The sequence below is a fragment of the Diabrotica virgifera genome, chromosome 2 (assembly GCF_917563875.1).
Source record: "Diabrotica virgifera virgifera chromosome 2, PGI_DIABVI_V3a".
In the NCBI taxonomy this organism is placed as follows: Eukaryota; Metazoa; Arthropoda; class Insecta; order Coleoptera; family Chrysomelidae; genus Diabrotica; species Diabrotica virgifera.
The window spans coordinates 102,984,841-103,273,198 of record NC_065444.1 but is presented as its reverse complement, the minus strand read 5'-3'; the positions used below and the strand labels follow the sequence as shown (position 1 = coordinate 103,273,198).

The 288,358-nt window shown below is 32.7% G+C and overlaps 1 protein-coding gene across 2 annotated transcripts; it reads left to right on the top strand.

The window, feature by feature from the left end:
* Window positions 1-111,944: 111,944 nt before the first annotated feature.
* LOC126880154 (zinc finger MYM-type protein 1-like) lies at window positions 111,945-271,746 on the top strand. Of its 2 annotated transcripts, none has more exons than XR_007696456.1 (2): window positions 111,945-112,245; window positions 271,601-271,746. XR_007696456.1 is itself a non-coding variant. In XM_050643908.1 (2 exons), the coding sequence occupies exon 2, from the start codon at window positions 113,070-113,072 to the stop codon at window positions 115,599-115,601; it is 2,532 nt and encodes an 843-aa protein (XP_050499865.1). In that variant the 5' UTR covers window positions 111,945-112,245; window positions 113,058-113,069; the 3' UTR covers window positions 115,602-115,909. The 2 variants fall into 2 exon arrangements, 1 of the variants encoding a protein (XP_050499865.1); XM_050643908.1 differs by lacking the exon at window positions 271,601-271,746 and adding an exon at window positions 113,058-115,909.
* The last annotated feature ends 16,612 nt before the right edge of the window (window positions 271,747-288,358 follow it).

Genomic DNA, 288,358 nt, shown 5'->3' with positions numbered 1-288,358 from the left:
AAATTAGACGTTATAAACGTCAGTAGAAAATACATTTATGTGACGTTACAAGTGTTTTTGATCGTTTGAACTATTCATAGAAATTTGTACTTTTACAAAATGGTTTTATTTTTAATAGGAAACCTTCGTTCCTTTCCTTCAAAAACAGTATAAAACTCCAATTTTAACAAACTGGTATATATTATTACAATGACATACGATAAATGTCATTAGAATATAAACATTTTTGACTTATTCCACGACGATGAGCTGGCCAAATAACCAAGTAGGTGGAGGCCAATAAACTGAAGAAGTAGAAGAAGAATATACCTAAATATAAGGTTGTGTCTAGATATACGCTAATGTGTACGCAAATAAAAAGTTAGAGTGTTAGTGATTTCTTATTTTTCATTTGTTTAGTGTTTATTTTTAAATTAACTATGGAGTGTGGACAATTATTTAGTTCTTTTAATGCGTTTAAGAACATTTTAAAACAGTACGAAAAAGATAAGATACTATAAATTAATATATATTTTTTTAGTTATAAATGAAATAGTATTACCGTCCAAGATTAAAATAAAAGGAAGACCTAAAGCTTTCACAATAATAATTAACTTGTTCTGAAGCTATTATCCTTGTGCAATTTTTGTAATCAACTATTCTAAATGGGAACTAAGCCAAAATTTAACTACAAAATTGGTTTTATTAACGTTTCGACGTCTAAACCGGATGTCGTTGTCAAAATACAAAATATTATTAAATTAAACAAAAATGTTGTTGCTTACTAAAATATTTTTTCTAATAATTTATTTAATCTGACTAATTTTTGTATTTTGACAATGACATCCGATTTGGACGTCGAAACGTTAACAAAATAATTTTTTTAGTTAAATTGTGGCTTATTTTGCATTTAGAATAGTTGATTATAATAATTCACTTACTTATAAAAATTATTTTAGCAATATTTTGTACCTACATGTCATGTCAACTAAATACATATAATTATTTTGCTAACCTAAATATATACTTTTAAGGAGAGGTTAACGCGAGTTAATAGATATCGGCATTGCTCGCAACAATGAAAATGAAAAATATGCATAAGATGGAATGCAACCACAGACACGTGTTTCTGACTTATTAGTCGTCATCAGTATGATATAGCGTTGGTATGGTATTGCGTTGCTCCTGTTTGGCTATACCATACTGATGACGACTAATAAGTCAGAAACACGTGTCTGTGGTTGCATTTCATCTTATGCATATTTTATTTACTTTTATATATATACATTGATTTATTACAATTAAGTTTGAAACATCTGAACAGTTCTGCTTCCCTTCCCTTAACAAATATTTTTCTATCACACAAACACTAAACATATCAAAATAGCATGTACCAAAATATATAGTCACTGCGCAAGCTAAATAATGACGTCACTGGCTTGATGAAGTTTAATTCGCGTCTACCTAACTTTTTTATTTGCGTACACATTAGCGTGTACCTAGACACAGCGAAATATAACCATAATCAAAACTAATGCAAAACTATGTGACGTCACGGGCCGTTTGATTTATTTTATACCGAAGAAGACTTTAAATATGTATTTCTAAGTTATTACGAGTTGTTTAAGCGTTGTTGAAACATTGGAAATCTCATTTTTAAACAATACTGAACATTATTATCTAATAAAAAAAATGTGCAAGTTCCCTATTGGTATAAACATCTTTCCAATAATTGGCAATTATTGTCAGACCTCAAACTATTCCATTCAGAAGGAGATTTAACTTCAAAAAGGCAAACTGGCAAAAGTATGCAGACATACTAAATTCTGAACTGCTACGTCTTGAGCCAAAAGTAGAAAACTACGAAAAATTTGTATAAGTAATAAAAAATGTGTCTAGAAAGTTATACCCAGAGAATGTAGGCAACAATATGTTCCCGGGATGTCCAACGAGTCCAAAGAGCTTATGAGAGCATACGAAACCCTCTATTCCACTGACCCTTTTAGCCAAGAAACGGTTGACAGCGGAGCAGTCCTACTCCAACAGCTGAGTCAAGCCAGAAAGGAAAAGTGGATTGAAACACTGGAATAAATGGACATGGCACATAGTAGCAAAATAGCATGGAACCTTGTAAAAAAACTTAGCGGTAACCCAAAAGAATATAAACCACCGTGTTATTGAACATAACCAAGGTTACAGCAAACCAAGTTGCTACTCAACTTCTTATGAATGGAAGAACTATGAACACTTATAAGACCCATATACTAGAAGAGGATTGAATCAGGACACAAACCACTTAGGAACTCCGTTTACACTAAAAGAACTCCACGACGATATGAATAGGTTAAAAAATGGGAAAGCTGCAGGTGTGGATGATATATGCAGTGAACTAATAAAGCATCTAGGCCAAGGAGCAAAAAACTGGATCTTGCAACTTTACAACGCGTGCTGCAAAGACTGCAAAATTCCAAAATCATGGAGAGAATCTAAAGTGATAGCCTTGTTAAAACCAGAAAAAGACCAAGAAAATCCCAGTAGCTACAGACCTATTTCGCTCTTGTGTCACTTTTTCAAATTATATGAGAGGCTCATCCTCGCCAGAATAGAAAAAAATGTCGACAAGCACCTCATCCCACATCAAGGAGGATTCAGACCCGGCAAATCTTGCACTGGTCAATTCCTCGCACAAACAGAACACATTGAAGAGGGCTTTGAAGAAAAACTTATAAGAGAGGCTGCTTTCGTAGATTTGACAGCAGCCTATGACACAGTAAGGCACAAAACATTGCTCCGCAAATTATACGACACTCTCAATGACCACCATATGGGTAAGGTCGTATATTCCTTACTGCAAAACAGACGTTTTTTCGTTGTTCTGGAGGACAAAGTAAGTAGGTGGAGAGTCCAAAAGAACGGCCTCCCACAGGGAAGTGTTTTAGCACCAACGCTTTTCAATATATATACAAACGACCTACCTACGTCGACTGAAACCAAGCATTTCCTCTATGCTGACGATCTCGCAAAAAGTGTTCAAGCAAATAGCTTTGAAGAAGTGGAGGAGAGGCTCGAAACTACCTTAAAAACAATGACACAGTACTATCTGCAAAATTCACTGAAACCCAATCCCTCTAAAACACAAGTCTGCGCCTTCCACCTTCGCGCAAAGGAAGCCAAGCGAAAACTCCAAGTTGTGTGAAATGGTAATATACTAGAGCACACAGACCAACCTATATATCTTGAAGTAACTCTGGACTGGTCCCTTACCTACAGACAACATTGCATAAAAACGAGAGGAAAAGTAACAACTAGGTACAGCATACTCAGAAAGCTAACGGGAAGTAAATGGGGTGCATGTCCTGGCGTCTTAAGAACAACGGCAGAGGCACTGTGTTTTTCAACTGCTGAATATGCGTGCCCAGTTTGGGGCAGATCTACCCACACTAAACAAGTCAATACTGCGCTAAATAAAACATATAGCTTAGTGACGAGGTGCATGAAACCAACACCACTCTGAAGCTTATATAAAGCAGCGGGTTTTGTAGAACCCTCAACACACAGAGGCGTTGCAGAGCACATAGAGAAAATTAAACAGATTGCGGAGGAGCGGCATGCCCTATACAAAGCTCGAGCACCATGAAAGCGACTAAAATCCAGGAAAAGCTTTCTTGGAACAGTACAGGATGAACCGCCTGAGTATTTTGCTCTTCCTCAGGTTCAGTGGACCGGCCAGTCTTTAGACTTTAAAACCTGGAAAACTATTAATAGGATAAGAACGGTGGTCGCTGATGAAGGGTGCCAGGCCACACTCCGTTGGATCCCATCTTTAGGTCTCTAATTCCCCCACACGCTTTAGATGAATTCTGCGTTAAGTTTTATGACATTTGCTTAAAGTGGAAGTGTATAACAAAACCGTTATGAGAGTTTACATCGCCACCCGATTAGCCGTCAGTTCATTAAACAATAAGTTTGTTCTAGCATCAGTTTCAAACGGTTTGAAACCATCAGCGATTAGCGGAGCAGGGCGAGTAGAGGGCATAGCACTGGTGACTGTATTATGTTCTCTCACTGACCAACTGTTTGCTGATGGTTTCTGACTAGTTTGACTGTTTGCTAGAACAAACCTAATAACAACTCCCTAACTAAATATTCGGACACATTTCGCCGCACTACACCGTGAATTTTATTTGTCGCCGAAGAGGATTACGACAGAACGCTGCGAAATCCAGCGCCAACGTAATCCTTTCCAGCCCTAAAGATAATTCATTATATTAATAATTTATTTTATTAATTTTATTAATAGAAAATATGTAATGGGGATCAACGCAACGAGATATAGCGTTATTTCCCCAGAATTTGTGATTTACGATCCTTGGTCAAAGACCGAACCCCCTATTTGTGGCTGGCGCGTAGTGGCGTATACTCTCGGGATTTTTGTCAGTAAACGAGCACAGTTCAAACAAAAATCAGAAGCTGAAACAGACCCTTCCAACTTGGCAACGGCTGGTATGGTAAATGCCTTGGTATTTTTGTAGTCCAACGACGTGTTGTTGTATTTTTTTTCATTATATGATTTAATCAACCTACTAAAATTACTACCGCCAATACTGGTGGTGCACCTCGATACTCTAGGGGACAAGACGGCCCGACCAATTTTATCAAAAATAAATAATTTACCAATTTGACATCAACATGTGGTGCCCAACTTCTGTAACTAATTGTAACTAACCACTTCAATAGGTGTAAAAACCTCTAAATTACATTATCGTTACATTCTATATTAAATAGTAGTCGACATAAAGTCGATGTCTTAAGATTTTTAGATCACAGTAGTAGACATAAACCTTTTTCAATTTTCGAGCAAGGATGAAGTACATTCACATGTGATCTTTAAAATCTTAAGACATCGACTTTATGTCGACTACTTTTTAATATAGAATGTAACGATAATGTAATTTAGAGGTTTTTACACCTATTGAAGTGGCTAGTTACAACTACTTGTACACTGGGCGTAATTAACTACACTTTCTTATTTTCTTAACTGTCAAAATTTCACCCTTTTGCTTTTTAATCTTAGTGGTTCACTTATTTTCAGGTTTACACTGGTCAGTTTGACAGAAAACGTTTTGTACTTCCACTCCCTTGTGGATAAATTTTAAGAATTTTTAATAAATTCATATGCTTACATACAACAGAAGTGTTTACTTTATTCCACGTTATTATACAAGGTGTCCAGAAACTCTACCGACAAAAGAAGACAGGAGATTTCTCAGATAATTATTTTAAGACAATTTAACCAAATTCACCTAGTCCGAAAATGCTTCCTAAGGGAAGGATCATTGAAGATTGCGTCTTGTAATTAGTTTTTCTTAAATACCTCCAGAACGCTTCTAGTTAGAAAAACGAAAATTGGTACGCATATTTATCTTCTAGAGATAAATCGGTACCATCCATTTCGAATTTCTAGTACTGTTCATAGGCATGCGTTTTGGGTAGGGCAACCGTTATTTTATCACATAACTTTTTTTCTTTAAAATTGAAGCATCTTTGACTCTGGAATATTAAATTGTGAGGTATTCTAGTACTAAAATGTACTCTTAGTTTAAGTCGGTAGGACACACGGTTTTCTAGAAAAATCGTTTGAAAATTTTTCGTCTCCTGAATTTGAAAAAAAAATTGAATTTTTTTTTTCAAAAAACGATGTATGTTACCAACTTATAGCAAGAGTAACTTTTAGTACTAGAATACCTCATAATTTAATAATCTAGTGTCAAAAATGCTTAAAGATTAAAGAAAAAAAAGTTATGCGATAAAATACCCGTTGACCTACCCAAAACCGACGTATATGACTGATACTAGAAATTCGCAATTAATGAAATCAATAGGTCTCTGGAATATATTTAAACGTACACTTTTTCGTTTTTCTAAATAGTTTTTTTAAATCTTGTTTTTTTTTAAATTTAGAAAACGAAAAGTTTTCAAATTGATTTTTCTAGAAAACGGTGTATCCTATCGACTTAAAGAAAGATACCTTTTAGTACTGGAATACCTCACAATTTAATAATCCAGAGTCAAAATGCTTAAAAATTAAAGACAAAAAAATTATGCGATACAGTAACCGTTGCCCTACCCAAAACGGACCCCTATGATCGGTACTAGAAATTTGCAATGTATGGAATAGATTAACTTTTGGAACGTAAATAGGTGTACCAATTTTTGTTTTTCTAAATAAAAGCGTTCCAGAGGCATTTAAGAAAAACTAATTACCAGACGCTATCTTCAAATAGCTCTAGCTCCCTTAGGAAGAATTTTCGGACTAGGTGAATTGGGTTAAATTATCTTAAAATTATTTGAGGAATCTCCTGTCTTCGTTTGTCGGTAGAGTTTCTGGACAACCTGTATATTTTCTATTTGCCGACGTAAACTGATGAAGTGTGCCACACTCCTTTGGATCCCATATTTAGATCTCCTATTCCCCACACTCCACGCGCTTTAGATGAATTCTGCGTTAAGTTTTATAACACTTGCTTAAAGTGGAAGTGTATAACAAAACCGTTACGAGAGTTTACATCGCCACCCGACCAGCCGTCAGTTCATTAAACAATAACAACTCCCTAACTAAATATTCAGACACATTTTGCCGCACTACACCGTGAATTTTATTTGTCGCCGAAGAGGATTACGACAGAATGCTGCGAAATCCAGCGCTAACGTAATCCTTTCTAGCCCCAAAGATAATTCATTATATTAATAATTTATTTTATTACGTTGGTGTCAGCTTGTGCCTGTTATGCTCTACATAAATTTTACTATGCGACAGTTTTCACTACAATAGCAGAACACATCGTTACTTTTAAACACAATATTAAACTTCGGTTAAGGTGTCAGGCAGAGCTAATATAAATTCTACCAAGTCTGCATGAATTGAAATGCTAGAGCGCAGGTACAAGTAGAACAAAAATTTGATTTCAAATAAAATTGTTCTAAATTTATCCCTTAACCCTTAAACGTCCAAGGGTGGATAAAAAATGTCCACCTAATGCGTATTCCCTTATAACATATTTATTACGTGTTCCAAAATTTTTAAAAAATTATTTATTGTTAAAAAGTCGATCCTTTATTGAATGTTAATTTGGTTCTACCGATATTTAAAAAAAAAAGTAATATCTTGAATGTAAAATATGGGTGGGACAAAATATCCACCCTTGGGTAAAGGTTTCTATATAATTTCTCGATGGCAGAAACATAATGCACATAATTATCGACATATAATTACATAATCGACATAATTATTCGTCACACTAATGAGAACGTAAAGAAGAATGTCGAAAAAATCGACAAATCTGAATTACTCGCTTTTACTGGTATGTTAATTTTGATGTGCATCGTAATTTTGTTGTAAGATTTGTACATCGTTTATATTAATATTTTAGAAGATGTTGTGTTTACTATGTATAAGATTATTTCCATTTCTTCTGTTTAATCCGTTTCTAATATTTTTGTAACAACTCTCAATAAATATATTAGCTATTTTCGAGGTGGACACTTTTTCTCGAGGACATTTTTTACCCACCCTTGGGCTTACATGGAACCTCTAAAAGGTTGGGCGTTTAAGGGTTAATATCCTGAATTTTAATTTCTTTACAAAATTTTATTTTTTTTTATTTCGATGTATCCGGGAGAAGGTTTTAAAACTAAATACATAAACTTTTTTTCTTAATTATTTTTGATTTCTTACAAAATTGACGTTACATAAAAGTAACGCTAGGAAGATATAGGAGCAAAAATATTTAGAATACTCGCTGTTATAAATATAAAAATGACAAAACAAATACAAAACTAGATAAATGAACAAACCTAATCAAATTATTATAAATGAAAATCTGACCCGATGCATACTCCTATATTGCACTTTTGCAACATAATATGGTAGGTACATGCGAATTGCAGCCCTCACGTGCACAAATTCTCCTTTTTTATCAGGAATATAGGTCAGAAGATGATCAACTATATCATGTCTTATATCTCTGATTACTTCGGACGAATATGGCCTGTCTGCACCATTTGCTTCGGTACCATATTTCGTAATATACGATGTTACTAGATACCATCGAAATTCTACTTGTGAGATAGGATCATGGGATCTGTTATAAAGGTACCAAGCATGTTGAATAATTATGTTCAGCATCCATGTAAATAGACAAAACCACCTTTTTTTGAGCGAATTCCTACTCGGTATCTAGCTACATCCTGGTCTATAAGATCAATTTCAACTTATTTTTCACTTGCTTTTTAGCCTTTGCTGATAATCTGGAATGCCCAGCCTCGTCAATACCATTATATATTTCGCAATCTCTTTTACTATTTCGTTTAACAAGTTCAACAGGTGCGCTAAGAATTCTCCCGAACAACCTGTTCAAATCATTATCTTCATCAACAGACTCCTCGTCTGTAAGCACATTAAATTCTGGGGGTTCAGTATATATATATATATATATATATATATATATATATATATATATATATATATATATATATATATATATATATATATATATATATATATAGCATCAACGTCTTAAAGTTCCGGTGGCATCAATCATCTCCAGCGCTTCTTGAAGAAAGAGAAAACCCTTTTCTGGAAAAATACGTTATAATTCTAAATGTTCCAATTTTTGCTCCCATATGTTCCTAGCGTTACATATGTAACACCAAAAATAAAAGGCATAATTTACAAAACCATGATAAAATTTCGAAAAATTTATATTATCAATAAGAAAAGACATTAATACGCTCAATTGAAAACACTTTAAACAAAATATAATAACAAAATAATAGTAAAAATATAGGTACTTACTCAAATTTGACATCCATTTTTACCATAAACAGTAAACACCGTCACATCAAACACTCAACTAAATAAACAAGTTAAATCAAATCCTCGAACCAACTGCTGAAAACTAGTAAACAAGTGTCCCTTGAAAGTCTTGCATCGTCATCTACTTAAAATTAGAATCACTTCCGAATTTCAAGCTTATGATTTTAGCGGTTTCTGCGTTACATATTATATATGTAACGCTAGGAGCTCAAGGGTTAAAACCTTGATTTTTTTATTAATTAAAGTTTTTTTTCTTATTCCTACGCTTCCTTATTTCGATGGAAGCTATTCAGAATATTCGGGTTCTAGACGTATTGCAAATACAAAGAAATATAAAAGAAAATTAAGGCAGGATAAATTTCCAAAAATGGAATAAATCAAAAGAAGAACCAAAGTAGACTAAAAAGAAATTAGGTCCTCCATCAGTATCTAATATGAAAGATATGAATGAATTATCGTAAAAATTAGTGAATGACAACATCAACTGCAAGAAAGATAATAAGGGTAAGAACAGAACAAGTGGGTCGCGGTGGAGGTGGAGGTCGCGGTCGATGTCGATATGCATGTAAAACAAACACATTGTAGTGAATGGAAGAGAACAGAGCAGATAAGTCGCGGTGGAGGTTTAGCGCGATGCCATCCAGGAGGTTTACATCAATGCTTTTGAAAATAAAATAAGTTTGTTTTACATGGATGTCTACTGCGCGGCCTACAAGGATCCTTCCCTGTGATTGGTCCGTTCGAAGCCAAGTTGTCATTACCTGCGCTACCTGAGTTGATACTTTTTATATAAACCCTTTTTTTGTATTCATTTTATTTTTGAATTTCTAATGTAATTAAATTCAGTAAATTTTTGAAATATGAAGGAGGATCTGATTATTTACAGCTGGCATTTCATCACTATCATCACTTGACTGACACAACATCGCAAAAGCACAGTCTTTTTGTCATACAAATTTCATTAAACTACTTCACTTGATAGTGGTTCTAGCTCAACTGACAGCGCAGGTGATCTTCTTGCTATGTGCTGTCTACATCCACCGCGACTTAACTGGTAGCATCCACTGCGACCTACACCTCCACCTCGACCCACTTGTTCTGTTCTTACCAGAAGGGTAAGAACAGAACAAGTGGGTCGCAGTGGAGGTGGAGGTGGAGGTCGCGGTCGATGTCGATATCCATTTAAAACAAACACATTGTTTGAATGGAAGAAAACAGAGCAGGTAAGTCGCGGTGAAGGTTTAGCGCGATGCTATCCAGGAGGTTTTCATCGATGCTTTTTAAAATAAAATGGGTTTGTTTTACATGGATGTCTACTGCGCGGCCTACAAGGATGCTTCCCTGTGATTGGTCCGTTCGAAGCCAAGTTGTCATCATCTGCGCTATCTGAGTTGATACTTTTTATATAATCCCTTTTTTGTATTCAGTTAATTTTTGAATTTTCAAAGTAATTAAATTCAGTTAATTTTTGAAATATGAAGGAGGATCAGATTATTGACAGCTGACATTTTATCACTATCATTACTTGACTGACACAGCAGCACAAAAGCACAGTCTTTTTGTCATTCAAATTTCATTAAACTACTTCACTTGATAGTGGTTCTAGCTCGACTGACAGCGCAGATGATCTCCTTGCCATGTGCTGTTGACATCGACCGCGACTTAACTAGTAGCATCCACCGCGACCTACACCTCCACCTCGACCCACTTGTTCTGTTCTTACCCTTATAATAGTCTCCTTTTTATATCGGTAACGCAGTTGTAAGATTGTGGCAGGGTAAACTGCTTTATCTAGGGCCTACGGCCTACAAGGAAGGCAACAGGGTTAGTGCTACGTTTCAACAGCCTATTACCACCTCTGGTTTTCTCCAAGGTATTCATTTTATTCAGGTTGAGTCGACCTGGAGCCTGTAGTTATTTTTAAATATGTCTAGTGGCGCTAAGATTAGATCCGCCTTCTACTTTTAAGTCAGATATCTTACCACCTGAGCTATCCGGCCCGCCGGTTTTTGGAAGAAAGATTTGTGTGAAAAATAAAAACTTTAGAAAAACGAAACTAAAAAAGACATAATGGAGTTAATGGAAGACAGTAGAAGAATACCGAAAGAATTGCCTGACTATAAAACTGTCACCAGTAAAGCTAAAAAGAGCATAACGTTAGTATATGGATAATTGGCACACTATGAATAATCTATATTGATTACACTATAGAACAATTTGATAAAAAAATCTGGTAACGTTAATATTTGAGTTGTTTTATAGATATTTAGTATTCTGTATTTAGTATTCTGCAATTCGTTTTTCTGTATCACGTAAAAATTTTTCTCTGCCCTTCAAGCTAACATGCATCATATGAAGCACCATCCCTCTCCTCGTGGCTGACACTGTCCTTCTCCGATAGATGGAATTGGATCAGCATGAGTTAAACGATTTAGTACGGGATTTATCAAAAAAGCTTCAGAGGTCTTACTATTAAGATTGCGTAGGAGAGACTTGCTTGAAACGGGAGCTAAGGTTTCCGATTTTCGATCAAGAGAAAGTGCGTTTATACAATACTTTCGAATTGATGGTGGACTTGTATATTGCCATAATGGTTGTAATTTAATGGAAGATTTGGTAATTTTAGCCAATAATGCCCTAACTGCCAAGTTTATATCAATAGCGCAAAGCGGAGGTTGAAATATGTTTTGCTTCAAATGGAAATTCATTTGGTTTAGTCCCCATAGATCATTCAGTTCAAATGAGTGACAAACATGAAATCGTAAAGAGAGTTATTGATCTCTTTCAATGTCAATATATACGCTATATCTGTTTGTAATGAACGAACACATAATTAGAAGACTAAGTTTTCACTCTAATGGCATATAAAACAACATAATGCTATTCTACACCCCACCAGAATGAAAACCATGGGAACCATCTCTGGTTACACCTCCGAGGCTTCTACAATATGCAAGTCATACGGATGCTGAGGCTAAGGAAGATGAGGGAATTCTACAATTTACAATTCACGTCCCATCTGCTTAGCGCGGTAAAGTTCCAACGAGAATGGTTCCCTTCGTACTCCAATCAGAGTAAATGTAAATCAAAAATGAATAACCATTTTCAATTTCGTTGCAAAACGAAAATACAGCCGAACAATATTCTAGTCCAATCAGAGAGTGCAGCAAGCATCTCTACCGGTTTCGAAACTTATTAAAACTTATTTTATTATTATTATTTCGAAACTCTCATCAGGAGGCACATATTATGCTGCTCTCCCCGATCCAACCAAAACAAACCCCAGCGTGCAGTCCCGGATTGCAACGAACGAAACGGCATAGATGCCCTAGCGGCAACTGCTACATGCCGTTTCGTTCGTTGCAATCCGGGACTGCACGCTGGGGTTTGTTTTACAAAACCACACAAAAATAGAGTTATATAAATTTTTATTTAGAAGTTAAAATACACAAATTAATTCTTTGACAAGGTTGTCAAAACCAAGACGATTCAAAACCATTGTAATTGTCTACTGATCTGACTTTTAAATATTATGTCAAAATAATTTTATTTCATCGAATTATCAGTAGTAATTGCACAAGAGCTCCAAAATTATCGAATTTTTCCCGAGTGAACTTTGACGGTTTTAATTTCAAGACCCGAAGGGGAGTGAAATTATGTCAAAGGGTCACGAGGGCAAAAATTCGTTAATAATTTTAGAGATCGAGTTCAATTTGTTGCGATTATTTCATGAATAAAACTGTTCAAAACCAAAATTTTATTGTAATTTATTTATGTAAGTACAAATTAGTACAATTAAACACACAGTTGTTATAAATATTTGACGGCTGAAAGTCATCACTTTTATAATTTTTAAAACATTAATTGTCATTATTGTCACTGAATGTATTTTTTTCTAGCAACGAAGGGCATCTAACGTAATATACTTGACGACGGGATATTATCAAAAAATATCAGTTTAATTTTTATTTCTGTAGCTTTCTATTGGTCAGAATCTCCTATCAATGAAATAATCGCGCTAATTTCATTAAAACATGAACTGAAATAATATCTAAATATTAGTTTGTTGGATGTATTATAAAATATGATAATGCCATATTACAAGGTATTTTACTTTCCTGCACGCCGTGCGGGAAAATTTACTTTCACGCACGCCGCGCGGGAAAGTGTAACTTTCGGAAACGAAATGCGTGCGTGAAAGTGGCTCTTTTAATACGGCCGTAGAAAAATAATTTTTATACACATAGGCGCCAAATGTTGCCAAGTCAGGGACGTTCGATTTCTTGTTATAAAAAATTCAATATTTAGTAGTTCCAATGTGACACAAAATCTAGGCACTGGATAAAATATTTATTTGAAGAAAGTGTATTTTTTGTCTTTATGGCGGTACAGGCTCCTTTTTGCAATATTTTATTTAGTTATAGAGTAATTTCCACATACTAATATATTTCTAAATCATAATAAATAAGATAAATCGTGAGATTAAAAAACAGTTAGAAAGATCTGGACAAGAAAATATCGGTCAAAATCTAGATATCATGAATTCCGCCATGGTCACCATAGCAAACGAAGTTTTGAAACCAGAAAAAGACCCAATAAAGAAAAAGGATTGGATGACCGATAAAATACTAGACCTTATTCAACAAAGAAGAAATTGGAAAAACAAAGACGAGATTCGGTATAGAGAGATATATCGACAAATAAGATACGAGGTTAAGCGAGCAAAAGAGGACTGGATGGAACAAAGATGTCGTGAAATGGAAGAACTACAAAGAAAACATGACGAGTTTAATATACATAAAAAGCTTAAAGAAATTACCTACACTCAGAGAAAGAGAACTCCTCACTTTATGAGAAACTCCAAAGGTAAAATAATTCTCGACTTGGATGAAAAAAAGGAAGAATGGACTAACTATATAAAAGAGCTCTTCCTGGATACGAGGCCACCACTTAACACCACAAAGTATACGAATACTGGTCCTAGTATTTTAAAAGCGGAAGTAGAGAAAGCCATCAAACAGAGCAAAAATGGGAAATCTCCAGGCCCTGACCAAATACCATCAGACTGGCTCAAACTTCTGCATGACGACAATGTCTCACAACTAACAAACATTTATAACCATATATACGAGACTGGCATGATGCCACAGATATGGTTAGAGTCTACATTTATTCCACTCCCAAAAAAGCCTAATACATCATCATGTAAAGACTTTAGACTAATTAGTCTCATGAGCCACTCTCTCAAGCTACTTCTTAAGATAATTCTTAATAGAATCAAGCAGAAATGTGAAGAGACAATGGGAAACAAACAATTCGGTTTCAGAGAAGGATTGGGAACAAGGGAAGCTTTGTTCTCAATGTTAACATTACTTCAACGATCATGGGAAGTACAGAAACCAATTTACGTCTGCTTTATAGATTTTGAGAAGGCGTTTGATAGAGTTCAACATGATAGGTTGTTTGAATATCTAGAAATGATTGGAATAGACGATAAAGATCTGAGACTTTTACAACATCTATATTGGAATCAAGAAGCTTCTATTCTGGTAGACGGCAAAGAAACAGACAAAATTTGCATTCAAAGAGGTGTCAGACAGGGTTGTGTGTTATCCCCAACTTTGTTTAACGTATACTCAGAAATAATTTTTAATGAAGCCTTGGAAGGACAATGTGGAGTTCGAATCGGGGGAGAAACTATTAACAACATCAGATATGCAGACGACACCGCGATCATGGCTGAAAATATCGAAGATCTTCAATTCCTTATAGATCGAGTCACTAGAGAATGCTCCAATAACGGACTTAACATAAATGCAACAAAGACAAAGTTACTTGTGGTTAGCAAACAAGACGTCGGCCCTATGCAACTAATTGTCAATGATGAATCAATAACAAAAGTTAACCATTTTAAATACCTAGGATGTTCGATAAACGAGACACTAAATCCGGATGAAGAAATTAAAACTCGTATAGAAATTGCAAGAGGAGCATTTATGAAACTTAGATCTATTCTGAGCAACTCTCAGCTGAACTTACAACTAAGAATCAAGTTCCTAAAATGCTATGTGTATCCTGTATTACTATATGGATGTGAAACCTGGATCATGAAGGTTAACATGATGAACAAATTAGAAGCCTTTGAGATGTGGTCGTATCGTAGAATGCTCAGAATATCTTGGGTTCAACGCATTTCAAACAGAAAAGTCTTAAACAGAGTAGGTCAAGGCGAAGGTGACTTAATGAAGATGATAAAAAAGAGAAAACTTGAATATCTGGGGCATATAATGAGAGGTACCAGATACAGGATGCTGCAGTTAATACTCAATGGAAAGATCGACGGAAAAAGGGGAATTGGTCGAAAGAAATATTCATGGCTCCGAAACCTTCGTCAATGGACTGGCTTATCAGCAGATCAATTGTTACATGCCGCACAAGATCGAGAACGATATCGGCAAATTGTTATGGAAGCTACCCACGCCTAAAAATTTGGGCACGGTACTTAAAGAAGAAGAATATATTTCTCAAATTGGGCTCTGTACCGCCATTCATTATTATATTACGAATATGTGTGCCAAATATCTCGACAAAATATTCAAAATTATAGCCGCAATCTTGGAACGCGTTTGTTGCTACCTGTTGATCAGTACTGTTTGATCTTAAATAATTATTTGTAAAATTTACCTTGCGATAAATGCTTTTGTGAACAGTTTACTTGGCAAGTTTTTACTTTATTTTCCTTTATACGCACAATTGGAATGCCTTTTGGGGGCATCCTGTATTTTAAATAGTTGACGTGATGGACAAATTCTGCTGATATTTTTTTATCCAAATGCCAAAGTTAGATGAAATAAGTAACAGTTTTAAGTAAGGAAATTGCAGTTTCCCTATGTTATCTTAAACATAAAAAATGATAACTCGTACCTAAAGCTTCTGCTTGAATGCCATCTCTAACATTATTACTGGTATAAGTTTATAGCCTTTGGTAGGCTCTCGTTTCATCTCCGGCAAAATCGCACTAAACCTCGTCGAGAGGTAAAGATTCTTCCGAATAGGCTGTAATATTAATAACGGATAATATACTAAAGCGTTTAAGCGCAAAGAATTTTATAATATTTTTTTTTCTGTTCATTTATTTCATAATTGATCTCTAAAAATAATAAAATCGAATTTGAGATCTGGCCAAATTTGTCTATTTCTCGGTTTTTTCGCTATAACTAAAAACTATTAATTTTTTGTAGATAGTATTTCATTGTTTTTTCATTCTTTTGCTTAAATAAGTTTTTGAAGTTTTACCAGATTTCTTTAGTCACTGTTTTTGTGCATGCCCAATGTTTATTAAGTGTGTGTGTGTTCACAAGGAGGGGATGGCATTAGATAAACTTTTTGCCACAGATATTTGAAAGTTAAAGATTGAAGATGTCATATTAAATTTTTATTTTAGAATCTTTAAGAAATTGTATGATAATATCATTAATAGTTTTGGTATTGAAGCTTAGTAGATGTGAAATATTCAGCGGTAAACTTACATTCCGCTCCTGAAGTCTAGCAATTAGTGCTTTCGTATCGTTTTTATTAAGTTCACAATTAAAGATTATATGATTTAAATCTGCAGTAGAGTAGTTATCGCATGAACAGAGAGAGTTGATACGCATTCCTATTTTAGCTAAATGTGCAGGAAAATTGCCATGGTTTAATCTTAAGCGACTTAGGGATGTGGAATAAAACCGAGTAACGTGATAATCAAATATATGTGGGATATTTTGCGGAAGTTGTGGGTATATGTAAGTGTATGGATTCCTCGAAGTTTGTACAAACTTAAGCCAAATAGTTTCCCATTTCTTTCTTAATTTTTTATGCAATTCTGGAATGTAATCGCTGGAGATTGTTAAATCTACTATTTCATTTAAAGTTGCCGAATTCTTTGCCATTTCATCCACTATCTCATTTTCTTTGATTCCAGCATGTCCTTTTACCCAGATAAAGACCAAGTCACTACTATTATTTTTAAATCGAGCGATTATCTTTCTAATATGGCATAACAACTCATTGTTGTGTTTTTTGGTTATTGGTTGTGATATTGCCTCAAGAGCAGATAAAGAATCTGATAGTATAACCGTGTCTCCAAAGTTCTGTTCAACCGCGTAAGTTAGGGCTCTTTCAATAGCATAAAGTTCGGCAGTGAAGATAGATGTACATTTAGGTAGTCTAAAAGAATTACCACTTTTTATATTAGAAACATAATAAGCGCTACCTACACTATTACATGTTTTTGAACCATCTGTATAGATGTATTTATAATTAGAAAATTCAGATAAGATTAATTTTATAATTTTATTGTTTTGGCATGGTAAGTTTCTATATGTAGGTTTTATGATCTTTGGAAAGATTGCGATTTCCTCAATAGAAAGGTTATATATGGGTAATATTTGTTTAGTGTTAATGCTAAAGTTGTTAGTTTCTAGATAAGCATCTGTAAGAGGGGGAGAAGTTTTAATTCGCCAATAAGAATTTGTTAAGTTATATTCAGTGAGACTGTTAATTTTACTTAATAATTTATGTGAGTCTAAAGTCCTGGTCTTTAATAGAAACTTATTAGACAAGAATTCTCTTCTAAGGTTTAGAGGAGGTTCCTGCGCTTCTGCTAGAATTGCAGCACATGGCGTTGACTTAAACGCACTAATACATATACGAATTGCCTTATACTGAATATGATCGATTTTTGATAAATTAGATTTTGACGATGAACCATATAAAAAGCATCCATAATCAATGATTGACCGAATATACGATTTATAGAACATTAATGCTATCTTTGGGTCGGCACCCCATCTAGCTTTACATATGCAACGAAGCATGTTTAAACCTTTTTCGCATTTGTTGATAATGTGATTCACATGGAGTGTCCAGGTTAGTTTTTTGTCCAAAACCACGCCCAGATACTTATGGTGAGAGGATACATTAATATCAACATTACTTAAATTTATACTGGCAGGGGAACTTAACCTATGTCTAGTGAAAAAGGTGATGCTAGATTTTTCAGGGGATAACGTGAAATTAAAAGCCATAGACCATCTTTTTACACATTGCATTATCAGTTCCAAATCGCATAAACACTCATTATATGATTTACGGCTGCTGTATATACAGAAATCGTCTGCATACTGAATAATTTTAATTGTATTATTTGTTTCATTTAACATGTCATGCAATTCTGCAGTATAGATATTAAAAAGTACTGGACTTAGGACTGAACCTTGCGGAATTCCGACTGATAATAATCGAGGGCCGTAAATGTGATTTTCTGAATCTCGAATGAAAACTTCTCTGTCCCTATACAAATCTGTGATTCTTTGTGCGAATTTATAATTTAGACCGTATTTTATGAGCTGAACAGTTAAAATATCAATATCCAGAGTATCATAAGCCCCTTTAATATCTAAAAACAAGCATGCCGTTATAAGATTAACGGAAAGTGCATTCTGAATGTCGGAAACTAATTGAGCTAATGCTTCAGAGGTGCCTTTGCCTCTGCGATATCCAAACTGATTAATAGGTAATAAACAATTACTTTCAAAATGCAATTCCATTCTTAATTTGATAATTCTCTCAAATGTTTTTGTAATGCATGATATTAATGAAATTGGTCTGTAAGAGTTAGGTAGACTTAAATTTTTGTTGGGTTTAGCAAGTAAGCAAATTACAGTTTTTTTTAAACTTTGGTCATATAATCCTTGCAACCACCAACTATTAAAAATATTTAAAAGAATTCCTTTAGCAATTTCAGGCAAGTATTCAATCATTTTATATGTAATGCTATCAAAACCCGGTGCTGTACTTTTAGATTGTTTGATTGCTAATCGTAATTCCTCCAAACTGATAGGCATATAAAATGATTCATTGCATGCTACATTACTATTGAATTTACTGAAGTCGATTTTATTTGATGCAAATTTGGGAATAAAAAACTCAAAAAAATCGTCCACCATATCAGCTGATATACTGCCCGATCCCGTTGAGTCTTTGTTTGATATTTTTTTTATAAATTGCCAAATTTTAGTAGGGTGCGTGTTTTTATTAATATTGCTTATGAAAGATATCCAGCTATCTCGAGCTTTTTTAGAAAATAGTAATTTAGTTTGACTAGCTACATTTTGATATTGACAATAGTTTGTATAGTTTGAGACACGTTTATACTGGTTCAGGGCTTCTTTTCTGCGACGAAACATATCATAGCATTCGGTATCCCACCATATTGGACGTTGAGTTACTTGTTGTCTTGCTCTTTTTAGGGGAATAGTTACGGATGCTGCCTCTGAGACCTTTTCCATAAAAATAGAGAAGCTTAGTAGATTGGAGTTTAGATTTTGGTTTGTACTAATTAACGAATTTTCCAGTATAGTGGAGTATGCAGACCAATCAGCTAATTTATCATTCCATTTAGATGCTGGATTTTTATTTATTATAACTCTATCCCTAATAATTTCAAATTTGATTAAGCAATGATCTGAACCTAACGCATCTGGTACGACATCCCATACACAACAATCACTAGCCAAACTAGCAGAGCAAAATGTAATGTCTACCGCCGAAGGTAGCTCTTCTGGACGAGAAATTCTAGTTGGTTTACCATTATTGAGAACAACATAGTTATTGTCATCTAAGGCTTCTACTAATTGATTACCACAAGCTTTATTAATATGAGATCCCCAAAGTGTATGATGGCTGTTAAAATCGCCACAGAAGATAACAGGAGAATTAAATTGCCGAAAGATATTTGACCAATCTGATTTAGAAACATTTAATTTAGGCGGTTTATACACCGATACTAGTATGATATTTAAGGACGGAAATTTAACTGCGCAAAGTTCTAAATCTTTTTTATGTGCAAAAGTAATAGGAAAATTTATAAATTTAATGTCTTGGCGAACTGCAATGGCAACACCGCCAAAGCCATTTGCACGATCCTGTCGGATAATCTTATACCCTTTTAGTTTAAAAGAATGGTTTGGTTTTTTGAAGGTTTCTGATAAAGCTATAATATCTACAGGATTATTGTGTAAAAAATTTAATAAACTTGGATGGTTTTTAGAGAAAGAACGAATATTCCATTGGATAACTTTAATATTTTTACTATTGAGTGTACTTATCTTATTAGTGCATTGAATCATCAGAACAAGATTCAATATCGATTTCTGGAATTAGATTTGAAGGACTTAATATAGAGGAGATCATATTTCTAATATTTTCTTCTAAATTGTAATTTGTTTCGGATGAATCTGAATTAACTACTTGTTTAACTACGGTTATTATCTGACTTGTTAGTTTTTCCTTATATTGGATAAAGTCATCTCTGTGAGGATTTGGTATGATGGGATTATGTGAAGATTTGGTTTTTTTTGATTGAAAATGGGAAGAAGTAGGCAGAGACTGAGAAATAGGTGGAGACTCCGGAGCAGATGGTTTACGTTTTTTCACTTGTCTTTTGGGTGAAGTATTTCGAACAATGGGTTTACGTAGCAAAAAGCTAGAATTTGGAGTTTGGGACGTACTAGGGAGTGGCAGAGAGGGAAAATTAGTGGAATTATTAAGAACTGAAAATCTATTATTTGTAGAAATCTTGGCATAAGATGGATTATCATGCAATCTTTCAGCTTCTTTAAATGTAATATTTTCCCTGGCCATGAGTTGTTTGATATTTTTTTGTTTCTTATATACTGGACAATCTCTGGATGTAGAGCAGTGTTCATTATTTTGGCAATAAATGCAGAATTTTTCGCAAGAAGAGTCTGACGTATGATTTAGGCTAGAACAGTTTCGACAGTGAGAAGATTTGGTTTTACACTGCTTGGCAGAATGCCCATATCGCAGGCAATTAAAACATTGAACAACGGGGAATATATATGGTTCAACAGAGAAATTGCATAAATTAATTGTTATATTTTGAGGAAGTTCATTTCCTACAAATTGAACAATAACCATTTGTCTGTTTACATATGAAATATTACCGTCTTTATCTGTTACCTTTCGTTTCATGCGTTGAACTTGAACCACCTCTTTATTAGATATTATGGCATTTTTCAAATATTCCTCAGAAAAGTATGTGTCAATATTCCTCAACACACCCTTCTTGTGTGTAAAAAATTTGGGTATATACGCTACTAAGTTATTATTAGACATAATTTTATTATTAACTAGATAATTAGCTTTTTCATAAGACTTAAAAATAACTTTAACGCGATTAAGACCAATCGATTTGATATCAAGAACATCGGATTTTATATAATTGTCAGTCAACAAAACGTGACCAATCCGGATTGGGAAAATTCTTCCCAAATACTTATCAGTACTCTCAATATATACAAAATATGGACCTTTATCCTCAGTTCTATATCTATTATTTAAATCTATAAAATTATTTACATACCTATCCTCCTCTGCGTCCTTATTTTCGGGTGGCAAAGTGCCACCCGAGGTCTCATCCATTATATATTTTTTTAATCACTTACCTAACCTACCTATTATAAACAATAAAGAAAATTAACAAAAGGAACACTAATTAACACAATAACACACAATACACCGAGAACTGCTCGTTTGTATCGTTAAAATCAAACTATTAAACTGCGGAGAATAAAAATTCGTGTCCACACTTTGACAGTTATTTGACAATTTCAATGTTTATTAAGGGTCTGCAGAAATAAATAGTCGTTTGTCTAACCCTTGCGTATTTTATTTTATGTACGCGAACTTATGGCTCGACGACCTTTTTAGCGCGTGTATCACAGCAAGTACGCGTACTTTAAGTCCGCCGAGTAAGTACGCCGTCGATCCAACAAGTTTGAAATCTTACTCGTAACCCGTACGTCTATCACTGCCACGAGCCGCGAGCTTCGAGCCATCATGTTATTGCACTTAAAGTTACACTTATATTTTCACTAATTAAGCAAATTGCCTAGAAATAATTCAATCGTTTATTGTTGAAAGGAGACAAGTTACATTTTATAAGTTTTGAGAAAACCGTAAAACACTATTTTAAGCTTTTTTGGTTATTTGTTTTTGAGTAAACCTAATTATTTATAGGCTGATTTATCCTCCTGATGAAAATATTACCCTCTTATCTATGATATTTTGTTTGTTACCCACACTTTTTGATTTCGTCTTTTTTTATTAGTATTAAAAATATATAATATGATAGGATACGATACGAAGTATATAATACGATAAAATTCCTAAATAGCACAAAGCATCTTCTCTCGACGACATCGCAATGAGTTATGAGTAAGTCTGCCGTGTATCACCGACGGCGAGCCGAGTAAGTCCGCGATCTTTAAACCCGCGTACTTAAAGCTTGCGTGTGTATCACACGCTTTAAACATACCTAATTTGCATAGATGTAGCCGTAAACTGACAAGTTTTATTTTACATAAAGCGTGTGACACACACGCGAGTAAGTACCTACGCGAACTTATGGCTCGACCTAACCTTTTTCGCGCGTGTGTCACAGCAAGTACTCTGTGACACACGCGCACAGTCACTTTAAGTCCGCCCAGTAAGTACGCCGTCGATCCAACAAGTTTACTCCCATACGTGTATCACTGCCACGAGCCGCGAGCCTCGAGCCATCATGTTATTGCGTTTAGGGCCGGTTGTTCGAACGCTAATCAAAAATGATCATTATCAAATATTTAATTACTTTCACAACTGTCAATGTCAACTTTGATTGGGTTGCTGAAAACAATTTTATTGATTACAATTATGAAATTAATTAATCAATTATATTAATAATTGTTATGTTAATTGATTAACTAATCTCATAATTATAATAAATTATGTTTTCAGCCGTTTTCAGCAACCCAACCAAAGTTGACATTGACCGTTGTGACAGTAATTAAATATTTGATAGTGATCAGTGTTGATTAGCGTTCGAACAACCGGCCCTAAAAGTTACACTTATATTTTCACTAATTAAGCAAATTGCCTAGAAATAATTCAATCCTTTATGGTAGGGGAGCCCAAGCGGGGATTTTTGCAGTTACTCGAGCGCGTCAGGTTATCATATGGGGAGAAACCTGGTACACTGCAGATGTACCTCTACCATATATTGGCTCTTAACACAGGGGAGTTCGTTAAGGGGGGGCCCGAAAAAAAAATCTATCCCTAAAAAAACTCGAAATTGTCAGATTAAGATAAGGTAAGTTAAGTACATGCAAAAGAGTGTATATTTCAAAAATCTGACGATTTGAGCCGGGCGTAAGGCAATGAGTGAGCCCCAAAGTTTAACAAGAAAAAAGCGAATATTTCGCGAAATTAATGACAGATCGAAAAACTAAAAAATATGTGCTTAATATTTTTTAAAAATCTATCGGATGATACCAAACACGACTTCCCACGGAGAGGGGTGGGGGGTAAATTTAATATTTTAAATACGAATCCCGCGATATTTCGCGAAATGAACATCAGATCGAAAAACTGTAAAACACACTTATTCAATATTTTTGAAAAATCTATCGGATGGTACCAAACACAACCCCCCACCGGAGTGGGGTGGGGAGTTACTTTAAAATCTTAAATAGGAGCCCCCATTTTTTATTGCAGATTTGGATTCCTTACGTAAAAAAAACTAACTTTTATTCAAAACATTTTTTCGAATTATGGATAGATGGCGTTATAATCGGAAAAAACCATTATTGGAAATGAAAAATTAAATTAAAAAATGGCAAGCGCCCACTAAAATGGAAAACTTTACTTCACTTTTTTTGGTTTTAGGACCTACTCTTCACAACCCAATAGGTCCCCAAAGCGCTCGAGTGACTGCACATTTAGCATACTTTGCTCCCCTACCATTATTGTTGAAAGGAGGCAAGTTACATTTTATAAGTTTTGAGAAAACCGTCAAACACTATTCAAGCTATTGTTATAAATCACCTAGCATAGGTGTAAGTAGATGGAGTAAGTCAGACTAATAAGGAATCTGACAGATATATTTGTCAATTTAGAAGTTTTGTCATAATAATTGTTTTTGTCACGTTTGAATTTTGGAGGACTTATTTTTGTACTTTAGTTTATTAGGAATTTTAATAAACTTGTTAAAACAGAGTAACAATTCTCTTAATCCCTGAACCCATCTAGAATTGCAACAATTGGTGTCAGAAGTAAAGTGGGATTAAGAGAATTTATATGGTGAAAACAAGATGCGAGACGATGGAAGAAATTAGAGACATGATTGCCGCCATGGAAAAACGTCGGCAGGAAGAAAAAGAAAATGAAGACAAACGTCGGCAGGAAGAAAAAGAAACAGAAAATTTACGTCGTCTAGAAGACAGAGACTTGCTCGTGACACTTATCTCAAAAATAGAGACTTCAAAAGTGAGTACAGAAGATATGAAAAAAGAAATCGAAGAGACAAAAGAATATATGAAAAAAGAAATCGCAGAGACAAAAGAAGATATGAAAAAAGAAATCGAAGAGACAAAAGAAGACATGATTAAAAAGATTGAAGTAACAAGAGGCCTAGTAGAAAAAAGGCACGATGAGGTAACGAGAACTCTTGAGAATATCCGCCTAGAGGTTGAAAAGTCCCAGAAACTGAGAGTTGAAGGTAAACCAGAAGTGATTTGTTCCCCTGTCAACGGAATAATTAAGCCTCCTACATTTGACGGCGAGATATCCTGGCCAGTGTATAGAAGACAATTCGAAGCTGCTGCACAGAATAATGGATGGACAAATGAACAGAAGGCAACTGCTCTCATATTAGCACTTCGAGGTAAGGCTGTAGAAATCCTCCAAAACATTCCAGAGGACGCACAAAAGAAATATGAGACTGTCGTATCGGCTCTAGAACTAAGATATGGCAGCCAATATTTGAAGCAAGTATACCAGAGCCAACTAAAAGTGCGTATCCAAGGCTCCAACGAATATGTGCAAGAATACGGAGCAGAAGTAGAAAAGATGGCACGACTCGCTTGGCCCGAAGCCCCTGAAGAGTTTCTACACCAGTTTACCATCCAATGTTTCCCTGATGGCCTGCGAGATGTAGACCTCCAGCAAACATTACGACTAGGAAGAGGACGCTACCAAATATTGAAGGACGCTATTGTCGCAGCATTGGAGTACGAAGCCGTGAAGAATGTGTCCCGCCATCAACGCAAAGTCCATCAAATAAGAGGTGTTGCTGAAGTGGAAGAAGGCGATCTAAATACGTTGTCCCAGGTGTTGGCCGCCCAATTCGAGAAATATCTTGGCCCAATAGCTGAATCTTTGAAGCAAAAACGTCAGGGGCGCCCAAAGTGTTATTTTTGTGGATTGATAGGCCACCTTCAACGTGATTGCAGACAACGTACAAGATCAGAGGACAGTAGGCAAGCTCCACAATATCAACGCAATTCGGAAAACTAAAAGAAGTCAACGTCAAGGGGCGCACGTTGGCTGACCTGTCCCAAGCTCCCAGATTCTCAATATCCACAATAAGACGAAGTAGTGACAGCTTAGTTGCCGATGGACTTCTCAATGGCGACAGATGCAGTTTTACCATCGATACTGGGGCAACTAGGTCAGTTATGAGTAAACGTTTACTGGACCAGTCATCTACACGAATAATATCGAAATCTCCCATACTAGAGACAGCGACAGGCGAAAACATTACTGTTTATGGGGACAGTTGCGTAAAAATCGAGCTGGGACACATCGAGATAGAAGTAGTGGTCCTAGTAGCCGACATCGTAGACGAGTTCATCCTAGGTGTCGACATTATGTCCGAACATGGGTTTATTGTAGATGTCAGACACAGGACCTTAGTCGTCGGCAATGAAGAAATTCTACTGTCATCCTCCAGAAAGCAGCACAATGGGCTAAAAATGTTAGTAGCAAAAGACACGAAGATCCCTCCTAACAGTGAAAAGATCGTGGTTGCACAAATTGATGCATCTGGTGGCTTGGGAGCCATGTTATTAGAACCAGACGAGCAGATTCACGAGGGCGTCATTGTGGCCAGATGTTTGGTAGATGGGGATAAGCAGACCGTTCCAGTAAGGGTGGACAACCCGAATGGCAATAAAATTACTTTCAAAAAGGGCCAAGTGCTTGGAATATGCGAGCCAGTTGTAAGAGTGACCAGAATAGAAGAAAACGTGCCAACAGCTAGCAGTACACACCAACTCTCCACTGAAATTTTGGAAAATCTTAAGAAGTCATGGGGACATCTATCTGAAGATGAATACCAAAAAGCAGAAGAGTTCATCAACAACGAAAGTGACATATTCTTTAAAGGAGAAATAACTGGCCGCACTGACTTAGTCCAACATCGGATTAACACTGACAACTCCAACCCCCATAAGACAGGCACCAAGACGTCTTCCATTTCCAAAACAAAAAGAAGCTTTTGCCATCCTTGAAGATATGCGAAAGGAGAATGTCATCGAAGAGTCGAGTAGCCCCTGGTCTTCTCCAGTGGTGTTGGTAACCAAGAAAGATGGCTCAACGCGGTTCTGTGTCGACTACAGGAGGCTGAATAGCGTTACCAAGAAGGACAGCTATCCACTACCCCGTATTGATGATACACTTAGTGCCTTGGCTGAGTCGAAATGGTTTTCCACTGTGGACCTCAAAAGCGGTTATTGGCAAGTTGCAGTACACCCTGAAGACAGAGAGAAGACCGCATTTTCTGCTGGAAATGGGCTCTACCAATTCAAAGTGATGCCATTCGGATTGTGTAATGCACCTGCCACGTTTGAACGTTTAATGGAGCTAGTACTTAGAGGACTTACATGGAAAATCTGTCTGGTATACCTCGACGACATTATGGTCATCGGAAAAGATTTCGACGAACATCTTGCCAATTTGAAAGAAGTTTTCACCAGACTAAGGAACGCTCACCTACAAGTAAATGCCAAAAAGTGCGAGCTCTTCCAAAAAAAAGTTAGTTTCCTTGGACATGTAATTTCATCCTCAGGAATTGCAGCAGATCAGGCGAAAATAAAAGCAGTACAGGAATGGCCCACACCAAGAAACAAACACGATATTCCTTGGTCTTTGCAGTTACTATCGTCGCTTCGTGAAAGATTTTGGTAAGATTGCCAAACCTCTCCATAATCTGACTGAGAGAAAACTGTCATTTGACTGGACACCAGAGTGCCAGCTTGCCTTCACCACACTCAAGCATAAATTGACTACGGCTCCAATCCTGGCATATCCGAAAGAACAGGGTCTTTTCGTGCTTGATACAGATGCTTCTCAAAATGGTATCAGGGCGGTGCTTTCCCAAGTACAAGAGGGCGAGAAACGCGTCATAGGATACTTCAGCAAAACTTTGGGAAAAGCAGAAAGAAACTACTGTGTCACCAGAAAGGAGTTATTGGCAGTCGTCAAAGCAGTAGAACACTACCATTCGTTCCTCTATGTCAGAAAATTCTTGATAAGAACCGATCATTCTGCCTTGCAATGGCTTCTCAATTTCAAGACACCTGAAGGTCAGATAGCTCGGTGGCTGGAGAAACTACAGACTTATGATTTTGAAATTCGTCACAGAGCGGGAAGAAGTCATGGGAATGCCGACGGTCTCTCGAGAAGACCATGCAACGGGAGGAACTGTCGATTCTGCGACCGCCAAGAAGAACGAGATGGCCAGATTCTACAGTTGAGAACCATAGAGGATAGAAATGACGAAGAAGCTCTAGAAAACCTTCAGGCTGAACAAAAGGAAGATACAGATCTAAAAATAGTTCGGGAGTGGCTGGACCACGGAGCTAGACCACAGTGGCAGGAGATTGCAAAATATGGGCAAGCAGTTAAGGGCTATTGGCTTCAGTGGGACTCCCTGTGTCTACGAGATGACATCATCACTCGTAAATGGGAGAGTCCAGATGGAACAAGAACAGTGCCCCAAGTTGTTCTCCCAAGGTCATGTGTTAAGGACGTGCTTGCAGAACTTCACGATAGTCGCTCCGGCGGGCATTTTGGAATCAATAGGACTCTGGCCAGAGTCCGTGAGAGATATTATTGGGTTCATTGTCGGCAAGATGTGGAAGAATGGTGCAAACGATGTGACCTGTGTGCATCCAAGAAAGGACCCAAAACAAGACTTAGGGGAAAACTCCAACAATATATTACTGGAACTCCATGGGAACGAGTTGCTGTAGACATTTTGGGACCATTTCCAGAGACAGCATCAGGAAACAAATATTTGATGGTTGCTATGGATTATTTTTCCAAATGGCCTGAAGTAGTTGCACTACCCAACCAAGAAGCAGTCACAGTTGGTGAAGCCCTGATGGAGAATGTCGTTTCTCGACATGGTGTTCCACTTCTGCTTCATTCTGACCAGGGGCGCAACTTCGAATCGGCAGTTTGGAAGACCATGATGGCTTTGTTAGGAATTAAGAAGACCAAAACAACACCGCTCCATCCTCAATCCGACGGCATGGTAGAAAGACATAACCGGACCATCAACAACTACCTGTCCCTGTTTGTAGACGAAAACCAGAGAGACTGGGACAAACTGGTGCCTCTGTTTCTGCTAGCATACCGAAGTTCCCAACATGATGCAACTGGTTACACTCCAGCAATGCTGTTAACTGGTCGAGAGATGAGGCTTCCCATCGATCTCCTACATAGTAATGTACCAGACGGAGAGGCGGGTCAAGAGACACTTCCCGAGTATGTCAGCGGTCTAAAGGATCGACTGGTTAAAGTCCACGATTTCGCCAGAAACAAGCTACAACTCACCAGTGACCGGATGAAGGTTAGGTTCGATAAGAAATCCACACCTGTTAGTTTCAAGGAAGGTGATGCAGTTTGGCTCTACCAACCAACGAGAGGGAAAGGTCTAAGTCCCAAGTTGCAGCGGCCCTGGGAGGGACCGTACCTGGTCATTAAGAAGATAAACGACCTTGTGTATAGGGTGCAACTGACGCCACGAAGTAAGCCGAAGGTCGTCCACCTAGAGAGACTGTGTCCTTGTGAAGGGCAGAATCCACCGACCTGGTCCATTTAGGTACTGTTCGGGGCGAACAGCCTGAAAGAAGGGGGCGGTGTTATAAATCACCTAGCATAGGTGTAAGTAGATGGAGTAAGTCAGACTAATAAGGAATCTGACAGATATGTTTGTCAATTTAGAAGTTTTGTCATAATAATTGTTTTTGTCACGTTTGAATTTTGGAGGACTTATTTTTGTACTTTAGTTTATTAGGAATTTTAATAAACTTGTTAAAACAGAGTAACAATTCTCTTAATCCCTGAACCCATCTAGAATTGCAACACTATACTAAATTATTTTTATGAGTGAAAATAATTTCGACCACGAGTCAGTAATCTGTTAACCGAGATACAGTAGTACCAAGCGGCGCCGCTAGGAGAACACTCCAATAATGCGTCGCAGATTACTTTAATGAAACGTGTTCATTTGTACTCTTAAACCGAGTAAGGTATAACAAAAAACAAAATAATCGTTTCGTTTTGATTTAATTCGAGTCTCTTGCCATCCCCTGACACCTGGTGTTTCAGAATCTATCTCTTGTCAAAGAGGCTTTACATTTTTTGTTAATTTGCTTATAAAATATTTATCTGCATATTAAAATAACATTGCTTTGATGTTAAAAAATTTTTAGTTCTAAAATAACATAAGTTTTTTTTATTAAAAATAAAAAATTCAATTGTAAGAAACTCATTGCATTACACGTAATTTACACAGATTACACTGCAAGCAACAAGGTAACTTTCGGTCTTATATTTATATTGTCTTAGAAGTATTACAGGTTCGGTAGCCATAATAATGAAACAGCATTGTCTGCAAAATCGTATTTTTCTCACTTTATCTCTAAAGGTGCGACATATTAAACATGTGTAAACACATATTACATTGTTGCCTCCGATCTATGGCAATAATTTTGAAAGATTTAAATATTGTACGACTTATTTCGTTACGGCTTCGTTATTACTAACTGTGGAGGATGCGGAGACAAGATGCGTCGACGCATTACAATGGCCAGTTCGGCAACAGCCAAACTCACAAAGATATGGAAGAACACTGACATTAAAAAAAAAACATAAAATTAGGTACGCCTTGTTCGAGTATTAATATTTCGTAATATCGTCACCTACGCTTCAGAAACTTGGACCATCAAAAGAGCAGATTCGAAGCGTATAATGTCCTTTGAAATTTGGGTCTACCGTATAATGTTGTGCATACCATGGACCACATATCGCACAAATAATTCAATACTAGTAGAACTTACTATAAAAACTACACTCACCATATCTATCAACCAAAATATACTGAGATATTTTGGACTGGTGCCGCCCAAAATCCCGACAGCCAAAATCTCGACAGCCAAAATCTCGACGGCCAAAATACCGACACGCCAGAATCCCGATACGCCAGAATCCCGATACGCCAGAATCCCGACAGGCCAAAATCCGATTTTGAATATTTATTGTTGGAGTATTGAAATTGAAGAATTATTACTTACTAATAAGTACGGGTACTAATTATTATGTATTTTAAAAGAAAAAATATTTAAACACTTCATCTTATAATATAAAAGCTATACGTCTAAGAGCTAGAGCCAAAAAATCATCGTCATAAGTAATAAGGGGTTTGCCATGTGAAATGTGTCATTTTGTACATTGATAATTATGACCCCTTTGAGGCTGACACCTCAGTGGATACAGGAAGTAGCGATAACGGATGAAAGGGAAAAATTAGTGTAGTCATTAAAGGTTTTCACCTCCTATTTTGTTAAACCTCCATCGATTTGCATGAAAATTGGTGACCAGTTAGAGAATACCTCAAGAAATAAAACTGACTTAGTGCCAACTTGCTTTTTTTCCTTGGGGTGGATACCACCCCTTCTCGGGGGTGAAAACTATTTTATTAAAAATAACCCCACAAATCGATAGAGGGACAAATTTTAAGTAAAATTTGTTATATCATGTTATTAAAATAAATCAATACTTTTTGAGTTGTTAAAGATAAAAGATTTGTCTGTTTAAGAGCACATGCGTGAAGTTACGGATGATAAAAAGAACATATTAATTAATTGTGTGTTACTAAAATATTATTTTTATATTATTTCGATATTATAAATTTAGCAAAATTGTGTTCGAATTGTTCAAAAGTACCCATTATTGGACACCCCCAGTGTCTGAACATATTCAGTTTATATTGATAGAAAAAATTCAAGTAAACATCGAAATAATATAAAAATAATATTTTACTAACACACAATTAATTAATATGTTCTTTTTATCATCCGTAACTTCACGCATGTGCTCTTAAATAGACAAATCTTTGACCTTTAATAACTCAAAAAGTATTGATTTATTTTAATAATATGATATAAAAAATTTTACTTAAAATTTGTCCCTCTATCGATTTGTGGGGTTATTTTTAATAAAATAGTTTTCACCCCCGAGAAGGGGTGGTATCCACCCCAGGGTAAAAGTGCAAGTTGGCACCAAATCAGTTTTATTTCTTGAGGTATGCTCTAACTAGTCACCAATTTTCATGCAAAATATGGAGGTTTAACAAAATAGGAGGTGAAAACCTTTAATGACTACACCAACTTTCTCCTTTCATACCCTATTGCTACTTCCTGTATCCACTGAGGTGTCAGCCTGAAAGGGGTCATAATTATCAATATACAATAGGCACATTTCACATGCCAAACTCCATATTACTTATGACGATGATTTTTCGGCTCTAGCTCTCCGTCTATTACTGAAATGGAAGGTTGTAAGTGACATTATTATATGAAAGTAAACCTGAATTCAGGATTTGATTATACAGTAGACTCCCGTAAGTTCGGCCTCGGTTAGTTCGGTCTCCGCTTAGTCCGGCCGGCTCTCTGAGCATTAGTCACACACATTCTTGTTTCACTTGCAATTTTTACTGTTTATATAGACAGTATACTTGTTGTGTGTGTGGACAATAACTGTTTCGCGTCGTGGATTAAACTGCTTAAAAATGAGTGAAACGAGTAAACGTAAGTACAAGTCAATGGAACAGAGACTAGAAGCTCTGGAAAGATTGGACAAACGAGAATTCTTGCAAAGTATTTGCAGAGATTTAAATGTGATACAAAAGAAACAAAAACGTGGCAAAAGTACAATCAACGACTGGCGGCGTAATAGAAAAACTATTGAAGGCTTTTGTACACAGATTTAAACGGAAAAAATTCTACAGAAGCGTTGCACACTGAGAAAAGCAAAACACGAATTGGTGGAAGATGCTCTGTGGTTGTGGTTCGTTCAAGAACGAAGACGAGGAACCCCGTTAACTGGACCAATCCTAAAAGAGAAGGCTATGATCTTGCACTCAAAGCTTCAACCAGAAGAGGCGTTCTTGTCTAGTTAGGAATGGCTGTCCCGATGGAAAAAGAGACACGGGGTCTGCAGAATTGTTCTGCAAAATTTCATTCTGCAATTCTGAAAATTATTTCATATTAAATTGTAAATACTTTTGTTTAGTAACTTCTTCTTCTTCATGTGCCGTGCTCGATTATCGAACGTTGGCTATCAAATTGGCTATAGTAATTTTGTTAACGGCAGCTCGGAAAAGGGATGCAGAGGATCTGTTATACCATTCTCTCAGGTTTTTAAGCCATGACGTTCTTCTTCGACCTGGCCCTCTTCTTCCGTCTACCTTGCCTTGTATTATTAAATGGAGTATATTATATCTCTCTGGGTGTCGCATAACATGGCCAAAATATTCAAGTTTTCGATTTTTAACTGTTCTGACGACTTCTGTGACTTTTCCCATCCGGTGCAAAACAACTTCGTTACGAACTCTATCCACCCAACTTATTCGTAGGATTCTTCGGTATACCCAAATTTCAAAGGCTTCCAATTTCTTGAGAAGAGTATCTGTTAAAGTCCAACCTTCGACACCGTACAAAAGAGTAGAGAACACATAACATCTCACTAATCTAATTTTAAGATTCAAAGTAATGTTGTTTCCACATAAAAGTTTCTTTATCTTAAAGAATGCAGCTCTGGCCTTCTCTATACGTATTCTAATTTCTTTGCTCATGTCCCAGTTCTCATTTAGATTACAACCAAGGTAGGTGATACTGTTAGTTCTTTCTAATTGTTCACCATAAGCTGTTACTACTTCCGGTTGTATTGGCGTCGTACTGACAACCATCACCTTGGTCTTTGCGGTGTTTAGCTTGAGTCCATATTCATCACACGTTGTGGTAATCCTATTAATCAGATGTTGAAGTTCTTCATAATTGCTCGCAATTAACACCGTGTCATCCGCATATCTCAAATTATTAATATTGACGCCATTCATTTTGATACCACATTGAGCATTATCTACTGCTTTATTAAAAACAAACTCAGAATAGATGTTAAATATTAGTGGGGACAAAATGCAGCCCTGCCTTACTCCTCTTCGTATTTGAAGTTCTTCAGACGTGTCCCAGCCAATCCTGATGTTTGCACGTTGATGCCAGTAAAGATTTTTGATAATGCGTAGGTCTTTATCATCAATACCCACTTTCTGAAGAATAGCAATCATTTCCGTATGTTTTACCCGATCAAAGGCCTTCTCAAAGTCAATGAAACACATATAAACCGGATGTCCGACATCTCTGCATCTCTGTACCATAACCTGAATACTAAACAGTGCTTCTCTGGTCCCAAGGTTATTGCGGAATCCAAACTGTGTATCACCAAGCTGTTCTTCTATTTTTTGGTACATCCTAGAGTGCAAAATTCGTAGAAATATCTTTAAAACATGACTCATCAAGCTAATGGTGCGGTAGTCACTACATCTTTTCGCGTTTGCCTTTTTAGGTATCGTCACAAAAGTCGACAGCAGCCAATCCGTTGGTATATAGCCAGTTTGATAAACTTTATTAAAAAGATGAAGGAGAGATCTTTTACCTGAATTTTCGAAGAGCTTTATTATTTCATTCGGTATTTCGTCTGGTCCCGTCGCTTTTCTGGTCTTTGCTAATCTTATTGCTTGTTCAATTTCGTCCATAGTTATGTCAGGTCCTGTAACTACTTCGTTAATTTCAAGCTCGGGCCTTTCATCATTAAACAGTTCCTCAATGTATTCTTTCCATCTGTCTATTTTATCCAAATCAGTGATAATCAGTTTTCCGTCTCTATCAACGATGTTATTTGCATGTTTTTTGTTCTGACCGGTGAGTTCTTTTATTTTTTTATACATATTAAATGAATCATGTTTTCTCTGCAACTCTTCAATTTCTAAACATTTTTTTTCAAAGTATGTTTATTTTGCCGCTCGTCTTTTAGTCCTTATCTCTTTATTAATGCGTTTATACATTTCGATGTTTTGATTCTTAAATTTGCGTCTTTTTTCCATCAAATTCAAAATCTCATCGTTCATCCACTGTTGCTTCTTTTGATTTTTCTCTTTGAAGTTTGGAGTTGAGTTGTTTATAATCGTTTTGATTTGGTTCCAATGATCCTCGATGGATTCTTGTTGTTCGCTATTCTCAAAATTGCTCTCTAAATTGTTTGAAATCCCCTGACTGTTGTTTCTAATAAAATCGGTATCCAGTTTGTTAGAGGATCGTGGTTGTTTTATCCGTTTAAGTTTTAATTTTATTTCGGCTAACAATAGATTGTGATCAGATGGCACATCGGCGCCAGGATAGGTTTTTACAGACTTTACTGCATTTCTGTAACGCTCACTGATGGTTATGTAGTCAATTTGGTTTCTTACGATATTATTGGGGGTATTTGCTGGAGATTTCCACGTATATAATCTCCTTTTAGGTAATTTGAAAAAGGTATTCATTATACATAGATTATGTTCTTTGCAAAAATCTGCGAAATAGTCTCCCCTTTCATTTCTATCGCCCAGTCCATAACAGCCAATAATATTACTTTGTCTGCCTTTTCCTATCTTAGCATTAAGGTCACCCATCAGAATGGTGAGATCTCTAGTCTTGAGTTGGTCGGTAACAGTTTTTACATCGGCGTAGAACTTGTCAAGTTCTTCCAGTTCACTTTCCGCTGTCGGTGCATACACTTGTATTAAATTTATGTTTCTGGGTTTCGCGTTCAACTGAATCATTATGACTCGTTCAGATACCTGGCATACCGCTCTAACACATTTGCTAACCTCGTTTGAGACTATGAATCCTACACCATGACGATGGTAATTACTCTCTTCTCCTGCATAATATACTTCATGATCATCCACATGGCATTGGCCAGATCCGGGCCATCGCATTTCACTGATACCCAGAATTGATATTTGCAGCCTTTTCATCTCATTTATGGCATTGTGTGTTTTTCCTGGTTCATATAAACTCCGCACATTCCATGTGCCTATTCTACAACTTCTCTGTATATCAAATTTGGCCAAGCGGGAGATTCTTCGCACCCCTGCCCCATTTAAGAAGCGCCCGTACTCGGGGCCATCGTTTATTTCCTCAGCCATATTGATTAACCTGGGAAAAATAGTGTAGTAGTCATTCCCTTGGCTTTCTACACCGCTGTGTACACGCTGTTTAAGTGGTTGCCACCGCACCGAGTACTATTCTGTATTGACCGTTCTGGCCTAAATGACTTCCGCTCAATACAGATACTGAAAAACCAGCTGCCGATTTCCAGGTTCGATTTTATACAAGCCCTAAAACCAGGGGGCTGCCACCTCCGTCCTCCAGACCGTTGTGAAGACCTTCTTCTCCGCCCTGGATGCCGTTGTGGGCTTCATCCGTGACCCTGGACAGGGGACCCTTAGCAGGTACTAGTTTCCCGGGTCAGGAAACACCTGGAATCTGCAGAAGGCAGGGATTGATTCAATTTCCCTGATAGGACTATCCAAAAGGAGTTCCTACCTGCTACCTCAGGTAGCACAAAGTAGCCTCAGTGTTTAGTAACACAAAATAAAAACAGATGGCTATAAACAAAAAACAAGAAATAATCCTAATTATAATATGTTAAAAAGAAACTTATCAAACCTGTCGGGATTCTGGCCTGTCGGGATTTTGGCCTGTCGGGATTCTGGCGTGTCGAGATTTTTGCCGTCTGGATTGTGGCTGTCGGGATTTTGGCTGTCGGGATTTTGGGGTAGACCCATTTTGGACATATAACTAGAAGCAGAGAATCATGAAACGAATGATAGTTGAAGGCAACGTAGCGGGAAAAAGATATAGAGGAAGAACTCCAGTTTGATGTTTCGACCACATAAAGTACATGACTGCTTAAATACTCATTACCCGAAGCAAAACAACTCGCACAGAAAAGAATTGGATAGAAATAATCAAACATGTAACATGATGCCTACTTCCTTACAAAGAAGGATATATAGAGGAGAATGACTTTAACCTTTAACAAATCAATTAAACGGGGCTTCAGGAGAAAATAAATTTTATACAGGGTGTTCCGAAAAGATTGGTCATAAATTATATCACACATTCTGGGGTCAAAAATAGTTCAATTAAACCTAACTTACCTTAGTACAAATGTGTTCTTAAAAAAAATTACAGCCCGTTGAAGTTACAAAATGAAAATCGATTTTTTTCAATATATCGAAAACTATTAGAGATTTTTTATTGAAAATGGATATGTATCATTCTTATGGTAGGAACATCTTAAAACAAAATTATAGTGAAGTTTGTCCACCCCATAAAAATTTTATGGGGCGATTTGTTCCCTTCACCCTCCCAAACTTTTGTGTACGTTCCAAGTAATTCATTATTGTGGTACCATTAGTTAAACACAACGTTTTTAAAACTTTTTTGCCTACTTGTATTTTTTCGACAAGCCAGTTTTATCTTTTTTAATATATTTACATACAATTTTTATGGGAGTTTTGTTCCTTTAAACCCCCCAAATGTTTGTGTACATTCCAATTAAACTATTATTGTGGTACCATTAGTTAAACACAATGTTTCTAAATCTTTTTTGCCTTTTAGTCTTTTTTTGATAAGTCACCTATTATCGAGATGTGGCTTCTTTTTAAAAATATACCTAAAAATGTAAATTATAAATAAATTTTCAGATTATTAACAGGTCTCTATAATCATACTTAAAATATTATACAAATAATATAATGTGGTGGATTCGACAAATATTCAAAATATCTCGATAAAGACTGGCTTATCGAAAAAGTACTAGGAGGCAAAAAAGTCTTTAAAATATTGTGTTTAACTAGTGGTGCCACAGTAATAATTTAATTGGAACGTACACAAAAGTTTGGGGGGTTTAAAGAACAAAACCCCATAAAATTTTTATGGGGTGCACAAATTTCACTTAAATTTTTTTTAAGATGTTGCTGCCATAGGAATGACACATGTCCATTTTCAATAAAAAATCTCTAAGAGTTTTCGATATATGAAAAAAAATTGATTTTTATTTTGAAACTTCAAAGGGCTGTAACTTTTTTTGTGTGCACTATTGTTATAGGTAAGTGAGGTTCAATCAACCTGTTTTTGACCCCAAAATTTGTGATATAATAATTAATGACCAATCTTTTCGGGACACTCTGTATTAACGATATTATAGTTGATAAGAGCTCATACTGAGTGTTGTATTTTTTTTAATCTGTATAATAAACCGCTAAGAGGTTCCCTCTGTTTAAAGTTAAATTTTTAAGAATACGGAATATTTTACGGAATGTTTTCCAAAATATGGCTTTTAATATTATGTTTTTATTTATACACTTCAAATTCATTAGGGGCCGGTTGTTCGAACGCTAATCAACAATGATCACTATCAAATATTTAATTACTGTCATCAACTGTCAATGTCAACTTTATGGTGTCGTTACAGATGCGGTCGTAGCATTTGCGATCACGGCTATTTAGTGTTGCCCAAATGCAAGACCAAGACGAGACTTAGAGAGTCTTGGTCTTGGTCTTGCACCAATACACCTGGTCTTGGTCTTGGTCCTGGTATTGCACTCCCGGTCTTGGTCTTGGTCTTGGTATTGCACTCCCGGTCTTGGTCTTGGTCTTGCAGCAAGAGTCTTGCAAGTCTCGCAGTTGCCCACTAGCATATTACTATTTATTAAACGTTACTTTAGATCTTAGAACAACGTAATAGTATAGGTACATTTTCAGCTTGACTTAACATACATGTTGAGGCAGATAAACTTTCCTATTAAAAATATCTCCAGAACTAAAGACAACAGAATCATGAAAATTGGATTGGAGTGTTTTGAAGAGTGATCTATTTAATGAAAATATTTTATCTATTTCCTTCTTCCAGTTATACCGAAAGTTGCCTATAACTTCGTTTTTTTAAATGGGACACCCTGTATATTTTTACATTTCTAAATTCTCTTCCATGTCTTCTTTCTGAAATATGAGGTTTTGTAATATCATATAGGGTAGTTTAAAAGATAATTACGTTTTCTTATTAATTTCGTAGCAGTTTTCACACCCTGTAGAATTGGTTATTTGACATCAAAAACTTTATTTATGTTCAAATGATTTTTAATATAGTCTACTATTGTTAAAAATTATTAGTGTAGCTAAATGTTGAATTTGGTATTCAGGGTTGGTCGAAACTCGGAATGAATAGTTTCTGAGTTTTCTTAAATGGAACGCCCTGTATTTTAGTATTGTAATGAAATGATATTTTATGGTACTTTTTTATTTATTAAGCATTCTCGATACCTAACTGCCTTAATTTGTGCTTAATTGTTAATCGAACTAACAATCTTAACTACGTAGGTATTTTGATAGCTCAACAATTATTGGTAATTTTTAGGATCAGTCTAGACTTCTAGACTCTAGACTCTAGATTAATATGTATCTATTTCCGAAAAATTATTTGTTATTGAATTATTTGCGAACATTTTATGTTCACGGCCAACCTAATAAAATTTCACATATTTTTTGTTGCAAATAATATTTGGCTTGAATCACCAATAACTCACAAACTAAAGCAGTTAGGTATAGGAAATGCTTAAGAAATAAAAAAGTACCCTATTATATCATTACAATACTAAAATACAGGGTGCTCCATTTAAGCAAACTCAGAAAATACTCATTCCGAGTTTCGACCAACCCTGTATTCTAAAAGTAAAAAATTAGCTATATGATGTATTCCACGAATATACGACTGTTTTGGATTATCGCGACGACGAATATTTTAGTATGCAACATAAGAAGTACGAAAGTATTTTGCTCTAATAATTACTCCAATTAACAACAATATAATTTGCAATTTTCTTTCGTCCTTCATATTTTGCACAGTAAAATATTCGTTGTCGCGATAATCCAAGAGAGTCGTACCTATATTCGTGGAATGGGGTATACTAACAATTCTTAACAATAGTAGATTATATGAAAAATCATCTGAACATAAATATAATTTTGGATGTCAAACTACTACAATTCTACAGGGTGTGAATATTGCTGCGAAATTAAGAAAAATATTTAATTCTCTTTTAAACTACCTTATATAACATTACAAAACATTTTAACAACGAAGACATCGAGGAGAATTTAAAAATGTAAGTAAAAATATACAGGGTGTCCCATTCAAAAAAATGAAGTTATAAGCAACTTCCGATATAACCGGAGTAGGAAATAGATGAAAATATTTTCATTAAATAGATCACTCTTTAAAACCCCTTCGTTCCAATTTTCATGATTCTGTTCCTTTAGTTACAAAACCAACCAAATTAATAAATGTATAAACAACTCACATCGGGTGGGGTTTGAACTCACGATCTAAATCTAAACTATCCCTGCCTATAGGTACTCTCACTAACTGAGCTATCTACGATGTCCCACGGGAGTCAGTCTGTTTCTTAATAAACATTTGCATTTAATAACCTTACATGTGCTAAAAACATGGTTAAACATACAAAAAATCCAATAAATGGCATAAACTTGACTGTATTAAAGAACGTTATTGTCTAGAATGGTATTTTGTTTGACCCATTGATATAATTGCACACTCTGCAAAAAGTTTATATACCTACGATAGTCTTTAGTCTTTAAACTGATAAGGAAAAACAATCAAGTGGGTGTCGTATTATATCAGCTTTGGTGACATAATAACAAGTTTCAAAAGGATATTTATTACTGTCGGTGTCAAAACACAAGATTATTTTATGAAAGGACCTATTCTCTAAATCCAGACAATGACAATGAATTTCAGAGCGAAGGCGTCGTCTGCTATATAAGAAAGAATATATTATAAAATATTTTATTTTTACATTGTACAAATTTATTATGACCTCTGAGTACGTGTCAAATAAATGAGGGGCTCGGTAGTAAACAATGATAAGGGACAAAATTTTTATTTTTCGCGAAATAGTATGTAAAAGATGGCAAGGGACATGGCAAAGCAGACAATTTTACTTAGTTATCCTCCTAATAATAGATCGAGCCAGATTAATTTCTTAAAATTTGGTAAGGGTAAGGGACATGCATAAGCATGAAAATAATGTTATGTGTCCATGATAATGCATGTTGTTTAAATCTAAATGGATTTTTTGCTGTTAACAGTGACAATTCTGAGAGCTACGATGATTGCAACTCAGATACAGATCCTAAATTTCAAGTATTTAGTGAAGCTTGGTCAAGTTTCTCTAAAGAAGACAATTTCTTTATATTCTTAGAATAAATGTTCGCCAGTAAAAAATGGTAAGGGATGTACAGTACAACCTCGTTTAACCGGACTAACTGGGACCGGAAGCGATCCGGTAAATCGAAAATCCGGATAATCCGGAAATATAATAAGGTTAATAAAACTACATGTGAAATGATAACGTACTATATTTACACCCTATATGATTTACGCCAGCATTAGTTTTTATTTACAAAAAAGTCATTGATCTTCCTTTGTTTTAATTTTGTGTGACGTTTCAATGCGGCACGATAACGTAAACGTTTCACCATCAAAATTATTATTTTTTATTTTTTCATTCCGGATTGATCCGGATAATCCGGACATCCGGATGAACGAGGTCCGGATTAACGAGGTTGTACTGTACTTAACATTGTTTACATCCACGTTCACTTTGCATTAAAACTTAACATTTTTTACTTGCAAACATGAAAATAAATTCTCTCCAGAGCTATATTATTTTTATTTAAACGTTTTAGAAAACCTGAAAGATGTAAAATCATTTTGGGAATTGATTCCAGCTGTTTACCACAAATGGTATCTAAATTTAAAATGAATTCCTAGTACCTACCAAATTATGTTAAGTCAACACCACTTAACACGTTACGTTAAACTATTTCAAATATTTTAGGTAAACAATGTTAAGTTGTAGTTCATATTTTCATACTTTTCTCTAATTAATCATTATAAAAAAATATTTGGTTTTCCATATTTTGCCTACGTATTAACAACATATTCAGCTAGTTTTAACATGCTTCATACTCTTATATTTTTTAGTAAAAAATGTAAGAATATTTTTTTCAAAATTCAATATGTACTTCAAAACTCAAAACTTCTTTACTGTCCCTTACCATTTTTTACTGCCGGACCCCTCAAATATGTCAAGTGTTCTTTTAACACTCGTAAAGCGGTGCTTAGATTCTTACGTAAACAACGGTGCGGGGTACATTTGCACCCATCTGTATATCCATTTTTTTATATGTGAACGTCGGTAAAATTGATTTGAAAGATAATTATGACTTGTTTATTATAGTATGAAACATAATGTTACAAACAAAGTACCCATTTCTTCTTAAAAAAAAATTATTCTCGTTGCAAGATAAACACATGAAATTTTTCACAGAGTGACCAACACAAAGTTTTTACACAAAATACAGTTATGTCGGGACTTTCGGTCTTTTTTCTTTGACATAAGTAACACCGACCTTGTCCCGTAGCTCTGTTAGCTCCAAGTGGAACACCATTTTTCTAAAAAATCACGTAAACGTAAAACTTTTTAGATGCTGCAATGGGTGTAATGTGTTTAGAATTGAATTTAATGCGAATAAAAAAATGGACAAAAATCAAAAAAAATTATTAAAAAAGATAGGTGAGAAAAACGAGGTCTGGGGTGCGGCTGCACCCCGCACCGCCTTACGAGGGTTAATGTATATTTTGATTCGCTATGTATGTTTATTGTATTGTTCATAATGCGCATAAGTCCAATTTTCCAAATTTTTTTTACCTTTTTTTGCGTCTCATAGTCTCTAAGCATATACCCGAACTACTATATTCCCTAAAACGACACTCAATCCTAACTGCAAGACGCAAGAGTCTTGCAGGCTTAGTCTTGTTCTTGCTCAAGTCTTGCACGGTCAGTCTTGGTCTTGGTCTTACTAAAATAAAGCGGTCTTGGTCTTGGTCTTGCGAAAATGCAAGAACAAGACCAAGACTGCAAGACCAAGACCGATTTTGGGCAACACTACGGCTATTATCGTTGCATTTGCGGTCATACAAAAATATGTTGATTTTATCGTTGCATGTGCAGTCATTGCCTAATAAACAAATAATATTTTTACCTTTTTCTACCACTATCACATGAATAATTCTATAACCAAATTTTTGTAAGATTTAAATAATATTTACCATAGACGTTGACAAGTTTTGAGAGCTTGAATAACAGCATCTTCAAAATCAAGCGTCACTGTTGTTGGTTTCCATCCGCCTAGTATTTTTTTCAGTATTGCAAACAGCCTTCTATACTTATTCATTTTTTTGTTTGGTAGAAGCGCATACAACACAAGAACAATTCTTGTTTCGTCGCCAGTGCTGCCCATATCAACATGCATGGTATATAGTTGTGTACTGTTTGGAGGAGCTCGTAAATGTACCGTCGACAAAAAAATCTGTTTTTGTTGCTAGCGTTTCCTTTGCTTTCGAAGTCGAAAAACATAAAATTCTTTCTCCTTCTTCAGTGTCGTCACAACACAAAAAACTCTGACCATCTTCTAATGTCAACATTTCCAGTGGGATATCTATTTCAATAGACGACGCTGGTTCTGGTCCGACACCAGTGTGTATTGTAAATGTCTTGAACGACAAAGTGTAGACTTACGTGAGGCATACAAAGGAATTTCACTTACAAAATCGAGTCCTTTTGTAAATAGTTTTTCGAACTCTTCCCTGTAAATGTCTGGGGTTATAGTGTCTTCTTCTCGAGCTCTCTTTTTTGAAATGTACGTAGCCTTTTTTACTTCTAAGGGAGCTACATCGGGGACAGAAGTGTGTAGGTTGACTTCGAGTAATTCCGTCAGTTTTGTCTTCATCCTCCCTTTACAGTTGTGGTGACGTTCTCTTACATATACCCAAGTTACAACATCTTCCTTATTCTTCCTATATTTTCGATACTGATATCCAGCGTGAAGAGCAGAAGGTTTTCCCTTGGTGGTTTCAATCACTTCAAAATTTTCCATTATTAAAAGTTGTTACGTACTGCACTAAACAATCTCTCAAACTAACAATATACAAATAATATGCATTTGTTTTTATATTTAGATTTTGGTAATTCTTCCCCCAACCTTTATAATTAGGCAAATACAAACTTTCCAAAAATCCGTAATGAGGGGATTATTGTGGTTTAGTCATTACTGTTTTCATTACCTATTGTTCGAAATATAGATAAGCGGATTAAAATATTTCAATAGGGTCGACCGGGCCTGCTAATAACTCGGGTGGTTACTAATTTACGACCTTCTTACATTTCTAGCTTTTAAGTAAAATGTCTGATCGCAAGTGCAACGTTACCTGCCAAAATATTTTGGATTGACCGCTTTTGCAACGCAAATTACCTTGACCGCATATGCAACGACCGCATCTGGACCTATTTCAACTTTATTTGGGTTGCTGAAAACACAATTATGGATTACAATTATGAAATTAGTTAATCAATTATGTTAATAATTGTTATGTTAATGGATTAAGTAATCTCATAATTATAATCAACTAAGTTTTCAGCAACCCAATCAAAGTTGACATTGACAGTTGGTGACAGTAATTAAATATTTGATAGTGATCATTGTTGATTAGCGTTCGAACAACCGGCCCTTAGTAAGAACAGTAATTGATATTAACGATTTAATTCAGAAACATGAGCGTAACACCCATCTCTAGAAGATTTGTGTTGTCGTTACCTAGTAGCTCCCGCTGACAAGCTATGAAGATTTTTACTACAAATTTTGCGCTCTTGACATATTTCGCAAGCAACCCTTCTAAAGGGTTGCGTTGAGATAATGCTGCTGTCTTTTTTTATGATATAAAATTAAAAATATTATTGCGAGGGTTGCCGCATTCTGGCGTCTTGTTTCTGAAAAAATTTTCGTGCTATATGACGAAAATTAGGGTTTGCAGATTATTAAATATGTCCTCAAAAAATATATAAAGTTTATAAAGAAAAATATTCTTAACAATAGTTTCAGCAGCAAAATTTAATGTGTATAGATTTGTGAGGTTAGATAGATTTATTTATCTTTGATAGGTTTACATACAGTATGTGCAAATGAAAGGAAAAAATGCATTATTTCATAATATGTCGGCGAGTTTAAAGAAAAATCTTGCAACAGATCGATTTTTATTTTTAAATTATGATTTTTTGACATAATACACAATGGTAGGGGAGCCCGAGCGGGGATTTTTGCAGTTACCCGAGCGCGTCAGATTATCACATGGGGAGAAATCTGTAAATGTACCTCTCTACCATAATACAGGGGAGTTCGTTAAGGGGGGTCCGAAAAAAATCTATCCTTAGAAAAACTCAAAATCGTCAGATTAAGATAAGATAAGTACATGCAAATAGTGTATATGTCAAAAATCTGACGATTTGAGCGGGGCGTAAAGAAATGGGCGAGTCACAAAGTTTCACAAAAAAAAGCGAATATTTCGCGAAAAGAACGTCAGTTGAAAAAATAAAAAATACGTGTTTAATATTTTTCAAAAATCTATCGAATGATACCAAAATGATAGTAATGGAAAGTCCCCCACTTTAGGGAAAGCTTCACTGAATTTTTTTGGTTCTAGGACCTACTCTTTACAACCCAATAGGTTTCCATAACGCTCGAGTAACTGCAAATTTAGCATACATTCCTTCCCTACTATAAGCACTTTTCTTAGTTTTACTATTACTCATTTTATAGGATCTCCTTTGATATAGCTTCATGTACTTCTTGAAGTTAAACTGTGTTTTCAACTACCCTGTAGAAACCACTAAAGATAAAAATGTAAAGTACATCTTTTATTTTCGAATGTTACCGAAATTGCCCAATATCTATATTGATGTCTGTATTAAAATATATTTTCAAGAAAACAATCTTCTAAGCTGCTAGATCGATGTGTTTTTCATGGAAATTGTTATCGAAAATTGGTTCATTTCTGTGAAATATTAGATGATGTGCATTCATGAATTTCAAAGAGAACGTGTGCTGTATTCAAATTTTCTAGTAGGCGTTTATGCCATAGCTCTTCTTTATGTTTCATATAACCATATGCTGGATATTATGGGTATAATGGAGTGGATATTTGTTAAATTTACGTTGATATTTAAGACATTTATGGAGTGTTAGTTTTTTCTGAGCGATAACGAGTGAAGTATTTTGGACTTATTTAAAATTTAAAATAGGTTCTTTTGTCAGAGCAGTCTAATACAGTCAGGTTCAAAATGGATCCACGCTTATTTTACCCGCTGTGAGCGTTAACTAAGATTATAAATCACGTGGTACACTCTAACGTCGAGGGAGACGATCTTATGTGTATGCTTTATGGTAGGGGAGCCCAAGCGGGGATTTTTGCAGTTACTCGAGCGCGTCAGATTAGCATATGGGGAGAAATCTGGTACCCTGCAGATGTACCTCTACCATATATTGGCTCTTAAGACAGGGGGGTTCGTTAAGGGGGGCCCGAAAAAAAAATCTGTCCTTAAAACAACTCAAAATTGTCAGATTAAGATAAGGTAAGCTAAGTACATGCAAAAGAGTGTATATTTCGAAAATCTGACGATTTGAACCGGGCGTAAGGAAATGGATGAGTTCCAAAGTTTCACAAGAAAAGTGCGAATATTTCGCGAAATGAATGACAGATCGAAAAACTAAAAAATATGTGCTCAATATTTTTTAAAAATCCATCGAATGATACCAAACACGACTTTCCACGAAGAGGGGTGTGGGGTAAATTTAATATTTTAAATACGAATCCCGCGATATTTCGCGAAATAAACATCAGATCGAAAAACTGTAAAATACACTTACTCAATATTTTTGAAAGATCTATCGAATGGCACCAAACACGACCTCCCATGGAGGTGGGGTGGGGGGTTACTTTAAAATCTTAAATAGGAACCCCCATTTTTTATTGCAGATTTGGATTCCTTACGTAAAAATAAGTAACTTTTATTCGAAATATTTTTTCGAATTATGGATAGATGGCGTTACAATCGGAAAAAACGATTGTTGGAAATGGAAAATTAAATTAAAAAATGGCAAGCGCCCACTAGAATGGAAAATTTTACTCAACTTTTTTTGGTTTTAGGACCTACTCTTCACAACCCAATAGGTCTCCAAAGCGCTCGAGTGACTGCACATTTAGCATACTTTGCTCCCCTACCATTGATTTATAAAAACAGGAAATTATTTAAAATTTTACTATTAATTTTGTGTTAATGTATTAATGCATTATTAATAATTTGCTATAAATACTCTACATAGTAGAAAATGTCTGATATAATACATAAATGTGGTTTAAATATAGAACAATATGGAGAGATTTTAAGGCTGACAGTCGGAGTGTGACGTCACGACTGTCATATTTTTACGACCTTGTAAACAAAGGTTGAAAAGCCAGGATTTGCTCAATCTCAAGCCTTTTTAATTATAGCCTATAAATTTGAAATGTTGCTTCCTGTGCTACTTTTTCTACTTTGTAGTGTTTTTAAGATAATACCACCATAATTCAGTCTTAAATTTCTATGAATTATAGATTTTTAGTTATATTCACCAAGCAAAGGTTAGTAACTTTTGTGAACCATTGTATTTTGTGTAATAAAAATGGTAATGTGCTTTGCCCCGCACGCATATTTACAGCAGATGCTAGCGTCTGTTGATACCAGGGAGTTGAAATCAGTCAGGGTTTGCAAAAACAGTATATTTGCAAATATGGGCCATTCCACGAACATACGCCTGTTTTTGATTACTTCGACAACGAATATTTTACTGTGCAACATAAGAAGTACGAAAGTAAATGGCGCTAATAATTATTCCAATAAACAACAATGTAATTTGCAATTTACTTTCGTTCTTCTTATTTTGCACAGTAAAATATTCGTTGTCGAAGTAATCCAAAACAGGCGTATGTTCGTGGAACAGGGTATACTAACAGATTTGGACACCAGTGTAGAAACCGGCGAGCTTTTGTAGTGGCTATACATGCACAGATGCTAATGGCTATTGGCATTGATTATAGATACCTACTTCCGTGGAAAAATATTTAAAGGATTTAGGTATTAATAAACAATTAAACGTTGTTGGGATATTAAAAAAATATGTATTAACACAAAAGAACAACATAAAAAAACAAATATTAGGTCAATGAGCCGATCTATGCCCTCTAAGGGCATAAGGATTTTGTATTTTCTTTAGTTTGTTGTTAAATAGCCCTAGCATTTCCTTCATGGACTGCCTTTATTGGAAGTCATTATGTTTCTCATGTTTTCTATGTTTTTCACGAAATTATTCATTTCTTCTTTACAACTTTCATTATTAGAAGGATCTTTTGGCAAATTTTTAACAGAAAAATCCATGTTTGTGTCCAAGAAACATTTATTGGATGTGATTAATGTGTTTATTAACAAATTTTTTATTATACTCATTTATGTAAACTGTATACAGTGTTGCAAAGCGAATTGGAATAAATTCATTATTTCGTAAATGAGCGATTTTGGAAATAAATCTTGAAACAGGTCGATTTTTATTTTTAAATTATGCTTTTTTGGCATATATATCATAATAATGACGTCATCGGTCTGGGCGTGATGACGTAATCGATGATTTTTTTTTAAATGAGAATAGGGGTCTTGTGGCAACTCGTTAATTTGAAAGGTAATTAAATTCTATATTCAGTAATAAAAACATTAACATGATTATTTATACAGAGTGTCCAAACATTTTTTTTAATTAAATTAATTGACAGAAAAAGAGAAATGTGCGTCATTTATTTATTTCAAAATACATTTTACTGCTGTCGGAAAGCAGAAAATAAAAATGTTTATTTAAAAAGTAAACATAGCTTTTCGCCTAAATTAAATGTTCAAGCTGCCACCCACCTGCCTCTTGACAATTTGAACATTTAATGTAAGCGAAAAGCAGTGTTTATTTTTGAAACAAACATTTTATTTCTATTTTCTGACAGCAGTAAATGTATTTTGAATTAAACAAATTGCGCACATTCTTCTATTTGTGTAAATTATTTTAATTAAAAAAAAAATTTTGGACACCTTCTCTAAATAATTATTATGTTAATAATATTACTGAAAAGAGAATTGAATTAGCTTTCAAATGAGCTGGAACACGACCCCTAATCTCATTTAAAAAAATCATCCATTGCATCATCACGCCCAGACCTATAATGTCACTAGTATGATAAATTTTATGCCAAAAAATTATAATTGAAAAATAAAAATCGACCTCGGGATTTATTTCAAAAATCGCTTATTCACGAAATAATGAATCTATTCCATTTGGCTTTGCCACACTGTATATGCTTTCAATATATTTTCGCAAACCAGCAGCACGACAGACGTATTTAAAAGCTGTGTCAATAGCGGTTAGCATCTGTACATATATATAGACAAGGCGGAAACGGCGGGTTCGTTGGGAAAAATATTCCCATGAGATATTTTTGCATAATCACATTCGTGAGACATCCCAGAATAAGGTTCAAGAAGTCGCCCACGAGAAAAGTGGGCCAATTTTTTTTAACAATTTTTTTTAATCAAATTGCAAAAATCAATATTTTTGGCCCGTACTAATTTTTTTTTTAGGTTTTTTGGAGCATTCTGGACAAAAAAGGTCTCTTATAATTTTTCTCTAAAGTTAATTTTTTTCGAGTTATCAGCAATTTAAAATTTGAAAAACGCGAAAATGGCCATTTTTAAGACTTAATAACTCGGTCAAAAATTATTATTTTGAAAGTCAGAAAGTGACTAAATCAAAGTTTAAAGTCGCCGTTACATGATCCTGAAGAAATATGTATCATTAATTTACTACTAAGCTGTTATTTTTAATGAATAACAATGAGTGGTTAGATCGTATTGACGCTGCTGTAAATGTGAGTGCGAGTAAGATGCACAATTGGACTGCTGGAATGGCTTCTCTCTCGCACTCAGCATTTACAGCCCCGCACACGTGCATGGCGCTTATTATTATTACTTAAAAATAACAGCTTAGTAATAAAATAATGACAAAAATTTCTTCAGGATCTTGTAGGCGGGGCTTTAAACTTTAATTTAGTCATATATTGAATTTCATAATAATAACTTTTAACCGAGTTATTAAGCCTTGAAAATCGCCATTTTTCGTTTTTTTCAATTTTAAATTGCTTATAAGTCGAAAACGATCAACTTTAGAGAAAAATTATAAGAGATCTTTTTTGTCCAGAATGGACCAAAAAATTAAAGAAAAAATTGTTCGGGCCAAAAATATTGATTCTTGCAATTTGATTAAAAAAAAATTGTTAAAAAAAAATTGGCCCACTTTTCACGTGGGCGACTTCTTGAACCTTATTCTGGGATGTCTCACGAATGTGATTATGCAAAAAAATCTCATGGGAATATTTTTCCCTTCGAACCCGCCGTTTTCGCCTTGTCTAATAGCCACTATAAAAGCGCGCTGGTTTTAACATCCAAATCTGTTAGTATCAAAGGTGTAACCAGGATGATCATAAGGGGGGGGGGTTTCAACAACTGGATGGTCTCTGGAGGTATGGAATTAGGTGGGGTGTTAAGCGTATAGAGCTCAAAGTACATCCCAATAAGGGGGTGGTTATAACCCCCAAAACCCCCCCTAGTTACACAACTGGTTAGACTATAAACACTATAGTGAAAACTTTGGTGTAGCTTCTTTGTGTTTCCAAAGTATCTGGTTGAAAATAACCAGACCAACTAATAAATCGTCAACGTCATTTGTTATTAATACCTAGTATTTCCTCCTTGAGCCCTTATAATAGTCTGCACAACTGCACACGTCTTGGCAATGTGGGTATTTAAAATTTGAACATGACCTTGGTCCAATTTGTCTCATTTGTCTTACGAGCCAAACTTGAATTCGTCTTCTTAGTATATTTCTTAGATGTTCGATTAGATTGAGGTCGGAGCTGATAGCTGGCCAAATTATACGGACAGTCCCGACGTCTTCTAAGTATTCATTGACGATTATAGCACGCTGGAGAATGGTTCTTGATGTGTCCTTCGGTTATTAATTGTCGCGTTCACCCGATGAAAACGTTGGCAATCAGTTTCCGCTTGACAGCAAACGTGTTTGAAAAGCGATCGCCATTTTTGCAAGCATAAAATATTTACGCTGAACTTTGCAAACGTGTTGACTATTGAAAAAATATGGCGGGAATTTAAATTGTATATTACATTATAGAATATATTTATAATGGGTCTATCTATAAAATAACGTCTACTGAAATCATTCAGCTACGTTATTATCTATTAAATCCATTTTCTTTTTTCTTTCAATTACCTTTAAACTAAACAAGCAAAATGTGAAATTTTAACTTAACTGAAAACAAAAATCGTTCAGCTCACCGTCAACAAGTTTAAGAATCAAAGCACAAACAGTTGTGAACGTCTTTGTATCTGGTAAACGTAGTCAAGGTCATCTTAATGCATTTAAAAGTTCTACACTCAAAACGTTTGAATACCAATTTGTTCTTGTTGTCAAAATCAGTACGATAACAAATGAATTTCTTGCCGCTTATCCAACTTAAATTTTGACAAATATATAAACTCCTGTTGTTAATAATAAATGTCCTAAAACATTTATAAAGAGTCCACCTCGATATTTGGCAGCAGCTATTAGAGTTTAAGAAATGCCGAAACAGGTCGATTTTTATTTTTATATTGCAATTTTTTGGCATATATTTCATACAAATGACGTCATCCATCAGAGCGTGAAAACTTAATCAATGATTTTTTTTAAATGAGAATAGGGGTTGTGTGGTAGCTCATTTAAAAGGGTGTTCAATTCTCTATTCAGTAATATAAACAATATCATTATTTATACAGGGTGACCAAAAATATTTTTGGATTAAATTAATTTACTCAAAAAGAAGAATGTATGTAATTTATTTAACGCAAAATATATTTCATTGCTGTCAGAAAATAGAAAAAAATATTTGTTTCACAAATAAACATTTCTTTTCGCTTAAATTAAATCACAAGCAGCCTCCCACCTACCTCTTGACAGTTTAATTCTAATCTAACATTTAATTTAAGCGATAAGCAATGTTTATTTGCGAAGTAATCATTTTTTTTTTCAATTTTCTGACAGCAATATAATAGGTCTGGATCCGCGTACCAAAAAAAAGTTGACTAATAGCAAGCTGAAAATTTGTTAATAGCTTAAGGGTGTCTAGTCGGACAAACTTTGATATATTGGAACACTGGAAGTTTTAATTGTGGAACAGGTTAAAAGTTTGGAACGTCAGACTACGAAAACGTCAGATGTATTTTGTCCGACAGAACTTACAATTGATTTGTTACCCTTTCATTATACTCTCATGCAAAAATCAGACTGCTATTACTAACGAACATGATTTCTGTCATTTGACATATTCTTCGTGTTCCACTCATTAAAATGCCCAGTTGGTGATACACATCAGTCTGATTTTTTGCATGAGAGTTTAATGAAGGGGCAACAAATCTATTGGAAGTTCTGTCTGACAAAATACATCTGATGTTTTCATAGTCTGACGTTCCAAATTTGTAACCTGTTCCACCATTAAAACTTCCCCTGTATCAGTGTTCCCATATATCAAAGTTTGTTCGACTAGACACCATCAAGCTATTAACAAATTTTCAGCTTGCTTTTAATCAACTTTTTTTCTTATGCGGGATCCAGACCTATAATGTATTTCAAGTTAAATAAATTACATTCATTCTTCTTTTTTTGTCGATTAATTTAATTAAAAAATTTCTTGTGGATTCTTTTCTTTGGCTCACCCTGTATATAGAAATTAAGAATTGTATTTATACGAGGCTTTCTCTAAATTTATATATGCCACATAAATCTTAAGTTTTAAAATTCGAAATAAATGCAGAAAAAGGTCATGGATCTAATTTTTGCATCTAAGTGTATTTTTTACATATTGTTTTTACAGTTGTTACACGAAGTCATCATTTTGCTTAAATAATCTGAAAATATTGGATATACCTATCATGATGATAAAATATTTTCAGCTTTTTGCCGAATCAATCCATATCAACAAGTTTTAACGGTATTAGTATTTTGGATCGTGCTTTACTTTTTCTTTGGTTTTCGTATTATGATGCAGATTATGTTTTTTCTGGTATAATATACTCATGACGTGTTCATTTATCTTAGTTATATAATAATGGGCTTGTCAAGCGCCAGGTCATTAACGCAAAACACGCTTCTGATAGTGGTCTTTGTTATGTCAATTTTCCATAGCGCAATATACTCCAGTTCATATTTTAAAACTCATCGATTTCACATAAATATCTTGTGTAGAGGATACTAAATGTTGTAAAAGCTATATGAGAAGCAGTCTATGACAAATCTGTAAAGTCTTACAGCTGATTTTGTTTTGCTTTTTTTAACCATCATAAAAAGTTAAAAACATGGTTATTGTCTTTAAAACCTTTCTTATACATTTTTGATAGAAATAGTTTAAATGAAAGTTCTATATGTTAAAAAGTTCTGTAATTTATAAATTGTAAAAAAAAACTCATTATTACGAACACAGAATCACACAACACATATATAATTATTGCAAAAAATTCACAGAATAATTAAAATGTGATGTATCATAGGGCATAATAACACCCACCCTGAATATATTTTCAGCCATAACTGGCTGTTACCTACAACCTTCAAGGCAAGTATATTTAAACTCGATTTTTCTGGCTATGATATGACATAACAGGTTTTAACAAAATTCTCTTTAATCTTTCGTTGAAAACGGAGTGGAATCGAAACATCAGTATTTTTTAAAAATATCACAAGGGAAAAATTCCTGTACTGGCTCTATACCATAAATCACAACAAATAAAACCTTATCTTGTAAAATGTATATTTAAAATCCCTAAAAAGGGCTGTATCACAACAAAACGTTTTCGGAATCAATATTCCATCATCAGTGTTATCACAGGTTTACATGCTTTAAGCCACCAATATGTACGAGTAAAAAACCCTTAAATTGATATTAAACAGTTGGGGTTACATTATATTATCTGATTTTAGAGGATGTTAAAAATATTTCCAGATTAACCCATGGCATCACATAACAAGTTGTCACCTAAACTCTGCCATGTAAGGTTCTACCTACAATTTCCCAACCAATATGGTTGATGGCATTTGATACCAGGGGTTAATCTGGAAATATTTTTAACATCTTTTAAAATCACATAATATAATGTAACCCGAACTGTTTAATATCAATTTAAGGGTTTTTACCCGTACATTTTGGTGGCTTAAAGCATGTAAACCTGTGATAACACCGATGATGGAATATTGATTCCGAAAACGTTTGGTTGTGATACAGCCCTTTTTAGGGATGTTAAATATACCTTTTACAAGATAAGGTTTTTGTTTTTTCAGTATATATTAGGTAATAATGTAATTAACATCCAGCATGTAATTAAGAGCAGTAATGTAATTACAACCAAACTGTGGCTAATCCCATATAGATATAACATTTATATACATCTTCTTCAGGTGCCATCTCCGCGAGGGAGGTCGGCAATCACCATAGCTATGCTGACTTTAGAGACGGCTGCTCTGGAAAGTTCATTTGATGTAATCCGTACCATTCACTCAGGTTGCGCAGCCATGTTATTCTACGTCATACTGCATAATGAGTTGGAGCAAGTTATATCTCTCTTCATGTATAGTATGTTAGGGATGGCGGTTTTTGACAAAACACCGGTTTTCGGTTATACCGGTTTTTTTGCTTACCGTTTAACCTGGCGGTTATAACCGGCCAAAAAAAAACGGTTTTTCCAAAAACCGGTTTTCGGTTTTTTTAATCCAATAGGTTACAATGTTACACTTGCAATGCACTTTAGTTTGCGATACTCCACTCGACTCGATATCAATATGATCAAAATTAGTACTATCGAAAGAATATCAATATCAATATAAATAAAACACAATTTTTAATAAAACCATTTTAATGTTGTTCTGAAGCTATTTCCTTGTGGCATCTTTATGATTAATTATTTATATGGGAAATAAGCCACAATTAAAATGAAAAAAATAATTTTATTAACGTTTCGACGCCCAAATCGGGTGCCGTTGTCAAAATACAAAATATTAGTAAAATAAACAAAAGCGTTGTTGCTAAGCAAAAAAAAATTCTTCTAATAATTTATTTAATCTCACTTATTTATATTGGCAATTCAGACATATATGATACATTTTAAAGTAGAAGACTTTAAAATGATATTGCTAATATTTATGAGTTGCGTTCCTGGGACGACTTACTGAAAGATAGTTTATTCGATTACATGAAATCAACCTCAACTCAAGAATATCCGTCATAAAAAATTATAGCATGTGATCTGTCTTTAAAAAGACAACCAAATGCAACGACAGTAAAATTCTCACGTTAGAGACTTCATAGTAAATCACAAGGGAAAACCAGGAAAAACCCTGTGATACTATCCCGACATCGTAAGTATTTGGTCTTACATTAATTTACTCTCAAAAATTAATACCAAATTCTGACTTGTAACATGTTTAAATTATAAATAATATTGATAATACTAGATATATAAGTAATACTAAAATATAAAATATGTACTAGCTCGATATTATTGACTTACTAATCTTGGTATTTTCTTTCTATTGACTTCCTCTTTCAGTATGGGTAACCACATCCTACTGCATTCTACCGAGGAATTTGCGACACAATTGGTTTCATTTAGCATAATTAGAGCCGCTTCTTTGATTTTTCTCTTTTTACTATCTGATTCTTTCAGGACTATGCTTGAATCTCTCTACTGAACTCTATGTTCATTATCCCATGCGTGTTGACATATTTGAGATCTCTCAAATTCTCTATTTTTAATATAAGATTGATGTTCACTTATTCTAACGTCTAATGGTCTTGATGTCTCACCTAAATAAAATTGTTCGCATTCACAAGGTATTTTATAAATGCAATTCTTTGTTCTTTCTTGATCATTGTTAGGTTTAGTTTTAGATAGAATAGATCTCAATGTGTTTGTTGTTTTGAATGTTGTTGAAATGTTGAATTTATTTCCTATTGTTTTAAGTTTCTCGAATAGTCCTTTTATATATGATATTGATATAAAACCATTTTATTCTATTAATTATTATATTTATTTATTATTTTATTATTATTATATATTTATTGATTATTATTAAATATAATATAGCGTCAGATTAATATATACATACTACAATAATATACAATTTAACCCAACCATTTCAACTTATAAAAAATTTCCCAGACTCTTTCAAATTGGATTTAAAAAAAATAATATCAACATAATTATTTTACTTAAAACAATAAATTGGATAATGCAATTTATATGTATTTCTTTTAGCACGTTTGTATATTTGTATAATAGGTACATTTTAACTCATTTAATATTTCCTGTATGGGTGTATCGTTTTGAAAACGTAAGGAAATCCTTGGAGATTCGTATTCGTAATCGGTAATTCGATATTTATAGTCAGAACATTATTTTGTGGTAATCAGAAAAAGTCATTCACCCACTTTCAATGTCAAGAGTCAAGTGTGAAAAACAGATGATGTTTGCGTCTACTTCAACCAGATCACTTCTTATGTAAATATTATGATTACAAATACCTTTTTAATGAAATATAATAAAACTTAATTGTTTCTGGATGAGTTTGCACTTTCAGTTTGCTTCTGTATTTATAAAATAAAATTTGAATTATGGTTTTGTTTGGAATAATTACTTGAGAATAATAATTATAATTGGGATCCAAAATAATACCTAACCTAATCCTAATCACCGTAAAAACCTAATAACCGGTTTTTACTTTAAAAACAAAAAACCGGTTATAACCGGGACAAAAAAAAACAACCGGTAAAACCGGTTATTGCGAAGTAGAAAAACCGGTTTTAGGTTAAAACCGGTAGGTTTTTCCAATTCCTATAGTATGTCCGAGATATTTCAATTTTCTTGTATTGATTCTTGTATTGATTGTATTTAAGACTTTCATTTCTTTATTCATCTTTCTCAGAACCTCTTTTTTGTAACGTGTTCTCTCCATGGTATTTTCAGAATTCTTCTAAACAACCACAACTCCAATAATTCAAGTTTTTTCATTGTAGCCGCATTTAAGTCCCAAGCTTCCATTTCATAAAACAAAGTCGAGAAAACGTAGCACCTAGCTAACCTAACTGTTAGCTTCAACTGCAAATCTCTTGTGCAGATCACTTTCTCATTTGCCAAAAGTTGCTCTAATTTTAACAAAAAATATCGCATACCGCATACCGCATATCGAATGTCGCCTTTACATTATCACATATAATATACTTATATAAATAAAATACGACACTATTCGGAAGCATGTTAAAAACCATTTGTATCCCAGAAAATTCTGCTAAATGTTTAATTTTCGTGCTAGCGGAATAATCAGTAAAAATTTAAATTTTGTAATTTGCATACTGAAGGAGATTCAATTTCGCTACATGTATGGATTTACTCTTCTGTACTTTTATAGAGCTGCACAGATTTTTGAGACAGAAAATTAAAAATAATGGAATTAATTCGATTAGCTTTGATTAAATAAAAAGATGGTAAAGGCTTACGCACACATTAGAAGCTTTTACAAATAAAATCAAAAAGTTTAATCAGCCTGTTAAGAATAATAACAATGATTAGAGATTTTTATCAACGATATCTAAAAAGGAATTAAATTAACAAAAATAGAAGACAAATACAAAACAATGCAAAAACAGATTAAACGTGAATAAAGTATTATATCATCTAGGTATTTTTTTCTGTACACATACTAGTGGGGTCAATAGAGATTTTGACTTCGGAAAAATCAAACCAAATAGGAATATTTGTAATTTGACTAAAAAAATGTTTAATAAACAACATATCAAAAAGTTTGAAACAAGAAAGAGATGAACATCTGTTGGAGTGAAGGTAAAGAGGACGATAAACTCCAACAGAAGTAAGGAAAAATGCAGATAACTAGTGGAACAAGAATGAAGAGAGAGTGAGGTGGCTTCTCATTGGAGAAGCCGAAGTAAGAAAAATACTAGGTAAAAGTATTAGTGTATGGGGAAAATTATAAGATGTAGAAATAGATGGACTGAAATAATAAAAGTACATGTGAATAGACAGAGGCAAACTAAATGGAGTTGGCTAGCAAGAGATGCAAGAGAACAACTTGACACTCAAGGATGGATACGGCTCGTTTGCATGCCTGTCGAAGAACAGTAGCTCTAAGTGGATAGTAATGATGAGTAAAAGGTGAAATAATAAAATAAGAATAATGTTCTGAAAATAAATAAAGGAGAATCATTGCTAAAGAAGAATAATTTAAATAACACTAACAAATCATGGGCGCCAAGAAAATAATCTTCGTTCACTCTCCCAGGTAACTTACACTGCTGTCAAATATTAAATATATAAGTAAATGTAAATATAAACAAATAATAAAAATAAATGATATACAAAATAAGTAAATATTTATTAAAATTAACTACTAGATTTTTGACAATCTCTGAGTTAAACCAAATGCATAATTATGTGACTCTAAAATGACAAAAGATGTGGTTTTTACTTTAACATGTTATATTCAAGATAACAACAATCATGTTACCTGTTACAAAATTATATAAGTACCTTAATATATATAATAATAAATAGGCACAATATATATAATAAATAGGCACAAGCCTGACCAAGAGAAAATACAATAATAAATTAATCAAAGTTAATGAATGAAAGCTAAGGAAATGAACTTAGATAAATATACAACGCTACGACTTAAAAGGGCCGAATAAATGAAGTAAAGCGAATAGACAATAAAATATTTGGGAACAAGCAGTAATATTACACAATAAATATCCAACCAATAATAAAGTATAAAACCTAATTTTTTTGGGCATATTCCTGTGCACAAGAACTTACCGTAAATACAAGAGTTTGGGAACTAAATACACTAATATTCAAATATGTTATAATAAAAACCAAAGGTAAGCTAAATCTGAATAAAATTAATAAACATAGTGCATTAAACCAAAAGTCCGAAATATAAAACACAAAAGTTACTCAAATCACTAAACTTATTGTTCCCAAACAAACCCAGACGACTCCTAAAAGGTTGCTGCTACATCCTCGAAAATGAACACCAGGAAGGTGCCAAATCATGCCTCCTGTAGGCCCAGCTGTCCAGACGAAAATTGAGCTGGAACACTCTAATAGCTTGCTCCCAGAGACATACTCCCAGATTGACTTGGCTGTGGCTGTCTCAGGGCTTCTCAAGATGTGTAAAGGGCTATAACTTCGCATATTTCTTCCAAATGGCTAAAAACAGATTCCTGGTTTTCTTTCCCATATAAATATGTGAGCAAAAAGTAGAAATAAGAAGAAATAAATCAGAAACTTTTTTTTAGAAGAAATAATACTGAAAATGTGACCATTAACTGAGACAAAAACTAATCTCATTTAACCTTGAGCATGTGAGTGTGAAGATATGAACAGATATAATGACTTTGAAATTGAAATTTGAAAATAGAATATGATTTATCTGAGAGAATATAATATTTGTAAAAATATATTGAATTTATAAAAATATTGGCTGTTCAATCAGTTTAAAACCTACAGCGAAGTAATAATAATTATTTTCAATATTAATTTGAGGACTTCCAAAATAGTTGGTTATGTAAAACCGAAAACACATTAATGTACCTATAATTTCCCTTGAATGAATATTAAATAAAATCGAAGTAATCTACATACTTCACTTAATGGGTTCACTAAGGAAATTTAACAATGAAACTAATATTTCTAATATTCCATAACAAAAAAACATCTCCAGGCTAACAAAAAAATTATTATAAAAAAGAACCCTCGCCGGATGATTCCTATTCAGGCTCTTAGAGGAGTTGTGTCACACACATGTTACACTACTCCATACAACCATTGGTGGTAACTTTTCACTTTTTAATTAAACTTAGTTGAATAAAAATAATTTAGATGGAAATTAATCCGCCATTTTTGTCTAACATATTAGACAGCCAGCAGCCAAGTGCCGATTATTCCTCTCTAATTCAAAGAGGAGAAGTGAAATTACCACGAAACACGAATTAGACGTCAAGGAACAATTCAACAAGTATGTTCCGTAGACGCAGAAGTGTGACCTCACGTAAGTAGTCCTTTACGAGAGAATTAGAAAATTTGAAAGAAATCAACAGAAAATAAATTATACAATAATTAAAGAGTTCAAAAATGATTCCGTAACGTATCGAACCGTTACAAGTTCTACTAACGAAGTGGATGCTTCATTTTTTATTAAACGGGAAGATTTGAAAAAAAAATTAAAAATGCGCTCTTTCATCGTATTTTTTTCAACAACCCAAAAGAAGGGGTGGAAACTACCCCCACGATAAAAACACCATAGTATGAATAGATAGACTATGAGATAAGTAGAGGCTATTCCCAAAATTTGATTAAAATCCATGCAGTAGTATATGTAGAATTCGGCTGTTCTTGCTCTCATTGGCGAGCGTATATAGTCGGCATATTTAATGTGATAAAACTGTTACGCTTAAAAATACTATTTATTATTAAAATAACTTAATAAGGTATGAAATTAAATGTTTGAAGCAGTTTAATGATAATAATTCGCTTAAACGTTGGCGTTACCCTATAAATACCGAAAGGAGAGAGAACAGATCCCCAGCGATACATTGTTTAACCTTTTAAGCCCGAGAAATTTCTCTCAGTCCGCGTACACCACTCGACAAAAAGTTGTCTGGAATCGTCGAGAGAGAGTGATTCTGGATTCTGAAACGATCTTTTATGCAGTTAGGGGGTGGTATAACGAGAGCAGCTGTGCCAGAAAAGTTCAATGGCAAATCTCTTCGGCGTAGTGACAAGTGAATAGCTCTAGACTTCTTGATTGTCGGATGAAGGACCTTTGAGATAGGGTTTTTCCCCGGCGAAGTCAGACTTTTAGGTGTATAAAAGGCGTTAGTTACGTACAGTTCATTAAAACGAGGATTATATTCAGAAACTCAGAGATCCGTGGAAATACTGCGTTATTTCTTTTCAAGATGATTTTCAGCTCGCTTCTGATATATCGCCTATGTGAATTCACTTCATTTGATGAGATGCTTATCAAATAATCACTACTTTAAAACGAATTTTCAAGACTGAGTTTATGGGTAGACATCTTGTAATTCTACTATTAAAATCGGATTGCGATATTAAATTTTCAAATGAATGTTTATATTCTGAATAAAATTTTATATAACATTTTTTAACACGTTGAAGGACAGAACGTCTATAGACGTCTAATTTCCATTGATGTAATGTACCCAAGGCTCTGGGTGAAAAATAGGTCGATTTCAGGATATAATTCAGGAAGTTTTGAAACCTATCAGGTGTTGTAAAGGACGATGCCAGGAATAACTTCTACTAAAATGTAACCAAAAATATTGTGCGCTTTTTTTTATTGCGAATTTCATTTGTTAAATTTGCAATTTTTAATGATTTTTAATTTTGCAGCTTAGGATATTGATTTTAGAGAAAAACTTTTTAATAGAAAGTTGTAGTAAATTTAAAAAAAAAAACCTACAATTTGAGGTACGGTAAGTTTAATTTGGTTAATTGGTTATTGCAAAACAGCCTGCGAAAGGTCCAAAATGGCCGTTTATTACAATTGCATTATTACAAACAATTTTTTTTTATTTTTTAAAGCTTTAAAATGAAGATCTTTCAATTCCAAATATAAAAATATTGTAAAGCCAGATTAACGAATTTGTTGCTTAAATATTATAAATTGTATATCCCAAGAGGTCAAATGTCGAAGGCTATAACTTTTTGAAAAAAAAAATCGTAGAGAGTTGGTGAAACATCTAATCTCCTTCTAAAGAGTTATATTTTCATATTCTGATGTAAATAAATGCGTAAAATATTTTTAAACCTCTAATTTTTGGGTTTGAGAATAAGGGGGCAAATTTCGTTATAAACATTTAGAGCTGAAGCGGCCCTGTACATCCTATGAGTTTTTAACTTACAGATTATTGTTGCTGAAGACGAAACGAAGATTTATAAGAAATTTCTACGACCAACTGAAGCCGAGAAAATTTTTGGGTTTGAAAATAAGGGGGCAAATTTCGTTATAAACATTTAGAGCTGAAGCGGCCCTGTACATCCTATGAGTTTCTAACTTACAGATTATTGTTGCTGAGGACAAAACGAAGATTTATAAAAAAATAAAGATTTTCTACAACCAACTGAAGCCGAGATAATTGTTTTTTTTTTCTTAAGTCGTAGTGCCTTTATTTATAACAATTAAGAAATTATTTTACAGTCATTGACTAAAGAAAGACTTATGTTATATTAAAATAAAAATTATTATAAAATATAATTACATTTAATTATTAAAAATTATTTTTAAAATCGGTGCTTTTGCGAGCGGCCAAATTTTGCAAATCGCCCGGCTCGCTTCAAATCCGCGCCATCGGAAAATTTTTACGTAACTTGTATTAAATTTTGACAGAAAATAATTTAATAAGATTACCATTATCATATACAGTCAATTTATCACTGTATTTGTTTTTCCTGATAAACTTTTATATGTGAAATTTCATTCCTGAAAAAATAATATTACAAAAATGATACATATATTATATGAAATATATAACCATATTTTTAATTTTTTCATTGTTATATAAATATAATAATAATATTGTTAGTTCTTACTATAATATACAATATAAAACTTTTTCTTCTTTTAGTGACTATTCTTTTTGGATTTCACATATAAAAGTTTATCAAGAAAAACAAATACAGTGGTAAATAGAATGTATATTATAATGGTAAAATTATTAAATTGTTTTCTGTCAAAATTTAATACAAGTTAAGTAAAAATTTTCCGAGCGCGCGGATTTGAAGCGAGCCGGGCGATTTGCAAAATTTGGCCGCTCGCAAAAGCACCGAATTTAAAAATAAGTTTTAATAATTAAATGTAATTATATTTTATAATAATTTTTATTTTAAGATAATATAAGTCTTTCTTTGGTCAATGATTGTAAAATAATTTCCTTATTGTTATAAATAAAGGCACTACGATTTAAGAAAAAAAAAAACAAAACAATTATCTCGGCTTCAGTTGGTTGTAGAAAATTTTAATTTTTTATAAATCTTCGTTTCGTCTTCAGCAATAATAATCTGTAAGTTAGAAACTCATAGGATATACAGGGCCGCTTCAGCTCTAAATGTTTATAACGAAATTTGCCCCCTTATTTTCAAACCCAAAAATTATCTCGGCTTCAGTTGGTCGTAGAAATTTTTTATTTTTTTTATAAATCTTCGTTTTATCTTCAGCAACAATAAGCTGTAAGTTAAAAACTCATAGGATGTACAGGGCCGCTTCAGCTCTAAATGTTTATAACGAAATTTGCCCCCTTATTTTCAAACCCAAAAATTAGAGGTTTAAAAACATTTTACGCATTTATTTACATCAGAATATGAAAATATAACTCTTTAGAAGGAGATTTGATGTTTCACTAACTCTCTACGATTTTTTTTTTCAAAAAGTTATAGCCTTCGACATTTGACCTCTTGGGATAAACAATTTATAATATCTAAGCAACAAATTCGTTAATCTGGCTTTATAATTTTTTTTTATGTTTAGAATTGAAAGATCTTCATTTTAAAGCTTTAAAAAAAAAATGATTTGTACAATAAATATTGCAATTGTAAAAAACGGCCATTTTGGACTTTTCGCAGGCTGTATTGCAATAACCAATTAACGAAATTGAACTTTCCATAGCTCAAATTGTAGGTCTTTTAATTTACTACAACGTTCTCTTAAAAGGTTTTTCTCTAAAATCAATATCCTAAGCTACAAAATTAAAAATCATTAAAAATTGCAAATTTAACAAATGAAAATCGCAATAAAAAAAGCGCATAATATCTTTGGTTACATTTTAGTAGAAGTTATTCCTGGCATCGTCCTTTACAACACCTGATAGGTTTCAAAAATTCCTGAATTATATCACGTTCTTTCATCCACAGCCTGGGGTAATATGACACAACATCTATAGACGTTGCATTTTTCCCTATTCTCCTTTGTAAAATACATATAGTGTCACAACACATGCTAATACATTTGACGCACTGTCCGTCAACGTGTTAATCACTAAGAAAATTAATTAAGATCAGTACGTACTGCCCCAAAAAATTTTTTGATTTAAAACATTTTTAAGAGTGTATGTAGAATGACAATGTCTTTGATTATAATGAAACGCCATTTAATTTTGTTCCACTACTAATGCGTATTGGGATTTAAAATATAGTCCTGTCGCCAGGGGGGGTACAATGGCCTCCTTAATTTAGATGGACTTACCCAAGTTTTTTTTATGTATTTTGACCCGTAGAACACGAATTTTTTGGGTAACAGTTGATCCGCATGTCGATAAGATTGTTATAAACAAAGAACTTGAGGAACTACATACCAGCGATTTTTCGCAAAACAAAACATTTTTTTGTATTTTTTGGGCCATTCTAAGCAAAAAGTGTTGTTACAAGTTTTTCGTAGGATGCATAGTTTTCGACATAAACGTGGTTGAACTTTAAAAAAATTGAAAAATTGCAATTTTTCATCCCGAATAACTTTTGATTAAAAAATAAAATAGCAATTCTGCTTGCCGTATTTGAAAGTTCAAGTCAAATTCCATCGGATTTTATTATTTTCATTGCTAAAAATTAATTTTTTTATTGGTAAACAAAGCTATAAACACATAGTGCTTGAATGATGTCAATGCATTTTTCATTTAAAATCGAACGAGTAGGCACGCATACAGACAATTTCTACGTAGATTACGTACATTGAAACGCATGCATTGGGCACGGGAACACTATGTGTTTAAAGCTTTGTTTAACAATAAAAAATTAATTTTTAGCAATGCAAATAATCAAAACCGATAGAATTTGACTTCAACTTTCCAATGCAGTAAGCATAATTGCTATTTTATTTCTTAATCAAAAGTTATTCGGGTTCAAAAACTGCAATTTTTCGATTTTTTGAAAAATCAACCGCGTTTATCTCGAAAACTATGCATCCCACGAAAAAACTTTTTGCTTAGAATCATCCAAAAAATACAAAAAAAAAATGTTTTGTTTTGCGAAAAATCGCTGGTATGTACTTCCTTAAGTTCTTTGTTTATAACAATCTTATCAACATCTGGATCAACTGTTACCCAAAAAATTCGTGTTCTACGGGTCAAAATACATAAAAAAAAACAAGAATGTGTGTGTACTTTGTACGCACGTAAGAAGTTATACTACTACTACATATTATGTGATTTTTAAGACAATACCAAAAATTTAAAAAAATAAAAGAATAAAACGCACACAAACATATTGAAAAATTCCACAAAGAAAAAATGATTTCTGAACGATAATAATTGTTGGCAAAAATTTTAAATACGCATTTTCTGAAAAAAAAAATTATATAACAAATATACTAACAATCATAACATGCATAAAAAAATAAAAAAATAAAACTTGCATCGGGAATTGAACCCGTGAATTTCGTGGCACTTTGATTCGTAATCGAAGCGTAGACTCACTCGTCCATTCCCACATTATTTATCATGTGGAAAAATACGGTAACTGAACGTTTTACTCTTTGACAGTTGTTTTGAAAATTAAATTATGTAGTTTAAATTTTGTGGAAGAAAATATAAAATTATAACAAAACAGTAAGAAAACAATATATTAGATGAAGATTGGTAGAACTTTTGTTGGTAATCAAATTAAGTATAGACAAGGCGAAAACGGCGGGTTCGAAGGGAAAAATATTCCCATGAGATTTTTTTGCATAATCACGTTCGTGAGACATCCCAGAATAAGGTTCAAGAAGTCGCCCAAGTGAAAAGTGGGCCAATTTTTTTTAACAATTTTTTTTTAATCAAAATGCAAGAATCAATATTTTGGCCCGAACAATTTTTTTTTTAATTTTTTGGACGATTCTGGACAAAAAAGATCTCTTATAATTTTTCTCTAAAGTTGATCATTTTCGACTTATAAGCAATTTAAAATTGAAAAAAACGAAAAATGGCGATTTTCAAGGCTTAATAACTCGGTTAAAAGATATTATTATGAAAGTCAATATATGACTAAATCAAAGTTTGAAGCCCCCCCTACAAGATCCTGAAGAAATTTTTGTCAGTATTTTATTACTAAGCTGTTATTTTTAAGTAATAATAATAAGCGCCATGCACGTGTGCGGGGCTGTAAATGCTGAGTGCGAGAGAGAAGCTATTCCAGCAGTCCAATTGTGCATCTTACTCGCACTCACACTTACAGCAGCGTCAATACGATACAACCACTCATTGTTATTAATTAAAAATAACAGCTTAGTAGTAAATTAATGACACATATTTCTTCAGGATCATGTAACGGCGACTTTAGACTTTGATTTAGTCACTATCTGACTTTTAAAATAATAATTTTTGACCGAGTTATTAAGCCTTAAAAATGGCCATTTTCGCGTTTTTTAAATTTTAAGTTGCTCATAACTCGAAAAAGATCAACTTTAGAGAAAAATTATAAGAGACCTTTTTTGTCCAGAATGGTCCAAAAAACTTAAAAAAAAATTAGACCGGGCCAAAATATTGATTTATGCAATTTGATTAAAAAAAATTGTTAAAAAAAAATTGGCCCACTTTTCTCGTGGGCGACTTCTTGAACCTTATTCTGGGATGTCTCACGAATGTGATTATGCAAAAATATCTCATGGGAATATTTTTCCCAACGAACCCGCCGTTTCCGTCTTGTCTAGTATGTAAATCAAAGCATTACATACCTACTAGATAAATAAATCTACGCCAAAAAATCATAATTTAAAAATAAAAATCGAACCTAATTTGGAATTTCTCTCTAAAATCCGCATTCTTGAGAAAATAAATGTATGTATTTCAACCTAATCCAAACGTATAATTACAATATGATTATAATAAGAACTACTTACCAAATTAGAATGAGATTTCCTTGTCCAAAATAGTCCAAAAGTCCAAAAATATAGGTATATGAAAACTATTTAAAAAGGCAGTATAACTGTTAACTAACTTTTGTTTGTTGTTTCTTTTCACACAAATTTTAAAACGCAACAACCATAAATAATCTAACTACAGCTGTGCCACAGCCGCCATATTGAATAATTTTTGACATGTCATTTGAACATCCAATCAGAACAAAGTTATAATGCGCATGCGCCGGGATCATAGGTTTTACCATATAAAAATTCACCCTCTATCGCCGGTAAAGAAGTATAACTTCAAAAACTTCGGTAAGTCCAACTGAATTAAGCAGGCCGTTGTACCCCCCCCCCCTGGCGAGAGGACTAATAGTTTTTAATCTGTTTTTCAACTGAATGGTAGTTCATGTATTTTAAAAATTACCAATAATTGGTTAAAATCAAACAATGACAAGTTTAAAATATTTATCAGAAACAGCTGAGTATAATGCATAATAAAAGACACAAAATTCGAGTGCACTTTTATAGTAGTATATTATACAACGAGCATTTAATGATGGTCATTATGAAGCGAGTATGAGGGATACGAAACAAGCCGCCTAGCGGCGAGTTTTGTATAGAGTACGACCTTCATAATGATAATTAAATGCAAGTTGTATACACGATTTTTGTATGATCATTCACAACAAAAAATAAATTCAAATTTATTAATCTTGTAACAAATTAAGTATTTTGTCAGTTTGACAGTTTGTTTACATACTGAGAACTGTCAAAGCATATGTATTTGACTCACCATTGGTCACTGCGCGTGTGCCACCTTTATCGCAAATGCCATATCGCGATTCTATTGGTTAAAAATCTGTATCGTATTACGTTTGTTCTAGCATTAGTTTCAAACGGTTTGAAACCATCAGCGAATAGTGGACCAGCGTTAGTAAAGGGGATAGCACTGGTGACTGTATTATGTTCTCTCACTGACCAACTGTTTGCTGATGGTTCCTGACTAGTTTGACTGTTTGTTAGAACAAACCTAGAAAATCTGTATCATAATGAAGTTCATTATGATACAGGTAGTGACATCATAACTGATATATTATAGTATGAAAACAGAAACAAAAAAAATATTCAAAACGAATTATACATTACAGTAAACAGTGACTACTTGGCAATTTGACATTTCAAACAGGAAGCTACTTTCAATACACATTATTATTACACAAAATAAACAAATAAAAATATGAAAATAATTTTAAATTATATAAAAAAATATTGTGATCACCAATAGAAAATAAAGATGAAGATCAGGTAAGGCTGATGTTATAGATTATAGAGAAAATTCCACACCTGTAATTTTGAACCAATCAAAATACGTTATTTTGACAGATCACCATGGCAACGGAGGTATTTTATCGGAAATTTTTTGCTCGTGGGGTACCCAACAGCGAATTATAGTGGAAATTTTTTGACGTTTACAATAACAGAACATTTTTGACAGACTGGTTTTTATTTGTTTACATAATTTAGTTTTGATTCATTTTCTATCACTTGTAGTTACTCAAAACTTATGTAAAATTGGTATCTTGAAATGGTATTCCCATGCAACTACAATGAGTAGAAATTACGAATTTGAAAGCCTAAATAATTGCTGACAAAGCTATGGCGCGCTATTAATCTGTTCATGCAGCTTTGGATTTTCAAATGCAAATTTGGTGTGGAATTTTCTTACCGAATACCACGCGAAGTCAAATTAATATCCGGAAATTTTTTTTTTTGATCATGAATATTTTTAGAAAATTTCCCTCGTCTGCGACTCGGGAAATTTTCAAAATATTCATGATCTCAAAAAAATTTCCGGAAATAATTTGACCTCTAGTGGTATTACTAGTGAAAATTCCACACCTGTAATTTTGAACCAATCAAAATACGTTATTTTGACAGATCACCATGGCAACGGAGGTGTTTTATCGGAAATTTTTTGCTCGTGGGGTACCCAACAGCGAATTATAGTGGAAATTTTTTGACGTTTACAATAACAGAACATTTTTGACAGACTGGTTTTTATTTGTTTACATAATTTAAAATAAAACGCCAAAAAATAATTTTCTATCACTTGTAGTTACTCAAAACTTATGTAAAATTGAAGAATATACTATTTTCTATCTTGAAATGGTATTCCCATGCAACTACAATGAGTAGAAATTACGAATTTGAAAGCCTAAATAATTGCTGACAAAGCTATGGCGCGCTATTAATCTGTTCATGCAGCTTTGGATTTTCAAATGCAAATTTGGTGTGGAATTTTCTTACCGAATACCACGCGAAGTCAAATTAATATCCGGAAATTTTTTTTTGATCATGAATATTTTTAGAATTATATTCATGATCTCAAAAAAATTTCCGGAAATAATTTGACCTCTAGTGGTATTACTAGTGATAATTTTGTATAATCCCTTATTGTATGATACTTCGAATATACGAGCCCTAACAACTACATAGTGGGACATTTTTTAAAATATAACAAATTGAGGTGTTTCAAATGACTGAATATATTAATATTTTTGAATAGTTATGAAAGTAATACTGAATAAGTAATATTCTAAATGATAAATAATCACAAAATGAATTAAATAATTTTTATACAACCCTATAAACACCCTATAACCTAGTAATATAATGAGAATCATTAAAATAATCTGTAAAAACTAATGACAACTAAATTAATATACAGTGAGGACGTTTGAGTGTGCATAAATTCATTATCTCGAGAATGGGCAAATATGAAGAGAAATCCTTAAACTGGTCGATTTTTATTTTTAAATCAGGAGTTTCTGGCATATGTATAATACTAGTGACGTCATCCATCTGGGCGTGATGCCGTAATGGATTATTTTTTTAAATAAGAGTAGGGGTTGTGTGATAGCTTGTTTGAAAATCTACTTACTTATCCATTCAGTAATATAAACGATATCCTAATTATTAATACAGGGTGACCAAAAAATATTTTTTTAATTAAATTAATTGAGAGAAAAAGAAGATTGTATGTAATTTATTTAATTCGAAATATATATTACTGTTGTCCCAAAACAGGAAAAAATGTTTATTTGATAAATAAATATTGTTTTTCGCTAAAATTCAATAATAAATCTGCCACCCACCTACTTCTTAGCAGTTTGAACATTTAATTTAAGAGGATCGGTAGGTATTTTCGGCTGCAATGCTATTCAAATGGGGATTCATTTTTTTCGAATCCTGAGAAAACTAAGTATTTTTGAAAAATTTAAACGCAGAATGAAAGATCACGTTATTAGCGAGGGCAGAAAGTCCCTGAGAACTTATATAATGTTTATTTTAATAAGTTACAGGGGTGAAAAACTAAGAGAAAATTTAGTGTGATTTTTAATTTCAAATATATCATTCAAAATAAACTTTTTATTTATTCTAAGGTACTTTCGGCCCTCGGTAATAATTTAGTCTTTCATTCTACGTTTAAATTTTTTAAAAATATTTATTGGTTTTTTCAGGATTCGAAAAAAATAAACACAATGCCGTGGTAATATTTTCCAAATCTATCTTTGTCTTACAACGCACTCAGCCGAATATAATATTGTCAGCATATATTGTCAGTCAGACACTGACAATCAGTGACAATTTTAAATATTTGACATTGCATCGGGAATATGTTGAGTTATTGATTAAATATTATTGAAATATAGTGTATTTGATAAATAATTGATTTAATACGTGAACTTAATAAAAAGTTATTTATTGTGTATTATTTGTGGAAGATCCAAGCAAAGAATACATCAGGATAATATATTCTGTGATCCAAGTATTTTGTTGTTAAAGATGTTCAAAATTGTAAGCGTTCCAAAACAATATATTATTAAAAAATCACTTTAACACTTTTCCTCTTTTCTCGATTGAGTATTAGTCTTTGTTGTACAAATAAATTATTACAATCACTGAATACATGGTTAGTGAAAAAATTATCACATTTATTAACTGAATTAATAATTTAAAATTATAAAAATAACAGTTATCCAAGAACATTCAAAAGCCATCTCTTTAAACTAATGATGTCATTTTCAAGTAGAATGATATTTTAGTAATGTTTACATATCCATACCAGTGTGAATTTTACTACACGTAATTTGCCGTGTAAAGACAGAAAAAGTAGGGATAAACGTAAAATATTTGCGAATTATGTACCCATAGCCTTAAGCTAGTCAATGTTTATTTTCCAAATTAACATTTGTTTCTGTTTTCTGACAGCAGTAAAATATATTTTGCATTAAATAAATTACATACATTCTTCTTTTTGTCTCAATTAATTTAATTCAAAAACATCTTTTTGCCACCCTGTATAAACAATTAGGTTCTTTATATTGCTGAATAGAGAATTAAATTACCTCAAATGCGCTATCACACAACCCCTACTCTCATTTAAAAAAATTATCGATTACGTCATCACGCCCAGGAGATTCCTCAGATAATTTTGAGGCAATTTAACCAAATTCACTAAGTCTGAAAATGATTCCTAAGGGAGCTAGAGCTCTTTAAAGATGGCGTCTTGTAATAAATTTTTCTTAAATACCTCCAGAACGCTTCTCGTTAGAAAAACGAAAATTGATACGCATATTTATCTTCCTGAGATAAATCGATTCCATCCATTGCGAATTTCTAGTATCGGTCATAGGAATCCGTTTTGGGTAGTGCAACGGCTATTTGATTGCATAAATTAAAAATTAAATAAAAAATTAAAAAAATATTAAGAAAAAACGGTGTATTTTACCAACTTAAACCAAAAGTAACTTTCAGTACTAGAAGACCTCGTAATTTAACAACCTAATGTCCAAAATGCTTAAAAATTAAAGACAAAAAAGTTATGCGATAAAAACCAGTTGACCTTCCCAAAACCGACGCATATGACCGGTATTAGAAATTCGCAATTAATGAAATCGATTCATCTCTGGAACATAACTAATCGTACAAGTTTTAGATTTTCTAAATAGTTTTCTATGATTTTTTTTTTAGTTCAAAAAACGAAAAATTTTCAAATTTATTTTTCTAGAAAACAGTGTATTCTATCCACTTAAAGCAAGAGTTCCTTTAAGTACTAAAATACCTCATAATTTAATAATCCAGAGTCAAAAATGGTTAAAAATTAAAGACAAAAAAGTTATGCGATAAAGTAATTGTTGGCCCACCCAAAACGAACGCCTATGACCAGTACTAGAAATTCTCAATGGATGGAATAGATTTATCTCTGGAAGAAAAATACGTATACCAATTTTTGGTTCTCTAAATAGAAGCGTTCCAGAGATATTTAGGAAAAACTAATTACCAGACGCCATCTTCACTTCAAATAGCGCTAGCTCCCTTATAGCCAGGGAGGTAGTGTCAAATTTAACCGGAGCATTTTAGCATGGCTGCTTTCTTTTTATTTAGTTAGGTGTTCCAAAGCTTATTAACAAATGATATGCCAGCTGGCCCAAAACCGGGGATTTTAGCCAAGAAAAGGTAAAATGTGAAACTTGATGGAAAAACGCTACAACCTATATGTCAAATATTTATCTCCGTGACTTACGTGTATAATTAGCCAAGAATGCCTAGCTACTGGCTTTCACCCAGACGATTCAGGTTCAAATCCTGGCCCTGAAAATGTTTTTTGTTTTTAAAATCGACATTTTGATTTGAAAAAAAATTATTTTTTGGTAATAGCACGTTTTTTTTATTTATACGACACAATATAAAAATGTCTGTATGTCTTTTATAGAATCGTAAACTTTGCATTTGATCATAATATATATTCAGCTGATGCTTTTCTCTTACAATCTAAAATTCATAAATTTTAATTTTATACTTTTTAATCTTTGCCAAACTACATAGTTCAAGAATATTTTTTTATTATTAACTAGCTGACCCGGCAAACTTCGTACCGCCTTAGAACTAAAAAATAATGTTTAAAAGTTAAATAGGTACCTAAAAATTACCAAAAAGCCAAAAAATACTCAAACATATTGCGTATACTGGAGGGGGTGGGGTGTTAGAGCAACCCCCCTTTTCACTTAGATTGGTCGTACTAACTAAGGAAGCTTTAGGGGATTATATACAACAACTTTGTTTATTAAGGAAGGTCAATCATAATAACATTACCTATGATATTATCATATTATGATCAAATGCATACCTAGGTTACGATTCTATAAAAGACATACAGACTTTTTTATATTGTGTCGTATAAATAATAAAAACGTGATATTTTTTAAATCAAAATGTCAATTTTAAAAACAAAAAGGTTTTTCAAGGCCAGGATTTGAACCCGAGCCCTCTGGGTGAAAGCCAGTAGCTAGGCATTCTTGGCTAATTATACACGTAAGTCACGGAGGTAAATATTGACATATAAGTTGTAGCGTTTTTCCATCAAGTTTCACATTTTACCTTTTCTTGGCTAAAATCCCCGGTTTTGGGCCAGCTGACACATCATTTGTTAATAAGCTTTGGAACACCTAACTAAATAAAAAGAAAACCGCCATGCTAAAATGCTCCGGTTAAATTTGACACTACCTCCCTGGCTATTAGGAAGCATTTTCGGACTAGGTGAATTGGGTAAAATTATCTTAAAATTATCTGAGGAATCTCCTGACTTCGTTTGTCAGTAGAGTTTCTGGACACGCTGTATATGCCAAAATGCCCTAATTTAAAAATAAAAATCGACCTGTCTGAGGATTTCTCTTCTTTGCCCATTCTCGAGATAATGAATTTATGCAAATAGGTCTGGATCCCGCGTATGAAAAAAAAGTTGATTAATAGCAAGCTAAAAATTTGTTAATAGCTTAAGGGTGTCTGGTCGGACAAACTTTGATATATGGGAACACTGGAATAGGGGAAGTTTTAATTGTGGAACAGGTTAAAAATTTGTACGGTCAGACCACGAAAACGTCACATGTATTTTGTCCGACAGAACTTCCAATTGATTTGTTACCCTTTCATTAAACTCTCATGCAAAAATCAGACTGCTGTTTATCAGCTGTCATAATTCCTGTTATTTGACATGTTGTACGTGTTCCACTCATTACAATGCCCATTTGGTGATAAATAGCGGCCTGATTTTTGCATGAGAGTTTAATGAAAGTGTAACAAATCAATTGGAAGTTCTGTCGGACAAAATACATGTGACGTTTTCGTGGTCTGACCATTTCAAATTTTTAACCTGTTCCACAATTAAAACTTCCCCTGTTCCAGTGTTCCCATATATCAAAGTTTGTCCGACTAGACACCCTTAAGCTATTCACAAATTTTCAGCTTGCTATTAATCAACTTTTTTTTCATACGCGGGATCCAGACCTAAAACTCAAACGTCCTCACTGTATAATATCTAGTTTAAGGGCCACCGCGGTACACCGTGGCTTTTTCATTCGGATAGATCCACATAGTTAAGTGTTTTTAATGTATAGGGCTTTTCATCGATTGTCATTTGTTTCGAGCTTCTGTCATGTGTCACATAATATTAATATATCTACGTCATACGTCTTTGGTTTGTATCATTGTATATACCAATAACGTATGACGTAGATATATTAATATTATGTGACATATGGCAGAAGCTCAAAACAAATGACTGTGAATGGAAAGCCCTATTTGTGGCTGCTGATGTCAAACAAAAAATTGTTAAAAATAGTTGAATTTTTTGACGCGAATTATGAATGTTCTTTGGAAAAACACTTTTTTAAAAAACTAAACTTCACAATTAAAACTTTTATTTCGACAAACAAAGATTTTAGATACAACTCAATAATTTAAAATCAGACTTTACTTTAACATTTAAATTAGACTTTTATTTAGAGATTTTAATCAGACTGAAAAATATTGATTTTTACATGGTGTTTTATAATTTTATAATTGCTGATCTTGCTGTCCAATACGTCGCAATTAGGTCCAGAATGTTCAACGCTGCGACGCGGCGTAGCCTCGTGTTGATTCCACGTGGTAGAATATACTGGATGGTAGCGGTCGTTGTACTATAACTACTCCATCCCCTGAAGAAGTTTTGTAAGGGATGAACAAAACTTTTGGATTGGCATCTCTTGGAATTTCGTTGCTAGAATTTATTTTTTGTATCTGTAACATATACAAGGCAAACAATTTTAATAAAAATCTATACAGGAGTTAACCAAAAAATGGCTATGGCTATGGTTCCATAATTTTGGGTTATTTTTTTCTGGATGTTCTTCTTCCTTCGGGGAGTTTATGGAATTTTTCTAAAGGGATGTGGTCTATCCTGAATGGTTTGAATTTCTGCAGTCCTAATTTTTGGAAAGTATTCGCGATTTATCTGGAACGTTTGCTCTTGAATTTAATAACTCCGGATATTTTGAAAAGTTAAATTTATTTTTTCTTTATCATTGTTTTTTGTCTGTTAGTAATCTAAATCCTTGCTTGTCCCAGGTTGAGGGGAATTATTTCTGGTTTGTTTTTCAGTTTCTTTATCTTTAATTTCTTTCCTATCGTCTGGCTGATCTTGTTGGGAAGTTTCCAAATTAGTTTTTGATTTAGGTTGATGTTTTATGTTCTTCTTATGTACTGTAGCTTTTGATGTTTTTACAGTAACTTCGTTATTTTTCTTTATAAGTTTTGCAGAATATCGTGGAAGTAATTTATTCCTAGTGACTGTTTTTCGGGTATAAATTTTTGTACTTGGTTTATACGTAATAGGGTCTTGTCTCGATTTGTTTCTATTTTCGATGACTTTATTTTTATTTTCTTGTATATGCTGATTTACTTCCTTGTATAATTCCTTTGTTATCTCTCTATGATTTTGAATATAATTATTCAGTATTACTTTCTGTATGTCAACGTCAAAGGGATCTTTTGCGTCGATATGGCCGTTTAATATGTCAATGTGTCGTAACTTCGTTGCGGAATGTATGGAATTATTGTACCCAATTATAGCGTATAGCATTTGTTCTTTTATCGGGAGCTTTGCCTTGGTGTTCCTTAGGATTCGAAGATGTTCGATTAATGTAGAATGAAATCTCTCAATGATCCCGTTGGATTGCGGATTCTCTGGTGTCGTATAGTGGATTGAGATTTTATGAGAGTCTACAAATTCTTGTATTACTCCATTTTTGAATTCTGTACCATTATCGGCTACTATCATTGTTGGGAGTCCATGATGGGTTATAAAAATTAGTAGGGCGTTGAGTACATTGATTGCGTTTCCTCCATTTATTGGATAGGCTTGTCCATACTTCGAAAATGCGTCTATTATGGTTAGAAACTTCTGTCCATCAGCCTGGAATAAATCGATGTGAACTATGTCCAGTGGTTTAGTGGGAGTTGGTGTAACCATAAATTTTGGTTTGGGAGGAAGTCTGTCATATTTATTTTCTTGACATATATCGCAGAAGTTTATGATATCTTCTATGTCTTTCTTCATATTAGGCCAGTAATATCTTCTTCTTATTTGGCTTTCTGTTTCAGCTATTCCTCTATGGTTCGTTTTACCTTCATGATAGTTTTTTATAATTTCTTTTTGTTGTTCTTCTAGATTAACATCTTCCAATAAAAGATTACATTTTACTAAGTCATATGCGTTGTTTTTGAAAGTTTTTCTGATAATTTCGCAAATTTCTGCAAAAATTTCTTCTTCTGCTTCAAATAAAATTGCATACTTCTTTTTCGGGTTGAGATGTTCCTTAAAAATCTTTATGGTATCAGCTTTTAATTGATCTTTCGATAGCTGGATATGATAACGTCTTTTATTCGGAAAGGTTTGTATAATTTCTGGAGGTCGTGGATTGTAGTTGACGATTTTGACTATAATTTGGTTATTGTAGAAGTTAAGTGGTTTTTCCGAAATAGGTATACCAAGAATTGGATTTTCTACTGCTGTATGTATTGTTTCATTTCCGTCTTCATCCATGTTTTGATCTTCGTTTTCAACATTGTCTTCTGGGATGTTTTGATCTTCGTTTTCAACAGTGTCTTCTGGGATGTTTTGATCTTCATTTCCAACAGTGTCTTCTGGGATGTTTTTTGGGATTAATTCTGTTGCTTTTTCTTCTACAATCGCGTCGATTATTCGATCTGCATCTGGATTATTAGTCGTTGACCATCCATCGTCTTCCATGTCTACTAAGTCGTCAAAGACTTCCTTAATTTGTGAATCGATGTCCTTAGTTTCCTTTGTGTGAATTTCGATTCGAGACAGTGCGTCGGCATTGGTATTAGCTTTTCCTTTTTTGTAAATTACCTCGTAGTCAAATTCTTCTAATTTTAATCTCCAACGTACTAGTTTGGAGTTGGGTTCCTTTAGAGAAAATAGATATTGCAAGGGACGGTGGTCTGAAAGTATTTTAAATTTCCTTCCAAATAGGTAGGGTCGGAAATACTTAGTTGCCCACACCACTGCTAGCATTTCCTTTTCTATTGTTGAGTATTTGGTCTCAGTTTCATTTAGTGTTCTGGAAGCGAAGGCAATTGGTTTATCACTGCCAACTGGTCCTTGGGAAAGTACTGCTTCTTCTTCTTAACGTGCCCTATCAAGTCCCCTTGACGTTGGCGATTAACTTGGCGAAACTGTCTCTGTCTCGAGCTATTCTAAATAGGTGTTCTGCTTTCTTTATTCCTGTCCACTCCCGGATATTCTTCAACCAAGAGGCCTGCTTTCTACCAATTCCTCTGCGTCCTTCGATTTTACCCATCATAATAAGTTGAAGAATATTATACCGGTCTCCCCTTACTACGTGTCCAAAATAGGCCATCTTTCTATATTTGATGTTATCAAGCAGCTCACGGGTAGCATTTGCTCTCTTAAGGACTGCCACATTTGTCAGCATAGCCGTCCATGGTATTTTTAGAATACGTCTGTGCAGCCACATTTCAAAGGCCTCCAAACGGTTAATGGTGGATATTTTTAATGTCCATGCTTCGACACCATACAAGAGGACTGACCAAATGTAGCATTTAATCATGCGCTTTCGAAGTTGAAGTTGCAAGGTATCATTACAGAAGAATGACCTCATTTTTAAAAATGTCGTGCGGGCTATCTCGATTCTACATTTTATCTCTTTATCTGGATCTAGTTGTTCAGTAATATGGCAACCAAGATATTTAAAACTGGGTACTCTTTGAATCATATGACCATCAACATATAACCGTGAATCTTGATGGGCCAAACGGCTAAATACCATGTACTTTGTTTTTGAACAGTTTATATTTAGGCCAAACTCTCTTCCCACTGTGTCAATGGCATTTAAAAGGTGTTGTAATCCATTCATATCATCACTTAAAATAACTGTATCGTCTGCATATCTGATTGTATTTATCAGAATTCCATTAACCTTCACACCCCATTCCAAATTATGCAGCGCTTCCTTAAATATTCTATCTGAATACAAATTGAACAACAGTGGGGACAGTATACAACCCTGTCTGACGCCTCTTTGTATTTTGCATATTTCTGTTGATTTTCCATTTATGCAAGCTGTCGCTGTTTGACGCCAGTATAATTTTTCTATGATTCGTACATCTTGACTATCAACTCCTTTATCCTTTAGTATTTTAATTAATTTGTGATGTTGTACTCGATCAAAGGCCTTCTCATAGTCAATAAATACAGCAAAGACGTCTTTCCTTTGATCTCGGCATTTCTGCAATAACACATTTAGTGCAAAGAGTGCGTCCCGGGTTCCCAGTCCATTTCTGAAGCCAAATTGTGTTTCATCCTGGTCTTCTTCACATTTATCTCTTATTCTACTGTGGATGATACGTAGAAAGATTTTCAAGGTGTGGCTCATAAGGCTTATCATTCTATAGTCGCTACAGTTTTTCGGACGTTGTTTTTTTAGTAGGGTTATGAATTCGGACTTTAACCAATCTTCAGGGATATCACCAGTCGAATAAACATCATTGAAAAGTTTGACTAGTATTCCAATGTTTTCCTCATTTATGAGCTTTAACATTTCTGTAGGTATGTTGTCGGGACCAACGGCTTTATTGTTTTTTGCCAATTTTATGGCATGTTGTATTTCTGATTTTAGTATTTCTGGTCCTTCACCTTCATCTAAAGTGTCCAGTTCTTCGGGTCTATCATCATTATACAGTTCATTTATATAATTATACCAGGTAGTTCGGATTTCGTGCTCGTCTATTATCATTTTTTGTTCAAAGTACTGCTCCGATAGCGAAATTGCTGGCATCTGTTGTGAGGTTAAACGGTTTGGAAAAATCTGGATATTGCAATAAAGGCTCATTCATTAATAATTTCCTGCATGTTTCAAAGCATTCTACGAATTCGGGTGTATGTTCGATCTTTGCGTCCTTTTTCAAGCATCTTGTTAGAGGTTTTGTGATTTTTGCGAAGTCTCGAATAAACTTTCTGTAATATCCCAAGAGTCCAAGGAATCCTCTAATTTCTTTTGCTGTTTTCGGTATTGGATATTTTTCTATTGCTTCAATTTTCGCTGGATTCGGTTTTATTCCTTCTTGTGTGACTACGTGTCCCAGAAAATGAACTTGCTTTTTTAAAAATTCGCATTTGTCAACTTGGATTTTTAGTCGGGCTTCTCTTAATCGTTGGAATACTTTTGTGAGATTTACTATGTGTTCCTGTAGTGACGTTGAGTATACTATTACGTCATCCATATAGACGAGGCATATTTCTCCTTGAAGTCCCTTCAATACGTTGTCCATCATACGTTGGAACGTGGACGGAGCGTTCTTAAGTCCAAATGGCATTCTTAAATATTCATAGTGTCCATTTTCCACATTAAATGCTGTTTTGGGAATGTCTTCTTCAGCCATCTCGATTTGATGAAATCCGCTCGCTAAGTCGAGGGTCGTAAAATATTGACATCTTCCCAATTTGTCCAAAATATCGCTAATGTGAGGAATTCTGTATCGGTCGTCAATTGTCTTCTCGTTGACCTTTCTATAATCTACCACTATCCTCCACTTTATTTTACCGGATGAATCTGGTTTCTTTGCCACGACCCAGATGGGCGAGGACCATGGCGATTGGCTTGGTCGAATGATCCCTTGCTCTAACATTGAAGAGATTTGTTTCTTTACTTCTTCTTTGTGCACATACGGATACCGGTATGATTTCGTATATACAGGCTCTTCATCCTTGGTTTTGATGTGGTGTTTAACTTCGTTAGTAAAGCTGAGAGGAGTGTCTGGTTGATGAAATATATCGGAGAATTTTCGGCATAGTTGACGAACTTGATCCTCTTCTTCTTCGTTAAGATGTTCAGTTTTAATTAAGTCGTCGATATCTTGTCTGTAGTCTGGTCCGGAGGTTGTTTCCATGGAATATATATGGAAATCTTGAATGTCTATTTCCTGGCTTTCGAGTGGTTCCATAAGAGAAAGGTGAATGGGTTCTGACGTGAAGTTGGCAATTTCGGTCCAGGCGAGGTGGTTCTCGGCGTTAGTAAGGGCTTCTCGTACTACGACGCCTTGTACTTTTTGAGTTGGAATAATGATGGTTCCTTTTTCTTCTTTGACTGGAATTTTGACTTGGCTAATTGAATTTGGTTCCAAATGGATGGAATAAAATTGTGTTTTGTTTGTTTCATAATATTTGATAGGGATTGTAGAATCTTTTGTAACTAGAAGTGATTTAGAAAAGTTTAATTCGGCTTCGAAAAGTTTTAGATTATCGAGGCCAATAAGACCATCGAAAGTTTTGTGAAACTTGAAGAGATAAAATTTCATTTTGCTGTCAGAATTAAATTCTGAAAATGAAGGAATTTCAGCACAATATTTTTGGGAATAATTTTGAAAAATTGATGTGACGATGAAGGGTTCGTGTTTTATATAATTTGGAAAATATGAAGAAGCTATTTCTGGATTAAGAAATGACTTTGTGGATCCTGTATCGATTAAAAGTCGTAAAGAAGGCTCAGAAATTTCGATGTAAGGTAGCTCCTTCTTGTCGGGAAATGAATGAAGTTCAATTACGTTTCGGCTGCTTCTGGTGGGTCCTCTCGAAAATTTACGTTTTCTTCGTATTCGGTTGGTTGATTTTCGTATGTATCTTGTAGAAAATTGTCGTATTCGGGTTCATAGTAATCATTGTAGTCGGCATTCTCTTCTTGCTCATCTCCGTGGCATTGTATATTGTAAAGTTCTTCTACGGTGAATTTTGGTTGTGCTCGGTAATTTGGTGTAAATTTTTGACGGCCTCCGGTTGTGGTTTCTGATATTCCACTCATAGGTGTTGGTCTAGGCTGCTTTGGCTGTCCGGGTTTGGGTGCCCATACATTTGACTGGTTCTGGGTCCTGAAGGCTGGAGGGTTTGAATTTTGTCTAAGTTGGTTGAAGTTTTGTTGTCGATGGGGTTGTTGAAACTGATTATGTGGGTAGAATTGTCTGATTGGTTGCTGCCATTGCGGAGGTGCAAAATTTTGCTGTTGATAAAATGGTTTTTGGACAGGTAAAGGCATTTGCTGTCTCTGAGGTCGGCGTTCTTGATAATTTTCGCTTCTTCCTGATGTTGAAGGTTGACTTATTTGATTTTTTTGAAGATATCTAACATTATTTTCTTCCTGTACGTATTGTATCGCCGTAGCTAAACTTCCTGGTCTCATTGCTCTGATAACAGAGCCCATTGGTTCTCGTAGGCCTGCTAAAAATGTTGTAAGAGCTTGTTGACGGAAAAATTCCTGTTTGCTTCTTTTAATGTCTGCATTTACAGTATGTAATTCTAAGTAATTGTTGATACAGCTTAAAAGTCCCATTATTTTTTCGTAAAAATGCATGATAGATTCTGTTGCTCCTTGCTTTAAATTTACTAAGTCTCTTGTAAGCGAATTTTCGTCTCTTTGGTCTCCAAAATTTTGAATTAATGCATTTTTTATTTCGTCAAAAGTTTCGCATCCATATACAGATATAACTTCTTTGGCTCTACCTGTTAATTTACTTATAATACCATGAAGCAAAAATTTATTTTGGATATTAGCTGCATTTAGTCTATCATAATAATGGTTTAGAAGTATTGTAGAAACTTTAATAAATTCATGTAATTCATTTGGGTTTCCGTCGAAATTTGGAAGAATGCATAAATTTTTCACGTCAAATTGTGGAACTGCCATATTTAAAAAAAATTTCAATATATATAGTCAATAGTCAAATACGTATAGTAATTTCAAATATATCAATCTTAAACTGCTTATTATTTATCTATTAATCTCTAGTGTTTATTAATATATAGTATTTATTAAGCTATTCAAATTTTTCTTTAAATAAATTTCTAAATCTGGCTCTAAAGTCAATCTAAGGACTTACAGGAGATATTTCTAAATTATTTTAATCTTTCTATTAATTTATTCAAATCTTTGTTTTTATCTTCTTAATCTAGCTCTGATTCAATCTAAGGACTCAGAGGAGTCTGATTTAATAATATCTCTTTCAAAAATTAATCTTCTTAATTCTAAGTAATAATAAAAATCGCTTACAGGATAAAGACGATGCCGATGTGCATTCCTTTGCTCCTGAAGGCTCCTAACTTCTATTTCTAACTGCTAATTCCCTTGGGTGAACTCTGCAACGGTTTCCCTGGGGCTGGTTCTTGGAACAGTGGACAAACACTTAAAAGTGACGAGGATCTGTAAAGACTCTTCCACTTCCGTACTGACTCTGCGCCAATTATGAATGTTCTTTGGAAAAACACTTTTTTAAAAAACTAAACTTCACAATTAAAACTTTTATTTCGACAAACAAAGATTTTAGATACAACTCAATAATTTAAAATCAGACTTTACTTTAACATTTAAATTAGACTTTTATTTAGAGATTTTAATCAGACTGAAAAATATTGATTTTTACATGGTGTTTTATAATTTTATAATTGCTGATCTTGCTGTCCAATACGTCGCAATTAGGTCCAGAATGTTCAACGCTGCGACGCGGCGTAGCCTCGTGTTGATTCCACGTGGTAGAATATACTGGATGGTAGCGGTCGTTGTACTATAACTCGCGCGAGTAATAATTGTCCATAATTGAAACATGGAGACTCTAACCGCAAACTCTAAAGTTATTTCAGAAAACTTCTAACAGGTGGGCTTGCAATTTGTTTATTGTCATTGCAAAAGCGAAACTCGTGGAAAATTATTGTAGACGCTTAAAATTAAATTGCAAGTCCGTTGTAAAAGCCGGTATACGCGGGATCAAGACACCTTCCTTTGTAGTTTTACTGTAATGATTGTTGCCTCAATGGCATTATCAATTAGCCTTGTAATATTACTGGTTTCATTGTACAGTTATAGCTAATTACTGTTGCAACGTAATGACAAGTGAGCCTACTCTTAACAATTGTAAATTGTAAGGTGGAAGTTCAGGCAATTCCAATGAATTCAAATATTCTGTAGGATAGTTTACTACGTCATTCTAGTATATAGCTGTGCCAACTGGTTTGAATGAAAATAAATTTCCTGGAAGAAAATTTTCAATAATAGTATTAAGATCATCGATATCTGTATTTCTTGCTGCCAATATTTTCCGTTCACTTAGCCAATTTGTGGTTATTGAACCATTGCGTTATATACGAAAAAATTCTCTGAATTAGCTTTCAAGTCCGTGAAGTAACAGAAATTTGTGGCTAATGTGAACAATCCGGTCGAGGTAAGAATAGACTTTACCTTTTTAAATTTTTAACATATACATGTACAACACACAGCTCTCATATTACAACATGGTGATCTCAACAAAGAAAACTAAATCGATAGTAATATCAGCGGAACCGGGACGATGTAAATTGGTCGTAAATAACACAATAAAAAAACAAGTGATGGAAACGGAATACTTGGGAGTAAAACTGCCAAGCTTCGGAAAAGTGGGAGAAGAAGTACAATAACAAGTAAACATGGCGAACAGAGCAGCAGGATGTCTCAGCAACACAATCTGGAGAAACAAATACCTCAAAATGAAAACGAAAGCCAGGATATATAAGTCAACAATAAGACCGATAATGACGTATACGGCGGAAACATGAGCAGATACGGCGAAAACACAAAGACTGCTGGAAACAGCAGAAATGGAAGTCTTAAGGGGCGTTTTCCTACAAATTCGCCGATCGCTGGTAGCCGCGAATTGGTAGCCGCTACTGAGTCGCTGGTAGCGGCGAATATTTAGCCGCTATTTATGTAGTATATTTATGTAGTACATAAACAACCGCTTGGATTCACATGAAATTTGGCATACGCATAGCTAACTTGCCAAAGAAAGTAAGTGATATTATGCCAATGTGCGATTTTGTCCTGGGGATAAGTTTCACCCAATAAGAATTACATAAACTGACTAATTCTAAGCAACTTTTATTCAATAGAGTTTTCTCACTAAGCCAATCCTTTTTGAGTTATTTCCGAGTAAATATGATCATTTTTCAAACAAAAAAAAAAATACGTTTTAAGACAATTTTTCGCAAATAATTCAAAAAGTAAGTACTTCATCGAAAAAAACATTCTTAGAAAAAATACAGACTGTATCCGTTTCAACTACATATAGCCTTGTAAAAATAAAAACCCTTTCAACTACATCCCTTTCAAAAATAAGGACTTAAAAATAAGGATTAAGTTTATTTTCAGATGCTAATTAGGGGGTGATTATCCCGATTATTTTTACCAAAAAAAAAAGGACCAACTTTATTTTGAGCGTAACTTGTTTACGTTTGAGCTAGTAATTTTTTTGTTGTAAAGCCAAAATAAAGTTTTTTTTAAAAAAGTTGTAATGAGTTTCCCTTAAAAAGTTCTTTATATTTTTTGGTTATTTCACGTTAAAATATTCGATTTGGAATTTGAAGAATGTGAACCTATTTTTCATTAGCTTTAACTCTGCTTCTACTAGGTCTAGAGACCTAATATACACCATTTTTTTCAATTTTTATAGGATATATTTTTGGTGAGATTGTTTTTTTTTCGGCAAAATACTTACTTTTTTAGTTATTTTCGAAAAACCGTCTAAAACCATGTCTATTTTGTTGAAAAATGAACATATTCACTCGCAAATAACTCGAAAGTATTGACTTGGTGAAAAGTCTATACAGAACAAAAGTTGCTTAGAATTAGTCAGTTTATCGAGTTGCGGACTTATTTTTGACATATAATTTTTCACCCCCGAGAAGAGGTGATACTCACCTACTTAGGGGAAAACATCGGCACAATATCACTTTTTTCTTTAATTTTTTAGCTACCTATGTGTTTACCAAATTTTATGCAATCAAAGCGGTTTTTTAAAATTTATAGGTTTTGCAATATTTTACCGTTAGAGAACGTACTAAAAACTTGAACAAAAAATGTTAATATTTTATTGAACTTCCTCCTGAATGCATTAAACTTCTTGCTCTATTAGGTATAATGTTAAATATTAATGCATTCAAAAAATTTTGATCCCAAGTTGTTCCCATGTGATTCACAGCTTTACTTAACTGTTGAAGCGTATTCACAGGATTCATATCTGGTATGGATATGCAGTTCATATCTGGTGACAGGGCTGGCCACTTCATTTTGTCAATACCTTAGACAAAGAAAAGGAAGGGAACGGGTAACACTCCTTTAATACACATTCAAAAAGTGAAGCCAGTTTGGAGTTTGGCACCAAAAACATGTTGGTCATATCAAATATAACAATGAGTTACCAGTGGTGGGTGTTCGTTGAGGGTTAAAATATCATAAAAAATAAAGTAAATCCTCATCTAAAATTCGTAATAAAACGTATGTACGTATTGAAACATATGTACGTAATATGAGCAACTTATTAAAACATTTTTACCGTTCACAAATTTTTCATTTTAAATACATTTAACTTTGTCATTTTAAATACTCAATCCATAACAATACCCCAAAGATCCTACTGGTCAATTAAATGTTTCCACTTCTACATATGTATGTATGTGCGTGCATAAGTATTATATGTGCGCACATGTACCTAATGTATTATGTAATGCAATGTATTATATTTGGAATATTGTAGCAAACAGTAATTTATTATCTATCGTGGCTGAATGGATCAAGTAATCCAAAGCCAATAAGGAAAAGAAAAAAAAACCCCAAAGATACGTCGCTGATCAAAATCTCTGGTGTCAGTTCGGCTTCACTTTTGGTCATAGGGATTACTCGTCCTCTCTCTTTCCTTGTCTAAGGTCAATACCGTGATGCTGTAATTTTTCGTACACAATATATACGATTTCGTTTATACGGAATCTAGACTTATCTGTAAATAAACAGATTCTTCATTCGTTGATTGTCCAGTTGCTGTGTTCTTCAGCCCGCAGTCTTCTCAATCCCCGATGTTCCCTGATTATTACTGGATGATATGAACGTATTCTTGCTATTAAGCCAGTCAAATACAACCTTCTTCTAACGGTTTGGTTTGAAATTATTCTTTCAGTGGCGTTACGCAACGCAATGTTCTGTTGATGCGAGCAGTATATGTTTGATGGATTCGACCGTTACTTGATGGAAGTTCATTTTATCTAACAATAAAACACTGAAAACGTTTGTTTTCTATACTTCCACAAAATGTATTATAACTAAGTGACTACAGCTGTTTCGGCGAAGTGCCTTTCTCAAGTGATATAGTTTACGATGTGTTTGCCTTTTTAAGTCTTCAACTGAAGAGGTTGAGGAGTGGGGAGCTGTTTGTCTCGAGTTGGTCATTCAGAATTATATCTGTATTTTTCAGTTTATTAATTTCCATAGATTCTAAAAAAGATAGCTTAAGGCCTTTATTTTGAATAAGAGTTTCAAATTCTACATATTCAAAATAAAGGCCTTAAGCTATCTTTTTTAGAATCTATGGAAATTAATAAACTGAAAAATACAGATATAATTCTGAATGACCAACTCGAGACAAACAGCTCCCCACTCCTCAACCTCTTCAGTTGAAGACTTAAAAAGGCAAACACATCGTAAACTATATCACTTGAGAAAGGCACTTCGCCGAAACAGCTGTAGTCACTTAGTTATAATACATTTTGTGGAAGTATAGAAAACAAACGTTTTCAGTGTTTTATTGTCAGTATATGTTTGGTTCCATCTAGCAATAATTTGAATATATCGGTCATCAACAGGCTTGGCACTCCATTGTCGCCCTCCACCATGAACGTTATGAGGCTACACCATTTGTGACATAACGATTCCAAGCTCTATTTACAACACTTTGTAAAAACCCGAAAAGTTGAGCCACTTCATCTTTCGTTGACCCACCTCACAATCTGTTGCATTCGGACAATCGTCTTAAACATCGTCAACAATCGTCCTAAACGTCTTAGAGGCATAGTTTATAACTCACTAACAAAAATACTCCATTATTAAAAATAACTAAACCCAAACTGTGTTAATATCAAATCAAAATATATGACTAACATTTTTCTGACGATAGGTAGTAAAAAAAACATGATGGATTCCATCAAAATAAGAAAACTGCAATAATTGGGACATATAACACGTGGTGACAGATATGTACTCCTAAAATTGATAATGGGAAAGGAGAAGCATAGCATAGGTACAAGAAAAGTGTCCTGACTGAGAAATATCAGAGAATGGTTTAGATGCAGCTCAACTGAACTCTTTCGGGCTGTAGTGTCAAAAGTTAGAATAGCAATGATGATTGCCAACCTTTGTCGCGGAGATGGCATGTAAAGAAGAAGAAGTAAAAAAAAAGAAAAACTACAATAACAAAATTTATTTTATTTCATTTAAACTTAATAACAAAGTCGGGGTATTAATATTTTAATTAGACTTTTTACAAACTTCCGACTATTTCTGGCGTAAAATATTACTTTGATCCTTATCAATTGTTGAGCACTGTATTTATCTTTAAACAAGTAAAAATAGTCATAGTCGTTAAATAAATATGCAAAAAATACAAACACTACTATTCGTAGCGACTGGGGACGCTAGTCTGCTTCCGAACGAGACCTACGACTGGCGACCGGCGACCGGCAACTTTTTTAACTAATGTAATACCTACAAATTATAAAAAATATCTTTGCATGTATATACACCAAATATAAACAATAAACACACATACTTAATTGTTCAAACTATTTCCATAGTCTTTAAATAAATCAACAAACACTATTATTCGTGGCGACTGGGGACGCTAGTCTGCTTCCCAACGAGACCTACGACCGGCGGCAGCTATTCGGTAGCTTCTAGGAGAATAGTCCTAACGTATTAACGATACCTGAATCAATTGGTAGCGGCTACCAATTCGCAGCTACTAGTTACCGGCGAATTTGTAGGAAAACGCCCCTTTACGAAAAATAACAAATCAAGCTCTAAGAGGCAGAGTAAGAAGTGAAGTTTTTGCAAAAAGACTCGCATGGTAGTTATCCATTGGAGCGCCTATACAATCCACTATTGAATAATTGAAAAAATCTGACGAAAATCACCTGAATACAAAATCATGACGCTACCAACATCGAATTTCTTGTCCTGAGAAGGTATCTTTCAAATTTATGTTCAGTGACTCTAATGGCCTTCATTGGGTGATCATTTTGTTGTGCTATTTTAGGCGATGCTGCAAGCTGGTGTTTCATTAGTTCCTCAAAAAAATCGTCGTATTACATATATTACCTACAATTATTGGAGAGGTTATTATATTTTATAAAAAATTTTGAATTTTCCTTCCAGTCATCTGTCTTCCATCATGTTAAAAAATATCCATCACTTAAGTTGAACCAAACAAGACATTTTCACAAAATTTCGGGTGCTGAATAGTCAAAAGGGATCTACCAAACTCAAAGGGAAATTCCAAACGGCTGAATTCCTGTTTCCCTAATTATTTTACATCAAGAGCCATGAGAAACTATTTGTAGACGACTGAGCTTTGTATTGAAAACAAATGTTACAATTTTGTTCTACGAATTAAACAAATTCCAAAATTTTGCAAAAATATTTGCCAGAGTATTGTAAAATTAACCTAGTTGACACAGGTGGTGCAGATTTTGTATAACGGATTCGATTTGGTTAAAATGAAGCTGGATGTTAACCATATTTAGATTGTAAATATTTTTATTTTATGATTTATTGTTAAAAAAGCAATAAAGTTAATGAAATGTGCTGACTTAACGGAAAAATTAGCAGTAATGTTTTATTCAGGCAATAGTGCGAGCGCCACCACGATTTTATTTAGCTTAAGGTATAATAGAGCAATTCCGAAACTTTATTTTGATTATGTTTTTGTTCATATATTTATTTAGTTGTCTTCAATAATACTTCTTGATCTGCCGTACACATTCCATTTTCATAGCGGTTTTCCACTTTATTTTCCCCCATTTTAACTGCCTATAACTTCTAAACGACTCAAGATAGAAATATACGGTTTTCGCTTAAATGTTTTATTTTAGTAAAAGTTTTGTTTGAATGGATCGAAATTTTTATATTCTTTTAAATAAAAAATGGCGAATTTTTGAAAAAATACGACTTTTTGGCGACTTTTTTTATTGAAACAATAAGTGTATTTTTTTGTAATTTTAAAGAACGGTCATTTACCTTTCCAGCAATATAAAGTTTTTTTAAAATCGGTTGTCAAATGACTGAGCAATTAATTTTTAAAATGAGAGATGCAATGTGGATATCACATAACATATAGTCCTGTCGCCAGGGGGGGTACAACGGCCTCCTGTATTCAGATGGACTTACCCAAGTTTTTTTATGTATTTTGACCCGTAGAACACGAATTTTTTGGGTAACAGTTGATCCGGATGTCGATAAGATTGTTATAAACAAAGAAGTTGAGGAATTACATAACAGCGATTTCTCGCAAAACAAAACATGTTTTTGTAGTTTTTGGGCCATTCTAACCAAAATGTGTTCCTACAAATTTTTTCGTAGGATGCATAGTTTTCGAGATAAACGCGGTGGAACTTTCAAAAAATCGAAAAATTGCAATTTTTGTACCTGAATAACTTTTGATTAAAAAATAAAATAGCAATTCTGCTTACCGCATTTGAAAGTTCAAGTCAAAGTATATCGGTTTTAGTTATTTGCATTGCTAAAAATTTATTATTTTAATGTTAAACAAAAGTATAAACACCTAGTGCAGGAGTGATGTTTTCAATGATTTCTCATTTAAAATCGAACGAGTAGGTAGATTAGGTACAAGTGCAACTTTTTTTAGCAATAAACACATAAATTTTTAGCAATGTATATATTCGAAACAGATAGAATTTGACTTGAACTTTCAAATGCGGTAAGCACAATTGCTATTTTATTTTTTAATCAAAAGTTATTCGGGTTCAAAAATTGCAATTTTTCGATTTTTTGAAGGTTAACCTCGTTTATCTCGAAAGCTATGCATCCTACGAAAAAACTTGTAGAAACATTTTTTGGTTAGAATGGCCCAAAAAATACAAAAACAGGTTTTGTCTTGCGAGAAATCGCTGTTATGTAATTCCTCAACTTCTTTGTTTATAACAATCTTATCGACATCCGGATTAACTGTTACCCAAAAAAATCGTGTTCTACGGGCCAAAATACATAATAAAAACTTGGGTAAGTCCATCTGAATACAGGAGGCCGTTGTACCCCCCTGGCGACAGGACTAATATATCAATTTGCTCAGTTGGGTTATTCAGTTATGTGATATCCACGTTGCACCTCTCATTTTAAAAATTAATTAGTCAGTCATTTGACAACCGATTTTAAAAAACTTTATATCGCTGGATAGGTGAATGACCGTTCTTTCAATTTACAAGAAGATATAACCAATTTTTTTTTAAATCAGCCATTTTTTTTTGTAATTGGAAGCGATATAAAAAATTTAATCCATTCAGACAAAACTTTGACTAAAATAAAACATTTCTGCTAAAACCACATATTTCTATCTTAAACCGTTTAGAAGTTACAGGCAGTTAAAATGGGGGAAAATATAAGTGGACACCGGGTATATCATTTAATTAATATAGCTTTTTAGCCCTTTTTATTCTGAAAAAATTGTTTAGTAATCTCTTTTTGTTTTAGGTAAGTCAGCAAGGGTTTTCTAAATATAAATTTATTGAATTTGGTGAGTAATGTAGAGTTGATTTATTAATTAATAAGTTTTTGTCTGTATACGCATGAAAGATATTCATAAGATGAAATAAAAAGATATGAAAAAAATATTTTTAAGAAACGCTTTTCTTTAGTTACGAGTCACAAAAATTAAACATATTATAAAAAATCAACTAAAAAGCAAAAAATAAAAAAAATTGAAAAAATCTAACACATTTGTCAAAGAAAAGCATGGCGTGTCTTCATCGAATAAACGGTTTTCTCACCACGCTTTTCTTTAACGAATGTGTTAGATTTTTCAATTTCTTTATTTTTTACTTTTTGGTTAATTTTTTTATAATATGTTTAATTTTAGTCATTCATAACTAAAGAAAAGCGTTTGTTAAAAATGTTTTTTTCATATTTTTTTATTTTTTACTTTTTAGTCTTACACTTTTCAAATATTAAAATATATCGTCCTGTTTATTAAAATATGTATCAAACATGAAAATAGTCGGAATTGGCAAAAAATTTGAAACTTTATTGTTTATTTTTATGAAGCTTAACGTAAACAATTAACGTAAAAAGTGAAATTATGTATAGTTCATATAATTAGCCACAATCTGTAAAAGTTTAAATTTTCTTCATTGTAAAAAACAAGAGAATTTAATCATTTTCCTTTAAAATCGTTTTTTTTTTATTTAAACAATTAATAAACAAAAATTTTTTTATTGACTATTCGTGTATTGTTCCCTCGAATGCATATGTCTGCAAATTTTTAGTCATTTGCATTGAAGAAAAGGCAGTCAAATTAACGTCCTAACATTTGACCCAAATGATTGAACTAAAGAAAAACGTTAAATTAATTAATACGACAAAACGAATTCTAATGTTAATTGTAGCAAAAAACGTCTAAGTCTACGATAAAAACACGAATTTTTTGAATTCGAGTTTTGGTTGAAGTTTTGTTTCGCATCGTATTGAAATTTGACACGAATAAACACCGATTTATATATAAACAAATATATGAGCATTCAAAATTTGAAACTTTATTGTTTATTTATGAAGCATAACGTAAACAATTAACGTAAAAAGTAAAATTATGTATAGTTCATATCATTAGCTAGGTAAAATCCGTAAAAGTTTCAAGTTTCTACATTGTAAAAAACAAGATAATTTAAGCATTTTCCATTAAAATCGTTTTTTTTATTTAAACAATTAATAAACATAAAAAAATTTTTAGTGACTATTCGTGAATTGTTCCCGCGAATGCATATGTCTGCAAATTTTCATTTATTTGCATTGAAGAAAAGTCAGTCAAATTAACGTCTAAAAATTTGATGCAAACTATTGAATTAAAGAAAAGCGATTAAAAATATCAGTTATTTCATCGGGTTCAACAAATACATAGTATTACCATTATATATGATAGCTTTTAGCTTTTCTTTATATTATTCACTTTTATTTACTATTAATTAATACATCTTGAGTCCAGGGTTCTTTAACCGTGCGTCATTAATACCTACCTAGTGAGATAAAACACATACTTTTTATCTAGCATCGTCTTCCACTCATGAAACTAAAGACAAACCAACTACCGCCTGTTATTAAGTAAATACCCATGTTATTTTTCTGAACGCTCTAGACTCAGTACATCTAAAAGATATAGGTACAAAAAACACGCTTGGGGACGTTTTCAGATGTTAAGTAGATACAATAACTTGTGACGTGTCTGGTTTGTTTACTTGTCACTGTCAGTTTGTTGGATTTCTTCGCTATTTTTTGTGTCCTGTTTTTGCATTTAGAAGTTATTTATATTACACAAAGAGTTGTTATCAAAACTAGTTTTATATTGGATTTTGAAATTTTGTTGTAAGTGTACCTATTTTATTTTGCTATTAATTTACATACAACGTTAATCTCATTTCTTAAGTTTTGTTTAAGTTTTCGCAAAAGGTGGCAAAAGTGAAATAAATAACAAAAAGGAAATATATTATTGTCAAATATTTATATTATAACAAATATTTAATATCACTTACGATATTAATAGTATATTATTCAACGAGCATGTAATGATGGCTTTACTCACTCTGATGAATTACGACACTCGCCTACATTACATGCGAGTACAATGCTATATTTTTTCTAAGACCTTTTTTTATTTTAATTAGTAAAAAATATAATTAATAACTACTCGAGATTTAAATTATAACAATTTACAAAAATTCCTAAATGATATTTACCCCTAATACGTGGCTGAATAGTTGGTTGCCTACTGTTACCAAATCTTATGTAATGTAAAAATACAACAAGAAATTAATAGTCAATCCAAGTTCTAATCGTTTCCGAAAAATTATAAGCATAAATTTGTACCTACTGTCAATGAATCTAATAAATAGGGAATGGCTATTATCGGTGGACGTATATCATTAGTTGTAATTATATTTCCATTTAACTATATATAACATAATAATATAACTAACTGTATATAATATGTTAAAATATATTTAACACAATATGATTTAAAAAATAAACACAATATTAGTTAATTCCAATAAATACAAACAAAATGCGCTAATGTCACTGTTACTAAAATAAATTAATGATTAACATCAAAATTTTTAGTAAACAAGATATAAACGTAAAAACATATACTGACATTGTTACAGTTAAAATTCCTTTAAGAATTTTTCGAAGTTAATTGATATAAATTACAATAATTATCGTATTAAATAAACAAGTTTAAATCATTTTATTTGCAGTTTATATACGATTAATATTAAAACTGGCATGCGCCACTTGAATCTAAGTTCAGACCATAAGTAATAACCCGTGAGTAACTTCAGCCCGTAAGAAATGAACTATTACTTACGGGTAAAGTAATGGGTGATATTATCTAATCAAAAATAGCGAATAATGACCATGTTTTTAAACGGTCGTAGAAAAAAAAATTTTAAGCTACTTTAAATGTAGTTGTAATTCTGCACCAAAATTTTAAAGCAAAACTAACATTTTACATTCTATTTAGTTTTGATAACGTCAAATTTTATAGTACAATCCATGATCGGAACATTAGCCATTTTCTGTCACTTGCTGTTGCGTGGAATAGATTTCCGACTTATTTCATATGCTTTAAATGATGACGCACGGGTAAAGAATCCTGGACTGAACTGTATGTTATTTGTCTTTTATGTTATTTGCGATTTTCTTTTACATAATTTATTATACTCTTTATGTTATTTTAAACACTTTTTCTAATTTTAATAATTGATCTTCAATCATTATCATCATCATCATCCAGCATTCTGCATTCAAAGTTGTACATAGGCCTATCCTAATTTCTTCCAGTTTTGTCGATCTTGGGCTTCCAACAACCAATTCCCAGCAATCCTTTTGATGTCGTCTGTCCATCGTGTAGATGGTCTATCTCTACTTCTTCTGTCTGCATTTGGTCTCCACACTGTAATTTTTTGGGTCCACCTTCCGTCCTGCATTCTGGCTACATGGCCCGCCCACTTCCACTTCAGCCATGCTACCAGCTCTATGACATCTGTGACGCCTGTCGTTCTTCTGATTTCTTCGTTTTTGACCCTGTCTCTGAGAGTCAGTTCAAGTAGAGACCGTTCCATTCTTCTTTGGGCCACTCCAAGTCTGGTTGCTGTGGCCTGGGTTAACGATAATAGGTTTGTTCCAATTCGATACAACACCGTTCTCGATTCGTTACGCACATGCGCAATAACGAATAATTATGCGCAGTAACACATTTTTCGTTACTGCGCGGTTCACGAACCGTTCAAGAACGGTTTTGTATCGAGTTGGAACAAACCTAATGTTTCGGCGCCGTAAATCATGACTGGAAGCACACATTGCTCGAACGACCTCTTTTTGAAATCATTTGGCATGTTGCTCTTGAAGATGTCTGATAGAGCTTCATATGCGGCCCATGCTAAGGTGATCCTTCTTTGTAATTCGGCAGTGATTGTCCCTAGAAATTTGGATTTCATGACTTAAGTATTTATATTTATTGACCAATGCTTTTTTAACTATTTATAATGGGAAATAAGCCACAATGTTATTAAAAAATGATTTTTATTAACGTTTCGACGCCCAAATCGGGTGCCGTTGTTAAAATACAAAATACTATTAACATAAACAAAAATGTTGTTGCTTAGTAAAAAAATTCTTCTAATAATTTATTTAATTTGACTCATTTATATCGGCAATTCAGATACATAATATGATACATTTTAAAGTAGAAGACTTTAAAATGATATTGCCAATATTTATGAGTTGCGTTCCTGGGACGACTTTACTGAAAGATAGTTCATTCGATTACATGAAATCAACCCTAACTCAAGAATATCCGTCACAAAAAAAAATCATAGCATGTGATCTGTCTTTAAAAAGACAACCACATGCAACGGTGACATTAAAATTCTCGCGTTAGAGATCTCATAGTAAATCACGAGGGAAAACCAGGAAAAACCTCGTGATACTATCCCGACATCATAAGTATTTGGTCTTACATTTAATTTACTCTCAAAATTAATACCAAATTCTGACTTTACTATAATTGTGTTTAAATTATAAATAATATCAATAATACATGGATATATATTAAATAATACTAAAATATAAAATATGTACTAACTTGACTATTGACTTACTAATTGTGGTATTTTCTTTCTATTGACTTCGTCTTTCAGTATGGGTATCCACATCCTACTGCATTCCACCGAGGAATTTGCGACACAATTGGTTTCGTTTAGCATAATTAGAGCCGCTTCTTTGATTTTTCTCTTTTTACTATCTGTTTCTTTCAGGACTATACTTGAATCTCTCCTCTGAACTCTATGTTCATTATCCCATGCGTGTTGACATATTTGAGATCTATCAAATTCTCTATTTTTAATATAAGATTGATGTTCACTTATTCTAACGTTTAATGGTCTTGATGTTTCACCTATATAAAACTGTTCGCATTCACAAGGTATTTTATAAATACAATTCTTTGTCCTTTCTTGTTCATTGTTAGGTTTAGTTTTAGATAGAATAGATCTCAATGTGTTGGTTGTTTTGAATGTTGTTGAAATGTTGAATTTATTTCCAATTGTTTTAAGTTTCTCGGATAATCCTTTTATGTATGGTATTGATATTTTCCTCGTATTATTTCTTGTGAATGTTGTAGGACCCCGTTCTATGTTGTTCTGTTCCATTCGATCCAATCTTGACAATTCCTTATTTATAAACGATAAAGGATAATCATTTTTTAATAAAACAGATGTTAAGAATCCTTTTTCTTCTAAAAATGAATTTTCGTTAGAACAAGTAATTTTGGCTATATCATATAAGGATTTTATGATTCCCTTTTTAACGTTGATGTTGTGATTTGATTTGTAATTGAGATATCTGTTGGTATGTGTTGGTTTTCTATACACTTGAGTCTCATATCCAGTATCCTTCTTTGAAACTAAAACATCGAGGAAAGGTAGGGTGTTATTATATTCCTTTTCCATTGTAAATTTTATTGTCTCTTCTTGATCGTTTATAATATTCAGGAAGGTATCCAACAATTCTGATCTATGAGGCCAAATTGAAAACACATCATCTACATATCTCCACCATACAGTGGGCTTTAAATTTTGTTTAGAAATGATATTAGTTTCGAAATCCTCCATAAATATATTAGCCAATAATGGAGATAAAGAGGAGCCCATTGCTAGACCAAAATTTTGTTTTTAAAATTCATTATTTAGTTGAAAATAGGTATTATTAGTACATAATGTCAATAACTCCATTATAGCTGATACATTTAGTCTTGTCCTAGTTGTCAATGTATCATCATTCTCTAATTTCGTTTTGATTATGTTTAAAGTTTTATCTAATGGCACATTTGTAAATAAACTGTTTATGTCAAAACTTACTAAAATATTATTTGGATTAAACTCAATAGTTGATAACTTGTTTAAAAAATGTTTTGTATTTTTTATACATGTGTCATCATTATTAGCAAATGGTTTTATAATGTTTAATAACAATTTTGATAGTTCACTACAAGGAGAACTGATGGTACTACAAATGGGTCTAAGTGGTATGTTCGCTTTATGAATTTTTGGCACTCCATAAAAATGTGGTGACCTACTGTAATGAGGTGTCATTAATTTTCTTTGATATTATGTTAGATCATTTTTAAATTTGAATAAAGTTCTGTGAATAAATGTTTTCCAGTCATTTTTTTAAATTATTTTTTAATAATATTGTGGCTTATTTCCCATTATAAATAGTTAAAGTTGTAAAAATGCCACAAGAAAATAGCTTCAGAACAACATTGACCAATGCTATTTCGTTGACGTCGACTTTTGGATTTTCACTTGGTACCAGGTTTGTCATGTATCGTGTCTTTCCAAAATTTAAACCAACTTTCTTACAGGCGACATCTAACTCAGTAAGCATAGTTTTAATCTCTTTTAGGTTGTCTGTTATAAGAATCATGTCGTCTGCGATTCGTAGTTGGGAGAGCCTTTCGCCGTTGACATTATTTATTCCTTCAGCGTCCCACTCCAATTGTTTTGAAGAATGTTCAAGTACTGCCGTAAATAGTTTGGAAGATAACGTGTCTCCCTCTCTAATTCTTCTTTTGATTTTTATAGGTTTGGTATCTTTGTGTAGTCGGACGGTCATGGTTGCATTATTGTATTATGTTCGTTATCAGTTTGGAGTACTGATATGATAATCTATACGACTTTCCTCTAACGCACTCATTATGCTGTTAATTTCTATAGTATCAAATTATTTGCCAAAGTCTACGAAAGGACCAATCGTGCGTGGGTTTCATAGCGTCAGAAAATAGCAACCTATCGATTAATTTCTTTCATTTTTATGTGAATAAATTTAAATATGTTTGTCAATTCACTCGTTGTGTTGCCGTTAGTATTCTGCTAGGCATAAATTAGGGATATACAAAATGTATGCTCATTTTCATAGTGGATTTTTTCGTGAACGGATTAACGGATTCCGCTAACTTTTATCTTTATTAACAAAGAAACTAGACGGTTTTACTCTTTAATATGCGTTTTAAGTGATGACTGCGATGCTTGAGGAGGCCATTCCTTATCATACCACTAAGATGAAATTATTTCCTATATATGGCGAAAAGAAAAGGGTGTTTAGAGAAAAAAATATGTGTAATGTACCTCTCGCTATTTAAGACGCCTCCACGTAGACACCAAATCCGTATTACTATCAGAGAAATTCCACCCCAAAACATCACAGTGCCTCCTTTAAACAATCTCGTCTCTTATATAGTACACCTTGCATATCCTTACTTGGTCGACAAATAACTCTTATAGGTGTCGATAAAAACTTATTTGTGCCTTTCTGTTTTAAAGTTTTGTTAACTGTTATTTTTTAGTGTTAATTTAGTTTTGTTTTAGTTAAAACACAGGTTTTAACCACCTATTTTCTTTGTTTTTAAAAATATCAGAGAGATTCAAAAAACAAAATGTTTACAAAACATAAGACTACAATACGATTCCGATGTATACTCAGATTTGTATCTCGTCCTCCGTACAGGGTGTTTCAAACTTAACATAAGAAAAACATTTCCTTTCATCCACTCGGTATAAGTACAAAAAAGAAGTTTGAGTAAATCTTTGCACAACTGTGTAAAATACAAAAAAAATATATAAAATATTAAAAAAATAGCGGAATCCGTTAATCCGTTCACGAGAAAATCAACTATGAAAATGAGCATAAATTTTCTATATCCTTAATTTATGCCTCGCATGCCGAAAATATAAATAACTTACTCCATACCTTTTTATTAACTTATTTAAGAAATTAAAATTTAAATAAATCCAAATAGATTACAATAAATGTTCAAAACGAACGTTTCCGGACATATCAGTCCACTTCAGTGAACTTTATCTTGCTAAATAGCCCCAAAACCTAACAATGATTGGATTTAACTTAATAGGTAGGTACATTATAAAATTGAAGAAATTAAATGACATAGCCGATGAAAGCGGATAACTTTCCGGGAAGATGAAGTCCCTACTCGAAAAGATGCCACATGTGACCTGCAAAGAGGTCACGTGTAAATACGTATTGTCCTGCGTTAGCCTGCCAACTTACTTTTCAGACCTAATACTTACATGTTATGTGACCTCTTATCGAATTAGACTTCATGTTCCCGAAAAGTTATCCGCTTTCACTGGCTATAAATCATTTAATTTCTACAATTTTATAATGGGACTATTAAGTTAAGACCGTCGGTGCATAATTCGCAAATATTTTACGGCTATCCCTACTTTTTCTGTCTTTACACGGCAAATTACGTGTAGTAAAATTCACACTGGTATGGATATGTAAACATTACTACTTGACAATATCATCATTTACTTTAAAGAGATGGCTTTTGAATGTTCTTGGATAAATGTTACTTGCATAATTGAAAATTATTAATTCAGTTAATAAATATGATAATTTTTTCACTAATTATGAATTCAGTGATGGTAATAATTTATACACTGTACAACAAAAACTAATACTCAATCGAGAAAAGAGGAAAAGTGTTAAAGTGTTTTTTGAATAATATATTTTTACTATGGAACGCTTAAAATTTTGAACATCTCTAACAACAAAATAATTGGATCACAGAATATATCCTGGCTAATTATCTGCTTGGATCGTCCATAAATAACAAACAATTAACTTTTTATTAAATTCACGTCTTAAATTAATTATTTATCAAATACACTATCAATATTATTTAATCAACCACTCAAAATATTCCCGATGCCATGTCAAATATTTAAAACTGTCACTGTCTTATCATCATATTCTATTTGACTCATTGTATGACAAAGATAGCAAATGTTCGATTTGGAAAATATCACATGGTGTCCATTTTTTCAAATCCTGAAAAAATTTATAAATATTTTTAAAAAATTTAAACGCAGAATGAAAGACTAAATTATTGTCGAGGACAGAAAGTCCCTTGGAATAAATAAAAACTTTGTTTTGAGCGAGATATTTCAAAATCAAAATCATATTACATTTTTTCTTAGATTTTCACCCCTGTAATTTATTAACATAAACATTACATAAGTTTTCACGGACTTTCTGCCCTCGGTAAGAACGTAATCTTTCATTCTGCGTTTAAATTTTTCAAAAATAATTATTAGTTTTCTCAGAATTTGAAAAAAATTAATCTAATTTAAATTTCATTAGAGCTGAAACTACGTACCCATCCCCTTAAGTACAATAGCTTTTACTTCGCTGTTAAATTTTTTTAACTACATATATGGTATACCTAGAGCCACTAGAGCCAACTCCCGGGGACCATACCGTTTTAGTTTTTATTAACCTAATATTGATATCTTTTAGATACTACTTTCATGATTTTCTTGTTAAATTAACAGGCACTATTGATCCTTTACTTTTCCTATTTTTCTATTTTTCTCTTCTCTGATTTTTTGTATTTCTGATGTTTGCGTATCCTTCCTTATTGGAAAAATGGAGCTCCATCGGATGCTGAACTGCATGAGCATCCGCTTGCTAAATTCGCTGTTTTGCTTGCATATTGCATTATTTAGAACTTAACAAAAGCTTAGTCCACTATTCAATGCATAAAGCAGTGGAGTTATATTTAAAACATTTTTCCATTACATGTTAGAAACAGTAGCAATTATAATGTAAATTTTTGTTGTTCTTTCAAAAAGACGATATGACGCTTTTGAAAACTAGAACTTGAAAAATATACACTAACAAACTAAAAATGTGTCGTTATGTACGGTGTTTTTTTACATTTTTACTTAGCAGCAAATTTTCTAATTAATTTTATTTGGGATGCTAATTAGGGGGGATTTTTACGATTTTAAAAGGGAACAAATTTATTTTGAGCGTAACTTGCTTATTTTTTTGCTAGAATCTTTTTTGAAAAACAAAAATAAAGCTCTTTTAAAAACTTAAAAAAGTTGTTGGGAGTTTTCCCCGAAAAGTGCTTTATTTTGTGTTGAATACTTTACGTTGAAATATTTCTATTTTGAATTTGACGAATAGGGTCTTATTTCCTTACCTTTCATTAGCTACAACTCTGCATAGCAACCCTTTTGGGTATACGAACTTCATACATACACCTATTTTCACTTTTACTGAGCTATATTTTTTAAAAATATTTTTTCAGCATAGTATGTACTTACTTTGTGAGTTACTTGCGAAAAACAAGTTACATTTTGTTGAAAAATGAACATATTCACTCGAAAATAACTCACAAAATATTGACTTAGAGAAAAATCTCTATAAATCAAAAGTTGTCTAAAATTAGTCAGTTTATTCACTTCTAACTTATTTTGAACATATGTATGTTTTTTCATTACCGAGAAGGGTTGGTATTAACCTCCAGAGCGAAAGCACACATTATCACCACAATATCACTTTTATTGTCTGATATCTTGGCTATACGTGTGCCAAATTTCAGGTCAATCTACGGCTTTTAAAATTCGTAGCAAAAATTATGAGTAAATGGACTAAATTTGAATATTTATCCTTGTCCGCCACCCCTTTCTCCCCAAAAAGCTGTCCGTCCCTGGAGATTTTGCTTAGTTACGACATGACTTACTTCTTCCCAAATTTTGGTACAATATATCTACCACGAGCATCACAAAAAAACCGCGACTTACTTATAATTTTCGTATTCATCCCTGCCCGTCATCCCTTTGCCTCCCACGGAGCTGTCCGTCCCTGAATATTTTGCTTAGTTACGCCATGACCTACTCATTCGCAATTTTTGGTACACTATATCGACCACGAGAGTCACAAAAAACAGCAACTTACCTATAATTTTCGTATTCATCCCTGTCCGTCATCTCTTTGCCTCCCACGGAGCTGTCCACCCCTGAAGATTTTGCTTAGTTACGTCATGACCTACTTATTCGCAAATTTTGATGCTCTCGATCACCAGCGTCACAAAAAACAATAAAAACCGCAACTTTTGTCCCTTATAACTAACCTTGTTCCCCGTTCAGCTGTCTGCTTTTGTGAAAAAGTCATGTACATGACTAATCCAACATATTCCCGTAAAGTTTGTCCATATTACCGATCACGAGCCAAATCTGCTTCCATCTCTCCGACTATTACTTAGATGTTTTTGGGATCGCTGATTACGAATATAATGTCATCAACTGTCTCCCAGACAACTTGATCCCAAGTGGGAATTTGTCTACAGTAGTTTTATGGTGATTCGATACAAAATAAGTTAACCCGATTCATCATGTCTGACATGATAATATCATGTCAATATTATTCATGTTTAGCAATCCCAAAAACCGCCGAGTAATGAGTTTGCACTGCATTTATCTCGATTTTCTACAAAACTTCAGATGACATGGTCCGTCCTGGTCATCAGGTATGCCGATGACCATCTCCATCATTATATTTTGTTATCGGCGACCCTAAAATCACCTAATTAACTACTTTGCACACTGATTTTATATTTATTTTCGTATTCAGCGATCCCAAAAATCCCCAAAGTAATGAGTTTGCACTGTGTAGTCCTGTCGCCAGTGGGAGTACAACGGGCTCATTAATTCAGATAGACTTGCCTAAGTTTTTTTATGTATTTTGACCCGTAGAACACGAATTTTTTGGGTAACAGTCGATCTGGATGTCGATAAAATTGTTATAAACAAAGAACTTGAGGAATCACATAACAGCGATTTTTCGCAAAACAAAACATTTTTTGTATTTTTTGGGTCATTCTAAGCAAAAAATGTTTTTAGAAGTTTTTTCGTAGGATGCATAATTTTCGACATAAACGCGGTTGAACTTTCAAAAATCGAAAAATTGCAAGTTTTGAACCCGAATAACTGTGGATTGAAAAATAAAAGAGCAATTCTGCTTACCGCATTTGAAAGCTCAAGTCAAATTCTATCGGTTTTGGTTACTTTCATTGCTAAAAATTAATTTGTTTATTGTTAAACAAAGCTATAAACACATAGTGATTAAATGACGTTTTCAATGCATTTCTCATTTGAAATCGAAGGAGTAGGCGCGCATACTGACAATTTCTACGTAGATTACGTACATTAAAACGCATGCATTGGTCACGGGAAACACTACGTGTTTATGGCTTTTTTAACAAATTAAAACTTAATCTTTAGCAATGCAAATAATTAAAACCGATAAAATTTGACTTGAACTTTCAAATGCAATAAGCAGAATTGCTATTTTATTTTTTAATCAAAATTTATTCGGGGTCAAAAATTGCACTTTTTCGATTTTTTGAAAGTTTTACCACGTTTATCTCGAAAATTATGCATCCTACGAAAAAACTTGTAAGGTCATTTTTTGCTGAGAATCGCCCAAAAAATACAAAAAAATGTTTTGTTTTGCGAAAAATCGCTGTTCTGTAATTCCTGAAGTTCTTTGTTTATAACAATCTTATCGACATCCGGATCAACTGTTACCCAAAAAATTCGTATTCTACGGGTCAAAATACATAAAAAAAATTTGGGTAAGTCCATCTGAATTAAGGAGGCCATTGTACCCCCCTGTCGACAGGACTACTGATTTTGTATCGAATTTCCATAAAACTCCAGATAAGACCCAATATGGGCATCAGTTGTCTCGGAGACCATTGCCGACCTGATATAAGTGTTCACTGACGGTGACCCCAAAATGTCCCAAGTAACGAGTTTCATTGATTTTTTATCAAATTTCCATAAAACTCCTTGGGAAAAGGGCCATCCTGAACACCAAATGCCCCGAAGACTATAGCCGACGTGATATTAATGTTTAACCTTCGTCGGGCGGCATAGATACAATTGTAACTTTTGAGTTTTCAAATTGTGATAACTTTTTTTTGTTAACGAGATAGAGACTTGAACTTTTGTGACATCTTTACAATTTATCCAGTAGATTATGTGAGCCAAATATAACAAAGAAATCTTTATTCAGTTCGCAGCAGTGGACTTAAATTGTTCCTACCCCCATAAACGACGGCATAGGTATATTTGTACCTTGTATTTTTTTAATAATTGTTATAGAAAATAAATATCAGTTTATTTGAATCAAAATAAAAAATGAATGGTAGTGTGGATTTTCCAATAAGTAGATGTCGGAAAAACAATTTTCGTCACACAAAGGTAGAAAACATACTACAAAACTCTTTCTCGTTTTATGTTGTTCTTTCCTCTAGTTTTGATAAACATGGCAACTTCCGGTTACTGGAGTAGATTCACGAATGCTGTGAGATACTTGAGGAGTATCTCCAGCAAGACAAAGATCTTTAGACAGATCCTTCAAAAACTCCTTGCGTTGGTCCTTTTTTTTTGTAATGGATTGTGCTCTCGATATAATGTAGGATGCTAAACCAGTGAGGTCAATCATATTATAAAAAAAGGCCAAGAGCCAAAGCAATGTTAGACGTGTGATTTTATACTCGCCCAGCATTTTATCCATGGTATCAACCCCCCCCCCCCCCTCCCTTAATTGTACTCTAATACTCAATTATTTCCGACTACTTGTCCTGTTATATGCATGCACGAGAGTAACACTACTGCTTTGTTTTTCTTTAGCAAATACGATCAAACAATGGCATCATGATTGTATGCAAGATTTGTGGAAAAAATTAACTCTTTTCTAACTTACTTCATATTGCTGAGTAGAAATCTCTTATTTTTTCTAAAAGAGCAGCTAACGTCATATAACATTCTAGATTTTAGCAAGTTCAAAACTGGTAATAAGATATCTGTGGTAACATATCGCCCAGAATCTTTATAAGACGTGACCAGATTCAAACCTGCTCGTTCGGTAACGTTAACTTGCCGGGAATCATAAATATGCGGTTTTTTAAATATAAAGGTGAATTTGTATGGAATAAGGATTTAATGCATTACAAACCAAAAATACCGTGTTTAGTGGGTTTGGAAGATATATTGTGTAAATTTTGTGCGGCTTCTAAATAGAAACCAGTATTGTTCATCTATGGTTATGCATTGGGATAGTTTGTAGACTTGTTGCACAGTTTCATTCAGCATTGTCCAGATATCTCGTATGAGTGCAGCCATATCGGCTCTTTTGCGTTATTGGCGGGTATTTTCGTTGTTAAATCTTATAAATTTTAGCATGGTTTTGAAACGATCACGAGACATTGCGGCACGTATTAGTGGCAGAGACTCCATATTCCACATTTCATACAAGCTTTCTTTGTTGATTCTATGTATACTCTTTTGTTAGCATATCGGCAAACTAAATGTAGAATCATTATAACTCATGATAATTTTCAGGTATACACGTATCGGCAAGCACCAAAGAACTTAATGTGAATGAAATCTTCCAATTGGAATACAATACAATGCTACTCTTCCTAGAGTTTGTTTACGACCACTATTTCCGGATTTATTGTTACAGTTATTTCAATAATTTACGATGCATAAGAAGTGTCACTTAAAAGCGGCTTCTAATCTTTGTTTGTAAATCCGTACAAGAACAAGTTACCGAATATTATTATTTATTTATTGCAATAGTAAATATTTTTAAACCGGTTATGCTAGCATTAAATAATATTATCTTAAAACGAACAAATATTTCCCTTTAGATTAAGGATATTTTAAGAAAATGTATAACAGGTACAATTGTACCTATGCCGTCTGTTACCAGTGTAAAATTATACGGCTCGACAAAGGTTCCACAAAACCGCGAGTAACGAATTTGCGTTGATTTTGTATCCAATTTCCATAAAGTCCAGGAGACGAAACCCACCCTGAGCACCAAGTGCCCGGAGTCAGTCACCGTCATGGTATTCGTTTTCAGCAAACCCAAAAACTCCCGATAGTGACATAATTATTTCCGAAGTAAAAATCGATTATTTTTCATCACTTCGAATGCATTTTGGATAATGCCTTTTCCTTGTTAAATAATTCAATTTTCATTTCGACATCTTTACTTTAATTCACAAAATTGTCTAATAGTGAGGCCGATATGTGAAATAATTGCACATTTAATGATACAAGCATATAATTTATACAACATATACTACACATATAAAGGTTCAAATTTAGATATGAGGCCAGCTCAGATTTTGCCTTTTACAAAAATGGCGGGCGTTCAAAATGGCGGCTATACTTATGTGTTTAATAGTACCATAACTTTTGAACGAAAAGTCCGATCTCAACCAAATTTGGTATATAGGTTTTTTTATTTACAAGAGGGATGTAGTAAACCGGATATATCGGTTTACCAGAAGTTGTGTTTTTACTGGTTTTTTATATAAAAATGTGTTTTTTTTTTCAATTTTTTCCCTCTGTATATAAATTTTTTTCAAAAAGGTAAAACCGCAATTAAAAAGAGCGTAAAAATATTTTGTAGAAAATATTTTGAACTTTTTAGTTATGTTAATTACCATTTAATAAATGCATAACGTATCTTCATATGTACATACCTATGTGTGGCAAATTCGTGCAAACATTATAAGAATTATTGTGCATTTAATGATAGAAGCATATAATTTGGACCACATATACTACACACATCAAGGTTCAAATTTAGATATAAGGCTATCTCAGATTTTACCTTTACAACAATGGCGGGCATGCAAAGTGGCGACTATACATATGTGACTTATAGCACGATAGCTTTTGAACGAAAAGTCCGATTTCAACCAAATATGTTATATAGATTCTTTTTTTGATATGTAAGACCAAGGTCTTGAACCGGAAGGATCGATTTACCAGAAGTTCTGTTTTTCCTGATTTTAATGTAAAAACATGTTGTTTTTATTTTACCAATTCTTTCACCCTGTATATATTAATTTTCCAAAAAATTAATACCGTCGTTAAAAAGAGCATGAAAATATTTCTTAGGAAATATTTTGAACTCTGTAGTTATGTTAATTATCAATTAATAAATGCATAACGTATCTTAACATGTACCTATGAACCTATATGCGGCGCATTCGTGCAAATAATATAAGAATTATTGTACATTTATAATGGTAAAAGCATATAATTTGGACCACACACACTACACATACAAAGATTTAAATTTAGATGTGAGGCCATCTCAGATTTTGTCTTTTACAAAAATTGCGGGCATTCAAAATGAATCTACCGCACATAGGTACAGTAGGAAAAATGAAAGAATACCCATGAACGAACATATAAAACACGCTGCATTTTCCTGTCACCGTGTCACACAAAAAATTGGCAAGCGCAAGTACATATAATAATTATTATTACATGTACTTGCGCTGGGCAATTTTATTTGTGACACGGTGAGAGGAAAATACAGCGTGTTTTATATATTCGTTCATGGCTATTCTTTCATTTTTCCGACTGTACATGTGAAGATACGTTATGAATTTATTAAATGGTAATTAACATAACCAAAAAGTTCAAAATCTTTCCTAAAAAATATTTTTGCACTATTTTCATTGGCGGCATTACCTTTTAAAAAAATTAATATATACAGGATGAAATAATTGGAAAAAACAACAACATATTTTTACATAAAAAACAGTAAAACACAACTTCTGGTCAACCGATTCTTCTGGTTCAAGACCTCGATCTTATTCATCAAAAAAAGAAACTTGATAACAAATTTGGCTGAAATCGGACTTTTCGTTCAAAAGTTATCGTGCTATTAGTCACATATGCATAGCCGCCAATTCGAATGCTCGCCATTTTTGTAAAAGACAAAATCTGAGATGGCCTCGTATCTAAATTTGAACTTTTGTATGTGTAGTATATGTGGTCCAAATTATATGACTCTACCATTAAATATACAATAATTCTTAAAATACTTGCACGAATCTGCTGCACATAGGTACATGTGAAGATACGTTATGCATTTATAAAATGGTAAATATAATTAACGTAACTAAAAAGTTCAAAATACTTCCTAAAACATATTCTTGAGCTCTTTTCAATAGTGGTATTACCATTTTGAAAAATTAATATATACAGGGTGAAAAAATTGAAAATAAATTATTTACATAATATAAAATAGTTTTACATAAAAAACCAGGAAAAACACAACTTCTGGTAAACCGATTCTTCCAGTTCACGACATCGATCTTGTAAATCACAAAAAGAACCTATGTACCATATTTGGTTGAAATCGGACTTTTCATTCAAAAGATATCGTGCTATTAGTCATATATGTTTAGTCGCCCATTTTGAATGACCGCTATTTTTGTAAAAGGCAAAATCTGAGGTGGCCTCATATCTACATTTGAACCTTTATACAGGGTGCGACAAACCTCTGGTCTTCTTTGATTACGTCTAAACTATGAGATATACAAAAAAATGTTTATAACAAAACTAATGTGTATCAAAGAGGTCTATAATTTAAAATTATTTTCAATTATACAGGGTGAGTCAGAACGACGGTATGAACCAAAGTTGTATTTTTTTAAATGGAACACCCTGTATATTAAATCATTTTTGAATATATTATTTAAAAATATGAAAAATTTGTATAAGGTCTTATAGGCCTAAAGTTAATAATTTTCGAAATATTTACATTTTTATTGAGAAAAATGGTAATATTTATAGGGTTGTGGATTATGTTTCCAAGGAAATAAAAATTTAGGTGATAGGTCAAAGTTTTTAAAATATAGTGTTATTTTTAAATAATTTAATATTTTTTACTTTTAGCCATAAAATATACAGTGTGATCACTATTTGCAAATACAAAATTTTCTCATTTTTTTAAATGGGACACTCTGTATATTAATTTTGCGTTTTGTAGTAAATATTACAACCTTTCTTTTGATATAATGTTGTATGTACCTAGCATGTTTCGTTTTGTAGATATTTTAAAAAAACTATAGATTTTACGTTTTTGTGGATTTTTTATTTAAAAACTTTTTTGCAAAAAAAATAATTATAATCTGGTTTTAGAAACATACACTAAAATATAAAATATGAAAATAAAAACGTAATTAAAGATTAAAATAAATCGTATGCTAGTACAATTCAATTGAATTTAATAACTTTAAATTATTTTACAAAAATATTTTACCATATTAATGAATGCATAAATTAGTTACTAAATTAAATAAACAACCAAATTTTAAATCAACCGTAGTAATTTTTCTACTACAGCAACTTTACTGTACCAAATTAATTGTTAGTTAAATTGTATTTAGTTAAACTTTTAATTTACCTTTTAAATTTACTTACATACATCTTGAGAGTATAAAAATTATTATAAAGTATGCTTTGAAACAAATGAATGTTAAATGTATCAGCCAAATTATTTATTAATATAAATAGTATTTACTGGTGTCACAAAAGCTGGTAATACTTTTGTAGTTGAAATTTTTGTAACAATTTTTTATATTTTAAATTTTAATTTTTTAACCGAAAAATTTTTGGATATGACATTTGTTTTGGGCGAAACCATTAGAAATTATTACCAGCTTTTGTGACACGAGTAGGTACATAGATACTATTTACTTCTTAATATACTTCCATAACGTTCATTTGTTTCAGAGCATACTTTATACGTTCTCAAGATGTATGTACTTTGTAAATTAAAAAGTTATTAACTGATCTTACTCGTAAATACAATATAACTAACAATTAATTTGGAACAGGAAAGTTGCTGCGGTAGAAGAATTACTACGATTGATTTAAAATTTGGTTGTTTATTTAATTTAGTAACTAATTTATGTATTCATTAATATGGTAAAATAATTTTTTGTAAAATAATTTAAAGTTATTAAATTCAATTGAATTATACTAGCATACGATTTATTTTAATCTTTAATTACGTTTTTATTTTCATATTTTATATTTTAGTGTAGGTTTCTAAAACCAGATTATTATTATTTTATTTGCAAAAAAATTTTTAAATAAAAAATCCGCAAAAACGTAAATTCTATACTTTTTTGTAAATATCTACAAAACGAAACATGCTAGGTACATACAACCTTATACCAAAAGAAAGGTTGTAATATTTACTACAAAACGCAAAACTAATATACAGGGTGTCCCATTTAAAAATAATGAGAAAATTTTGTATTTGCAAATAGTGATGACACTGTATATTTTATGGCTAAAAGTAAAAAATATTAAATTATTTAAAAATAACACTATATTTTAAAAACTTTGACCTATCACCTAAATTTTTAGTTCCTTGGAAACATAATCCACAACCCTATAAATATTACCATTTTTCTCAATAAAAATGTAAATATTTCGAAAATTATTAACTTTAGGCCTGTAAGACCTTATACAAATTTTTCATATTTTTAAATAGTATATTCAAAAATGATTTAATATACAGGGTGTTCTATTTAAAAAAATAAAACTTTGGTTCATACCGTCGTTCTGACTCACCCTGTATAATTAAAAAAATTTTAAATTATAGACCTCTTTGATACACATTAGTTTTGTTATAAACATTTTTTTGTATATCTCATAGTTTAGCCGTAATCAAAGAAGACCAGAGGTTTGGCGCACCCTGTATGTGCAGATATGTGGACCAAATTATACGCTTGCATCATTACATGTGCAATTCTTAATAATATTTGCACGAATCTGCCGCACTATAATGCTCTTTTAGACCACTCATCAGCGCAGCGGTAAAAACCTGTAAAACCATGTAATTTTGAAAATTACAACCGATTTTAATGAAAATTTGGATTTAAGCTCGGTTGACCCTATTCTTCACAATCTACCCTAAGCCGAACTGCGCTTTTGCCCTGTGGGTGAAAACAGCCCCATCTAAGGGATGGAAATTTTTTAATCAAAATAACTATGGAAATCGATAGAGTGACCAATTTTGCGTAAATTTTGTTCTAAAATTTTTTTTATAAAATTGACACTTTCTAAGTTATTAGCAAGATTATGAATATCTTAATATATTAAAAATTCCACTTCCCGTCTACCTGAACAATTTGATTTTTTCTGAAGATATTAATACATTAAAAACAATTTACGAACCTATCAAAAACTGTAAATAGAAATTGTAGCAATATTTACCCTGTACTTAAGTAATCTTGTTAAAACAAAGCAAGCATGTTTGTTAAAACAAGACAAACATGTTTGTTTTGTTGTTATTTTTAAACCCTGTAGATTTATGTGATTACTGCATATTATAATTGAAAAAAGAAAAGAACAAGAAAAAAACTAAGAAGATGTAAACCTCCGATATGTTGAATCGGGTTTATGTGTTAACGTAGTAAAAAACAATAAAAAAATAATAATAAAAAAAGAAATTAAAAATATAATAAAAAAATACAAAAAAAAAATAATATTCGCAAAAAAATATTTACAACCAAAACAGTGTATTGTTCAGATAATCATTGTAATATGTTTGTTATGTATTTAGAGATAGAAATACAGAAATAATTCCCTCACGAACGAAATAGCTTAATAGTAACTATTAACTTATTTTGAAAAAAAGCATATTTTTCAAAATTAAAATTTTTGAACATTTTATTTTAAAACCAAATTCTTTTAAAAATAAGCACTTTGAATCGATGAAACTTACAGATCATATAAAAACAACATAAGTAAAATGATTTGTGGAGCAGTAACGATTAATTTCATTTAAGTTGCTAATTAGGGGGTGGTCTTCCCGATTTTTTTTGTCAAAACAAAAGGGACCAACTTTATTTTGAGCATAACTTGCTTAAATTTAATGCTAGAAACTTTTTATAAAAACAAAAATAAAGCTTTTTTCTACGAGCGCGCAAAACATACTTTCGCGCACGCATTTTAGTTTAGAAAGTTTCACTTTTCCGCACGCGTGTTACTTTTCCGCACGCGGTTTTTACTTTTCCGCACTCGAGTTAATTTAGATATGTTAATGTGGCTTTAAAGTAATTATAATACATGAAATAAACTAATATTTAGATATTATTTACTAATTTATTTCAAATATATCTTATTGTGTTCCTGTTTTAATGAAATTAACGCGACAATTCGATGAAATAAAATTATTTTGACATAATATTCGAAATTCAAATCGGTAGACAATAACAGAATTTTGAATCATCATCATGGAAACCAAGATCGTCGTCATGCTAACTAATTATATTGAAAGTTTGGTTTTGACAACCTTGTCAAAGAATTAATTTGTGTATATATTTTCATATTAATTAAAGTAATTGATTAAGATTTGGTCATTTTTTAAAGACTCGTAGAAAAAATATTGTTCCTAACTCTTGCAGAAAGTCTCTTTTCCGCACTGGACTGCTTTCCAAACTCCCGCTTCGCGTCGTTCGGCAAATTGCAGTTGCGTGCGGAAAAGTATGACTTTCTGCACCTGTTAGGAAAATAACTATTTTTAAACACTTTAAAAAAGTTATAATAGTAATTTATGATATAAGTGTTAAAAGTACACGTTCAAGGCACGCATGTGAAAGTTTACAGAATGAGCGATAGCGAGTTCTGCGATTTACATGAGTGCCTTAAAAATGTACCTTTTAACTCACATATCATACAATATTTTTTCTACAAACGTAATTACAGGACAATATCCAGGGCTGGATTTACATAAGGGCTGAATGGGCTATAGCCCAGGGCGGCAGATTTCAGGGGGCGGCAAAATTAGATAAAAATAAAAAAAAATTATTCAAAAAGTTAAAAATATGTGAAAAAATACTTGTAATAATTTGTAAAATAACAATTTGTAAATTAGAATTAAAAAAAAATCATTCACTTAATATATTCTATTTATTTTGTAGTTCTAACGTAACGTTAATGAAATATAGTATGTTCCTTGACGCAACAGTATTCGTGCGCCGCGCGCAACTAGTCAGCCGACGGGCTCTGAGGCTTTGAGGTTTGGAGGTATCGTTTGAAGTAGCCGAGCCCGCCGCCGCCCGTCGGCGCCGTCAGGCTAGGTCGCCGCTCCCCTCCCTTACTATCACTGCCCCCCCCCTACAGTGGTTGGCAACCACCGTACGCCACGCGCCGCCGCTCCGCGCTTCCGATATCAGTCAGTTCAGTTGTTCAGTTTGTGTTGGTGGTTTACTCTGACTTTATAGGTTATGTGTGACAGTTTATGAGTGTATTGTTTTCTGAAATACTTTTAATTGAAGATAAGACAGGTAAGTCAAAGAGTTTAGTATACAATCATTTTATTTCATTTTTGATTTAAACACCAAAAAGCGCTATCCCGTTATTCTGATTAGCTTATAAGGGAAATTTATCAAGTCGTCCTAACTGCTTAACTTCTAACCCTAACCACATATTTTCAGGCCACTTGTATAAATATTTTTTTGTAAAGTCTTTTATTTATACAGTAATTTATTTATATGAAAAGATTTTTTTGCTCATATATTACAGTTCGCCCAAAGTATCTGTGCACATGACTAGCCATTCAAAATATTTCCATACAACAACACAGAACTGTGTAAGCCAAATAATAATGGAAATAAACAGTTTTTTCTCTCTATCGTCCTCAGTAGACATGTTTTTCATCGGCTGCCTAAAACTTTAAGGTCGTGTTGTGATGACAGCAGAAGGAACCAATAACTAATGTTTTTAGAAAAGAGCCCACTCTCCATTTAACTAATGTTATTACAGCTGTTACAGTCAAGTGCACAGATACTTTGGGCGAACTGTACGTGATCCAGTAACAACCGTGCTCGTATAAAACCCAGGCAGTAGGCCTACAGTAGAGTCCCGCTCTTGGATAATTAATAGACCTTGTAAAACATACGTTACTACATAGTGCTTAAAGTAGTCCTTCAGAATAGTTTCCATTTTTTCTTTACATTTGTTTTTAACAGTTAAAATTGAAGTTCTTAGTTTTGTGTTATGTAATTAATCAATTATTTTTGTAGACATAACATCCTAAACTATTTATACTTTTTCTACTACAGAAATACTTTATACTACAGAAATATTTTATTTTCAGAAAATATTAACGATGAGTGATGGGCGGAAACGATTGAGTGGTTCTGGCTACCGAAAAGAAGCTCAGAAAAAACTGGAAAAACAAAAAGAAGTAGTAGAAAAAACCGCAAAGATATCAAATTTTTTTAAGAAAAGCAACTCTCAAGATGAAAACTTAAAATGTACTCCTACCGACGACAATGTCACTCCGTGCGGTAGTGGTAGGCCTAATTATGGTCAGACTCACGTAAAAGAAGGTGATGATGCTCTTAATGACGCTGAAGCATCGATTAAGGAACCAGAGCGTCCATCCTCATCACGGTCTTTAAATGAAGATAAGGTGATACCGTATCCTTTGGATGTTAAAATTGTGGATGACCCAGCTTTGTGGGAGATAAATGACCGTACTCGTGAATATGTGGTTACGAGAGGAATCAACCAAAACATAGATGAAATGGATTTATCACGGTCAAAAAGATTAATTGGAGGGCAAAATCGATATTTATCTAAGTCCCTTCTGAAAACAAAGCTGATAAACTGCAAAGAGATGAAAAGATCCTACTTGATGTATTCCGAGAGCAGTGGCAAATTGTATTGTGTTCCCTGCCAATTATTTGGTGGCACAACAAAACTTGCGAAAGAAGGTTGTGATGACTGGATGCATGGCAATGACATTTTGAAATCGCATGAAAATTCCTCTGACCACAAAACATGTGTATTGGCAATGAAAACCAGGATGTCATCAAAGGGAATACAATCACTGCTCACCAGTCAAATTGAAGACGAGCAAAACTACTGGCGCAATGTACTGAAGAGAGTGGTTGCAGTAGTTAAATCCCTAGCAGCTGCAGGTCTTCCTTTAAGAGGGCACGATGAGAAATTCGGGTCATTGTCAAACAGTGGCAATTTCATCTTGTGTCTAGAATTGATTGCCGAATTTGACCCATTCATAGCTGAGCACATCGCTAAATATGGAAATCCCGGACAGGGTCATACTTCATATTTATCCTCGACTACTTATGAAGAGTTTGTAAAACTAATGGCCCATAAAGTCGTGAAAGAAATAGTAGAAGAAGTTAAAGTAGCGAAATATTTTTCTATTATTGTAGATTCTAGCCCAGATATTATGCATACAGACCAACTCGCAATAGTCCTTCGGTATGTGTTACCTAACGGAAAGTCCGTTGAAAGATTTCTTTGTTTTCTTCCATCAGTTGGCCACAGATCAGAAGCTCTGTTTGATGCAGTTATTAAAGTTCTGGCCGAAAATGAAATTGATATTGAAAACTGTAGGGGTCAGTCATTCGATAATGCATCGAATATGTCCGGTATGTATACTGGCTTACAAGCCAGGATTCATGAGGTTAGCCCTTCTGCCATGTATACTCCATGCTCTGCACACTCTCTTAATTTAGTTGGAGACAACGCTGCCAGCTGTTGTACAGAAAGTACTAATTTCTTCTTACTTCTTCAAAACCTTTACGTTTTTTTCACAAGCTCTACCAAGCGATGGGAAATATTGAAAGAATTATTGGTGAAAAAAGAGAATGTTAGTTTAAAGAAATTATCAGACACTCGTTGGTCCGCACGTGATGATGCTTGTCAAAGCCTTAACAGAGACTGGAATGAAGTAATTGAGGCACTCACCGTCATATCAAATGATGAGAATGAGAAACCTAAAACAAGATGTGAAGCTTCTGGATACCTTCAGCAAATACAACGGCTAGAAACAGCGATTCTCTCTATTTTGTGGGGAGACTTGTTATCTAGGTTCAACCTGACAAGTAAAAAGCTACAGTCAACATACGTCGACCTATCAACTGTCGGAAAACTCTATGAGTCATTAATAGAATATGTTAACAGTATTCGAGATGAGTTTGAAATCTATGAAAATGGAGCCCTTGAGAAGGCTGGTATTGCTGAGTACGAAGACCAGACCAGAAGAAAAAAGAAACGAAAGCTTTTAGCGGGCGAAACCAGAGATAATGAAACTGAGCTCAGTGGTGGAATTGCATTTAAAACCAACACTTATCTCGTCATCGTTGACAGGCTCATATCCGAATTGACCAGAAGAACGGAAGTGTACAGTTTGCTTAGCGCAAGATTTGATTTTTTAATCAGTGGAGCAACTATGAACAGTAATGACATAAAAGATAATGCAGCGAGGTTGAGCAAAGAATGTCCTAATGATTTGCAAGATGCGGAAGAATTCGGCAATGAATGTCTACATTTCTTAGGATTCATTAAAACCATCGACAAAGAAGATCGCCCAAAGACACTCCCCACTTTTTGCGAGCTCCTTTATGATAACGATCTGCAAGATTTGTATCCATACGTTGACATTGCCCTAAGGATATTTTCTACAATGCCAGCATCTAACTGCTCGGCTGAAAGATCTTTTTCCGTACTCCGTAGGATAAAGAACTACTTGAGGTCAACAATGTCACATGATCGTTTGTATTGGTCGGCAGTTTTGTCAATCGAATCCGATATGACAAAAAAAATAAATTATGATGACATCATCGATTTGTTTGCAGCTAATCAGTCAAGAAGGAAAAAGTTTTGAAGTAAATTGTTTCATGTGAACTTCGTCCATGCAACGTTGTGCAAAATAAGGAGTTACTTTTATAATGTGATGTTTAGGGGAAATTGTTACAGTAATCGGTTAGGTCGTATCTGGTAGGAATATATGTATCTCTTTTGTATACTATTTGAAATGAATATTTGTTTTTTTTGATACGATTTAATGCTTAGCAAATAGGCAACTTTCTGAATGACGTATTTGGTAGGAAAATTAGGAAAACACGTCTCTTTTATTTGTTAGGCTGACTTTTTGATGTATGACCTTGTAATGAATGTGAGTTTTATTTAATACACTATAATAATTACAACTCAATTAATTATCGTCCAGAATTTCATTTTCTCCCGTTTCCTTTTTAGTATTTTAATTTTTAATTTGCAAATTACAAAATAATAAATTTTAGATGACCTTAATTCTAAATCTAAGTACGCCTACAGTATTATTAAAATCCTAGGCAAGTAATTGTATTGAAATTCCTAAATACATCTTCTTAAATCTATTGATTAAATCCAACAGTAATTTTTCGATTAATTCATGATCTTTTTAATAATTTGCCAGTTGATAAAAATGTTGGAACATAAGTTATCATACTTTATGGTAAAAACAATAACTGCAACTATAAGAAGCGTAACTTCAATGTTGACAGTTCAACCTATGTTATTTGAGCTTATTACAAGCTTAGCGTGGCCGCCTCGCCGCCGCCGACGCAACGTCGCGTCGGCCCATCACGGTACCGAGGTAATCCTACATGGTTCCGGGGGGGGGGGGAGGGCGGCAAATCTTCAAATCCGCCTCTGACAATATCTACAAAACTTAAAAATATTTTAAAGCACTAGTGCCTTAAAGTAGCATTTTTAATGCTTGTATGGAGTGCTAAAAATTGCATTTTTAACACGGTTGTAGAAAAAAATTGTTAGAGATACCAAAAATCTCGAAAAACAAAAAAGTCAGCATTGCTTTTCTGAATATCATGTATTTTTTTGTTTTTCTGTTAGACAAAAATTGATTAAGATTTGGTGTTTCTAAATTTGCATACATTCGTGATCAGTGACTCGTTCAACCCCTTTTAACTACAGCCCTTTCAAAAATAAGGACTTTGAACCGATGAAATTTATAGATCCTATAAACAATACATACACGAGTCAAGAAACTTGTGAAGTCGTAACGATTAAGTTCATTTGAGATACTAATTGGGGGTGACTTTCCCGATTTTTTTACCAAAAAAAAGGGACTAACTTTATTTTGAGCGTAACTTGATTACTTTTGATGCTAGAATTTTTTTTATATAACAAAAATGAAGCTTTTTTTAAACACTTTAATTAAGTTGTCATGAGTTTTCCCCGAAATGTGCTTCATTTTTTGTTATTTCACGTTAAAGTATTCCATTTGGAATTTGACGAATATGAACCAATTTTTAATTAACTAAACTGCTTCTACTCTACTAGTAGACCAGTAAGAATCTGTGAAAAAACGTCTATTTTTGGATGTGAAAGGTGGCATTCGGATTTTTGCAGATAAAGTTAGGTGACCCCTTCAGTAATAATAATTGACTTCTCAAATATGCCCGGAACATTAATAAATAAATTAAAATATTTAAAAATTTCGAAAAACGTCGATTTTTTTCTGCTTTCTTTGCTTATAACTTTAAAACGATTCGTTTTGGAACAAACTCGTACAGAAATAAAATAAAGATAATTGAATTTTGTATGATATACGACTGGTCAAAAATATCTTAACCTATTATCTTTTCTGCAATATAGCAATAAATACAAAATAAGGGGGCAAAATACGCCTGTTGTTATTCAATGTTTTTAACCACTTTGGTGGCACTTAGAACCTTAGTGATTCGCTTAGGAAATTCTTTGTAACATATTTAAACCGTGTACCAAATTTCATTAAAATCGACCAAATAGATTTTGCATAATAAATTGGCAATCTAAATGTTTTTAAAAAAGTTAAAATTTTTTAAAATCTTTCTGAACAAAAAGTAGACCATTTAGAAGTTGTCTAATTTTTTACATATTAAGAGGTGCTCTACCTATCTAATACACTTTACAGAATTAAAATCGGATTATTTAAGGGGCCTCAGCAATGTTTTAAACTTATAAACAATTTTTTGGCTTATAAACAAATAATTTTGTTTAATAATAAAAAAATTAATTTTAAGCAATGCAAATAATTAAAACCGTTATAATTTGACTTAAACTTTCAAATGCTGTCAGCAGAATTGCTGTTATTTTTTAATCAAAAGTTATTCGCGTTCAAAAATTGCAATTTTTCGAATTTTTGAAAGTTTCACTGCGTTTATCTCGAAAACTATGCATCCTACGAAAAAACTTGTAAGAACATTTTTTGCTTAGAATTACCCAAGAAATACAAAAAAAAATGTTTTATTTTGCGAAAAATCGATGTTATGTAATTTCTCAAGTTCTTCGTTTATAAAAATCTTATCGACATCCGGATCAACTGTTACCCAAAAAAATCGTGTTCTACGGGTCAAAAAATACATAAAAATCTTGGGTAAGTCCATCTCAATAAAGGAGCCCGTAGCACCCCCTCCTGGCCACAGGACTAATTTGTTTATAAGTCAAAAAATTGTTTATAATTTTAAAACATTGCTGAGGCTGCTTAAACAATCCGATTTGAATTCTGTAAAGTGTATTAGATAGGTGGAGTGCCTCTTTATATGTAAAAAAATTGACAAATCTTTGTATATTCTAGTTTTTGTTGTGCAAGACTTTAAAAAATTTTAATTTTTTTTAAAAAGTTTAAATTGCAAAATTACTATGCAAAATCTAGTAAGTCAATTTTAATGAAGTCTGGTGGATGGTTTTAGCACATTACAAAAATTTTCTAAGCGAATTAGGAAGGTTCCAAGTGTAACCTAAGTGATGGAAAATCATTCAATAAGGACAGGTTTGTTTTGCCCCCTTATTTTATATTTATTGCTATTTTGCAGCAAGGTTGATAAATTAAGACATTTTTAGCCAATCGCATCTGATAGAAAATTTAATTATCTTTGTTTTATTCTTATACGACTTTATTCCAAAATGAATCGTTTTAAAGTTATAAGCAAAAAAAGTATAAAAAACGAATATTTTTGAAATTTTTAAAATTTTTATTTTTTAATTAATGTTCCGGGCATATTTGAGAAGGAGCATAAATCAATTATTATTAACGAAGTTATCACCTAACTTTATCCGCAAAAATCTGAATGCCACCTCTCACATCCACCTAAAAACAGATCCTTACTGGTCTATAGGTACAAAGACGTGATATTTACACCATTTTTTAAATTTTTTACTGGCTAAATTTTGTGCTACAAATGTTTTTTCGACAACATACTTATTATTTGAGTTATTTTTGAAAAACCGTCTAAAAGCGTGGTTATTTTGTTGAAAAAAATTAACGTATTCGCTGGCAAATAACTCGAAAAGTATTGACTTAGTAAAGAAAATCTATAGAACAAAAGTTACTCTTAAAATTAGTCAGTTTATACATTTCCGGACTTACTTTGGACGAATATTTTTTCGCCGCCGAGAGGGGGTGAAAACCACCCCCTGGACAAAAACACATATCGGCACAATATCACTTTTTTTCTTTGACTTGTTAGCTATGTGTATGCCAAATTTCATATCAATCCAATCGGTTCTTTAAACTTTAGAGGTTTTGCAATATTTTCCGTTAAAGAACGTACTATTAGTGAGTTTTGGGCTTTTTACTAATTCATTGCCTCGTCTATAATAAAAATTGCTTTACATAAAAATATCCTGCGGTAAGAGTGATTTACTTTTTGTGTAGTTTCAATTATTTTCAGTTCATAATTCAGTTTTAGTGTTAACCAATTTAATTATTTGTGTCTATTGAATAAATCGTGGTTTATTATGGATATTGTTTATTTGATAACACAAATCAGCTAATAGTCCAGGAACCGAAGCTTTTACCTCGCAATTTTTACAGAATGGATTGCTTTGGTTGAAAATTTGAGAATAATTAGTGGATAGTCCAAGGATCAAAATCTATGTGATGCCGAAAGGCGCTTTTACCATGGGGGTGGTTGCCACCCCATCTCGTAGTTGGAAATTTTTTATTATATTTTGACCGCAAAAGTTGATAAAAACATTCAGTTTAAGTAAAAATGTTGTATTCATTTTTTGAAAAAATTAATAATTTTCGATTTATTCGCTATTAGTCCTGTCGCCAGGGGGGGTACAACGGCCTCGTTAATTCAGATGGACTTACCCAAGTTTTTTTTATGTATTTTGACCCGTAGAACACGAATTTTTTGGGTAACAGTTGATCCGGATGTCGATAAGATTGTTATAGACCAAGAACTTGAGGAATCAAATAACAGCGATTTTTGGCAAAACAAAACAATATTTTGTATTTTTTGGGTCATTTTAAGCAAAAAATATTTCTACAAGTTTTTTAGTAGGATGCACAGTTTTCGAGATAAACGCGGTTGAACTTTCAAAAAATCGAAAAACTGCAATTTTTAAACCCGAATAACTTTTGATTAAAAAATAAAATAGCAATTCTGCTTAGCGCCTTTGAAAGTTCAAGTCAAATTATGTCGGTTTTGATTATTTGCATTGCTAAAAATTTATTGTGTTATTGTTAAACAAAGCTACAAACAACTAGTGCGTGAGTGATGTTTCTATGATTTCTCATTTAAAATCGAACGAGTAGGTAGAATAGGTACTAGTGCAATCAAGACTATTTCTACGTTACATGCGTTAAAACGCATGTAAAAGCACGGGAAACCCTACGTGTTTATAGCTTTGTTAAACAATAAAAAAATAAATTTTTACCAATGCAAATAATTAAAACCGATATAATTTGACTTAAACTTTCAAATGCGGTAAGCAGACTTGCTATTTTATTTTTTAATCAAAAGTTATTCGGGTTCAAAAATTGCAATTTTTCGATTTTTTTAAAGTTCAACCTCGTTTATCTCGAAAACTGTGCATCCTGCGAAAAAACTTGTAGAAATATTTTTTACTTAAAATGGCTCAAAAAATACAAAATATTGTTTTGTTTTGCCAAAAATCGCTGTTATTTGATTCCTCAAGTTCTTGGTCTATAACAATCTTATCGACATCCGGATCAACTGTTACCCAAAAAATTCGTGTTCTACGGGTCAAAATACATAAAAAAAACTTGAGTAAGTTCATCTGAATTAACGAGGCCGTTGTACCCCCCCTGGCGACAGGACTATATCGAAAGTGTTTTATATCGAAAAAATCAATATTTTTTGATATTATTACATTTCCTATTCACTCAATTTTTGCCGCAGAAATTTTTTTTCAAACGAAGTTCTTGAGAATTAAATAACCTACCATTTCATATTTAAACATTTTTTTGTACCTCTGATGCTAGTCTTTCTACTCTGAAGAACTACAAAAATCGTTATTCGCTTTTAACTCCAGTTTTTTAAAAACTAATCATTGTAAGCCGTCAAATTTCTGGAATCTATTAATAATACATAAATAAAGAAGAATGAATAAGGCCAATGTCTAAAAACACCACTAACTTATATTATTATGCTTCCAATTGGATTTCTCTTTTTTTTCAAAAAAATATATTGATTTTTTAACCGTAACTTCTTTATTTTTTATGCTAGAAAGTTCGGTAAAAAAGAATTTTGTTGGTTTTCACAAGATCTATAAGGCTATTAATATGTACTAAATCCTTTTAAAATCCCCAGTCGCAAAAACAGGTGACTTTGAAAGGGAGTTCGTAAAGGTGGTTTTTGCATATTATTACAAGTTTTAATTGTCAATAGCCCACTCAATTTTTGCCGTAGAAAAAATTTTTGTAAAAATTTTTTGGGAAATAAATAAGCTATAATTTTATATTTAAATATTTTTCCCCATCTCTGATGCTAATATTTCTATATTAAAGAAAATTTACCAATCTACAAAAATTCGTTATTCGCTTTTAACTCCATTTTTTAAAAAACTAATCATTGTAAGCCGGTCAAACTTCTAGAACCTTTTAATAATACATCAATAAAGAATACCAAATAAAGTTAATGACTAATTTTAATAGGGTGGTAAGTAGGGGGAAGTTTTCCCCCATCACTTTTGCGCTGAAAAAAATAGGGAGTGACCTTATTTTTATTATGTCACTTAATTTTTAGCTAGAGACTATTGTTTTATTTCTGGAGATAGATATTTTTAAATACTTTAAATTAGTTTAAACAAGTTATCCTCGAAAATGCATAGATTTCCCTCTTTTGACTTTAAAACTACAATATTTAGCATTTGACGAAGAGCTAACATATAGTAAAGTATAGTTCGATTACTATTGGTCTTAAAGAAAATTAAAAAAACGGTTTTGTTTATTTTTCAAAAGGTACATTTTTGTTAAGCAAAGTTGTTTTGATAAAACGAAAAGTTTTTGAATTATTAGCAGAAAACTGATTAAAAACATTGATTTTTTTTCGATATAAAATTAACACTTTCGATAGCGAATAAATCGAAAACTATTAATTATATCAAAAAAATGTATAGGATGTTTTTTACTTAGAATGAACATTTTTACCAACTTTTGCGGTCAAAATAAAATTAAAAATTTCCACCCCCGATATCGGGTAGCAACCACCCAATGGTAAAAGCGTTTTTCGGCCCCATATAGATTTTGATCCTTGGACTATCCACTACTTATTCTTAAATTTTCAAGTAAATCGATCTATTCTGTAAAAATTGCGAGGTTTTGTCCTATTTTAAGCTTCATTACTTTTACTATAGGAAAAACATGATATTTAACAGTAACAGTAAAGAGTAATTAAAAAAGATTGTAAGGTAAATATTGATATTGGATAAAACATTTCATTATACCACTCGCATTATACAAGCGCCGTTCAAATAATCAGCAACCGTGAAACACTCAGACGGGATTCGATTATGAACATTTCCTTACACAAACTCCATTATCTACTTTTTCTAGGAAGTTGAATTCGCTGAGAGCAGAATCATGCCACCCATAGAATATATTTGAAATTTCAACAAGTCAATTGAGATCATCACTTGATATTCCGGATACCGACAAAAATTCGCCCGATTTTTTCGTTTTTTCCATCTCCGGTCGCAAATCGAGTGATGATATTCGCCGAACAAGTTGGATCGATTCAAGTATAATGTTACTACATCGGACGTTTTTGTTTGGAATCAGTTAGATATTGTTTTAATCTCGTATTTCACTGTCTGAAATAAATTTTTGCCGCGATATGAGAGTTATTCTATAATTTTTAATGACAACAGACTTGTAACAAATAGAAAAAATAGTACATAGCCTACACTAAATTAATATATGATTGTGTAATCCAGTGATGAGTGCCCTAAGAACCGCCAAAATAATGCAAAAGACGGCAAACATAATAAGTTGTGAAATAAAAAGAGCTGAAACTAATAAAGGTGAGAAATGGTGGTATAGAAACCTATAAATTTACATTATATTTATAGTTCCCCACTTTTAGACGTATCGGAGGTGTTTGGCAACTGCCATTGTGACAAGAGAATTTTATAAAATTCACCTGTGACAGTTTGAGTCCGATACGTCTAAAGGTGGGAGAGTATCAATATAATGCAAATTTATACGTTTTTATACCACCATTCCCCACCTCTACGAGTTTCACCTCTTTATTTCACAAGGTATTATGTTTTCCGTCTTTTCCGTTATTTTGCCAGTTATTAGCTCACTCATCACTGTATAACTTTTAGCCCACCAACCTCTCCCCTCAAATTACAATGTCATTTTTCGATTTCTTTTGTCGATTGAAATTTCAAAACATATGCAATATGCATATTTGAGGCTTTTACAAAATTTGTGTTATAGACCGGTACGTTGAATGTACATTGCATAAAAATGCATTTTTTTTTTTCGAAAAAAGCGTATAACCCTTTTTGGAGATGGTGCAGATTTATTTTTTATTTTGTGCATTTTATCACAAAATATATTTCTTAATGCATTGAGATTGTTTCGAAAGGTACGTCAGCATCAGAAACCGAAAAACTGGTATTTTAGTTGTTTTTGGGATTTTCCCTAATTTATAGACATCAAAATAAATCACATCAAAGTATTTATAGGTTCTTATTCTGTATAATTTGAAGTAAATGTGCCCTTTGGAACATACAAAAATTAGGCGAATCACCTTTAAACCCCCAAAAAATCATAATTTTTCGGGGTTTTTAAGGGATTTTGCAAATTTGCAGACCAAATGCACCTTGAGACAAAGTCCATGCAGCTGAACGTAAATAGTATTTGGATCAAATGACTGTCTGGGTATTTTGAGATTGGTGTAAAGATCACTGTGATCTGTAATTTCACCACAAGCTGTGTAAGTCATGGAGTAAACAATCATCCCATGAGACCGTTAATTTCGTTTTTGGAGAATAATTTTGGAGGTAATTGTAACTGGAAATGTCAGTCCCAGTGGATCAAATATCTTTGCAATCAAGCACAAAATGTATCTCATAGTAATTTTCTAGTTGTAATTCAAAACATAGGCGTAAACAGGGCGTTTTGGGGGTTATACCCCCATTGGGATGTACTTTGAGCTCTATACGCTTAATACCATACCCCTCGGAGACCTTCCAGTAGTTGTAACCCCCCCTTAGGATTATCCTGGTTACGCCTATGATCTAAACAAGCAATACTATACTGCAAAGTATCGTTTTCAGAGTTCCAAGCCAAGCTAAGAATTATTTTATCCTCATTAGAATCAGCAAACTATTTGTCATTGGATTTCCACTTCCTACAAGTGAATTCATAATGGCGCAGCAGATCAGATAGTTAATTTTACCCGTGTTAAGCTAGCCCCCTTACTTGCAAAAATTAAAAAACAAATACCGCTGATTTATGAGCTATTTATGAGCTTTCATATTCCGCACATCAAAAATTTTGAGCTCGTTACACTGAGCAGGAATTTAATATTTTCGTGGGGAGCTGACTCCCCCCACTACTTAAAAATAGGGATATTGAATTGATCTTACGAATTACGAGCTATTTATAAGCTCTTGAAATAATATAGTTTCGTAATGAAGTATTTTCAATGGGAAATAAGCCACAATTTTACCAAAAAAATGAATTTATTCACGTTTCGACGCCCAAGTCGGGTGTCGTTGTCAAAATAAAAAATAACACTAAATAAATAAAAATGTTGCTTAGTAAAAATTCTTCTAATAATTTATTTAATCTGACTCATTTATATCGGCAATTCAGGCATGTATTATACATTTTAAAGTAGAAGACTTTAAAATGATATTGCCAATATTGATGAGTTGCGTTCCTGGGACGACTTTACTAAAAGATAGTTCATTCGATTATATGAAATCAACCCCAACTCAAGATTATCCGCCACAAAAAGCATAGCATGTGATCTGTCTTTAAAAACAACCAAATGCAACGATGGCAGTAAAATTCTCGCGCTAGAGATTCCACAGTAAATCACGAGGGAAAACCAGGAAAAAACCTCGTGATACTATCCCGACATCGTAAGTATTTGGGCTTACATTTAGTTTACTCTCAAAACTAATACCAAATTCTGACTTTAATGTATATATGCTATTTTAAATTATAAATATTATTAATTATACATAGATATTATATAAATAATACTAATATAAAATATGCACTAACTCGATATGTTAATGATTTACTAATCGTGGTATTTTCTTTCTATTGACTTCGTCTTTTAGTACGGGTAACCACATCCTACTGCATTTTACCGAGGAATTTGCGACACAATTGTTTTCATTTAGCATAATTAAAGTCGCTTCTTTGATTTTTCACTTTTTACTATCTGTTTCTTTTAGTACTATACTTAAATCTCTCCACTGAATTAACCGTTTTATTTTTCACTTTTTACTAAAAAATTTTAAAGGGTCCTATTATTTTTATGTTCATTTGCTTAACTTTGATCATATTAACTTTTTTCGGTGCTCATTTAATAGGTATTTCTGAGTACTTTGACGAATGTATATTAAGCATATTTTATAAAATGCATCGGTTTCCTATCAATTAGGCTTGGATAATTAGATTTGAGTGCTCAAGCCACAAAAAATAGAGTTGGGTGTATCAATTTTTATTTAGAAGTGAAAATACACAAATTAATTCTTTGACAAGATTGTCAAAACCAATCTTTCAATATAATGGGTTACCACGACGACGATATTGGTTTCCATGACGACGATTCAAAACCATTGTAATTGTCTACTGATCTGACTTTTTAATATTATGTCAAAATAATTTTGTTTCATCCAATTAATCAGTAGTAGTTGCACAAGAGCTCTAAAATTATTGAATTTTTCCCGAGTGGCATTTTGACAGTTTTACTTTCACGAGCCGAAGGCGAGTGAAATTATATCAAAGTGTCACGAGGGCAAATCGAGGGCAGATCGAGTGCAATTTTTTGCGATTATTTCATGAATAAAACTGTTCAAAACCAAAATTTTATTGTAATTTATTTATGTAAGTACAAATTAGTACAATTAAACACACAGTTGTTATAAATATTTTACGCTTGAAAGTCATCACTTTTATAATTTTTAAAACATTAATTGTCATTAATTTCACTGAATGTATTTTTTCATAGCAACGAAGGGCATCTGAGGTAATATACTTGACGACGGGAAATTATCAAAAATTATCAGTCTAATTTAGATTTCTGTAGCTTTCTATTGGTCAGAATCTCCTATGAATGAAATAATCGCGCTAATTTCATTAAAACATGAACACAATAAGATAAATTTGAAATAAATTAGTAGATAATATCTAAATATTAGTTTATTGCATGTATTACAACATATTATAATGCCATATTACAAGGTATTTTACTTTCCCGTGCGCCGTGCGGAAAAATTTACTTTCACGCACGCCGTGAGGGAAAGTGCAATTTTCGGAATCGGAATGCGTGCGTGAAAGTGGTTTTTTAGCACGGCCGTAGAAAAAAATTATTTACGAATTATATAATATATCTACGAATAGAGGGTGTTTCATTACTAATTGTCCATATAGTAATTGGAGAAACCTTAGCACAAAATACGAAGATTTAACCTAAAACACTTAAATAAAATGTGGTTAGTTACTGAGTTACAGGGTGTTTTATCTAAAAAATTAGAAACTATTTTTGCTCAGCATTTTAAAACTATCCGACATATCCTTTTCATACTTAGCAGGAAGTATAGATACTGTACAAACTACTAAATTATGTTAAACAAACGTTTCTGTCTAATTACCAGAGGCGTACGACGGGGGAAAGTGAATGGTTAACCCTTTACAAATTCTACGCCACTGGCGGAATTGCTATTTTAGTTCAATTTTTGTATTCTCCAATACTTTCTATGAAAATAATATACTCTTGATTCGTAACGATAAAGTCATGAGTTTTCGAGATCTTTGAAGTTAAAAATGAAACGACACGGTTATTTTGATTAATGTTTTGTGTCGCTTAATTTTTAATTTCAAATATCTCGAAAACTAATCATTTTATCGTTACGAATGAAGAGTATATTATTTACATAAAAAATATTGAAAAATCAAAAAATTACACTAAAATAGCAATTTCGTCAGTGGCGTAGAATTTGGGAAGGGTCAACCAGCCACTATCCCCTATCGTACGCCTCTGGTAGTAGCTGGAACCGTTTATTTATCTTAATTTAGTAGGGTGTACAGTACCTACACTTTTTGCCAAGTATGATAAGGATATGACAAATAGTTTAAAAGTACTGGATACAAATAATTTTTAAATTTTAATCATATGAATCACATCACAAATTAATCAAAATAACTGTGCCGTTTCATATTTAACTTCAAATATCTCGAAAAGTAACGACTTTATCGTTACCAATGAGGAGTATATTATTTACGTAGAAAGTATTGAAAAATCTAAAAATTGCACTAAAATAGTAATTTCACCAGTGGCGTAGAATTTGAGAAGGGTCAACCATTCACTACCCCCTGTCGTACGCCTCTGGTAGTAGCTAGATACGTTTGTTTATCATAATTTAGTAGGGTGTATAAGTAGTCTCACTTTGTGCCAAGTATGAAAACGATACGTCGAACAGTTTAAAAATTCTGAGCAAAAATAATTTTTAAATTTTTAGGTAAAACACCCTGTAACTCAGTAAGGAACCACATTTTATTTAAGTATTTTAGGTTAAATCTTCGTATTTTGTGCTAAGGTTTCTCCAGTTGCTATATGGACAATTATTAATGAAACACCCTGTATAATCTGTACAATTTATAAGACTATACGAATCAAAGAAAATACCATTTTATAAATGCAATAAACACAATTGATTTGTTTTTATGTCAAATTTCAAATAAAATGTGACAGCTGTCAGATTTAGCTAAAATGTCATGTTAGAATAAATGTTATGAATGTGTATTATCACAAACTTACCTATTTTTCTATCATTTGTGACGCACTGAAAAATTCTCATGAAAAGGACCATAACTATATTGAATAATAAAATCAAATTTTATCAAAGAAAATGTGTTTTAACGTTAGCCTACGAACTTTTCAGCCCGCCAGAGGAACATTGAAAAAACAGAGCCATGTCTATACAAAAAAAAAAGAGGAATATAACTAATAATCACGATACACTTACTAATAATGTCGTCATTCTTTTTTTTTTTTCAATGTATTGTTTTCTATGCAGTTTTACCCTATTTTAACTATCGTCTCCATAAAAGGTTTTCCAATACTCCAACTCTGTTGGAGTATTGGAAATCTTCTCTTCATATTTATGTTTAACTCGAAATTGATTACGGATTCAGAAAATCTGGGAGTGCGTTAGTTTAATTGAAGCAGATTACGTAACTACATTACGAGGTCAAATAATGGCCACCGTTACGGGTTATCTTTATTATTTCAAGGGTGAAGCTTCCCTCTTTACAAGTAAAACACGGATTTTAGCTCCGGTGACACTTTTGCCCATTTGTAAGTGAAATTATGATAAATGCAAAAAGAGTGGATTACAAAGGTCGGGACCTAATAGTATATTCAGGATAAAAATTAAATTAGGGTAGGAGATGATATATTGCGAGGTGGTACAGAAGATAGTCCGGCAGACGAGAAAATACGGGGAAATATTAACATGTTTACATAGGTAAATATAGCACGAGAGTTTATGACTATCTTTTATATTGGTTTATTCAATACTGGTTAAAATTTTGCTTATATTTTATTACCTTTAAATGAAATTGTGGTCCATTTTTAAAAATAATATAATATTATACATATAATGTTGGATCTCTAAATTAAAAGATAATACGAGAAATTTCATGCATATTATACTAACAAAAATATTCGAATTCAACTAAATTGATAGTGATAGTAAATACAGGGTGTAACGAAAATGTAGGTCATAAATTAAATAACATATTTTGGAATCAAAAATAGATCGATTGAACCTAACTTACCTTAGTACAAATGTGCACATAAAAAAAGTTACAGCCCTTTGAATTTACAAAATAAAAATCGATTTTTTTCCATATATTATTATATCGAAAACTCCATTACTACATTACTGTATTAGAGATTTTTTACTGAAAATGGACATGTGGCATTTTTATGGCAGGAACATAAAAAAAAACAACAGTGAAATTTGTACACCCCATAAAAATATTATGGGGATTTTATTCCCCAATATTGTGGTACCAGTAGTTAACTACAATGTTTTTAAATATTTTTTGCTTCTTAGTATTTTTTCGAAAAGCCAGTTTTTATCGAGATGCGGCTTCTTTTTTATTAAGTTTACATAAAAATTGTATGGGGGTTTTGTTCCTTTAAACCCCCCAAATATTTGTGTACGTTAAAACTAAACTAATATTGCGGTAACATTAGTTAAACACGCTAGGTGAACGCTATGAACGCTAGTCAGACCTGAGGATTGCCTAGTCAAACCTAGCAGGAGTGCCCAAACTTCGGGGTTTGACCATAAAATATTTGTAATATATAACTATATTTATAATTTATATTATAGTACTTATATCCGTACGTGACAAGCTTAATTCTTTACTTTTGCGAAGACCGGATATAATATTTTATTTTTTATTATTTTATGACTAAAAAGTATTGAAAAAAGTAATGTAATAGCATTTTGTATACATTTGTGTATGAGTAATATATTTTCCGAATAATCGAGCATACGTCATGGCTTGTGTTATCTACGTCTAATGGCAAACCTAACTAACTACCTCTCGTTTAAAATTAGAAACGGAGTCAAAGCCTTCACTGCTATTGAGATAAACACATTGATTTCGTTCTAAACTTTATTAATTAGTGCTGCCTTTCTGACCGCCTAAATTATTCGCATTGCTTACTTCGAGATAATCGCTACAAATATTATATCGGTGCGTTCACAGCAGAAATTTGAAATATTTGCGTGTATTTAAGCTTTAACAGACACTTTCGGTTTCTTTCGGTTTTTTTTGTTTGTTTTATGGCATAGACTTGGGTGTCAAAAGTCACAACTTTTTGTTTTCTATTTATACATAAAGAAGGCAATGAGGTCCTTAGAGTTCCATAGCAAACTCTTCCACAACTCTCTACTCAGTTCAAAAGCTGCAGCTGGCCGCTATGGACTGTCCAAGTTGATCACCACATTTTTCCATTATACGTCTTCTTCTTCTTCTTTTTTCATATGTACAGTTGCGGTCATTAAATAGTTTACAGGATTACGTATCTAGGAGCCGATTTTTTAAATTTTTACCCCGTGTAAACGCACCTTTTACGTCAAAGTGACGTTACCAGTGGTGTACCTAGAATAGGTTGATTAAAATTAAAAAATTAAAATTATGTAAATAATATATTTTACAAAATTTAACAAAATGAAAAGTATAGAAAGAAGTATTTTTGAATAAACTTGATTATGATATTAATAACGAAAATAAGGAAATCTGGTTTTAAAATACCCTTTTATTTTAAATCTATTTTATATTAAATATTGGTAAACACATCTTTGTTTGATTTTCCATATGCACATATGGCTCACGTTTAAATCTGCAGCAACTTGCCTTAGTGACCAACCTTCTTCGAGTTTGGCAAGTGCTCTTGCTTTTTTGCGCATCACTCAAATGCATTCGAATCATTTTGGAGGAGTTTGATATCGTTTTATTTTATTTTTCAACATTTCTGAAATTTTTGACAAGCATTGACTTTTTCAAATTTTTTGACTGTGACATTTATCAAACGACACTGCTATTTTTGCAGTATTACAATGTAAAAATTAAAGTGTAAACTATTTTTTCTACAACCACTATTCAAAGTGCACTTTTCTGCACAGTTTTATGTTAGCAAACTTGATATTTTCTCACAGTATAAGATATTTGACATTAGTGTGCAGAAAAGTGACGTTTCTGTGCCGCAAAGTGACGTTTCTGTGCCGCAAAGTTCTTTTCTGCACAGTTGACTACCTCATTCTGAGTAACGTTATATTCTGTTTACATCCGTGGACTACCGCATTCTGAGTAACGTTATATTCTGTTTACATCCGTGGTTAAACTTTAGGCAAATATATAACCTATAAGACAATTATTATATTTAACTATAGCATAGATACTAAATTATGGATGTTACAACTGTTTTATTTTACAATTTTATTCTTATTAAACATTTTATAATTATCAAATAACCAATAAGGATTTAGCAACCTGTGCAAGAGACGTCGAATGAAGTAGGTTTTGTGTAAATCCGTGACTGCATAAATATTATGTCAATAATGTGTAATAATTGTTTAAATTTAAACAAATTAAGGCAGTGCATTAATTTTTTAACTGATTTCTGTGCAATTTATTTAGGTATAAGGAATTTAAATTGATTAGTAGGTATTAATTAAATACAGTTTAAAATTTATCGCATAGGTACCTATTATAATTAATCGTCGTTTGGAAATTGTGATTTTTATTTTTAGGAAAAACTGTGCTTGTAGAAAAAGTATAGTGTGAAACACGTGCAGAAAGGTAATTTCTCACTCGTTTGAATTGCGGCACTCGCTTGCGCTCGTACCGCAACTTTTCAAACTCGTGAGAAATTAGTACCTTTCTGCACTTGTTGCACAATATACTATAGTGACCGTAATGTATATAATATATCGTCGCTTTAGTACTATAACTTGATAACTCCAAAATTGACGTTTTTGAGATAACTAGTTCACAAGATGTATTTTATTTGCCTCCATATTGTGTAAAAACTTGATAACTCTCTCCAAACGGGCTAAGTATTTATTTATGATTGACGAAAGTTGATAAAACTAAAATGCCCCTAATATTCAGTGCTAAAACTTGACAGATAAGTTATCAAGCTATTGTTTAATCGAACTAATCGTGAATATGACATACACTGAATGCTACAAATAGCTAACTCTAGTTATCTAGTTGTAGCACGTATTTTTCTGAAATCATTGAGCTTACCACGTAATTGCTATCTGTTTATTCGGTTCATGTTAATGCAAAAATTCGAGAATTGTCAGCAGATCTGGAAACCCACATGGCAGGGGGCTAATTTGCACCAAAATAATGCTTAAAATATTAGTTTTGTTAAAAAGTTCACTTAGATGCAACTTGGCACGACATGCGACATTACCAAATGTTAACATTGTGGTACTGCTAAAAGTTGATAACTTTAATTTTTCATGTTATTTTCCATATTGGAAAACAAATTTGCACCGTATTCCTAAATAGATCAATAGCCAAAAAGTTAAGGAACAGTATTTTAAAGCTGCAGAGTAAATTCCTTATTTACGAGCATCATGGTAGCAGTACAAATATCTTTAAAATCATTAAACCCATTTATTTCAGAACTACTAATTCGAGTTATCAAGTTATAGTATTAAGGCGACGATATCAAATTATCAGGATTAAAAGTTTAGTTAGAGGTTAATTTTAGTTTCACAGATAAATTGCATTAAACAATCATATATATTTTTGCTATTCAGAGACAATAGATGGGATACATTGAAAGGTGGAAAAACATTACATTTTATTAAATCTTCGATTAAATTATAGGTGTATGGAATGTATTTTCTTTCGGGTTGATAAATATGTTAATTCACCACAAAATTTTTGTTAATTTAACAAGAGATTTTGGTTTAATTAAACCGTGAATTAGCGGTAAAAAAATTCAGTTATGACGTCCCAAAATGTTTAGAAAAATGTAATCTGTAGCTTTCCAAAAAAGTTACACTTTATAACAGATTAGTATAAAATTTTTTCAAATTTATATTATGTAATAAAATAACCTGGAGATATCCTAACGATAAAAAATTAACACCCGTGTTGAGCTGCACCCCTCCCCACTTGCAAAAATTAAAAAAACAAATAGCGCTGATTTATGAGCTATTTATAACAAATAACAATTGGTTCTACTAAATGTTCCTGAGGATAATTATATTCTGATGCGCCTTGTTATGTATATTTGTATGTATATCTTTCCACGTATATTCCTGAACATTCACTGTATTTCTCATTCTGCAGTTATCCAATTGTTTGCCTATCCCCAAAAATATCATAGAAATTCTGTCTCAAAATCCTTTAAGTCAACTCATTTTCTTTAAAATAAAAATGTAAACCATTTTTATTCAGTTGCAATGCGAAGGCAAAACAATCTTACTTTTCAATTAGAATACGGAGCGCAGTCCAGTCCTCTGAATCGCGATTTTCGGCTCTTATTGGAGCCTCATCGGAAAGAACGTAGGCACTGTTCTCCATACCCTAATTGACTAGCGTCGAGAGTTTTTCCCACCCATTGCAACCGAGGTGAAGGTATTAGGTGACTAGCGTCATCTGGCAATTGAAAGATGAAGTTAGTTTTCAATCCTAATAGCAAAATTAATAATATTGAAAATATTAAAAATATTACTAAAAGATTTTTAAATTGAAAACTTATTGGTACATTTCCCTGGTAACACCTCCAAGGCTTCTACAATTTGCAAGCCAAATGGATGCTGCAGTGAAGACAAAGGGAAGGAATTATACACTATGAAATTCACGTCCCCCGTCTGCAGCTCGGTAAAGTTCCAACGGAAAATGCACCTGGTTACTCTACGGAGTAATACGACTATAAAATAAAAATATATACCATTTTTATTCAGTTGCAATGCGAAGGCAAATCAATCTTACTTTTTAATTGGAATACGAAGCGCAGTCCAGTCCTCTGAATCGCGATTTTCGGCTCTTATTGGAGCCTCATCGGAAAGAACGTAGGCACTGTTCTCCATACCCTAATTGACTAGCGTCGAGAGTTTTTCCCACCCATTGCAACCGAAGTGAAGGTATTAGGTGACTAGCGTCATCTGGCAATTGAAAGATGAAGTTAGTTTTCAATCCTAATAGCAAAATTAATAATATTATTAATTAATAATACTATTAATACTAAAAATAAAATTAATGATATTATTAATTAATAATACTATTAATACCATTAGGATTGAAAACTAACTTCATCTTTCAATTGCCAGATGACGCTAGTCACCTATTACCTTCACTTCGGTTGCAATGGGTGGGAAAAACTCTCGACGCTAGTCAATTAGGGTATGGAATAGTGCCTACGTTCTTTCCGATGAGGCTTGAATAAGAGCCGAAAATCGCGATTCAGAGGACTGGACTGCGCTCCGTATTCTAATTGAAAAGTAAAATTGTTTTGCCTTCGCATTGCAACTGAATAAAAATGGTATACATTTTTATTTTATAGTCGTATTACTCCGTAGAGTAACCAGGTGCATTTTGCGTTGGAACTTTACTGAGCTGCAGACGGGGGGTGTGAATTGCATAGTGTAGAATTCCTTCCCTTTGTCTTCACTGCCAGCATCCATTTGGTTTGCAAATTGTAGAAGCCTTGGAGGTGTTACCAGGGTAATGTACCAATAAGTTTTCAATTTAAAAATCTTTTAATAATATTTTTAATATTTTCAATATTATTAATTTTGCTATTAGGAATGAAAACTAACTTCATCCTTTATTTTCTTTACTTTCAAAGCACAAAGCAGCTTCTTTTAATTGCTCTGCAGTCTTAGAACTTATGCATATTATTTTATGTTGCGTATCTTGTTACCATTCACTATACCTCGCTCACATAAAATACGAATTAAAGATAATAAACCAGATATTATTCATACACAGCTAATAAATTAAGCAATATTTTATTTTTATACAGTTTTGTTTTGCTTTTGTTTGTATTTCACATAAACAAAGGATAAAACTTTTGGTAGGAAACAACCGGTGGCGTGTTCTTAACGCACATCTTTTTCCCTATTTATGATCCATTGTTACCTCGACGAACTACTACGATTCTCTCGTTGTTTTATGTCACCAACTTCTGTTAAGCAAAACGCCAAGCGTTGCCTAAGTTTAAGCTTTACGGTCGTTCATTAGTTTTTGTATAAGCATCGTGCGATGGAGAACATTAAAAACATAACTTTTAATGGTGCCATGTGATTTAGTGCTTTCCTGTCGTTCTTAACATAAACAAAGCTAAAAGAGTAGTTCAGGTAATATAATTAAATTTCGATACGTGAAAGGTACCAGCAGGATACTTTATTATAAATTAAGTGTTGAACCAGCAGTATCAAAAAATTTCGAAATGTCACCGATTCAAAAACCTTAAAAAATTTACCAATCAGCTAGTTTAGATCTCGCAAAACACGCCTAAAATATAAGCTAAGATCAAAGAAACTCTTGAAGCTCCACATCAAATGTCCAAAATTACAAAACTTTTTAAAGTCAAAGAGGTACACATGAGACAATCAGAAGTAGCTTAAATCCAGATATCCAGAAATCCAGATCCAGGGTTTGATCTGATCAAAGACCGTCTTATTAAAGAACTCCCAAGAAAGGGGATCGTGCTAGTAACTCTTGAAGCAGTGATAATTAACGCAGTACTACGACTAGAATACTTCCCGGCCCAGTGGAAAGTTTTCGAGTTTATACTTATCTCGAAACCTGAAAAACTTAAAAATGAAGTAACTTTATAAAGACGGATCAGCCTGCTGTCAGTTCTTGGTATACTTATAGATAAGCTACTCATAACCCGATTGAATCCCTCAATAGAAGAAAACCACCCGATTCGTAAACACCAATGCAGATTCAGAAAGAATCATAGTATAGTACAATTGAACAGATACACAGAATAATGAATGAAATAAATGAAACATTTCAGCAAAAGACTTACTTCACGACTGCTTTCTTAGATGTCAGTCAAGCCTTTGAAGAGGTTTGACATGATGATCTACTCTTTAATTAAATTATGAAAATGACTCCTTCAGACAATGTGCATTATTATGGAATCCTACCTAAAAGAAAGATATTTTACTGTAAGATATGGACAGGCATCAGAAATCACATTGATAAAGATAGAAGTACCACAGATGTGTTCTTGGTCCACTTCTCTATCTTAGGTAGACAGCTGATCTTCTAGTAGGCAACTAAACAATCACAGATTTCTTTATAGCTGATAAAACGACATTGGTCAAACATAAAGACCCACTCATAGCTGCAAGAATTCTACAACATCTAGTGCAAATTCACGGTTGAACAAGAAACTGGATAATCAAAGTCAAAGAAGTAAAATCAGTGCAGGTTACATTTACTAAATGGAGAAGTACAGTGCCACCTGTTACACTAAATGGACAAAACCTGCCTCAATCTGACATCATCAAGTATTTAGGAATGCACTTGGACAAAGGACTGACCTGGAGAAAACTCATTTTCAACAAAAGAACACAACTTGGCTTGAAACTCGGCAAATACTATTGGCTATTGTTAAGACAGTCAAAACTTAGCTTAAAAAACAAACTATTGGTTTATAAGGTAGCCTTAAAACCAATATGGACCTATGCTGTACAAATATGGGGTAGGGCCGCAAACTCAAACATAGAGATATTGGAACGCTCTCAGTCGAAGGTAGGTACTATGGACCATAACAAATGCACCTTGGTATATGCTAAACAGATAAATCCGAATCGATCTGCAAGTAGCCACAGTTAAGGAAATAGTAAGTGAATACAGCAGCCATTGTTTGGTAAAATTGGAAAACCATCCAAACAATCTTGCACATAAGGAGGCCGCGCACTGAATCGGCTCGGATCGGACTGTTCGGAACGGTAAGATCGGCAAAGTATATTCGCGCACTGACTCGGTCTCCTCGGCATCACAGCATAATAAACTAGACCAGCAAGGACACTCCCCGATGCCGTCTCAGTGGTGATGTGATGTGTTCGCTCATCAGTGTTGCCGATATCACTATATGAAATTATATTAAGCCACTGCTAAAATGATCAGATTTTGCCAAAAATTATGTTAAAATTTTTGATCTTGGTAGTTTCTAAGGGTAATAAAAATACATTAAGAAAAAAGTTATTTTATTCAACTTGTTAATTCAAAAATACTTGTAACAAAATTATATGTACCTAATCCACAGAGAACCGCAGTTCTCACCAGTGGCGCACAACACCCCTACAAGCGACACTATATATACACGAAATAAACTTTAGATTTTCTAAACCTGACTGAATTGAAAATTGGGCCAAATCCCATCTTAAAGTATAGGAAAAGAGTCGTCCATCCATATGTTACATCTCCATTTTGGTCCAAGGGTGTGGATTTTACGGCCCTTCCCATTTTGAGTCTGGTTTTCGTTCTCGTCCCCAAAACTCCCAAAAATTTCAAAAACTTAAGCCCGACCTTTGCGGCTTCTGATCGCACAGATCATTACCTTTCCAACGCATGTTTAATTTTGAAAGTCGGTTATACCATTCAAAAGTTATCGAGCTCAGAAGTATGACTAAATTTTTATTTAAAAAAGGGAAAATGTTTGTATGTATGTATGTATGTATGTATGTATGTATGTATGTATGTATGTGTGTGTGTGGAAAAGTTACACCGATCTGAATTTTTTTTCTGCGTTTTAAGAAGGTGTGAGGGCCGATTTAGAACCGGTCTAATTTTTGACTTCTGACTACTCGTAAGCCAGCTAGAGGACTAGGTAGACACAAAATAGCATATTTTTTGGGCGTACATATCCCAGGTTCAAGGAGAGACAGGAAAACTGAAAATACACTGAATCAATAGGGTGGAGCTAAGCTTTCAAATGGTGCTTAAGCGATCAACCTGAGACATACACACTGCTCACCATAGCCGAAAAACTGAAAAATTAAACTTTGAAAATTTTGGTTTTTCGACAATTACTCAAAATTTCAACCTACAAATTGCGCCAGTAACTGAGCTTTTGTAGGAGGACTCAGGATGCGTCTAACGGTGTATATCTCATAGCTGGGAAAATTCGAATTTTTTAGTTATAGGCTTCATAAATATGATCAAATCAATTTGTTATGGGAAAACCCGTTTTTCAAGCTTAATAATTCCTGTAATACGTTATCATACGTCCTCAAGTTATCATACTTGATCTTGGATGCATCAGATACTACTTGTCAATACGTTTTAAACTCATGTTTAGTGATCAACATCAGTTCAGCCGTTTAGAAGTTATAGAGCTCCAAAAGTATAATTAGTCCAGGAACTGAAACTTTTCACTTCGCAATTTTTACAGAATGGATCGATTTGCTTGAAAATTTGACAATAAGTAGTGGATAGTCCAAGGATCAAAATCTATATGATGCCGAAAGACGATTTTACCATGGGGTGGTTGCCACCCCATCTCGAGGGTGGAAATTTTTTATTATATTTTGACCGCAAATGTTGGTAAAAAGGTTAATTGTAAGCAAAAAATGTTTTATATTTTTTTGATAAAAGTAATAGTTTTCGATTTATTGGTTATCGAAACTTAGTTTATATCGAAAAAATCAATGTTATTAATCAATCATGGTTTATGTACTTGTAGTGGTTACAATGCTAAGTTTGATTGGGCAATCCGAGTTCATTTGCCGGCCATAATTACATAATTTTTAGGATGGCTGGGATATGAACTCGGATTGTCTTATCACTGGTGTCGTAAGTACTAGATCATTTGGGAGAGAATGCGACCAAGGCGACCCCAGAAAACGGCCATTCTCGCTAGTGGCGCACAACCCCTCTATATGCGACACTATATATACACGAAATTTTCGATTTTCTAAATCTGACTGAATTCAAAAATTAAAGTTTAGGAAAAGACTCGCCCATCCATATGTGAACATTTCATTTTGGTCATAGGGTGCGGATTTTACGTCTATTCGTATTTGGGGTCTGTTTTTCTTTCTCGTTCTCAAAACTACCAAAAATTTCAAAAATATAAGTTCGACTTTTGCGGCTTCTGATAGTACTGATAATTACCTTGCCAACGTACATCTAATTTCGAAAATTACCAGAGAACGGCAGTTCTCGCCAGTGGCGCACAACACCCCTACATGCGACACTATATATACACGAAATATTCGATTTTCTAAACCTGACTGAATTGAAAATTGAGACAAATCCCGTCTTAAAGTTTAGGAAAAGACTCGTCCATCCATATATTACTTCTCCATTTTGGTCCAAGGCTGTGGATTTTACGGCCCTTCTTATTTAGGGTCTGTTTTTCGTTCTCGTCCCCAAAACTCCCAAAAATTACAAAAACTTAAGTTTGACTTTTGCGGCTTCTGATAGCACTGATCATTACCTTTCCAACGCATGTTTAATTTTGAAAATCGGTTATACCGTTCAAAAGTTACCGAGCTCAGAATTAGAACTCAATTTTTATTTAAAAAGGGGAAAAATGTTTGTGGATATGTATGTATGTGGAAAAGTTACACCGATCTGAATTTTTTTTCGTGTTTCAAGAGGGTGTGAGGGCCGATTCAGAACCGGTGTTGTTTTTCTTTCTGACTACCCGTAAGCCAGCTATAGGGTTAGGTAGATACAAAATGGCAAATTTTTTGGGCGTATATATCTTAGGTTCAAAGAGAGACAGGAAAATCGCAAATACACCACATCAATAGGGTTGAGCTAAGCTTTCAAATGGTGCCTAACTGATCAAGCTCAGACATACGCACGGCTCAATATAGCCGAAAAATTGAAAAACTAAACTTTGAAAATTTTGGTTTTTCGACAATTATTCAAAATTTCAACCTACGAATTGCGCCAATAACTGAGCGTTTGTAGAAGGACTCTAGACGAATCTAACGTTGTGTACGTCATATCCGGGAAAATTCGAAATTTTAAGTTATACGCTTCATAAGTATGATCAAATCTATTTCCTATGGGGAAAACGGATTTTCAAGCTCAATAATTTCTGTAACAGCTTTAGTTTTCATCCTTGACCTCAGATGCATCAGATACTACTTTCAATACGTTTCAAACTCTTGTTTAGTGATCAAAATCGGTTAAGCCGTTTAGAAGTTATTAAGCTACAAAAGTATAATCCAATTAACGATTATTCCCGAAATGGTTAATGTAGTTGTAGTGGTTACGATGCTAAATTTGATCTGCAACGGGCAATCCGAGTTCATTTACCGGCCATCCCAATATTTTTTTCAATCTATTTCGACTAGAAAAAAAAATCTAGTGTACATTCGATGGACACCAGATCATGTGCGAGATAATGCGACAAAGGTGCGACAATAACTTCATACATTTAATTTGTATATAACTTGAAAAACTCTTGTAGTGTAGGAAACAAAGGTTGAACCTTGCAAAATGGACACAAGTCCGGTTTTATTTTTTTTCTGGTATATCAAGGGGTGCTTATTATAAGACTAACTTTTTCTGAAAAAATTTCGCCCCGGAACCTCCCTTTTCACCCCTTTAAAGGGGGTAATTTGTGGTTTTTGCGGAACGTAGCCCTTTCTGTAACTTCTACAAAAAATTTCTTTTATAGAAATATGAAGAGGACTATATTTTCTACGATTTATTTCCAACACCATCTCTCTATCATCCACCGTTTAGCGGGGGTGGCGCCCTAAAGTTGACAAGTTTTAAAAAAAGGTGTTTTTAATAAAAATATATTTTTCCCTAACTGTAACGGAAATTAAGAAGAAATCCTGCGGCAATTATTCACAAATAATTTACTGATTTTTTGGTATAGGTTTTACTTAAGGATAATTGCCCTTTTTTAATTACAGGGTGTTACATTTTAAAAAACCTCTTTTTATACCATCTGAACCGTTTATGCTAGAGTAAAAAGACTTTCAGTGATTACCCATGTACTGGTGCTATTTACAAATTTGTATAATGCACCCCCATTTTTTCCCCGGAACCACCCCAAAAAAAAGAAGAATTAATAAATAAATTGATTTTCTTGGAATCCTTCACACACAATGCCCTTTATTAATATGCTTCATACATCATTTTGTGGACGTTATTATTAGCCATGCATGGACACCAAAAGCAATTTCCTAGTGCAACCCCTTAAGCAAAAAAAAAAATAAATAAAATGGGGGGTTGAAAATTTTTTTTTGTTTTTTGCTTTTTGATCCATATGGGCATATGCTTCATCAATAGTGCTTTTCAAAAATATATATGGTTATTGCAACATCTCTGCGAAAACCACCCCTATCCTTGAAAATGTACTGCAGAAACTACCCCTATCCCTTGGCGAGCATGTTTATACGATTTTCTCATTACCTATGTATTATTTTTAAACAAAACTTATACAAGGTTAAAGACCACTATTTACTCTAAAAATTATGTCGTATTCATTTTTTCGTATAAGCAACGGTTACGGCACAGTGGCGCCGTAAACCTCATATATGCTTTGGCGGGCTCCAGTTTTTGTTTTTTTTTTCGTCATCTGTTCGTTTTATTGATAAAGTACTTATGCAAAATAAAACAACACAGTGTAACCTACAAATTATGACTTATGCATATTTTACATTCTTTGCTCCCCAAAGCCACAGTGGTGGCCCAAAATAAATTTTTGCATATTTTCGCCACCTTCATGAATTTTATTGCATTAATGCTACCTTAACAGCACAATATTTACCCTTAGGTGGTCGCTACGCAGTGGCGGATCCAGGGAGGGGTGATGGGGGTGAACACCTCCCCCCCCTCTCAAACCAAGTCATATTATATTCAAAGATTATAAAAATATTCATTTATTTTTATAGAAATTTAACCAATTGGCACCCGCCTCTTAACGATGCTGGATCCGCTACTGTCGCTAAAGCATAAAAAGTCATTCTTATAAAAATAATATTAATATTATTAGTAGCGGATCCAGCATCGTTAAGAGGGGGGTGCCAATTGGTTAAATTTCTATAAAAAAAAAATGAATATTTTTATAATCTTCAAATATAATATCACTTGGTTTGAGAGGGGTGGGGGTGATCGCCCCCATCACCCCTCCCTGGATCCGCCACTGCTTAGCGACCACTTAGGGGTGAATATTGTGCTATTAAGGTATCATTAACGCAATAAAATGCGTGTAGGTGGCGAAAATATGAAACAATTTATTTTGGGCCACCACTGTAGCTTTGGGGAGCAAAGAATGTAAAATTTGCATAGGTCATGATTTGTAGGTTACTCTGTGTTGTTTTATTTTACATAAGTATTTTATCAATAAAACAAACAGATGAAAAAATAAACAAAAACTGGAGCCCGTCAAAGCATATATGAGGTTTACGGCGCGCGGCGCCACTGTGCCGTAACGGTTGCTTAAACGAAAAAAATGAATAGGACCTAATTTTTAGAGTAAATAGTGGTCTTTAACCTTGTATAAGTTTTGTTTAAAAAAAATGAATAGGTAATGAGAAAATCGTAAAAAACATGCTGGATAAGGTATAGGGGTAGTTTCTGCAGTATATTTTCAAGGATAGGGGTGGTTTGCGCAGGGATGTTGCAATAACCATATATATTTTTGAAAAGCACTATTGATGAAGCATATGCCCATATGGATCAAAAAGCAAAAAACAAAAAAAAATTTAACCCCCCATTTTATTTATTGTTTTTGGCTACAAGGGTTGCACTAGGAAATCGCGTTTAGTGTCCATGCATGGGTAATAATAACTTGTATAAAATGATATATGAAGCATATTAATGAAGGGCATTGTGTGTGAAGGATTCCAAGAAAATCACTTTATTTATTAATTCTTCTTCTTTTTTGGGTGGTTCCGGGGAAAAAATGGGGGTGCATTATACAAATTTGTAAATAACACCAGTACATGGGTAATCGCTGAAAGTCTTTTTACTCTAGCATAAACGGTTCAGATGGTATAAAAAGGGGTTTTTTAAAATGTAACACCCTGTAATTAAAAAAAGGGCAATTACCCTTAAGTGAAACCTACACGAAAAAATCAATCATATATTTGTGAATAATCTCCGTAGCATTTCTTTTTAATTTCCGTTACAGTTAGCGAAAAATATATTTTTTCTAAAAACATCTTTTTTAAAAACTTGTCAACTTTGGGGCGCCACCCTTGCTAAACGGTGGATGATAGAGAGATGCTGTTGGAAATAAATCGTAGAAAATATAGTCCTCTTCATATTTCTGTAAAAGAAATTTTTTGTAAAAGGTACAGGAAGGGCTACGTTCTGCAAAAACCATAAATTACCCCCTTTAAAGGGGTGAAAAGGGGGGTTCCGGGGCGAAATTTTTTCAGAAAAAGTTAGTCTTATAATAAGCACCCCTTCATATGCCAGAAAAAAATAAAACCGGACTTGTGTCCATTTTGCAAGGTTCAACCTCTGTTTCCTACACTATTGATACAAGAATAAAAAACCGCTAAACGCCGTAAAAATGAGTGGCGCATACAATATTCCAGCTACAAAAGATCTGATATGAAAATTACGTGGCGCGAAAATGTATTTTCATTTTGATGAAAAACAAAATTCTAGTTTTATTTTAAAACATTTTTCCATAATATTTGCTAAATTTGAAGTAAACGCGCCACAAAAGAGATTCAAAATTCAAACTGTATCAAATTTACTCTTTTGTGGCGCTTTTACTACAAATTTAGCAAATACTATGGAAAAATCTTTTAAAATAAAACTAGAATTTTGTTGTGCATCAAAATGAAAATACATTTTCGCGCCACGTAATTTTCATATCAGATCTTTTGTAGCTGGAATATTGTATGCGCCACTCATTTTTACGGCGTTTAGCGGTTTTTTATTCTTGTATATTATACTGTAATAAAATTACATCTGGAACGCTTTCAAATAAAATTTCCTCATCCTCATCTTGTGAAAATGAAGACTTTATGTGGTTAAAATAATTTAACATTTTCTGACTGTTTGAAAGGTGTAACATTCTTTTACTCCTTCACTTTTGCTAACACTAATTTAATATTTGCTCACAGATCGCATTTAAACGTCGACAGATAACGATTTTTAAGAGAACTAATTTTATTTATTTCTGCATTGCTGCAGTACCAGTTATTGCACTAAAACGCCCGGTTTCACAATCGACTTAAAGTGAACATTAACTAAAGTTTACTTTAAGGTTGACATTTACCCATAACAATTCCATTGATAAAGGTACCAACTTAAATTTAAAGTCAACTTTAACTATTATGAAACCTGGCGTAACTTTGTTACCTGTAAGAGATTCTTTTTGAATATTTTCTGTAATTTCTGCAAAAGATTAACAATACAATCGCCATTCATCGTCAATATTTTGTGTTATGTCCCAATTATTGACATAATTCCCACAGGCATACGTATAAAATTATGTTAAAAAATATTTATTACCAGAATGTCATAAAAGTTAAGTAAATCTGATAATTATGTACAAATCGGCAACACTGTCGATTTCCTACAGTGTCTGGTACTACGCGGAAAATGGCCGACGATCTGCGCAGTAATAGTGCGCGAACTTTTCCCGCCTTCTAGTGTGTCACTGCTGTTGCGTTTTCTATGCTGTGTCGGCGTCCTCAGCATCGGCACATCGGCAGTTTCGTGTCAGCAAAAGTGTGATATACACTTCAGTCATTTTAAAAATGAGTTCTAGTTTATCAGATTCTGAGGATATTATGATTGCCTTGGCGTGCAATGAAATATAAAACCAAGATATTGGATTCATAACATTAATTTAAAGCGAGTAACTTATGGAGAGTGTTATCATTTGTTTCCCTACCTACTCGAAGATGACGAAAAGTGTTTCAAATATTTTTGAAGTCTAGTGTTAAATTTTATGAACTGGTTGAGCTATTACCCCTTAGAAAGCAGGACACAAACTTTCGAAAATCAATATCTCCTGAAGAAAGGCCAGCGGTCAGTCTAAATTATCCCAATTTTCATCTAAAATAAATTAGTCTAAACGATGTAAGGTCAAACTTCACCTAGCTATCGTATAAAAATTATTGAATATGTAATTTAGCATGTTAACAATTACATAAAACAAGGGGTGCCCGGTCTAATGTTAATCTAATAATAATTAAAAAATGACTTTTTTTATAAATTTGAAAAAAAAAACTCGACCCGGGAAAATATTGTTTGGATCATTCTAAAGAAAAAGGTCTTTTGTAATTTTTATTAAAATTGATCGTTTTCAAGCTATAAACAATTTGAAATTGAAAAAAGAAAGAAAGATGACGATTTACAAAGGTCAAAACCATAGGAAAAAATATAATTTTTGAGATTAAGAAGTACCTAAATTCAAGTTCAAAGTTTATTCTATCAGTTCTTGATAACTATTTTGGACTTATTTAATTTTGAAACATTGTTTTTTAGTTGTTAATGCCTGTCTCCCCACAAGAAAACTTCCTCATTAACAATATTACAAATTACATATTCCCGCACACTTTTTATAAGAAGTTAGCCATTACTTTTTATAAGAAGCCATATAGGTCTGGATCCCGCGTATGAAAAAAAGTTGATTAATATCAAGCTGAAAATTTGTTAATAGCTTAAGGGTGTCTAGTCGGACAAACTTTGATATATGGGAACACTGGAACAGGGGCAGTTTTAATTGTGGAACAGGTTAAAAATTTGGAACGGTCACACCACGAAAACGGCACGTGTATTTTGTCCGACAGAACAGACTTAAACTCTTCGAACAGAGATTAAACTCTCATGCAAAAATCAGACTGCTATTTGTCACCCAGTGGGCGTTTTAATGAGTGGAACATGTAGAATATGTCAAATGACAGGAATTATGACAGGTGATAAATAGCAGTCTGATTTTTGCATTAGAGTTTAATCTCTGTTCGGAGAGTTTAAGTCTGTTCTGTCGGACAAAATAAATGTGCCGTTTTCGTGGTGTGACCGTTCCAAATTTTTAACCTGTTCCACAATTAAAACTGCCCCTGTTCCAGTGTTCCCATATATCAAAGTTTATCCGACTAGACACCCTTAAGCTATTAAAAAATTTTCAGCTTGCTATTAATCAACTTTTTTTTCATACGCGGGATCCAGACCTAATAGTGCGTTTATTAAAAATCAGACCTGTACCTTTCAATGCATAAAATACTACTAAAAGCTAAAAATCACAGCACACTCCCAGCCCAGCTAAAAATACACAACGGCATCGGAACGTTCGGCGGTCTTTGCCTCTGCTATCCTTCTCTGCTGAAGCCGAGACGATCTGGCCTTTCCGAGTCGAACGTTGTTAAGCGGTGCTCATTTATTTCCATGTAGAGCAAAATCTGCCGACTGCTCTTAGCCTAGCCGACGGGTCCTCCTTAAACCTGCTAAATTTTTTTTTAGATAATAGTGAGTAGGCTCGGAGACTGAAGAGGCACAAACCGTTGGAGCTACCATATAGGTTCTGAGCCGCAGCAATGAAGAACATAGCGTTAAAGACACATTTCGATAATTTAAGAGACTACTGAAATTTTTGTCATCACTGGATAACAAATCCAAATTTATACATACACCCTTTTGTACAAACAAGTAACATGCTTATAATTTTTCAGTATTGATTGCTCATAGTAAATAAACCTTAATGAAAAGTCTGCTCGAATACCTAAATTAAGACTAGATTAACATTTTTTATCTTGAGCAAACGATGCAGTGCCACTTGCGGTTATCTACAACGATGTCTAATGAACGATGTGTAGACCAGTAATGCCTGGTTGCACCAACTAATGTTAAGCTCCAGCTTAGCTCAGCTCAGCTTATAGGTAGCGCCGCTTGAAGTCTCACTTACGTTACACCATAATTTTCGATTCTTTAAAATGCAATCCGAGTGGCAATCCATTGGGCCAGCTGAAAATTGATCTAAGAATCAATGATGCAACCCGTATGTTTCGTAAGCTGAGCTTAAGGCACGTCTTAGCTTAAGATCTGTTGGTGAAACAAGGCATTAATGACCGTTTTGGAGTGTAATTTTTCTCGTCCCGCCGGATTTGATAAAAATATGGATTTGAGTTTCTCATACACTATAGGTACCTACTTTACTTTTTTTATATAAGCCCAGGTTTGCTTTTACTTCGGAGGTGAAAGCAACTCCTTCTTTAGAGTGAAAAAACATACGAGAGTAACTTCTCTAGATGTGATGCCAGAAACTTTTATAAAAAATAAAAATAAAGATATTTTAAACACTTTAAAGTTTTGATGAGTTTTCCCCGAAAAGTGTTTCATTTTTTGGTTATTTTACATTGAAATATTCGATATGGAATTTGACGAATAAAAACCTATTTTTCATGAGCTACGACTTTACGTTTACTAGAGCAACCTCCTTCTTCTTCTTTTGCCATCATAACCCTGGATGGGTTCAATTTTATCAGAAAAAAACCCTGGATGGTTCTTTACCTGTCTTACTGTGTCCTTTCATTCAGATCTCTTTTGTGCCCTTTTCCTACATTTCGGTAATTTAACATCAAATCGAAAAACTGAAAAATACTTATTTAATGTTTTCACAAAACTATCGAATAACACCAAACAAGACCTCCCTCTAAGGGGGATGGGGGGTAACTTTAAAATTTTAAATAAGAATCCCGCGATATTTCTGGAAATTAATATCAAATCGAAAAACTGAAAAATAGGACTTGTTAAATATTTTTCAAAAATTTATCTAATGATAAACTACACGATCTCTAACGGAGATGAGATGGAGGGTTACTTTAAAATACTAAACAGAAACTCCCATTTTTTTATTGCAGATTTGGGTCCCTAAGTAAAAATTAATAACTTTTATTCGAGATATTTTTTCGAATTATTGATAGATGGCGCATTTTGGAAATGGAAAATTAAATTAAAAAATGGACAATCCCCACTAAAATGGAATTTTTTTTTGGTTTTACGGCCTAATCTTCACAACCGAATAGGTCCCCACAACGCTTTAGTATTTAGCATCCAGTGCTCCCCTACTTTTCTGGTTTAATACAATAGTTACTTAAAAAAATTTTAAAAATCATGATAGAATATTACGTTATAGAACAAAATTTTAACTTATTTTTCTTTTGTTTTAGGTAAGTGTCTCTATAAATGATTGATAATCTAATTAAGGTTTGTAGTTAATTATTATTAGTATAAATGATAATTATTATTAGTACAGTGGAACCCCGATAAGTCGGCCTCCGGTAACCCAGAAATCCGGCTAACCCGGACCGATTTTTATCAGCCGAAACAAACACTTTTTCACTTTGACTGAGTTTTTTATCAAGAAATGAACAATACTGTATACAACTTTACGTAATTTAGATGTACTCTGCATATGTATTTCATGTTTTTGTAATTATAATGGGTATTTGTTTAATATTTATATGGATTTTATGAATTTTTACCATATTCTCCGGCTAACCCGGATTTTCGATAACCCGGATCGGCCGTGGTCCCGATTAATCCGACTTATCGAGGTTCCACTTTACATATTTCACGTTAATTTACTAAACTAGTACTCCAATTTTATAAAACAGCAAAATCTTTTAACATGATTATTTTCACCTCTTAAAAGAAAATATGTACGTTATAAAATTACGTATTATTAACCAAATATAGATGAAGTAATAATAATAAGTAGTAATAGTAATATAACGCAACCGCCAGATGTGTACGAAAATTTTTGAGAGATACATCTGCATACCAAGTCACCTAGTGCTCGATAACACGGAAAGAGTCCCACAGAGCTTAATCCTTTTGATACCGTAGGTATTTGGGATGAGTCAATTTTCCCCTTAGAGGAAGTGTGAGCCGTATGGCTAAATCTGGGTAATTTAAAGCAAAAACAAAAGAAACTCAAAAGATTTAGATATCGATATGTTAATGGGGAACCGAGCAAAATGCAAAATTTTGACACATGTCAAAATTTTCAATGTATTCATATTTTCGAATCCTGAGAATACTAATAAGTATTTTTGAAAAAGTTAAACGCAGAATGAATTACTACTTTATTACCGAGGGCCGAAAGTCCCTTAGAATAAACAAAAAGTTTCTTTTGAATGAAATATTTGCAATTAAAAATCACACTAAATTTTCTCTTTTATCTTCAAACCTGTAGCTTATTAAAATACACATTATAGAAATTTTCATGGACTTTCTGCCCTCGACCATAATGTAGTCTTTCATTCTGCGTTTAAATGTTTTTAAAATATTTATCAGTTTTCTCAGGATTCGACAAAAATTAATACATTTAAAACACGTTTTAATGCACGCAAAACGGTGCATTTTGCTCAGTTCCCCATGAAGTCTCTGTAGAAAAACACACAATTGGAGCAGCAATAATAGTTAGACATCTAAGCAATACAAAAACGTTTAAATGAGACACAATAAATATACAAGAGATATATCTAAAACTTATTTTAATATATAATCTTCTTCTTACGGTGCCTATCCGTTTCGAATGGTGGCGATCAGCATGGCTATTTTCACTTTGCTTGCAACTCTTCGGAATAGTCAGGTTGAGACGAATTGAACCATATTCTCAGGTTTTAAACTGATATTCTTCTTATCAACGACCTCCTCTTTCGATCTATAACAAATTCTGAGAAGAGACAATCTTTAAATGCTCTGATTTTTCTTTTCCTATACGTTATTTTATTTTGATCCCATCAGCTGTTTATGTTGGTGCCAAAGTATGCGTAGCTGTTTAGCCTGTCAACTGGTTGTTGCTTAACCCAAACCGTGAATTTTATAGCTCAGTCGGGATAGCATTTGACCTTGCATTAGGAGCTGCCCCAAATTTTATTTTTCTAATCTTTAGGAAGGGGCAATATTAGTACAAATTTAAAATCTCGACTGAATTCCACCGTTGCGTTAGCCGCCATCTTGATTTTAAACTGGAACCGTTTTTGCTCAATATCTCCGCCATTATCAATTTTTTGACAAAAAGTTCAGAAACTGAAATTGTTGAGAATTCGATTTTCTATAATTTCATTTATTATAATTTTTTTCGTGCGGTCGATATTTTTCGAGTTATCAGGGGAAAATAGTGACAGTTGTAGCATAATGATTGAATTATTGAATTATCTCGTTTATTATTAGTTTTACAAGAAATATTTACCTATACAAAAATGAAGAGAATTAAATTTTGTAAAATTCTGGTGCCGTTCATTTTTTTGATAAAATCAATATTTAAGGTAGTACGTATGTGGTAAAGGTGCGAGCGTAAGACCTGATTGATTTTGTAGCAATTGTTTTTGTTCAATATCTCCGCCATTTTCAACTTTTCGACAAAAAGTGTAAGAACTGAAATTGTTGCAATTACGATTTACTACAATTTTTCGAGAGAACCAGTGGAGGGTCTACAAGGGGGGGAAATGGGAAAATTCCCCCAACAGGGTCCAAAATTAAAAAAAAAATGTTGGAACATCACGATATATTAGCTGACATAAAACTTAAAATATCGACAAACAAATTCAACCAATAAAACCCGCTAGTTAATAAAATTAAGTGAACTTAATGTATATAATGTCTTTTTATGTCTTTTATATACTTAGTTTGGTTGATGTTTCATTGGAAGTTTCAAAAATTGTATAAAATATAATTCTCTTTATTTTTGTTTATGTACAATTATGTCGTAAAGTTAATAATAAATGAGACAATTCAATAATTATGCTTCCCCTCCGCTTCCATTATTTTCCCCCTTAACTCGGAGAATATTAAACGTATAAAAAATTGTGCCAAAGAAATTGTAGGAAATTGCATTTCCAACAATTTTCTTCCCCACCATTTATGTCGAAAAGTTGAAAATGGCGGATATATTAAGCAACAACAGTTCTCATTTAAAATCAATATGGCGACTAATGCAACCGCGGAATTCAGTCGAGATTTTAAATTTACACTACTACTGATATCTCCTAAAGGATATAATTATAATATTTGGGGCAGCTCGGATACAAAATTCAATTCAATAATTATGCTCCCCCCACCACTTTTTAATATTTTCCCATGTAACTCAGAAAATATCAACCGCATGAAAAAAATTGTTAAAAAGAAATTGTAGGAAATCATATTTTGAACAATTTTAGTTGAAAATGGCGTAGATATTGAACAAAAACAATTGCTATAAAATCAATCCGGTCTTACCCTCGCGCCATTACCGCATACGTACTACCTTAAATATTAATTTTAGCAAAAAAATGAAAGAAATCAAAATTGTGTAGAATTTAATTCTCTTCATTTTTGTATAGGTACATATTTGTTGTAAAACTAATAGTAAACGAGATAATTCAATAATTCAATAATTATGCTCCAACTGTCACTATTTTCCCCTCATAACTCGGAAAATATCGACCGCACGAAAAAGATTATAATAAATGAAATTATAGAAAATCATATTTTCAACAATTTCAGTTTCTACAGTTTTTGTCAAAAAATTGAAAATGGCGGAGATATTGAGCAAAAACGGTTCTCGTTTAAAATCAAGATGGCGGCTAACGCAACGGTGGAATTCAGTCGAGATTTTAAATTTATACTAATATTGACCCTCCCTAATGATTAGAAAAATAAAATTTGGGGCAGCTCCTAATGCAAGGTTAGGCCTGTTATTCCTCTAACCCGACTGGACTATTAATATTTCGCGCCTATTGAGACTAAATCCGTGTTCTCTACTTAAGTATATCTGATATGCACGACATTTTTGGAAACCGTCTTGTTACTCTTCGCCGATGTTACCAGGTTTTATACTCTGTATTACTTTTTTGCGAAGGTAGATAAATACTTTAATTTCCTAACTTAAAGAAAAAGATATAATAAGAAAGCAAAATCGAAGAAAACAAAATATTTATTCTTATTTACAAAACTATAAAATCAATATATATCTGTAATTATTTAATCTTAATTATAAATACATAAAAAAAACAAAAGGAAGAGATAAAAAGCTCAAATAAAGTTTATGCTTGCCTCGAAGAATATTCTTTTTAACGTACACCAATATTAAAACTATGTAATATTATGTTACTGTTTACAAAAACCAAAAGAAAAACAAGTTGTCTAACTACTGTATCTGTATGTGGCGGTGGCGGCTTAGACTGGTAAAACAACGTTTTCTTTGGGATAAGAATTGATCTGATCCTGCCCTATATTTCTGTCGATGTTTCATTTGTCGTACGGGAAAAAAACACACAACTCTCTAGTTTCCTTTATTTGTTTCCACGGGCGCTTAATAGTTTATCTATGTATATATCGGCCCTGGACAAGGTGTCTCAAAAAAACCCACAACATACAATAAATAGGGGAGAAAGAAAAATTGACCTGAAGGATAGCGTGTGGCCGAAAGAGAAAAAGGTCGTGAGGACCTAAATATCCGAGAATTATAAATCCTTGACTAGCAAGATACTATAAAACTTCAGAAAGTTTAATATTTATTGGTTAATTCTCAGGATGACTTCTGATTTAAAATCCTTACAGAGTTTCATAAGACAACACTTTTCCTCCTGAAGTATGAATCAAAAGTGGAACAAAATATGACACTAAAGAGGTAAAGACAAAGAGATGACACTTTCTAGACAGGTAACAATTTATAGCTAAAACCTACTTCATGTCTAATTTCCTATATGATTTCGGACTTAAAAATGGCTTGATAGCAGCTAAGACAATATAGAAGCTTAATTTTTATAATTATTTAGGCCAGTACTTGGGAGAATAAAGCAAAAATTATGACAATCTGATTATTAAAAATTTTTGCTAGTTGTTTAGCGACTTTTAACCCGAAACAGTCTAAAGCGTCGTTTAAACACAACGATAAGTCACAGCAACTAGTTGTGATGACAAGTTGAAACGCTGTTTAGACGCTGCGATTCAATGCAATACCACCTTCAACCCAACTCCAACTTTGATAAGTTGTGCGATGCACCGTTTACACACAATGATAAGTTGCAACAACTCGATTGACCTTGATAAGTTGTTTGATTTATCGCTGTGTTTAAACGACCCTTAACCTGCAAAAACTACTGCGTCGTCACCATATCTAATGTTGTTAAGACGCACTCCTGTTGACCTATACGCCTTCCTGAAGTTCTCCCGGTGCTTGTTTGGTAATATCTTCAAAGTAAATTTTTAATAACGCCGAGGACAGAATGTATCCTTGTCTCACTCCTCTATGTATGTGGATTGCCTCTGTCATTTGGTTATCCACGTTCTACATATACATTACAATATAAATTATACAGATTCTTATTTGTTAATTTTCCGTTTTGAATTACTATTTTTCTTCTAGAATAGTTAGCTCTTTCTTGAACTGAAAAAAACACGGTGACACAAGGAGTTACTCACTATCTTTGTAGATCTTGAGATATAGAATCAGATATCTCAGTTATCCAGAGTACTTACCATTTTAAAGATTCACTCATTAGTAGTTACAGTTGCTATGCATTTGTTTAGAATGTGATATAGGTTTTATATAATTACCTGATTTTGCCTTTTATTATTAATTAGACTTATATGATATAATTATTTATAATTGCTAAACCTTAAGTATATACTATCTTACTATTCGTAAAGTATAATATGATTAAAGATAATATTTTATTTATTAAAAACTTTTTACAAAAAAAACAGTTTATCATTATAGTAGAGTAAATGGACTGGCAAAAGGCTTCTAGAAAAGATTTTCGTGGGCACTTTGTTGCTAAAATGTAAAACCCATATTTTTTAGTTTCTAATATATTTGTTATGCAAAATCCCTTGGTCGTCCAAAAATCGTTGCGGGAGGGGACCGGTGGGGAGCCTTACAAAAAAAAACTGCAATTTTTTTTTCGTCGTTTTTCGGATGTGCAATGTCCGAAAATTCATTCCTCAAAGTTGCATACCCATCCGGACATTAGAAATATTTATTTTTAATTTATAAAAATACGTCAAACCATTGTTGTATATGGAGCGCCTTCATATAAAATCACTTGCCCTGACAACCCATATTTTTAAAATCGTTTACATCGCTCTATCTCGAAAAATATTGGGTCTAGCAAAAAATGACTTTGTATAAACGTTATAGACCAAACATCAGAGAACATGTGAGTGTTTTTGGAATTGTGATTGGACAATTAGTTTAAGAAGAAATTAAATAAATCGAACGGCATGTCACGACGGACAGTGGTAGTAGTAGTAGTAGTAGTAGTAGTAATAGAGTTTATTTGTAGCAACTAATACATAATAAATAAACCCAGTTTCTCACTGAAGTTGTTAGTCAAATAGACTACAACTTGTGCGTGAGGGTTAAATTTTGATTAAGCATATTAAATAACATTAATTTATCTTATAGGTTAACAAAAAAAGGAATCAAATATAGTCTTTTTTTCGATTTTTTTTATTATTATGGTGAACGCAGAGATGCGAGGAAGGGCGAGATTCTATGCGGGAGTCAACCCCTAATCGACTCTACTGACCGGGATGTTGTTAGGGTCGTTTTTGCCTTGAGATGCTGTTCTTTCTTTAACCCGCCGTTACACGCGTCTTCTATTGTGACGTGGTTGCACGCGTATGAGCGTCGCCCTCACCTACATAAATTCGACTTATTTCGAGGAAGACTAAATGTCAACATGTATAAATGTAAAATGGGTTGTACTCACATATTATAGAAAGTCTCGTAAACCATTTTTTAAATTAATTTAACAAAACAAAAGTAAAAATAATATAGATCAAAAGCAAGTTTTCTTAATTTTAAATTTCAGCAAGCCACTGAAGGGATTAACGTTCTTTACGCGAATTAATTTTACTAAAAATACAAATTAAAATTAACAACTGTTCTGAAGGTATTTCTTTGTGGCATTTATGTAATTAACTATTAATATTTTGTATTTTGATAACGACGTCCGAGGTGGAATTCGAAGCGTCAATAAAATCAATTTTTCAAGTTAAATTGTGGCTTATTTCCCAATTAGAATAGGTAAATTTAAAAATGGGTTCTTAACCAGTGGCGCACCTAGAATTTTCCTCTGGGGGGGAGGGGGATTGCTTGGGCACCGAAAGTTTTTTGTATTATTTGTGAAAGACAAGTTACATTTTCCTACTTTCTTTTATATATATTTCTATATGTTCTGGGTGGGATTTTAACCCCCAAACCCCCTCCTCGGTGTGCCACTGTTCCTAACCTAATCCAAACAATAATATTTTAATTAAACCTACCTAAATATTAAATAAAAACCTAAAAGTTTCTTTGAGATAATAGAAACGTGATTTCACTGTGATTGCACGCGCAGTGAGGAATTCCCTCACTTGAAGAGGGATGTCTCTTCTTTCAACTATCACACAGCACACTGACCGCCTGAAATATTCTATAACTTTTTCATACCCTCTCATGAACCATGCTAAAGGCATTCCTGGGTGCTTAAGGTTATCGTATTAGTTTACACAATTTCATTGGTTATAAACAAATATGGTGAGGGATTCCCTCATAGCGCGTGTAATGGCGGGTTAAATTCTTTACTATTATAAGCTTTAGTTTTAGCGCGAAATCCACTGAGATTTTAAGTGAGACATAATAAAGTTCTTCTGTGTTAATTATATTATTAAAAGTGATGTTGTTCTGAAGCTATTTCCTTGTGGCATTTTTATGATTAATTATTTATATGGGAAATAAGCCACAATTAAAATGAAAAAAATAATTTTATTAACGTTTCGACGCCCAAATCGGGTGCCGTTGTCAAAATACAAAATATTACTAAAATAAACTAAAGTGTTGTTGCTAAGCAAAAAAATTCTTCTAATAATTTATTTAATCTCACTCATTTATATTGGCAATTCAGACATATATTATACATTTTAAAGTAGAAGACTTTAAAATGATATTGCCAATATTTATGAGTTGCGTTCCTGGGACGACTTACTGAAAGATAGTTCATTCGATTACATGAAATTAACCCCAACTCAAGAATATCCGTCATAAAAAATTATAGCATGTGATATGTCTTTAAAAAGACAACCAAATGCAACGACAGTAAAATTCTCGCGTTAGAGACTTCATAGTAAATCACAAGGGAAAACCAGGAAAAACCTGTGATACTATCCCGACATCGTAAGTATTTGGTCTTACATTAATTTACTCTCAAAAAATAATACCAAATTCTGACTTGTAACATGTTTAAATTATAAATAATATTAATAATACTAGATATATAAGTAATACTAAAATATAAAATATGTACTAGCTCGATATTATTGACTTACTAATCTTGGTATTTTCTTTCTATTGACTTCCTCTTTCAGTATGGGTAACCACATCCTACTGCATTCTACCGAGGAATTTGCGACACAATTGGTTTCATTTAGCATAATTAGAGCATAATGAAAGAATCAGATAGTAAAAAGAGAAAAATCAAAGAAGCGGCTCTAATTATGCTAAATGAAACCAATTGTGTCGCAAATTCCTCGGTAGAATGCAGTAGGATGTGGTTACCCATACTGAAAGAGGAAGTCAATAGAAAGAAAATACCAAGATTAGTAAGTCAATAATATCGAGCTAGTACATATTTTATATTTTAGTATTACTTATATATCTAGTATTATTAATATTATTTATAATTTAAACATGTTACAAGTCAGAATTTGGTATTATTTTTTGAGAGTAAATTAATGTAAGACCAAATACTTACGATGTCGGGATAGTATCACAGGTTTTTCCTGGTTTTCCCTTGTGATTTACTATGAAGTCTCTAACGCGAGAATTTTACTGTCGTTGCATTTGGTTGTCTTTTTAAAGACATATCACATGCTATAATTTTTTATGACGGATATTCTTGAGTTGGGGTTAATTTCATGTAATCGAATGAACTATCTTTCAGTAAGTCGTCCCAGGAACGCAACTCATAAATATTGGCAATATCATTTTAAAGTCTTCTACTTTAAAATGTATAATATATGTCTGAATTGCCAATATAAATGAGTGAGATTAAATAAATTATTAGAAGAATTTTTTTGCTTAGCAACAACACTTTAGTTTATTTTAGTAATATTTTGTATTTTGACAACGGCACCCGATTTGGGCGTCGAAACGTTAATAAAATTATTTTTTTCATTTTAATTGTGGCTTATTTCCCATATAAATAATTAATCATTAAAAGTGATTAAACATAATTAATTAATAATTAACATAATTATTAATTATGTTAATTATATTATTATTATTAAACCTATTGGTAAGTTAACAATATTGTACCTACTTATTAGTATTACAGCTAAAAATTTTTTGTATCCATCTAGAAATGGATTTAACAAACAGCAGCAGCTCTGACAGCTAACTTGAGTCAAAAATCAGATTAAGGCATGTTTCTTTCCGAAAATCTGATGTCGGATAAGACGTTTTTATTCAAAATGTGTGTCTTATTTGTTTGGAACGAGGAAGGTTGGTTAATTCTCAAGAAAGATCTAAAAAAAATTTATTCAATGCACGAGTGAACGTATGAAAAATTGTCATGACGATAATGATAAATATATGCGGCATATATTCTCAAAATTTGATGATCTACAAAATCAAGATTTTTTTAAATGGCACAAAAATTGTTACAAATCCTATACGAGCTCAAAGAACATTGCCTCGTACAAGTCAAAAAATACTAAACTGACATTTCGTAGAGAAGATGTTTTTCAAAAACGGCCCTTGCGATCACCTTTTAATTCACAAAAGTGCATCTTTTGCACCGCTCACCGAAACAAAAACTATGCCAAGTTATGACTAATAATATACAAGAAAAAATAAGAGCTATATCACGAAGCAACCCTGTGTTCTTTGCGAGAACTGGAGACGACTTAATTGCCTCGGAAACAAAATATCATGCCGTTTGCGTTTCAACTGAATTACACAATCTAAATAAAAAATCTGTTGGAAATACTGATATTAACAAAACAGAAAATGAAGCATTTGGGAAACTTTTGGAAGAAATGGAGAAAGGGTTTTGAGAAAGGTAAAGGATACAATACAAAATCGATTGGCAAAAGGTATCGTGAAATTAGTGGCATTGACGACATGAGCGAGAAACAAAGAATTAAAAAAAAAGAAAAACCATTTTGCGGATGCTGTTGAATCAGTAAGGTCTCCTAGACAAAACGAGCCCACAATATTTTTAAGGAAGTTCTCAAAAGAACAGGCAATTGAGACAATCGTGCACAACCACGACGAATCTGACACTCTCAGTTTCAGTTTCGGTGCATCGGAGCAACACATTCTAGTCAATATCTGCCAAACTATCCGAAGTGAGATAAACAAGATGTCAACTGAGCCCGACTTAAAAAAAATGAATGTTAGAGACTACCAAAAGTCTATTCCTGAAAGCTTGTATTCTCTTGTTAACCTTATAGTCCGAAATGAAAGCGATAATGAAAAGGAGACTGAAACCCTAACCATTGGCCAAGACATTATTTTTGCCTGCTCAAAGGGAAAAATAAAAACTCCAAAGCGTATTGGGCTAGGACTTTTAGTTCATCACTAAAAAAGATCAAAAAAACTCATTGAAGCAAAGCACGCCTGCGGTCATTCAATTTCATACATCAATACTCTTACGAGTGCGTAACAGCATCTCCCAAGAAGAAATTCAACTTTACTTGGAGAATTATCATGTACAATTGGTACCCGACAGATTTGTCCAATTTGCCGCTGACAACATTGACATTTTGGAAAAGACCTTGGACAAATCACTTACTTTTCACGGAACCCAAATTGCTACCTTCCAGAGAGGACCATTGAATGAAGATATACCTGGACAATTTAAATTTTGGCCATATAATCAGAAGCTGACAATACCTAATGATTTTCATTCCCTTCATAAAAGTTATTTTGAGAAATCAAAAAGAAAAGTACAATCAGAAGAAAATAAACTGAGCATAAAGAGCCAGAATCTTAATAATAACATACGATGTCGTAATATGGCATGGAGCATTTGCAGAATGAGGGACTCTGTTAGGAATGAAACCGTTATCCCACAGTGGTCAGGATTTCATAAACTGACTTTGGAGGATAAATCACATGTAACGACCTATGGCTACTTACCTTTTCTACCCCATGTCTCGTCAGAATATGATACCGTTTGGACTGTTATCAGAAAGTGCAGTGAAATTGCTAAGAAGCTAAATAACAGATACACCATACTGACATTTGACCAAGCGATCTATTATAAAGCTAAAGAGCTCCAATGGTCCAAGCCAGAAGACACATGGAATGTAGTTATTCGTCTAGGTGGCTTCTACATTGTTATGAACTTCCTCAAAATAATTGGTCAGTTTATGACAGATTCTGGACTTGCTGATATATGGTTGGACAGTGGTCTATATGCTCAGTCCACAATTGATGGTATTTTATCTGTTAAAAAGTACAATAAAGCTATACGAGCCCATAAGTTGACATCAAGCGAAGCTGTGTCATGATTATTAATAACTCTGTATAAGAATTGGCTTTTAGGCTGTGCTGGTCCTTCTGTATAATAATATATAGTAATTAAGAAATAGGTACGTGGATGTAATTGTTTGTATTACTATCCTTTGTTCTTGATTCCGAAATTAATTCCAGGGAAAACCGATGCCATTTTAGATAATATGTACATACCAAGCTTTTGAACTTTAACCATTTTACGACGTCCTTAATAAGGTTTATAATGATAAAACAATTGAATCTGTAAGAACATTTTTGGGGATACCTCGACGTACTAAGTCATCTAGGGCTCGATAACACGGAACGAGTCCCACCAGATCTCAATCCTTTTGATATCGTAAGTATCTGGGATAAGTGAATTTTCCCCTTTGAGGGAGTGTGAGCCGTATGGCTAAATCTGGATAAACATAATAATAATAATAATAAGTATACAACAGTATAGTCTGTTCGCTAAACTCAGACGCAACTTTCTAGATATTTTAGTTGGTAATTTTGCCAATTTTAGTAAAATTGGCAAAAAATAATTACTAAATAGTTAATAATCACTAAATAGTTAGTAATTTCGCCAATTTTTGCAAAATTGGCAAAAAACAAAAAAATTATCGGCTAAAATATGGAGCCAGTTGCGTCTGAGTTTAGCGAACAGACTATACCTTAAATATATACAACAATACCTATTATTAATATTATGATAATATAACTACTACTATCACTTAACACGTACAATATTCCAAAAGTGTTAATATGACAACAAAACGAGCCAAAAAAGTCTCTATTTAGTACCCTAGCAGTATTCATCACCACTAAAATCGGCTTCACAATGAAAAAACGACCCTAACAACATCCCGGTCAGTAGAGTCGATTAGGGATTGACTCTCGCATAGAATCTCGCCCTTCCTCGCATCTCTGCGTTCAGCACTGTCCGTCGTGACATGCCGTTAGTCCTGTCGCCAGGGGGGGTACAACGGCCTTCTGTATTCAGATGGACTTACCCAAGTTTTTTTTATATATTTTGACCTGTAGAACACGAATTTTTTGGGTAACAGTTGATCCGGATGTCGATAAGATTGTTATAAACCAAGAAGTTGAGGAATCACATAACAGCGATTTCTCGCAAAACAAAACATTTTTTTGTATTTTTTGGGCTATTCTAACCAAAAAATGTTCCTACAAATTTTTTCGTAGGATGCATAGTTTTCGAGATAAACGCGGTTGAACTTTCAAAAAATCGAAAAATTGGAATTTTTGAACCCGAAAAACTTTTGATTAAACAATAAAATAGCAATTCTGCTTACCGCATTTGAAAGTTCAAGTCAAATTATATCGGTTTTAATTATTTGTATTGCTAAAAATGTATTATGTTATTGTTAAAACAAAGCTATAAACACCTAGTGCTTGAGTGATGTTTCAATGATTTCTCATTTAAAATCGAACGAGTACGTAGAGGAGGTAAAACTGCAAGCGGGGCTATTTCTAAGTAACATGCATTAAAACGCATGTATTAGGCACGGGAAACACTATGTGTTTACAGCTTTTTTTAACAATCAAAAAATAAATTTTTAGCAATGCAAATATTCAAAACAGATATAATTTTACTTAAACTTTTAAAGGCGGTAAGCAGAATTGCTATTTTATTTTTTATTCAAACGTTATTCGGGTTCAAAAATTGCAATTTTTCGATTTTTTGAAAGTTCAACCGCATTTATCTCGAAAACTATGCATCCTACGAAAAAACTTGTAGGAACATTTTTTGGTTAGAATGACCCAAAAAATACAAAAAAATGTTTTGTTTTGCGAGAAATCGCTGTTATGTAATTCCTCAACTTCTTTGTTTATAACAATCTTATCGACATCCGGATCAACTGTTACCCAAAAAATTCGTGTTCTACGGGTCAAAATACATAAAAAAAACTTGGGTAAGTCCATCTGAATTAAGAAGGCCGTTGTACCCCCCCTGGCGACAGGACTACGTTCGATTTATTTAATTTTTTCTTAAACTAATTATCCAATCAAAATTCCAAAAACACTAACATGCTCTCTGATGTTTGGTCTATAACGTTTATAGAAAGCCATTTTTTGCTAGACCCAATATTTTTCGAGATAGAGCGATGTAAACGATTTTAAAAATATGGGTTTTCAGGGCAAGTGATTTTATATGAAGGCGCTCCATATACAACAATGGTTTGACGTATTTTTATAAATTAAAAACAAATATTTCTAATGTCCGGATGGTTATGCAAATTTGAGGAATGAATTTTCGAATATTGCACATCCGAAAAACGACGAAAAAAAAATTGCAGTTTTTTTTTGTAAGGCTCCCCACCGGTCCCCTCCCGCAACGATTTTTGGACGACCAAGTGATTTTTCATTACAAATATATTAGAAACCAAAAAATATGGGTTTTACATTTTAGCAACAAAGTGCTCACGGGATAGCACAATAGGATCCCTTTTAAACTATACTATTAACACTGCAGAAAACTCCGAGAAGAATGGCGGTATTGGTAGTTTTGTTTTTAGAAAAGTTTGTAAAGACCCGTAATTTATGTTTGTCCATGGCATCGAAGAAGCGTACTTGGTGATAAACAGAATCAAATTTGCCGAGTGGTGTGAAGTGATAACAAAAGTTGCTAATAAGCACTTTTGCCATCGTCGCTTTGTGTTGATTAGAATAATAGCTTTAATTTACCGTATAGCGTAAGCAACTTTCGAGTTGCTGGTAGTTCAAACTTACAGTAGGTATTATACAGCGATGCAATAGTGATCTTTCCTTTCTTTTTGGGATTATATTTAAAAGTAGATAAAACGTGAGTCAATAATAAAATTGTATAGTTATAGTTTATATAGGTTACTATACAGGATGTTTCAAAAAACGGTATCACCATCTGTAATTAAAAAACTAAAAAATAATTGGGGTTTGCTTAATAAAACATTCTTGTAACGCCTACCGTTTTCAAGATACAGGGCGTTAAGGAAAATAACATTTTACGCATTTTTTACGTTTTTGCGAAACTACTGGTACCATTGTATTGAAATTTAGTGGGTTTTAACAGGTAGGTTTTGTATTTTTTGACATTCAATTAAGAATTTTATATTTATCATTGGCACGGATACGGGTAATGGTCCAAATTTTTTACAGAAATAAAAAATAATGCCCCATTGAAATATTTCAAATTAAAATCATTTTAGAATTTCTCTTTGAATTTGCGACAAAAATCTGTCTTCTCTTTTTTCATATGACAAAGATTTTTTAATACAAATTGAACGAGGAATTCAAAAATGATTTTTATTTTAAATATTTCAGTGGAGTAGTATTTTTTTCTTTAAAAAATTCGGTTTATTACCCGTAGACGCCCCGTAACCCCCAAAATATTTAATGGAAAGGGGGGCTGAGTGATACCTCATTTTAAGGGTCGTTCAACCATTTTTTTTTTAATTCCTCGTACATTATATTGATTTATAGTGCTTTTGGGAATATCAAGTGAAACCTTAAGGATATTAAGCATCGAATTCAGAATTCCAAAATTTTCTTTTAGTATTGAACACCACATTGATTTTTTTGGAGTATTGGATATCTCTATAAAATCAATATGGGTAAAAATAATGAGTAAACAATAGGAGTATTTTGAGTATTTTTTTGGAAGAATCAAGTATAAATGTAAAGATATGTATGTAGTCAGGGTTACTAAGTCCAAGAATTTTCCAAAATACTGAAAATAAATATTAGTCCTGTCGCCAGGGGGGGGTATAACGGCCTCCTTTATTCAGATGGACTTACCCAATTTTTTTTATGTATTTTTACCCGTAGAATAAATAATTATTTGGGTATTTTTTGGGTAACAGTTGATCCGGATGTCGATAAGATTGTTATAAACAAAGAACTTGAGGAATAACATAACAGTGCTTTTTCGCAAAACAAAATGTTTTTTTGTATTTTTTGGGCCATTCTAAGCAAAAAATGTTGCTACAAGTTTTTTTGTAGGATACACAGTTGTCAAGAAAAACGCGGTTAAACTTTAAAAAATCGATAAATTGCAATTTTCGAATAAATTTTGGTTAAAAAATAAAATACTCATACAGAAGTAAAAACTTCAAATTGTATTCTGGTATAAAATTGTTTATTAAAACTATCTAAAAAGTTATCCAAATGGATTGCAAAACGTTTTCGTTCTAATTCAGAACATCTTCAGCGCATTCTGCAGAGTAGTTTGAAACTATCACACTATTTATAAAGTGGTAACCCATATATGGTTTACATGTTTTATATTAGTAGAATATGTTGACTACAAGTCGATGTTGTTAGATATGATATAAAGCATGCATAAAGGGCAACATGCTTCCCTGCTCGAAAATGCTAGGTACTTGTCAGTTCAATGGGCACAGAACAACTCAATTGGTTGGTTGGTCTATGCCCATTGAACTGGCAAGTACCTAGCATTTTCGAGCAGGGAAGCATGTTGCCCTTTAGGCATGCTTTAAGGGGTGCTTTAAGTGCGCCAAACTTTAAGGGGTAATTCTGCATAAAAAAATAATTACCATTTGCTATATAAACATACTGTCCGCAAATGCTTTGTTTCCCAGATACAGGATGTTGAATTTTTCTTACAAACTGACGATTTATTAATTGCTCTAAAACTGGTTGAGATATGCAAATTCAATTTGGTAGATTTTAATAGATAGTTACTGTGCATTTTTTGAAATACAATTAAGAATTTTATATTTACCATTACCGTGCATACGGGTATAAACATTTTATATACATCCCGCATGCACGCTAATGGAGAATATACAATTCTTAATTGTATGTCAAAAAATGCGCAATAACTACCCCTTAAAACCTACCAAATTTCTTTTGCATATCTTGACCGGTTTTAGGGCAATAAATAAATCGTTAGTGTGTAAGAAAAAATTCAATATCCCATAACTCGGAAACGAAGCATTTGTGGACATATGTTTATAAAACAAACGGTCATTATTTTTTTATGTCTACTCTTTTTTACTTTACACCTTAAAGTTTGTCGCACTTATTTAGAAACACCCTGTATTAATGAATAACATGGCTAGATGTTAAAGTACCTAACTTTTTCATTATCTCACGTATTCGAATGAATCAAAAAGCAAAATATTAAGAATGCCTAAGGGTACAGTTAAGTTTTAATTTCAATATTTTATATACTCTAGAATAGTCCACAGAGTGTTCCAAACTTAGAGGAAAAAACACACTATAATTTTTACTCCCGGTATACAACGACTTTTACCTGTTTAGCAATAATATTATTACACCGATATTCTTGAAGAACAAAGCTATAATATACTAAAAAAAATACTAAAATCGGATAAGAGGTTTAGGAAATACGAGACATCAAAAATGTCCCACTTTTAAGGTGGTGCGTTAATTTTGATGCTTAGTGTATATAAAATTTATATAGAAATTGTCATTGAAAATAAACAAATTTTCTTAAAAAAAAACGTAAAATTAAAAAATGAAAAAAATTGTACAAATAGTTTAAATTTATCACAACCTTAATTGGAGAAGAAACTGCAATTTTTAGTCTTTTTAGCATGATAAACACTGACACCATTAGACTTGGTTAAACACAAATTCAGAAACTTTGTTTGATCTTCGATTCTATCACTCGACTTATTTTCTTTCACAAACACAAGTTCATTGATTTTTGCTTGTAAGCATCCAACAAAATTCGCACTGCTTGTTGATTTGCATCCACTAGTTGTATCTGAGAAAAATTTCTGTATTTCTCATGATGAACAGCTTCGATTCCTTTGTAGAGTTCATCTATGGTAACACGAAGGCAGTCACTTAATTGAGTTTCTATTTCTAATCGATCGTTGACACAATTCTCCACAACACAGAGGAGTTCATCTTCAATAGCTTTAAGAACTTTTTTCTAGACCATCAATGTTGTATGATCACCAGTTTGTTCATACTCTTTTTAAGTTGGTGGTATTTAAGAACAAGATATTGAAAATAGCTGACTAGCCGGGTCGGAAAATAGGTCGTTGATGTTCAAACATGGTAGTTCTTTACTACTCTGTTCCTTGACATCAGATGATTCCACACAATCATTTTCAGATGAATCATGATTACAAAACGTTAGACCAGGCAATTGAAGATTTGATGTACAATCGTTTATCTCTTCATGTAAAAGGGGTTGTTCAAAATCAACAAATTAATGTTGTACTTACGGGTTCAGATGAAACACTGGTAACCAATTCATCTTGTTGAATCGAGTTGCTTGGTAATCTGACAGTACCACTAAGTTCGTCACTTTTCACTGATTTTGATTTATGTAAAATGTAAACATGTGTTATACGAACTGGGCAGCCAGGGCGGCAAATTTAGGGGCGGCAATTTTTAGAGGACAGCCAATTTTTGAAATTGAAGAAATAATAAATTATGTTTTTAATGTGATAAAAAATCAATATTATGAACAAGAGCGGCAAAATGCAACTGTACAAAACGAGAATTAAATAAGTGAAACAATAACAATTGCAAGGTTCATTCGACGGGAAATCGACAGCACCGCCTTCTTCTTCATTGCATAATAATAGTGAGATCATAACTAAATTAAATTCACTTAAAATTAAATTTACTGAAAATGGATATAATAATTGGAAACATATGGCTGAAGCTTTGTCCAGCCACGCTATTTCTCTAGCTCATCTACAGTCACAGCGACAGTGGCAGAACTAGCAATTAGACTAGAATTGGGCAAAACCATAGACGAAGAAACACAAAAAGTTCTAAATTCAGAAAGTCGTCTTTGGAAAAATGTAATAGAATGAATTACATCAATCATAGAGTTCTTAGTACAATAGTGTCTTCCATTGAGGGGCAATTCTGATAAACATTTTCATCAAAACAATGGTAATTTTTTAAAGCTTGTTGAGCTCTTTGGAAAATTTGATTCTATTTTACAAGAGCACATTTGGACAACAACGAATGTTAGTACAAGCAGCATCACTACTTGGGAAAACGTATTCAAAACGAAATTATTCAGCTCCTGCATGATCAAATCAAAAATAAAATTTTAAATTTTTTGAAATCAGCAAAGTATTATAGCATAAATTTTATATTGTACACCTGGTATTTCTGGGGTGGAACAGATGACTATTGTTGTACGTTTTTTCGATTTAGATTGCTGTTCACAAAGTGTTGAAATTGCAGAACATTTTCTTGGATTTGTGCCTGTACTGGAAATCACTGGCTTGGGACTTACAGAACTTATTTTTCAAGAACTGAATGAACTGAAAATAGCTTTGTAAGATATGAGAGGAAAAGGATATGACAATGGGGCAAATATGAAAGTGAAGAACTTTTTGTCCCATGTTCTAACCATTCACAAAACTTAGTCGTGGAATCATGCTGCTAAAGCCGCACAGTTTGCAGTTTCTTTCTTTTCCTTAGTGACAAAAATTTACAACTTTTACTCAGCATCTATTCATCGTTGGGCTATACTGAAATTATATTTCTAGCATAGCATTGAAACCTTTGTCTGCAACTAGATGGGAACTCGATGAGAATTTATGCAATTACTCCGATCAGATACCAAATTGAAGAAATCTACGATGCTCTCGTAGAAATCACTGTCAATAGAAACAACGATAAAATGGTTGCTCATGAGGCAAGCTGTTTGGCAAATCAAATCCGTGATTTTACTTTTCTTTGCTTTGTGGTAATATGGCATGACATTTTACTTCACATCACCGTAGTCAGCAAATCACTGCAGAGTATTGATATGGGAATGTATCAAGCTGTCTGTTTATTAGAAAAAACGGAAATCCATGTTAAGTCTCTCAGAAGTGATTTAAAAATCCAAGGCTATTTGACAGACGCAAAAGTTATGCATGATTTATCAGATAGATGTTTTATGCTTTATGTTTTGATGAGTCAAAAGATCTAAATTATGCTGATCTAAAAGATGAACTGAAAGTGCTTTCCACGATTGTGAAGCCCAAGAGTACATCTCTAGAGACCCTGAAAATGATTAGAGAGTATGATATTGATTTCGTACCAAATGTTAGTGTTGTTTTGAGGATTTCATTAACCCTACAACTGACAGTGGCCTCTGGAGAGAAAAGCTTTTCAGAGCTAAAACTAATAAAAAATTACTTTTGATCAACTTTGTACCAGGAAAGTTTGAGTGCTCTAGGGCTCTAGCGACAATCTCTATTGAACACGAAATAGCTGCTCCTGGATCATGGAGAATTATTAAAAGACTTTTCCCGTGCCAAGATAAGAAGAGTGTGACATAATTAAAAAAGTAGATGTGTAATTATGGATAAAGATAATGAGTTTTTGGATATTAAAACATGTTAATATACGGTAATGTAGTAAAATCTCATGAAAATATTGCAAATATATGTGTTTTTAAGCGCGTATCGTTCAAATAAAGTAGAAAATGGCATACTAAATAATTTAGCACCAAGCATACATCAATAAAAATACAATCTTGGTGACCGCTGAGGGATGGTGGTGAGTCATGAATCTACAAAGTAGGGGGGCGGCCTTCGCCGTTCTTGCCCAGGGCGGCAAAATCCCTAGGGCCGGGCCTGTGTACAAGTTTATGTATAAAAGCACTATTTGCTACGGTTTTTAAAGGCTTTCTAATATGGCGTCTAATTGAAACATCTCGCACTTGCCTGTGACTATCTAAGTTTTGTTTTCTCTTGCTTCTACGATTTTTAAGCTTGCTTTGATATTTATTATTGATCTGTTCAGTTGAAAGAATCTGAATACCTGATAAGTCGACAATATCGCGCAGGCTAGGCTTTTCCAGAATACGATAGCTGTTAGGATTTGCGGAAAGTTTGTTTAATTTTTCAGTAATTATTTGAAACGAATCTTCATTTTTTATAACAGACAAGTGACATGTTTGTTGAAGTTGTTTGATATCTTTGATACCGGTGCGTACAACTTGCATGGGTTGTGCGTCCCCAGATGATTTTTGTTCAAATTTTGAAGCTTCAGACAAATAAATTGGTTTCTGCGGTAGCTTTTTCGACAACCTATTTGTCACTGTCTCGGAATATGGAGCTTGGGAATACACTAATTGTTTATTAACGTAGGTAGGTGCCTTGGTGAAAAAGGACGGACCTTTGTAATATTACGATAGGTTTTTTGTAAAGGCTTTGTTCGGTTGAAACACTACGGGTATAGAACTACGTCTATGGATAAAAGACATACCTAATGAACTCTTATCTATATTGGTTTGGTTTACGCCAGCCATATTAGTAATCGTCACTTAACACCGTTTGAAAACACGTAACTTTAGCTTTATTTAACACTAGTGAACTGAATTTAGGAATGTTGTTAGAGGTCTCACTATTCTAACTTTCTAATTATTGTTAGTAGTGGGAGGAGCTAAAACCACAGAGCATTTTCTATTCATTGGTTGTACGTACTAATCTCCAAATAATTACTGCATTTAGCAACACTACAGTTTAACCGCTTTCTAATTTTATTGAAAGTTATTGTCTTTTAAAAACAATTAACGCAAATTTGAAGGGAAAAGAAAGCAATAAATATTTTTGCTAGCTAGACAATTAAAATACTAGAAATTTTTGTTAGAAACATAAAATCTAAATATTTAAATATTTTAGGAAGTGGTTGAATGCTCGAATATATGAATTCTAGGAACAAAAGGCAGATATCGAATACTGAAGTTTATTTAACCTTGCCCATTTTTATTTAATCTTGTAATTCAATCAAATTGTGCTTTGACTAGGAAAGTTTTGAGGTAGGTTCTGATTTCTTTCATTATATGTATATTTTGGGCTTCTGAATCCGAATATGAGGTTTGCGGACAAAATTTCGCGAGGGAACATTGAGTAAATCGCGAAAAAAGCGAAAAATTTCTGCTTTTCCCCCTTTTTTGCTTAAATCTCGAAAACTGTGAACTTTTGGTAAATGGTCTGTTAACAGAAATTAAAGTACTTAAATTCTCTACACATATCACTATTTACTTTTTTTTCAGACGAACCTTTAGGTCTAAGGTGCAAGTTGAAAATTGACAATTTTAAACGGTCTCTGCAACACCCACTTTTTACGTTTCAAAACTTTATTTTTTATTAGAATTCTGTCATTTGTCTTCCTGCATCCACAATTGCGTTGGCAGTCCTTTTTACATTTAGGTAGGTACAAGAAATATACCGTAGTAGTGAGTTTGGTGCAGGATCAAAAGTGGTTGGCACTGGCACGAGACCACTAGTAATTTTTTTCCAACCCTACTCACTTGGATCTTTTTGTTGCTCGTCAGGTGGTTGATATAAATGTAACCATTGCTGCACCTGATAGTAAACTCTAAGTGAATGTTCCCGTGCAGCAAATTCGGTATCGGTAATGAGGCAATGTTGGTCTTATTTTTGTGTGATGAAGATACGTAATGTCTGTATCACAAATCGTTCAGACTGGTCTCTTTTTATCTTCCATATAGAGCCATGAGAAACATGTTTCCTGCTGTAGCAACCTCATCCTGATGTGCATTATGGTCTTTAAAAGCCTCAGTGGTTGGTTACAAGTCTGTGTTCTTCTGCAACACTTTAATAAATTTCAGTTTCCCCTGATTAAACAATGCAGAAGTAGTATTACAACCGCTCATCGCGTGTAGAATAAGATATGGTCCATTAAGATTTTTTCAGCAGCCAGATGAGAGTTGCAGAAATTTTGCGAAACCTTTCCTTTTTTTAGTTTCAGAAAAAGTATATTTTTTGTGTTAGAACTACACAGGCCAATCAAAATGACCAGGAGGTCGACATCTTTTCCCACCACTGTCACATGTTTATTTGACGGTGCCATCTCAACAGCTGTTGTGATAATTAGGATATCAGCATCCTCCACAGGATGGAGGATGTAAATTTATCAAATAACAGCATTCTATACTAGTAGAGTGTATAGAAATAAAAGTTTTGAAACTTAGAAAGTGGGTTTTACTCACATACCGTTGAAAATTGACAATTTTCAACTGGCACTTTAGACCGAAAGGTTCGTCTGAAAAAAAGGTAAATAGTGATATTTGTAGAGAATTTTAAGTATTTAATTTCTGCTAACATATCATTTACTAACAACTAATAGTTTTCGAGATATAAGCAAAAAAGCGGAAAAAAGCAGAAATTTTTCGTTTGTTTTTCGCTATTTACCCAATGTTTTGTTACGAAATTTTGTCTGCAAACCTCATATTCGGATTCAGCAGCCCAAAATACATACAATGAAAGAAATCAGAACTACCCCAAAACTTTCCCACTAGGGGGTTCGTAGAGTACAAATGGACTGAATTATTGGGCAAGACTAAATAAAATTCACTGTTAGATATCTGCCTTTTAGTCCTAAAATTTAAATATTTGTTAGGAAAATAAAAATACGACAAATATCAGAAATGTGTGAAATAAAGTGTGAGCCGCTTTAGAACAAAAATAAGCTTTTTAGGACCTTATGTCTTTTCTGCCATAATAGTTATAGCTTTGAAAATTGGTTTTGAGTAAAGTTGATCCATTTTTTATATCTATAGGACATACAGATACAATTCTATTCAACAGTTGCACGAGATGAATACTTTGACAAGTTTTGTGGTCGTCTATACTAAATTTACAATCAAGCTGCAGTAGAAATAAAGAAACCAAGGTACGTTAAATGCTACTAGGAGCACTCCCGAATCATAATTTACAATGTATAATATACATTATATTATATCGTAGGCCAGGGGTCACCAATTAGTTTCTCTGGGGGTCCGTTTCGAAAACCTATAGCACTTCCGGGGTCCGGAGTTAATGGTGCCGGTTTCTGGTTGTTCTGATTCGGTTTCTTTGCTGATTCTTGTTAAAAAATATCCCCTATAAACAAGTCAGTAGGCTGCCGGGCGAAATTTTTGGACAGAAATTGTTTCACAATATTTTTTAACAAATGCAAAAGATCACCTTCCTGGCCCCCGAAAATATGTTTTAAGCATTTTTGAGTCATCCTAAACAAAAAAGATCTGTCATTTTATCAAAACTTGAGAGTTTTCAAACATCGAAAAAGCGTATTTTCGCATTTTTCAGATTTTAAATCGCTTATAACTCGAAAACTATAGTTATAGTCAACTTTTCAGAAATATGACAAGAGACCTTTTTTGTTTAAAATTACCCAAGTAACCTAAAAATACATTTTTCGGGGCAAACAGGTAATTTTGAATTTGCTTAAAAAATTTTTCGCCCGGCACCCTTCTAATTTGTTTAAAGGGGACATATTTGAACAGGAATCCGCAAAGACATCGAGTCAGAAACATTTTCATACGAATGTGGCCTCACATAATATTAGTGTAGGAAACAGAGGTTGAACCTTGCAAAATGGACACAAGTCCGGTTTTATTTTTTTTCTGGCATATCAAGGGGTGCTTATTATAAGACTAACTTTTTCTGAAAAAATTTCGCCCCGGAACCCCCCTTTTCACCCCTTTAAAAGGTGTAATTTATGGTTTTTGCAGAACGTAGCCCTTCCTGTACCTTTTACAAAAAATTTCTTTTATAGAAATATGAAGACGACTATATTTCCTACGATTTATTTTCAACAGCATCTCTCTATTATCCACCGTTTAGCAAGGATAGCGCCCCAAAGTTGACAAGTTTTTAAAAAAGATGTTTTTAGAAAAAATATATTTTTCGCTAACTGTAACGGAAATTAAAAAGAAATGCCACGGAGATTATTCACAAATATATGGTTGATTTTTTCGTATAGGTTTCACTTAAGGTTAATTGCCCTTTTTTTAATTACAGGGTGTTACATTTTAAAAAACCCCTTTTTATACCATCTGAACCGTTTATGCTAGAGTAAAAAGACTTTCAGCGATTATCCATGTACTGGTGTTATTTACAAATTTGTATAATGCACCCCCATTTTTTCCCCGGAACCACCCAAAAAAGAAGAAGAATTAATAAATAAAGTGATTTTCTTGGAATCCTTCACACACAATGCCCTTCATTAATATGCTTCATATATCATTTTGTGCAAGTTATTATTACCCATGCATGGACACTAAACGCGATTTCCTAGTGCAACCCTTGTAGCCAAAAACAATAAATAAAATGAGGGGTTAAAATTTTTTTTTTCTTTTTTGCTTTTTGATCCATATGGACATATGCTTCATCAATAGTGCTTCTCAAAAATATATATGGTTATTGCAACATCCCTGCGCAAACCACCCCTATCCTTGAAAATATACTGCAGAAACTACCCCTATACCTTATCCAGCATGTTTTTACGATTTTCTCATTACCTATTCATTTTTTTTAAACAAAACTTATACAAGGTTAAAGACCACTATTTACTCTAAAAATTAGGTCCTATTCATTTTTTTCGTTTAAGCAACCGTTACGGCACAGTGGCGCCTTAAACCTCATATATGCTTTGACGGGCTCCAGTTTTTGTTTATTTTTTCGTCATCTGTTTGTTTTATTGATAAAGTACTTATGTAAAATAAAACAACACAGTGTAACCTACAAATCATGACCTATGCACATTTTACATTCTTTGCTCCCCAAAGCTACAGTGGTGGCCCAAAATAAATTTTTTCATATTTTCGCCACCTACACGCATTTTATTGCGTTAATGCTACCTTAATAGCACAATATTCACCCCTAAGTGGTCGCTAAGCAGTGGCGGACCCAGGGAGGGGTGATGGGGGCGATCACCCCCACCCCTCTCAAACCAAGTGATATTATATTTGAAGATTATAAAAATATTCATTTTTTTTTATAGAAATACTTATATAATATTAATATTATTTTTATAAGAATGACTTTTTATGCTTTAGCGACAGTAGCGGATCCAGCATCGTTGAGAGGGGGGTGCCAATTGGTTAAATTTCTATAAAAATAAATGAATATTTTTATAATCTTTGAATATAATATGACTTGGTTTGAGAGGGGGGGGAGGTGTTCACCCCATCACCCCTCCCTGGATCCGCCACTGCGTAGCGACCACCTAAGGGTAAATATTGTGCTGTTAAGGTAGCATTAATGCAATAAAATGCATGTAGGTGGCGAAAATATGCAAAAATTTATTTTGGGCCACCACTGTGGCTTTGGGGAGCAAAGAATGTAAAATGTGCCTAAGTTATAATTTGTAGGTTACACTGTGTTGATTTATTTTGCATAAGTACTTTATCAATAAAACGAACAGATGACGAAAAAAAAACCAAAACTGGAGCCCGCCAAAGCATATATGAAGTTTACGGCGCCACTGTGCCGTAACCGTTGCTTATACGAAAAAATGAATAGGACATAATTTTTAGAGTAAATAGTGGTCTTTAACCTTGTATAAGTTTTGTTTAAAAATAATACATAGGTAATGAGAAAATCGTAAAAACATGCTCGCCAAGGGATAGGGGTAGTTTCTGCAGTACATTTTCAAGGATAGGGGTGGTTTTCGCAGAGATGTTGCAATAACCATATATATTTTTGAAAAGCACTATTGATGAAGCATATGCCCATATGGATCAAAAAGCAAAAAACAAAAAAAAATTTTCAACCCCCCATTTTATTTTTTTTTGCTTAAGGGGTTGCACTAGGAAATTGCTTTTGGTGTCCATGCATGGGTAATAATAACGTCCACAAAATGATGTATGAAGCATATTAATAAAGGGCATTGTGTGTGAAGGATTCCAAGAAAATAAATTTATTTATTAATTCTTCTTTTTTTTGGGGTGGTTCCGGGGAAAAAATGGGGGTGCATTATACACATTTGTAAATAGCACCAGTACATGGGTAATCGCTGAAAGTCTTTTTACTCTAGCATAAACGGTTCAGATGGTATAAAAAGAGGTTTTTTAAAATGTAACACCCTGTAATTAAAAAAAGGGCAATTATCCTTAAGTAAAACCTATACCAAAAAATCAGTCAATTATTTGTGAATAATTGCCGCAGGATTTCTTCTTAATTTCCGTTACAGTTAGGGAAAAATATATATTTTTTAAAAACATCTTTTTTAAAAACTTGTCAACTTTAGGGCGCCACCCCCGCTAAACGGTGGATGATAGAGAGATGGTGTTGGAAATAAATCGTAGAAAATATAGTCCTCTTCATATTTCTATAAAAGAAATTTTTTGTAAAAGTTACAGGAAGGGCTACGTTCCGCAAAAACCACAAATTACCCCCTTTAAAGGGGTGAAAAGGGAGGTTCCGGGGCGAAATTTTTTCAGAAAAAGTTAGTCTTATAATAACCACCCTTTGGTATACCAGAAAAAAAATAAAACCGGACTTGTGTCCATTTTGCAAGGTTCAACCTTTGTTTCCTACACTATATGGACTAATACGGAAAGGAAAACTAATAATATCTGATTATTTTTTGGTCACTGTAGACTTAAAGCTTTCCTGGTACAACAAATAAAATATAAATTCATTATGTATTGTTCTGATGTTATTATCAGTATATTTTGAACACAGCAATATTGTAAATTGTTATGGAGAATATTTTAAAAGTTTGGAATTTATGTTTTAAATGCTAATCAAGTTTTTTGATATCTTCAGTTTTGTATATAGTTATTAAGTTCTTTAAATCCAGTAATCCAGTTATTGAAACTGAGGAATTAAACATAAATAATCATAGTACAAAATGGTAATTAACATGTTAGTTTTTCTACATTAGTTTCAATGCAAGCTGTTTGTTGCAAACTTATTAAATCTGAAAATTATTTTAATTAAATGCACAGCTGAAAAGTACGCCTACTTAACATACAGTCGGAAAAATGAAAGAATACCCATGAACGATCACATCAATTGCTTATTTTGTATTTGTTGTCATTTTCTATAAATGACAAACGTTCGTTATGGAAAAAGACAGCAAATACAAAATAAGTGATTGATGTGATCGTTCATGGGTAGTCTTTTATTTTTCCGACTGTATAAGGGAGGAAATGAATATAAAAGAACGCACATGACAATTTTATATTACAGTTTACTTAAATTCAAAATTAATGATTATAGTGAGTATAACAATAAGGGAAAAAACTCTTTACAAAATTAAATCATTAGAGAGAAAAATGACATTTTTGTTATGTACAACCTGTTCGAAGTTTGGAGTAAGTTTAGGGCAACTGATTCTCATTAGGGAGTTGAGATATTCATCTGTTACCTGAGATCTGTACCGAATTTTAGTAAAGTTCATTCTTGATAAAGCGGCTTCGCACACACAAGTTGAGCCAAACCTCTAGTACACAATTTCATTTTCAAAACAAACATTTTATTCTGGAGCGGCGATATTATGTACAACCGTTCTTAAACTTCCAGAGAAGAGTTCACAGTCCTTCTTATTTTGTTATTGGAGCGCCGTCTACTTGGATGTTTGTTTTAAATTTTGATGATATTTAATAGACAAGATATTAACTGTAATCTAAAAAATATAATGCTGTAAAAACCAGAACGGCTTTATAATTATTGACACGGTTGTGTAGATTTGTAGATGATTAAAAACTCTTCAAATGATGTGCAGCAAACGTTACATTCCTATTAAAAAACATCGACAGCACGCTTATACAGATATCACGAGTGAAAAGAAAGTCTGGCAGAATGCGAGTTTGAAATTAAAAATCGACGGTTTTCTGCCTTTTTCCAAAACTCAACGAGATACGACATAATTAATGTATTCCTTCTATTTGCGGTATACTGCAGAACTGTAGACTAAAACTAGTTTCTAGACACATCTAGCTTCCAATTTTCTTTGTTTTCTATTTCATATAACAATATTATCGAAATCAAAGTAAATATATTCCAAACACGACTAACTCCAATTGAGAATTAACATTTAGACTACTGCAATAGTATTTTATTATTACCTTATTCAATAGATCAGTACAAAATGTGTGTCATTATTTTAATGTTTGAATAATTCATAACTGTATTATTATAAACTTACGTGCATAGAAATCGGCCCACTTAAAAATTCGGTCATTTTTATGTCTCATATTTCCTAAACCTGTTGGCCGATTTAAGTGATTTTTTGAACATGTTATAGCCTGATTCTTTAGCAATATAAATAATATTACAACTGTTAATAAGACTGTTGCTGAACAGGTAAATATTCATTGTATACCGGGTGTACCAATCAAACTGTGTTTTTTTCTCAAAGTTCGCATTACCCTGTGGAATATTCTAGCAATTATAAAATACTGAAATTAAAACCCTACTATAGCCTCAGGTTTTCTTAACATTCTGTTTTTTGATTCATTCGTTTATGTTGGATAATAAAAAAGTTAGGTAATTTAACAACTAGACATGTTCTTCATCAATACACGGTGTTATTAAATAAGTGCGACAAACTTTGCGAGTTTGCGAACATTCCAAATACTCTGTTTTTGTCCTACTAAGTTTTAAACCTTTTTCCTCCAGAGCTTGCCTCCACTGTTCCAGTTTTTGTAAGTTTTTTTCACTATTTCCTACTAACACGACATCATCAGCATACAACAAGCACCATGGAATGTTACCCTGTAGTTTCGCTGTTATCTGGTCCAAAACTAATGAGAATAAATAAGGACTAAGCACAGAGCCTTGGTGCAATCCTACTTTCACATGCAATTTATCAGTCTCTCCCACACCTGTCCTAATATTAGTCGTTACTTCCTCATACATATCCCTCACAATCCTTACATATTCACCAGGGACTCCTTTCTTATTGAGTGCCCACCATAAAATCTCTCGAATCATATGCTTTCTCAAAATCAATGAATATCATATGAGCGTTTGTTTCTTTACTCCTGTATTTTTCCATCAACTGCCTTATAATGAAAATTGCATCTGTTGTTGATCCGCCCTGCATAAAGCCAAATTGTTTCTCGGATATTTCGGTCTCTTCACGTATCCGTATATCAATTACTCTTTCCCATATTATCATGGTGTGGCTAATCAGTTTTATAGCCCTGTAGTTTGTACATTGTTGTATATCTCCCTTGTTTTTGTAAACAGGTACCAGTATACTGTTTCTCCATTCATCTGGCATTTGTCCAACTTCCATAATTCTATTAAATAGGCCTGCTAGCCACCTTGTTCCTGTCTCTCCCAATGCTCTCTATACTTCCCCAGGGATATCATCTGGTCCTACCGCTTTTCCTTTCTTTATTTTTTAAAGCGCTTGAGTCACTTCCTAGTTTGTTATTTTGCTGACCATTGCTGCTACTGTCTCCGTTGACTCTACAGGCTGTCTGTCAAATTCTTCATTTAATAAGCTGTCAAAGTACTTTCTCCATCTCTTTTTGACATCCCTTTCCTGAACTAGTATTTTATTATTTTCATCTCGGATACATCTAATCCGATTAAAATCTTTTTATTTATTTGCTCTCTGTTTGGATATTTTATATATCTTCGTTTCGCCTTCCCTGGTATCAAGTTGATCGTATAGGTTTGAATACGTTTCTGCTTTGGCTTTTGCTACTGCTACTTTCGCTTCCTTTTTCGCCACCATATAGTTTTGAAGATATGTGTCGGATCTAGTTTCTTGCCACCTTTTATATAATTTTCTCTTCTCTTTTACTTTTCCTTGTACTTCGTTTGACCACCACCAAGTCTCTCTCTCAAACTTTTTTCCTGACGTTTTCCCAAGTATTTCTATAGCAGTCTTTTTAATACTACTGGCCATTTTTCTCCAAATTGTATTAGGGCTTCCTTTCATGGTCCAATATATTTTTTTTACTATTCTTCTCCTGAATAGACCTTCTTTCTCATCTTTTAGCATCCACCACTTGATTTTTTGTGGTCCTCTCCGATATTTTTTTGGTTTAGTTTCACTTTTTACTTCGATGTCCAGAACAAGCAGCTTATGTTGTTGGCTTACTGTCTCACTAATTATTACCTTGCGTCCTTGCACTTACGTATGTCTTCTTTCCTTATCATGAAGTAGTCTATTTGGGATTGCTGTTGTCCACTTTTGTAGGTAATAAGATGAGTGTCTCTCTTTTTAAAGAATGTGTTAACAATCGCCATATCCAATGTTGTTGCTAATTCAGGCATGTCATGTCCAGCTTAATTTCTAGTTCCAAAGCCTAATCCCCCATGTATTGCTTCGTACCCTGCCTTGGCTTTGCCCACGTGTGCATTGAAATCACCTCCTATTATAACTATCTCCTCTGACGGAATATAACTTAGGACGTCTCCTAATTGGTCATAAAAAGCTCTTCTTTCATTCTCACCCAGACCTGTTCGAGGAGCGTATACACACAACATTCAATACCTCTTTATCAATTACAAATTTCACTGACATCATTCTATCACTCGTTCTTACAACTTCCACTACGTTATCTTTCATTTCACTCCATTTCTAGTGTTACTACTCCCTGCATACCACAATTTGTAACCTTCACCTAGTTCTTTCGCCCTTTGACCTTTCGACCTAGTTTCTTGAATGCAAGCAATTTGAACTCTCCTTCTTTTGAGCGCATCCACTAACTCCAGACTCTTACCTGTAAGACTACCAAGATTCCACGACCCTATCCTGATTTTTCTAACCTGCAATGGTGTTCCACCTGAAATAGTCCTCACCCGGAGATCCGAACGGAGGCTCATTTTACTTCCGGTATATTTTACCTCAGGAGATGCCATCATTTCAGTGTAGGTTTTTATATCTTTGGAGAAGGTTTTTTCATTTTTATGGCCTGAAAAGATTTTGTTTGGATATTTTATACCTGAGTGCCTTTTCTATCAGCACCATACCCTGCCCTGCACGTTTAGCTAATACACCACCAATGCAACCAAAGTGCACTATTACCTCACACCCGCCTGCATTTTTCTGTATAGGCCAGGATCCCTACAGTAAGGACGGCCATATAAGCCAATGCATTGTTGCCCGTATCCCGCCACTAGGAGGCACGTACTTTATTCGGGATACATTCGATGTTATCTATGATTGTTTTTTCTATTTCCATTTGTTGTCTAATGTCGTCGTTTTTTACGTTTTCTAGTTTAGATCTTCTTACTGACCTTCTCCAAAAATCCATCTCAGTGGCTAGTAATTTATCTTTGTACTTTTTGGTTAATTGCCTGACTTCAGCCTCATAGGTTAGCACTGGTTTTAATATTGGATTGTAAATTTGTTTTACATTAGGGGCAGAATGAAAGGCACCGTTGAAGAAAAACAGGCAGTACTGCCTATATAAAAGAAGAAGAAGAAGAAGACGAAATTTGTTTTTTATTTTCTGTTCTTTTTTTACCATAGTACCGAATTCAGGGCTCCTATCACCTGTTTTCCTTTACTATCAGGTCTCTAATATTTTCTTCGCTTCGTCCTGTACTATTGTTTGTTTTTTAACCAAGAGGAGTGATTCAAATTTACCGCGCTGTAATGGTCGTTTCAAATTGGTCCAACCGCAGGCAAGTTTACTCCACTGATATTAAATTTTGACACTAATGACATTTATGAAATTTTGGCACTTCTGTCATTTTATAGGTTAATTAAGTATATCAGCGATTTTTTGGGTTTTCTGCATTATTCCTTTAATTTTTAGATTTTTAATCTACTTTTATATAAACACAGTTGTTTTTAGAACTCTTTAGCGATGTGCTAGTATAATATAATATGTATGGATTATCATCGAAAGCTGATATTATGATCAACGAAAAAAGAAGATGAATTTGGTGACTTTTCTAGTAACTTTCTTGGGTGTGAATCTGTCTTTTTAGTTTACTCTTGTTGCTTAAAAAATCACTATTATTCCCAGATATAATATGTATTCATTGCAGCTTATAATTGTCTCCTATTCCAAGTTCGGGTTCTCCGTTTATTTCCTTCCTACGCATAGATATTGTGTTTTTGGGTATTCACCTCCAAACTCCATGTTCTATATTCCTCGATTAGTTTCCTTGTCATATATTCAAGATCTTCCTTGTTCTGTGCAATTACAATTTGGTCATCTGCAGAATGCAACATGTAATTTATCGTATCTCCTAGCGGTAATCCCATTCTATTGCAATTCTTCTTCCGTTTTCTAAGGGCGTAATCAGTATAGTATATTATGTATATTAAATAAAAACGGCGATATATAGCATCCTTGCCTTAGCCCTTTAGTGACAGGTAAACCTTTTGGTATTTTATTTCTGCTTTTAATTTACGGTGTCAAAAGTTTCTATATAGTTTTTTGAGTGCCTGAATGATAGATACATTTATGCTTGTATTTTCTAGTACTTCCCATAATCTATTAATGGGGACCGTGTCATATGCCTTCCATAGATCTACTATGAGTAAATGCAACTCTTGGACTCTTGACAGCCTTTTTTCTATTACTTGAGTTATACAGAATATGTTGTCTATTGTGAATCTACCTGCCCTAAAGTCGCTTTGTTACTCTAATTCATATGGATGGTACTCTTCACATATTAGGTCTTTTAGAATTCTTCCGTACAGTCGATTTAATGTGCTAGTAACGGTAGTACCTCTGTAGGTATTTGGATCTTGTTTACCACCTTTCTTATGTATAGATGTTACCCATCCTTCTTTCCATGTTATTATATTTCAGTATATTATTATATTTGACTTTCCAGCCTTTATCAAATAAAGTACATACATCGGTATCCACAATTTCTGAATATCATTTATTCACACTAAAAAATTCCGAATGTGATTACAGAGTTGCAAACCTTAAACAAATGTACGCAGTAGAAGGAAGATCGAACTACGAGGTTCTGTGTGGACTACCATACTATATATGTAACCATGTTACCAAGAAAGATAGATACTCTCTGCCTCAGATCGACAACACTTTTGATACCTTGGCTGGAAGTATATTGTTTTCTACGTTGGACTTGAAATCTGTACATTGGCAGGTGGAAATGAAATTGGATAAGGAGAAAACAGCCGTTAGCACAGAAAATATGTTGAGAGGATTATCTTGGAAAACGCGCCTGGTGTGTTTATATGACAAAATCGTTTTAGGGGAGACTTTTGAAGACCACCTGAAGAATTTAGAAGACGTTTCTAATCGAATTAAAGCCGCCCAATTGATGTTTAACCCCAAGACTTGCCAACTATTTCAAAGTAAAGTAAATTATCAGCAAAGAAGAAGTGGCCGTGGACAAACGAAGTATCGAGTCCATTACGGAATAGTCAGAACCGACTGAGAAACATCTGGGGCTATGTACTTAATCAAAGAATTGAACACGTGGATTCGTACACATACTTACATAGGAAAAACAGTTAATTCAAGTTGGGATCAAGCGAAGAAGATACGTATAAGAATAGACAAATATAGAGCGTCGTTCATTAGCATAAAGTAAATTTTCACCTCTAACAGCCTCACGTTACCTATCAAAATTCGTCTTCTAAAACGTTATGTATTTCCGGTTTTGTTATATGGAATGGAGGCGTCGACAATAACCGCAAGATTAATGAAAGATGTAGAGGCTTTCGAAATGTGGGCTTACCGACGTATATTAGTTATATTCTGGACCGCGCCCGAGCACTTGACTAGCGAAGAGATATTATACCGGATAGCACGCGCGGATCTAGAAATTCATAATAGGGGGGACTTACCTCAAATAAAGTGATGCCACAGGCCACAGCTACTGACTTTTCGGTAGATCTACCGAATGCCTGTCAAATATACCGATCTACCCAATTCTCCTTTCTTTCTACCGAATAATCAAAATTCTTAATTTTCAAATTAATCTGCCGATTTTTTTTTTCTACCGAAAAATCAAAATTATTAGAATTTTTTTTAGCGGATAGACTTGGCAACAAAGTTTAGTCAATTTCCAAGAATTTTTGAATTGCTTTTACTATTAGCTTGTGACACAATGAGCGAACCAGCAGATACGGATTTACCGATATCAATTTTATGGCCAGTCCTTTGTCCTTTTATATTATGATTTTGGGAGTAAAATTATGTATTATACCTGAATCTGAATAGTGAATACTAAAAGATTTTGTGACTTATTTTGATACAGAAGATAATTCCAAACTAAAAATAGTATTTATATTAAAATCTTAAACAGGAGAAATTTATTTTGCACCTTTTTAACTTACAGTATTTCGACATAAGTAACTAAATAACATTAAAAAATTTTCTCGTTCTCAATTGCTTCAATATCCGACATTGTTTTATTTTTAAACGATTAGAAAGTGTAAAAAATCATGTTTTTGTCTATAAAACATTCCTTGTAGATTTTAGAGAAAAATTTTTCAAATAAATATTCTAGATCTTAATAGTTTCTAATTTGAAATACATAAACAATTGGAGATAATTGCAAAAAACCCTTATAGGCTATTGATTATGTACTATAGAAAGGAACTACAACGTTAACGGGGTTTTATTATTTCATATGGTCAATGAATATCTATATATGAAAAAACCGCGGAGTGCTACCATTTAAAGGAGTGCGTTTTTGAGAAATGTGTGAATTAGTCCCTGGGCACAGGTTACATTAGGGTGAGTTCTATGCACTTTTGGTACAAACACGTCTACATAAAAATTGTTTCTGGTTAAATTTCCTATTTAAATATAACTTTTTAAAGTCAAAGATACTTTTGTTTACAAAAATATATTTAAAAGAAAAAGCACAAAGAAACCCAAAAGAAAGAAATTTTGTTTTTTGTCCCATAATTTTTGTCCACGGGGATATAGGTATAGATATTGCTTCAGAGAAAAAAAATTACATATTTTCTCTTTAAAACGATGTTTGGTAGAGGTCATTAGGATTTACAGTTTTCGAAATATGATTTTTCAAAGTTTGCTACACACAGCAATTTTTGGCAATTTTCCTTGTTATTTCGCAAATATTGTTCTGTAATTTTTTCTACGTAACTTTAGGCATATGCAATGGTACATGTAAGAGGAATAGAAATCAATTACCTTTAAAATGTTTTACTGTATAATGTTGTACGACGTCTTTTTTAAAGAGGTTATCTTTTTCAAAACTTTATACTTTTAACGAGTTTTTATATTTTTTACGATTATTTTTTAAATTACCCATTATAACTTTTTTTTCTACATTTAGGTATATATTATATAACAAAAAAGCTTTTCTGTTTACTTTAAAATGGTGTATTATAAAAAATTCTAGGATTATTTTTGAATAGGTAAGATATGTTTTTCAAAATGTAATAAGTACTTGCAACTTGCTTTGATTTTAGGATTATTTTTTAAATTCCCCAATAAAACCTTTTTATGTGTTTGTGTGTTAGGATTAAATCTTATTTTTTATAGGTAATACAAACTTCAAAATATGGATTAATTCCAATATTTACTGTCAAAGATCCTGCACCACAAGCTTTGCTTGAAAAAATAGCATGTAAATGTACCAAGGATGTATACAAAACTGCGGTTGTAGGAAGATAGGAATTAGTTGTTTAATATTCTGCAAAGGGTGCATCTGCATGGGTACTAATTGTGGGAACTCTAAGATAACTGAAGTGTCAGAGGAAGATATTGAAGCTAATGCTAACGAAGAGATGGATTTTGATTTTGAAATTTTTTTAAATGTCAACGTTTAAATAATTTTAACTAAAGTGATGTTTTCTAAGACTAATGTTTATGTAATTTTTGTAAAAGAAATAATTTTAAATAATACAGGTAAAAAAATATCAAAGAATCACTCGGTTTCCATTATGTATTTAAATATAGATGATACACTATTTTAAATATATAGTATATTCATGTACAAGAAAAAACAGTTATAATCAGAAATTTCAAAAATAATCGTAAAAAATGTAAAAAATATTTTTTTTTATATTAGGTATAATATATTATAATATATTATATAATATTATTATTTTATTTTTATATTATATTATAAAAAACCGTTAAAAGTATAAAATTTTGAAAAACTATAATCTCTTAAAAAAAAGTTGTACAACGTTATACAATAGACCATTTTAAAGGTAATTGATTTCTATTCCTATTACGTGTACCATTGCATATACCTAAAGTTACGTAGAAAAAAGTTACAAAACAATATTTGCAAAATAACAAGGAAAATTGCCCAAAATTGCTGTGAATGGCGAAATTAGAAAAGTGATATTTCGAAAACTATAGATCCTAATTACCTCTACTAAACAACATTTTAAAGAAGAAATATGTAGTTTTTTTTCTGTAAAGCAATGTCTATACCTATATCCTCGTGGACAAAAGTTATGGGACAAAAAACAAAATTTCTTTCTTTTGGGTTTCTTTGTGCTTTTTCTTTTGAATATATTTTTGTAAAAAAAAGTATCATTGACTTTAAAAAGTGATCTTTAGATAGGAAATTAAACCAGGAACAATTTTTATATAGATATGTTTGTACCAAAAGTGCATAGAACTCACCCTAATGGAACCTGTGCCCAGGGACTAATTCACTTATTTCTCAAAAACGCACCCCGTTAAATGGTAGCACTCCGCGGTTTTTTCATATATAGGTGTCCATTGACCATATGAAATAATAAAACCCCGTTAAAGTTGTAGTGCCTTTTAGCTATCTTATTTGAATATAGTCTATAGCCTATTATTTTTGCAGTAATTTATAAATGTTAATAACTTATAACTATTATTTATTATAACGATTATTTCATTCATAGGAGACTCTGACCAATAGAAAGCTACAGAAATCTGAATAAAATCGATAATTTTTGATAATCTCCCGTCGTTAAGTATATTACGTCAGATGCCCTTCGTTGCTACGAAAAAATACATTCAGTGACATTAATGACAATTAATGTTTTAAAAATTATAAAAGTGATGACTTTCAATCGTCAAATATTTATAAAAACTGTGTGTTTAATGGTACTTACACAAATAAATTACAATAAAATTTTGGTTTTGAACAGTTTTATTCATGAAATAATCGCAACAATTTGCACTCGACCTCTGAAATTAATATCGAATTTTTGCTCTCGTGACACTTTGACATAATTTCACTCGCCTTCGGCTCGTGAAATTAAAACTGTCAAAGTGTCACTCGGGAAAAATTCAATAATTTCAGAGCTCTTGTGCACTTACTACTGAAAATTTTTAACTTGTTTAAACATACAGCTTTCAAATAAGAATATTTGTATTTTAAACTTAATAGGTACACTTGTGGTAGTTTTTTTTAAAGTCTAAAACAGGAAAAAATTATGCAGTTTTATTTTATTATAAATAAATTAATTCGTTATAACAAAACTAAAACATCCTTGATATTTAGTATTGCGTTAGTTAGACGGCTCTACTTGAGCTACTTTGGATTAAAAAAATGAAGAAAATTTCTCTATAAAAACCTAGAAAGCCGAGAAAATATATTTTTTAAGGTATATCGATTTTGAACTTTGAATGATTTTTATGACGAATGGTGATTATTAATTATTATTTGATGATGAATGTAGTTTATTTTTGAATACTCGTACCTCAAGTATCATTTTTTTGCAATGTGATACCAAAAGAATAAACAAATGAAATCTACGGAAATTTGACGATTTCTACCAAAAAATAGGAGCAGTCTCCCGAAATTTTGTCCAAGACCTGTGGCAATACTGCTCAAATATTATATTTTCCAGATTTAGCCATACGACCCACACTTCTTACTCAGGATAACATACACTATATAATTGATAGACAATTCACGACTATTAATCTCACTGGTCGTTCTTTACCATAAAGTTTAACCTTTCTACCATCAATGGGCAGGTACGCATGGATTATCTAGTAAAATACAAATTTTTATATCTTTATTGTATCGCAAATTTGAAACGTGACTTCATGAGATAAGGTTTATACCCAGTGTAATGTATTTGCATTTTAAAATATGATTTTTGTTATTCTTTGAATTGAGAAAAATATTTCCGTTGTTTATGGTTCCACCTGTACCCAGACAAATGCGCTTGCAGACTATTTTTCAGAGAAGGGTGTTTTATTAGATTTTATGGCTTCTTTCAATTCTTTGGAAGCGGTTGTCGTGCAATTTAGTGTTGTACTGATGGCTCAAAGTTTAGAGTTAACAGAAAAAATAACAAATAATAAAAAAATACTTACAGACTAAATACAATAGGGGGGTCAACAGATCCATGGACCCCCTATTGTATTTAGTCTGTAAGTTTTCAATATAATAGCACATAAAACAACATCCAAAAATGTCATTCTACATCCTACCAGACTGAAAACAATGGGAACCTTCTCTGGTAACACCTTCGAGGCTTCTACAATTTGCAAGCCATAACGGATGCTGAGACTAAGGAAGATGGGGGAATTTTACAATTTATAATTCACGTCCCATCTGCTCAGCGCGGTAAAGTTTCAACGATTTCCGGTTCCCTTCTTACTCCAATGGGAGTAAACATAAATCAAAAATGAATAACCATTTTCAATTTCGTTGCAACACGAAACTACAGCCGCATCACTATTCCAGTTCAATCAGCGAGTGCAACAAGCACCTCTACCGGTTTCGAAACTTATTAGTCTCTCATCAGGAGGCACATATGCTGCTCTTTCTGATCCAACTAGGACAAACCCCGGCGTGCAGTCAAGGATTGCAATGAACAAAATGGCAGGGATGCCCTAGCGGCAACTTCTATCAAAAAACTAAGTTTTCAATCTAATAGCACATAAAACAACATCCAAAAATGCCATTCTACATCCTACCAGACTGAAAACAATGGGAACCTTCTCTGGTAACACCTCCGAAGCTTCTGCAATTTGCAAGCCATAACGGATGCTGAGACTAAGGAAGATGAGGGAATTTTACAATTTATAATTCACGTCCCATCTGCTCAGCGCGGTAAAGTTCCAACGAGAATGGTTCCCTTCGTACTCCAATGGGAGTAAACCTAAATCAAAAATGAATAACCATTTTCAATTTCGTTGCAACACGAAACTACAGCCGCATCACTATTCCAGTTCAATCAGAGAGTGCAACAAACACCTCTACCGGTTTCGAAACTTATTAGTTTCTCATCAGGAGGCACATATGCTGCTCTCTCTGACCCAACTAGGACAAACCCCGGCGTGCAGTCACGGATTGCAACGAACGAAATGGCAGGGATGCCCTAGCGGCAACTTCTATCAAAAAACTAAGTTTTCAATCTAATAGCACATAAAACAACATCCAAAAATGCCATTCTACATCCTACCAGACTGAAAACAATGGGAACCTTCTCTGGTAACACATCCGAAGCTTCTACAATTTGCAAGCCATAACGGATGCTGAGACTAAGGAAGATGAGGGAATTTTACAATTTATAATTCACGTCCCATCTGCTCAGCGCGGTAAAGTTCCAACGAGAATGGTTCCCTTCGTACTCCAATGGGAGTAAACATAAATAAAAAATGAATAACCATTTTCAATTTCGTTGCAACACGAAACTACAGCCGCATCACTAGTCCAGTTCAATCAGCGAGTGCAACAGGCACCTCTACCGGTTTCGAAACTTATTAGTCTCTCATCAGGAGGCACATATGCTGCTCTTTCTGGTCCAACTAGGACAAACCCCGGCGTGCAGTCAAGGATTGCAATGAACAAAATGGCAGGGATGCCCTAGCGGCAACTGCTATCAAAAAACTAAGTTTTCAATCTAATATCACATAAAACAACATCCAAAAATGTCATTCTACATCCTACCAGACTGAAAACAACGCAACTTTACCGCGCTGAGCAGATGGGACGTGAATTATAAATTGTAAAATACCCTCATCTTCCTTAGTCTCAGCATCCGTTATGGCTTGCAAATTGTAGAAGCCTCGGAGGTGTTACCAGAGAAGGTTCCCATTGTTTTCAGTCTGGTAGGATGTAGAATGACATTTTTGGATGTTGTTTTATGTGCTATTAGATTGAAAACTCAGTTTTTTGATAGCAGTTGCCGCTAGGGCATCCCTGCCATTTCGTTCGTTGCAATCCGTGACTGCACGCCGGGGTTTGTCCTAGTTGGGTCAGAGAGAGCAGCATATGTGCCTCCTGATGAGAGACTAATAAGTTTCAAAACCGGTAGAGGTGCTTGTTGCACTCTCTGATTGAACTGGAATAATGATGCGGCTGTAGTTTCGTTTTGCAACGGAATTGAAAATGGTTATTCATTTTTTAACTCTAAACGCGCCTGCCGGATAGGCAAGGAGAGAGGTAGGACTAACTATAAAGCAAATACAGTTGGAATACTTGGGTCACGTTATGACGCATAGTAAATATAAAGTACTACAGCTAATGATCGAAGGAAAAATAGACAACAGAAGGAGTCCAGGGTAGAGAAGACACTCATGGCTCCAAAACTTTCGGCAATGGTTCGGATTGTTATCTGCCGAACTAACTCAGATCGGTCGTAAACAAAGCCAGAATATCCACGTCAATTGCCAACGTTCGGAATGGACAACGCAAATGAAGAAGAAGAAGAACGTACTTAATATCGGATGTTCATTAAGAAGTTTGCAGATATCGCTATCGCTAAGAACTATGAGAGGACCAGATAGCGACACAGACCATTTTCTCGTAAGGGCCAAGCTCAGAACAAGAATTTCAACACAAAAAATACATAAACACACAAAGATCGAAAAATGGAATGTGGCGAAGTTGAAAGAAGAAAATAACCAAAGACAGTACCAAGTAGAATTAAGAAATAGGTTTCAGGTTTTAAAAATAAGTGAAAATGAAACGGAAGATGTAGATCAGCGATGGAACTCCATAAAAACAACTATTACAGAAGCAGCAGAAAAATCTCTGGGAAGAACGAAAAAAATAAAAAAGAAGAAATGGTTCGACGAGGAATGTGAAAGAACACTAAAAGAAACAAACAAAAGAAGAATTGATTATCTGTCAAACCCATCAGAAGAAAAACGTACACGATTCCACAGAGAGAGAGCCGTAGCTAAAAGAACACTTAGGCAAAAATAGAGACAATATCTACAACAACAAATTGAAAAAGTAGAAGGAGAACACAGACGCAACCAAAGTAAAAATTTCTACAGAGAGGTAAGACAACATAAGAGAGGCTCGTATATAAGGACAACCAACTTCGTGAGAGATAAAAATGGAGAAATGCTGATAAAAATGGATTGCAATTAATTATTGTTCATCTTTGATACGGATGGAATTAATGTAGGAACAGGAGGAGTGTTATCTCAGATTCAAGGGGGACAGGAACGAGTCCTTAAATATTTTAGTAAACTGCTTTTAAAATCTGATTGAAATTATTGCGTCACATCTATATCTTACAATTTTCGAAATCAAGTTCAATATTATTCCAAACACGATTAACTTTAATCAAGAAAATTAACATTTAGACCAGGTACTGCATTATTATTTTATTATTACCTCATCCAATAGAGCAGTAAAATATTTGTGTCATTATTTCCATGTTTGAATAATTCATAACTCCATTATTATATATTATTTGAAAATTTATATAAATCATTCATCGATATATTTATGTTTAACAAATTTCCAGCCTCTATCAAATAAAGTACTCACGGCCATATCCACAATTTCTGAATATCATTTATTCACACTACATAAATTCCGAATGTGATTACAGAGTTGCAAAGCTTACACAAATCTACGGTAGTATTATCCAAATTACAGTCGCGTACTAGTTGATGTGGGAAAATTTGTAACGTTTTGTTAACGGACCGTCTCATCGTCAAATAGACACTGGTAAAATATATCACATTATGAAATACGCCGTGTGTTATATATCGTTTATCACTGTGTCACTGTGTTAACATCGTCTAATTTTCACACAATTGTTTGGGATGTTTATGATGGATAAGAGTGTTTTAGCTGGATTATTTGGCGAAAAGCAATAAGAGAATATGTTTTAGATAGAGGGAAAAACAATTTTTGTCAACGCTCTGTTATTTATATTTCGAGAATCATATATTTGGTTCGTTTGGTATATTATTATCATCAACAACATCCAGTGCCCTGAAATTACGGTTTGATGTAGACTTTTATGAATGTATTCAGTTACTTTATTTTCCTGAAATGGTTTTATGCACGTTTATAAATGTATAAATCTGGACCTCGGAGGTAAACTACACTATGTCATTTGAAGCAACTTTTCAGTAGAGCAGTTTGAATATTTTAAAAATCTTATACATATATCATATAATTAGGTATCTTTCTCTCTGAAAGACAATGTGATCATATTTTAATCATAACACATATAACTAGTTTGTACAATACAACTAATAAAACGTTAAAATTTGGCCTAGTTACTGTAATTAATGGTAATTTACAGTGACATGGTGTAGTTTGCATAGTGCATAGGCTCTGATAGGTTTGATCTATAATTATAAAATATTTATTGAATTTAAAGGTATTTAGGCCCAAAAAAATTAGCTAGGTACTTCTCATGAGACAAATTTTTATTTTAGTTTAATGTTATTACAGTAAAACCTGTGTTAACGGCCACCTGTCAAAATCGGCAACCTGTACTAACGGCCATTTATATAATACGGACGCGGCCAAATAATCGCATTATTTTTATAACCCATTTTATAGAAATTTACCAGTTAATATCGGCTAACATATTTTTGTATGGGTACTTGTTGGTAATACCCAATATTGCGAAATACCCAATACTATTTTATTACTTATCGTATTTATCTAAAATGAGATTAAAGATAACCTGCATTATAATTGATTAGGGTCGGTGTCGGCGTATACGAAGTTCTTAAAGCCTTATAATAATAAGTATGTCGTAAAATAGAACACCTTTGTCGCTAAGAAACATAATAAAAATATAATAGCTGAGAAAGTGAAAAGTCTGGTTTAAACTCACAAAAGTTTACCGAAAAATATAGTGTTGTAAAATTATCAAGTTTTATTATAAAAAAAATAAGAGTAAGTTAAAGAATTCTTTAAAACGCTTCACTAAACGCTAACATCATCTAATAACAATCTGAACAGATTCTGTTTTTTCTGTAGTATACAGTCTCTGGCCAAATTATTAGACGCACTATGAAACATTTAAAAAAATGATTATTATGAGGTAACAGCATTGTAGTACTAAATAGGTTTTTTGTATGTACTAGATACAAGGTATGTTGCTTGGTTGTCCATTTAATTGTCTATACAAATAGAACATTATTATTAATGGACCAATATGTATTTATTGACTTTTTAAAGAAAACATAAATAGCAACAATGTTGGCAATTTGTTGCTGATATATTGTGGCTCAACAAAATAATAATATTTAATAATACTTGTTGTTATTTCTGTTTCTATTATATTTTTTCAAGTTTAGCATAATTTTAAGTGATGAAAATATATTCGAAATAGAATTATAGAATAGAAATAATTCGAAATAGAAACACCAATTTTTAAGAGAAGTTACACAATATTTGTTGATTGTTTATTACAATGTATTAATAACCACGATTTTTATAAAAACATCAACTGTGTAACTATAAAAAAGAAGAACAGATAAAAACAAAGAGATTTATTTCTGTTAAGAAGAATAGTTACCTATCACTCGCTTGCCGCTAGGTGCTCAGTGCATTGTCCACATAGTGTTGTTTGCCATCAGCACGCAGTTAGTGACTGTGAGGTAAAAACACCCAAGTTTACATGGCGCTTTTTACATCTCAAATTATTTGAACGTAGTGTTCTATTTTTTTTTTGTTCTTATTCTGACCTTGGTTATCTTTATTGTTATTTTATTGTTATTTTATTGTTATTTTATTGTTCTATTTTTTGGTTATATCGTTTTCGTGGTCATTAGTACCAAGTGTAGTATACCTCTAGAAAGCTCTTGGAGAGCTGAGTTGAAGGAATAAAAACAAAACAACGCCATTCCGACATAGTGTAGTTTACCTCCGAGGTCCAGAAATGTACATGGGCTTTCTTCCAAATTACATAAGACTTATGAAATTGTCTTCAAAAGGTATATATGCTAAATTTAATGACTGATGCTAGGATCAAGGATAACAAACAAGTGTGAAGAAATGAAAGAAATTGATGCCAGATTAAGTAAAGCCAATCGATCTGCGGGAGCCATGAATTATTTACTAAGATCAAAGCAGCTGTCATGGAATACGAAATTCAGGATTTATAAGACTATAATAAGACCAACAGCGATATATGGATGTGAGACATGGATACTCAACCAAGCAACAAAAGAAACAGTGAGAAGATGGGAAAGGAAAATACTCAGAGGAATATTAGGAGGGAAGAGAACAGAAGGAGGCTATATAAGAAGAACAAATGAGGAAATTTATGATATTTACAAAGAACAATAAATAGATAGCGTAATAAAATCAAGAAGGTTGCAGTGGCTGGGCAATATAGAAAGAATGAATGATGACAGAGTGGTCAAGAAAATAGCATGGAGAGTACTAGATTATAAAAGAAAGAGAGGAAGACCACGAAAGCGATGGAGAGAGGCGGTAGTAGAAAACCTAAAAATGAAGGTGAAACCTTTAAAAGGTTCCCTATGTCCAGCTGAACAATTTACTTACTGTATACGTGGAATATCATATAATTTGTCATATTATGAATCTTTCTTGTGGATTGTACCCTCGGAGATCGCTGGGAAAATTTACACTCAAAATAACAAAATCCAGTTTGGCAACACTGTGTGAATGTTGATAGTATCATATCCCTTTTAAGATAAATAGAACTGTAATTTAGTCCAGACAAATTAATATATTTTTTGCCAGCAAAAATGAGACTTTTCAACCAAATACTGTTTCAAATATGATGTGCAAAATAATTTCTAATTGGGCTCTGCTAATGAGTTTGTTTTTTTGTCATTAAAGTAGAAAACAATTTAAATTTCACTCATTAAATCGTTATCGTCCTAATTATTTTAACTATTAATAAGTGTCGACTAATTCTGAATGATTAATAAGTTGTTAAAACATTTTATCTGTAGCGGCTTCTGGAATGCCTTAAAACTCTCGAATTTCATTCGACCATACCTACAAATTTTGCATTATTGTGAAAAAATATTTGGACATATAATTTTCTTTTTTATTCGAAGAAATTGCATTTCGATCAATTTTCATGTCTAGCAATTCATTTTCGAGCAGTTGATTTTGAGTAATTGATTTTTAGCAATTGCGTTCAAGCAACTGATCTAGAATCAAAATTATGACAGATTATCTAATTATGACACACTATCTAAGGTGCAACGAAGTTCACAGGGTCAGCTAGTTCTAAATAAATTTTCAGATTATTAACAGGTCTCAAATATGTGGTGTATTCGACAAATATTCAAAATACGTCGATAAACACTGGCTTATCGAAAAAGTACTAAGAAATGAAAATGTTTTAAAAACATTGTGTTTAACTAATGGTGTCACAATAATAATTTAATTGAAACGCACACAAAAGTTTTGGGGGGGTTTAATGGAGCAAAACCCCCATAAAATTTGTATGGGGTGCACAAATTTCACTTTAATTTTTTTTAAGATGTTGCTGCCATAAGAATGCCACATATCCATTTTCAATAAAAAATCTCTAAGAGTTTTCGATATATGAAAAAAAAATCGATTTTCATTTTGTAACTTCAAAGAACTGTAACTTTGTTGTGTGCACTATTGTATATAGGTAAGTGAGGTTCAATCAACCTATTTTTCGGGACACACTGTATAATTACTTATGCTAATGAACTGTACTGTAATGTAACGTATTTAATGGGACCCCAAGTTAATGTTTAATTAGACGTTTCGATTTATATGAGCATGTCACTCCTGGCAGGAGTATAAGCCGCCCATTAATAACAGCTCTGTTGATCGTTTTTCGCGGGGAATCACTCCGCCTTTTCTTTGAATTCTTATTTTCTGTTGCCTTCCTTCACAGGTTTTTATGTGATTTCCCCCGATTGGTTATTAAGCTCCATTCCTTTCTATTTTCTATTTTTGCTATTCAGTGTACTATAAATTGCAAAATAGTCCCAAAATAATCCAGTCCTGGATTATTTTGTCACTATAAATTGCAAAATAATCCACGTCACTATTATGATATTGCTCATCCGCTATAACTTTTCCCATGCGCCACGATTAATTTTCAAACAAATTAAGCCAAAACATAAAGTGAAACGAACGTCGATTAGTCCAGAAAGCCACTGCGCATCCGCTAGGAAAAATATTCTAATTCGGATTCTTTGCACAATCTTACTCAAAAAGGACTCCTTTTAACAAATTTGCATGTTGCCAGGACCAAAAAGTGGTCAAAAATTTTTTAAACGTTTTTTTTTGTTTTTTCCTAAAATTATTTTTTTTTGCACGGAAAAAAGTTTTTTTAGGTTTTTTGGATCATTCCAACGAGAAAAGGTCTTTAGTGACTTTTCTCTAAAAATGATAGTTTTTGACATATAAGCGATTAAAAATTGAAAAGTTGCGAAATCGGCCATTTTTAACACTAAAAAACTATGTGAAAAGCTGAAAATTTGAATGTTGCCAAGGTAGGTAGATATTCTTTAAACATCGATTGATGAAATCTCAAAGAGTTTTTTGCAATACAGTATTTAAAACTCCTTTGTTTTTTAATTGTTAATCAAGCGTGCACGACACTATTTTCCACCGACAGTATGGTGCAAATGAAAGGAATAAATTCGTTATTTCGTAAACCGGCGACTTTAAGGAAAAATCCCGAAACAGGTCGATTTTTATTTTTAAGTTATGATATTGTGGCATATATGGTATACTAGTGACGTCATCCATCTGGACGTGATGACGTAATCTATGATTTTTTTTAATGAGAATAGGGGTCGTGTGCTAGCTCATTTGAAAGGTTCTTCAATTCTCTATTCAGTAATATAAACATTTACATAATTATTTATACAGGGTGTCCAAAAAATTTTTATTAAATTAAATTATTTGACAAAAAAAGAAGTAGAAGGACACCCTGTATAAAAAATTATGTAAATGTTTACATTACTTGATGGAGAATTGAAGAACCTTTCAAACGAGCTACCACACGACCCCTATTCTCATTTAAAAAAATTATCGATTAGGTAATCACGCCCAGACGGATGACGTCACTAGTATACCATATATGCCACAATATCATAACTTAAAAATAAAAATCGACCTGTTTCAGGATTTTTCCTTAAAGTCGCCGATTTTCGAAATAACGAATTTATTCCTTTCATTTGCACCATACTGTCGGTGGAAAATAGTGTCGCGCACGCTTGATTCGCAATTAAAAAACAAAGGAGTTTTGAATATTGTATTGCAAAAAACTCTTCGAGATTTCATCAATCGATGTTTAAAGAATATCTACCTACCTTGGCAACATTCAAATTTTCAGTTTTTCACATAGTCTTTGAGGGTTAAAAATGGCCGATTTCGCAATTTTTCAATTTTTAATCGTTTATATGTCAAAAACTATAATTTTTAGAAAAAAGTCACTAAAGACCTTTTCTGTTTGGAATGATCCAAAAAACCTAAAAAACTTTTTTCCATGCAATAAAAATAATTTTAGGAAAAAAACAAAAAAAAAGTTTAAAAATTTTTTGACCACCTTTTGGTCCTGGCAACATGGAAATTTGTTAAAAGGAGTCCTTTTTGAGTAAGATTGTGCAAAAAATCCGAATTAGAATATTTTTCCTAGCGGATGCGCAGTGGCTTTCTGGACTAGATGTGTATATACATTTTGCATACTGTATACTATATACTACACAGATCGGCGTACGTTTCATTTTATGTTTTGACTTAATTTGTTTGAAAATGAATCGTGACGCATGGAAAAAGTTATAGCGGACGAACATATATGTGTCAAATTATTATAGTTTAAAAATAAAAATCGACCTCTTTCGGGATTTTTTCTTAAAGGTGCCGGCTTACGAAATGACCAATTTATTTCCTTCATTTGCACCATAATGTAAACTGTATAATGTTTAAGTGCTTCCATGATATGACACTTCCAATATACCTCGTAAAGTTTTCACATTTTCAATCTGCATATTGTCGGTAGTAAATAGCGTGTTATTATTTGCATTTATTCTCATGGATTTGGTTTTACTTATATTGATTTTCAATTCTATTTTATTGGCTTAAGTGGAAAGTGTTTGCTATTGGTCGGCGACATCTTGTAAATTTTGTCCTAACAGGCAGATATCGTCGGCGTATTCTAGATCGCTTAGACATGTGGCTAACGTCCATTGTATCCCTTTTGTGTCGGAGTCTATTTTGGAGAAAATATAGTCTATAGTAAAAAGAAACGGAGAAAGCACGCATCCCTGTCTGACTCCAATAAGTACGTCAAATTCGTCACTGTTGATCCCATTGTCTGTCACGCTGCATGTCGCCTCAGTGTACAGTGACTTTATAATGGAAATTATGACAAGAGATAGAGTATTAAAGACAGCGAGAGGCGGTTAGCCAATAGGATAATAATCAGTGGGAGGACCAGGAAAATTATAGAACGATGACTTACTGGAGGCACATTGAGAAACAGATAGAGTCATGTGTACACAAGCAGAAGAATAACTTTAAATGTTGCTTTCTTGAGGATCTTTTCCAAGAGCTTTTTATGATGGTATCCAATACATGAAAGATTGTTATTGTTTTATGAAATAGAAATATTTATTATAATCAAGAAACACCAACTGAAGTGGAATTTTATATGTGCTTCATTTTTCTTTAAATGTGCGTACTGGTAGAAGGTGTTGCAAGAATTGTGCTGCATTCTTTGAGAAATTCAGGTAGTTCGGGTGATTTCTAACGTAGATTTTAGAATTATTTAAGCAACTTATCATATAATTTTATTGCATAAAAAATATCTAATTCAATAAAATCACAAACTTTTTGGTAATCGACAATAACTAGATGTAGTATACGCTGTCATAAGTTCATTCTAATTCATAAAAAAAAAATAGACATTAATAATTTATCAGTAAAGAGCTTTAATTTTGATATGCTGTTTAATCACTTTCTGTTGTATCGTTGAGAGTTACTTTTCATTATGTTATTTATGGTGCATATTAAAGCACTCAAAATGTCATAACGTCCAACAATAAACTAGTTTTATTGCTTGACAATTCGAAAATCTATTTAGTTGTTTTATTATGCGGCGACAATAAATCTTTTACTATTATGCACCTTGAAGTGACGAAATAGCCAATGTTTCGGATGGCTTCGTTTTAAGTATAAACTATAATAGGCCTGGATCCCGCATACCAAAAAAAGTTGATTAACAGCAAACTGAAAATTTGTTAATACATTAACGGTGTCTAGTCGGACAAACTTTGATGTACAGCAACACTGGAACAAGGGAAGTTTTAACTGTGGAACAGTTTAAAAATTTGGAACGTCAGATTACGAAAACGCCCCATATATTTTGTCTGACAGAATTTCTAATTGATTTGTTACCGATTTCATTAAACTCTCATGCAAAAATCAGACTGCTATTTTATCACCAATATAATTCCTGTCATTTGACATGTTCTTCGTGTTCCACTCATCATTAAGATGCCCAGTTGGTGATAAACACCAGTCTGACTTTTGCATGAGAGTTTAATGAAATGGCAACAAATCAATTGGAATTTAAGTTCGACAAAATATATATGGAACGTTTTCGTAGTCCGACGTTTCAAATTTTTAACCTGTTCCACAATTAAAACTTCCCCTGTTCCAGTGTTCCCATACATCAAAGTTTGTCCGACTAGACACCGTTAAGCTATTAACAAATTTTCAGCTTGCTATTAATCAACTTTTTTTGGTACGCGGGATCCAGGTCTATAATATTTGATGAATAATTTTAATGCTAGAATTTTTTCAAAAAGCAGTTGTTATAATATTACCAAGCGCTTATTAATCGGCTCGTTATTGAGTGGAACAACGCAATTAGGCTCGGAAACGGCTTGTACGATTTTTATAGATTTTGGTGTGTAAGAGTCTTGTGGTGCGACATATAATTATAGTGGTATTTACATTGTTGTCAGATCTGTTTTTCTGGAAATCTAATAAACTTTTTTATTTCAAAAGGAACGCGTGTATATTTTTTGCGTTTTGAATTCCTTAGGCAAGCAGCACACCAAAGAAACATGAAACGAAAAACATGAAACATGACACGTGAAACATGTTTCATGAAAATAAAACACTACTAAACAAATCTCAAAGTCCGCCTACCAATGAAACCAGTGTGATTCATGCTCATGACACATTTTTATTTTTTGAGAGTTTCATAAATGGCCGGACGTATATTTGTTTAGCAGTGATTTATTTCCATGAAACGTAATTTATGTTTCATGTTTCTTTGATGTGCAGCCTTGCCTTAAGAAACACTGATTATTATTTTTCATTTAATGTTCCCTCTAACTAAATGCCATATTTTCTGAGTTATTGCCACATTCATTTAAAAAAAAATTTAAACAAATTATAAAAATAAATTTTTTCGGCCCGGACATACGATACATATCGTCCAATTAAGACGGCATCATATGGGAAACTTTTTTATTCTTAGTTTTATGAAAAAAAGTTATTCTTTATAAAAAGATGTGCATGGTATAAAATTTAAAATATAACCATCAGTTATTAATTTTTTTAAGCCGTATACGAGGTATGTCAAAAAATATGAATTTTATTCAAGAGTAAAGTAGCTTTATTTTTCACAACAATGAAAATTGTTATAATGAAAAGTTGTTTGGAATTAAGAACTATATTCCAATATGCAATTTCATCCTTCTAATTGAAAAAAAATTTGATTTTTTTTTTAATTATGGATATCCAACGTTATTTTCAGTTATTTCAATTATGATAACTTTTTTATTACTAATTTTACGAAAAAGAGTTAGGTATTCTTTATTAATGTTCTGAATGGTCTAAAACCCAATAAAATACAACCATCTTATATAGTCGGTTCGTTAAACTCAGACACAACTGGCTAGAGATTTTAGTCGCTATTTTTTTTTGTTTTTTGCCAATTTTGCTAAAATTGGTAATGAATTAGTTATGAAGAACAACTTTTTTTCGTAAAATTAATAATAAAATGGTTATCATAATTTTAATAAAGTGATGTTGGGTATCCGTATTTTGAGAAAAATTTGCAATTTTTTTATTAGAAGGATGTTATTGTATATTAAAAAAAAATTTATTTCCAAACAACATTTCTTAATAACAATTTTTGATATTATGAAATATAAAGGTACTTTACTCTTTAACGAAATTCATATTTTTGACATACCTCGTATAAAATAGATAAAATTTGATATCTGATGGTTGAGTTTAAAATTTTAGACTATGAAGATCATTTTAAGAGGAATACCTTTTTTTCGTAAAATTGATGATAAAAAAATTTCGCATAATGGTTCCTAGTTACGCAGACATACTTTTTAAGAGCTCAAAAAACTTTGAATTTTCAAATTGTAACGCCGTATTCGGATTTAGAATACTCAAAAACAAAGTAGAAATATATTTAATCAAAGTAAAATAACGAATTCAACGATATTTTTAAAATATTTATACAAAACAATTGTTACTGTTTAAATAATTAATAAACAATTAGCAGCTAAATCTGTGAGTAGACCTTTTTTACTTTAACATGTATATAAACGAAGAAAAAAAAGTTTTAAAAAAATTTAAGCTTCTTTGAGTGTCTCCGAAACAAGCATGTTTTAATTCTATATTGACTCCTCTAATAGCGCAAGAAGAAATAAATCTACAATAATATTAGGAATACCTTAGCTATCAAAATAGCTAAATACTGAAACTACTCTACCTACTCGCTAGTTTTCTATATTATGAGTTTAACCAACCAAAAATAACAGTTTCAAACTTTATTAGTTTTAATTAACTCAATTTGTTATATTATCACAATATAGTTGTTATTTTAAATGCAGTGGCTGGCAGTGTGACAAATTTATAACTCTGATAATTTGGACTAATATATTATACAAGTAAATTAAATAACTATGTATTTCGAAATTATTATTCGAATTATGTTCTGTAAATCATAACTTAATTTTACGCAGTAACTATTAGGGGAGTGCAATTAGAACGAAAAGATACAATGTTTCGGAAAATATCAAACAAGGTTATATCTTTCTAAAACTTTTTTTGTTAGTTTATAAATATGTTAAAGTAAAAAGTTCTACTCACAAATTTCGCCGCTAATTGTTTATTAATTGTTTAAACAATAATAATTGTTTTGTATAAATAATGCTAAGAATATGGGTGAATGCAACATTTTATTTTAATAAAAAATGTTTTTATTTTAGTTTTGATTATGCTGAACCCGAATCTGATATTACAACTTGCAAATTCAAAATGGCGGATTCAAAATGGCGCATTTTTTCCTAAAAATCCTTAAAAAGTAGTTGTAAAATCCCAATGTTTTTTATAAAACGTGTTCGTTTACATATATGTGGATATTTTTGAGAGGTTACTGAACCTGAATCAAATTCTGATAATTGAAATTATAAAATGGCAGATCCAAAATGGCGGATAACTTAAAAAATAGTTGTAAAATCATAGTTTCTTTACAAAATGTATTTATTTCTACATATATTTATTTTTGAGAGCTTTGATAAACCTAACAAAAAATGTTAACATTATAAACTATAAAATGGCGGATCCAAAATTCGGATTTTCTAAAAAGAACATAAAAAAGAACATTTTTCTAAAACATTTATTGTCTTTATTTTTAACAGGTTGTTGAATCTAAATTAAAGATTAAAAATTTAAATTTTAAAATGACGGATCCAGAATGACGGATATTTAAATGAAAAACAAGTAGAATCCAATCAAACAAATATGGAATTTCATTCTTAAAAAAAAAGATAAACAAATAATTTTCACAATGATATTAAAAATTAAAATGTATTAGAAAGAAAGAACAAATTATTCAAAATCTATCTCTTCAATATCACCTCCAACTACGCTGACATTTTCGCTTTCTTCAATTTCTTGTTCATTTAAAACGGGACTATTCAACCAGTCTTGTCCGAAAAAATGAGAATAATATTGATAAAATATAATATTTTATATTTGCATATTAAGTGTTAGACCATTCACAGCTATTTATGATGAATAACTGTCTTCATAAAATTAATAATAAAACAGTTATCATAAATAATAAGTGAAAATTTAATGATGATGGGTATAATTAATTTGAAACAATATTTAAAAAAAAAACAAATTTTCGATAAGAAGGATATAATTACATATTGGAACATAGTTTTTAATTCCAAACAACTTTTCTTTATAAAAATTTTCGATATTGTGAAATATAAAGGTACTTTACTCTTGAGTGAAATTCATATTTTTTGACATACCTCGTACAAAATTAAAAAAATTTGATATCTGATGGTTGCATCTTATGTTATGTACGATGCAGAGTATTTTATATATAATAAATTTTTTTCGTAAAACTGATATTAAAAAAAGTTATCAATAGGTTCCAATTTACGCAGACATACTGTATAAGAACTAAAAAAAAATTTTTTTGTTGAACATTTATTATTGTTGAAGCTTATTATTAAATGTATTTTAGTTAAGTTTTACAGAAAAAAGTTTTGATCACTCTGTATATACATTTTTTCAGCTGGTAATTTTCGGTTTTTGTATTACATTTTTGTTATCTTTCTTAGTTTTCTCAAAAAGAAATTATTTATTTCATTTTTAAAATAAAATAAGTCAGTGTTTTTTAAAGACTACATCCTAAGCTTTAAAAAAATATCAAAAAAATTGTATTATATTTATTCAACCATGAGTAATACCGTCTTAAAATGGTGGGAATTCTGTAAAACTACAAAGTTTTCAAAAAATACATTTTTTGAGACATCGTATTATTTGAATTAAATTTTTGAGATTTTTTTTTAACGAAACATCGTTTAGTAAGATGATTGAGAGGTAAGTTGTGCAAATTTGAGAGCTTCATAAGTAAAATTGTATTAGTTACACATTTTTAAATCATTTTTAAACAAAATTCATGTAAAGCTCACTTTCCGCCCACACCGTACTTATGTCCATACATTTTATTTCTTTTTATTACAACCATAAGATAGCTTATTTCATCTTCTTTCATGTCCAATTTGTAAAATTTCTTTTGATCCATTAGTTAAAGAATTACATTAAAAAAACTCAACCGTGCACTTCTTCCAACGCTAGTTTACAGTGCGCCAATGTGTGTGAGAAGGGTGACTTTAGCGTTCTAAATAAAAAATTACAGAAGCTAGAGATTTAATTTTAGAAAAATTTTTATATAAGATTTTTTTTGTAAAATTTTCTGAATTTTTCAATGGTCAAGTCAGTTTTTTTCTAAAAATTATTTTTTCGGAGTTATTTAAAAAAACATCCAACTTCGCTGTTCATTTGTTTAATAAAAAATGAAGCACCCACTTCTCGAGTAGAACTTTTTGATATGTTGTTTATTAAACATTTCTTAATGAAATTACAAGAAGTTTTATCTTGTTTGATTTTTTCCGAAGTGAAAATCTAAATGCACTCCCCTATATATTCTTTATGAAAATGCAAAATGTGACACAAAGAAATCTATTGAATATGCAATCTATTGCAGCTATTGCAAGAAAAAGTTTATCCCCCATATAATCTGATGAACTTACTAGCTTTGAACAAAGCGTCAATCTTTAGGATTCTTCCAGATTATGTTAAGTCCGTGACCAGACACCTCGTAACGCGACAGTTCGTAACCGGACAGTTGGTAAAGCGCTGGTTTCCTCGAAAGCGGCACCGACAAACTGCGGCCGTAGCACTGCGATGAATTACGTCAGATTACGGTGAAAAATTCAAGATTCTACACTGCGGCAATGGAATGTGCAAACTCAGCAAGCGGTGGCTTCCAACGCATCCTTGGAAACCACCGCTATTATTTTGCATGGTACAGTTTTTTATGACGTCATTCATCGCAGTGTTATGGTCGCAGTTTGTCGGCACCGCTTTCAAGGAAACCAGCGCTTTACGGACAATTCATAACAGCGACAGTTCGTAACGGCGACACTTCGTAACGGCGACACTTCGTAACGGCGACAGTTCGTAATTATACAAATTCGTAACGGACAATTCGTAACGTCCAAATTGAGTTCTTCGGTTTATTTTTGTTAACGTGGAAACTAACTGTTATTACAGTTATAATTGAAATTATGTTTATCAATTTAACGAATCAGTACGGGGATAAAGATGTTTAACACATTTTATATTTCGTGTTTCAGTGTATATTAAAAGTCTTTAAACACAAACAAATATTTAAATATATACAAACTTTTAACAATATTCTTAAAAGTTTATTCCTCTTATTGTTCCTTAAATTTGCATATGCCTAGACAAAGGTATAATGAAGTACTTAATTCCTGAAATCTTTAATCTTACAAGCGTCATTAGCCATTCAAATCTTTTTAAATAAACCTTTTCTAAAGAAAAGATTATAATTACCTGTTATTATAATAAAACTTGTGATTGGTAATAGCTTTGGGCATTCAATCAACGGTTATCGTTGATAAGAGGGATGGCTTGTAATACATTAATACTTGGTTTAAATACGTTTATTATATTTTAAAACACGAAATAGGAAATGCCTTAAAAATGTTTATCCTGATACTGATTCGTTAAATTGATAAACATAATTCCATTTATAACTGTAATAACAGTTAGTTTCCACGTTAACAACAATAAACAGAATAATTGAATTTGGACGTTACGAATTGTCCGTTACGAATTTGTATAGTTACGAACTGTCGCCGTTACGAAGTGTCGCCGTTACGAACTGTCGCTGTTACGAATTGTCCGTTGCCAACTGTCCGGTTACGAACTGTCGCGTTACGAGGTGTCATGGAACCGTTAAGTCGTGTAAATTGAAACTTTAGATCATAAAATTAGTCCTGTAAATTAATCATACCCCGTATCCCTACTTATTCTGTGGTTAGTCACCCTGAGCGGCTTGGGCGCGAAAAGTTTTTTTTCCTTCCCTATCCTTGATTGTTCGATTGGATTTGATTTTAAGAAGTGTTGGTGGCAAAATGGACGCAGTTCCCACAAGCCAAAAAAGAAGAAGAAAAAAAAGCGCAGAAATATGCTTATCAGTTATCACGTATCTGAAGCAAAGTTAAGAGTGGGCTTTCCAACAACAATAAATGCACGAAAAAATTCATGTATAATAGGTACTTGTTCATCAATTTCTTTGTCAATAAACATATGTGATCATCTTGGAAATAAAAGTTTGTTTCACTTTTTTTTAAAGACTTTTTAAAAAATTATCACTTCTAATTACACAACAGCTTTAAAATTACCGATCTGTATCCCGAGTGACAATTTGAAAGTTTTAAAAAACTAAGTTTTCAATCTAATAGCACATAAAACAACATCCAAAAATGTTATTCTACACCCTACCAGACTGAAAACATTGGGAAACTTCTCTGGTAACACCTCTCAGGCTTCTACAATTTGCAAGCCATAACGGATGCTGAGACTAAGGAAGATAAGGGAATTTTACAATTTATAATTCACGTCCCATCTGCTCAACGCGGTAAAGTTCCAACGAGAATGGTTCCCTTCGTACTCCAATCGGAGTAAACATGTAAATCAAAAATGAATAACCATTTTCAATTTCGTTGCAACACGAAGCCACAACATTTTTGGATGTTGTTTTATGTGCTATTAGATTGAAAACTTAGTTTTTTGATAGCAGTTGCCGCTAGGGCATCCCTGCCGTTTCGTTCGTTGTAATCCGTGACTGCACGCCGGGGTTTGTCCTAGTTGGGTCAGAGAGAGCAGCATTTATGTGCCTCCCGATGAGAGACTAATAAGTTTAGAAACCGGTAGAGGTGCTTGCTGCACTCTCTGATTGAACTGGACTAATGATGCGGCTGTAGTTTGGTGTTGCAACGAAATTGAAAATAGTTATTCATTTTTGATTGACAATTTTAATTTTTGTAGGTTTTCATTGGTCAGAATCTCTATGAATGAAATATTCTTTTAATTTTAATTGATAGTATGACCAAAAAAAAAACAATAGGCGTTGAAAAAAGTATAGAATTGAAAAGTTGTAAAAGGGCACAAATGTATTCAGGGTATTTGGTAACAAATGAGCCAGAGCTTAACATTAAGTTTCTGAGGTTAAAATAGGTCTATTTAAGCTTACTTTTACTTACTTTGATACGAAACTTGATAATAACTGAAATAAAGTTTGTCAAAGTTAAACTTTTATTTTATATATTCTTGAATATTTCCTGACAGGCATGGGATTAAAAATACGAAATTTGGTAAGCGGAGATTTTTTGGGACGAGAAATCTAAAAACGCCCCAAAAATTATGTATTACCCAGAGGGCGCCACATGCATCTTTCACGCGCTCATTTATTACGTTCAATTTTTTTTATTACCCACTCTACATAGTTTTTGGATCAAAACTTTGATGCCTGTATTATTTTTAATTAAAAAACTATACTAGATTCATCTCGCTATACTCAACCGTTTTCGAGATAAACCCATTTTAAATCAGTGATGCAAAATAATTGATTGCATAATGTTGAATGGGTTGCATGTGAGAGTTCATTTTAAATGAAGTAAAAGACATACGTACTCTCAATCATTTATTGTAACTTCCGACCGCTCTCTAAAGTATGCAGAGCATCTTCAAGTCAACGGTTACAAGTCACTAAATGCTACAAATAAAAAAAGCAGAGTTGAAACAATGTCTGGTTGTAAAAGATGCTAAAGATCCATAAGATCAAGCCAATGTTGAACAACATATATAAATGTAGTGAAAATAGCAGACAAATACATATGCATGTAAAAACGGGGCGGTAACAAACGTCCCCAAGTTACACATGCAAATGTATGCCGTCTATAATCATGCAATTATAACGTGTCGTACTTACATTCGGATACAAGGAGCTACTTCCTCAGTATTCATTAACATTATATTTTTGCTTAAGTTATGCTAACGGGATATGGTGGAATAGACGGAGAATGTTGCAAAGGTAAACAAGTATATGGGACTTGGGAATTCTTGAGGGTGAAGAGATAGTTGTTGAAAGACAACCAACTAATCTGTGCCTGTTATTATGTTTGTGAAGTAAACTACAGTGAATGTTATATATACAATTTTTTAAAATGTGATGGTTTTAAAGATTTTTATTTCTATTTATTAAAAGATTTTGTTTTTATTTATATTTATTAAAAGACTTTTATTAGTGTATGTGTTACTGTAAGATTGACAACGTTTGGATTAACACGGGTCGAATGTTTAATATGTATGTTAGATGTGGATGTGCAGCTGTAACCTAAATTGTTAAGGTCAGTACTTCTTGATGTTTTAATAAGAGGAGTAGTGGTCATATAAGGGATTACCAATCGGAAAGCTTAAAAGTTGTAGCTAAAATATTAAATTAGTAAATGATTGAATAATATCATTGTAGATACACCCGAAAAATAAACTTAAAACCATAATAATTTCCAAAAATGTATCGCAAAGTCCTTCAAATGGAATTTGCGATGCAACGATATAAATATGAGAACTTGCACAATTATTATGGTTTCAAGTTTATTTTTCGGCTGTAACTACAATGACATTATGCAACAAAATTATGTTGCATCCCACATTTTAAATGCATTTATTTCGGAAACGGTTCCCAAGTAGCAATTTTTCGACGCATTGGTTGTCAGTACAAACAAATGCACTGTATATAACGTTGCCCGAGAGCATTTTAAGTTGTTTCGGCCAACGTCCCCTATCCCGACTGACATTGCGATGTTACAACTTTAAGTAATACCTTTAGTTACACGGGCAACTAATTTATTACCATTGTGACAACTACATATCACAGTTCAGTTTTTTCAACAATCGCAACGACTTAAAAACGTTATAATGCTAAACTAATTTACGCCCTGGCCGACTCTGAAGTTGTCTGTCACGACTCTAGGCGTTGTTCTAGGTGTGTGACACCTTTGCGGCAACTTCAGAAGGAGAAAAAGAATTTACTTTATAACCTTATTTTTTTCTTATTATTATATGTTTTATTTTGCTGGAAATTTTCGATTTATTTAACAACCTGTTTGTTTGTTTTTTTAATAGCTGGTTTCCATTCCATTGTCCACTGTTTTATCAGTAGATTTGATAACCTTAATATTTCAATCTTTGTATCAGCTTTGCTAGACGGGGTTGCCTGCTAGACGGGGTTGCCAGGTCAGTTTTTACTCTTTCAGTAGTTTTGCTTTCACAAAATCAGTAGATTCTTTTTAGGCCATGTAAATACAGTATACATTATACAGTAATCTGCATATCCGTCTTAACTGTCCCAAGAGGAATTAAAAAAAATTGGAAACCTAATTATTCCAAAACAACAACTGGTAATTACCATTTTTTAGCTAAAATCTACTGAATCAAAAACTAAAATATACTTAAGGATTTTTGGGATATATTTGGGATTTTTGATAATAAAAACAACAGCTAACTTAAGGGGATAGGCGCAAAATGTCGCCCGTTAAAATGTTCAATGTATTTTAAATGTTTTCATTTTTTGGGAATCCTGAGAAAACTAATAAGTATTTTGAAAAATTTAAACGCAGAAAGAAAGATTACGTTATTACCGAGGACCGAAAGTCCCTGAAAACTTCTATAATGTTTATTTTAATAAGTTACAGGGGTGAAAAAAAGACAAAATGTAGTGTCATTTTAATTCCAAATATCTCATTCAAAAGAAACGTTTTGGTTTTTCTAAATAATGCAGTCTTTCATTCTGCGTTTAAATTTTTCAAAAATACTTATTATAGTTTCCTCATGATTCGAAAAAAATGAATAGGTACATTTAACAACTAGAATATTTTGTCATCCACTAATTTTAACAGCTGCATGTCTGGATCAAATTCTTCAAACAATTGTTTCGCATTTAACATTAGTAACACGTGAACACAACATTTTGTGTTTTGCTAAGTTACATATGTTTAGATATTTTAGTTTTCCATCGTTAGCTTCTAATGGGCTCACCGAATGCCGGAACTCTTCAATAACACCTGAAATACTGCTTGCACTGTTACTTGAAATCTGCAAGTTTGTTACACAAGAATCCAGTTTCCAGTTTCATTTCTCTGTAATATTCATCATCTACGTCCTGAATCTTATTTTCGGTAATGACCTAATTATTCTGAATCTTATTTTCGGTCTTATTTTCGGATTGGGAAATTGTAACCAAATGTGTGAAAATTAATTTAGAAATGGGGTAAATACTATTAAAAACAAATTTTATTTTAGTCATAACAAAATGTTGAAATATAACAAAAATCTACTAAACAATATTACCTACTAGAATATTTTAAAAAATATAAAAAATCTACCAAAAAAGTAGAAATCTCCAAAATGTGGCAACGCTGTTAAGGAGAATGCTACACTTTTGACACTGGTCACATGACCTCTCTGTCACCCAATAAGAGGGTGCGTTCTAAAATGGTTGGGATAATCAGCGCGGCCGGGCTTGGTTGGCGATTGGACTTCTAAGTTGTCTTATCGGTCTAGGGTTGGTAATAAGGTATTTTTTAGTAATAAGGTAATATTGTTTAATGCACCATTTTGGTTTTACTTGAGATTTTTGGGATGTAAAGAAAATGAAAATACAGAATATAAAAAATGATACCTTTAAAAGCACCATCAATACATTAAATTTATACAGAACATCTTTAACATAAATTTTAACTTTTATATTAAAATTTGATTTTTTTAAATTTACATATTTTTTGTCAAAAATGTCGTAAAAAAGTAGCGCGTGTGTTTTTTAAAGGTGAAATATCCATATTTGACGGTAATCTGAGATGCGTTTATAAATTTTCAAATCAGGTAATTTTGTTTAAGTCCTTTATGTATTTATATAAATTTAAATACCTAATACGATGTCAAAATAGTTACCATTTTGGTTTTCGCATTCACCATACAGGTGTTAAAAATATAGGTAAAAAAACATAACTAGTCTGACTCCTTGAGCAACCATTGCACGCGCAGGTTCTTTTTATAGTCGCTTCAGTTGTCTTATGCAACGCTTACGAAACGATGTTGCTTCATAGGAGGTTGCCTAGGCAACGTCAAGACAACTCAAAAATCGTCCACCAAATTAGTGCAGAATAGGGTCGTCTTCTAGGCAATAACAACGTTGTAACAAAACGTTGCCACGCGGTAGACAACGTTGTCGCGTCGACAAATTGCTACTTGGGTTGTGTTTAGCGCGATGAATGTAGTAAATTGGAGTGGGGTAAGTTCGGACCGGTTTTCGTTAAGTTTGACTTTAATAATATTTTTTTAAATTATATTTCAAACATTTAACATTTTCTTGGTATTAACCTGAAGTAACATTAATACGCTATAATACGTATTGCCAAAAACACCAATTTACATTGGAAATTAGAACTTTTATAACAATTTAGAAAAAACAGTAACTATTCCGAACTTGCTCCATTTATGGGGCGTAAACAGCTATTTAAAACTCAATAAAATTTATCTTCATACTAAATCGAAATAACTAAGCCGTCATTTATGAAATGCTTTTGCCAGATTAAAATAAGTTGCTTAGTTTAAAAGTTATACATTTAAATATAAAGAATGGTTTTTTGCAGGGCATTTATGCGTCTGTCCGAATTTCTATCAATGCTCCTTTAATTGTATCTGCTGATTTCGCTCTTCGGTTCGTTTTTCTAATATAACATCTAACCATTTTGGATCTAAAAAGAGGTTACAAATAAAGAATTTGAGCAAGAGGGTTCCAGTCTAACCCCGCTACATGCTCCGAACTTGCCCCGTGCACTAATATTTGCGGTGCAAGCCCAGAGTAGTGATTTTTCCAGTAAATTTCAAATAATCGAAAGGATTTATTTCTTTAACGTAAACTTAAAGCAATGTTCTTAATAATTACCAAAAATAAATGCACAAGACACAAAATTTGCTGTAAAATACCGTCACTTTCTTCAACAACTCTAGATTAGATATCTACTACTCATGTACTCAAATTTTATAAATGGCAAAATAGTGGCAGAATTACTTCTGAGAGTGAGAGACATCTATGTCAATCAGTTCATACTAATCTAGTACAGATTTCTACTTATTAATTTTTACAATTAAATGTATCTTATTAATAATTTAGAGCTAATACGAACTTGCCCCGTTTACGATCTTACCCCACCCCCCTTATATCTTTTTTAAGTAATAATATTAAGAGAATAAAAGTTTTGATTCAAAAAGTATGTAGAGTGGGGATAAAAAATTGAACGTCTTAAATAAGCGCTGAAAGACGTATGTGGCGCCCTCTGGCTAACACATCATTTTTGGTGTCGAATTTAGATTTCTCGTCCCAATAAATCCCAGCTTACCAAGTTTGGTGTTATTATCCCATGGCGGTTAGGAAATATTCAAGAATAAATAAAATAAAAGTTTAATTTTGACTCCCTGTATTTCGGTTATTATCAATTCTCGTACGTAAAGTAAGTTAGCTTAAATCGACCTATTTTAAGCTCAGGAATATAGGGTTAAGGTATGACCCATTCGTTACCAAACACCCTGTATATCCTAGATTAACAGCACAGAAACTTTTAAAAGTGAATTAGAATAATATGACACAGAGAATATATTGCGACATATGTCATTCTGTCAAGTAATTCTTTATGAGCTGACAAATTGCCCTCCATATACGTTTATTTTAAATAGCCTGGTAGACTCAGACCGCAGTTAAAATTGCGGAAATAAATTCGTGACGGTCGTCGTGTCCTGCATGTGGAACAACGCAGCAGCTTTTTCCAAGCGACTTTATTTATTGCCCGAACGATCTCGAGCCTCGGCAGGATTCAAAAGTTTAATTTTGTTTTGCCGAACAATTGGAAGGGATGTTTTCGACGCTTTTTTGTACATCAGAAATCGCAATATCCATTTTAATCGCATGTACAAAGGACGATATTGGATTATTCTGAATAGAGATAAAGTTGATCCTTCTAGTAAAGGAATCAATATAGGCCAATAACGTTATCTACTTTGTATAGATGTGTTTTGTGGTGATGTTGGTCGGCCGAGACGACATAAAGCCGAGCGGTTATGTGGCTTGTTTCGTTCCTTTAAAGGGAATTTTATTCAATGTGGCATTAAAGATTTCTAAGCTTGTTGAGAATTAGAATTTATCTCTCTTTGTAGTCTGATTTAAAATTTTGTCAGTTTAAAAACTTTTAAATTTATAGAAATGTAAAAATATTTATTAGTCTTATAATCATTTAATGTATTTTGTTCGAATATATTTAACAAAATTTAGCGATAATTAATAAAAGTCATCTAAGATATACAGTATGGTGCAAATGAAAGAAATAAATTCTTCTTCTTCTTCTTCTTTTTCTTTTCTACAGGCAATACTGCCTGTTTTTCTTCAACGGTGCCTTTCATTATATACTTGTTCTGCCTAACGGTGACTTATCCCTGGCTATTCTTACTATCCTTGACTTAGACATCCTGCTTATGTGTTGATTCCACTCTTCTTTTCTGTTCTTTACCCAGATATTTATATTGTCTACCTCACATATGCGTCTGATTTCCTCACTTCCTACCCTGTCCTGTAGTCCTCTTCCACCAATCCTTCTTAAGATCTTCAGTTCGTTGGTCTTCAGATGTCTTTATGTTTTGCCTGTATCTGGTCTTGTTTCGGCCGTGTAAGTCGTAACTTATCTAATAACTGACTTATATATTCGGGCCTTTGTTTCCACTCGTAGGTGTTTATTTTTCCAAATTGTGTCGTTTAGGCATCCAGCCGTTTTACTGGCTTTAATTATTTAGTCTTCTACCTCTTCTTCGATATTGTTGTCGGCTGATAGATTAATTCCCAGGTATTTGAAAGTCATTACTTGTATAATTTGATTGTCTAACGCCAATTTGCATCTTATTGGTTCTTTGGCTATTACTAAGCTTTTTGTTTTTTTTAATAAAAATAGAAATAAATTCAAATAAATAAATTACTTCAAAAACCGGTGACTAAAAAACATTCTGAAACCCGCAGTTTTTTGTTATGTTATTTCTAAATGGACGTTTACGACTATAATTTAAAGTTCTTCTCAGCCTTTCAGTGTGTCATTAATGACGTAATATATGATTTTAAGAATTTAGAGAATCGTAGCATGACATTTTAGTTAAATATGACAGTTGTCAGAATCGTACCTAATCGCAATTTGGTATAAAAGCAAATCAATTGTGTTTATTTCATTTAAAAAAAGTATGTTCTTTGATATGTGTAGTCTTATAAATTGTACAGATTATAGTCGTATAGATAATACATAAATCATTTTTTGTTTGATTATAGCGCCATCTATCAACAACTAGAATAAATGTTATAAATGACTTTAATCACGGACGTACCATTTTTTCTGTCACTTCCAACTTAATGCGTCAGAAAGAAATCGAAAAACTGTGACGCACTGAAAGATGCCTCTGAGAAGAAGTATATGAAGGTACATTCATTTTTTCGTGAATTTGTTGTTGTCTAAGATACGATATAAGGTGCACTGAAAAAAATATTGTACATAGTACCAATAAACGCCAATCATTGATTTTTTTTTACATTGATTCAATGAAAATTTCGTTAATACTATAAACACGTAGTCATTAAGTAATGACCATATTCATTGTTAAAATGTAATTCGATTCATTAAAAAATAATGAATAGAATCATTAATCCAATGAATCGTTTTATCTATCCAATGACTTTTTTCATAATACTAATAATTTTTTCATTGTATATATGAAATTATACATCAGGATTATGCGGTTAAATTAATGAATATAAGACGTTGCACTAATGTACAGTGTTCTTTAAATTACGAAGTCGTTTATTGAATCAATGTCCTCGTAACAATAAATCAATATTTTCGACTCTGATTAATAACTCGATACATTGTTTTGATGTAACGCAATCATTGTATTAATGTAATATACCTGAATCAATTAGCAGTACATTGTAGCAATAACTTTGTACATAAACCGATACATTTCTTAAAACTCTATAAGTGTTTTTATTGGTGTAAAAAAATCACGTGACAATAGATGCAACCTCTTAGCAGACAGTCACCCTGCAGACTCTGAGGAGCGGTGTTTGGCACTAGTGATTTTGTTGATTTTCTAAGGTATGTATTTACATATATTTTTAACTATTTATAAATTATTTTGCTGGATTTCTATAAAAAAAAGTTGTACTTCTATTTCCACTTTTGCAGATTGATATGGACTTTGGGTGGCATTTGGAAATGGAAATGGACTTATTGATGGATGGGACAGCAATTTCGAAAGAATTATCTCCTTTTTTCGGTGTGAAAGTCATATCAAGGATAAAACAAATAAATTTTTATTTGAAAAGATTACCCATGAAGACATTACGGAATGTAAGTACCTATTTCATTATTCAATCCTGCATATTATCTAGTATTAATTAATTTTAGTTCTCTGTAATTTTTTTCAAAAGCATAATCGACACATAGGTAAAAGAAAATAGGAACCATTTGAAAATATTTCTAAATGGTATAATCTTATAAAAGATTAGTAAATTAAATCTTTAGGTGATTAAACCGTAAATAATTAAAAATTTTTTTAAATTTTGCAGTCGGTAGTATCTATCAAAGTAAAAATAAACATCTCAATATCTAGCAATTTTTTTCAGGATAAATTAAAATATTTCTATAAAAAAAGTGAGACTCAAAAATTCAATTATGTTCACTATTTAGATATATTTTTTTTTAATAATTATTAATATAAATTGTAGATAACTAACATGCAGTTATTCTTTGGGTTCAACATCGATATTTTGTACGAACTAATAAAATGGTTAAAAAAAGATCTTAATGAACAACCAAATATATAATAAAATATACCATCAGAGATTTCCAGTAATCATTCTTACATCGGGAAGACCCAGCAAGAAGTCGAAGATCATATTAGATTTTTCAAATCAAAGAAAAATGCCATTCAACCAATTGTTTTTTGTATGGTCGTGATAATTAATCCCAGAGAGAAGTTGTATTTATGGAGATGTTATTGTAGATGTATTTATTTTCACGATATCAGGTATACATTTTTTATAGAATATAAATATATATACTTTTATACAGCGTGTTTCATTAATAATTGTCCATATAGTAACTGGAGAAACCTTAGCACAAATTACGAAGATTTAACCTAAAACACTTAAATAAAATGTGGTTCCTTACTGAGTTACAGGGTGTTTTATCTAAAAATTTAAAAATTATTTTTGCTCAGCATTTTTAAACTATTCGACGTATCCTTTTCACACTTGGCAGAAAGTATAGGTACTATAAAAACTACTAAATTGTGTTAAACAAACGTTTCTGGCTATTACCAGAGGCGTACGACGGGGGAAAGTGAATGGTTGATCCTTTCCAAATTCTACGCCACTGGCGGAATTGATATTTTAGTTCAATTTTTGGATTCTCCAATACTTTCTATGAAAATAATATACTCTTTTTTCGTAACGATAAAGTCATTAGTTTTCGAGATCTTTGAAGTTAAAAATGAAACGACACGGTTATTTTGATGAATGTATTGTGTCGCTCCATTTTTAATTTCAAATATCTCGAAAACTAATCATTTTATCGTTACGAATGAAGAGTATATTATTTACATAAAGAGTATTGGAAAATCAAAAAATTACACTAAAATAGCGATTTCGTCAGTGGCGTAGAATTTGGAAAGGGTCAACCAGTCACTATCCCCTATCGTACGCCTCTGGTAGTAACTAGAAACGTTTATTTATCTTAACTTAGTAGGGTGTACAGTACCTACACTTTCTGCTAAGTATGATAAGGATACGCCAAATAGTTTTAAAGTACTGGGTATAAATAATTTTTAAATTTTAAACATATGAATCATATCATAAATTAATCAAAATAACTGTGCAGTTTCATATTTAACTTCAAATATCTCGAAAACGAATGACTTTATCGTTACCAACAAAGAGTCTATTATTTACGTAGAAAGTATTGGAGAATCTAAAAATCGCACTAAAATAGGAATTCCTCCAGTGGCGTAGAATTTCAGAAGGGTCAACCATTCACTATCCCCTGTCGTACGCCTCTGGTAGTAGCTAGAAACCTTTCTTTATCATAATTTACTAGGGTGTATAGCAGTCGCACTCTCTGCCAAGTATGAAAAGGATACGTCGAATAGTTTTAAAATGCTGAGCAAAAATAATTTTTAAATTTTTAGATAAAACACCCTGTAACTCAGTAAGGAACCACATTTTATTTAAGTGTTTTAGGTTAAATCTTCGTATTTTGTGCTAAGGTTTCTCCAGCTACTATATGGACAATTATTAATGAAACACCCTGTATATTTTAGAAGAAGAATCAATTTCTGTTATATTTAGTTATGCAGTTTTTTCCGAATTACATTATAAAAAGTTGTTTGTGTTGATTAAAAATATATGTTTTTTTTTTCTTTAAACTTATAGATAGCTAACATTAGTGTGAGAATAGGCAAAAAATCGTTGCTTCAACCTATATTTGTAATATTTATGTAGATATTAAGTCGTCATTTTGTTTACTTATTAACTACATATTTGTATGTTATATACAAATATACATGAAGATGACATTCGCTGAACCAAAAAAGTACATAAATATAATGAAAAAAACACTGATTCAAAAACGGGGAGCATTAATTTTCGTCCAAAGATCAGTATCGTTGGTCCAATGTAAGTAGATATATTAATAACTAATGCTTAAAAACATTAACTTCTATGAATTAGTACGTTCATTTAATGTACTTTCTAGTTAAGAATTAATGTACCGATACATTGATTCAATGTACCGATCCATTGATTCAATGTACTGATACATTGATTCAATGTACCGATACATTGATTCTTAACTAGAAAGTACATTGAATGAACGTACTAATTCATAAAAATTAATGTTTTTGAGCATTAGTTAATGTATCTACTTACATTGGACCAATGATACTGATCTTTGGACGAAAATTAATGCTCCTCGTTTTTGAATCAATGTTTTTTCATTATATTTACGTATTTTTTGGTTCAGTGTGGACCTTCACCTATCTCTTTAATGGATAAAAATTATTGGATATGTAATTTAGCATGTTAACAATTACAAAAAACAAGGGTTATCGAATCTAATTTTGTTCTAACTATAGTTAATTAATAATTAAAAAATGACTTTTTTTCATCTTCTTCTTTATAACAATCTTAGTCCCTTCAGGGTGTCGGATGTCGGGTTCCGCCTTTTATCCATTTCTTCCAAGCGCATATATTGGCGGCCAGTTTCTTCATATCCCTCATACTCATGTGTCTTCTTTCACCTATATCCTGAATCTAGTCCATCCTTGTCTTCGTCTGCCTTCCCTTTTTTTTGTCTTCATGTACCTTTTTTGTAAGTCTCTTTTGCTCCTTTCGTTGTAGGTGTCAATGTGTTTCATTAAAAAAAAAAAGAAAATGACTAATCATATCACAAAAATAGTCCATCAATTTGCCAACATTGCAAGAATGGAATCTGAAATTTCCAATTGCAGAATAGGCGTATCACGGACCATCAAGGCATACATTTAAGAGATAATTAGGCGAAATGCAGTAAAAGTCAGACTTACTCTCAATATTTATTATAACTTCCGACGACCGGTTTCTCTCTTTAAAATTTGTAGAGCATCTTCAGGTCAAAGGTAACAAGTTACAAAATGCTACAAATAAAAACCCGAATTAGCACATTGTCTGGTTGTAAAAGATGCTAAAGATCCATATGATCAAGCCAATGTTGAATAACATACATAAAAGTAGCGAAATAGCATACCAATGCACATGCAAGCATTCATGGGGGTGGTGGTACAAAACTTCCCTCAAACGCAACAACATGCGCAGAAATATGCTATATATAATCATGCAATCATAACGTGTCGTACTTACATTCGGATACAAGGTGCTATCAACTCAGTTTTCATTATCATGATGTTTCTTTTAAAGTTATGTTAACGGGATATGGTGGAATAGACGGACGATGCAGCAAAGGTAAACAAATCTATGGGTCTTAGGAGTTCTTGAGGGTGATGAGATAGTTGGTGTAAGTTAACCAGCAAATCTATGTCTGTTATTATGTTTGTGTAAATCAAATTAGTGAATGACTTATTTACAATTTTACAATTTTAATGTGTGTTGATTTTAAAGATTTTATTTTTATTTTATTTTAATTTTATCTATATTTATATATATATATTAAAGAATTCTATTTATTATTAATGTAAGATTGACAACGTTTGGATCGTAAATGTATTGAGTAATTATTGTGTATAATGCCATATCGGCAGTCATATAATAAATAGCAATACAAAGTAAAAAGGTGGATTTAAATTAAAAATTAAAACAGCAATGTAGGTAAACAAAACATTACAAATTTAAGGGTGGAGAATTGGAATAGAAATTAAATAGAAATGTAAATGTATTAGGAATAATTGTTTGTGAATAGCTATTCACAAACAATTACTTCCTAATACATTTACATTTCTATTTAATTTCTATTCCAATTCTCCACCCTTAAATTTGTAATGTTTTGTTTACCTACATTGCTGTTTTAATTTTTAATTTTTAATTTAAATCCACCTTTTTACTTTGTATTGCTATTTATTATATGACTGCCGATATGGCATTTTAACTACAATTAAAAAGCTTTCGATCACCCTACTCTTATTAGAACAACAGTCCCACACGAACTGTACACGTCACAGATCTGGTTTTGATCTTAAAATAATCAGTTTGCAACTGCACAATCAAGTTCTAACATACACAATAATTACTCAATACATTTACGATACAAACGTTGTCAATCTTACATTAATAATAAATAGAATTCTTTAATATATATATAAATATAGATAAAATTAAAATAAAATAAAAATAGAATCTTTAAAATCAACACACATTAAAATTGTAAAATTGTAAAAAAGTCATTCACTAATTTGATTTACACAAACATACTAACAGACATAGATTTGCTGGTTAACTTACACCAATTATCTCATCACCCTCAAGAACTCCTAAGTCCCATAGATTTGTTTACCTTTGCTGCATCGTCCGTCTATTCCACCATATCCCGTTAACATAACTTTAAAAGAAACATCATGATAATGAAAACTGAGTTGATAGCACCTTGTATCCGAATGTAAGTACGACACGTTATGATTGCATGATTATATATAGCATACTTCTGCGCATGTTGTTGCGTTTGAGGGAAGTTTTGTACCACCACCCCCATGAATGCTTGCATGTGCATTGGTATGCTATTTCGCTACTTTTATGTATGTTATTCAACATTGGCTTGATCATATGGATCTTTAGCATCTTTTACAACCAGACAATGTGCTAATTCTGGTTTTTATTTGTAGCATTTTGTAACTTGTTACCTTTGACCTGAAGATGCTCTATAAATTTTAAAGAGCGAAACCGGTGTCGAAAGCTATAATAAAGATTGAAAGTAAGTCTGACTTTTACTTCATTTAAAATGAACTCTCACATGCAACCCATTCAAGATTTAGATAATTGGGCATTTCCAGACCTCATAGTATAGTATAGTTGATCCAAAAGATGGCATAACCCAGACATCCAAAGTGAAAGTTATCCTTCAACACCAAATTGTTCTATATGGTCCACACAATGTCCAGAAAAAAGTCACACCATTTTGAGCGTCGGCTTTGGGGGGGAGAGGGGGGAGAAATCGGTAAATTCGTAGTTTTTAAGTTTTTCGCCAATATTTCTAAAACTATGCGGTTTAGCATGAACAACCTTCTATACAAAATTGTTCTACATTAAATTTGAAATAAAAAAGGCCCTATGCATAATCTTTCTGAAATGAATGGTTCCAAAGTTACGGAGGTAGTATAGTATAACTGGTCCAAAAAAAGGCCTAACCCAAACATCCAAAGTAAAAGTTTTCCTCCAACACCAAAATGTTCTACATGGTCCACATATTGTTCAGTAAAAAGTTACACCATTTTGAGCGTCCCGTTTGGGAGGGAGATAGGGGAGAAGCCGGTAAATTAGCTTTCACTTTGGATGTCTGGGTTTGGGTCTAACTATACCATACTATCATGGCAGTTTTGAATTATTGTATCCTGTGAAAATTCGGGATACTAAATAAATAGCTTTCACAGAGAAACCAGTTCGTTGTATTATTAAAACTAACCTAATTCTCATCCATCATTTATACAGATACTAAATGAACAATTTTTTGTTGAAACGTCGGCGTCGCGTCGAGTTGAAAAACAAAAGACCGACCCGACCGAATGTTTTGCCTTTTTGCGCATTTTTAATTTCGTAAATCTCGAAGATCGTTAATTAAGAGTTTTTAAATAAAGCACGAGATCCAAAAATATGCAAATTGAAGAAAAAATCTTTACCCTTTCGCCATACTATTTACAAATAAAAAAGGGGATAATCCGAGAAGGTTGAGGCTTACACTTGCAAAACATTTTCGAATAGGCCCCCAAAGTTTAATAGCGAACTGATCTCTTTGCATAATACATAAGACCTTGTGATCACATTGCTTAGCCATCATACCATGTTATTAAACCATGACAACTTTCCAATAGGTGTATTTAGTTATACATGACAAGTTTTAGACGTTATAACTTCTTTAGATATATTAAGACACAATTCTACAAGGAAAAAGGTTTTCCTGTAGCTGGCTGTATACCATATCACAAAAATTTAAGTAAAATCCTTTATAAAAGACAAAAATCCACGAGGAAAATAAAATTACTGTAGTTGGCTGTATACCATAAATCACAAAAAAATACAGGATCCTGTGTAAAAGGTTTATTTAAAAGACCCCAATAAGGGTTACATCACAAAACAAAACGTTTTCGGATAAACAAGTAATCCATCATCAGTGTTAAGCCAAGAGCATGCATGATAAGATCTTATATGATACTACATATTATGATTAAAATAGATGGATGTTGAAATATTCCTGGATATTTCCCAGGGCAACACAGGAAGGACTCAACCCACATGGATGTGATATGGGAGGGATTTTTTTTATTTTTCCTTTATAAAAGGTATATAATTTATTAAAATTTACTAAAAAAGGCTACATTACATATGCAGAACGTTTTCGATCTGATTACAGACCATCATCAGTGCTGAACAGAATGCTAGCATGTTAAGCCACCAAAATTGAAAATTTTCAGCACTAATGATGATCTGTAATCAGATTAAAAACATTGTGCATGTGTGATGTAGCTCTTTTTAGGTATATTTAATAAATTTTATACCTTTTATAAAGGATTTTACTTATATTATTAAGATACAATTTAGTTGAAATTGAAAAATCTAATATTATAAAAGACTAATGTGACAAGTTACGCAATATGTCCGCTATATTTGTCGATATGTAAACAATAAATGACGTTTAGTAAATGTATTTCTGTATTTTTAAATGCTCTATAATACAGTTGGTTTTTAAAATGAAAATAGTGAATTACTGTATTATAAGTTCAGAGAAATAAAGAAAAAATATCCTGTTGGTGACATAACCCCCTCCAGGCGGAAAGCAAATTTTTTGAGTATTATGGACATCTATAATAATAACCTATAATAATGTTTCCTGCAGTCGATTTTGATTATATACAGAGTTATAAACAAATGAAGATCAAAAGACGGTAAATTTTCGCTTTTTTCGTCTATTACCAAAAAGTTAAGCAATTTAAACAAATTTGAGACCAAGAAGCTCATAAATCGTATAAAAAACTTCAATATGGCGTTCGCTGAATATGTCTTTCGTTATTGGTTGCTTATAAAATTGCAAAATAAATCAGAAATTTTGAGTTTTTATAAATATTCATAACTTATGTAAAAATTAACTTAGAACCTTCTTATTACACGGAATTCTGAGACTTTTGGTGCTTACATCATACCCTAAATTTTAAAGTAATTGGTCAAGTATGTAGTTTAAAAGTTATTTAATTTGTTTATCCCAAATTAACTTTTTTTGCAACATTATAAGTCCGAAAATGATGTAGTTGCAGTAATACTTTGGATAGTTTATGAAACAAGAAGATTTACACTATTAATTTAATTAAAAAAAATGAAAAAAAATTCTAAATATTGTAAAATTATTTTTCAAGAACATGTGAATTAAAAAAGGGGGCTAATTTCGTCAATATTTGTCCTAGGACAATTGTTTTTCTGCCTAAATGTGTATAAAAGTCAGTCTTTCTAAATATGAACAAATAATTTTTCTAAGAGTAACGGTTAAAAAGTTATTCTAATTGTTTATAAGTAAGCAAAAAATCGACATGTTTTTGCAAAAATAATTTTACACTGTTTAAAATTACTTTTTGTTATTTTTTTTTAATTAAGTTAATAGTATAGATGTTCTCCTTTCATAAACTGTCCGAAGTATTACTGTAACTTCGTAATTTTCTGTCTTATAGTGTTGCAAAGAAAATTGAATTTTATTCGAACAATTGTTTTAAAATTTAAAATATAATTTAAGCACAAGCGAAGCATATTCAGCGAAAGTCATATTAAAGTTTTTTGTATGATTTATAAGTTTCTTATTCTCATAGGACCCCGCACAAACCTTATGGAAAATAGGTCCCAGTGGATTTCGTTCATACTTTGGAAAAATACTCTTTGAAGCACCCTGATAAAAAGTTCTCATGGACACAACTCAATCGTATGAAGGATTTTCAAGATATAGAGGCCCAAACTCGGAAAATTATAAGATTTACGGGGTATTCCAATTCCGTGAGTTACTGGTTATTTGGCAACATGTAGAAGTTTGGATCAAGGAAAAGTACTAGTAGTCTAATGTTTTTTACTGGCTATCCAATGGCGACCATTACTTTGACCTTGACCTTCAACGGACTCATCTTCTAGAGTTTCGAGGGTTTTCAGCATTAAATTGATATATATAAACAGATTACTCATGGATTTTTGGGATCGCAAAACAAGAATATGCCATCAGAATTGACCTCCGGATGATGTGGTGGCCAGGGCCACTGCAAGGGACGTCATCTTCTAGAGTTTCGATGGTTTTCGGCATTTAATTTATGCAAATGAATTACTGGAGGGTTTTTTGAGGTCGCTAAACACGAATATGCCACCAGAACCGACTCCCGGAGCACCTGGTTTCCAAGGTCAATGAAAGGGGCTCCTGGAGTTTCGAGAGTCTTTGGTACTACATTAATGCAAACGGATTAGTTATAGGTTTTCGGGGGTTTCTGAACACGAATACCCCATCAGAACAGACATCGGAGTACCTGGTGCCAAAGGCACGTCATGCTTTAGAGATTCGAGAGCTTTCGGTACTAAATTAATGTAAACTGATTACTCACAGGTTTTTTGGGCTGCTGAACGTGAATTCGATATCATATCCGATCCACGGAGCACCTGGTGCCTAAGGCAGGTCTTCTTCTGGAGTTTCGAGAGGTTTCGGCATTAAATTGATGCAGATGGGTATTACTCATTAGTTTTTGGGGCTGCTAAACACAAATACGCTATCAGAACAGACACCGAGGTACCTGGTGCCTAAGGCAGGTCATCTTCTGGGATTTTTCTGGGGCACGTTTTCATCAATTTAATACTGAAAACCCTCAAACTCCAGAAGATGACGTGCCATACTGCATGTTCGGTAGTATGCATGTATGCATGTTCGGCAACCCCAAAAACCTAAGAGTAATCCATTTGATTCCTCCGAAACTCCAGAAGATAACCTGTCTTAGGCACCAGGTGTTCCTGTGTCTGTGCTGATCACGTATTCGTGCTCGGCAACCCCAAAAACGTATAACTAATCCGTTTGCATTGATGTAGTCCCAAAAATCCTCGAAACTCCAGGAGCCCCTTTCATTGACCTTGGAAATCAGGTGCTCCGGGAGTCGGTTCGGGTGGCATATTCGTGTTAGCGACCTCAAAAAACCCTCCAGTAATTCATTTGCATCAATTAAATGCCGAAAACCATCGAAACTCTAGAAGATGACGTCCCGTGCAGTGGCCCTGGCCACCACGTCATCCGGAGGTCTATTCTGATGGCATATTCGTGTTTAGCGATCCCAAAAACCCATGAGTAATCTGTTTATGTCAATTTAATGCCGAAAACCCACGAAACTCTAGAAGATGGCGTCCGTTGAAGGCGAGAAGGTCAAAGTAAAGGTCGCCATTGGATAGCCAGGAAAAAATCCTAGACTACTAGTACTTTTCCTTGATCCAAACTGCTACATGTTGCCAAATAACCAGTAACTCACGGAATTGGAATACCCCGTAAATCTTATAATTTTTCGAGTTTGGGCCTCTATATCTTGAAAATCCTTCATACGATTGAGTTGTGCCCATGAGAACTTTTTATCAGGATGCTTCAAAGAGTATTTTCCCAAAGTATGAACGAAATCCACTGGGACCTATTTTCCATAAGGTTTGTGCGGGGTCCTTTGTTTAGAATGCTTCACTTTTTAGTAATAGACGAAAAAAGCGAAAATTTACGGTTTTTTGATCTTCATTTTTTTATAACTATGTATATCATCAAAATCGGCTGCAGGAACCATAGGTTATTAACATAGATATCTTACTTCTCAAAAAATTTGGTTTCGGCCTGTAGGGGGATGTGTCACGAGAAAAATCTTATTTCTCTGGTCTATTAACCCGGAAACAGTCGCGCTCCCTTCTGTCCCGTAAGCAGTCTTAAATCTAACAATACGAATTTAAATACGAATTTAAAACAAATTTTTATCTTATATAATAATATTTTTATTTACTTGTTATTTTAAAAATATTTATTTCTAAAATTTTAAAGCAAACTGGTTCTCACCAAACCCATAAATTCCACAAAAAAAATAAGAAAGAATTTAAAAAAATATTTACGCATTACTACAATATTTCTCGACGCATTTACGAGTGGAAAGTTATGTTGCAAAATTTTCATCAAGTTATCACGGAAAAGGATAAAATGTAAGATTTTTTCTAACGGCGCGACTGCTCCCGGCTTAATGATCCAACTTGTTCAAAGACACATTTTCTCTTATCCAAAAGAAGACAGTACAAAAAATTTTAAAGCGCTTTGAGGAAACTTCTTCTTCTTCTTGCATCATAACCCCGGATGCGTCTTTCCCTGTCTGGCTATGTCCTTCCATTTAGATCTCTCTTGTGCCCTTCTCCTCCATTGTTTTATATTCTTTATTGTAATATTTTCCTTACTGTTTTTGCATCTTCTTGTCTCTGTATATGTCCCAGCCATGCCAGTCTTTTACATTTTACAAATCTTACAGTATTATACCTTTCATTGAATTCATTATCCTCGTCGTTTCTCTTGATTCTCCATAGAATCTCTTTCTCTCGAATGTTTTGAGCTGGGCTTCATCTTTTTTCAATTTTCCAATCAATTTTCTATAGTCATTTTAGTTCTTGTATATATTAAATTCGATGTCATCCATCTTTTATTAGCATAGTATGTACGATTCGCACTGGAAATACTTGCATTAATTTTGTGGTGGTACTGGATATTTAACTTCCCTGGTGATGGGATTGATATCAGAAATACACTATATTCTCATAACTCCTTTCTTTTGTTGAATTAATACCATATAAATGTATTCAGTTGATAGGTGATTACATAATTCTGCTCTAACGGCAGCAAACTCCCGAACCTAACTAACTCTACTGACCCACTAATGCTCAAATCTGACCATGTTCCCATATTTATCAAATACTTTGTTATGTAAATATGTTTGTATATATTCTCGTTACTGTGTTAAATGAATAGTCAACCTTGTTGATCTAAGCAAAACTTGGACTTTAGCTAAGGTGTTTTACTTTGCAATTATTATAACAAATATGCGTGATGTTTATTGTTTTATAAATAAACATCTGTTAATTTAAGGATTTTTAAAAGATCTTAATAATGAGATAAATCCCATTATAATTTCGCTACCTACGGAATTATTTTCAAGTGTTCTTTTGACGGTCAAATACTTCGTTTTTGTTTCATTTATTGGAAGAAACCGAACGAGCAAACGATGGTATTCGAACAAGAAGACCGAAAACTGTTATAAAAGCAATATAAATTTAGATTTGATGCAGAGTTTCGTTGAAGATCAACGCACAACCTATAACCTATGCTATTCTCCAATTTTGCGTATAGGAGAGTGCAATATTATTAGAACGAAAATATGCATTGTTTCGGAAAAAATCAAACAAGCTTATATTTTTCTAAAACTTTTTTTGTTAGTTTATATACATGTTAAAGTAAAAAGTTCTACTCGCAGATTAGGCCGCTAATTGTTAGTTAATTGTTTAAACAATAACAATTGTTTTGTATAAATAATTTTAAAAATATAGTTGAATTCATCATTTTACGTTGATCAAATATGTTTCTATTTTGTTTTTGATTATGCTAAATCCGAATATGGCATTACAATTTGAAAATTATTATACAGAAGCTCTTATACAGTATGTCTGCGTAGCTAGAAACCATATGGAAACTTTTTTATTGTCAATTTTACGAAAAAAAAATTATTCTTCATAAAATGCTCTCATCATCATCATAAAATGCTCTGGACAGTTAAAAATCTAAAACTCAACCATCAGATATCAAATTTTATCAATTTTATACGAGTTATGTCAAAAATATGAATTCCATTAAAGAGTAAAGTACCTTTATATTTCAAAATATCAAAAAATAATATTAGGAAAAGTTGTTTGAAATTAAAAACGATGTTTTGATATACAATTACATCATTCTAATAAAAAAAAATTATTTCTCAAATTACGGATACCCATCATCATTATTTTATTACAATTAGGTATCAATTATATTATCATATCTTATTATCAATTTTACGAAAAAAAGTTGTTCTTTTTAAAATGCTCTACCTAGTCTAAAATCTAAGATGCAACCATCAGATATCAAACTTTTTCAATTTTATACGAGGTATGTAAAAAATATGAATTTTTCTTAAGAGTTAAGTGCCTTTATTATTCACAATAGTTTAATTAGAAGGATGTAATTGAACACTGAAATATATTTTTTAATTAGAAATAACTTTTATTAATAACAATTTTCGATATTGTGAAATATAAAGGTAAATTACTCTTGAGTGAAATTCATATTTTTTGACATACCTCGTATAAAATTAATAAAATTTGATATTTGATGGTTGCATCTTAGAAATATACGATGGAGAGTATTTTATAAAGAATAACTTTTTTTCGTAAAACTGATAATAAAATAGTTATCAATAGATTCCAAGTTGCGCACACATACTGTATAAGAGCAAAAAAAAATTTTGTTGAACATTTATCATTGTTGAAGCTTATTATTAAATGCATTTTAGGTAAGTTTTACAGAAAAAAGTTTTGATCACTTTGTATAAACATTTTTTTAGCTGGTAATTTTCGGTTTTTGTATTAAATTTTTATCTTCCTGAATTTTCTCAAAAAGAAATAGTTTATTTCATTTCTAAAGTCAAATAATTCGATGCATTTTAAAGACTACATCCTAAGCTTTAAAAAAGCATCTATAAAATTGTAAGAAATCTATTCAAACATGAGTAATACCGTCTTAAAGTGGTGGTAATTCTGTAAAACTACGAAGTTTTCAAAAATTACATTTTTTGAGACGTCGTATCATTTGAATTAAATTTTTGAGATTTTTTTGAATGAAACATCATTTAATAAGATGTTTTAAATGTACGTTGTGCAAAATTGAGGGTTTTATAAGAAAAATTGTATTAGTTACACATTTTTAATCATTTTTAAACAAAATTCATATGCCTTATTTTACGCCCACACCGTACTTATGCCCATATATTTTATTTCCTTTTATTATAACTATAAGATAGTTTAATTGTTCTTCTTTCGTATCCAATTTGTAAAATTTCATTTGATCCATTAGTTGAAGAATTACATTAAAATAACTCAATTGTGCACATCTCCGAACGCTAGTTCACAGTGCGCCAATGTTTGTGAGAAGGGTGACTTTAGCGTTATAAATAAAAACTTATAGAAGCTACAGATTTAATTTTAGAAAAATCTTTATATAAGGTTTTTTTTTGTAAAATTTTCTGAATTTTTCAATGGTTAAGTCAGTTTTTTTCTAAAGTTAATATTTTCGAAGTTATTTAAAAAAACATCTAATTTTGCAGTTCATTTGTTTAATAATAAATGAAGCACCCACTTCTCGAATAGAACTTTTTGATATGTTGTTTATTAAACATTTCTTAATGAAATTACAAAAAGTTCTATCGTTTGATTTTTTTAAGTGAAAATCTATATGCACTCCCCTAGTATATTAGGTAAGTATATAAGAATTTCGTTAAACTCCACATAATCCAACTGTTGCAATAATGAAATGTAGATAATCATTAATACTACTGTAGATTACAATTTAGTCAGCTAATGATGAAAAAAATGTAACTGAAGAACTTCGTTAGCAATAAGTTTATGCTAAATGTAAATTGCCAAAATGTAAGGTATTGCATTGAGGTAAATCCACACTGAATACGTGAAAACCATATTCAACGACCACAAAAACTAAAGGTAGGTAAGTTAATTGGTGAGTAACCGTTGTTTATAGAACGAAATTTTACAAGCGCTAAATATGAAAATGCTACTTAGAATAAGTGACTTATACCTGCGCTATAGATAGTTTGGAGCCTATTTTACTACGATGTGGTTGCGGTTTTGTACAATTTCGCCACCCATTTAAGACATAACTAGACGTTTCCAGACATTTTTTCCATTCTGTATATTATAGATATGAAAACTTGTCTTGTTGAAATAAAGGTTTCGTTTTTTTAAATTTACAACCTGAGTCTTTTACAGTCTGAGTTATGTCATTTTTTACGTGTCTGTAAAAAATAAAATATTTTAAACCAAGTTAGATTAACTATTAGCTAATCACCAAAATTTTTAACTGAACTACACAATGAACATTAAAGCTATGATATTTTTAAATATTACCTACTAAACATTAAGTATTATAATGGAATGGATTATAAAGAGGAACATTTAGATAGTAATACAAATGAAAAATGTACTTGATTCTCTTAATGCTACTAAAATATTCTTTGAAAAATTGGGTAATTATTATCTTTGCGTTTATAATAAAGGAATCGTTTAAAAGATAATCGCCGTATTTTCCAAAATATCATTCGTTTAATAGCACAACATTAAGAAAATTAAAAATAAAAATTAAATTAACGAATCTTGTTAATGTCGTTAACAATTTTAATTTTTTTGTATTTTTAGGGATATTAGTAAATGCTCATTAAGTAATTAATTCTTCAAAGACAAAGACAAGACATATATTTACAACCGCGATGAAGTGTTCGGAAAATTGTTCACTTACAATCCTACCGAATTTTATGTTTAAAAATATTTTTTTTGAAGTTATACTTCTTTACGGGCGTAATGACGGTGAAATTTTATATGGGAAAACCTAGCGACCGGGCGCATGCGCATTATAACTTTGTTCTGATTGGATGTTCAAATGACATGACAAAAATTATCCAATATGGCAGCTGTGGCACAGCTGTGGGACTGTGTTTGGTTATAATGTATGCTTGTTGCGTTTTAAAATTTGTAGGAAGAGAAACAACAAACAAAAAGTTAGTTAATGGTTATACTGCCTTTTTAAATAGTTTTCATATTATATTTTTGGACTTATTTACATAGAAGAGATGATTGTTGCATGCCAATGTGAAAGCTCATCAAACTGTGCCTAGTATGAGTGCCGCAGATCTCGCTTATTCAAAGCTAAAGAATCTTTCACTGGTAAGTGTTTTATAAATAGTTGATCAAATTTTGTTATGATATTTGAACATAGCCACTTTGCACGACGCAAGTGATTGCGAAATTTATTAGTCGTTATACGGGCTCCGATACCTACCTTGAACCTACCAAAATACATAAGTAGTATGTAATACTTTTTTTTACATAATTTGATTACCATCAAAATTTCTATCAATATTCACCTAATATATTGTCTTCTTACCCTATAATAAGTATATTCAAATGGGAAATAAGCCACAATTCTACCTAAAAATGATTTTATTAACGTTTCGACGCCCAAGTCGGGTGTCGTTGTCAAAATACAAAATAATACTAAATAAATAAAATGTTGTTGCTTAGTAAAAAATTCTTCTAATAATTCATTTAATCTGACTCATTTATATCGGCAATTCAGACACGTATTATATATTTTAAAGTAGACGACTTTAAAATGATATTGCCAATATTGATGAGTTGCGTTCCTGGGACGACTTTACTAAAAGATAGTTCATTCGATTACATGAAATCAATCCCAACTCAAGAATATCCGCCACAAAAAATCATAGCATGTGATCTGTCTTTAAAAAGACAACCAAATGCAACGGTGGCACTGAAATTCTCGCTTTAGAGATTCCATAGTAAATTCTTACCCTATGTTTTGTTGTATTTTTTCAATTCTAAATCATTTCAATTCAAAATCAAAATAATTTGATTTACATAAGTTAAAAATGTCAAAAGGTTAATCTGTTTAGTTAGACGATCTTCGCACATAATGACAAGCTGTCTCTGTGGCGCAGTTTTAATGCGAGTGAATCACAATACAACGCAAATACCAGCCGCGTGGTAAGTTGGTTCGAATCCCAATAGAAACTTTTATTTTTTTATTTTTTTTTTTATACATTTTATGATTGTAAGTATATTTATTATATAATTTTATTTTCAGAAAATACGTATTTAGTTAAAAATTTTTCCGACAATTAATGTTCAGAAATCATTTGTGGCATTTTTAATGTGTTTGTGTGTGTTTTATTTTTTTATTATTTTAATTTTTGGCACTGTTTTAATAAGAATGTTTGAGAAGTATTAAGTATAAATTAATTTAATATTTAAATAAAACATAAATAAAAAGTATATTAATTTCGTTTATAATCATATAATCATATAATAGAAGTATAACTTCTTACGTGCGTACAAAGTACACACACATTCTTTTTTTAATTTCTATATGAAACTAATTCTTATATTAAGAAGTTAAATTAAATAAGTACCCTATCCACAAGATAGTTGAACGCAACCGTTCCAAAATTCGATATAATTAAATAAATACCAAACCGAACCTATCAGCTATCATAGAGCTACTAATACTGTACACAGATAATACTTATTTTCAACTTAACAGTATAATAATAATAATAATAATATCGTATGGCATTTTTGCCGGAGAGATCCTTTCGGAGAGTTCCGGCGCCATTTACAACTTTAACCCTGTTTTAAGTAACTAGTGCCGATGTACACTAGCCCAGGGGGACCGACGGCTTAACGTGCTCTCCGAGGCACGGTGAGACGGCTCGTGTCATTATTGGAAATGAAAATGGTTTGTCTTTGGCAGGGCTCGAACCCACGTGCACTGGCGTATGAGGCCAGCGTTTATGCCGTTACTCCACGGCCGCTCACAACTCAACAGTGATTCCCATAAACAAAATTTCGGATTAGCATGGGCCCATCCTTATCGCCATTATTAGCAGATACATCCATGGAGGATTTCGAATAAATATAATACAGTACACAAACGAGACCACTAATCCACCGTATGGTGGAGATATTATGTAGATTATATTTTCTCCATCTGTCCTCACGGAACCGAAACATTAAATAAATTTCTAACTAACAATTCATTTCCTTTTAAAATGTTGAATGGGTTGCATGTGAGAGTTCATTTTGAATGAAGTAAAAGACAGATGTACTCTCAATCATTTTAATCATTTATTGTAACTTCCTACGACCGGTTTCGCTCTCTAAAGTATGCAGAGCATCTTCAGGTGAGCAAGCCACTAAATGATTCGGTTACAAGGAGCTACTACCTTAGTATTCATTAACATGATATTTCTGCTTAAGTTATGCTAACGGGATATGGTGGAATAGACGGAGAATGTTGCAAAGGTAAACAAATTTATGGAATTTGGGAATTCTTGAGGGTGAAGAGATAGTTGGTGAAAGACAACCATCAAATATGTGCCTGTTATTTTTGTTTGTGAAGTAGACTAAAATGAATGTCATATATACAATTTTTTTTAAATGTGATGGTTTTAAAGATTTTTATTTGTATTTATTAAAAGATTTTTATTTTTGTTTATATTTATTAAAAGACTTCTATTTATTAGTGTATGTGTTAGTCTAAGACTGACAACGTTTGGATCAAAACGGGCCGATATGTAATATGTATGTTAGATGCGGACGTGCAGCTGTAACCTAAATTGTTAAAAGGTCAATACTCCTTGATGTTTTAATGAGAGGAGTAGTGGTCATATAAGGGATGAAAAGTGGGAAAGCTTAAAAATTGTAGCTAAAAGGTTATATTAGCAGTCATATAATAAAACAGTAATAAATGTGAATTGATAGAAAACAATGTAGGTACATGAAACTGAGATATAAATTAAAGGGTGGGAAATTAGAGTAGAAAAGAAAAGAAAGGATTTAAAATTCAGTTGAAAGTAAATAATTGTAAATTGAGACTATGTTTTAATGATATAAGCAATGACGAAATTTTAATAAACTATTGAATCAGATAAAAGAAAGGATTAGTAATAAAATATATTTTTGGTGGTATACCTACATTGTGTTTTAAATTCCTCAATAAATGAGTAAATTCACATCAAAATTAAAATAAAACACACAGGACAAAAGATGATACAACAAATAATGTGGGAAGTTAAAATTGGTCAGGAGCACTGCATTTGTTTAAACTATATTGGTTTTTAATTTAAATTATCAATTTTTTCCACTTTTTTTTTGTAATTTTTTTTATATAATAAATGATTAAGAGTACGTCTGTCTTCTACTTCATTCATTGCCTTTTCTGTACGTGCTAATCACCAACGATACAAAATATGCAACCAAAGTCTACAGAAAACCAACTCACACCATCAAATACCTAAATTTACACTTAAATCATAATTCAAACATCAAAAAAGGAATTATCAAATCATTACATGATAGAGCCAAACAGACCTGCTTTTATGAAAAGGCAGTTGAGAAATAAAAAAAAACCAGCTAATAAAGGTTTTAATGAAATATAATACTACTCATTGTCATTTATAAATCAGTAATTCAACAGAATAAAAGAAACAAAACAGTAAAACACCTCAAGCAATCCGATAGCACATACAAGAAATAACTCAAAGGTGACAACAATACCATATTATGTAAAAGGCTTTATTATCAAAAAAAAAATAAAATGTATAGGAAACAAGTACTTCCCAGAAAGATGCATAAATAATCATGAAAGAAAGTCACGAAAAAGGGAAAAGTCCAAGAAGTAGCCCTCATCCTACTTAATGAAGATATGTAGCGCTGAAATATAGCAGGCTTCGGTTGGCAATATTAAAAGAAGAAGTCAGCAATAAGAATATAATACCAACAATATCGGATTATCGGATAGGAAAATCTAAGACATACATCTTCAGTCATCCGAAATACATAATATGTGTGTGTGTTCACAAAGAGGGGATGGCATTAGATAAACTTTTTGCCACAGATATTTGAAAGTTGAAGATTGAAGATGTCATATTAAATTTTTATTTTAGAATCTTTAAGAAATTGTATGATAATATCATTAATAGTTTTGGTATTGAAGCTTAGTAGATGTGAAATATTCAGCGGTAAACTTACATTCCGCTCCTGAAGTCTAGCAATTAGTGCTTTCGTATGGTTTTTATTAAGTTCACAATTAAAGATTATATGATTTAAATCTGCAGTAGAGTAGTTATCACATGAACAGAGAGAGTTGATACGCATTCCTATTTTAGCTAAATGTGCAGGAAAATTGCCATGGTTTAATCTTAAGCGACTTAGGGATGTGGAATAAAATCGAGTAACGTGATAATCAAATATATGTGGGATATTTTGCGGAAGTTGTGGGTGTATGTTAGTGTATGGATTCCTCGAAGTTTGTACAAACTTAAGCCAAATAGTTTCCCATTTTTTTCTTAATTTTTTATGCAATTCGGGAATGTAATCGCTGGAGATTGTTAAATCTACTATTTCATTTAAAGTTGCTGAATTCTTTGCCATTTCATCCACTATCTCATTTTCTTTGATTCCTGCATGTCCTTTTACCCAGATAAAGACCAAGTCACTGCTATTATTTTTAAATCGAGCGATTGTCTTTCTAATATGGCATAACAACTCATTGTTGTGTTTTTTGGTTATTGGTTGCGATATTGCCTCAAGAGCAGATAAAGAATCTGATAGTATAACCGTGTCTCCAAAGTTCTGTTCAACCGCGTAAGTTAGGGCTCTTTCAATAGCATAAAGTTCGGCAGTGAAGATAGATGTACATTTAGGTAGTCTAAAAGAATTACCACTTTTTATATTAGAAACATAATAAGCGCTACCTACACTATTACATGTTTTTGAACCATCTGTATAGATGTATTTATAATTAGAAAATTCAGATAAGATTAACTTTACAATTTTATTGTTTTGGCATGGTAAGTTTCTGTATGTAGGTTTTATGATCTTTGGAAAGATTGCGATTTCCTCAATAGAAAGGTTATATATGGGTAATATTTGTTTAGTGTTAATGCTAAAGTTGTTAGTTTCTAGATAAGCATCTGTAAGAGGGGGAGAAGTTTTAATTCTCCAATAAGAATTTGTTAAGTTATATTCAGTGAGACTGTTAATTTTACTTAATAATTTATGTGAGTCTAAAGTCCTGGTCTTTAATAGAAACTTATTAGACAAGAATTCTCTTCTAAGGTTTAGAGGAGGTTCCTGCGCTTCTGCTAGAATTGCAGCACATGGCGTTGACTTAAACGCACTAATACATATACGTATTGCCTTATACTGAATATGATCGATTTTTGATAAATTAGATTTTGACGATGAACCATATAAAAAGCATCCATAATCAATGATTGACCGAATATACGATTTATAGAACATTAATGCTATCTTTGGGTCGGCACCCCATCTAGCTTTACATATGCAACGAAGCATGTTTAAACCTTTTTCGCATTTGTTGATAATGTGATTCACATGGAGTGTCCAGGTTAGTTTTTTGTCCAAAACCACGCCCAGATACTTATGGTGAGAGGATACATTAATATCAACATTACTTAAATTTATACTGGTAGGGGAACTTAACCTATGTCTAGTGAAAAAGGTGATGCTAGATTTCTCAGGGGATAACGTGAAATTAAAAGCCATAGACCATCTTTTTACACATTGCATTATCAGTTCCAAATCGCATAAACACTCATTATATGATTTACGGCTGCTGTATATACAGAAATCGTCTGCATACTGAATGATTTTAATTGTATTATTTGTTTCATTTAACATGTCATGCAATTCTGCAGTATAGATATTAAAAAGTACTGGACTTAGGACTGAACCTTGCGGAATTCCGACTGATAATAATCGAGGGCCGTAAATGTGATTTTCTGAATCTCGAATGAAAACTTCTCTGTCCCTATACAAATCTGTGATTCTTTGTGCGAATTTATAATTTAGACCGTATTTTATGAGCTGTACAGTTAGAATATCAATATCCAGAGTATCATAAGCCCCTTTAATATCTAAAAACAAGCATGCCGTTATAAGATTAACGGAAAGTGCATTCTGAATGTCGGAAACTAAGTGAGCTAATGCTTCAGAGGTGCCTTTGCCTCTGCGATATCCAAACTGATTAATAGGTAATAAACAATTACTTTCAAAATGCAATTCCATTCTTAATTTGATAATTCTCTCAAATGTTTTTGTAATGCATGATATTAATGAAATGGGTCTGTAAGAGTTAGGTAGACTTAAATTTTTGTTGGGTTTAGCAAGTAAGCAAATTACAGTTTTTTTTTAAACTTTGGTCATATAAACCTTGCAACCACCAACTATTAAAAATATTTAAAAGAATGTCTTTAGCAATTGCAGGCAAGTATTCAATCATTTTATATGTAATGCTATCAAAACCCGGTGCTGTACTTTTAGATTGTTTGATTGCTAATCGTAATTCCTCCAAACTGATAGGCATATAAAATGATTCATTGCATGCTACATTACTATTGAATTTACTGAAGTCGATTTTATTTGATGCAAATTTGGGAATAAAAAACTCAAAAAAATCGTCCACCATATCAGCTGATATACTGCCCGATCCCGTTGAGTCTTTGTTTGATATTTTTTTTATAAATTGCCAAATTTTAGTAGGGTGCGTGTTTTTATTAATACTGCTTATGAAAGATATCCAGCTGTCTCGAGCTTTTTTAGAAAATAGTAATTTAGTTTGACTAGCTACATTTTGGTATTGACAATAGTTTGTATAGTTTGAGACACGTTTATACTGGTTCAGGGCTTCTTTTCTGCGACGAAACATATCATAGCATTCGGTATCCCACCATATTGGACGTTGAGTTACTTGTTGTCTTGCTCTTTTTAGGGGAATAGTTGCGGATGCTGCTTTTGAGACCTTTTCCATAAAAATAGAGAAGCTTAGTAGATTGGAGTTTAGATTTTGGTTTGTACTAATTAACGAATTTTCCAGTATAGTGGAGTATGCAGACCAATCAGCTAATTTATCATTCCATTTAGATGCTGGATTTTTATTTATTATAACTCTATCCCTAATAATTTCAAATTTGATTAAACAATGAAATACATAATATGCAATACAAAATAAAAACACACAATTTTCAGCCAAAGCATAGCCTACAACACCTTGGCTAAGTATGTCATCCTCAATTTTGTAATGACAATACATAACTTCCATAACATCTTTCTCCGTTATAGCCCGATCAGGGAACGCAAAATTTTACGAAAACCTCCAAAAAAATAAAGGAAGGATGAAAATTTGGGAATAGGTAGTTGAAATTGTCTATTATTATATAAGAAAAAGTTTACAATTCTACATCCCCTCCATTTTACAAAAATTGGAAAATACAAGGTGAAAAATTTTTTCTCGGAGGTGAAAAAATATACGTTCAAAATAAGTCCGAAATTGGATAAAATTACTAATTCTAAGTAACTTTTGTTCTATAGAGTTTTTTTACTAAGTCGACACTTTTCGAGTTATTTGCGAGTGAATGTGTTCATTTTTAACCAAAAAAAAATGTTTTTGGACGGTTATTCGGAGATAACTCAAAAAGTAGGTATTTTAGCGAAAAAAATATTCTTAGGAAAAGTATAGCTTATAAAAAATTGAAAAAAAATGGTGTATGCGTGACGTCTACAGACCCAGTAGAAGCAGAGTTGCAGCTAATGAAATGTAGGTTATTCTTCGTCAAATTCCAAATCGAATATTTTAATGCAAAATAACCAAAAAACGGAGCACTTGTCTGGGAAAATTAATTAAAACTTTTTAAAGTGTTTAAAAAAAGTTTATAATTGTTTAAAAAAAAAACTTCTGACATTAAGAGTAAGTGAGTTACGCTCAAAATATTGTTGGTCCCTTTTATTTTTTGGTAAAAAAATTGCGAAAATCACCCCTTAATCAGCTTCTCAAATAAAATTAATCGTTACCGCTTTACAAGTTACTTTACTTATGTATTGTTTATATTATCTATAAGTTTCATTGGTTTAAAGTGCTCAGTTTTGAAAAAAATTGGGTTTAAAATAAAATTTTTTTTTTATTTTGAAAAAAATCGTAATTGTTTATGGAATTAACTTAAAAATAACCAGGAATACCAAAAATCTCAAAGAGTAATGAAATATACGTTTTGCTTTTCTGAATATTTTTGATTTTTTGTTTTCTTTCTAGACAAAAATTGGTTATGCTATGGCTGTTCAAAATTTGCCTAAACTCGTGATTAGTTATTCGTTCAAGCCATTTTAACTACAGCTTTTTCAAAACGAAGCACTTTGAACAGATGAAACTTACAGATCATATAAATAATACATAGATAAAGCATCTTGTCAAGTGGTAATGTTTCTTTCTTTCTTTCTTTCTTTCTTTCTTTCTTTCTTTCTTTCTTTCTTTCTTTCTCCCCTTCCTTGTACCCTATCAGGGTGTCGGATTTGGGATGGCTATTTTAATTTACATTCACCCATCTCTTCCATTCTTTTCGGTTTTCCGCCATTATTTTTAATTCCTCGAGTGATTTTCCTTTTACTCTTCCCGCCTCTACTATTTGCTGTATTCATTTTTTTCTTGGTCTGCCTCTTTTTCTTTTTGCAATGTTCCTTGCTTCGTGGATTCTTCTCGTAATTCTGTTGGGTTGCATCCTCATCAAATGCCCATACCAAGTCATTTGTCTCTTTTTTAGTTTATTTATTATTGGTTCTTGGTTGGCCGTTCTCCTAATAGTCTCGTTGCTTAATCTATACCATTTTGTCTTTCCAACTATACTTCTTAAATGTCTCATCTCCATTGCATTTATTCTACTCTTTTGTTTTTCCAGAATTGTCCAGTTTTCACTTGCGTAGAACACAGTCGGTATCACTATTGTGTTATATATGTTTATTTTTTTCTCTCTTGCAAGTTCTCTTTTCCCCAGTATTGGGGCTAAGGCATAGTATACCTTGTTTGATTTCTTTGCTCTATTTGTTATTTTCCAGTCTATTTTTCCGTCGTTAGTAATGATACTTCCCAGGTATTCGTAAGTTGTAACTATTTCCAGTTCTGAGTTTTTGCATTTTATCTTTATTTCGTTATCTTCTTTGCCGTTGATTATCATTATCTTACCTTTTTCCTCGTTTATTTCCATTTTTAGCTCTTCTATTTCCTCTACCCAAATATCTATTAGTTTCTGCATTTTGTTCTCGGAATCTGCTATCAGTACTATGTCGTCCGCATACATTAAGGACTCTATTGTTACCGGTTGTAATCTATGGTATCCTATTATTGTCTTTAGTTGGTTCTTGCTCTAATTTTTCTTATTAATTCATTCATTACGATTATGAATAGCAAAGGGCTGAGACTATCTCCTTGTTTAATACCTCTATTCCAATTAAATTGTTCTGATCGTTCCCCTGCTATTTGTACTCTTCCTTCTACCTCTTTGTAAGTACTTTCTATAATTTTTATTAATCTGTTTGGCACATTTATTTTCCTCAAGCATTCCCCTATAATTTGTCTTTCTATCGTGTCAAATGCTGCCTTTAGGTCTATGAATGTTAATACCAGTTTTCCCCCCGTGTCTAAGCATCTTTCGATTAGGTTCCTGATGGTAAATATGTTGTCATTTGTTTGTCTTCCTGGTCTAAAGGCCGCTTGTTCATCTCCCAATTTCATTTCTACTTCTTGCCTTAGTTTTTTCTCTTTTATTTCCGTATACATTTTAAAGCATACCGATGACAGACATATAGCTCTGTAGGTTTCGCAGTTTATATGTTCTCCTTTTTTGTATATTGGTACAATTATGATATTCTGCCAGTCTCTAGGGATTGCTTGTTTTTTCCACGCCCCATTATATATTGTCCATAGCCAGTTTATTCCCTCTTCTCCCATGTATTTTACCATTTCCGGTTCAATTTCATCATCTCCTCCTGCCTTGTCTATTTTTATGTTTGATATTCCTTCTATTATTTCTTCTCTACTTATTTGGTCTATCTCTGTGTTTTCTTGGCCTTCATTTATTACATTGTCAACCTGTGTTACTTCGGTATCAAATTTTTCCTCATAATAATCATTCCATACCCTAGCTATTTGTTCCGGGTTTATTTGAATTTGCATTGATCTATCTCTTACTGCATTTATCTTCTTTCGTTTTCCCCCCTTCATGTGTCGTATTGTCGTCCAAAAGTTTCTATTATTTGTTATATATCCTTCTTGTAGTTTTTCTCCAAATTCTTTCCATGATTTTGCTTTTGCTTTTGTGACTGTCTTTTTTACCAATCGTCTCTGCTTGTAATATTCTTCTTTATCTTCTTCTAATCCCGTTGTTATTTGTATATATTTTGTATTTTTTGTTCCAAATTTCTCGTATACACTATATAGTCGTAGTCGATTAAGCTCTTTGCATTTCTCTCTTCAGCCACAAATGTATATTTGTCCTTAATGGTTTGTTCACTGAATGTGTTTCCTATTATCAGGTCATTCGTTTGGCAGAATTCTAGCATTTTAATTCCATTTCTATTTAATGTTTCTTCCCCATATTTTCCAATACATACTAATCCCCTGTTAACGTCCTTACCTACTATAGAATTCCAATCTCCTAAAATTATTATTTTTTCCCCTGTCTCTCTTAACTTATCTAATGCATATTGGAGTTCGTTGTAGAATTCTATCATAGCCTCTTCTTCACTACCTTCTGTTGGTCCGTATATTTGTATTATCCCTATCTTATCTTTTAGTTCTATTTGGGCTGTAATTATTCTAGATATTACTGCTTCGTAATTTGTTATCCTTGAATCTATTCTTTTATTCACTACTATACCAACTCCTTCTTTTGCTCTTTGTCCCTGCAGTACTCCGGAATAGTATAGGCTATATTTCTCGTTGATATTTATATGTCCTCTGCCTATACTTTTTGTTTCGCTTATTCCCAATATTTGTACATCCATTTTTTCCATTTCTTCTGTAGCTTCTATTTCTTTGCCTGTCAAGAGATTTCACATTCCATGTCGCTATTCCTATATGATTTGTCTCGTTATGATATATTTCCTCATTACCGTTTTCTTCTTCTCCATTACTACTATTATGGTTAATTTCATGCTCCCTGGCTTTTGTAGTATCATTATATCTGCTATTTGTTTCTTTACTGTGTTTATTTATAATACTTATGTTTAATTTTTCCCTACTTTCATAGAGTGGTAATGTTAAAATTTATATGTGATGCTAATTAGGGGGTGATTTACGCGATTTTTTTTACCAAAAAATAAAAGGGACCAATTATATTTTGAGCGTAATTCAGTTACTTTTAATATTACAAGTTTTTTAAAAAACTAAAATAAAGTTTTATTTAAACACTTTAAAAAAGTTAAAATTAATTTCCCCCTAAAAGTGCTCCGTTTTTGGGTTATTTCAAATTGAAATATTTGATTTGGAATTTGACGAAGAAGAACCTATTTTTCATTAGCTGCAACTCTGCTTCTACTGGGTCTACAGACCTCATGTATACACCATTTTTTTCAATTTTTTATGGGCTATATTTTTGCTAAGAATATGTTTTTCGCTAAAATACTTACTTTTTGAGTTATCTCCAAAAACCGTCCAAAAACATGTTTGATTTTCTTAATCATGAACACATTCACTCGCAAATAACTGGAAAAGTATTGACTTAGTGAAAAAACTCTATAGAAGAAAAGTTGTTTAGAATTAGTCATTTTATCCAATTCCGGTCTTATTTTGAATGTAATTTTTTTATCTTCGAGAGGGGGGTATTCCCTTCCATTTTTTTAAAATGGAGGGGATGTAGAATTGTAAACTTTTTCTTATATAATAATAGACAATTTCAACTGCCTATTCCCAAATTTTTATCCTTCCTTTATTTTTTTTGGGGGGTCAGATTGTTCTTTGATCGGGCTATTATAGAATATTTTTTAACACAATCCTTTATTGAAAATAATTTACGGAGTGGAAATCGAAATGTAATTTTTTTAAGTTGAAATGTTAAATCGTCATTGTACATGTCATGTAAAAAATTGTGTTTCTGTGTATTTGAAGTAGCAAAATATTTGTTAATTTCCCGTTTAACTCAAAATTGTTTCTCAAATTGTTCCTGGTACGAATTATTCGGAAAATAATTGGAAAACAATTTTGCCAAACGAAATTGGCTCGTAACCAAAACTAAGAAATTTATGGTATAAATCATGGGCAATGTTCATTTTTTCGGGATTGCTTCCAAACAAGCGCTAACAATGTGATTTTAGTTTTGAAAAAAAATACAACGCGGGATTATTTTCGTTGTTTATTAGTCGTTTAATATTTGCCAGATACCGCCATAATGCTATATATCACATATTCACACTAAACTCGTCGGGTTTATGGCAAAGTTTGTTGGTTTTGTTGTTAGTCGACGCAATATTTTTTAGTTTATTACGCTCAGAGCGCTTTACAGCCCTAGTTAAATAAAAAGCAATCATATGGTTTTGAATCTCGTTGTGTTATTAAGTTAATCTTTTAGTAGTGTAGTTAATTAATTTAAAAATAATAGCTCGTTATAATTTATCACTTTCAATAAATAAGTTTTATCTCCTTCTTTGACTATATCCTAAGGATTTCCACAGTTTTCGCTATATTCCTTCATTCAATCGTTCTCTTCAGTTCTTTCTGTTTTGCCAGTCCCCTTCCTGCAGATTGTTGAAGTGAAAACTTCTTTAGGGACGTTGTGCGATTTTTGGATAGGGAAAAAGCATTGAATTCGCGACCGTCATTGCGACCGTCATTGCGACCGTCATCGCGACCGTCATTGCGACCGTCATCGCTTATGCTATATATTATTTGTATGTATATATAAATTGTATAGAAGTATTTAAATTTAAAATAAATGTAAAACCTATTTTTAGGATGGGGAAAAAAGATTTATTTCGCGACCGTCATCTCTTCGACGAAATAAATTTTGTACGTATCTATATTATGTGTATCTATACATAAATTGTATAGAAGTAATTAAATTTAAAATAAATGTAAAACCTATTTTTCGATAGGGAAAAAGGATTTATTTGGCGACCGTCATCTCTTCGGAGAAATAAATTTTGTACGTATATGTATTGAAGTGAAAACTTCTTTAGGGACGTTGTGCACTTTTTGGATGGGAAAAAGTATTAAATTGGCGACCGTCATTGCGACCGTTATCGCTTCGAAGAAATATATTTTTGAAGTGAAAACTTCTTGAGGGTCGTTGTGCACTTTTTGGATGGGGAAAAAGTATTAAATTAGCGACCGTCATCGTTTCGACGAAATAAATTTTGGAAGTGAAAATTTCTTTAGGGACGTTGTGCACTTTTTAGATAGGGAAAAAGTATTGAATTAGCGAACGTCATCGCAACCGTCATCGCTTCGATGAAATAAATTTTTGAAGTAAAAATTTCTTTTGGGGACGTTGTGTACTTTTTAGATGGGGAAGAAGTATTGAATTAGCGACCGTCATCGCTTCGGCGAAATAAATTTTTGAAGTGAAAACTTCTTTAGGGACTTTGTGCACTTTTTGGATGGGGAAAAATTATTAAATTTGGATGGGGAGAAAGTAATAAATAAGCGACCGTCATCGCTTCGACGAAATAACCATTTGAAGTAAAAACTTCTTTAGGGACGTTGTGCTCTTTTTGGATGGAAAAAAGTATTAAATTATCGACCGTCATCGCTTCGATGAAATAAATTCGTGAAGTGAAAACTTCTTGAGGGACGTTGTGCACTTTTTGGATGGGGCAAAATATAAATTAGCGACCTTTATCGCTTCGACGAAATAAATTTTTGACGTGAAAACTTCTTTAGGGACGTTGTGAACTTTTTGGATGGAAAAAAATTATTAAATTAGCGACCGTCATCGCTTCGACGAAATACATTTTTGAAGTGAAAACTTCTTTAGGAACGTTGTGCACTTTTTGGATGGGGGAAAAGTATTGAATTAGGGACCGTCATCGCTTCGACGAAATAAATATTTGAAGTGAAACTTATTTATGAACGTTGTGCACTTTTTCGATGTAAAAAAGTATTAAATTAGCGACCGTCATCGCTTTGATGAAATCAATTTTTGAAGTGGAAACTTCTTGAGGGACGTTGTGCACTTTTTGGATGGGGAAAATATTATATTAGCAAATCTTCATCGCTTCTACGAAATAAATTTTTGAAGTAAAAACTTCTTGAACGACGTTGTGCACTTTTTGGACAAGGAAAAATTATTAAATTAGCGACCGTCATCGCTTCGACGAAATAAATTTTTTAAGTGAAAACTTTTATAGCGACGTTGTGCACTTTTTGTATGGAGGAAAAGTATTGAATTAGGGCCGTAATCGCTTCGACGAAATAAATATTTGAAGTGAAACTTATTTAGGGACGTTGTGCACTTTTTCGATGTAAAAAAGTATAAAATTAGCGACCATCATCGCTTAGACGAAATAAATATTTGAAGTGAAAACTTCTTAAGCGACGTTGTGCACTTTTTGGATGGGGAAAAAGTAGTAAATTAGCGACCGTTATCGCTTCGACGAAATAAATTTTTGAATTGAAAATTTCTTTAGAGACGTTGTGCACTTCTTGGATGGGGAAAAATTATTGAATTTGCGACCGTCATCACTTCGCTGAAATAAATTTTGTACATATATAAATTATGTGTATGTATACATAAATAGCATAGGGCATACGCATCGCGTATATCGTATATGATATAGGTATAGCACTTCTTTTAGGATGGGGTAAAAGCAATGAGCTCGTAATTTATATACTATAAGAAGTTTTCACTTCTGTCGGTACTCCCACGAGTGCCTTTAATTTTTTTATTTTCATTGCTTCGTACACTTCATCTCTGAAAAACATTCGGGGTCTGCCTCTCTTCCTTCTCCTTATTCGGCTGCACTATGTTATTCTCGTCGGCATACTGCAAAAACTGACCAAGTCAAATTTTGTCGGTTTTGATTTAACTTGACCAAGTCACTAAGAAAAGTTGTTAGTTCTACCAGAAAAATTGACCAAGTCATTTAAATGCAATATAACTGTCAAACAAAGCTCACCTATAATGACTATGTGCATAAGACAATTTTAGTTATGTACATACAAAACTGACCTTAGTCACTTTTGGCTCTCAGCAGATTGCACTTGTTCGTTTATTGTGTGCTGTTAGTTTATGGTTCAGAATTGTTTACAATTTAAAAACAGTAAGATATTTTATACTTTAACAGTAAGATGTATGATGTATAAAGTATATTGCAAATACCATCCTCAGGTGTGTCTCAAATATACTATTCTCTTAAATTGTGTACCTACAGCTTTACAATATATAAAGCGGCACTCTCAAATAATGCGCACTGTTATATATGGACAGAGATTAAGGGCCAACGTAGCAGCTTCGAAATTTGGAAAAGCATTGTTCAATTGGATAAAAACTCTACCAAAAGCATCACAGAGATAAGTTTATATTCTGACACTTTCAGCGGCCAAAATCGCAATCAGTCCACTACCGCATTATTTTGTATGTTGTAACAAATACCCACATTTTGCAAGATAATTTTGTGAAAAAGGGACATTCGTACATGGAGGTAGACTCAATGCCCAGTGCCATTGACTCTGCCAAGAAAAATGTTGCCATTTTTACCATGAACGATCTGTTGAATAATTTCAAGTTGACCCGTTCTACAAGATGCAACAAAAAGAGCGGTGCCTACAGAGTAGAAAAATTACGGTATTCAGACTTTTTTACTTCAGACGATTTAAATCCTTAGCAGGGGTGCTAAGTATTTACCTTTTAATTCGTAGACAAATTTGATTTTTTTATAAAAAATTAAGTAATCGTGTGGAGAAAAAATAAATATGCCATTTTAATTGCCTATTTGTCTAATTTGTAAAATTATTATTAGAGTTTTCAAAAACCGTATACAAGGTGAAATTTTTTCTAACACCAAAACGAACTAATTTTTTAAAGCCGGACCTGATTCTTTTTCTAGTTTGAATAAATCAGTTGATTGGGTGGTAATAGTGTAACAATTGACCAAAATAAGAGACAATCGATCTTGCCGTTCAAAAATTATGACGAATAAAAATTTGTGTAAAAATTAACAACTCGCCCTGTATATTATTAAACAATGGGAGCAGACACTTTTTAATGGTCATTTGTTATTCCCCTTCGGGTCTCCATAAGAGATAGGAATATGTACAGTTCCTCATGACTCACCCTGTATACTTATTTCTACACTAGTGGGTTCAATTTTTGTATGAAGTCTCTTGATTATTCTAGTCTATTTTTTAAATCTTTTGCAGTTGTTCCTTTGTTTGGTGTTATGAAACCTAAATACTTGTCTGTTCCTTTAATTTGTTTACCTTTGTCTTTGTCTTATTTCTGTATATTTCGTTGTTAGGTAATCAGTTTTCTTTGGGCTTGCTTGCTTTCTTTCTGTACTAACGTAATAAATGTTTAAATGATTTTTTGACGCTTTTTACCAATGCTTGCATATTACATCTCGTCTCTATCTAAAAAACGATCACCTTTCACAACAATTGGACACGATCGATGATCGATCTTATCGGGGTTTTATAAAATTGTACATTACCAATGGCTAAGGATCTTGCAGGTTACAGTTTCTTATTTGCATAACTTACTTTTCATCGGCGCATCCAGCATTGGTAAGAGGGAGGTCCGATTGTATTTCTTTTTAATTTTTTATTGTACTGGTCCGTTATAGCCCTCCTGCCCACCGGCAAAAATTCCCGTGCTAATAAAATATATTTATATTTAAGTAATGTTTGAGAAAAGAAATAAAAAAAGAGAAAAAAAAAACTAAAAAGATGTAAACATCCGAGATGATGGATCGAGTTTATGTCTTAGCGTAGTAAAAAAAAACAATTAATAAAAATTAATAATAAAAAAAATAATAATAAAGAAACAAATTAAAATATAATCATACAAAAGAGAAAAATACAGATATAAATACAAAAAAATATATGCAAACAAAACAGTGAATTATTTAAACAGTAATCATTGTATTATGTTAGTTGTGTAGTATCTAGAGTTAAAAAGACAGAAAAAATTCCTCTGATGGGAAAAAATAATGGTTTATTTTTAAAATAACAAAATGTCTGGCAAATTAGCTCAGCCAAGGTCATCAAATTTACATACAAAAAAAGAAATGTTTTTATAATATTTATAAATAATTTAAAACCAACTAAATCACTTAGTTTAATACAGTGGAACCCCGATAAATCGGCCCCCGATAACCCGGACCAATTTTCATCAGACAAAACAATAGTATACAGGGTGTCCCGGAAAATAGTGCGTTCCTTAAAGGTATAGGTAGAGAGCACCATGTAAAGCAAAAAACTCTTAAAACATTTTTTTCCAAATGCAATCGTTTGACCAAAAAATTTAAATACATTTTCGTATGCAAATTAAAATCTGGCAACTCTGTGAGGTACGAAAATTTAAACGTAGACTTCTTTTTATTAAACATACAACAGATAGTTTGGAAGAATCCTAAGATAGTTTAGTCTCAATGCCGAAAATGTTTTCGAATCGTGAGTTCATTACCTATTATGTTATTGTTGATTAGTCGTGGCAGATCACTATTAAATGGAGAGGCTTACTATAATTTCTTTCAAAATCTTTTGCCGTTATTTCTCGTCGTTATGAGTGAATGTGCTCGTGAAAGTGTAATAATTTTTTTCAAGTAAGTACAACTTAATTATTTTAGTTCACAAGTAAACAAATTACTGACACATTATCAATCTGGTGTATTTAATTTCCACCGTGAACTATGTAATTTATGTAGTCAAAGTCCTCAGCATTCAACACATTTAAAGCTTACTAAATACATACATAATACCTACTAGTTAAGTTAAAAGATGTGTTTTTATTTTAAAAGATGTTTAATTCGTTTAAAATTTTGCAATAGGTATTTCAATACATTTAAAAAAAATATAGTAAACAAATAACAAAAAAAAACGAATAGTAAATACATTAAGTAGTACTATTAGGTTGGATTATTTTAAATACATGTACCTACGTACTGTAAATCACAAATAAGTTCTTACTATCTGTTATTATTCCGTCGTGCGTACGATCGCGATGTTGCCAGGCAATTAAAATTTCTAAACATATAAATACAGGTATATGGAAAACAATGAAATCTTTTTTTTTTTTTGGAAACGGTTAACTTTAGAAAAAATGCTAGAGGACGTTTTTGTTCTAAATTGTGTATTCTATCCATATATTAAAGGAACGCACTATTTTCCGGGACACCCTGTATTGTACAACAAGTGAGAAAAAAGTCATATTCCTCACGAGCGCAGAAGTGTGTTGGCACGAACTTAGGCAAGAGGCGAGTGCCGCAAATCAAGTGAGGGAGAAATATGTCATTTTCTCATGTGTTGTTCACTGTCCTTTTTCTATGGATGCGGTTTTGTCAAGAGTTCAAACTTCAAAATTAAATAATTTAGGTGCTTTTAGGTATATTATATGCATAAATTGAAATAAAATACATGTAGGTATTTAATATTCTTAAAATAATATACGTTATTTATTTAAAATTCTAATTAATAGTTATTTTTGAAAAGTGGTGACAGGTAATTCCTTTTCCTTTAACACATTTTTTTAACAATATTAATTGTGTTTGTATTGTGCATGTTACCATGAAAACGGCGAGCATATATTATAGAAAACCGTAGGACAACCCGCGAGAAAAAATATTTCTCACTGCAATGGTCGACTTTTCTCACTGCATGAGAAATGTTTCGCTTTGAATGTATGTAAGTAGTGAGAGAAGTTGCACATTGTACAGCATCCATAGAAAACATTATAAGTTTTTTGTTTGTGAAAACTGTCATTATAGATAGCAGTGCGTGAAGGGTTTAAAGTGTGCGTGAAGTAACAATGTATTCTAAATGGGATTTACATTTTGCACTGTTTTTTGGCACACTTTCATATAATCAAATATCCTTAATTTTCGCGTTGTTATGGTGATGACATATATGAGCAATGAGCAATAAATTACCACAAAAGTTTTGACAGTTTTGTGGTTTGAACGAAGTTAGAAATTTAAATGTCAAAGTTCTAAAAATTATAGAGTAGATATGAATTCCATTGACGAAGAGTTACAGATTTTTTATTTGTTTATCGTACCTAGATAAAATATTGTATGAAACTGTGCTTGAAGTACTTTTTGCGAACTTACGCGATATATAGCACTCGCTCGTGCTCTAAACATTACGTACGTTCACAAAAAGCGTACTTCACGAACTATTTCATAAATATCTATTATCTACTCTATCTCATATTATGTTTAAGTTTTTAGTTTGTGAAATCTGTCATTATAAATAGCAGTGCGTGAAGGATTTAAAGTGTGCGTGAAGTAACAATGTATTTTAAATGGGATTTACTTTTTCGCACTCTTTTTTGGCAAACTTTCATATAATCAATATCCTTAACTTTCGCGTTGTCATGGTGATGACATTTGAGCAATAAATTACAACAAAAGTTGTGACAGTTTTGTGGTTTGAAAGAAGTTAGAATTTTTAAATGTCAAAGTTCTAAAAATTGTAGAATAGAAAAAAATTCCAGTGACGAAGAGTTACAGGTATACCGTGTTTTATTAATTTTTACCTTATTTTCTGGCTAACCCGGATTTTCGATAACCCGAATCGGCCGCGGTCCCGATTAATCCGACTTATCGAGGTTCCACCGTATTGCCAATCGGCCTCTTTGGATCAGCCGCTTTTATTTGTGTTTTTTGATTTTGTTTGTCTTTGTATTTGTACTTTTGTACTGTATTTGTGCTACTTATATCTATATAATACTGTGTATTTGTCATTATTCTATTATTTTCAGACATCAGGAATTCCAAGTATTTGAACTCTGTTACCTTTTAAAATCCGTCAAGATCTGTTGAAAGCAATTTCCATTTTGCGGTTTTACCTCTCTCGTCGCTCTTTTAGTGCTGCCTTATTACTACATAGTATGTATAGTAATGACGTCATCCGGAGATTTAGCGAAGTATCTTATCGCTATCAAGGAGTAAGCTAATATCCGTAGATATTAGCTTAGCTATTTATAGCAAAATTTAACCCTCATGTAAATCTACATGTCTCCTACGTCATTCAAACTGAAATCAATTTTCAAGAATAAAAATTAACAGAAAGTTTTCAGAATATCTTAGAAGTAGAAATATGCTTTATTGTCACTGAAAATTATACAAATTTTATGGACAAAGCTTAATATAAAGTCAGAAAAAATAAATAAATAATATCTAACAATAACAATAACAAATACAATTTTCTGAAATTTGATAAATCGTCAATATAAAAAAAAATACAAAAATACAAAATATAAAATAATAAAGTAAAGAAAAAAAAACAAAATCGATATATTGCAACAATTTATATAAATTGCAAAGTGAACATACAACAAAGTAAACTATAGACATAGGAACTAATAAGTTTAAGCTGCTGCATGTGACACCCAAATATAGATAAGTTTGGTTACTTGTACATTACTGTAATTTCCTAGTTAGTCATTAAGAAACTCTTCTACTGAATAATATGCTCTTTTAGATAGATGAGCTTTTGTCATTTTACGGAACTTGGGGAAAGATGTTGCAGATTTGAGTTGTAAAGAAAGATGGTTGTATAGTTTTTTTGCGGAATATAATATAGATTTCTTTACTAACTCAGAGGACGGGATCGGTAAATAGACATCAAAATTTGAATTTTTGGTGGAGTAGTCATGATGAGGCCTTGTTGGAAAGACATGCATGTGTTTACGAATTAAGCAAACAGTTTCTAAAATATATAAAGATGTAAGGGTTAAAATTCCGTGATCTTTGAAGTAACTTCTGCAATGTGTTGTTCTTCTGAGGCCAAACAGATACCTTATGCTCTTTTTTGTAATTTAAAAATAACATCTAACTGGGCAGCTGTACTAGAACCCCAAAAAGGAAGACCATATCGAAGATGAGACTCGAACAAGAAAAAATATGTTAGTTTAGAAGATGCTAAATTGAGTTCTTTCGAAACAGATCTTATAGCATAGCAGGCTGAGGCGAGTTTCTTACTTAACAAATCGATATGAAGGGACCATTTGAGGTTGCTGTCTAAAAAAATACCAAGAAATTTTACAGAATCAACGGTAGAAATTTGGCTGTTATTAACAAGCAGGGGTTGAAGAGCACTTTTATAGGATAATGCTACTGTCTTATCCACGTTAAAAGAGAGTAAATTAGAGTCAAACCAGGTTTTTATCGTAAACAAATCAGAAGTTATAGTTGCATGAAGAGATGCAATAGTTGAGTTGCTCCAAGTTATACTGGTATTATCAGCAAGAAGAAACATTTTTCCATCGATTTTTAAGTTAGTGATGTCATTTATAAAGACATCACTATAGGAACAGTAGAGGACCCAATACTGAACCTTGTGGTACTCCACATACAATGTTTTTGAGACTAGAGTCAGTATCATTTGCTCTAACTAGTTGTTTCCTATTATTCAAGTAAGATTGTAACCAATTCAGAGAAATACCTCGAATCCCACAGAGTTTTTTAATCAAAATGTCGTGATTTACACAATCAAAAGCTTTGGCATAGTCACAGAAAACAGTGGCAGTATAAAGATTATTGTTTAGTGCTTGGTAAACTTCATGAAGCACAGAAAACATGGCATCAATGGTACATTTATTAGTTAAAAAGCCGAACTGATTTTGGGATAAGATGTTGTTATCAATGAGAAAGGACATAAGACAAGTTTTAATGAGTCTCTCAATAATTTTTGAAAGTACCGGTAGTAAGGCAATAGGTCTATAGTTGGAAGCATTAGATTTTTCACCACCCGTATGAAGGGGAATAATAATGGCTATCTTTAGGCACTCTGGGAATTTACCTCTTTCAAAGGAATCATTAATTAGTGAGACGAGGATTTCCAATACATTTTCTGTGAGATTTGAGAATATTTTTATGGATAGTCCGTCAGTACTACAGGATGATTTGCTTTTGATACTATTGATAGTTTGGATCAGTTCAGATGTATCGATTGGTCTTATAAAGGATGAATTCGAGAACACTCCTGAATTAGAGAGATAGGAAATGGGATATTTGTAGCAAAATAGTAGAAGTTATATTTTTACTCACATTAACGAAGTATTCGTTTAGATTTTCCGGGTCTGAAAGGGCAAATGTTTGAACGGCGTGAGTTCTATTTCGAAGATCGTTTATTATGGACCAAGTTTCTTTTGCAACACTTTGATAGTAGGCTTTTTTAGCTGATTTGATGAGTTTTTGATAGGTTACCCTGTACTTGGTGATATAATGAGTGACAGAGACGTTGGTAGCAAATTTCTTGATATACAATAGTGAGCGCATATTTTTGGCTGATATGCGGATACCTTTGGTAGCCCAGGGTTTGTGATGTTTTGGCTTAATTGAAATTAAAGGAAATGCCTTATTGAAGATAGAGACAACCTTTTCTATAAAATCGTTGAAATTATAGTCCACGTCCGCAGAAGGAAAATGCCACTCAGAAGTTAAGTATACATTTTGAAATTTATGAAAATTCCGAGCGGAAAAAATCCTACCTAAACGTCGGGTTTTCGAGGAGGGTTTGCTGAAGATGTTAAACTTCGTAAATACTGCTTCATGATCTGATAATCCCGATAATCTTCGGTGAGAAAGGAAAGTATTGAGATTTTTATCTACCAATGCATAAATGGGGAATTCAATGTGTTAGAATAGGGATATCTATGTGTTAGATAGACAGAGAGCGATGATTTTTGACACATAAACTATTATATCTTAACATTTATTTCTCGATTTTCTTTCTCTAATAGATTGAATTGACTATTTCTGCAGTGGCACATTTATATTCCTACAGATGATTATTATTAACTCTGCATTTTTCACATAATTCATCATATAAAGTTCTTCATAAAATCTTTAACTTCGTCCCCTACTCTTAAACTTTCAATTTGATTTTAAATTATGATTTTCACGGTCCACATATTTTCTGATCCACATATTTTCTTCTTTACATTATTGCCACTATTGCTCTAGCTGTCTAATCTTTTGGTACACCGCTGTATATAAATAGGTAATCTCCAACTACCACTTCTTGTCTTTTATTTACATTCTTACTTAGTTTCCTTTCAAACACATTATTATGTTGATGTCATATTCATTAATTTCTTTTTTTATTTATTGGTATCTGTTGTTAATAGATTGAGCATTCTAGGTTGTTGTTCTTAAACTATTTTTTTTTTATTTGCCAAATTGTTTGTATTTTTTCACGTGGATCACTTGACTGAGACTTAGCCATGACACATGAGACTCATATACTCAGATTTAAATTTTAATTGTGTTTTATTCCACCATTTTATGTGAAGGTGTTAACGACTCACAGTGCGTTTGCACATTAATGTAATAAAGCCGTACATTTTTTCACCGTAAAAATGTGTGCCACACTTTAAAATATTTATATTTACAACTATTTTCTTAGGGTACATGTTATCAAAAAAAAAACGTTCGAAAAACTGTAGCGATTATAGAATGATAAGCCTTATAAGCCACACTTTGAAAATATTTCTACGTATCATCCACAGAAGAATCAGAGATAAATATGAAGAAGACCAGGGTGAAACACAATTTGGCTTCAGAAATGGACTGGGAACCCGGGACCCACCCTTTGCACTAAATGTATTATTGCAGAAATGCCGAGATCAAAGGAAATACCTCTTTGCTGTATTTATTGACTATGAAAAGAAAAGGCCTTTGATCGTGTAGAGCTTTACAAATTAATTAAAATATTAACGGATAAAGAAGTTGATGATCAAGACGTAGGAATCATAAAAAATTATACTAGCGTCAAACAGCGACAGCTTGCATAAATGGAAAATCAACAGAAACATGTAAAATTCAAAGAGGTGTCAGACAAGGTTGTATACTGTCTTCGCTGTTATTCAATTTATATTCAGATATAATATTTAAAAAAACGCTGCATAATTTGGAATTGGGCGTGAAAGTTAATGGAATCCTGATAAATACAATCAGATATACAGGTGACACAGATATTTTAAGTGATGACATGAATGGATTGCAATGTCTTTTAAATACCATTGACACAGTGGAACAGAGTTTGGCCTAAACATAAACAAAATACATGGTGTTTAGCCGTTTAACACATCAAGATTCAAGGATATATCAATCCATTTTTGTTTTGGCATAGTAACGTAAGTCACCAAAAACGATTTTGTAGAAAAAGCATGTTTTTTCTTTTCACGCGTTTCTTTTGCAGGTAAGATTAAAACAATTCCTGACATACGTTTTTAAAATAGTTAAAAAAAAAAGGTATAAAGTAATTCTAGGCTTACTACACTTTAGCAGTACCTTCTAAACCATAATAGCGTAAATGTCACTTACGTTCATCATAATCATCAACTTGTACTCGTCCACTGCTGGACATAGGTCTCCCTCAGCTCTTCCCATCTTTCTGTGTTTTGTGTGGCTTGCATCCAGTTGCTGACAATACGCTTCAAATCGTCAGCCCATCTGGTTGGTGGTCGTCCTCTACTCCGTAGTGCTTCTTCTCGTGGCCTCCACTCGACAATACGTTTTGTTCATCGGTTGCCTGACAGTCTGGCGACGTGTCCTTCCAATTCCACTTGAGCGACGCGATTCTTTCGACGGCGTCCGTTGTTTTTGTTCTACGACGTATTTCTTCGTTTGGGATTCGGTCCCTCAAGGAGACACAAAGCATCTGGCGCTCCATAGCCCTCTGAGTTATGCGAATCTTGTTCACTACCTTTTTTGTGAGTAATAATGTTTCAGCTCCATAAGTGAGTACAGGCAATACACACTGGTCAAAGATTTTCCTTTTCAGGCATATGGGTAAGTCCGATTTAAATACATAACTCAGTTTACCAAACGCTGTCCAGGCTAATCCTATGCGACGTGGGAGCTCGCACGTCTGGTTATTTCTTCCCAACCGAATTTTATGTCCCAAGTACTTATAAGATCCAGTCTGCTCAATATCCATTCCATCAACATCAGTATTACGATTTAGCACTAGATTAGTCATTATTTGCGTCTTGTTGATGTTAATCTTTAGTCCGACCTCTAAGGAAGCGTGATATAACTTGTTCAACATTATTATTGCATCATCCATACGACCGGCTATAAGGACGATGTCATCTGCGAATCTCAAATGACTGAGCTTCTCTCCATTTATATTGGTACCATATTCGTTCAGATCTGCCTTCTTAAAAGTGTGTTCTAAAAGGATTGTGAACTGCTTTGGTGAGATGGTGCCTCCTTGCCGTACTCTTCGCTACATACAGAATTTATTAATTTGTTGATCAGAGTCTTAGGCTAGCCGTTGCATTGTGGTAGATATATTTTATCATGTTAGTGTAGCGATGGTCTATTCGGCATTCTGTCAATGCTTTTAGTATTTTCTGTTGGTTTATGGTATCGAACGCTTTCTCGTAGTCCACGAATATCAGTGCCAATGGTTTGTTGTATTCCGCCGACTTCTCTATCAAGTTTTTTTTTACCAGTAAGTGGTTGTTAGTGCTATATCCGGATCTAAACCCACCTTGTTCTCTAGGCTGAGAAAACTCTAACTTAGCCTCCAGTCTTTTTTTTGATAATTTTTGTGAAAGTTTATATACTCGTATGTCTGATGTGTGGCAGCAGACTGATAGGACCTTAGTTTTTTAGATCTCTTATGTCACCTTTCTTGTGCAATAAAACAATGACTGCATTGTTCCATTGAGAAGGGGTTTTTCCTTGGTAAATGCATTCGGTGAAAAGTTTGGCCAAAACCTTTATAATTTTATTTCCACCTTGTTTGATTGCCTCGATCACTACTCCGTCATCGCCAGGGGATTTATTATTTTTCATTTCTGAAAGTGTCTTTTTAACTTCGTATGGTGTTACTTCTGGCATTTATTCTGATCCCTGATTTGTGATTTTGGGCAGGGGCTGATCTTGCCTTGCATGGGTGCTCTCATACATTTCGCGATAAGATGATTCGACAACCTTAAGGATTTAGGCTCTATCCGTAGCAATGTTTTTGTCCTTGTTTCTTATTCTGTACATATTTTTGTTGCCAATGTTATATGTATTTCGCCGCAAAACTTTTAAACTTTTGTTTTCTTGAATAATTTGAGTTATTTTTCTTGTATTGTTTTCTCTTATGTCTTTTCGGATTGATCGGTGGATATCTTTATTTAATTTCTTCAGTGTTGTGTAGTTGGAGTCGTATTTTTCCGTCAGTTGTCTTCTTTTACTTATTAACTCTTTGGTATTTTGGGTTAATTTTTCTTTATGGGTCACGACCGTCGGGCAGCACTCCCTTTCGGTTTTTTTATGCCTTCGTTATGAGAATATTTGCTAGTTCGATGTCTTCTATTTCGTTTTCTAAGACTTGTATACGTCTGGTTATTATATATCTTCATAGAGGTCGTTGTTTTCTGGGGGAATCCATTTCTTCTTTCGTGTTGTGAAGATCATCTGTGTTCTTTCCAAGTTGATATTTAATTGTCACTTACGTTACTTTGCCAAAAATGTATCGATATGTTGATGGCCATATAATTCAAAGAGTACCCAGTTTTAAGTAAATTTAATGAAAAATTCGTCTTGGTAAAATATATATTAATTTAAAAAGCCCCTAAAAGGGCTACAAATACAAAAACAAAAATTTTTCGCTCTGTAAAAAGAGTGTTACCTAAAATAAGTATAACCGCCAAGTATATGAAAATACTGTCCTAACAAACGCAATGATTTTATTACCTACAAATACATTTGAAATAGAAACAATAATAAATGAACTGAAGTGTAAAAAGGCAACTGGTATTGACGACATTAATGCAGAATGTTTGAAAACAATTTCGCCATACATACTCGAGCCATTGGTTCATATTATCAATATATGTATAGAAAAAGGAATAGGTATGGCCTAAAGCCTTCAAAACAACAGTAGTCATACCAATATACAAAAATGAAGACAAAACTCTTGCTGCAAACTATCGACCTATATCTCTTATTCCGCATATTTCTAAAATATTTGAATTATTATTGAAAAATAGGCTTACAGCATATATCAAAAAATATAATTTAATTTCCCCTCACCAATTTGGTTTTAAGCAAAATACTTCCACCCAAGATGCCATTTTGAATTTAACATCCAAAGCATATGAAGCACTTAACAAAAATAAAGTTTGCTTATGCGTATTTCTTGATTTGGCTAAAGCTTTTGACACTGTTAGTCACAATAACCTCTTACAAACCTTAGAGAAAATTGGTGTAAGAGACAAATGTTTACAATTATTTAGAAATTACCTCTCTGAGAGACAACATGTAGTGAGGGTCTCCGAAGTAATAAGCGGACAAAGAGGTATAACATATGGAGTGACACAGGGAACAATATTAGGTCCTGTCCTGTTTAATCTATATATAAATGGATTATTTTCATTACAGAGTACAGGGCATATAATTGGGTTTGCTGATGATACTGCTATTATTTACGATGCTGAGAATTGGTATGAATTAAAAACAAAAGCAGAATGTGATCTACAACTAATCAAAGAATGGTTTGACTACAAAATACTAACAATCAATTTTAATAAAACTGTTTATCTACCAATATTTAACTCTAACTTGACTACTGATCTTTTCAAACCCCTTCAAATATCACATAATAAACAAAATTTTTATATTATACCCGTAACAAATGTTAAATATCTAGGAGTTTTTATAGATACACATCTAAAATGGGACTTTCACATTAAATATATCATTAAAAAGCTACAGTTTATCCTGTATAAGTTTAAACATATTAAAAAACACATACCTAATATATACCTTCGCACACTATATTACGGACTAGTAGAAAGTCATCTCCGTTATGGTATACTGGCTTGGGGAAGCGCCCTGAAAACACACATTCTCCCACTAGAAATCATACAAAGAAGATTTCTGAAAATTATTATGTCTAAACCATACACCTACTCTACAGATAGATTATATAAGGATAGTAATATATTTGACTTGAAACAATAATTATACTTTCTTTGTGTGTCTTCAAAATATCACACCATGAAAACAGACAACAATTTACCATCACATGAACATGATACAAGAGGCAAACACCTCTATATGATTCCGAAAATGACAAAGTCCTTCTGTCAAAGAAGTTTTCTATTTCTAGCCCCAAAAATATATAATCATATCTCCAGTGATATCAAAAATACTAAGAATGTTCCTCTATTTAAAAATAAATTAAAACCATTTCTGATGGAACAAACAAGAAATTTTTGTGACATCATTATAGTAGCTTAAATTTACACACTTTAAAAACAAAAAAAAATTAAATGAAACTCTAGAGTCACTACCAATTTTTATACCTATATTTCAAATTTTATATTGTTTTAAACTGATTTATTTTGCTTATCATTTTTATCATATTTAATAAAACATGCGTATATACACCATTCTTCAAAAATATTACTAACTAATTGAGCCATACATAATTGTTTAAAAAAAATTAATTATTCGTGTTTTATTGTTAAACTAAGTATTTATTTTATTGTTTTCATTATATTATTGAAGTTATACTTCTTTACGGGCGTAATGACGGTGAAATTTTATATGGGAAAACCTAGCGACCGGGCGCATGCGCATTATAACTTTGTTCTGATTGGATGTTCAAATGACATGACAAAAATTATCCAATATGGCAGCTGTGGCACAGCTGTGGGACTGTGTTTGGTTATAATGTATGCTTGTTGCGTTTTAAAATTTGTAGGAAGAGAAACAACAAACAAAAAGTTAGTTAATGGTTATACTGCCTTTTTAAATAGTTTTCATATTATATTTTTGGACTTATTTACATAGAAGAGATGATTGTTGCATGCCAATGTGAAAGCTCATCAAACTGTGCCTAGTATGAGTGCCGCAGATCTCGCTTATTCAAAGCTAAAGAATCTTTCACTGGTAAGTGTTTTATAAATAGTTGATCAAATTTTGTTATGATATTTGAACATAGCCACTTTGCACGACGCAAGTGATTGCGAAATTTATTAGTCGTTATACGGGCTCCGATACCTACCTTGAACCTACCAAAATACATAAGTAGTATGTAATACTTTTTTTTACATAATTTGATTACCATCAAAATTTCTATCAATATTCACCTAATATATTGTCTTCTTACCCTATAATAAGTATATTCAAATGGGAAATAAGCCACAATTTTACCTAAAAATGATTTTATTAACGTTTCGACGCCCAAGTCGGGTGTCGTTGTCAAAATACAAAATAATACTAAATAAATAAAATGTTGTTGCTTAGTAAAAAATTCTTCTAATAATTCATTTAATCTGACTCATTTATATCGGCAATTCAGACACGTATTATACATTTTAAAGTAGACGACTTTAAAATGATATTGCCAATATTGATGAGTTGCGTTCCTGGGACGACTTTACTAAAAGATAGTTCATTCGATTACATGAAATCAATCCCAACTCAAGAATATCCGCCACAAAAAATCATAGCATGTGATCTGTCTTTAAAAAGACAACCAAATGCAACGGTGGCACTGAAATTCTCGCTTTAGAGATTCCATAGTAAATTCTTACCCTATGTTTTGTTATATTTTTTCAATTCTAAATCATTTCAATTCAAAATCAAAATAATTTGATTTACATAAGTTAAAAATGTCAAAAGGTTAATCTGTTTAGTTAGACGATCTTCGCACATAATGACAAGCTGTCTCTGTGGCGCAGTTTTAATGCGAGTGAATCACAATACAACGCAAATACCAGCCGCGTGGTAAGTTGGTTCGAATCCCAATAGAAACTTTTATTTTTTTATTTTTTTATACATTTTATGATTGTAAGTATATTTATTATATAATTTTATTTTCAGAAAATACGTATTTAGTTAAAAATTTTTCCGACAATTAATGTTCAGAAATCATTTGTGGCATTTTTAATGTGTTTGTGTGTGTTTTATTTTTTTATTATTTTAATTTTTGGCACTGTTTTAATAAGAATGTTTGAGAAGTATTAAGTATAAATTAATTTAATATTTAAATAAAACATAAATAAAAAGTATATTAATTTCGTTTATAATCATATAATCATATAATAGAAGTATAACTTCTTACGTGCGTACAAAGTACACACACATTCTTTTTTTATTCTACGTATCATATTTACTAAAACATAACTGTGTATTTACAAAAAAAACGTACCTATCTATTTATTGTATTATATTATATTGTATTATGTTGCTATTTATGTTATTTATGTTATTTACGTTAGTATGTTATTATTTATTATTTTATATCCTATTTACCGAAACAGGTGTATCCACACCTCTCGGAGACCTTCGGGATTTATTCACTTTATAAAAAGTTAAGACAAAAATTTAAAGTTGAAATAATGACCAAGTTAAGAAACAAAGTGTGGTTATACTTACAACATGGTGAGCCACCCAAAAATACTAAGGTTAAAACTTTTTAAAAATAGACTAACTGTCTTATAAAAGTGTATACATAATTAACTCTAAAGGATAGATATAATTCCTATGGATATGGACTTAGGGCAACATATGACTGCCACACGTGGTACGTGGATTGCTATACCTGGTTTTTCATTAGTTTCATGCGTGGAAGAGAATGATGCTAGAGAAAAATTATGTGTCTTATCTCGTCAGGTATTAATGACGCACGGGTAAAAACTCGTGGACTCAAGTGTATGTAGCTAAATTATAAGATATAGCTCTATATAGGTAATAGGCATCTATCTGGGGAAAATATTTAAATTGTGAATTATTAATATTTTTCGATAACATGTGTGCAGTTGGAGAAAAAATATTCAGCAGAATTAAATCAAATCAATATCTATAAGCCACAAAACAACGAGTCAGTAAAATAATATCCTTGTTCAAAGATTCAACGAACAGACTATATAATGTCCGGTATTATCAAATAATAATCAAATCTGTCCTCGTTGCCGTTAATGCAAAATGTCATATGTTAAAAACTGCACTTTTCAGGAGACAAAAAAACTAAATAATATTTACTGTGTAAGTAGTGTTTTTCTCTAACTTAGCAAAACAATTACTTAAAAACAAAAGACGATACATATTTTATGTATAAGCCCTAATTTGAAGAACAACACTACCCACGCAGTAAATATTATTTAGTTCTTTTTTGTCTCCTGAAAAGTGCAGTATTTAACATATGACATTTTGCATTAATGGCAGCGGTCCTGCTGTTTTAGCTCACGGTGAAATAACCCACTTAATAAATGATAGTTAATAAAAGTATGTGATTATTTAATGCTTTTATAAATAAGAACGATGAAGCTCATTTGTAAAGGTATTGTTAATTTTTTGGCGCTCACTTCAAAGTATTATTTGCCAAGGTTGGCACGTTGCACGTTCCCAATAACTTTCGACTTCTGACCCAAAATACTACGCAAATGTTACATACAACACGAAATTGTTTGCTAAATGGTATGTATGTAGTTGAAAATGAAAATGACAACAAACAAAAATAAATATGAAATTAGTTTAAAAGCATAGTTACAGCTACTAACGATATTTGATAACATCGGAAGGTAAAAATATAACTCAAAGTTAACTAAGAACTTTTCCCCTTTGATTTATTTAAAGTTCTGCGACAATTGTGACCATTGGTACACGAACACTAACATTAGATATTGTAGTGAGGGGCAAAATTATGGAATAAATTTATTTTTTCGAGAATGGGAGCTTTTGGAGAGAAATCCCGAAATAGGTCGATTCTAATTTTTAAATCATGACTTTTCGGAATATATTATAATATCATACCAGTGACGTCATCCATCTGGGCGTGATGACGTAATAAATATTTTTTTAATGAGAGTAGGGGCCGTGTGATAGTTTATTTGAAAGGTTATTCAATTATCTTTTTGCCAACATAAACATTACCATAATTATTTATACTCTCTCTCTCTCTTGTCGTTTCTCCATTACTGAGGATCGTGATTTCTTCCAATATTCCTAACAATGTTTCTCCATTGGTCTCTATCTTCAGCTGCTCTAAGAGCTTCGCAGAATGAGTTTCCAGCTGAATTCTTTATTTGGTCGGACCATCTAGTTGGCGATCGTCCTCTTGATCTTCTCCCCGGAACGCTTCCAGAAACGATTAATCTCTCCAAACTGTCGTCACCTCTGCGAACCAAGTGACCAAAGAAATGCAGAATACGTTGCAGACATATTGTGGACAGCCTTTTTTTAATATTCAGTTGGTTTAGAATGGAAACGTTTGTCCTATGAGATATCCAAGGTATGCGTAGCATTCTTCTCCAGCACCACATCTCAAAGGCATTAATTTTTTGGCGCTCGCATGCGCGAAGAGTCCAAGTCTCTGCTCCGTATAGAAATATTGAGAATACAAGGGCATTCACCAGTCTCATCTTGATATTTTGAGAGATATATCTGTCTTTTCAAACTTTAGTTAGGCGACTCATCGCATTATTTATACAGGGTGAGCAAAAAAATAATTTTTGGATTAAATTAATTCACACAAAAAGAATAATGTAGGTATATAATTTATTTCAATAAAAATATATTTTACTGCTGTTAGAAAAGAGAAAAAAAATATTGATATGATAAATAAACATTGCTTTTTGCTTAAATGAGATATTCAAACTGCCTAGAGGCAGGTGGGTGGCAGCTTGAACATTTAATCAAAAAAATACCAATGTTTTCTATTTTCTGACAGCAGTTAAATATATTTTGAATTAAATTAATTACATGAATTCTTCATTTTGTGTCAAATAATTTAATTAAAAAATTTTTGGACTCTCTTTGTAAATAATTATGTTTATGTTTAAAGTACTGACAAATGAGCTAGCACACGACCCCTATTCTCATTTAAAAAAATCATCGATTACGTCATCATGCCCAGATGGATGACGTCACTAGTAAGATATACAGGGTGTTAGTAAACAAGTATAAAAAATTTTAAGGGCTAATTTTACATGCAAAATTAATGCCGGTTTGCTTTATAAACATATGTCCGCAAATGCTCAGTCTCCGAGATACGGGGTGTTGAAATTTTTATTTCAAACTGCCAATTTATTTATTGCTCTAAGACCAGTTGAGCTATAAAAATGAAATTTAGTGAGTTTTAGAAAGTTGTTATTACGCATTTTTTTACATACAATTAAGTATTATGTATTCATCATTGGCGCGCCTACGGGTAATGGTCTGAATTTTTTTAAAGAAAAAAATAGTACGCCACTGAGATATTTCATATTAAAAATTATTTTCAAATTCCGCGTTTAATTCTTGATAAAAAACTTTTCTTGCCTTTTTTTCATATAATGCACCGTTTCTATGGAGAAAAATAAAACATCTTGGCGCGTATTTTTCATTTCTTAATACATCATCAAGAACTATCCAATATAATAATACTAAACTACAACAATAACAGAAAATATTACTAATAAGATTTCAACTAGGTGCAAAGCTGCAAAAAATGTTTAAAATGATCTCCTTTACAGGTAACAGAAAAATTTTATATTCATCAATGGCGCGCGTACGGGTAATGGTCTGAATTTTTTAAGAAAAAAATAGTACGCCACTGAGATATGTCAAACTAAAAATCATTTTTGAATTTCTCGTTCAATTTACGATAAAAAATCTTTCTTACCTTTTTTTCATACGAGGCGCCGTTTTTATACAAAAAAATAAAACATCTTAACACTTACAAAGTATTTGAGGTAGTTTCCCTTTGCATAGAAACTTAGTTCAAATACTTTGTAAACGTTAAGATGTTTTAGTTTTTTACATAAAAACGGCGCCGCATATGAAAAAAGGCAAGAAAGATTTTTTGTCGTAAATTGGACCAGCAATTCAAAAATGATTTTTAATTTAACATATATCAGTGGCGTACTATTTTTCTCTTAAAAAAATTCAAACCATTACCCGTATGCGCGCCAATGATGAATATAAAATTCTTCTATAACCTCTAAAGGAGGTCTTTTTTAACATTTGTTGTAGCTCTGCACCTAGTTAAAATCTTATTAGTAATACTCTCTGTTATTGTTCCAGTTTAGTATTATTATTGGATATTTCTTGATAATGTATTCAAAAAATGAAAAATACGCGTCAAGGTGTTTTATTTTTCTGCATAAAAACGGTGCACCATATGCAAAAAAGGCAAGAAAGGTTTTTAATCATAAATTAGACGTGAAATTTAAAAATAATTTTTAATTCGAAATATCTCAGTGGCGTACTATTTTTTTTCTTTAAAAAAATTCAGACCATTACCCGTAGGCGCGCCAATGATAAATGCAAAATACTTAATTGTACGTCAAAAAATGTGTAATGACTACCTCCTAAAACTCACCAAATTTTATTTTCATAGCTCGACTGGTCTTAGAGCAATAAATAAATTGGCAGTTTGAAATAAAAATTTCAACACCCCATATCTCGGAAACTAAGCATTTGCGGACATATGTTTATAAAGCAAACCGGCATTAATTTTGCATGTAGATATAGCCCTTAAAATTTTTCATACTTATTTACTAACACCCTGTATATATTTCAAAAAATCATGTTTGGATTTTTCAAAAAATCATCTGTCTCAGGATTTTTCCATAAAGTCGCCGGCTTTAGAAATAAATTTACCTTTTTCATTTGCACCATACTGTAAACTTAAACTTGTTATTTAAATAATTAAAACAAATAAATTATACAGCGTTAGTCAAATTATACAGTGTTACATTATACAGTAATAGTACCTCTCCCACCTCTTATCTTTTGTTACTCGGTGATTTAGAAGTAGACTAAGAAAAGAGGAAGTCCATAAACGAACCGGAGTGAGAGATATTATTGAATGTACTACAAGGCAAAAGTATCACAAGGAATTATTATTATTAAAATTTAGGAACTTTAAAGGATACATACCTACATATCTTGACAAAAGGAAAAATTGTTACAAATAAAAAAATTGGTTATATTCCGAGAAATATAACCAAATTGTTCTTTTTCTTCTTCTTCTTCCTCTTTATAAGCAATTCTGCTTGTTCATTGGCGGATTGATACCTTTATGGAAGGTTGTCACTCCATCTTTTGCGCGGTCGGCCGATACTTCTTCTACCGATTGGTGATTTATCTCTTGCTATTTTGACCACACGTGTCTCCCTCATTATGGTTATGTGGTTGTTCCATTCTTTTTTTCTATTTAGTGTCCATTCGTTTATACACTGTACGTTACATTGTCTTCTAATATCTTCGCTCCTCTTTAGATCTCTCATTGTATTTCCTGTAATTCTTTTGAGGACTCTTATCTCTGCCGTTTCCAGTAGTCTTTGTGTTGTTGCTGTATTCGGTCTTGTTTCTGATGCATATGTCGTTATTGGTCTTACACTCGCTTTATAAATTCTTGACTTCATCTCAGTGTTAATATGTCGGTTTCGCCATATAGTGTTATTAAGGCATCCTGCCAATCTATTTGCTTTTTGTACTTGATTTCTCACTTCTTTGTCTAGGTCTCCGTAACTTGACAATGCAATTTCAAGGTTTTTTACTTCCATTACTTGTTCAATACTGATAGCATCAATTTCTATTTTGCATCTGATTGGTTCTTTACTGATTACTATTGTTTTGGTTTTCTGAGATGAAATTGTCATATTGAATTCTTTTGCTGTTATGTTAAATCTGTGGACTAATCTTTGCAGACTATCTTCATCTTGGGCTATCAATATTGCGTCGTCTTCGTAGCAGAGTATTTTTACTTCTGTGTTTCCCATTCTATATCCTCTTCCTTTCTGGACGTTTTTGATGATTTCATCCATGATTAAATTGAAAAACATAGGACTCAATGAGTCTCCTTGTCTTATTCCGCTGCCTATATCTATAGGTTCTGCAAGTTGTCCATCTATTCTGACTTCCATTTTGTTGTTCTGGTAGATATTCTCAATAGTTTTTATGATATATAGAGGGACTTCTCTATTATACAGAAGATAGATTACATCTTTGAGTCTTACTCTGTCAAATGCTTTCTTTAAGTCAATCAGACATTGAAATGCTGGTCTATTATACTCTAGTGATTTCTCAGTAATTTGCTTTATGACGAATATTGCATCTGTACACGATCTTTCAGTACGTCTTGTAAGATTTTAGTTGTAAGTTTTAGGGTAGTATTTAACAAGTTGATACCTCTGTAGTTTTCTGGCTGCTTTTTATCTCCTTTTTTGAATAGTAGAATTAGTTTGCTTGTTGTCCATTCTTCCGGTATTTTATTGTGTTTTATGATTTTGTTAATTAATGTTGTCAATTGTTCTGTCATTGCTGCTCCACAATATTTCAGTAATTCGTTTGGTATTCCATCCTTACCTGCAGCTTTTCGCTTTTCTGTTCTTCAGATTTTCGAGTGTTCTTCGTACTTCCTGTGCACTTATATTAACATCTTTATTTGTGGTAATTTCTGGTGTTTCCGGTTCTAGTATCATTTGTTCTTCCTTTGCATATAGCTTTTTTAGATAGTCAATCCATGTATCCTTTTCTATGTGTTTTGGTTCTATTAGTTCCTTTACCTCCGTTCCTTGACCTCTTATAAAGCGCCATATTTCTTTTTGGAGACCATAAAAATCATGTTAAATTTCTTTCGAAAAACGTTCCAAGTGATCATTTTTTATTCTTCTTACTACTGAATGTGTTTCGTTTCTTATAGTCTTATAATTATCGTATGCCTCTTTGGTTTTCGTTGACATGTATTTTAGGTAAGCTTTTTTCTTCTCTTTACATTTTTTCTTCACTTCTGTACAAAACCATGGAGTTCTCCGTCTTGGAAGCGATTTATTTTTATTAATATTTCTTTCACCAGGAACTTCCTTGGCTGAGGCTAATATATTAGACTTAATTTTTGCCCAGCTTTCTTCGACTCCGTCATTTTCTGTGATATACATGTTGCTGCTTTTTTCGTTAGTCCTTTTGGAATAGGTATCTTGTGGAGTCGTCCTGTAAGCTTTCGACTTTTATCTTGGTGGTGTATTCTGCTGTTTTGTTATCACATATATTATATGTTTTCATTCTGATTTTGCACAATACTAATTTATGATCGCTTCCTATTTCTGCTGATGTTAGTGCTCTTACATCCATGATTAGTGACAAGTGTAACTCTCTATTCGACAGAATATAGTCTATCATAGATCTTTGTCCTCTAGTGTTTTTAAAAGTGTATTTGTATTGTTCTTTGTGAGGGAAAAATGTATTGTTAATTCGTATTTCATTTATGCTGCAGCGGTCAGTCAGGAAGTCTCCGTTTTCATTTCTGATATTTTTATTATATTGCTGTTTTATTCTCGGAACTGTGTCATTGCCAACACGGGCATTAAAGTCACCCTTCATCATTTGGTCTCGTTTATTACAGTCTGAAGGTGTTCATAGAACTTTTCTCTTATGGTGGCATCCCTGTTGTTCTCAGATGCATAGATCGCTATCACGTTCAGAGGTTTGACATCCAGTTTGACTTTTACACTAACTATTCTTTCGGAGATATATGGCACTCTTGTACTTGGTGTACAAATTTTCTCTGAACTAGCACTGCGACTCCTTCCTTGGCTCTCGTATCTTTTGCAACACCACTGTAAATCATCAGATAGTCATCCAGCATAATTTGACCCTTTCCTTTTTTCTTGGTCTCTTGTAGTACACATATATGTATATTTTTTCTACAAGCTCTATTGTGATTTCCTGCTCTCTTGTGTTTAGAGACTTCACATTCCAAGTACCGATCCGAAGTATATTTCTCATTTTCCATAAATTCGTTGTCATTTTTCTCGCGTTGGTTGTCATAATGAAATCATTCCTGTTCCGAGGCATAATCCTGTTTCTATGAGATATGGTTTTAACGTCTATCAGTAGGGTGCTAACCTGGCTGTAGACCCCTCCTCCTTTATCCGGGCTTGGGACCGGCAACAGTTCTGTCGAGCTACTCGATCCGACCAAACAAAACTGCAGGCGGAGTTAACCAAATTGTTGGTATGAGAAATTCGATACAGTAAAAGAAGATTTTGCAGAGAAAACGAGCCCCAAAAGCGTAAATTTTAATTATGAACTTTATTAAATTAGACATAAAATCATTTGGATGATATTTTTCTTTCATTACGGGAAAAGCGAATGGAAAAAAATACAGGTTAATTAATTATTGCTTTACTTAAGTTTCTATACTCCTTGAATGTCTTAATTGCCAGTTAAGGACAAAAACGCAAAATTTCGGTTCCAATGCTTTTTAAGGGCATTCATTTTTTTCGGATCCTGAGAAAACTAATCAATATTTTTCAAAAATTTAAACGCAGAATGAAAGATTACATATTACAGAGGGCCGAAAGTTCCTTAGAACCAACAAAAAGTTTCTTTTGAATGAGATATTTGAAATTAAAAATCACACTAATTTTTTTCTTTTTTATCACCCTTGTAACTTATTAAAATAAACGTTACAGAAGTTTTCAGGGACATTCGGCCCTCGGTCATAACGTAATCTTTCATTATGCGTTTAAATTTTTCAAAAATACTTATAGGTCTTGGGCCCACATATAAAATTATTATTTATGACCACACCGTTGAAACTTTTTGTACTTGTTATTTTGGTGGAGTCGGACAAATTTGAAGCTTAGCGCATTATGGTAATGGGGCGTTTGTCTGTCAAGCGGTCACGAAGTTGTCAATTTTATGCAAGAAAAAAATTTATAAGCACATTGGTCATTTTATTTTAATCAATGGTTTTTATCATATAAACAGCGAAACCAATTTTGTCGGACAAAAATATTGGGGCATATGACGCGTCGGACACGCTAAATATGTCAAATTTATGAAAATAATAAATTTATTACCACATGGAAAAATTTTTACAATAATGTGGTAACCTTGTCGGATAATTTTCACGGGGCATATGCGCAGTCGGATGCTCCGAAGATGTCAATTTCCTGGATTTTTTTTTATTTATTACCACAGATGTCATTTTTATTTTGTACCGTTCTTTTACATGGGTAATTCATATTGGATCACTTGTCGGACAAAAATAATGGGGCCTTTTGGTACAATTTAAAAAAAAAGTAATTTTTATACATCTTCATATACATTTTAGACTTCATATTATATTACGTATTTTTCGGCACATATTACCCGTATGCGCGCCAATGGTGAATATTAAATTCTTAACTGTAGCTAAAAAATGTGCAATAACTACCTCTTAAAACCCACCAAACTTCATTTGCATATCTCAACCGGTTTTAAAGCAACAAATAAATCGTCAGTTTGTCAGAAAAACTCCAACATCCCCTATCTCGTAAACAAAGCATTTGTGGACCTACGGTTTTCTCGTAAAGCAAACTGAATTTATTTTGTCATGCAAAATTACTTCTTAAAGTTTGCCATACTTATTTAAAAATACCCTGTGTCTATGAAAAACATGGCGAGTTGTTAAAGTCCTTAAATTTTTTATTATCAAACATAAACGAATGAATGAAAAAACAGAATGTTGAGAAAACATGAGGCTATAGTTTGGTTTTAATTTTAGTGTCTTATAGATCCTAGAATATTATACAGAACTTTGAGAAAAAAATTATCTGACAATACCTCCTCGTCGGTAGCCTAAAAGAATTAAGTTTCCTGTTTGTTTGCCCCAACATTTTTGTCAGACAATTACATTTTTGGTTTAAGAATATAATTACTTGTAACCTACTACTTTTGTCGGAAAAATGGTTGTGAAGGTAAGGGATGTACGAACCCAGCATAGTTTAAAAGTATAGTTTACTAATAAAAATTAAATTTTTTGTCCGATTTTGGATTTGCCCCAATATTTTTGTCGGACACTTAGATTTTTTGATTTAGAATATAACTACTTATAACGTGATACTTGTGTCGAATTTTTTTTTAATTCGAGAAAAAAACTACAGAACGATGTTTGTCGTTGTTCAAGGAGTATGTACACAAATTATCAGATCACAATTTTTCTAAAATTTTCCCTTTCGTCGAAAATTTTTTTGGGAAAATTTTGGGTACAGCTCTGTCATACCCTTTTAAATGTTTTACTTAGTGTGTGTACCAATTTTCAGCTAAATCTATTCAAAAATAACCGAGAAAAACTGTTTTAAAATTTTTTTTGATAATACCTCCTCGTCGATAGCCTAAAAGAATTAAGTTTTCTCTTCGTTTGCCCCAACATTTTTGTCAGACAATTAAATCAAGAATATAGTTACTTGTAACCTACTACTTTTGTCGGAAAAATGGTTTTAAAGATAAGGGATACACGAACCCATCATAGTCGAGGAAATGAAGCATTTTGGCTCGCAATTTTTTCGTCCAGCATGGATTTACTTGACATTTTCACAGAAGCTAGGGAATAGTCCAAGGATCATTTTCTATATCATGCCGCTGTAGGCTAAAACCTTGGGGGTGGTTGCCACCCCATCTCGGGGGCGGGAATATTTTATTACATTTTAACTATGCAAATCGATGTAAAAAGTGATTATAAGAAAAAAATGTTTTTTACATTTTCTTTGTAAAACTAATATTTTTCGAGTTATTCGCCCTTGAAAGTAACAGTTTTTCGATGAAAAAATCGACTTTTTTAGAGAGTTTTTTGAGAATACCTCGAAAAATATGCATTTAATAAAAAAAAAACTGTAGATATCAAAATTGTATCTTTTAGGAACACAAACCAAATTATTTTTCTATAATATCGCTAAAACCAATACAAACCGGGATACGGCATGCTAAATATTAGCTTTTTTCGTCAAATGCATAATTTGAAATATTAAAAGTAGAATAACGAAAAAACTTTGCATTTTTCGAGGAAAACTTAAAAAATCTTTCTTCAAGTATACAGCTAGGTCTTTCAAAAAAAAAATAATAAAAAGATTCTAGTCTAAAAAGTAAGCGACTTATGATCAAACAAATGTCGGTACCTGTTTTTCTCTATGAAAAAATCAGTGAAAACATCCTCCTAACTATCCTCCTGATTAAAAATTGGTCTTAACCTTTCTGTAATTCCTTTTATATTTGTATTATCAATACACCCAAGAAGTTTGACCTACTTAAAAGGACTAATTTTAGAAAAATTGGAGTTTAAAGAAAAATAAATTTTTTGGAATTTTCCATGTTTTACCATTTACTTCAAAATATCTCCAGAAATACTGGAGATACCAAAAAAATGATAGATTACAAATTACACTTTACAAATTACAGTTAGCGAGATATAGCTGTTTAAAACCTCTATTTACGAGCAAACTCCCCCTTATTCAAGCCCTTTAAACCCACCCTAATTAAAAACTGAGGGATCTTACGAAATTTAGTTTACAGATTCTTATAACTCTTAAAAAATCCTACAAACTCATTTTTGAAAAATCTTTTCACCGCCAAAAATGAAAAATGGGTTTGTTTATTAAACCAATTTTTTTCTTCGAAAAATTCGGATAGTCCGCGTATGGATAATTTTCAATGTATGTATAATACCACAGAACCGGTTCGTATACTGGAAGATGACTAAGAAACTATTTGTATTTATACATATTTGTAAATTCGTATTTTTGTGTAAATAAATGTTTTTGTAATTCTTTAATTCTACTTTTTTCTGTATAGACCTATTAAAATATCTACTTATAAAAACTGTAATGTTATTAAGGGTGGTTTTTAAGGGTTGAAGTATTATCATATTATATCCTAAAGTATAAAACAATTATTATTTAACCAATCAAAACCAAATTTTACCCATATTAAAGTATACAATGTTTTTATATAATTTTTGACAATAAGGGGTTGTTTACGCCCCTAAAAATAATCAACGCCCTTAAGCATGATATAGAATATGAAGTACAGGGTGAGATGATCTTAATCCCAAATTTTTATGTAAATCGATGCAAGCCGAAATTGTTCTTTTAGGATAAGTAAGTTTTTTATATATAGCTCCAACAATGGTGGTTTTAAGGGTTGAAATATTATGATAGTATATCTTAAAGCATAAAACATTAATTATGTAACTAATAAGAACCAAATGTTGACAATATTAAAGTTTAAAATGTTATTTTATAATTTTTTAAAACTAGGGGTAGTTTTCACCGTTACAAAACCAAAAGCGTACAACGGCTCAATATAGAAAATGAACTAGAGGGTGTAATGAGAATAATCCCAAATTTTTGTACAAATCGATGCTGGACGAAAAAATTGCGAGGTTTTGCCATTTTTTCAGCTTCATTTCCTCGACTACCAGCATAGTTTAAAAGAATAGTTTACTAATAAAAATTAAATTTTTTGTCTGACTGTCGATTTGCCCCAATATTTTTGTCCGACATTTTGATTTTTTTATTAAGAATATAATTACTTATAACCTACTAATTTTGTCGGAAAAATGGTTTCAAATAAAAAAAATCAGGAAATTGACATCTTCGGCGCATCCGACTGCGCATATGCCCCGTGAAAATTGTCCGACAAGGTTACCACATTATTGTAAAAAGGTTTTATGGTAGATTCAGTTAAAATTATCCATGCGGTAATAAATTTGTTTCTTTTTTAAATTTGACATATTTAGCGTGTCCGACGCGTCATATGCCCCAATATTTTTGTCCGACAAAATTGTTTTCGCTGTTTATATGATAAAAACCATTGATTAAAATAAAATGACCAATGTGGTTATAAATTTTTTTCTTGGATAAAATTGACAACTTCGTCACCGGTTGAAAGACAAACGCCCCACTACCATAATGCGCCAAGCTCCAAATTTGTCCGACTCCACCCAAATAACAAGTACAAAAAGTTTTAACGGTGTGGGCATAAATAATAATTTTATATGTGGGCCCAAGGCCTATTAGTTTTCTCAGGATTGGAAAAAAATAAATGCATTTAAAAAGCATTGGATCCGAAATTTCTCGCTTACTCCTTAATGTAAATGATTTAATAAAAACAAATTTTCATTCTCCATCACTATTTTTTATATCCACAAATATAGCAGCCAGATTAAAATGTTTCCTTGTTTCAGATACCGCTGTGAACTCCGTGTGAGTCGCGAAAGTGACAATAATAAACACGCCAAATGGTCCCTAACTAGCGAAAACTAGGTTGAGACCTTCCCCTCACCCTCCATTCGGAAAGTGACTAAGTTATCGATCAAACAGTAGAAAATGCAGCACCATCCAGGGTCATGGTACCTCCCATGGGGAGTCCCCCTCCAGAAAATGGTCGCCGTGCCTATACCAGCGGCCGCCGCTGCTGCCGCGGGACCCTTGCACATGCAAACCCCCACCGTGCATTTACAGGCCATGCTGGGGGGGCTGCCCACCCCGTTGGCGACCTTGAGGACGTTCATGACTCAACCGGCGCAACCACAGGCGAGAAAGGTGAGTAGATATTTGTGATTAATTGATAGCTTTTAAGATAATCTTTTAGTCCTTATTTATTGAGGTAATTTATTACGTTTAAAAAATTTCTTGAGCACATTAAAATTTGATATACTGCTGAAATAACAATAAAATATAAATCAGGCTAATAGAAATGTATTCGTAACAAAAATTGTTAATATAGTCCAGGTATTTTGTTAAATAGTGGTTAAAAAATACTGGTATTTTATTTTCATCAGATTCGATCTTCTTCATTAGTAATAGATGGAGAGCTAGAGCCGAAAAATCATCGTCATAAGTAACATGGAGTTTTTCCTGTGAAATGTGTCCATTGTATATTGACAATTATGACCCCTTTCAGGCTGACACCTCAGTGGATACAGGAAGTAACAATAAGGGATGAAAGGGGAAAGTTAGTGCAGTCATTAAAGGTTTTCACCTCCTATTTTGTTAAACATCCATGGATTTGCTTTAAAATTGGTGACTAGCTAGAGCATACCTTAAGAAAGAAAACTGATTTGGTGCTAACTTGCACTTTTACCCCTTATCGGGGCGAAAACTATTTTATTAAAAATAACCCCACAAATCGATAGAGGGACAAATTTTAAGCCAAATTTGTAATATCAAGTTATTAAAATAAATCAATACTTTCTGAGTTATTAAAGATCAAAGATTTGAATTTTTTGTGAAACAAATGCATGGTGTAAAGCGGTTTTTCATAAATAATTCAAAAACTGTAAGTTTTAACAAAATAGTTATGATTACCAAAATTGAAGATAATAAAAAATTGAAGAGATTCTTTACGTGAAAGACCTTTTAGAGTTAATTAAAAGTGAGTTATAGTTGATTGAATATATATTTTTTTCGGCTAGTACCTACTCAAATCTAAGTAGGTACGAGTATTCAAGCTTAAATAATGGGAAAACGATGCATTTTCTAAAATATACATACTTACTAAAGACTTGTCAAAGTACTCAATAATGCTTATCAAGTGAGCTCCAGATGAAGTTGATATCATCAAAGCTAAACAAGTGAGGATAAAAATAAGAGAACCCTTTCGAGTTTTTTAGGAAAAAGTGAAAATTAAAACATACGCTATTTATATACCTATTTATTTTGAAATTAGTTAACAGAATGATTTTCAAAGGAATTTCTGGAATGAAGTTAGGATTATAATTTAATAATTAAATTTTAATTTTAACTTTTAATAATATTTAATTTTTCTTTTTCAGTTTTCAATGTTTTTTCACCAATTAATTTCACACCAGTATCTGTATCAATTGTACAATTTATTTTAAGCACGCAAGTGTATTCTGTTGCCATGTTAAAAACAGTTGTTATATTTTTTGGAGTATATAATATATTATATTCAATAAAAACGCCGACTCCGAAATGACAGTAGCAAGTACATACAGTAGGAAAAATGAAAAAATACCCATGAACGAACATATAAAACACGCTGTATTTTCCTGTCATCATGTTACATAAAAAATTGGCCAGCGCAAGTGCATGTAATAATTATTATTACATGTACTTGCGCTGGGCAATTTTCTTTGTGACACGGTGACAGGAAAATACAGCGTGTTTTATATGTTCGTTCATGGGTATTCTTTCATTTTTCCGACTGTACCTATATAACAGCGTCTATTTAAGAGCACATGCGTGAAGTTACGGATGATAAAAAGAACATATATTAATTAATTGTATGTTAGTAAAATATTATTTTTATATTATTTTGAATATCATTTAATTTTTTTTATCAATATAAACTGAATATTTCCAGAAACTGGGGTGTGCAATAATGGGTACATTTGACATATTCGAATACATTCTTGCTAAATTTTACATAAATGTCTTAAAACAATTTACAAAAACTTATATAAATAATATAATAATTAAGCTCCAAATTTTTGGAGCCTAAACTTTGAAAAATGTTTGTAGCATAATGTTTAATGGTATCAACTTCTGCGGGAGCTCATCAAATATATTTTATAAAATGTATCGTTTTCCGGTTATTTTAGCTTGAATACTTTTGATTTATTTATATTTGAATATTTGAATATTTTTAGATTTGAGTACTAGCTGAAAAAAATATACAATCAATCACCTATAACTCACTTTTAATTAATTCTAAAAGGTTTTTCGAATAATAGATCTATTTTATTTTTTATTATCTTCAATTTTGACAAGTATAACTTTTTTGATAAAACCTTTGTTTTTGAGTTATTTTTGAAAAACGGCTTTACACCATGCATTTTTTTCACAGAAAATTCAAATCTTCGGTCTTTAATGACTCAAAAAGTATTGATTTATTTTAATAACATGATATAACAAATTTTACTTAAAATTTGTCCCTCTATGGATTTGTGGGGTTATTTTTAATAAAATAATTTTCACCCCCGAGAAGGGGTGGTATCCACCCCAGGGCAAAAGTGCAAGTTGGCACCAAATCAGTTTTGTTTCTTAAGGTATGCTTATAACATACACTTATAACAGAAAATAATGACTACACTGCAGAAATAAAAGTCAGAATCGAAAAAGCACGTTCTAATTTTATAAAAATGAAAAAGGTCCTATGTAGCAAAGATTTAACATTAGCTTTTAAAGTACGCCTAACAAAATGTTACGTCTACAGTGTTCTATACTATGGAGTGGAATCATGGACGTTAAATATAGAGACAATGAGACGACTTAACGCCTTTGAAATGTGGACCTATAGAAAAATTATGAGGGTTTCCTGGGTAGATAGAGTTACAAACAATGAAGTACTGAGAAGAATAGGTAAAGAAAAGGAAGTTGAACTTACAATTAAAGAAAAGAAGCTACAGTATCTCGGACATGTGATGCGGGGCGAGAAGTATGGCATCCTACGACTCATAATGCAGGGAAAGATAGATGGCAGAAGAAGCATCGGAAAAAGACGAATTTCATGGTTGAGGAACCTGAGAGAGTGGTTTGGATGCAGCTCAAAACAACTATTTAGAGCTACTGTCTCAAAAATTAAAATAGCTATGATGATTGCCAACCTCTGTAGCGGAGATGGCACCTTAAGAAGAAGCTAATGAAAAGTAGGTTCTTATTCGTCAAGTTCCAAATCGAATATTTCAACGTAAAATAACCAAAAAATTAAGCACTTTTCGGGAAAAACTCATTACAACTTCTTTAAAATGTATATGAAAAGCTTTATTTATATGATCTGTAAGTTTCATCGGTTTAAATTGCTTATTTTTAAAAAAATTTGGTTAGTAATTTTTTTTCAATCTTGAAAAAAATTCTTTTTCCAAATAACTTTAAAATTAATTAGTGATACCAAAAATCTTAAGCAGTAAAAAATGTAGATTTTGCTTTTCTGAATATTTTGGATGTTTTATTTTCCTGTACGATGAAAATTGGAAGATATGGCTGTTCAAATTTTGCATACGCTCATGATTAGTGACTCGTTCAACCCTTTCGCCCTTTTAACTACAGCTTTTTCAAAAATAAGCGCTTTGAACCGATGAAACTTGTGGTGAAACGGTAACGATTAATTTCATTTGGGAGGCTAATTAGGGGTTGGTTTTCATGATTTTTTTACCAAAAAAAGGGGCTAACATTATTTTTAACGTACCTACTTACTTTTGATGTTAAAAAATATAGGTTCTTTTAAACACTTTAAAAAAGTTCTTACGAGTGCTTGATTTTTTGGTTATTTTACGTTATAATATCTGATTTGTAATTTGACGAATAAGAACCTCCTTTTCATCAGCTACAACTCTGCTTCTACTGGGTTTGTAGACTTCATACATAGGTACTTCACCATTTTTTTTCACTTTTTTGTAAGACATATTTTTTTGATATAATGCTTATTTTTTGAGTTATTTACGAAAATCCGTCTAAAAACTTGTTTTTTTTTTTGTTTAAAAATGAACATTTTACTCGCAAATAACTTGAAAACTATTGAAAAGTATTGACAGAGTATTGAAAAGTATTTTTTGAACGTATGTTTTTTCACCCACGAGAAGGGGTGAAACTCACATTCTAAATTTCAGTTTTCTGGTTTATTTCAAGCACCTACCTACCTTCAAAAAATAAATAAAAAACATGATCCAAAATGCCTTAAGGGGTGCCAAAATCTTTTTTTGCACACAGGCGCCAGTACCTCTTACAGGGGCCCTGAAGACACATTAACATTATAAGGCCAATAATGGGATAATTGTTCGGTCAAATGGAACACATCCTTATACCTAGTTTTTGTCGATTTCGAGCGTGTCTTTGACAGCTGATTACATGCTGCTGTGTGGAACATTGTAGAGCTGAAAAACATATCGCAAAAAATTATCTCTATTACAAAGTTACTTGCCAGTTACACTGGGATTTGACATTCTTACTAAAACAAGACAGGGATACGTGCTCCCTTCTATTTCTTTACAAACTAGACTCCGACACAAGAGTCGATATGGCCGATATTTCAAAATGTGACTGGCCAATTCGCAACACTTTTCACTAAACCCAATACATCACAGGTATTGGGTTTGAACATAAATAATAATAAAATGAAATCCATGAGAATCAATGCAATAAATAACAACTAGAGACTGTAGCACCCAAAAAGAAACTGGGCAAGGCTATGATTGGCCAAAAATTTCAGGCTTGCGATTTTTCAAGAAGCGACCTGGTCAACTGTCAACTTGTCATAACTATAACCTCAGAAATTTAAAATAATTTATCATGGGTGTATTCTAAATTTATATATTTTAATTATACAAACTAGGAACATTAAATAACAAACATTAACAAAAAATGTACAAAACACAAGGACATCAAGTTATCACACACAGTTTTTAAGTTGAGCTTTAAATACTTTGGGAAAACTGTAACAATCTATTTAAACCCTCCGAATATTGGTTAGCAAACCGAGGTGTTCTGGACATGAAGGAGTTGTGTCCGTAGTCGTAGTTAGTGCGATGGGGTCTAATGTTAAAGGGTTGATTTAGCCTCGTTTGTCTACTGGAAACATGGAGGCTAATTTTCTCCAAGAGGACCAAAATTATCGGAGTGTAGTATATTATAAAACATTGTCGTAAATATTTTATTGAACACAGACTGTTGACTTTCCATGCTTTATACATTTATAAGTGCATTATTCATGTTAAAGCTAAATTTCAAAATTTTACCCTCAACTCCGACTATCATAGTTACCCGACAAGGCAAGGGAGGTTGATAAGCGTGTGTGTGTGTGTGTAAACATTCCACAACTCTTTTTGAAACTAGTCCTGATTTTGCAGGATCTAAATTTTACAATTGTTTGCCACTTGATATGAGAAATGAAAATATTATTCAAAAATAAATTAAAATCATGATTGATCCAATTATGTATTTACAACCTAAATGATTACTTTGACTTAATAAAAGACTACAAGGAATGAGGACTTTTTTTATTAATTTATAGTTTGTTGATTATGTTTTATATAATTGTCCTGTATGACTTGTTGATTATGTTCTATGTAACTACATATTATATGGCTTGTCCTTGATCACACTGTCATCTAAATGGATTAATAAAGATATTCTATTCTATTCTATAAACAGTATTACATTTGCTTTTGTTCATTGTAACACAAATTTATTTTGTGCGAACCAATCTTTAGTTTTCGTAAACAAATCTTTAAAATTTTCTATTGCTTTCTAGTTATGTTTCTTTATGAGTGCTTCCATGTTTTCTGTATCTGGTCTTATAGCATCTTCAAAGTATTTTAATTGTTGGTCCTGGTGGATTGTTAAATTTGAGTTTGATCACCAGTCTGACTTAATTTTCAAGTATATCAGGTTTTTCTTCTGTTTTGTTAGGGGTTTAGTGAACGAGTTCCTAGAGTTGATCATATCTTTATATAGATCCCTGCTTCTCTATTTGTTCTCAGTATTCCTGTGTATTCTCCAATAGATATGCTCTTCCATTCTCTACTCATTCTATGTAATATTTCAAAATATACTTGAAATGTACTTTTTGTAAATTTTGTAAAATAAAATAAATTTGTTTTTAGGTAAGTATGTGCTTTTATTTCATAAAATTTATACACAAAATAATATTTTTAACTATGGAAAAAAGTACTTTACTACAAGCTACAGAAAACCCCTGTTCATATTATATTATGCTAATAGGTATGTTATTAGTTGGAAATTATAATATTTATTCAAAACATGAGAACAGGTAGTAGTGTCACGATTATTGTAATTCTGCATGTATGAAATACAGTAATAGCTGCCAAATATACAAAATGAAGTACTGCAACAAATCTACAAGAAGCTTTAAATTCAATAAAGTTTATATAGTGGAAGGTAGCTGTCAACCCTGACAAACCTCAAGTCGTTTGGTTCAAGAAGAGAATAAACATGTTGGAAGAACAACCTGTCCTTAATCTTTAAAGGCGTGTTGACATTACTAGTGAATAACGAACGTGGCTCACGCTTACGTATTTTGCCCGTGCTATTGTTAGATATTTTATTATCTATTTTCAAACTCGAGCAGTACATTTGTATCTATGCATTGTATATATACACATGTATGTACTTCTCGAGTTTGAAAATAGATAATAAAATATCTAACAATAGCACGGGCAAAATACGTAAGCGTGAGCCAGGTTCGTTATTCACTAGTAATGTCAACCCGCCTTAACTCATAAATAGAGTGCAAAAATAGGTACGGGTCACTCTAGATCTAGACAAAGCGTGTATGTGTGTGCAGAACACTATAGTCCAGAGAAATAAGATTTTTCTCCTGACACATCCCCCTCCAGGCCGAAACCAAATTTTTTGAGTAGTATGGACATCTGTATTAATAACCTATGTTTCTTGCAGCCGATTTTGATGATACACATAGTTATAAACAAATGAAGATCAAAAAACTGTAAATTTTCGCTTTTTTCATCTGTAACCAAAAAGTTAAGCAATTTAAACAAATTTGAGAATAAGAAACTCATAAATCGTATAAAAAATTTCAATATGGCGTTCGCTGAATATGTCTATCCTTATTGGTTGCTTAGAAAATTGCAAAATAAATCATAAATTTTGAGTTTTTATAAATATCCATAACTTATGTAAAAATTAACTTAGAACCTTCTTATTACACGAATTGCTGAGACTTCTGGTGCTTAAATTATATTTTAAATTTCAAAGCAATTGGTCGAAAAGTTTTAAAGTTATTTAATTTGTTTATCCCAAATTCATTTTTTTTGCAACACTGTAAGTCAACATCCAAATGACAAAGCACACGGTGGCACAGCTATCATTATCAAATCTAATATAAAACACCATGAGTTAAATAAGTTCAGTGAAAAGTACCTGCAGTCAACTAGCATTGTCATTGATGACTGGTTAGGCAACCTTACCTTATCTGCTGTCTACTGTCCTCCTGGCCAATCCATCAACGAAAATAACTTTAATACCTATTTTAGTTCACTTGGACACAAATTCATAGCAGGAGGAGACTTTAACTGTAAACATCATCACTGGGGCTCTAGAATAATCACAACAAGGGGTAGACAACTGCTGAAGTCGATAATAGGAAACAATCTACAACACATATCTACAGGAGAACCAACTTATTGGCCTACAGATCCAAATAAAACACCAGATCTCTTAGACTTCTGTGTGATTAAAGGTATCTCTCTTAACTACTTAGCAATACAATCATGCTGGGACCTCTCGTCAGATCATTCTCCCATTCTAATTGACCTAGACTCCAAAGTCATACTCAGAAATAAGCCTCCAGTCCTAACCAATAACCAAACAAATTGGAACATATTCCGAAGTGCATTAACAGAACAAATATTAACGAATTTGCCACTTAAAACAGAAATACAAATTGAAAATGCAGTACAACAACTTACTACCTCCATACAAAAGGCGGGATGGAGTGCTACACCTGAACAAACATTATGGAAGGAAGCCATAAATTGTTCTCTGAGTGCAAAGAACATGATTGAAGAAAAAAGAAAACTTAGGAGAAAATGGCAAAACACACATGCACCTATTGACAAAGAAAATCTATACAGAATTACCAGAAGACTTAAAAATCTATTAAAAGAAGAAAAAAACAGGGGGATTCAAACTTACTTAGAAAATCTGACTCCATTCAAAGACACTAACTATTCGCTATGGAAGGCTACGAGAAAAGTAAAAGGACCAAAAGACGCCATACCTCCTTTAAAAAATGCCAAAGGTAAATGGGCAAGAAGAGACGCAGAGAAATCCGAGACATTCGCAGAACATCTTTCGACAGTATTTAGTCCCTTTACTAGAGTAGTACCATTAGAACAAGAAGAACCATTTCATTCTTTTCTTGAGGCTCCATATCAAATGGAACCGCCAATCTCCAAGTTTAGTATTAAAGAAGTAAAACAGATAATAAATAATGAGATACAACCTAATAAGGCACCAGAATTCGACCTCATAACGGGTAAGGTCCTTCAGGAACTAACCGATGATTGTTACAGAATAATCACTATGATATTTAATGCTATGTTAAGTATGCACTACTTCCCGTTCCAATTAAAAGTGGCACAGATTATACTAATTCAAAAACCTGGAAAAGATCCAAAAGATGTCAACTCATACCGACCGATAAGTCTGCTCCCAGTCATCTCCAAGGTGTGTGAAAAACTTCTGTAAAGAAAAATAAAACCAATATTAGAAGAGAAGAGTCTCATACCTGACCATCAATTCGGATTTCGTAATCAACATAGTACAATAGAACAAGTTCACAGACTGTACACAACAATAAGAACTAGTCTCGAAAACAAGCAATACTGCACTGCAGCCTTTTTAGACGCCTCTCAAGCTTTTGACAAGGTGTGGCACACAGGACTTCTGTACAAATTAAAGAAAAACCTACCTTACACTTACTTCAAACTGCTTCAATCATACCTTACAGAAAGGAGATATCTAGTGAAATACAGTGAAGCCTATACAAAACTCTACCCCATCCTATCTGGTGTACCTCAGGGTAGTGTGCTCGGACCGATCCTATACCTAATATATACGGCTGACTTGCCAACAAGCAACGACCTAACACTTGCAACATTCGCAGATGATACTGCTTTCCTGGCCTCTCATGGTAATCCAATAATAGCATCAGAGAGACTGCAACTACATCTGAACAAAACAAATGAATGGCTTAAACTCTGGAGAATTAGAGTAAACCCCTCAAAATCCACACACATTACATTCACTCTAAGAAGACGTACATGTCCAGAACTTAATCTCGATGGACATCCTTTACCTCAAAAGGATGACTTAAAATATCTAGGTATTCACCTTGACAAACGACTAACTTGGACCAAACATATATGGACGAAAAGACTTCAACTGGGAATTGTATACAGAAACCTTTACTGGATGTTGGGAAAAAACTCTCACCTATCGATCGATAACAAGCTGCTTATATACAAAACAATAATAAAACCCATTTGGACATATGGTTCGCAGCTCTGGGGATCAGCTAGCAAATCTAATATTATGAAAATACAAAGATTTCAATCCAAAACTCTAAGAACAATCGCTAATGCCCCTTGGTACATCCATAATGACGCAATACATAGAGATCTTCAGGTACTATCAGTCTCCGAAGAGTGCAAAAAATCTTCTGAACAATATCAAAATAGGTTGCGGGTACATCCAAACACCCTGGCACACAATCTTCTCAACAAGCAACAAACGAAGAGATTGAAGCGATATGATCCCTTGGACCTACCTAACCGATCCTGACAGAGCCTACAGCAGAGGAAGCTACGCCTTCAACAACGTCCAGCCATTGTGTTCTGTGCCAGTTTTAGTTTTAGTTTTCGTGCTCGCGTATCAGTGTATGTGCGCATCTCACCGGTAAACAAGGTAATGTGTGTGTGTCGTGATGCTTTGGTCACTGGACCTTACATCTCTCTGCCATTGTAAAGACAAAAAATTTTACTTATTGTTTTCATTGTAAAACAGATTGTAAAAAAACTTGGATGTTAATAAAAAAAAAAAAAAAAACTATAAGTCAGAAAATTATGAGGTTACAGTAAGACTTCTGACAATTTATGGAACAAGAACATTTATACTATTGACTTAATTAAAAAAAAATGACAAAAAGTAATTTTAAACAGTGTAAAATTATTTTGCAAAAACACGTCGATTTTTTGCTTACTTATAAACAATTAGAATAACTTTTTAACCGTTACACATAGAAAAATTATTTTTTTCATATTTGGAAAGACTGAATTTTTATACACTATTAGAAAGGAAAAAAATTATCCTAGGACAATTAGGGACGTAGTTAGCCCTCCCTTTTTTAATTCACATGTTTTTGCAAAATAATTTTGCAGTATTTAGAATTACTTTTTGTCATTTTTTTTAATTAAATTAATAGTATAAATCTACTTCTTTCATAAACTATCCAAAGTATTAGTGTAACTTTATCATTTTCTGTTCTGACTTATAGCGTTGCAAAAAATTTTAAACTACTTGACCAATTGCTTTGAAATTTAGGGTATGATTTAAGCATCAAATCTCTCAGAATTCCGTGTAATAAGAACGTTCTCACTTAATTTTTACATAAGTTATGAATATTCATAAAAACTCAAAATTTATGATTTATTTTGTAATTTTCTATGCAACCAATAAGAATAGACATATTCAGCGAACGCCATATTGAAGTTTTTTATACGATTTATGAGCTTCTCACTCTCAAATTTTTTTAAAATACTTAACTTTTTGGTTATAGACGAAAAAAGCGAAAATTTACCGTTTTTGATCTTCATTTGTTTATAACTATGTATATCATCAAAATCGGCTGCAGGAAATATATAGGTTATTAATATAGATGTCCATACTACTCAAAAATTTTGGTTTCGGCCTGGAGGGGGTTGTGTCACCAACATGATATTTTTTTCCTTATTTCTCTGATCTACTAAGAATTTGACTGAATATTGCATTTGGCATTTTTCCAATTAAATGAAATACATCAGATAGTAGTCATGTCTTGAAAAAATTGTGTCTTCTATGATAATAATTGAATCCTATGCTGGAACAATGTTTGCGTAACCACAATAGTTGTATGTTGGTTTTCCAGGAACAAAGTTTTATATGTGCAAAATAATGTACTGCCGAGCATTGGGAATATTAAAAGACTACTTGATGCATCCTATAGTCTATCATATTATGCTCATAAAGATTTGTTTTTCAAATCATTAATACTTATAACATGTTTTTCTCAAGTTGTCGACAAAATCTGATTTGGTATTTACAACATTGTTCCTGCATAGGATTCAATAATAAAATAAAAATTTGAAATTAAACTAATTTGGTAACACTTGTGATATTCAATGTTTTGTCTTACTATATTAATATTATACAAGAGGAAATATCTGCATCTAATAATAACAATAAAACTCTTATATATTTTTTATCTTTATCAGAATTAATATCATTTTGCCGATAAAAAGTACTATACTCTTTAAATTTAGATATAATATTAAGAAGATTATATCAGTATTACGTGTTCTAATTATAAATAAAAAATAGTGGATTTTGTCAAAAATGTACATATGAGGTTTGGCTCTGACGATGACGATATACCTCTATGCACAAAATACTAAGAAAAAAAATGCTGAAGATCAGTTGGTACCGATTTCAAGAAATCAACACCTAGACTTTTGTCTTAAGCAAGAGAAAAATAAAACAAATTGAGCATTTTTACATTAATATATCAATAAAAGTAGCAACATTAAATCTTCAGATTAACAAGGGTCTACACAACCTACCTCTATTTTACTAAATATCGTTACATAATTTGTAGCATCATCCCATAAGCACAATGTAAATATGAATGCAAAGATTGCATTTATCTCAAAACTTCGTTTTTTGGGGTTAGGCCACTGTTGCTCGGTGCCCGTTAGGTCAGTTCTATATACAGTGATGAGTGCGCTAATAACTGGCAGAATAAAGCAAAAGATGAAAAACATATTAAGTTGTGAGATAAAAAGAAATAAAACTAGTGTAGGTGGGAAATTTAGCGGTACAAACCTATACATTTATATTATATTTATTGTTTCCCACCTTTAGATGCCGCTGTGACAGTGACAGTTTTAGTTGAAATACTCATCTGATACGTCTAAAGGTGGGAAACAATAAGTAAAATGTAAACTTATAAGTTGTTATGGCTAAATCTCCCACCTCCACTAGTTTCATTTCTGTTTATCTCACAACTTAATGTTTTCCACCTTTGCGTTATTTTGCCAGTTATTAGGGCACTCATCACTGTATAACTTTTTTAAAAAGATATGATTGTAGTGAGTTATTGATAATTTTGTGGAACAGACAAGCAGCATGTAGAAATCTTCTCTTTTCCATGCTCAACCATTTTACATGTTTTAATTTGTGACAAATAGGCTGGTGTCTTTTGAACACCCTGAATTCTTCCTCTGTCATCTGATCTAGGTAATACAAGGTCCATACACAACATCAGCATAGTTAAATTTTGATAGGACTAATCTTTCGCACAGTATACTTTTTACTTTGTATGACTGACAGCAGCGATTATGATTGTTCGATGCAGCAAAATTATTCTTAAACATCGCCAACTTTTGATGAACTCTTCTCATATTCAGTGATATTTTATTCATTGTCTATCTAAAAATAGTATATCTGATTAGAAAATTAACATTTCTGTAGTTACAGAAAGCAAAATTTGTATACGACCATATTCAAGCAATTATTTTTTAATGTGACAGGCTTTATAGATTCTTTATACCTCTAAAATATTCCATTACTTACCAGTAAAATGTTACCTATCTATGTCATCAGTTTCATTTATTTTGCTTTCAGATATGCAGCTCTTGGGTTCTCAAGATTTTACATCTCATTTTACATTTTCCCTCTAAATATTATGTTACATCTTTCTAAAGCATATATTGCTTTAGGAAATCATACTATTATAACCTGTGGGAGTTTTTTGTCAGTTCTTCTATTCTATTATATTATATATATCCTATTATACTCCAGATTTATTATAATAACTATTATAATTATTATTGTTGTTCTATAAATTTGTTTATTTTTAAATATCAAACAACTGTCAACTAAAATTTAGCCACAAACAAGCCGGGATTTTGCGACCAATCATAGCCTTGCCCAGTTTCTTCCTTTTGGGTGCTGTAGTCTCTAGTTAAATAACATACTATTTACTATTATTAACAACTCACCGATATAGTCCAGGAACCGAAGCATTTCACCTCGCAATTTTTACAGAATGGATCGATTTGCTTGAAAATTTGAGATTAAGTAGTGAATAGTCCAAGGATCAAAATCTATATGATGCCAAAGGCGCATTTACCAAGGGGGTGATTGCCACCCCATCTCGGGGGTGGAAATTTTTTATTATATTTTGACTGCAAAAGTTCATAAAAATATTCATTCTAAGCAAAAAATGTTCTATACATTTTTTTGATAAAATTAATTCTTTTCGATTTATTCGTTACCGAAAGTGTTAGTTTTATACAGAAAAAATCAATGTTTTTTTATATATACTCAGTTACCATTCACTCAATTTTTGCCGTAGAAAAATTTTTTTCAAACCAAGTTCTTGGGAATTAAATAACCTACAATTTCATATAATAACATTTTTTCGTATATCTGATGCTAATCTTTCTATTCTGAAGAAAATTGCATTTTTTGCCAAACTACAAAATGTCGTTATTCGCTTTTAACTCCAGTTTTTTTAAAACTAATCATTCTAAGCCAGTCAAACTTCTACAATCTATTATTAATACGTAAATAAAGAAGAATGAATAAGGCCAATGACTAAAAGCAAAGATAACTTACATTAGTATGCTTCCAATTGAATTTCCTTTTTTTTTTCTCAAAAAAATATATTGATTTTTCAACCGTAACCTTTTTAATTTTTATCCTAAAAAGTTTGTTAAAAAATAATTTTGTAGGTTTTTACAAGATATATAAGACTATTAATATGTAATCCTTTTAAAATCCTCAGTCGCAAAAAGTATTGACTTTGAAAGGGTTGGTAAAGGTGATTTTTGCATGTTATTACAACATTTAATTGTCAATAGCTCACTCAATTTTTACCGTAGAAAAATTTTTTGCAAACAATTTTCTTGGGAATTAAATAAGCTACAATTTCATATTTAAATATTTTTTCGTATCTCTGATGATAATCTTTCTATTCTGAAGAAAAGGAAATTTTTTACCAAACCTCAAAAATTCGATATTTGTTTTGACTCCATTTTTTTAAAAACTAATCATTCTAAACCAGTTAAACTTCTAGAACCTATTAATAATACATAAGTAAAGAAGACGAAATAAGGTCAATGACTAATTTTTATCAGGGTGGTGATTAGGGGTTTGCTTTCGATCACTTTTTCGCTGAAAATATAGGGTCTGACATTCTTTTCATTATAAGCCACTTAATTTTTGAGCTAAAGACTTTGTTTTATTTCTGGAGATAGATATTTTTAAATACTTCAAATTAGTTTAAACAAGTTATCCTCGAAAAATGCATAGTTTTCCAGTCTTTTGACTTTGAAACTACAATATTTAGCATTTGACGAAGAGCTAACATATAACAAAGTATAGCTCGATTACTATTGGTCTTAAGGAAAATTTAAAAAAACGGTTTTGTTTATTTTTTATAAGGTATATTTTTGTTAAGCAAAGTTGTTTTGATAAAACGAAAACTTTTTGAGTTATTTGCAGAAAACTGATTAAAAACATTAATTTTTTTAATATAAAACTAACACTTTGGATAGCGAATAAATCGAAAACTATTAATTTTATCAAAAAAATGTATAGAACATTTTTTGCTTAGAATGAATGTTTTTACCAACTTTTGTGGTCAAAATATAATAAAAAGTTTTCACCCCCGACATGGGGTGGCAACCACCCCCATGGTAAAAGCGCCTTTCGGCATCATATAGACTTTGATCCTTGAACTATCCACTACTTACTCTCAAATTTTCAACCAAATCGATCCATTCTGTAAAAATTGCGAGGTTTTGTCCTATTTTAAGCTTCATTACTTGGACTAATATAATAAATAATAATTTCGTTGCGAATCGAAACAAGAGCAGTTTTACTTTAGTTAGTTCAGAGAGCACCAAAAGTGCTCTAACTAGTTTCAATTCTTGTTAGAGTTTCTTCAGAGCACATTCATATTTGATTCTCTCTGAACAACTAAAATTATGGCTGTCAGCCCCGATCCACAAACGAAAGATTATCATAATATGGATGCCGTGGCGGCATCTGCTAAAGACTAACGAAAGTTTAACTTTTAATATTAACAATACAAAAATAAAACTTTATCTAAAAAACAGAAAGTGAGGTTGTATCGACTACACACTCCGCAGAACTCCCGGACATCGCACACATCTCATGGAAAATATAATGTCACTAAAATTCAATAAAATGTATACAAATAGATTCGTTTTAAATTAACGGTCAATTCTTATCATTACGCAAACTCTTAATTATGATTAATTACGGCGCAAATTGCAATTAAAGTTTATCGAAATCACATTTTTGGAGTCCATAAAGTGCCAGTTACAATCACTATTGCTCTAGGTGCTATTCAAAACAGCTTAAATCCTGCTGGGCCTAAGCGGATTAGTGAAACTAATGCGCTGATTTATAGAGTACCGATAATTTGGGTACTTTAAAATATTTTCTCTCTCTCTAAGTTATGTACGTACCCATTTGATTTCAGATTTTTCTGCTATTATTATTGAAAAGTCAGAGTTGGCGCAATGATAAGAATTGACCGTTAATTTGAAACGAATCTTTTCATATAAATTTTATTGAATTTGAGTGACATTATATCTATGGCTTGGTTCTAAAAAATCCAATGTCAAATTTTTGTTTTTTTGTACAGCTTTCTTTTGAATTTAATATTGACCAAACAAAAGGCAAAAAATTGAAATTGGCCATTTTAACACCAAGTCACATAATGTGGCTTAATTCTAAAAGGGCCAGTGTCAATTCTTTGCATTTTGTTTGGTCAATATTAAATTCAAAAGAAAGCTGTACAAAAAAACAAAAATTTGACATTGGCCCTTTTAGAACCAAGCCACAGAATTTTCCATAAGATGTGTGCGGTGTCCTTTTTATTGCAAGACTGCCCAAGAGTGGAATCCCCAAAGAAAAAAGAGGACGCCCATCACAAACTTGAAAAAGACCAATCACAGACGAGATGAGAATTCAAGGGGAGTCATAAGGGGAAGATCTATGCTCCCCTTTAGAGTTCCCCGTAAGAACCTTATAAATGTCAGATTAAATTGATTTAGGATAGAATGTTTAAATAGTATGAAATCGTCTGCTTAGCATACAGTAGATACAACGTCTTCTTCCTTTCTATAATCTATTACAGTAACGAATATTCA

Coding starts and splice junctions, on each gene's coding strand:
- LOC126880154 (XM_050643908.1), top strand. CDS start 113,070: ATGAGTGATGGGCGGAAACGATTGAGTGGTTCTGGCTACCGAAAAGAA.